The 288,358-nt window shown below is 38.8% G+C and overlaps 1 protein-coding gene across 1 annotated transcript; it reads left to right on the top strand.

Moving 5' to 3' along the window:
- Nucleotides 1-58,745: 58,745 nt before the first annotated feature.
- Nucleotides 58,746-199,917, top strand: SPRED1 (sprouty related EVH1 domain containing 1). The gene is made up of 7 exons (XM_030318537.1): nt 58,746-59,640; nt 125,937-126,111; nt 154,871-155,039; nt 159,177-159,226; nt 177,173-177,325; nt 191,126-191,227; nt 193,919-199,917. Exons 1-7 carry the CDS (start codon nt 59,609-59,611, stop codon nt 194,567-194,569), a joined length of 1,332 nt encoding a protein of 443 aa, XP_030174397.1. The 5' UTR covers nt 58,746-59,608; the 3' UTR covers nt 194,570-199,917.
- Nucleotides 199,918-288,358: the final 88,441 nt, after the last annotated feature.

Genomic DNA, 288,358 nt, shown 5'->3' with positions numbered 1-288,358 from the left:
CATTTTCCTCTATCATAGAAGTCACTAACCTTTGATTTCTAGATACTTTGATGTCAACTGCCAGGTCCTAGAATTTTTAGTTCCTCAAAGGTCCTCCAGGCTTACTGTCCTAGAGAGATAAAATAGTCTTTCAAATTGTAATGGTATATTTTGGTCACTCAAGTACAAGTTTCTCCAGATGAAACACCCAAAGAGAAACCAAATCACGGCTATACTATGGTATGTACTTATAGCAGGCACATGGGAAGCATGTGCATACATTATCTCATTTAATTTTCACAACATTTCATTAGGAAACAATCATCCCCATTTTTTTTTAGATGATAACTATGAGGGGCAGAGAAAGTAAGTAATTTTCCCAAGTCATATAATAAGTGGTAGAGCCCGGGCTTTGACCCAAGTCTGCTTTATTCCAATGTTTAACGTGTAGGTACTGTCTTTTGCAAATTTTATAACGGATAAGAAATTTAGATTCTTGATATTACTTTACTATACCTAAGATTGCATGATCTCTGTAGAGTGAACCACCTTTGGCCCTCTTTTAAACTATAGAAACTTGGGGCACCTGGGTGGCTCAGTCAGTTGAGTGTCCGACTCTTGATTTCGGCTCAGGTCATTATCTCACAGTTCATGAGATTGAGCCTTGCATCAGGCTCTGTGCTGATAGTGCAGAACCTCCTTGCAATTCTCTTTCTCCCTCTTTCTCCCTCTCTCTCTCTCTCTCTCCCTTCATTTCTCCCCCTCCCTCTCTCTCTCACTGCCCCCCCCCCACTGGAGCATGTGTGCAGGTGCTCTCTCTCTCTCTCTCAAAATAAATAGATTTAAAAAATAAATGAAAAAAAAATCCATCAAAGCTTGGATTCTACCTTAGAACTACCGAATGAGAACATGGCAGAGCCTGGAAATCCATAAAATATTCTAAGTCCCCACAGGTGATTATGATGTGTAGCCTGGATGGAGAGCATGGTCCTATTCAGTGACAAAAGCTGGGAAACATTTGTGTGACCTAAATGCTACTTCCTGTGCTTATATGCTGCTCTGCTTAAGGCTCCCCACCTAGAAATAAGTGTAGCATTTTTTCTATTTAAACTGCTGGAAACAACCACAATAAGGAAAGCAGTGATGATGATAATTAACAGAAGGGAGTTTGATAGGACGCTCTCTCTACTTTGGAAGACCTCAACCAATCCCAGATTTGGAGAACTTACAAAACATCACCATTTCTAGGCAGCAATGGTTTATGGCATTGTTGGATTCTCCCAAAAGTATTAATAATTATTACACTAACCCTGCTGTTTGTGTTTTGCAAATGTGCTTCTGAAGCCTGTTTGAAATGAACCCAGTTGCTAGCTTCAGTTATTTTAGCATCTACTTTCTACATCCTTAAAAATCATTTAAGTACTAATCAAGGTCAGATGCTCAATACCATTACAGAAGACATGGTTTGGGACAGATCTTGGCATCATCAAATAACGACAATCTTGCAAATCATGATCTCAACAGCTTTGAACGTTTTTACAACTAGCATGTGATTGTTGTACGCAAAGGGGTTTGAGGGTAACCATGGACAGCTGGGACAGCCTTTAGAGTACTTGTAAATAAAGTGAGATAGGTAATATCCCACAATATTGGGGGGTAGCAATTAATATTCATATTATTCAGAGGATCATTCTGAAACTATACTTAAAACTAAATTTTCTTTCATTTTAGGCAAAATACCATTACTCAAGGACTATCTATGTGAAATGAAACCTATAAAGGAAACAGCATTATTTTTATCTTCCTTAAGGACTGAGCCACTAAGTAGAAGGCAAAATAAAATTAAGCTTCATAAGCTTGATAGAACATCTATCAAGCTTTTCTTGATTGTGGCCTGTTTGAAGCTCCATGCTAATATATCGTTTCGTAAGCAATTGAAAATCACCAAGAAATGTATTGGTGTTGAGTTTTCTGACACTTCCTAAGTATAAATGCAAGACAATATAAATGATAAGTCAACTTGGGGAAATAGAAGTTTTACCTATCATTAGATCTTATGTAACAACTTATAACTGCCCAGGCTTTCAAAAATAGACAAGGACACAGCAATTAAAACACAGTTTGGGAACACATAAACTCAATCCAAGCAATAAAATTAAGGCCATAAATTTATTTGCCTACCAGCTTCTGCATATTCATTTGTTATTACAAATGGTTTAATATAGACATGGAGGGCAACCTACCTAACATCCCCATATTCTATGATTCCCTGGGAAGTGGCAATTATCAGTGGCAATTAACACAGAAAGTGGAAGAGAGCAATTAACATCATAATTTCTGTTGCTTTATCAAATCGGGATTGCAACAGATTTTTTGAGTGGTTAGTTTTATGCAATCAGAACCTACTGCCATTTGATGAGAACAAATGGTTAGAAACTTATTCTTAGAGCAATCTCAGCTCGTAGAAACATCTCCAAAGCATCAACTGAAAAATGGTCATGTACTTAGCAGAGGAAAACTTAGAATTGCAAGGTATGGGAAATCACCTCAGTAGGTAGAACAGTTTTATATGAATTTCTTTGAGACCATAGGCTTATAGGAATCTATCAAATGTTGGTGGTCTGAAAGCACCACTGGTGGGTACGGGATCTGCTACATATTAAGTGCTTCAGAACATGACTGTGTCAAGAGCCCATCTGCTCAGTAATGATTCTTTGCTTTCAGTGAGTGGAACAGACTCACTTTGCAAAGATGAAGAAAGGCAAAAGGCTGAGTGATGTAACATTTTTTTAAAAAAGCGAATTCCTTATTTTACATCTTGGTTCTAGGTTTATGGAATCATAAAACAGTGCATCTGGAAGGGACCTTGAAGACCATCCAGCAACCCCTTCATTTTACAGGTAAGGAAACTCAGACCCAGAGGACTTAAGTGGCTAGCTCAAGGCTATATTCCTAGCTCACTGCTGAACTACTGGGTATATCATCAGTGCCCCAGCTTATTAGAGAGGGACAGAGACAGATTTCCCTTTCATATTCTACCAACTAGAAATTCTTTGTGGTTAACAACTAGCGCTTTTTTTTGGAAGGTGCTAAACTCATTGGTCATTCCCATATTAATGCCTTGAGTGCTTTAGACAGGCCAGCATCAAGATGTTGCTGTGAAAATGTGAAAGGGAGGTTTGTTTGAAACTATGTAGAGGGGAGCAGAGAGCTTCTGTCCCACAGGAATGTAGGAGGTTTGCTGAACTTGCCATCATATTTGACAACGTCTGTCCCTAGGTCCTAACTTACTATTTGTATGACTTTTAAAAAGTTACTTGATGTCGCTGAGACTCAATTTCCTCATCTCTATAACCAGGATACTAACAACTACTTTCAAGATTGTTATAAAATTAGATTTCAGGGGCGCCTGGGTGGCGCAGTCGGTTAAGCGCCCGACTTCAGCCAGGTCACGATCTCGCGGTCCGTGAGTTCGAGCCCCGCGTCAGGCTCTGGGCTGATGGCTCAGAGCCTGGAGCCTGTTTCCCATTCTGTGTCTCCCTCTCTCTCTGCCCCTCCCCCGTTCATGCTCTGTCTCTCTCTGTCCCAAAAATAAATAAACGTTGAAAAAAAAAAAAAAAAAGAAAATTAGATTTCAGGCTGCTTTTTTAAAATGTTTATTTATTTTGAAAGAGAGCACGCATGCACACACATACGCGTGCAGGAGGGGCAGAGAGAGAGGGGAGAGAGAGAATTCCAAGCAGGCTCTGCTCTGTCAGTGCAGAGCCTGACACAAGTCTCAATCCCATGAATCATGAGATCATGACCTGCACAGAAATCAAGAGTCTGACTGATCCACCCATGTGTCTCTAGATTTCAGGCTAAGCAAACTATGAAAATAACCAACCAAAATACCTGGCATTTGGTTGGTGCTCATTAGACTTTAGTTCCTTTTATTTTCCTTGTCATTCACCACTACCCTAGAAACAGAAAGTTCTGATAAAATCAAAGTGATTTTTATACCATTGGGCTTAAATTTCTCTACCATAAAATAGAAGATAACCGACTTCATAGGGTCATTGTAAAGAAATGTGATGTCTGTGAAAGTGCTTGGGAACATGCACACCATTACATGCACTAGGGAGTAATGCTATTAGTGTTACTCTCCAAACCCCAGTACTCCAGACTCAACACTTTGTTTTCCAGTCTGCTTAAAATACTTTCATCTTTTCTCTCCAAGTACCTGACACTCTTCCTTCAATCCCTAATTTGTCTTCTCTGGTCACATGACCAGTTCCTGAGTATATGCCGTGTGCTGGGATGCTGTGGTGCTACTTACAAAGCCCAGTCTCTCTGCTCTACCCAGAATCTCCCTCCACCCAACTCCTTTACAGCATGTGCTTATTATTTCATTTGGCCATATATTGTTAGCCACCTTTTTGCACTTACATATGAGCATTCCTCTACTGGATTACAGGACTCTTCAAGAAGAAAAGAATATTTTGTTGTTGTTGTTTTTGTTGTTTTTTTTTTTTTGCAAACTCTACAAGTCTAGCAGAGTACATTGATCAGAGTGGGCTTGCCTTACCTACCTGTTTGTTGAGTCATTGACCACTTGCAGTACAGAATTTGGCCAATAGCTTTGTTTTAGTTACTCTGCTTCCATTAAAGATTACCAGAAAACTTAGTGGACTTAAACAGCCATTATTCTGTAGGCCAGGAATTCGGACAAGGCACAGAGGGAATAGTTCGTGTCTCTTCCTGATGGCTGATGCTGAAATACTTGAAGGCAGAGGCTTGGAATCATGTGAAAGCTCATTTGCTCATAATTAATGGTAGCGGTCATCTGGGAACTTAATAGGAGCTGTTGACTGGAACATATATACATGGCCTATTTATGTGGCTTGGGCTTCTTTGCAATATTGTGGCTGCAAAAAAGATAGCTGGATGTAAGCTCTATCCTTAATTTGACCTAGCCTTAGAGGTCACACAGCATCACTTCTGTCTTATTCTACTGGTTAGAGAAGTCATGCGTCCATCTAGGTTCAAAGGCAGGGGAGTAGTGGTAATAAACTGTAGCTCTTGGTGGCAAAATAGCCTAGTTCTGAAGGAGCATGTAGCTGTGGAAATACTGCTGTGGCCATTTTTGGAAAATATAAGCTGACATAAGCCTTATTGTTCTAACAAAATAACACCAAGTTTTTCTATGTTTTAAATTTAGGGGTTATCTTTCTCTTAAGTTTCCAAATAGATGATCTGAAATCTAAAGGTCATTTGTTTTACATATTGAGAAAGACAAGCATGGAAAAGACACAGGCATAGTGAGTATGGGTCCAAGCACCCCTCTCCAGTAAATGGACAACTGGATTTTCAGGGCAAAAGACCATCAATTACTATTTAGGTAATCAGTAAGTGGTCCCATGGTTGGCATTTGGTTGGAGCTTCTTTTGCTCCCCCAAAGGTGCCTTATCCTCATGGATGTCACAGAGTTGGCTCCCTGGTTGATTTCCCTGCCTGAGAGCTCACTCTTCCCTTAGCTTAAATAACAATCCATTCTGAAAAAAAAAATAATAACAATGCATTCTGGATGCTCTCATGCTTGATAGCTTGCTGATGACTGCATGGCTAAGGGAGCATCGAAGACTTTTTCAAGTTTATGTGTTCTTTACTTCCTGTGACAGGTTCAAGACTCCCTTTTATCAATACTTCCCTACCCTGAACCACCAAAAAACAAAGAGAAATAAACCAACAAAAATTGACAGATAAGGTGGCAAATAAAGGTATCACAGACCCTGAAGTATGAAAAATAATCTGCAGACATGTATTATTATAACAGCAAAGCAAGCTTCTCAAAGAAGGCACACACTATTAGTTTTACATAGTCAGTTTAGTAAGAAATACTTGTTCTCTTCCAAGACCTGCAGCGGGAAAAACTGTGAACTAGTGAAGCCTGTATTCCACACTTCCTCTCCATGCATCTACACACACACACACACACACACACACACACACACCCCTCCTGTCAGTGCTCTTTCTTGCTCTTCCACACTTAATATAAAAAACTATGTGCTCAGGGAGCCTGGCTGGCTCAGTTGTTAAGCATCTGACTTCGGCTCAGGACATGATCTCACAGTTCATGAATTTGAGTGCAACATCAGGTGAGTACGAGCCCCAAGCCCAGCATCCCTCTCTCTCAGCCCCTCGTAGGATTCTCTCTCTCTCTCTCTCTCTCTCTCTCTCTCTCTCTCTCTCTCTCTCTGCCCCTCGCTCACTTGTGCCCTCTCTCTCTCTCTCTCTCTCTCAAAAAAAAAATCTCAAACCCCCCCTCCCCAAAAACTCAGTGCTCACCTAGCTTCTCAGAGTCCCAAAGCCAAGCTGCTCCGCTGGTCCTAGTTAAGTGCTTAATTAATTATGCCTCTCAGGTGTTTCTTCCAAGTATCCCCCCCTACCCCCGACACTCCAATAACAAATAGTTATTAGGATCTTCTGGGGACCTAGCTCTTTGGACTTTCAAAAACCAGTAGCAAGAATCAGCAGTACTTAGCAACAGCCTTAAAAAAGTGAAAACCTTTTGACCCACCAGTTAGACTTCTGGGAATGTAGACCAGATAATAATTGAACCCAAAGATGTGTGTCATGTAGATGCTTATTTACCACCATGCCAGTTATCCTAATGAGTATTTGGAAACAATCTGAAAATCTAAAGGTATGGGAATGATTAAATGCAGAAAAGTATTTGTATTAGTTAAGTAATGGTTCAGAATCTACCTCCTAGGATAATAATATACAAATGGTTAAAATAATACATTACGTGTATATGTATTGGCCCCAAAATTCTTTGATAATATATTATATAAAATATTGCAAGTAGGTTTCATAGCATAATATAGAGAACCATCTGGTCTTTGTAAATATATTTTTTGTATGTATCTACTTTTATCAGAAGCATATCCTTCTATGAAAACCCTGGAGGGATATACACCACAGTGTTGTGTTATAAAACCTCTGGCAAGTGTTTTGGGATTATTTTAGTTTTCTTTTTAGTAATCTCTACACCCATAATGGGGCTCAAACTCATGACCCCAAGATGAAGAGTTGCATGCTGTACTGACTGAGCCAGGAGGCATCCCGGGAGTATTTTAATTTTTATTATTCTTGTTCATTTGACTTCTCTATTTTTAGCCAATGATGAGTATTACTTGTATTTCTTTTTTAGTTAAATAAGTTAAAATTTAGTAGTAACTCAGTAGAAAATATATTCTAACCAGATAGAGTTTTCCATTTCTCCTCACATTTGATCCCATAATCAGCCATCCATTCTGTCTATGGGGAGTCTAAATACTAAGATGCAGTATGCAATTATTTTATTGACGTATAACAAGTGCACAAATCTTACAACTCAGTATATGTATTCAGTAATTATTTTTAATGAAAATAGAGGTCAATATTGGGACCTAAAACACAGGATAAATAAAAAGTAGAAATTTAGGTGCCAAGTAAAATGTCTCTGTTCCCCAAGTTCAATCAGAGTCAGATTAAAGGACTGCCAGCTAGACTACTTTATGGAAAGTCAACACAGTAGGGAACGGTCAACCTTTGCTGCTGATGTAATGAGTTGGAGAACATTGTAATTAACAGAAATTTTCTCAGGAAGCATAAAATATGGCTTAAAGAGACTTAGATAAGGGAAGTTTGGGGACGGGGTATGAGGCCTTCAAAGGAGCGTGCTGAGGCCCCATTTCCTAAAGGGGTGGGGCAAGTTAACTTCAGCATTTCTGATTTGCTGCGTGGTGTACGTGAATTTCGGGACAGCACTAAAATGCTTGGACCTAAAAAGAGTAGGCGGAGCTCTGCTTCCAGTGACCTTTCTTCTATGCTTTTCCCCTGCAGTGCTCAGCTTCTCCTCTACATAAATATTTAAATATTTAAAGGAAGTAGATATGTAGGCATGCCACATTTTCAGCCTGCCCAGGACACTCACATGCTTCGTTCCAACTCTGAATCCAATACAGAAACTGTCACCAACAATACGAGGACTGGAACGTCTGCCTCCAAGTAGCATCTTCATAGGACTGTATTTGTAGCCATTAAATGGCCTACTACAAAAACTCCTTAAGAATTCCCATTAATAAGACTCTGATACCAGAGTGTAAGAGAATATGCTTCTCTCCCCTTGTACCGTATTCTCCTTTCTTTTTTCTTGTGAGTTGTCCAAATTATTTGCACTTTATATTTTGGTTCTATATAAATAAAATTTAGGTAATATGTTAGCATAACTAGAAATGTTGTCTTTTGGAGATAGTGCGATATTCCACACACTTATTCGTTGAGTGTGGTCTAGATGAGCTTCAAGCAGTCGGACAAGTCAGTTGATAACAGCCTATCTGATAAGTACGATGGCAGAGAGAGGCATAGTGTGTTGTGGGAACAGAGCACGATCACCTAGAACACTGGAAAGTGTGGATTTTGAAGAAGGGGGAAAATCACTAGACAAAAGAAGGGGGAAGATTGTTTCCTGCAGCAACAGCCACCGGTGCAGTTGCCCAAACTTTGTTCCACAGAGTACCAGCTCAAAGGGACGCTAATAGGTAATTCTCAGTGAAAGAGTCTGTGAAAACAATGTTTGTAAAACACTGGGTAAATGTGAGACAAACCCAAAATGAAGAATGTTCTATTAAAAACAGAGGGAAGATCTTCTTCAAAAGTATCAATGCCATAAAAGACACAGAAATGGCAGTCAGAGCAATGCGCCTATCCTATCTGTTAAGAAAGAACCTGCCTCAAGGAATGCAGCTGGTCTATAGCCTCCAGCTGCCACATCTTTGAAAGGGCCGCTACTGCGTTAATGCTGAGACCACACTCCCCCCAGGCTGTTCCCAACCAGTGACCGCGCACGAAAAGAGAACCACAGCTGGGCCTTTTCCGCCTGAAGTAGGACTCTGCTAAACGGAAAACTTTGCTCTGGGGCTCCCAGAGGACCTTGTGACAGACCTTGGATCTTAGATCTACTGTATCTTGACTTGTGGCTACACCATCATACATAAAACTGCTAGAACTAAACACACGTATTCAAGTAAGCGTACGTGAAACTGGAGAAATCCAAACAAGGTCTACAGATTGTATCAATGTCAGTTTCCTGGTCGTGCTATCGTCCTGTAGTTACGAAAGGTGAGGAAACTGGGTGAAGGGTATACAGGATCTCTCTGGGAATCTATAATGTGAATCTACAATGATAATGTGAATCTACATGATCTCAAAGTAAAAAGTTCACACACAAACACATGCACGTACACACACACACACACACACACACACACACACACACACTTGAATCCTTCCTAATGTATAACATTTTCCTTTCCCAAGGAATAGATATGTGTTTTAATGGCACCTAATGGAGAATTGTCTTTATCCAGAAGAGCAGCTCCAATTGCTGGCTGCCTTTCAGTATCTAGGATAGACCCAGGGGAAAGATATTTTTGTGCGGGCGAGTCTTTGGTAATGTTCACATCTCACGACATCGGCAGCTGCCTACTCCACCTACTCCATCTCCCTTCAGTGGATTGAAACTAAAAGTTCGTTCTTATTCACGAAGAGCTGTGCTTAGCCTTGTCCAACTCGGTCACACGATTTATAAATCTTCCTGGGTTATAAAACGAAACCTAAGAAAACTGTTTAATTCTAATTTTTCTTTTCGAAGGTGAAAAGAAAAGGTCTAGGTTCAAAATGCATGTCCAGGACCTCAAAGCATGAGAAATAAAAAAGCTGAATTCAAATGGGTGTGTGTGTAAAAGCTTCCTCCCTCCCTCTCTGCTCAGCTGCTATGGAGGAGTAAAAGCCTTTTTCTCCGTTGACAATCAATCAACAAATATTTACAACCTTTTCGACGAGCTTTTTCAACCATTAGTAGATCATTAGAGAAGACTGCGAACTCTCTGCCCTTTTAAAGGCTTTAGGGATTTAGCTGCAGAAAGATGAAACCACACGCAGTTAATAGTGCTCCTACTCTGCTCCCATACTTTGACCACAGGTAGCTTTTAAGAATCGATTTGTGGTTCTGGACAAATGGGTTGGACTAGAATGGGAACCCAGAACAGAAACAAGAGAAAAAGGAGGTAAGCAATTAGAAAGTTCAAGTTATTGTTAGAACACAACCCTTTTAAACTAAAAAAAAAAAAAAGTATGCTAAACTGTAAAAAAAACCCAATCTTTACTGTTTATGCTTCTTACCTGAAGAATTGAAAATACTCTGCAATTAATATAGTTAGTAGTTTGCCTTTATAAATAGCCAGTGGGTCAAGACGATAAGTGATCTACTCAGAATGCTGATTTTATTCATTTCTCTGCCTCTCAGTGGTTCAGCAGGTTAGAAATATTGTGCTTACTTGCAAGATTGCATTTATTCTTCAAGCAGTTCATGAGTTCCAAAACCAAGTGCTTAAAACCTCATAGAGTAGGAAGAGGGTGTGTTTGGGAACTCTCTGTACTATCTCCCCAATTTTCTGGAACCTCAAAACTTTCTAAAAAACAGTCTATTAATTAAAAACAGCAAAAACCTCATAGGGAACCAGAGCTAAGTTTATACGAACATACCTGAATAATTTCCTTCTTTTGTGTGCTGATACCCTTTCAAGCAGGTATTACAAAAGCCACCTGTCCCATCCCCCACCCCCACCCCCGGAAAAACTCTCCTGTTCTATTTTGGAAGGAATCTACTAATAGAGGTGGGAAGAAATAGTTGGAAGGAGAGGTCTTGGGGAAGAAAGGAAGGCAGACCAGCATTGTTCTAAGGGGCCTCACTCCTCAAGAGAACTACATGGTATTGGCTGACGCAGGAAGCAAGAAGAGAAGTTCCCTGACAAAGATTCTTGTACATGGGGTCAGTCATCCTCCTTGCTTTCTGTCGTAGAGAAATTGGCCACATCTGCTGGAAATAAAGAAGACAAAAGCGGTCTGCATTGACAGGTGGGAAGCTGAGGCATCCAAGACAGGGCAGACAAGACAGCACGTGGCTCTGTGGTGGGGTCAGGAAACACTGGCATTGCCAGACCCAGAGATGAAGTGTGGAAAAAAGAGTGCAGTTCCTAAGAGCCTCACCCCTCAGGGATTCTCCTCCCCTTCTGAGCAGAGGAGAAGCCTGGACCGAGTTCGAAGTTCCCACAGGGCATGGGCAAGAGGAGCAGAAAAATCAATTTGCTACAGTAGGACATCCCTGCTCTATCCCATGACTGGCATGGCCTGAGGGAAATCCCTGTTATGTCAGTAATTCCTGAAATGATTCACCAAATCATGCAGTGTTGTTAAAATGCTGCATCCCTTGTAATAAAAATTCCCACTAATTTTTTTTTTTTAAAGGAAACTTACTTTCAGAGAGTCAGGTGATGCAACCCATTTCAGAGAGAGTGAAAAGGGGAAGGCTGTGCCATCCTGGAGCTCCCTCGCTTTCTAATCCTGAAAAGACTTTTCAGGGACATCGAATCAATAGGGCTGAAAATCCTGAGAGTTCTTTCTGCCTCTACTGTATGCCAGTTACATGGCCTTGGGCAAGAAGCTTCCCTTCAAGGTCTCCTTTTTAACTCTCTCTAAAATGAGGATAATATCTTGGCTGAAGTAGCCACCATAACTACATACCACTGGTGACACTTTATTAGCTGTATAAATATATACACAATGTCAAATTGTATAGGAGCTGTAAAAGCATTAGCGTTGTGAGGTGCCAATATGTAACCTGCAACCTGGAATTTTTAGAATGATTCACAGGAACTTCTCAGAAATGTCGGTTAATTCCATTTCCCCAATCCTGAAAAGCCTAAAAGGGCATCTAGCATAGTAATTGCCTATGATGGGTCGATGCGGAAGATGCAACAACCGGGGGGTTTCCACACCTCTTTTACAGTTCAAGGGTGTGGAGATAATACTGGGATTCCCAGCAGCAACCTCTGTAGCAGAGTTTCAGGATTATATAGGGTTCACGCATGGGATTGCCATAAACTTCTAATGTACAAGAAGCGATTTCCAGATCCAGACAAAGTGGCTGATCGTTCGTCTCTATCCTACTTCCCCAGATACAATTAGAATCACAGATCATGTCAAAGTGATAGACCAATCTCCAAGTCCCATTCTTCTCGAGTTACCCTGCTGTGGCCGACAGATGGATCATGGCTTCTGATCTGTCTTGTCCTGGTGCCTTTAAATGAGCCCAGCTCACCCACACAAACTCGTGCTGCAAGCACATGAAACACCCGCTGGCCATAGAAATTTGGAATTGTCTAGACCATTTCCCTTAAACAGATTATGAAATTTGCCCAAGGTCACACAGTCAGGAACTGGCAAAACTGGGATTCAACTCTACATTCGCCAAATAGCAGAGACTATGTGATGGTGATTATATTGTTAACTCTAGGCTCTGAGGGCTCCTTTAAAGGCAAACAATGCTGCCAATTCAGTTTGACAGGTGACTTGGTCTAAGCCAAGAGCACTAGTGTTCAAGAGGCTAATAATGAAATATGTAAAAAAATAAAATCTCAGGTCCTGGTGGCTCTGTATATTTCAAGAGTTGTCATTATTGTATCTGCCAGAATAGATCTCCTCTGCCCATGTGTCATATTGTGTAGGTCACCAATTACTAAGTAGTATTGAAATCAGTTAATGAGTGTTTGGCGTTTGCTATTTTCACTGCAGTTTATGAGTGCTTTATGGGATTAAAAGAATAATAAAACATATTTCCTGTGTTTTAGCAACTCAGGTCTAAGAGGCTGTGGGCAGGAGTGCAGACATGGATAGTAAGGCAAAAACACATGTCTGTTATTCAGCCCAGGGTAAGATAAATGCCTTGAGAGAAATACCAAGTCCTGGGGACGCATAGATATCACCAAAATGATTTTTTCTAAAGAACCTGTGGGGGCGTCTGGGTGGCTCAGTGGGTTAAGCTTCCGACTTTGGCTCAACTCATGATCTCGTGGTTCGCGGGTTCGAGCCCTGCAACCGGCTCTGTGCTGACAGCTCAGAGCCTGGAGCCTGCTTTGGGTTCTGTGTCTCCCTCTTCTCTCTGCCCACCCCCCACTCAGCTAACACTCATCTCTGTCCCTCTCTGTCTCTGTCTCTCTCAAAAATAAATAAACATTAAAAAAAGAAAAGAACCCATAGTTATTTGCCATGAAGTTAATCCGAAACTCACCTAAGAATAACTTGTTCATCAGTTTATTTCACATCAGTACAAGTTGCTTGAAAAAGTCTTAACTTGCTTTTGCCGTAAGCCCCTCCTTCTTCTATTTTTGTAACAGAGAAGCAAAATTCTCCACTGTTGTTGTTTTTTTCCCCTGAGCATTCTTAACATGTTAGGACTTAGTTCAGATCCTTTTGAGAACAGCGTAATTGTTAGGAATGTGATCAAGGGCCCTATTCAGTAGGAATGTACACACGATTTACATGGCCACGTTATGTTTGTTTCAGTGCTATACTCTCAAGTCACGTAGAAGTGGCTTGAAGATGAATGCGCACCCCCCAAGTTATTCAATTTTTGCTCAGATTGTTGCAGCAGTATAGTGAGGCCATTCTCTCTGCTGGGCTTGTGTCAGCACTTCTAAACTAACCCTGTTTTTCCAAGTCTTTCAGACTTGGCTGTGAAACTGCCCTGTGGGTCTGAAATTCAGAAGACAGTATGGTAAGGCCGTTTTGATTAGATTTCTGCAAGCTTCTCTGTCTGAGCCGTCTGCTCAGTACATGATACCCAAGGAAGATTGCACAATTCTTCACCTGTTGTGTTTCTAAAATGAAATGGGATTATCTACCTGACAACCAGGACAGGGTGAGTATTGCCATTTAGGAATCAATTAAAGTCAATTGCTTTGATCCTTTGGAATTATATCTAAAACACCTTTGAGTTGTCTAAAAATTTCAGATATGCGATTTTGAATCTCCATTTTTATGAAATGTGAAGGTGGTATTCATTTTTTCGATTCTCTCCTTTATGTGAGTTTTTCACCCCTAAAATCTGGGACTAAAGAAAAAAATGTTCACGTACTTATTCTCAAGTGATATGCTTCAGTCCAATGCTTGCTTATTCCGAGACAATAGGTACCACGATTTCCAGACAATTACTCAAAGTTGGGTTGCAATCTAAACCACACAAACAGATTGCTCACTTCTCTTAGCAGTGTCAAGAATTAGGGTGTGTTTTTACAGATGAAGCAAAAGGGGAAGAACACAGTTGGAAATGACTGCTGTAAATCATTTTGCCTTTGGTTTCTGCAGGTTTCAGAGAAAGGCAGGTTGGCACAGTGGAAAGTGCACAGGCTCTGAGTCTTCAGACCCAGTTTTACCACTATGTGACCCAGGGCATATTAACGAACCTCAACTCAACAGAATCTCCTCAACTCAACCTGTGACAATAACACTTCATTCGCAGGTTAGGATTCACTCATTTATCTATTCAAGAAATATTGGTGGGGCCCATTTGCTATGTGCCAAGCACCTAAGCATTAGAGCTACATACAATCCCTGTCCTGACTAAGTCTACAGCCAGTAGACAAACCTGAATCTAATAAGGACCTAAATAAAAGCTAAAAGGTAGACTTACAAAATGGGAAGTGTGACAAAACACAGGTACATGCTTCTTTGAGATCAGATCAGCCTCCTTCAGGGAACCACGGAGGCTTCCCCTAAGTGAATGACGTTGAGATGAATTCAAGGTTGAGGAAGCATTAGTGAGGCAGGGTTGGGGGTACTGGGCAGGGGTTGTATTCAGGCAGGGAGATCAGCACATGCATCAGCCTTGCAGCAGGAAGAAGCACAGCACCCAAGCAGGGAGAATGGAGGGGAGTGTGGAGCAAGAAGAGATAAGGTAGGAGCCATAATGGGGTCTTATAGCTACGGTGATCCTATTTGCCTCACTCCCTTTAGCTCTCAAAACGTACCCATGTGGATAACTGTATGATCCCACTACTCATAGGGCACATAATCATTTTGAAAGCAGTAAAGAATTTTAAGCATGGGAATGATATAACAGGTTTAGAAAGCCAAGATGTAGACAACAAATCACCTTACCTGCAGCCTCTTCTCTGAATGCATATTTCACATCAGCCTCGTGTGGAAACTTAGCCTGAAAAGAGCAGAACTACAAAAGTATCAAGGCATAATACAAGTATCTTCCACAAATGGGTTTCAGGTTTAAGGTATGTTTAGTGCTGTATTAGGATTCTCCAGAAAGACAAAACCAATAAATAGAGAGAGAGGGAGATTTTTAAGGAATTGGCTTATATGATTATAGAAGCTTGGCAAATCCAAAGTCTTCAGGGAATGTTGGCAGACTGGAGACCCAGAGAAGAGTTGCTGTTTGCTGGAAGAATTTTCCCTTCTTTGGGAAAGGTCCATCTTTTTTCTATTGAGACCTTCAACTGATTAGACAAGGCCCACCCATGTTAGGGAGGGTGATCTGCTTTAGTCAACGTCTACAGACTTTAATGTTGATCTCATTAAAAGAAAATACCTTCACAGAAACATCTATAATGATGTTTGAGGGGCACCCGGGTGGCTCAGTCGGTTGAGCGTCCGACTTTCGGCTCAGGTCATGATCTCACAGTTTGTGAGTTTGAGCCCTGCATCGTGCTCTGCTGACAGCCCGGAGCCTGGAGCCTGTTTCAGATTCTGCGTCTCCCTCTCTCTCTGCCCCTCTCCTGTTCACGCTCCATCTCTCTCACTCTCTCAAAAATAAACAAACATTTAGAATGATGTTTGAGCAAATATCTGGGTACGATGGCCTAGTCAAGTTGACACATATAATTAACCATCACAAGTACCTACTTGTACAGGTAAATCAGTGAGGTTTTGACCCTTCTGGTTTTTTTTTTTTAAATTTTTTTTTTTCAACGTTTATTTATTTTTGGGACAGAGAGAGACAGAGCATGAATGGGGGAGGGGCAGAGAGAGAGGGAGACACAGAATCGGAAACAGGCTCCAGGCTCTGAGCCATCAGCCCAGAGCCCGATGCGGGGCTCGAACTCACGGACCGCGAGATCGTGACCTGGCTGAAGTCGGACGCCTAACCGACTGCGCCACCCAGGCGCCCCTGACCCTTCTGGTTTTTGAAGAGCAAATTGCTTAATCCAAATATTCTTGGGATCTACTCCCAACTGGATTTGCTCCCACAGATTCTCATGGCATATCTGCTGGGACACCAGCTCAATCCAGTTTCTAAATAGACAAAACAAAGTTTCCAAAGAGGCACAATGGACTTTGAGTTCCCAAGGATTCTCACCTGCCAGAGGCCCCACTGGTCCCAGATTCCAGAGTGGAGTGGTGAGATGTCCCAGGAGGCGGTGTGGCTGACAGACCTCTCCTCTTAAAAGTTTCCCACCTTGGGGGCGCCTGGGTGGTGCAGTCGGTTAAGCGTCCGACTTCAGCCAGGTCACGATCTCGCGGTCCGTGAGTTCGAGCCCCGCGTCAGGCTCTGGGCTGATGGCTCGGAGCCTGGAGCCTGTTTCCGATTCTGTGTCGCCCTCTCTCTCTCTGCCCCTCCCCCGTTCATGCTCTGTCTCTCTCTGTCCCAAAAATAAATAAACGTTGAAAAAAAAAAGTTTCCCACCTTGGAAGAATAACGCAAGAATGGTTTTGTTTGTCAAGGAAATTCCCTGAGGGACACAATAACTTTGAAACTTCACAATTTTAATAAGGAAGTTATAAAGGTCAACAACTAAGAGCTGAAACTCTTCTCCCACATTCTCATTAAAAAAGAAAAGAAAGGGAAAAAGGACATGTCATATACGTAGCTTCCCTGTGATACTTTGTGTGTGTGTAAAGTAATAGTTTTGTATTATAGTTTAACCATGCCAGCTGTGTCGGTGATATTAAACCATGATTTCCCCATGGCATTAGCATTTGACTTGTTAATCCACAAATCCCCTCCCTTCTGCTCAAGAAGAAAAAAATAACATTCTCTGATTCTGTGTCCATGTATCCCCTTGTTTAAGGAAGTAAGCAAGAGGTGCGCCTGGGTGGCTCAGTTGGTTAAGTGTCTGACTTCAGCTCAGGTCATGATCTCACAGCTTATGGGTTCAAGCCCTAGGTTGGGCTCTGTGCTGACAGCTTGAAGCCTGCTTCGAATTGTGTCTCCCTCTCTCTCTGCCCCTCCCCTGTGCACTCGTGCATTTTCTCTTTCTCTCTCTCTCTCTCTCAAAAATAAATAGACATGTAAAAAAATTTTTTTAAAAAGTAAGTAAGCAAGAGGTAAAAGAATTCAGAAAGTGTAAGGGGCTTTCTGAAGATGTTCAGACTGCACCCATTTTTTGTTTTCTTTTTTTCCTTGTCTTTTTATAACTCCAAGAGGGGTATATTTAAAAAGGGAAGAGAACATTTTCAATGATAAGAGTTGTTATGCAGACTAGCTGATTTTTAACTTCACTGTAGATGGAACAAGAGACAATGGCTTAGACTTAGTGTCAGTGACTAAAGTTGTAGAGATCTACGTGATCGAGAGAAGCATAAATTAAAAGAGGTGTCTGAGAGAGACCGAGGACTCTGCTTTCTGAAAAGAATCAGAGTAATAACAGACCAGGATTTTCCACACCAGTAATATTAGGACACGCCGGTGTGTTAAACAACTTAAGTGTGTGTCTCAGGAAGGATTTTTGCCTCACATATCCCAGGACCCAGTTGCCCCAGACCTGTAACTGTTCAGGGATCTCAAACTTTTACTTTCTATTACCCTCTCAGTTCAAAACATACACCACGACTTTGGGGAAACAAATGGTTTGACCTGCCTGCTCTTGGGTGCATCCCCACCTCAATGGCCAGTGCAGCTAGGGTTAATTAGATTTCCTTCCTATAGTGTATATTGTAACAAACCAGAGCACAAAGACTCATCTGTGTTGACACACACCATGAAACCACACATGCTGACTTAAATATATTATATATATTACATATATGGCAAATCATTCTAAATAATGTTCTATAACTTTTTTCTCAATGTATAAAAACATACTGATTTTCTTTCTCCAAACAAAGTGATAAATTGATTTTCTGGAAAGCTACGGTATTTCTAGTAGATTAGCCAGTTATTTGCAAGTTGAAACAACCTGAAGTTTGAAGATTCTTCATCATCTGGGGCACCTGGGTGGTTCAGTTGGTTAAGCACCTGACTCCTGATCTCAGTTCAGGTCTTGATCTCTGGGTCGTGAGTTCAAGCCCCACGCTGGGTTCCACATTGAGCATGGAGCGTACTTTAAAAAAAAACTCCTTCTTCTGAAGATTCTTCATCATCCAATACCAACTTTACTTTAGGAGCTAGCTAACTCCAACCTACTTCATGTGGATAGCAAGTCTACCTACTTCTTTAGAGGTAGAACCAAGCAGAAACAAAACAGCTGGCCAGGTTTAAGGGAATGGAATGGGAATAGAGTAGAGAAAGGGAGGTACACTGCTTATGTGACCACATTTTTCACTCTATGACTTATCATAAAAAAGTGTTTGTCAAAGGACAATACATTTCATCCACCATATCTCTCCACCATTGTTTCCTTTTGTTCCTTCTCCAATTAAGCACTTCCAATCTGTCTTATCCATGACTATCAGTTCTTGGCCCACACCCTTCTCACATTGTAGAAGAAAACACTAGATTCTTCAGAAAGGTATAGATTCAACACAGAATGATTATATGGTACAGACCACATGTTACTAAGACAACATAATGCTGCTCTGCCTGAAGTTAGGGGAGGATGCTCTAACTATAAATATTCTGTCAAGGTCTTCATATGTCTTTGTTTAAACTGAGTTTGATTTAAGTGATATTTCCAAATCCCGGCATTGAACAAAATATTTACACTCATTTATAAAAATTTGGAGAGATTTATTTCCTTCTAGGTATGAGGGATAGGGAATATTTTTTCCTACCATAGAGAGTCTGAGTTTTGTTTTTGATGTGATGGGTCAGGAATCGATGCCAAGTCCAGGTTCTTGGGAAGAGAGACTGTAATGATCTGAACTATGTCCCTGCTGCCTCCCCAAATTCATATGTTGAAGCCCCCAGCCCCACAATGTAACTATATTTGTAGATATGGCTTTTACAGAGGTAATAAAGTTTATGTAAGGTCTTAAGGGTGAGGCCCTAATCCTATAGAACTGGTGTCCTTATAAGAAGAACAAGCAACAGAGCTAGCCCTCTCTCTCTCTCTCTCTCTCTCTCTCTCTCTCTCTCTCTCTCTCTCTTTCTCTCTCTCTCTTTCTCTGCATGCACATAAAGAGGTCATGTGAGTACACACCAAGATGGCGGCCACCTACAAGCCAACAGAGAAGACCTCAGAATGAAACCTATCATGCCAGCACCTTGATCATAGACTTCCAAGAACTATGAAAAATAAGTTTCTGCTGCTTAAGTTACCCAGTCTCTTGTATTTTGTTATGGCAGTCCTAGCCGACTAAAACGGAGATCAAGTGCCAGATTGGGAAGAGCTGGAGATGGGCCAGGACAGAGGCCCAGTGATAATTCTGAAGAGCTAGAATGTCCCCAAGGTTTAGAAAACACTGAGGAAGCACCAGTATATATAGAAACATGGCATGCAATTACACTGAGATCTGAGAACCAAACCAAAGGATCGGCTAGTACATAGCTTAGTGGTTTAGAACAGAATAGAATTTGAATCCTTGCTCTTCCCAGCTGTGTCATCTTTAGCAACTTTTCCTGAGCTTCAGTTTTCTCGTTTGTGAAATGAAGATGAATGTAGTAACTATTTATTGTGAAGATTAAACAAGATAGGTAAAGAGCTCAGCACAGTACCTGCCTAATAGAAAACACTTAAGTCATCAAAAGCAAGAAAGAGAACAAAGAGGTCACAGTTGCCACTTAATCGCTAACATGGCCAGAGGATAGAAGTAGAGCATGGCACAAAGTAACAATTCAAAATGGGGACCTAGGAACAACATCTCCAAAGGCAGAACAACTACCAGGAACCACAGCCCTGTAGAGCATGACTGTTGGATGCAGGGCAGGAGCTGGCTGCTTGCTCCCTATTCTAAGTAGCCTTGCTGATATGGATAGATGTACATGTCATTGTTCTAGAAGAAAACAGCCCACTCAATGAGTATGAAAGCCAGAAGAACTATGGTTCAGGAAGATTGACGAAGGATGGTGAAACACCCCGGGGCTAGCAAGCGAGGGACACCATCAGCAATCCTAAACCTGAATGGCACCCAGAAGAAATGGTTACTGAATCCCCAAGAGACCTGCATCGTTGGAAAGGGTCTCATCAGGAACTGTGACCTTTTGCAGAAAACACAACCACTAATAACCTGAGGCCTGGCACGAAGGGCAGGGGGAAATAAGTAGATCCAACTCTCTCTCCTGTCACCCTCTGACTTCTTGCCAGTCTCTCCCATCGGCCAAACCCAAGCAGAAGTCAGAGACAAGCGAGCCCAGATGATTTAGTCCATAGGCATCAGCCGCATAGGGCTCAGAGTGGAGAAAGGTGGAGGGTCAGTCTTTAAGGGCACACAGCATGTACAGGCAGCAAACAAAGGATGAAAGGAATGTACTATCCCTCCAAAAAAGATGGAAGTCTGAAGGCATCGTTCTTAGAGTGGAGACTAGGTTTTCTTAGGAGCCCTCTGCAGTAGAACTACAAACTCATCAAGGCAGAAAGGAGCTAAGAAATTCCTCTGTCTCCTGAGGAACACAAAGACCCCCTCCCTGGCACCTTCATCCAACACACATCTCCTTCTCTGAATATATTCCCTCATGTGCCTTTCAGAATCTTTAGCACCTGCTTCCTGCCTGGGTGGCTGCTCTTTTCTCCTTCAGCTTCCTGGAAGCTTACATTTCTTCTGAGAAATTCTGTTTCCAAGTGAGCTCTGATGACCCTATCCTACTGTACCTAGGGACAAGTTTGACTTGAAATGCTTTGGAGTCTGGCGCATATATATATGAACACAATTCAGGGAGAGAAAGTTAAAGTCTTCTGCTTCATCTTTAACCTGTGTCCTGAATGCTCTACTTTGTTTTCTGCTAGTCATTGAAGAGTAATGGACTCTGATCATTTTCAACTTGGAATGTATTGCGAAGATGTTGACTTTGGGATCTAGTCCCCTCGCCTCCACCCCACCGGATATGCACTCATAAGTCTTGTTGACATTAATGAATAGTTGTGTGTGCACAGTGTGAGGACAAAAAAGACAACTGAGGGTCAGAGAGGCAATTTCTTTGCTAGAAGCAAGAGCAATAAACTTGATCCAACAAAGGAACTGGTGGAGTAGCGACGTAGGCTATTTTTTTTTTTTTTATTCTATAGGGAGACATTCTAAGCTCTCCTAATTAATAGAATCTTTTGTGCATTACGTTCAGAAGAGCGTTTCCCTTTCAGGAAGGAATCTAACAGCACAGCAAACATATGCATTTTTGGCTGCTTTTCAAGCCATATTTATTAACTAAGTGCTAGGGTGGAGGATGATTTTCTTGCCAACAGGATTCGGAGGACATCACGCTTGAAAGCACATCAAGGAATGAACCGTTTCTATGACAAGCACAATCACTGCCTGTAACTCCAAGCTAGCTGGTGCTGTCAGCACTGACCACATAAACCACAGACTAACTGAAGAATTTCAGACACCTAGGATTAAACACAGTCTCCCAGTATTATGAGGTGCCGGAACCAATCCCCAGGGCCACTTGAATTTAGAGAAAATAGCAGCTGGTCAGACAGAGACCATTTCCGACTTCTCCCCACCATTTTGGACACAAGGATCTTCCTGGTGCTGAACTCTCTCATATCCTGTTGCTGAGGAGGAGTATCCTATTCACCAGAGGGCCTACGCTACTCCACACACCCTTTGCAAAACAACTTTTTTGGGAGAAATCCAATGACCTATGAAACTAAAGCAGGGAAGCTGCCAGGTAATTAAGACACAGGCAAGTTTTCTTTGGTGCCTCCCCACCGCCCCCCCCCCCCACACCCCTGCCCACCCCTCCCTCGGGTCTCTTCCAGCTTCCAAAGTCAGAAATTCTCCTTCCCTCAGAGGCAGCCTGTGAAGATGAGGTTGGAATAAAAGGTGGTTACAGGGTTCATGTAAGGTGACAAAGCTGGCACACGCTAAACACTTAGCATTATACAGCCGCCCCTTAAGCGTGCTCCAAATCCATCAATCATCACGGAAAAATTAGAAGCTTTACTGGATTCCTGCCTCTCCAAACAGATCTTCTGAACTTCTAAATGGACTCCATAATTCAGCATTTGAGAAGAGAGCTTCAGAACAGCAAGACTGTCTCTGTAACACACTGTCAGGCAACTTGGAACAAGCAGAGAGGAACAAGTCAAAACAATCAGCCATTTCATTAAGGGCACAAGATTAATCTTGAATGATGCCCAAGTCTGACTCACGTTGTCAAATATTATATATGATCTCCACGAGCAGGCCATTTTCCCAATTCACTGAAACATGTGTGCATTTTAATGGGTTCAGCCTTACCCTGTCCAATGCCTTCTAGCTGTTTTTGTTGTGGATTATGTAATTTAGCGAATGATGCAACCAGAAGAATGCTTTCTACCTGTGCTTCGTACATGATGTTGTCTGATGGTTAGTGCAACAGGCTAGATGGCTCAGAACTTGGATTTCGACACCCTAAATTGCTCTGTGACCTTGGGCCTTTTACTTCCCCTCTCCTGGCATCCACTATAAAAATGGGGAGGAGCAAATATTTCCCCTCTTTCACCACTGGATGCAAAAATACAACAGCCGTGGAAATAAGTGCTAGTGCAAGGGACCGATGCCCAGAAAAGACGGGCTGAGAATCCTGGAAAGTGGGCAGTGGGCACAATTTAACACAAAATTTTTGCCCGTTTTATTTGCCTTCGTGTTTAATTATGTGAGAAGCTCTGCATTTGAAGAAGGACTCTGAGGATAACTTAGATTTTCATTCAGTGATATGAAGAAGAGAAAGAGGAGTTAGAGAAATCTAGGAAGTAAAAAGTTTGTTTTGTTAGATGCAAAAAAGCTCACACTTCACCCTAAAATATATTCCACAACGATCAGTAATTTAAATATTCAAAAAAAAATGGCTTGAGGGGCGCCTGGGTGGTTCAGTCAGTTAAACATGCGACTCTTGATTTTGGTTCAAGTCATAGTCTCATGATTTGTGAGTTTAAGCCCCACATCAGGCTCCATGAGGACAATGCAGAACCTGCTTGGGATTCTTTCTCTCTCCCTCTCTCTCTGCCCCTCCCCCATTCATGTTTTCTCTCTCTCTCTCTCTCTCTCAACATAAATAAATAAACTTTTTTAAAAAATGGCATGAAAACACTAGAAGCAAATGGGTGAATAATTTTAGAAACTTGGAGACTTTCTAAGGATGTCATAAAATCCAGATGCCACAAAGGAAAAACTGAAGGATTTACCTACATAAAATTGTAAAACTTCTTTACAGGCAAAAAATAAAAGATACACACAAAGTCAATATGCCAAAGAAGAACTAGAGGCAATGAATGTTTCATTTCACTTATCAGAAAAAGGCAAATGTCCTTAACATACAAGATGCTCTTTAAAAATCAATATGAAAATCATGAATGCAAAAATGAGCAAAGGAAATGAACAAGCAACTCAGAAAAAAGATTTAAAAGACCAAAAAATGTTTGGGAAGATGTCCTGCCATGTTCATAATTGAAGAAATATAAACTGAAATCATGTTGATACACCAATTTTGTACCTATCTATCTGATTGACAAGTATTTAAATGCTTCTTCAATGCCCTGAGTAGCGGAGGTGTGGAGAACTGGGCATTCTACATTCTAATGGCTGGAGTGTAAACGTAGAAAGTTGGCAATTGGTAACATATTCTAACATTTCACTTGTGAATAGAAAGGGATTCCTTTTCTGGGAACTTATTCTGCAGATATGCTCTCAAAGTATACAAAGACTCTTCACTCCAGCATTGTTTGTCATAACAGAAGTCTGGAAACAGCCATATATTGCAATACTCTAGTAGACCCATATGTGCTGACAATAGAGTTGTCTAAGATATATTCTTAATTTTTTTTAAGTTTATTTATTTATTTTCAGAGAGAAAGAGAGGGGGCCATGGAGGGGCAGACAGAGAATCTCAAGCAGGCTCCTCATGCTCAGCACAGAGCCCGACACGGGGCTTAACTCACAAACCGTGAGATCATGACTTGAGCCAAAACTGAACCAAGTGAGCCACCCAGATGCCCTTAAAATATAATCTTTTTTTTCAACATTTTATTTATTTTTTTGGGACAGAGAGAGACAGATCATGAGCAGGGGAGGGGCAGAGAGAGAGGGAGACACAGAATCGGAAACAGGCTCCAGGCTCCGAGCCATCAGCCCAGAGCCTGACGCGGGGCTCGAACTCACGGACCGCGAGATCGTGACCTGGCTGAAGTCGGACGCTTAACCGACTGCGCCACCCAGGCGCCCCAGTATATAATCTTAAGAAAAGTTCTGAAACAATAAACATAGTACACTCTCATTTGAGGTTATGAAAGGATCTCTAATACCTAGAAATGTGTGTGTGTGTGTTGCTTAAATGGATTTCCTATTGTATCGGAGTCTGGGCTGCGGTTTCCACATTAATAATAGTAAGTGACATGTTCCCCCATATTCTAAATAGAGATACTATGTTATCCATTCAAAACTCACTAAAAGGTAAACAAAACCCTATACCGTGACCTTTAGCTCATCACCTGCCCTTATCTCTATCTAAGAGGATGTTAGAGTGACAGAGAAAAGGAGAGGTTGGAGAAGTGTTGTTGGCCTAATAGCATTTAGTTCCACGGATTCTCTTTCTCATGAGGGAGGCTGAATGAAGTGCCATAAGAGGGGGAAGGAAAGAAGGAAAACCCCTAAGAGTGGAAAGGGCTCACCGGACAGAGGGGAAACAGCCTTTCACTCCCATCTCATTGCTTGCCAATCTGCGAGAGTCCCTCCATGCTTTGCTTTTGACAGAGTGTGGTGAGATAGCCCTTGGGTGAGGTGAATCTATGTTCCCTAGAACTCAGGGGCACAGAATGAGGGGCCCAAGGTCAGAGGTTGTCTAGAACAGCATGTAAAGGCAGAGCAATGAGAGAGTGCTACAGTAGGAGTGGCTGTTCTGCTAGGGCTTGGTAGGCCAGTGATGCCAGGTTTGCCCGGGGGCTCAGTGATTGCCCTGGAAGGCGGCCAGGCTAATGCCATCTTGAAAAGATCTTGCCCCAGAGCTCTGCCTGCTGGGGCAAGATAACCTCAGCAGAAACATTGTGGGGGAGGAGGGGAACCACAAGACAGCACTGGAGGGAGAGTCAGGAGAAGCTAGGCTGCGAGAGCATCTCCACAACAGCAGTTCAGAGAACCGAGAGCAGAGTCCGTTACTGGGTGGACAGATTGTCTGAAAAACCCACAGAACCACCCCATGCAAGAAGCAGCCAGCATTAGGTATCCCCCACCCAGAGGGCATAGCTGTCTGATTACACGGCACCCGTTGAGCAAGACCTTGTCCTTTTACCCCTCATCCGGCCTCCTCCTCCGCAGACCAGTGCTGGAGGGGCCAGGGGCATGAAAAAGCAAGGTGAAAGGAGTCAACATCCTACACTCCTTTTTCTCCCTGGAGGCTTCTGAGCCAGGATCAGGTCTAAACTCAGGGGAAGGAAAGAAGTTTTTAACTGGGTATAAGAAGCAATCTCTGACTTTGAGCAGATTGATCTTTTAAATCTTTTTTAAAACAACTTTTTCTTCGTGTTTATTTATTTTTTTGATAGAGAGTGCAAGCAGGGGAGGGGCTGAGAGAAAGGAAGACAGAGGATCTGAAGCAGGCTCTGAGCTATCAGCACAGAACCTGATGTGGGGCTCGAACCCACCAACCGTGAGATCGTGACCTGAGCCGAAGTCAGACACTTAATTGACTGAGCCACCTAGGCGCCCCCCAAAATGAGAGACTGTTTTTAACATCTAGACCTGTTTGGAAAGGCTACAGGATCTGCCCAAGATACCTTCCAAAGGGATTTGCAGCATGAGTTTGAAGGGCTTGGGGGAGATGAAGAATAAAGCTACATTTCTGATTTTATCCCCATTTAGTTCAGCCCATTTGATACACCAGTCCTACATGCATTTAACATTTTTGAAAAGATCAACAAGAAACTCTCAGGTGAGCTTACTCGGGTGTGGGAATAGGACTTCACACAGGTGGAGGGTTTCACTTTTATTTGTTCATATTTTTTGCATAACTTACAATAAACATAAATCACTCTCAAAATTTCAGATGTTTTAAATATGGACCTAACACACGTTTCCTAGCCAGATTAAGTTATGAAAACTCTTTGCCCTAGGGCATTTATAGTACCTTTCTCAGAATCCTCTCCTTCACCTTTTTTTAAAAAATTTAATGTTTATTTATTCTGAGAGAGAGACAGAGACAGAGTGTGAGTAGAAGAGGGGCAGAGAGAGGACGAGACACGGAATCCTAAGCAGGCTCCAGCCTCTGAGCTGTCAGCACAGAGCCCAACGCGGGGTTCAAACTCACGAGCTGGGAGATCATGACATGAGCTGAAGTCGGATGTTCAATCGACTGAGCCACCCAGGCGCCCCTCTCCTTCACCTTTAACACAGTTAACTACCACCTACTTGGCCCAATCAGCTAGGATTGAGTAGAGGTCCCTGGTCACCTAGTTGGCTCCCTAGGGCATCAGAACCTTCTGGCATCTATCCATTGAAGTATGCTAGAGAACAAATAGCCCTGAGAGGTAAGCTCCGGTCTCCCACGAAACGAGGTGCATCCCCAGGTGTATCTCTGAAGGCTTTAAAGTTGCTGTCAGGGCTCCTAACATGTATACAAAGTATTATGAGAAGCTCCCAGTGTGGGGGTGCCCAGATGGCTCAGTCCAACTCTTGATTTCTGCTCAGGTCACGATCTTGCAGTTCGTTGACTTCAAGCCCTGCATTGGGCTCACAGCATGGAGCCTGCTTTAGAATCTCTCTCCCTCTCTCTCTGCCCCTCCCTCACACTCTAAATAAATAAATAAATAAATAAATAAATAAATAAACTTAAAAAAAAAGTTCCCAGTGAGAACAAGCTCAGGTCTACAGAGTTCCACATTGTCAGTGAGATGCTCGTCTATCTACCCATCAATCCTGCATTCAACACATTTGGACACCTAGTATTATGATTGACTCCATTTAATGTCATTAGAAAAGAAAAGTGGGGCTCCTGGGTGGCACAGTCAGTTAAGCATCTGATGCTTGATCTGGGTTCAGGTCATAATCTCAGTTTGTAAATTTGAGCCCCACATGGGGTTCTTCACGGGGCGTGGAGCCTGCTTGGGATTCTCTCTCCCCCCTCTCTCCCTGCCCCTCCCCAACTTGTGCGCACGTGCACTCTCTCAAAATAAATAAACTTAACAAAAATAAAAAGAAATAAGAAATTTTCCTTAATAGCCCTTTTCCTAAGAATTATTTTGTTTATATTGCTGTAGTCTTTCATGTCAGTGATGTATTTGGTCTCTGTCCTCATAAACACTCATGACTCTGGGAAGGTCATTTCTTGCCTTCAGATTAAATGGTCTGAGAGTGGGCTGCTCACCTGGACAGAAGGAACCCAGGAAAGACCAAGGTCCAAGGCCTAAGGCACAGCTGAGACCTTCATGCCTCTGAGAGACAGTGGCAAAAGAGACAGCCTGATTTAAAAAAAAAAAAAAAAAAAAGGCAGAGGCAAAGAAGAAACTCGAAGCAGAAGCAACTTCTATTTAAGACTGGAAGCGGTGGAGGGGGGTGGGGGGCACTTGGGTGGCTCAGCCGGTTAAGCATCTGACTCTGATTTCGGCTCAGGTCACGATCTCACAGTTTGTGGGTCTGAGCCCTATGTTGGGCTCCCAGCTGACAGCGTGGAGCCTGCTTGAGACTCTCTTTCCCTCTGTCTCTGCCCCTCCCCGCTCACTCTCTCTCTCTTTCAAAATAAGTAAACATTTAAAAAAAAAGGACCAGAAGCCTGTTTCCTCTTTCAGTATGGTCTGGTCTCGCTCTACTCAAGGAACGTGATCTGCTAGTTCATGCCACTGAGCCCCCCCCCCAGAGGTAGCTGTGTTAGGGAAATGGCTAATAGGATAATTAACCTGGATTTTGGAATCGGAGTATAAAGATAATGGTAGATTCTAACTTCGCTCTCTCTCTGGCTAGTTAAGTGTCACCACAAGACTGCTGGGAAAGGAAGTTGCACACAACTGAATATAACAATTAATTAACAATGCAAAAGAACATATTCTGAAAGGTAAGGACGGGAAGCACTCCATAACCCCATAAATTATTCCTGTTTATTGAGTGCTAAAAGCACAAGTTCCAGACATATATAAATAATATATTCGTATAAATAATTGAAAACACAAGGAAAATTACATAAGCAGGAACCAAATCTAAATTTAGCAAGGCCCCTGGCTTTAAGAACCCTTATAAACTATGCTTCTCACTAAGCTCCATCACCTCACCCAGGAGCAAATCAAAATCAGAAATATTTTACTCTATTGTATGGAACTGGCTACAACATTTTCTTTTTCCGGAAATGCTAAAAAAAAAAAAAGTGGGGGGAAGGGAGTAGAGGTGTGAATAAATGAGTTCTAAAACCGTTTCCAGCTCTGACATCATATTATCCCCTCAAAAATACTAGAATACTCATTCATGAGGATTCTGTTTATACTTCTATTGTTCAGGATAATAACTTGTTTTAGGCTTAATTTTCTATCTTTATTGTAAAGTCATCTATGTAAAAACACCTCTGAGCATCCCAAACATCTCTGGATTTTAATTTTATTATTTAGGGCTTGACCTGTCCTTAAGGAACACTTTCTCTAGTAACATTGGTAATCTTGGTTTGGTGTTATTTAAGCTAACAAATTACTATCTTCGGCTAAAAGAGTATACTGTAACTACAACCTTAGTTCATGAATTAGCTAATTGTTTCTCCCTCCTTGGGACATTAGCTTGTTGTCTGTTTCCTCCAGAGGAAGATTTTACACGGTGCCAAAACTCTGGTGTAAATTAAATTAATGGGCTTCGTTTTCTAAGTTGTGCAATATGCAGAAGGAACTTGCACTCCCTGGTCTTTCCTTTAGCAATGGTTGCATTTGATTCTAGAAACAAGTTATCAAGTAAGTCACGGGTAGCTCTGGTTAATGAATGAGAAAAGGAAAAGTTTGGTGCTCTCTGAGTTTGGCATAGCTTTCTTCTTCAGTGACTCTGTTTAGACTCAGAGATAACAGTTAAATCACAACTACCGTTTATTGAGTAGCAACCATGTGGCAGGCATGTCCATTATCTCTAATCTTATGACAATTTGGGCAAAGTAAATATTATTATCTGTCATATTAGATACTATTACTATATCTATAGTACGAGTACTATAGTACTTCATATCTATAGATATTCAGAGATAACTACAGTACTATAAATACTATACATTAGATATTGGTATTCATATATTAATCTTTGGGCCTCAAAGGTTAAATAACTTGTCTATGGCCACATAAGAGACAGAGATAAGATTTAACTTGGGTCTCATCTGACTTCAGTGTTCTCACACTACTTCTGAGATCCTTCTCAAGCAACGCACTGCAGTGGTTGAGATTACGAGCCCTATAAACAATACCTGCTTTCAAATCCTTGATCTAGAATTGACTAGCTCTGAGATCTTGCACAAGTTACTTAGCTTCTTGGAACCATTGTTTTCTCATCTGTTGATAATTATAGTACTTACTGCATAGAGCTAAATGATGCAATATTGCAATAATACAATAATGTAAGTACATGCCCTTCGCACATTCCTTGACAAGTGATAAGCACTGAGTGCATGGTGGTGGTGGTGGTGTTGGTGGTCGCTACGTTGTGCTCCCTGTAGAAGCAGAATTAATTTAAGCTCTGCAGTGGAACAAGGACCCTTGCCACAGAATCCACCAACAGTAGGTACCCAATAAATGTTTTGTTAACGATGGTTTGCCTAATAATGCATTTTCTGTCTGGGCAAGTGATATATGTGCTTTTATTTTTATTCATCTTTCCTAAATTAAAATGAGTCTCTTTTTTTCCCTTACATGTATGTGTGCTCATGGGCACACATGCATATGCATGTATGTTCAATTACTTATATGAATGATTTATATTATTCATTCATTTGTAGTGTTCATTCATATCAATGATGCCACAATATTATATAGTATGAAATAGCATTTCTGCATCTGAAATTGCTTATTAAACATTTAGTATCAATTCATCGCATGTACTTTGAAGATTACCCAGAATAGATTTTGTAACAAAATGTCACATAGAGAAAATATGTGGGGTGTGTATGTGTGTGTGTATGTGTGTGTGTTCCATATCATTCATTTACTATGTAGTTATGATGCTGCAAGTTCAGTTAAATTTCCAGGGAGACAAGTATCCTCACAGTACTTATAGTTATCTTATAGTTATGGTACTTATAACATCTTATAGTTAATAAATATAGATGGTGTGCAACAATTGTTCCTTCCAAAACTGTTCTAACAGGAAAAAAAATAATAATACCCCATAATTGAATTGCTTTTCTATGCCATACATGTTGAAGGTAGTAGGCAAGATCCATAAAATATGGCCATGAGTGGTCACAGTCACTTTCTGAACCAAAAATCATGGATATTTAAGGCATTAGGGGTTATGAATCCTAGAATCCTACATAGAAAGCTGGGAAAAGGTGTATCTCTTTTCCAATCCCATAAAGTGGAATAAAATAACCTCCCTGTGAGTAGCATGCCATACTCCTTCAATTAAAAAAAAAAAAACAGTAAGCCATGTGAAAATATGGACTGTAAGGCCTTTGCACTGACTATTCCCTCTTTCTAGAAATACCCTTCCTATGGATGGCCACATGTCTCTCACTTCCTTTAAGTCTTTGCTCATGTTGCCTTCTCAGTGAGACCCATCCTGATCACTCTTTAAAATTGCAATATGGGGCACCTGGGTGGCTTAGTTGGTTAATCATCTGACTCCTGATTTCGGTCAGGTCATGATCTCACAGTTCATGAGTTCAAGCCCCAGGTCAGGCTCTGCACTGACAGCATAGAGCCTCCTTGGGATTCTCTCTCTGCCTCTCTGCCCCTCCCTTGCTCATGAGCTCTCTCTCTCTCTCTCTCTCAAAATAAATAAGTAAACAATTTTGAAAATAATTAAAAAATTAAATTGCGGGGCGCCTGGGTGGCGCAGTCGGTTAAGCGTCCGACTTCAGCCAGGTCATGATCTCGCGGTCCGTTGAGTTCGAGCCCCGCGTCAGGCTCTGGGCTGATGGCTCAGAGCCTGGAGCCTGTTTCCGATTCTGTGTCTCCCTGTCTCTCTGCCCCTCCCCCGTTCATGCTCTGTCTCTCTCTGTCCCAAAAATAAATAAACGTTGAAAAAAAAAATTAAAAAAAAAAAATTAAATTGCAATACCCTCTTCTCAGCACTCCTGACTATACTGTTTTACTTTTCCATACTATTTAATTTACTGATTTATTAGATTTAGCATTTGTTGTCAGTCATCCACACTGAAATGTAAATTCTAGGAAGAGAGGCATCTTTGTCTATTTTATTCATCATTGTATTCCAAAATCTTAGAGAAGTATCTAGAACATAATAGGTGCTCAATAAATATTGAATGGTGCTTCTGCAAATGATATTGATGACAATTACTTCCACAGAGACATTGCTCAATGCAGCCAGGTATGTTCCTAACAAAATGCAAAATTTTCATCTTCGAACAATGAACCATTACAAAAACAAAATTCCTTTGGGAGGGAAGAAGAATGAAAAATAAAATCTATGACATAGTGATCCAGTCATACAAGTCATCTTATTTTAAGTACCTGGTCAATTAAATCACATACAGTGATCATTCCAATTCTTCCCCCAAGTAATAAATACCTCTTCACTTTGGGGTGATGTGGTCTAATCTTTAAACGATTGCATCTGTCTCAAGTTTCATTACACTTCTTCCAGCTTTGTTCAATGGCTTTTTCAATTTGCCTCATACAGAACCCCAGCGTTTCACGGTAAGGGGCTGTAAAAGCATTTCACACTAGACACACACCAAGTGTAGTATGAAATAGTTGCTCCTGGACCTTTGATATTTTAAGTTTATGTGAAGATATTATTTCAGGATCTAGGACCTTTCTCTGTTCCTGTCTTCAGGTTACATTCATCCTTACCCTATAGTATAGTAGTTCCTACCCGACCACATAAGGATGATGCCTCTGGTACTACCAGAATATTTCCACATTGTTTGACCATACAACTGATATTGTAAAGCTTTTATTTTTATTTTTTTAATGTTTATTTATTTTTGAGAGAGGGAGAGAGACAGAGTGTGAGCAGGGGAGGGGCAGAGAGAGAGGGAGACACAGGATCTGAAGCAGGCTCCAGGCTCTGAGCTGTCAGCACAGAGCCCAACGAGGCTCTCATGAGCAGTGAGATCATGACCTGAGCTGAAGTCGGATGCTCAACCGACGGAGCCACTGACGCACCTCTACTAATGACACTAGAAGAGAAGAAACAAATTGTATTATTACCACAACTTCCCACCCTTATACATTTTCCCCTAATTCTTTACACCTTCCTCTTGAAGTTAATCAAGTTATAAATCTGTATCTTTATTATCACTTGCCATATACACTTATAACTACAATAAGTAGATAAGAAAGTTAAGTGCTTGATCATATTTAAACAAAATGCACACATTGTGGGCTTCAAAATATTTGAGAACTCCTGATTGAAGATTTCTCTTGGAAATCCATTCTATTATCACTAGAATGAACTGGATCTAGCCTGAGGTGGATGTTAAAATTAAAGTGACTTCAAAAAGTGGATCTAATTCAAGTGAGACTAGGCATGTATGCCCTTACCAAGCATGGATCTAAAATCACTGGAAATGTTGAATGGTTGTTATAATATTTGGAGCTCCCCCTTAGCACAGAATCACTTGAAGAGAGAATTAATAGAACAAAAAGTTGTTTAAATCTCATGCAAAAGTAATAGGATTAAATATGTCTTTGATGAATGATATATCAAGAAAAAACATCCCTAAAAAAACCCCTCCACTCATATAAAACCATCCAATCCCAATTGGCCATCGTCACTGTGATTTCCTGATCTATGACTTCTTTGTCTCCAACTCCATGCTCTGATTGCAACTGTCACTGAGTCACACAGCCTGCTCTAGGCATGGAGCCAATTTGATTACAACAACTGCTTGTATGACAGAGAAAGGTGGTTTTCAGGGCCCTAGCCAATGGCTCACCCAAGCTTCTGACCCTGGGGCATAAATTTTTACTGTCATTCACAAGTTGGAAAATAAATATCCGCCTAACCTAGTAAACCAACCACCTGGAAAATACATATGGACACAGAGTTCCATAAGCAGGACACGGTAGGAATGATCAGATTGATCACACGCTAGCCTTGTAACGAGCATAACTGAATATGACCACCTTCCTCGAGTAGCCATTTCCATGTACTCAGTACATTTGCAATCTCATTTTTATTTTCCAGGGTTACAACTGCGGCTCGCTCATTTCTCAATTCCACTTTTATATGCTATATGCATAAATGTTTATTTAGTATTTTAACTATTATGAAATAGCAAGTCACTTAGAATGAAAATAACAGGTCACTTAGAGGCAGAAATGTACCTGCTAGGTAGCCTCATCTACCCAAAAAGCTGCTAATTCAAGGAGAAGAATGGAAGTATTCTTTCAATCTTTAAAACTGAATTGTTCTGTTTCAAGTTACTCGTTTTAGTTTCATGAAAACCAAGCCCTGTGTTTGTTTGCTTGTTTGTTTTTTTTAAATTATCAAATAATATGGTATTCTAATGTAATTAAGACAATCAAACAGAAACCCATGGGGGAGGGGAAGGAAAAAAAAAAAAGAGGTTAGAGTGGGAGAGAGCCAAAGCATAAGACACTCTTATAAACTGAGAACAAACTGAGGGTTGATGGGGCGTGGGAGGGAGGGGAGTGTGGGTGATGGGTATTGAGGAGGGCACCTTTTGGGATGACCACTAGGTGTTGTATGGAAACCAATTTCACAATAAATTTCATATATTGAAAAAAAAAAGACAATCAAACATTATTTATGTAAATAAGATGTCCTAACCACAATGACATCTGTGTAGGATATCCCTCTGTATTTATTTTCATGTTTCTATGTTCCCTTTTCTGGTCTAAAACATAACCTAGAACATCAAGATTCTTCAACCCCTTGAAAAGAAGTAAGCCTTTTGCTATATCTTTTGCCCTGACTGATGTGTATCTTTGTTTCATTCATATAGTTCACCTGACAAACTCAAATTAAACTGAGTACATAGGCACTACGAAAGAGAGAAAAGGGACTATCAGGCTCCATTCCTCTGCTAGTGCTTTACATCTACTATCTCAATCAAACAAACCTCTATGGTTGTCACTATCCTTACACCCACTTTACAAATGAAGAAAGGGGCGCCTGGGTGATTCAATCGGTTACCTCCTCCGCTCATGCTGTCTCTGTCTTTCTCAAAATAAATAAATAAACTTTAAAAAAACAAACAACAGGGGCAACTGGGTGGCTCAGTCAGTTAAGCCGCTGACTTTGGCTCAAGTCATTGTCTCACATCTCGAGTGTTGGAGCCCCGCATTGGGCTCTGGGTTGACAGCTCAGAGCCTGGAGCCTGCTTTGGATTCTGTGTCTCCCTCTCTCTGTCCCTCCCCCACTCACACTGTCTCTCTCTCTCTCATTCTCTCAAAAATAAATATTAAAAAAAATAAAAAATAATAAAAATAAAAAATAAAAAAACAACAAACAACAAACAAACAAGTGAAGAAAGTTAGAGGGCTAAGCAATTTGCTCAATTTCCCCAGTCTAGTAAGTAGTGAGCTGAAGTTCAGCCCAGGGTTCTTTGACCCCAAAGCCCTGTTCTTTCCTGTTCACACACAAAGATAGAACTAAGGAAAAGATGCATTTTCTTATTCTAACCAGCAGTTTGGATGGCAAATGAGCCATGTGTGCCTGAAACAATTTAAATGATTCTGAGGGAGTACAGAAAGAAATGCAAGATGGCCTAGGCAAAGGGCCACCCTTCCAGTAAAGTAAATCAACGGTCTAAGCAAAGTAGAACTTGGGAAAATTAATCTCATGCTGGAAAGAATCTGCAATTTTTGGTCATCCTCAACACTTCCTCCCTCTAGAATATTCATCTCCCAACTCAGCCAGCTTTTGTGTTTTTGTTTTGCAGCTGGGTTGTCCCCCAGGGCACTCTGCTTTCCATAGATTTCTGGCCTCAGTTAAAATTTCTTCTTCTCTCTTAGTGGAGTCAAAGCTGGAGGTTTTCAAAAAGTATTCTACTGAGAAATCAAGGGGAAAATGAACAAGGAGAAGGAAGAAAAGGAGAGGGGGAGAAAGTTAAAAAAAAACCACAACGGAGTAGCAGTAGTACATTTGAAAGGAAGATTTATAAACGCCATCTTTTTTAGGTTTTTGTTTTTTGTTTTGATGCTTTGCTTTGTTTTGTTGTTGTTGTTGTTGTTGTTGTTGTTGTTTCCAGTCCTAAGGAAAGTCTACTCAGAGACCTGTTTTTCAATTTGGTTAATTCAAAGATCTCAACTATCTTTGACTGGGGGTTGGAATCGATGACAGCTAAGGTTTCTCTGCGTCTGTTGTGCAAATATTATCTTATTTCATTATGAGGACACAGTGAAAGTGGCATTACTATCACCTTTTTACAGAATAGGAATTTGAGGTTCAGAAAAACGAAATACTTTTCCCAAGGGTCCTTAGCCAGTCAGAGGCAGAGATGAGCAGCATTTCTGACCCAGCTCCTCTCAGAGTCCCTCTTTGTCACCTGAAGAATGCTCTCCTTTGTTGTCTGGAGGCACTTCCTTCTACTACTCAGTCCCTGGCTTTCTTTCCTCTGCCTATAGCTTCCCCGGAAGTTTGAAACAAAAGTCAGCCCCAAAGTGGTATACCTAAGACTGGGGATTAGAGGTTACATGTGAAGACAGTCAGAGTGGTTGGGTTCAAATCCTTGTGGCTTATGTGTGCATAACTCTGTGACCTTGAGCAAATACCTTAACCTTCCTGGGGTGAGATTCCCTCATCTACAAAATGGGGATGACTAATGGCATTGCTGCCTTACAGGGAGAGATGTAAATCACAAATACCTAGGTGATCTGAGCAGTGCCTGGCACAAATAAGCATTGCATAATTGTAAGCTACCTTGATTACAGAAGCTGTTGTGTGGGAAGGAAGAAGAAATGAGGACTGTAATGGTTTTCCGAAAATGTGAAAATTCAGTACTCACTGAGTCACTCTGCTGCTGTTGGGTCAGCTTCCTGGTTTGGGACAATAATGATAAGCAGGCAAGGAATACCCAGCAAAAAAGGAATACCCTGGAATTTCCAATCATTATATTAGTCTTTGGAGCAATGGTTCAACTGAAAGGGGAAAAAATCCAGCTGTTAAAAGGTAAACTGAAGCATATTAAGTTTTCAAGGGTTTAGTTGAGCAAAAGACAACTCAAATCGGGCTGAGACAATCCCGAAGTGGTTAGGAGTAATTTACCGACAAGAGCTGGTGGAAAGGCTTTACAGAGAAGAGGCAGAAGGAAAGCAAGAGAATTATTTGATTGGCTATAGCTTACATGTTAGCTTTATTTGGAAAAGCCGGGGATGGCTGTTTGCAGCTGGTTGTCCTTAGGTTTTGATTTTTTTTAGCCTTGCTTTTCAGGTTAAAGTTTTAGTTTGCTTAAGCAGGCCACTATATAGGTATTAGAACCACTTCGGTTTAATGGTCTCCTTGTTTAATTAATTTAACACTGTTCTGGCCATTTTCTTAGTGTGTATATTTCTTTGAGCAAAATAGGACTATAGATAAACAGTTACTTATCTTAGGGCTGGAACAACGTTAAGAGTTGATAGTTAAATGCTTTCATTATACTCAACCACAACCTTCTAGCTACCTTTCACTCTACTACAAATGTTACGAAAACACACACAGAGAAGGCAGATTGAAAGATAGCCCCCAAATGTGAAATATTACCCCAAATGGATTATTCTCTTGAAGGAAAATGTTGTTATTTTATTAAAGAGATAGCTATCTATTTACCTATGGAGAGGATTACATAATTTGGAGGGCTGGGGAATAAATATTTTATAGTGATGCCCATTTTAAAAAAATTTTTTTTTAACGTTTATTTATTTTTGAGACAGAGAGAGACAGAGCATGAACAGGGGAGGGTCAGAGAGAGGGAGACACAGAATCTGAAACAGGCTCCAGGCTCTGAGCTGTCAGCACAGAGCCCGATGCGGGGCTCGAACTCACGGACCGCGAGAAAAGGACCTGAGCCGAAGTCAGCCGCTTAACCGACTGAGCCACCCAGGGGCCCCTAGTGATGCCCATTTAAAGAAAAATTTGTTGAATGAGATATAGCTTCAAGTCAAGGCTATTTTCAATGACCTGAAGGATTTAAATGGCTCCTTATAAAAGAGACGGATTTTTGTGAGATAAACTGATTAAGGAAAAGTCATCAAGACTTTGATATAAGTAATAATCCTTTAAGCACAATTAATATCCCTAATATAATATGTATTATATAGCTATATATATTGAGTTTATATAAAACCTAATTTCTCTCTTACCTATAGATCTTTCCAGTTATTCTTAGAATATTTTGGATGGGGCCTGGGAAATTTCATTTTTACCAAGGTCCTTGAGCAGTTCTGATGTACATCCAAATTTGGAAACCACTGGCATACTTTTTAATGGCTGCCTAAAAGTATATTCTGGAGACATGGTCCCATTTATTTAATCAATCTCCTTTTCTTGGGCATTTTAGGCTCAGTCTAGTTTTCATGATTACAAACCATGCTGTAATGACTATTTTTATAATGATATCTAATATTTATTGTATGTTTCCTATGTGTCAGCCGCTATACTACACATTTATTTCCTTAGGACAAATTCTTAAGAAGTAGAATTATTGACATCAATTTTGTGTATTTTTAAGATTTTCGATGCCCATTGCCAATATGTCAACCCAGAAGTTTTTCTCTGTCGCTACTTTTGAGGGGGAAAATGCTAATGGCTATGTTCATGAAGACTAGCATTCAGCTATCAGCTCAGTAGGCACCCACAAACAGTGGCTCATTCAGGAGACTTAGAAAAGATACAGCACAATGTTCTGACTCGTGCATCATATCTTAGCTGCTATTGTTGCTAAAAGTAGCACTCCTGAGTGGTTGCTTCCAGGAATGCCTATCAAGGATCCAGCCACAGGAGTTCTATGCTGTTTCTGGGAACTGGCACATTTCACATGCTGTCCCTTCTAGGGCCCATCAAGGCATAGCTGTCTCTGGTAGTCAAGGGAACACAAGGCAGGGTGGGAATGCTGGATCCAAGATTGTTCTTTATAGAATTCAATATGAAAATGTTCTAATACCAGCAAAAAATAATATGTACTGACCAGGTTAAAAAAGAAAATTAAAGCAGACTTAAAGAGTTAATCGGGTAGGCATTCTGGAGTCTTCCAGTGAGCAAAGATGAAATGCCTTTCCTTCCCATGGCTCTTCTCTTAGCTTTTTGTGGAATGAAATGTGTGAAGGACTCTGAATAATATAAATTACTTGTTTATATCAGATCTTAGCCTTCTAATATAGGGAGGGGCAGAAGAAATCATTTGGAAGGGTGGCATTTTTCATTATAAGACCAGTATGAGGTGTTCTTGACTACTTAAATAGTTGTAAATCACAGCTGCAACCCACTATAATTGTAGCTTTGGGAGACAAAGCCATCTTGTTTTCAAAGAAATCTTGTTGATTTAATGAACATAATTAGATCATTTAGGATCTGTGTACAAATGGTAAAGTGCAAGGGCTATTCACCTTTGCAAAGCACAGTGAAAAGACTTGCTTTCATGAAAATGTGGAATTTTGAAACTGGAATGGATTTAATATTTCATTGTCCTCTCCAATCTTTTTAAGAATATAGTGAGAGTACAAAGTGTCAATAATTTCCATAGATTGTTTAGTACCCACTCTTCTATATTAGGAAACTAAGGCACAGAGAAGTTAAGTGAACTCCTGAAAGTCACATAACTAGCAAATGGAAAGCGTGATGTTGGACTATAAACCAAGACTCAATTTAAGATCCATTCTTTAATTTTCTTCCCTTATTGGCAGTTGAAAAACTTCTCAAAGAATTTGCAACTGTTACATATAAATGTTCCTCCTTTGAGGGAAAGGAGTAAACCAGGCATCCTAACTACTAAACAAAGGTGTTTATTTTTCCTCTTTACCTACAACATGTCTCCTATATGGTAAAAACATCCCTATTCTTTCAAAGACCTTGTGTTTGTTAAACGTGCCTCTCATGGCTGAGTGTCTATCAGATCAATCTTCATATGGATGCTAGGAAAAAAACCTAATGTTGAAATCAACTGGCATGCGGGAAAGCAATGAAGAGGCAGAGAGAATGAGATATTTTCTGGAGTTTTCAATAAGGAAGATTCGGGGGCAGTGATAAAGGAAAAGCTGTTTACAAGAAGGAAGATCTGAAGATAATCTGATCCGGCTAACAAGCAGTATAGTGAGGACAAGGACTTTCGTGGCTGTTGTTTATTATTGTAACCAACCTGAGCACCTGAAACTAGGTCTGGCACCATTAAATTCTTAGGAAAGGTCTGTTGAGTAAGAGAACAGGAGTCTGGCACTTAGAAGACCTCGGATCCAGTTCTGGCTTTCTCACTAGCCTTGGTCAACCCACCCGTCTGAGCCTCATTTTCATCATCTATTACATGAAAGACCTGGGCTAAATTATTTCTGTGTGGATACACATTTTTTTTTTTCTGCCAAGCTCCTACTTAGTAGGGGACCTACCCCTCTGACTCCACCATCCATGTGGTTTCAGTGGGACCGTACTACTATACTACTAATCACCAAATTTATAAAATCTAACCCTGTCCATTGTTGACTGGTCCAGGCCTAGAAACTCCCAAGCTGGGCCAATGTGAGGTTCCCCGTCCCCCCCACCCCCAAAAGAATTTCAGAACTGGAGCCAAAACACTAGTATCAGCCTTCTTCTGGTAGTTGAAGCTGAGAATATACAAGTCTGCAACTGGTTACTAGCCATATTCCCCAATTTGATCTGAGTGGTAGAAACAGGCAATAGATAGAAGCAGCGACACAGAAGTAGAGCAGAATGACAGATACAACCTTTAAATCCACGATCCATAGGCCCAATGCATTCCTGTCCTTTGCATAATTGGATGCCTTAGGATCCTCACATTATAGTCCCCATTTAAAAAAAATTAAATTAGCCACTTAGCCATTAAATCATGTAGTAATTAAGATAAAAACAGTTAAATCCAATGTAAGTAATATCTCTTTCATTTCTAAAAGTGGAAGATTTTAAAGATTATGAAGCCTGCAAGGTGGCCAGATAGGAAGACTGTATTTGGACAGGAAGCGGTTTCACTGGAGCAGACTTGAAAATAAGATGATCTGTTACAAGACCCCTGGGGCAGGGTCAAAGGAATACTCTCACTCAGGACATCAGGGAGTTAAACAAAGTAAGTAGCTTCTTGCCTAAACGGGAAGTCAAGTCTTGGAGAAATAAGACAGAAAGGATGTTATTTCCACAATCCCAGGGAAGCTAAATGACAGACTCTTCTGTCATTAAAAAATTTGATATTTCAGGGCAACTGCGGTGGCTCATTCAGTTGAACAATCGACTTCAGCTCAGGTCATGATCTTACGGTTCATGAGTTTGAGCTCCACAACCGGGCTCTCTGCTGTCAGCAGGAACCTGCTTTGGATCCTCTGTCCCCCTCTCTCTCTGCTCCTCCCCTGTTCATGCGCGCTCTCTCTCTCAAAAAAAAAAATAAATAAATAAATAAACATTAAAATTTTTTTTTTATATTTTGTTAACCTTGCCTCAGTCCCAGCCCTAAGATAGAGCTCCGTGAGCACAAAGTGGGGAAAGGTGGTATTGGTAAGAAGGAAAACAGGAGAAAATTCAAGAACCTTTAGTGACATCTTATGTCAAATTAAATAAAGTAACTAAATGGCATGTTTAGAATTTGCCTTTCTGGGGCGCCTGGGTGGCGCAGTCGGTTAAGCGTCCGACTTCAGCCAGGTCACGATCTTGCGTCCGTGAGTTCGAGCCCCGCGTCGGGCTCTGGGCTGATGGCTCAGAGCCTGGAGCCTGTTTCCGATTCTGTGTCTCCCTCTCTCTCTGCCCTCCCCCGTTCATGCTCTGTCTCTCTCTGTCCCAAAAATAAATAAACGTTGAAAAAAAAAAATTAAAAAAAAAAAAAAAAGAATTTGCCTTTCTGCATATAGTTCATGTCCCCAAGATTTCCTTATTCTAAAGTGGAGTAGTTCTCCATATTCACTGAGTGACCCTAGTATGTATTTTATTGAAAGATTACCATGATTAATCAATGATTACCATGACTACCATGCAAGAAGCTATGGAAAAGAATTATCAACATAGTTCCTTGGGGCTCTGAGATAAAGGACTCTGGATTTTCATGATCCAATGCTGGGAAGCTTTTGATCTTGTGCGGTACATCTATCCGCCTTGTCCCATGATGGCTTTATCTTGGTGATGATAAAGGGGCAGAAGTCCCCCTCCTGCCACATTCTTTACGCACTTTTCTCATGGATAAAAGTTGTATTTTCCTGTCACTGTTGTGTTATTTGGTTTTAAGTGTGGAGCTGAACAGGGATTGGTACCTAATATTGAACTGACAAAAGCCGTTTCTCATGGAATCTCTGAAGAGGCACTGATAGGCCAGGTCTCCTACTTTGACACAGCAAAGAACTGACCCCATTACTCCATGGTCTCCAAAGGGGGTGGGAGAATCCCAGGAAGTATAAAAGATGATGATCCATGGAGATGTAGGAATAAACTATTAGAACTTTTATTTTTACTTGTTCTGTGTCTCATTCATTTCAAAAATCTTATTTTGGAATGTTTTATAATGAACATGATATATTAAAATAGTTGTATGTGTATATAATTTATGTGTTGATTTTATTTGGGGCTATATTTAAAAAATCAACAATGGGGCGCCTGGGTGGCTCGTCGGTTGAGCGTCCGACTTCGGCTCAGGTCATGATCTCACAGTCTGTGGGTTCAAGCCCCGCGTCGGGCTCTGTGCTGACAGCTCAGAACCTAGAGCCTGCTTCCGATTCTGTGTCTCCCTCTCTCTCTGGCCCTCCCCTGCTCATGTTCTGTCTCTCTCTGTCGCAAAAATAAATAAAAACATTAAAAAAAATTAAAAAAAAATCAACAAGAGGACTATATTCCAGTCTTTGAATGCTCTTTGGAACAGGGATGACGAGACAAGCAAAATCATATTGTGCAAATAATGCTAGACTTGGTCAGAGTAAGAGAACATGAATTCAAATCCTGGTTTGCTTCTTACTAGCTCATATAAGCTTGGGCCTTTACTTTCCACATCTGCTAAATGGGTATGTGAGGTTGACATGAGATAATGTACATAGGACTGAGCAGAGTATCTGGTACATAAAATTTTTAAATAGCATATAATCTCAAATTTATTATTAAACACTGATTTTCTTAGACTCTTAAATATATGACATTATTAATTGACACATAAAAAGGCAATATTTAAAATCTGAGTGCAATTTCTTGCTAGAATTTTCCACCTCTGAACATGAAATATTTTGCAGAAGGATTTTGTAAATGATGTTATTCAGGTATTTCTTTATAAAGCCACGGGCTGAAATGAAACTGAGCATGTGTTTTGGGATAATAATAATAGAAGAAAAGAAAGGAAATCCCTTATTCTAGTGAAACTGCCTAAGGAATAATTATTACTCAATAATTAGACTAGGATATTTGGATGAATATTCCTTATCTTAAGAAAACTTACTTTGGGGGCACCTGGGTGGTTCAGCCAGTTGAGAGTCCAACTCTTGATTTGGCTCAGGTCATGGTCCCAGAGTCGTGGGATTGAGCCCTGCAGTGGGCTCTATGCTAAGTGCGGAGACTGCTTGGGGTTCTCTCTCTCTCTCCCTTTGCCCCTCTCCTTTGTTTGCATGTGCATGCTCTCTCTTTAAAATAAATAAAAATGGGAAAAAATTTAAAAAAAAAACCTTCCTTTACAGATTGCACTCAAATATTTTGGATTGGACCTTAATACTACTTCCACGTTGTGCCATTTTGTTCTTCCATAAATGGCTTGGCCTTAGACCAGACAGGAAGGAGTTGTAAGGAAAATGCAGAGCTTGGCTAGAAGGAAAAGTTGCAGTTGTTCTTGTGTTTTTATTAGGGAACAAATCCCCATGCTACTAAAGAGAAGCTGTAATTTGACCTGGGTAGCATTGCCTTTCAAAACAGGGCTTCTCATCTTTGGCGCTATTGACATTTTGAGCTGGGTAGTTCTTTGGTGTGAGAGGTTGTTCTTAGTAGCATCCCGGGCCTGTACCCCCTAGATGCCCTCCCTCACCCCACCCCCCCTACCCAGTTGTGACACTGTGAACTAAAATGTCTCCAGACATCACCAAATGTGCCCCAAGGGGCAAATTCACCCACAGCTGAGAACCACTGTCATGGAATATTCCCCATTACCTTTTTTATTGTGTTCAAGATGAAGGGAGTCTAAAGAATCAGGGAGAACTTGAAACCCAAATCCAATTTTTACAATGCTTCTTGTAGAACTTTTTTAAGGTCACACTTTATAAACATTTGATCACTGGCCCTATTATGCCTGAAAGCACAAATCAGACAATGAAAGTCCATCCCACTTTTTTTCTTTTTTAATAAGAGCCCCCATATCTACAAGTTTTGTGAATCTTTGAAACATAGCAAGGGAAATTGCCGGGATAAGTTTCCAAGTTGGAAGAAGTAAGTATGGATGTAGGAGTAAAGGGGTTTGCTGGGTCCAGGGCTAGGGAACACAAGGAACACCGAACCCACAACACTGTATTTCATTGGTGCTGCTGTGACCAAGCCCTGTTGTTTGCCCTTGAATTGGTAGTGTGAGGATGGAGGGTAATTTTTCCGGTTTCTTTCTCCCTATCTCCCTCCTTTTCTTTTTCTTTAGCTTCCTTCCTTCCTTCCTTCCTTCCTTCCTTCCTTCCTTCCTTTCTTCCTTCCTTCCTCTTTCTTTCCTCTTTTCCATTCTTTTCCTATCCTTCACTTCTTTGTTCTCCCCCCTTGTCCATGTTCTTTTTCTTATGTTTCCTTTCCCTTGTTATTATTCTAGTCAAACACTGGTCATGCAAGCCCAGCATTCTGGCTGAAAGTGGGGCTCTGATATCAGATGCCCTGAGTTTGAATGAGGGCTCTGCCATGTTCTTGCTGAGATACCTACTCAAGCAAATTATTTAACCTTATGTGCTTTCATTTCTTTGTCACTAAAACAGAGATGATACTAATAATGCCTATCTCAGGATGAGATTAGTATTAACATAGGTAAGCACATCGAACAGAAACTGGCATGTAGTAAGCACCCAATGTTACCCATTATGATTATCTTCATGTTCTTCACCAAGAAAGAAAAAAGGTGCCACAATTTTAAATAGAAGAGTCCAGCAACACTTGCCCATTTGTATTTATTGAGAGGAGTAATGTGTATCATTGGTCTGGGAGAGGAGAAAGTTAGGTATCTGTCTCATAACACTTTGAGGAATAATGCTAGTTTTGTGCTGGGGGCACACTATGGACACATAAACACTGTATAGTAATAGAACATGTGTATTTCCATTGAATTTCTCCATGAGGTATATGTGTTGCAATTGTTTGTTGCTATTGCTAGTCTGAATGCAATGTATACAGTGTTTCTGTGTGACTGGCAATAAGGCAAATTTTTAAAGTACATAAATAAAAATAGAATATCAGAGGGGCGCCTGGGTGGCTCAGCCGGTTTAGCAGCCAACTTCAGCTCAGGTCATGATTTCAAGATTTGTGAGTTCGAGCCCCGAGTCGGGCTCTGTGGCTGACAGCTTGGAGCCTGGACCCTGCTTCAGATTCTGTGTCTCCCTCTCTTTCTGTTCCTCCCCCCCACTCGCCCTCTCTCTCTCAAAAATAAATAAACATTTTTAAAAATTAAAAAAGTAGAATATCAGATAAAGGAAAGAAAGTTTTGAAAAAGCTTTCTAAACAATACTTTTCTTTTTTATCAATTATTTTTGTTAGAAAAGAGAGTGGCACACTGATAACCATGTTTAAGAAATGAGTATATTCATAATGGTTACTTCACAACAATATTCAGCTAAGGGTACAGCTAAAGACAAAGAGAAATTAAGGAGCAACAGATGGATTATAGAATTCACTGAAGAATAAACATGAGTGAAATGAAACCTAGTGGTTAGAGAAATGCAAAATAAAACAACAATAAGACACCATATTGGGTGGCATTACCTTGGCAATAAAAATTTTTTTTGAGAGAGAGCAAGAGAGAGTATGAGCAGAGAAGGGCAAAGAGAGAGAATCTCAAGCAGGCTCAGCATGGACCCCCAACGTGGGGCTCAATCTCACAACCCTGGGATCATGACCTGAGCTGAAATCAAGAGTCAGATGCTTAACACACTGAGCCACCCATGCACCCCTACACTGGCAAAAATTAAAAGAGACTGTTAATATCCACTTTGAGTGAAGGTAGAGAGAAAAGGTATTCTCATACACTATTGGTGAGAAAATAATTGATTAAAAAATGGAAGAGTGGTTTTGGAAGACAATGTGGCATCATTATTTTCCGTTATTTAAAATGTTCATTTTCTTTGACCTTGCAATTTCACTTATATAAATGTTTCTAAGAGAAATCTTCACCTTTAAGCCCAGAGATAAGTCCTTGAAGAATTTTTTCTACTAAAAACCCCCCAAATCTGGAAACAACCCATGATTGATGTCCATTCATAGAGAGAATAGATAATAAATTACACTATACTCACCTTTTAAAATACTGTATCACAATTCAAAAGAATGAATACTAATATTAAGAATGTACATGGCATGTTAAAAAGGAACTCAAAGGGTGCCTGGGTGGCCCAGTAGGTTAAGCATCCAACTCTTGATTTTGGCTCAGGTCAGGATCTCAGTTTGTGAGTTTGAGCCCTGAGTCACTGACAGTGTGGAGCCTGCCTGGGATTCTCTCCCTCTCTTTCTGTCCCTCCCCTGCTCGTGAGCTCTTTCTCTCTGTCTCTTTCTCTCTCAAAATAAATAAATAAACATTTAAAAATTTTAAAAGGAAGAATTTTTATTATGTGTGTGTTTTAAAACATAAAAAATGATCTAAATATATTGTCTAAACTATTACTAGTAGTCACCTTTGAGACAAGTGAAATTGGAGTGCTCTTACTCTGTACAGTTTTTCTATAGAGCTCTAACTTTTTACAAGAAGAATGTGTTTTAATTTAAAAATCTACAAAAAGACCTACCCTATGACCCAGCAATAGCACTGCTAGGAATTTACCCAAGGGATACAGGAGTACTGATGCATAGGGGCACTTGTACCCCAATGTTCATAGCAGCACTCTCACAAGCCATACAGAGTGGTTTCACTCTTATGTGGACCCTGAGAAACTTAACAGAAACCCATGGGGGAGGGGAAGGAAAAAAAAAAAGAGGTTAGAGTGGGAGAGAGCCAAAGCATAAGAGATTGTTAAAAACTGAGAACAAACTGAGGGTTGATGGGGGGTGGGAGGGAGGGGAGGGTGGGTGATGGGTATTGAGGAAGGCACCTTTTGGGATGAGCACTGGGTGTTGTATGGAAACCAATTTGACAATAAATTTCATATATTGAAAAAAAATTAAAAAATAAAAAAATAAATAAAAATCTACAAAAAAGGCAGTTTGGTATTTTTGCCTTTGCACTTGGGAATTACTGAGATGATATATACATACATAAAGTTAACTGTGGTAAACTTCAACTCCAATATATCTGGCTTGAGGCAACTGGTTAAGTTTTGGGATTTCTTCACCTTGATATTAATTATTTTGTGCCTTTTAAAATTCCAGTTTTTAATTGCATATGATGACCCAGATTCACCTGAGCTTCCTTCATATTTTGGAAGGCAACAGGCAACTTCTATCTGTCAACATTGTGGAGGGGACAATACTAGCTAGACCTTTTGGGAAGATAAAAGAAATCTTAGAAAGCAAAGCTCCCCTGTTTCTCAATTTGATATTCAGAACATATACTAGGAACCTGAGAAATCCTCATGGAATAAAAGAAACACACCAAAAATGTCCAAGTATAGAATTCTTACATGCATTCAGAAGAGACAAGAGAAATGGAAAGCCCAGTGGGAATGACATTGGGAAGGATGAGGTAAGAATCAGGACAGGTGGCCCTGGGCATTTAGTATACAAAAAGCACCACAGACAGTTCTTGAGCTGGGAATCAAAACAAAGTGCATTATGTAAAAGATTATTTCCTCAAAGCATTTGGGTACTAATAGTAGAGGGTTGAAATAAACCAACAGGGCCTGTGCAATAAATAACTGCCAGGGGCGCCTGGGTGGCTCAGTTGGTTGAGCATCCGACTTTTGATTTGGGCTCAGGTCATGATCCCAGAGTCGTGGGATGGGGCCCTGTGTCAGGCTCCGTACTGAGCGTGGAGCCTGCTAAAGATTCTCTCTCTCTCTGACCCTCTCCCCCACTTGCACTCTCTGTCTCAAATTTAAAAAAAGAAAATAAATTTTAAAACTTCCAGAAAACATAATTGAAAATAAATAAGCCAGCCACAGAAACATCCATCAGATCACTGTGTAGTATCAGACATTTTCCCCAGGAAAATGATGACAGGTATTGGTGAAAGGTGTAACAGATTTAAACAGTCTGAGGCTTGGGGAGTAGCTGTGATCACTTCATCCTCATGGGGCTTCATCTTCAGCGTCCTGGCCTTGTTGTTAGATAAAAGTGTGCAAAAAAGAACCAAACATTGATCAAATCTCTCTTAGCTGCGATTGTCTCTTTGGAGGTTGAAGTTATACAAATAAACAGTCATCAGCATTTTGTTTTTCCTATTCACACTCTCCTTGAACACATGGGTGAAGCCACTTTCAAGGATGGTTTTTCATTCCATTGTTCTTGTTTATGTTTCACAATAATGTTTTATGGTAACTCACTGTAAAAAAAAAATAGAAAATACATATATTGGTCTGTGCCCCCAGTTCCGGGCAGAGAACTTTTAATACCCTTGTAATTTCCTAAGTGATAACAATACTAGGGGCGCCTCTTGTTCTAATATTTGTCTTTGACCCTGTCCCTGACACAGACCTCCTAAAACCCTTATAAATTCCTAAGTGATAAGAGCACGAGGAGCATCTTTTGTTCTCATGAGGTGACTCAGGGTGGGTTCCTAGATGGCTCCTGGATGGGACCTGGTCATCAGAGAGACCGAACCATGATTAGAAGCTTGGAATTTTTCAGCCCCACCTCTTATTCTCCACAGAGAGGAGAGAGGCTAGAAACTAAGTTAATAATTGATCATGTCTACGTGAGGAAATCTCCATAAAAATCCCAATGTTAGGGGGCTCAGAAAGCGTCCAGGTTGGTGAACACACATAGGTGTTGGAAGAATGGTGTGCCTGGGGAGGGCATGGTAGCTCCACACCCATTCCCACATACCTTGCCCTACTCATCTCTTCCATCTGGATGTTCATCTGCACCCTTTATCATATCCTTTTAAAAAGAAATTGGTCAATGTAAGTAAATGTTTCCCTGAGTTCTGGGAGCCCCTCTAGCAAGTTAATCAAACCTGAGGAGAGGGCTGTGGGAACCTCTGATCTATAGCCTGTTGGTTAGAAGCCCTGAGCTTGTGACTGGCTTCTGAAGTTGGCGCTGAAGCGAGGGCAGAGATGAGGGTGGGGTGAGGGGCAGTTTTATAGGACTGAGGCTTTAACCTGTGGAATCTAATGCCATCTCCGGGTAGATGGTATAGGAAGTGAGTTAATTACAGGATGCCCAGCTAGCTGGTGTTGCAGGGAAATACTTGATGTCGGGGAAAAACCTCCACCCATTTGGTACCCAAAAGTGGAGTGTGCTGTGTAAAAGTAGACACTCAGGGGAGAAACACAGTAGAAAAGAACTGGGTTTTTCCCTACACAAAAGGGGGAAAACTGAGTTTCTTCCTAAATGTGCTCCTACTGTTAATCCTCCATTTTATGTGAGGCAAATGAATTGCTCCTTTAGCACTTCATTTCTTTTTTTTTTTTTTTTAACATTTATTTATTTTTGAGACAGAGAGAGACAGAGCATGAACGGGGGAGGGGCAGAGAGAGAGGGAGACACAGAACCGGAAGCAGGCTCCAGGCTCTGAGCCATCAGCCCAGAGCCCGACGTGGGGCTCGAACTCACGGATCCTGAGATCGTGACCTGAGCTGAAGTCGGACGCTCAACCGACTGAGCCACCCAGGCGCCCCTAGCACTTCATTTCTAAGACTTCTGGCACCTACCATGGGAACAGCAACTTACCTGTTTACACCTTCACTAGACATAAGTTCCTTGAAGTCAAGTATTGCCTTCATGTCCTTTCTAGTACTGAGCTTGGCATACTGAATTAACTAATTAGTTAATGAATTCTTCTGGTAGACTTATCTTCTGCGATTTCATCAAAAATGAATCCCTTGAGAGGTGCACGTAAGGACCTCTCCCTAATAAATTCTAATGATAGTTTTCTGAAAGTTCTCTCTATCCTTTACTAAGTCCCTTTGGTTTTGTAAAAGAGGATCAATATCAATCAGAAATGATTAATGTTAGAGTTAAATGGGTTACATGCAAGTGATTTCCAAGGAAATCTGACATTGTAGATATGTGAAAAGTTAAAAAAAAAAAAAAAAAAACCCAAACTGGGATCATACATAAATAGAATTTATGCATTTGAATGAAAGTTTGGCCAAATCTCTAACATCACTTATATATTTGAATGAATAGGAGCTTTAGAGATATAAATTCAAAATATAAATTAAAAGTTGCCCTTTTGTTGTAATAAATTACAAGTACCATATAAAATAACACTTAGAAAGCACCTACCAGACATCTCACTTTATAAGTTATTATACAAAAATAACTTGACACAAATGAATATTGGGGTTTTATAAAAACTTGGAAACAATATAGACTAAATATAGAGAATAAACAAATACATTGTTAAGAATAGTATCATGGGGGGGGCGGTGCCTGGGTGGCTCAGTTGGTTAAGCATCCAACTTCTGCTCAGGTAATGATCTCACAGCTCGGATCATGGGTTTGAGCTCAGCGTCTGGGCTCTGTGCTGACAGCTTAGACTCTGGAGCCTGCTTCTGTGTTTCCCTCTCTCTCTGCCCCTCCCCCACTCTCACTCCTGTCTCTCCTTCAAAAAAAAATACAAAAAAATTTTTTTTTGAATTAATAGTATCATGGATGTTTTAAGAATAACCACATTTCTAAGATGTAGACTAGACCAAATAATGTTGGGTGTAGAAAGCAATTTTATTTTCCCAAATCAATTTTAAAAAGCTCTATGGAAATATCAGGAGACATACTTAAAATAAGCAAGGACAATAAGGCTGGTAAAGAGAGACTGTTCTAAGTCCTTGGCATCCGTTTGGCAGGGGACCCAGAAGGAAGACTGGGGATGATCCAACAAAGGAAGGAAACTTGAAATAAACAAAGATTGGCTAAGACCCAGAAGACAATAAGGGTGTGAAGTGTTTTAGCTTCCTGATAAAGAGCTTTAGAGCTGGGGGTGGCATTCTCTAGTATGAAGGACAATCAGTGTCTCCTTAGGATTTAAAATCTTCCGAGAAAGAAAACACATCTGTCTGGTAGGGTAAGGACTGTCCAGATGTCAGTGGAATTGAAGTTTTCAGCATCTAATCATTTTTAAACACAGAATTGTTCAATTTGGTGTATATTTAGATTTTATTATGCAAACCTATTAAAGATACTATCATAGAATTCCAAAATGGACATATTTGGGGATGCTAAGAAGATTAGTGTGATTAGAGGAAAACAACAGCAGTTATTTTTATTACTTGTCATGGCATTTATTCATTTAACATCTTGTATTTTCCAAATGTTTCCTTTTGGTTTTCCATGTCTCCCTAGCTAGACTACACATTTCTGAAAAAGCAGGCTTCCTCCCAGCACCTAACGTAGTCCTGAGTATTTCTTACTTACATGTATTTTATCCATCCTCCTCTCTCTAGCCCCTGACCAGTGTTCTAATTTTCTCTAATGTAGACCATTGCAACAATCCTTTTACTGGTCTCTGAAATTTTACAATATATCTAGGAGACATGGAAAGCCAAAAGGAAACATTGAGATAACACAAGATGGTATACAAAGGTATACAAAACAGATAATAAAAATAACTGCTATCTTTTCGCTCTAAAACTGAACTGAGAGCTCCTTTATAGCTCTCCTACCTCATCACCTAAACTTCTATATTCTCGGAATTATAACTGCTAAACTATATTTATTCATAGTTGTAACAACACAGGTAGAGGGCTGGAAGAGCCAATGCTGTTTGTTTTTAAATTAGAGTATAGCAAATAGAAGTTATAGCAAAAACGTAGTGTTTAAGACTCCTTGAGTGGCTGTGTAGAAAGAACTACCGGGCTTTACACATGCCTAATAAACTGCGATGAAGTCCAAATGGAAGTGTGATATTGCAGAGTAGAAACAGGAGGAGACTTTCAGAAAAGTCAGAAAAAGAGAGTGGGGGGAAAAAAGAAGGAATGTCTTAGGAAAGTAGGGAGAATTGAGAGAAAAGAGGGAAATGGGGAGGTGGGAGGAAAGGGGCAGCCCTCACTGGCATGGTTCCGTGGTGGAGAGTCCTGGGATTCCATGGAGAAGAGTGTAGTAGACTTGATCTAGGGAGGAGCAGAGGCCAAGTGCTGAGTGGTCTACGTCCTAGACCAGAAAGATGAGGCTAAAATAAATAGGAATAAAAATCCTCTTTTGTAGGGGCAGGAAAGGATGGTGGGAATATCTTACTTTTGTATACTTGGAGGCTAGGCAAGCCTGAAGAGATACACCTATTCAAGGTTAGGAAAGGCCACTACTAGACACAAAGAGATTATTTACAGCAGGGCTTCTTAAACTTTAATGTGCAGATGAATCACCTAGGGATCTTGTTAAAATGCAGGTTATAATTCAGTAGGACTAGGGTGGAGCCCAAGAGTTTGCATTTCTAGCAACTTCCTAGGAAAACTCTGTTGCTTTGAGTAGCAAGGATTTACAGTATTAAACATGAGCATTCAAAGGATTTTTATTAAATAAATAAATTCATTCATTCATTCATTCATTCATTCGTGCTTCTCAATGTAGATGTCTTCTGTTGGTTTATCAAAGACTCTAATGATGAAATTATCCTCTTTTTTTACCCTTAGTTAATGGCAACGGAGACATAGCTAAGATTAAAAGAGGGAATGCAATGTTCAGTTCAAATCAGTCACAACATATTTGAAAGCATAATGATTGTTAGGTGCCCATATTAACAACAAGATAACTCCCTGTGTTGTTTACAGCAACGCACCTGCACATGAATGTACCCACAAGACACTTCTGTGATGGTGGAAGTGTTCTACATCTGAACTGTCCAGTATGGTAGCCACTAACTGTCCATGGCAGTTGAGCACTTGAAATGGAGCTGGTAGGACTAAGTCTGTAATCTTACTGAGTTTAATTAACTTAAATTTAAACAGCCACACATGGCTAGTGGTTACCAGGATCATCAGATCTGCTAGCATTACCAAAAGACAATCAGATGTTTTTGCCTCTGGAACTGATGATACAAGAGAATTTACGTACCTGAGGCCCACACAAGACAGCTGATAACAGCCAAGAGATTTAATCTTCCCCTGTTCTAAAGGACAATTCTCCAGCCAAGTCATCATCCACAGTAATGACTTGAATGAAATAGAATATCCCACCAAGGATCTCCTCTCTGGGAAGTTAGATATAATATCACAACACACACACACAAACACACACGCACGCGCACACGCACATACACACACACATGCTCACGTGCATTTTTAAAGGAACTCTAGCCACACTCTTACTAATGTGTGACCTCTGGCTAGAGGTCACCTAACCTCTGTGATCTTCAGTTCCTAATTCTTTCTATAAATTGGAATTGATGATAATACCTAGTGGGCAAGGGTGTTAGGAAGGTAAGTTCCTCAAGGGCATTCCAAGTTTTACAGTCCTATACAATGGCTAAGTATTATTCACTAAAAGGGAAGTCAAGTGACATATTTAAAACAAAATCCAAGGAATCATTTAGACTCTTTTGTGGTATTGAATTTGTTGCATGCACATAGCCTTGGAAATTTTATGTAACAGATATTTCAATCTTTCATACTTATTGTAATGGGATATAACCTTCAAGGAACAAGCATGCCAAGTACATTTGGGAGAATGATGATAAGGGAGAAGTGCTTTATTTAGTAGTGTGGGGCCTGGTAAGCATCCTCCCTGCTAAGATTATGCTGAAAATAAAGGAAATCACAGACTGCTCATTTCCCTTGTACTGGTTGTAATCTTGTGGAAACTTCCTGTAAAAGGCAGTTATAGCATTAAAAGTAAACTGATTTCACACTCACCGGATACTACCAGACCAACAATTGCAGTCCTTTGGGAGAAAAATAAAATAGCATACTTATCCTTTATACTTTGTATTAGTTTGGAAGAACATGGAAACCCTAGTGATGGAGAAACAGACTCATGCCAGAGGCAAGGAAACTATTTAGAAACATGGTTACCATTTAGTAATTCCACTGAAGAGGCAGAGCTCATTAGCCAAGAGACTGGTTACACTAAAAAAGAAAGAAAAGAAAGAAAGAAAGAAAGAAAGAAAGAAAGAAAGAAAGAAAGAAAGAAAGAAGAAGAAAGAAAGAAAAGAAGAAAGAAAGAGAAAAAGAAAGTAAGAGATTGTTCATTAAAGTACAGCATGAAACAGAATCAGTCCCCTTTGCTCTAGGTATATTCTTTTTTTTTTTTTTTTTTTTTGCTCTAGGTATTTTCTAACTACAGTTTTAAAATACAGAATTAAAAAAAATTTTTTACTGTTTATTTATTTTTGAGAGAGAGAGAGAGAGTTGGGAAGGGGCAGAGAGAGGAGACACAGAATCTGAAGCAAGCTTCAGGCTCTGAGCTGTCAGCACAGAACCTGACGTGGGGCTTGAACCCACAAAACGTGAGATCATGACCTGAGCCAAAGTCATATGCTGAACCAAATGAGCCACCCAAGCGCCCCTAAAATACAAAATTTAAAATACATCTGCTAAGGGGTAATGTTTAGAAATGGAAATATGAATATGTACTTTATGCACTGTTAGAACCTCCAATGTTGCATGATTATTTTCTCTTGTGGCTTTTCAAGTACACAAATATCTGCTGAAAGCTTATTAGTGCAAGGGACAGCATGTATGAAATGCTGAACTGCTATAGTGTTATAGTGGCAATAAGAAGCCAGAGGGGACTCTGAATTTCCATCACTGTGCCAGTCAATACAGCCTCAATTTAAAAATGTTTAAAAATGTTTATTTATTTATTTATTTATTTATTTATTTAGAGAGAGAGAGAGAGCGCTGCAGAAAGAGGGAGAGAGACCTCCAAGCAGGCTCCATACTCATTGTAGAGCCCGATGGAGGGCTTGATTGCATGAGATCATGCAATCATGAGATCATGACCTGAGCTGAAGTCACTGCCTTCAAGCTACTTAATATTTAACTGGGAAAACAAACATAAACTCATAAAAAGTTGGTTAGAGAGGAGAGAATTATCAATACAAGTGTAAAACAGTAAAGGCAAAAATAAGAGAATTTGAGAAGACGAATACTGAGTTTTTAAGATGATCACTGTGGACTGAGTGGTCTGGAATGAGGGAGAATGCCTTGAATTAGAGTACGACATGCCATCTGCCAGGGCCTCCATGAGGACAGGCCACTTTTGTTGACCTTGTGAACCTTGCTCTGATACCTACTTAGAACCCAGAATCCATTTGTATCTTCTTAAGTGTGATGACGTCCTTTACTGGCAGTTACTTGGCACTTGTGCTGTTGGCACATACATGCTTTTAATAATTAATCATGTATAACAAGTTTTTAAGTGGTTGTGGCTAATTCTCTAAAACTGAGGACAATAGTAATGAGAGCCACCTGTGATCAGCAGTGATTGTGACCAGCCTCTTTCCCACAGACCCACCTGAGAAAACACAACCAAGTAAATACAAGCTCCCTTGCCCTGTTAACCCCTGACATGGCTATGGAATCTTTGCCTAGCGCTCATTGGTAGCTATACCAAATGAATGGACTAGGAATTCAAGGTAACACTGTGATCTATATTTACCTTCTCCCACAGTGTTTCGAATCTCATTGGATCCACCTTCCTCAGCTGAAACAGCTGTTTGGCCTTGACCAGTATCTGCCTTAGCCTATGAAATATGTTGGGCCACCCTTTTCTGTGTGCTACTGGAATAGAGGTTCTTAGGTAATGAATGTGTTCAGAGACGGGAGGACACAAGTAGATGAGAGAGAGAGAAGACTGTGAAGGGCTAAGAAAAACTAAGTAGCTGGCATACTTCTGAAAAAGCACATTTGTCGGTCCCATTACAGATCTGCTGATCACAATCTTGGGAATGGGGCCAAGGAATCTGCATTAAAGCAGTTCTTGCAGTGTACTAAAAAAGAAAAAAAGGTTTTATTATAGAAAATTTCAAATGTGTGAAATAATAAAGAGAATGTGCTCATCATCATCCCATAACCAATCTTGTTTCATCTCTATCCCCTTACTTCTTCCCCCTCCTCACCCCACTGAATTATTTTGAAGCAAATCTCAGAATATCATTTCATCCATAGATAGTTCAATATGTATTTCCAAAAGATGAAGACTTTAAAAAACCCCGCAACACTAATACTTTTTAAAAATCCCTTAATATCATCAATCTCCAGTTAGTGTTTGTTTCCCCAATTATCTCAAATTTAAAAATATTTGTTTATTTATAAACCAGGACTCAAGGTCTTAAACATTTCATTTGGTTGTTACGTCTCTTGCACCAGGTAAGGTACAGACATGGGGATAGACCAGTGAGGCCTTTTGACCTTAGGGTAGCTGTGACAGAAAATCAGACTGGGAAGACCCCTGGGCTCTGAACTTCAACATAGGACCATTTCTGATTGTTTCAGGGTAGAATTCTCAGAGCTCTGCAGCTCAAGGCAATTGTCTAGTAAGCTGGTAAGATCTTCAACAACTGGATGAAAGGAGAGGGCTAGAAATGCACCCTCAAAAACAAGGGCACAAAAGTGTCCTGAGAGTGGCATGGTGAACATCAAAGGCAAGGAACAGTCTGGTGACTGTCTTGGTCATAGGATTGGGAACCATCTAAAAAGCATTAATTTGGGCTGTTGATCATATCTTGCTCCTCTAGGTAAGTAATGTGTGTGAAAGTGGCCAGCACAGTTCCCTGCACATGCAAAAGCCAAGATGCCTTTCATGTCTTCCCCTCAAAGCCTTTCATGTTTTTCCTGACGCAGTTGAACCTCAAAAGATGCAAATTTCCTCAAAAGAAAAGGAGGCCTTTGCAAGTGACCCAACATTCCTTGTACTTACTTAATCACAATGACTCTCAGAGCAATCATTTATTGATGGCTTGCAAAAGGCCAAGCCATGTGTCTAGCAAGAGTGGTACACAGAAGAAAAGCAATAGTTGTTTGTTGAGTGAACAAACAAGGCTACATTTAACCTTCAAAGCCATTGCTGCCACCACCTTGTCATACTTTATTATAATCTCCATTTTACAAAATCAGAGTAAGAGCTAGGGCTTATTGGGCTCTTAATCTGTGCTGAGTGCTTTGTATATTATTACCTCATTAATCAGTACAGCAGCTCTATGAATTAGGTACTATTATCCACATTTTACCCAGGCACAGAGTTTAGCTAACTTGTCTGGAACAAATTCTAACTGATGGAACTTGATTCAAATCTGAGAAGCCAAAGTGGGTAGTGGTAGTAGGGAGTTATCAATACTTCCGTTAACAGGGTCTTCCCAGGAACAAGATAAAAAACACATGTTCAGGGGTAACAGAGGTAACTTCTCTCACAGAGCCTCTCACCTCTTCCAGTCACCAACATTGTCCCTTCCTCCCTCTGAGTAAGGACAATGTTGCTCCCCAGGCAAGAAGCAAGAGTTCCATAGCGAAACCTCAGAAATCAACAAGCTGGTGTTTTGGGCCGCCTGAGTGAGTTGGCCCCTTATTCCACATTTATTAGCACCTACTATGTGCAAAATACTCGTAACAGGCTAGTGTACCGTACTTTAGAGAGCAACAATCCTGAAACCTCCTGGAGACAGAGGACTGATGAGGAATGCTGGCTTGTTTGGGAGGTTTTCCCACTTTCCTCCTCATCAGGAATCGTTCTACCCCTCGAGGTGGAAGGAGCAACAATCTTTTTACTCTCAGGTCGCACAAACCTGAGAATGAAGAGAAAAGCATTGCACCCAAAGCTAGACTGAAAGCTCGGGAGATGCGTCAGAAACTTCGGATTCAGTCCCCAGGCTGGATCGTGTATAGGCTGGCTTTCTAGGTGGAGAGGGGATAATAGAATTTGCAGAGCCAGGAGCTGTGTGTGAGTCCTCTAGTCCCACAGACCCTAGACTCCCGGCTGAAACCCCAGCAGGTTTCTGTGCAAAAACCTTTTGAGATGAATGCATACATTGTCCTCTAACAATGCAAAAGTGACAGCTGCCTATTCAATAATCGTTCCGCCTCCGTTTAGAGCAGTTCGTGCCACAGAGGCATCTTCTGCGCTATAGTTATGCAACCTCACTCGCAGCGGGAGTTATTTCCTGTGCTTCTGGCTGCGCCAGATTCATGTAACACGCCTACTCTGGGCTTCAATGGAAGTCGTTCTCCATTAACAACCACTCTAGCTTTCGGAGATGAATGCCCTGCACAGCATACCCCTTGCGCAGTAAGAATCCAAGGTATTAAAACTAACTCTCTCTCTAACACACACACACACACACACACACACACACACACACACACTCCCGCTGTGCATGCAGCTAGGGGATTGCAGCAATGCAACCAGAGGGACAGCAGGCGGAGCTCTCTTTGTACGGTCCCTCCCCCTAACCCCCACCAACTAAAAATGAACTCATGTCAGTTCCATTCTTTGCTCTGCAAGGAACACACACACACACGCACACACACACGCGCGCGCGCCCGCGCGCGCGGGGCAAAACAGAGCAGCCGCTAATTTCCTCCTTGAGCACACTGTCATTCTAGCCTTCCCGTTCTAACAACCCGGATATTCCAAAGCGAGTAACGGGGAGTAACGGGGAGTAACGCGGCGCAACAATGCAACCCTCCCAAGCTGCTCCCCGTGCAGCTCACACCCCCGCCCCCTTTCGCAGCGTGCCAAGAGTTTGGAGCGCGCGCACGCACACCGAGCGCGGTGCCTGGCGTATCCCTCCGCCTCCCTCCTCCTTTCCCCGCTCTGTGGCTCGACAACGATTTGGGAAATGAAGGGAGGGAACTACTTTCCTGAAACTTGCTATGCTGCACACGACTTCGACTTGCAGTGATTCGCCCGGAGGCCGCAGCTTTTAGCCCTACCCACACGCCCTCACAGCCCGGGTACTGCGCTCGGCAACCCCACCCCGTGCCCGCTCTGGCCCCCGGGGGAGGCAGGCGGCCGGGAGAAGTCGCCAGGGACTACTTCGCCTCCTTCTCCCGTGGGCGCCCCCGGTTCGGGCAGCGGCGGCGGCGGCGGAAGGAGCGGGCGGCGTGAGCGCTTCCGCCGCCCCCCTCACGGCTCCCCTCTGGCGGGTGTGAGGAGCTGGCCCGCCGAGCTGCTGGTGGGCACCGGCTGGTGGGGGGACCTGCGGCCGTCCTCCTCGCTCTCCCGCTGCTTCCCGGCACCCTGTCTCCTGGGCGCGCCCGCTCTGCTCCGGCCCGGGTGGGGCGATCGGCTCGCCTGTCCTGGCCTCACACGCTCCCCGCCGCCCCCTCCTCCCCCTGCTGGAGTTGTCCCGGCTGGAGCGTGTCTGGAGGAATCTGCCGCCGCGAGGCCCCTCGCTCGGTCCTGCTCGTCCCTGAGGACCGCCCCGGTCGCCGCCGGGCGCTGAGCGGGCAGCCGGCGGCGAGGTGGGAGATGGTGGGGTGGGCTCCGGCAGGACCGCGCCGCCGCCGCCCGGAGCCTGGGCTCGGCACCCTCCCGCCGGCCCCCACCGAACGGAGCTCAGCTTCCTCCTCGCCGCATCCCTGAGGGAAGCGCCGCCTCTGCTCCCGGGTTCTCCGCCCGCCCGCTCCTTCCTGGCCGGACCCCGCCGCGCTCCACCCTGGTGGCGGGAGGAGCAGCTCTCCAGTCAGCCTTCGCAGCCCCTCTTCTCTTTTTCCTTTCCACCCACCCTCCCTGGCCTCCTCGGATCCCTTGGCTGGGCGCTGAGGCGGAGGAAGAGGCTGGGGTCGCCACGGCGGAGGTTGTTGCCGCCACCCCCCTGCGGGGGTGGCCGGGGTTCCCGGCTGGGGGGGCACCGTTCCGGGTGAGGCGTCCACCATGGTGAGGCCCCTGAGCCGCTGCCCCCGCGCCCCCCCGGCCGCCGCTGCCTCCTGCCCCTCGGTGCTGCTGCTGCTGCTGCTCCTCCGCCTGCTCTTGCTCCTCCATCTCCAGATCGGATCGCGGTGAGGGAAAGATGAGCGAGGAGACGGCGACTTCTGACAACGAGTAAGCGCCTCATTGATCTTAATTAGTACCCCCCCCCCCTTCGACGACCCCTTCGAGACTTGGGTGCCGGAAAGCTTGCAAACCTGGAGAGTTCGGTGCATCTTATTCTGGAGATAACGTTTGATTTTTTAGCCATTTTATTTAATGGCAGCACCCCCCCCCCCACCCCCCATGCATTTAGTTGCTCACTTTTGGGGAGGGTATTGAATGTTGGGGTGGGATGGCAGTTGTACGTCCATGAGATGGAGTAATGTGGATGGATGGTGGCGGGGTAGAAATTACCTCTTTGCCTGGAAGCCCCTGGCTTGTCCTTTTTCACTTAACATACCTATCAACATAACCTGAATATCCATCCTGTTTCCTTTATAGCTATTTCACTTGGAAACTAGTGTGTGGGAGCACCTCCTGCAGCAAACTGCTCTTGAATCTTAATTCGATGAGTCAGTGACTCTTAAATACCGATTAAGCCTCCCCCCCCCCCTTAAACTTATGACCTGTAAGCTTCATGTAAAAAAATGGAACTAGGGAAACATTTTTAGAATTTAATGACATTAAGGACACCTGGAGTGTAGGAGATGTTGAACTGTTATATTTTACCTTTGCGAATGCTGGGCATGTCTTTACCAGGAGCATAGAAGAATATTGAATGCTAATTTTTATCCTTCAGCTGTGTTGAGAAACACCATTTACGTTGGTTTAACAGTATTTACGTTGCTGGATATGTTGATAACTTCATTAACTTCTGGACTGTCATGGTTTTAAGTTTTTATTTGGGCTGTTTGTTTTCCAAACGTAATACGTTGCCTTTTAAATATTTTTGCTTTAAAGTAACGGCTGCCGGAAGGAATAATGGTTGCGGGAACAGTTTTTATTGAGACCGGATTTAATATTCATGCAGAATGTTTGCATCGTTTTCTTGTAATTAAGTTCAAGTTTTGTTTATCTCTGGAGGATTGGAAAGAGTTAAGAGAGGACTAGTCCTAGGATGCATTCCTTTAAATAAAGTGCATTCCTCGAGTCAGACCTTTTTGAGTGGACTTTTAAATCCGAAAGCCTAGGCCTGTTTAACGTAAAATAGCTTGAGAAATGCCAAGCGGCGTTTCTTCTCAACCCCCCCACCCCCAACACACTCTTATGATGAGCGGGTGTGGGAGAAGGTAGATTGCTGCAGTGTCAGTGCAGTCTAGAAGCAGAAGTGGCCGCCATGTTCTCTCTCTTTTTGTGAATCGCCCTCATTTGCATAGCACACTCTTCATTCATAAAAAAATAATTAAACATCCATCACCTTGGACATCTTGAAAGGATTTCCCAAGATAAAAATTCGAAGCTTGACGGTCTGTCTTAGTGTAGATTTTTGAGTTCAGGGAGTAAGGAGAATTCGAAGTTACAGGTTAAATTCAAAAACATACGCACACACAAACAACTACCCCTGTTCTCAGAATGTTGACACAGTTATGTGGGAAATATCAGTTCGGGGAGGTGCTGGGATCACGTGATCGCCTCCATTCATAAAATACCTGGCTGTCCATTCACAGTGCAGTACACTGTCTCATTGCCTTCCGCAGATTAGACCTACTTTGAGAGAGATCAAGAAGTATCTCAGATAACGCTTAGTTAGGGGAAAAACTGCTAAAAATCCTGAACGGAATGACGATCATTTTTACTGTTATCTTTTAAGAAAGTAGCCTGGATCAAAATGTCAAGTTCTATTTGAGAGATGGAAAAAGGCGAATTACCATATTTAAACTAAAATACTAATATTTCCTTTTTGGATGCATCTATTAGAAAAACAAATGAGGGAGTGTGAATTGACACGTGTAAAATAAATTGTTTCTAAATGGGCTCTTTCTAGAATACTTGGCCATGGACATATTAAGAATCCAAGTTTTTCAAAAAGGTAGCGAAATCAGGTGGATGATACTGCTAACACTGAAATGAGTAAAAGTTCCCAGTAGTTTAATCCTAAATATGTTGATATTTGAAACACCAAATGACAAGTTTTACTGAGAGGATTGCTTTTTAAAAAAATTTTAAATTTAATTAATATAAGAACTTGGCAATTGGCTCACTCAGACTTTTAGATTTCTGCTTTCATGAATTTCTCCTGCTTTATTAATATGTTATTTCCTAGGGGCTTTGTTATGTTAGTTTTGATAGAACAGAAAAATATGCTTTAGCGTATATATTATTTCTCTAGGAGACGTTAATTCTTCCTGGGGACAAACTCTTGGGTGTTTTATTTAAAATTTTTTTTTTTATTTTAGGAAGTGATGTGTTCATCTGGTAATCAGTTTTATTAGAGCCAACATTGTACATTAGCCAAATCACAAAGTGTGAACTTCTTTGGAATGTAGCTTTTATTCCAACAGTTTATCTTATTTTTAATATATATAGTAATGTTTTGAAGTGGCAATTTATTATTTATAATCATATATAGTTTGAAGAAACAAAAAATAGGTATGTTATTGTACACGCCCTTAAAGCCTCAGCATAGTAAAACTGCCCTGTGATACAGATTTTATTTGGGCCTTACATATATTTTTTTCCCCACTTTCCTCCTTTTTTAGAAGCCATAATCAATAGGAATTTAATTACATTAGAGACTGTTCTTAACACTTAAATGTTTTTTCCACCTGATTTCGGCCTTTAAAAAAAGTGAAAATCACCAATATCTTGGGAAACTTAACTTTTTCTAGACAAATATTGTGGTAAAATCCAGTAAGGCCTTTAGAAGCCTCATTTTGAAATCCTCTAGTACATGCTCTGTTATTTGAAATTAAAGTTCTATGTAGAGAGACAGATAGCTGTCAAAAGTTGATTGTGTATATGTATGTAATCAGTAACTAATGAAGGATTTGTTATATGTAAGACATGATCTTACGCAATGTCAAATTTAGGGAACGATTGGTAAAAGTCTGCTTTTCTTTTCCAAACTTCAGTAATAACTGGAACTGCATTAAAAGTGTTATTTAAAAAAATAATTTCCTCCTTGCAAGAGTAGTAATTTCAGATAATGTACAAAATAGTCTTTAAAGGGAGTAGGTAATAATTTGTGTATTTATTATTCAGATAACAAGTCTAAACATTTGATACACTATAATTAAACCTTTCCTATGATGTTGATGATGAATCCTATTCATTCATTGTATTTTTACTATGTTCCATGCACTGTAATGAATTCCTTCTTTATTATTTTATGGATATATCTGTATCCTCTGTAGAGTGGAGTTGCATAGTAGAAACTATCATACCCTATTATGTTGTGACTTTTCTGTATCATTAAATATTTCGTAGAACAGCTTTTGATGGCTGTATTATGTGCAGTATATAATATACATTAGTTTGAACCAGTTAACTATTCTGTTATTCCTGAACAGTGCTGCTTTTGATCCTGAGTTCTGTCTTCATTTAAATCTTTTACTCTTTCCTTGAGATAGTCTAGGAGTGGACTTAAAGGAGATGCAAATTTTAAGTTTTTTCTGCTAAATTGCCCTCTAGAAAAGAAAAACTTAGTATATGAGAGTGCTTATGTCTTGAAATGTCTGTCCAGTTCTTTTTTGAAAAATTTTTTTGCCAATTTTGAAGGTGGAAATGAGATCTTGTTCCTATTTTTAAAGTGCTGGGTGGTAAAATAAAATTGATTAAAAATACCCAAAAAACTAGTTAGGTTGTTTTGGGCAACCAGACTGTTTTAAAATACCATATTACACATAGAATTAGGGGCGCCAATTGAGTGTCCAACTCTTGTCATAATGTCATGGTTGGTGAGATCAACCGCCCCTGGGCTCTGTGCTGATACTGTGGAGCCTGCTTGGGATTCTCTATCTCTCTCTGCCCCTCCCTCACACCCTCCTCTCTCTATCTTTCTCTCTTTTTCAAAAAAAATAAAAATAAACTTTAAACAAATAGAATAAAGTCATCATATAGAAGGTTTTTGCAGATAATTTACCTCTTACCAACTTTCATGCAGTATGGTTTAATGTAAAGAGCATTGGACTTGGAATTGGAAGATGCCTTTTTGTCATTGTCACTAATTATTCTGTGATTCTGGACAAGTACAGCTTTTGTGGGCTTCTGTTTGCTTGTTTCATTTGAGCAGCTTGAACTAAGCATCATTATAAGCCCTTCCTGTACTAAATTACCGTAAAGTAATACAGTGATAGGCACGTTACAAGTCGCCAGACTACTTGTAACATGTGCATTGGTTAATTGATTGATTTTATTATATTGTTTTTGACATGTTTAAGCAAATAAAAGACTTCCAGTAGAAATCTGGTAAGAAGCTGAAGTAAGAGCATGAATTTTGAAGAACCAAGATACAAAATTTGAAAACACTTGGTACCTTAATAATCTGTTAAGACTTTATTATTTTGGGTTTAATAGCCATTTGTTTTTTAATTTTTTTTTTCAACGTTTATTTTATTTTTGGGACAGAGAGAGACAGAGCATGAACGGGGGAGGGGCAGAGAGAGAGGGAGACACAGAATCGGAAACAGGCTCCAGGCTCTGAGCCATCAGCCCAGAGCCCGACGCGGGGCTCGAACTCACGGACCGCGAGATCGTGACCTGGCTGAAGTCGGATGCTTAACCGACTGCGCCACCCAGGCGCCCCAATAGCCATTTGTTTTTGATAATATAGATACACCTCATAGATGTGAGAACTTTGTACTGCTTTTCTTTTTCTTTTAAAGAAATATGGCCTCTGGATGAATAAGTGAGCAAAAGGCTATTGGGCTTAAACACCAATTTGAATAGTTCTAAAAGGAATGTCCTAAGAAGAGACTAGCTCTCATGCTTTACTTACTGGCTAAAAAGTGTCAAAAGTAAGTCTTTTCATTAGGTTTTTCATACTAATCATATTAACCTAAGACTAAGGGATAATTTTACAACTTCATTAGTTTAAGAAGTTAATGCGGATAATGAATTTTTTCATTCTTTAACAGTTAGATTTAATTCACTATTTATGAAAAGTTTTGTGTCATAGCTGCATCTTAGAGTCCAGAGCCAAAGTCATTACAAATCCCTGAGATGTTTTTGTGGCACTCAGAATGGTTTGAAATGAAAAAGATCTAGTGATGTATTTTTGTTTAAGCATTGTTCATTATTTTTGTTAAAACAGTTCATTAGCATTGGGTCTTAGACTGAGGTGTTAAATTGCTTAGACATAGGATTCTTAGAATTGAGAGTGTTTTTTACGAATCTCTAATTGAAACTTGCTTACATTTATAATTGAAGGAAATGCCAACAAACCATAGCAGCATCAGAGGTACTTGTGACAGGCGTTAGTTTCCTAGGGCTGCCCTAATATTAACAAAGCACCACAATACTGGATGGCTTAAAACAACAGAAATTTATTGTCTCAATTCTGGAGATTGAAAGAAAGTCCAGGAATGGCAGGGCCATGCTCCTAGTAAGCCATTAGGGGAATCCTTCCTTGTCTCTTCCTGGCCTCTGGTGGCTGATGGCAATCTTTGGCATTTCTTGGCTTGAAACTGCCTAATTCCATTTTCTGCCTTCATCATCACATGATGTTCTCCCTGTGTGTCTTCACGTGGCCACGTGACATCAGTCATTGGATTAGGAGCCTCCTCTAGTATGACCTCTTTTTTTTTTTTATAATTTAACTTTATTTTTTATTTTTTAAAATTTACATCCAAATTAGTATATAGTGAAGCAATGATTTCAGGAGTAGATTCCTTAATGCTCCTTACCCATTTAGCCCATCCCCCCTCCCACAACCCCTCCAGCAACCCTCAGTTTATTCTCTATATTTTTATGAGTCTCTTTTGTTTTGTCCCCCTCCCTGTTTTTATATTATTTTTGTTTCTCTACCTTATGTTCATCTGTTTTGTCTCTTAAAGTCCTCATATGAGTGAAGTCATATGATTTTTGCCTTTCTCTAATTTCACTTAGCATAATACCCTCCAGTTACATCCACGTAGTTGCAGATGGCAAGATTTCATTCTTTTTGATTGCCGAGTAATACTCCATTGTGTATATATACCACATTTTCTTTACCCATTCATCCATTGATGGACGTTTGGGCTCTTTCCATACTTTCCATACTTTGGCTATCAATGGTGCTGCTATAAACATGGGGGTGCATGTGTCCCTTTGTAGGGTAGTTCTATTTTTAGTTTTTTGAGGAACCTCCATACTGTTTTCCAGAGTGGCTGTACCAGCTTGCATTCCCAACAACAATGCAAAAGAGATCCTCTTTCTCTGCATCCTTACCAACATCTGTTGTTGCCTGAGTTGTTAATGTTAGCCATTCTGACAGGTGTAAGGTGGTATTTCGTTGTGGTTTTGATTTGTATTTCTCTGATGATGAGTGATGTTGAGCATTTTTTCATGTGTCGGTTGGCCATCTGGGTGTCTTCTTTGGAGAAGTGTAGCATGACCTCCTCTTAAATTAATTACGCTTGCAGTAACCCTGTTTCCAAGTGAGGTTGTATTGAGGTAGAGGGTTAGAACTCAGCACATTTTTTTAGAGGGGTATTAATTCAACCTATAATACCAATATAAATCAGATTTTTTTTCTTACAGTACAGTTACTATTCATTTGTTACAGATACCTTGAAATAGCACTTGTAGTCATCACTACTTTGAAGTTACAGTAGGGGCACCTTGTGGGTTCAGTCTTTAGAATGTCCAACTCTTGATATCAGGGTCATGAGTTCAAGCCACCACCCCATTGGGTGTAAGGCTTACTTAGAAAGAAATGAATGAAGTTAGTTATTAAACCATTGGTAGAGCTTATAAATATTTTAGTGTTAATAAAATATATATTACTATATCAAAATTAGAAAATATTTTGATAATTATTTCAGTATAATTTTTTTTAAGTTTATTTATTTTGAGAGAGACAGAGACAGTGCAGGTGGAGGAGGGACAGAGAAAGAGGGAGACAGAGAATCCCAAGCAGGCTCGGCACTGTCAGCATGGAGCCCCATGTGGGGCTCCATCCCATCAACCATGAGATTATGACCTGAGCTGAAACCAAGAGTCAGATGCTTAACCTATTGAACCACGCAGGTGCCTCTAATTTATTTCTTTTGTATTCCTGTGTATTTTGTTTTAAGTCTTTAATGTTCTGAGAAGGGGGCCATAGCCTTCACCAGATGGCCAAAGAGGTCTACTGGCACAAAGGTTAAAATCTCCTGCTACAGACTGAAGCCCAGAAGGTTGAACCCCATAGATAGAGTTATAAAATAGGAAGATTAAGAAACATGAAGGGTAGGGGTGTCTGGGTGGCTCAGCTGATTAAGCCTCTGACTCTTGATGTCATCTCGGGTCATGACTCAGGTCATGATCTCATAGAGTGTGGGTTTGAGCCCAGCGTCTGGCTTTCTGCTGAGAGCGTAGAGCCTGCTTGGGACTCTCTCTCCCTTTCTTTTGTCTTCCATTCCCCTACTGGCGTGCACACTCATATTCTCTCTCTCTCTCTCTCTCTCTCTCTCCCTCTCTCTAAAAAAAAAAAAAAAAAAGGAACATGAAGGGTAAAATGAACAAGTACAACATACAGCTAACAGTTCCAAAATAAGAGATTAGGGAGGAGAGGAAATATTCAGAGATAATGGTTGAGAGTTTTCAAGAAGTAGCAAATCAAATTCAATTCAGTGAACTAAAAACAAAGCCTCATAGTCAAACAGGGTTTATCTTGAGATTGCAAGAGTGGATCAACATGAGAAAACTGATGTAGTTTATCATATTTGAAGATTAAGGAAGAGAAATAATACAGTCTTTTAAAATATTTTTAATACTTATTTATTTTTGAGAGACAAACACACACACACACACACACACACACACACACACACACACAGTGTGAGCGGGAGAGGGGCAGAGAGAGAGAGGGAGACACAGACTCCCAAGCAGGCTCCAGGCTCCAAGCTGTCAGCATGGAGCCTGATGAGGGGCTCGAACCCACAAACCATGAGATCATGACCTGAGCTGAAGTTGGGTGCTTAACTGACAGAGCCACCCAGGTGCCCCACAAATACTACATTCTTAAATGCCAGAAGTGAAGCATTGTCATTCAGTCTCTGCCCATAATATGGAAGTAAATGTTAATAATTTAAGTAAATTTTAATAATTTACGTATTTGTAGTATGCATTCATGAATATAGATTTATATTTCTACTTCCTAGAATTTTAGACTTAATATTTCTCATTTAAAATGAAGATGTTGGATTTGGTCAATTTTAGGATATCTTGTAGTATAAAGGTTCTAGAATTCTAATAAAACACTAATATCAGAGTGTTTTATTTAGCATAAAGTCACCAAGCTTTTTTATCCAGTTTTATTGTGAATTACATTGATATTTTGAGTTTGCAATTAGCGGTCAGTTTTGGGTTTGCTTTCATGATAATATGTAAAAACATTACAGAATTTTAGTTGCTTGAATTAGATATATGGCTTTCTTAGTTTTTCAGGACAGATACTATTAGTAAGTTTTCTTTGAGAATTTCAGTGCAGGGGCATTTGGGTGGCTCAGTCAGTTAACCCCATCTGACTCTTCATTTTGACTCAGGTCTTTGATCTTGCAGTTCCTGAGTTCCAGCCTCATGTTAGGCTCTGCACTGACAATGTGGAGCCGACCTGGGATTCTCTCTCTCCTTCTCTCTCTGCCTCTCCCCTTCTCTCTCTCTCTCTCTCAAAAATAAATAAACTTAAAAAAAAAAATTTCGGTGCAGTGACATTTGAGTGCCTGCTAGGTACTTGACTTTTCCTTAGCCCTGGAGGTGCAAAGATAAGTATACCCTGATAACTGCTTTCACTATCCAAAAAGGGAACTAGATGTGTGTTCTGTGTCTGCAAATTCTTCAAGGCTCAAGGAGAAAGTGATTCTACCTGGCAGTGGATGGCAGTGTGGGAGTTGCATGAAGGAAGGCTTCAGAAAAGAGGTCGGATTTTACAAGTCAGCCAGAGATAAGGATGATTGAAAGGGGAAGGGCATTTCAAGAAGGGAGGGGGAAAACAAAACAAGAACAAGCATGGAAGGGGAAATAGAAAGTTTAGAGAAAAGCAATAACTTTTGGGAGACACTTATTTGCAGGAGTGGTAGGGGGATATGAAGCATGTTGGAGGCAATTGTGAGAAGTCTAGATTTGCGTTTAAGTTTGTGTCAGCAACCTTGGGGCAAAAGGTGGTGGCTAGGCCTGGTGCATGACACCCAGAAGATGAACGTGAAAGAAGTTCCTGAAAATCTGTTTTTCTTAACAAGTTGAGGAAAATTTATTTTAATTGGTCAGTGAAAACAATTTTGAACAGAATTCCCATTAATTTTCCAGATAATACACTAAGAGTTCACAGAAAATTTGTTCTTTGAGCTACCCTCTCTCACTCCCACTCCCCACTGCAAGTCAGTCAGGATACTTCATGAAAAGCACCAGTTTATCTTTATCGTGGAGTCAGTGGGGAACTATTAATTTAAGCGAGGGAGTGATACCAAATTTGTGTAGAAGGCTGAATACCAGGACTCATTTGCACAGTTGATTGGAGGGAGAAGGAAATGAACTACAACTGATGAGGAAGATGTAATAATCAAGACAAAACAGCTGGAAGAAGAAGTGCATTTGGAACTGTTGGGGATGAATTTGTGAGGCAGTTCAGATGTCCAGATAATCACTTGACTGGATGTGAAGGAAGGAGTAGGAAGAATGTGGGATGACTTAAGCATTTTAAATTTAGGCCTCTGTGATGTTTTTAAATGAAGTGGGAAGAGACAAAAGTTTTTAATGGGAGAACAACTCAAATTTGGCCTTCTAAAATTTGCCTACCTAAGTATCAAGTTAAAAAATGCCTCATAGAGTATTTTAAATACAGGTTTGGTGCCCACAGAAGGTAGAGAAGGTAGAATTTAGAGGTGATGTCTTCAGTATTTGTAATAGTTGAACCAGGGAGAAATTGCCCAAGGAGAATATTAAGCAGTAATGGGAAGATGAACAGCGAGAAACAGCAGTGTTTTTTAAGAGACAGCAAATGACAGAATAGTCTTGAAAGGTAGGAGAGTTCAGAGGGAAAGTATTAAAAGACAAAATGGGAAGTAATGATGTGGAGACAGCAAAGAGTAAGGTTATACACATTCAGTGGGGGAGGTGGGAGTTGAGATTATTGTAGGATGGGTGATGTTAGTAGTGGAGAGGAAGAGAAAAAAGCATTTAAGGAAAGGTTGAGTAAAAGGCAGAACAAGGTCCAGGAAAGAGAAGTCTACCAAACTCTTTTACTGCTTGTCGGAAGCTGTGCTAGATTTAATCCTGCTAATGACCATGTGAGCTAAGTATTATCCATAGTTTACAGAGGAGAAAACTGAGACTTAGGAACAGTTTAGTAATTTGCCCACAGCCACACAAGGGAGTAAGTGGTAGACCTGAGATTTAAATTGCATTGTATTTGTACCACATTGTACCTCATACAATTAATGGCCAGATTTTATTTTATTTTATTTTATTTTATTTTATTTTATTTTATTTTATTTTATTTTATTTTATTATTTTATTTATTTTATTTTATTTTTAATATTTATTTATTTATTTATTTATTTATTTATTTATTTATTTATTTTTGAGAGAGAGAAGGCATGAACAGGGGAGGAGCAGAGAGAGGGCAGAGAGGATTCCCAAGGAGGCTCCACACTGTCAGCACAGAGCCCCCCCACGTGGAGCTCGATCTCACAAACCATGAGATCATGAGATTATGACCAGAATCAGAATCGAGTTGGATGCTTAACCGACTGAGCCACTGAGGCGCCCCACCAGATTCGATTTTAACGAAAAAGATAAGGTCCAAGTGATCGGTAGACACATAGAAGTGATAGCTGTTTTGAGGGACTAGAAGTTTTGGTAAAGTTAAAGAGCATGCAGAGTCGAAGTGGAAAAAATCGAAAGGTAGATTTTGGTCAGAGAAGCCAGACTCCAGAGTAATGACAGGTTAAAGAATAATAAGGTAGAAACAGGTTGTTGGGGTAGAGGAGCCAGGATCTGCTAGAATATTTATTAAAAAGGTCAACAATATGGCTGTTCTAAGTTGCTGGGTTGGATGGTATTAGGAGTTGAGGTGGAGAAGAATCTTGAGCCAGCACCAATGTATTTAACGTATGTGTGGTATGAGTGACTTAGAGTGGGAGTATGAATGCTGACATCTGCCTTTACCATGTGAAGGGAGGGGAATAAGGATTTTGGAATTGGAAGTTGAAGAAGGAGGGTGCCATGGGGAGAAAGAGAAGAGAGCAAAGGGCTTAGCTGGGAAGAGTTGAGAATATTGGAAATGATAGGATCTCAGGTAACAGTGATCCTATCAGGAATGAGGGATGTTGGGAGTTAGAGAAGGGAAGATAGACATCTGAATAAATTATGCAGATTTGGATTTTACTGAGAACTTTAAGGTTTTTTAAGAGGCTAATCAAGATGTTGACAGAAACCATAGGGTTTTATCTAAATACATTATACTGTCTTTGGCAGAAGGTTTTATATTGGGGGGGGGGGTACTCTAGCCTTAATGTCGGTAGAAAGTCCTTTTCAAAACAAAATTCACTAAATTTCTATAATTAACTTGGTGTTCACAATTAACATGCTCCTGCAATTACTGCTGGCTGTTGTGTTAAGACTTTGGTAAATCTTTGTGCTTGATTCTCCATCTGTAAAACCAGGATAAAACCAGGATAAAAAACCAGGATAAAACCAGGATAAAAACATCCCTACTTTGGAGGGATGTTAAGGCAAAGTAACCTCCCCCCACCTGCCCCACACACACTTTTTGACTAGAGATAAGAGAATATTAAAAAGGACTTTCAGTTCTTGAGAAGAAAGGTACTATGTTCATGAAATAATCAGTGCTCATTTTCATTTAGCCTAAGGTAGTGTTATATTTTAAAAAGGATTATTGACCTGCTGGAAATAACTGTATTTCAGATTAAATGTTAAAAAAAAGCAGCTTTGTGGAAAAACTTAAAATTTAAAACTTCCAACAAGCAAAAAATACAAGAATCTATGTTGTGAACATTTTTTTTTTATGTTCTGAGCAAAGAATGAAAGAAGAGGATTAATAACTAGTATTGGGTAAAACACTAGGGCAAAGACCTGGCTCTAGCCAGTTTTTTGTTCGGTACTTAATACAACTAATGATACAAGGAGTGTATTTCTAGAATTATTAAAGCAATTTTAAAACCTGTGCACATTTTGTAAGTCTGAGTAGATTTGACATCTCTGTCATTTTCAATGGAAAAAGTCATCTTAGTTGATTGCAGGAGTTTTGAAATATCATTGTATGGAAGGCATAAAATCTACTTTTGTGGGAGAGAAGGGAGAGGAAGTTTTTTTTTTCAGCTTATTAAAGATTTAGACACTTAATTTTTTGCAGTCGTACTCAAATTAAGATTTCTACTTAATAGGTGAGATAGGCTAAATCTGCTAATTGGCAGTTCATTACTTTGGATTTAGTATCTTAACTTGAATTTGGACAGCTAAGGTCTGTAAGCTTATGTTCATTTTAGTCACCAACAACTAAAGCAAAAATCTGTTTATATTCTCATGTATACTGATTAGCTTATAATTCTGAAACTATAACTTGTTAATTAAAAATAGTTTTAGATACGTAATTACTTAAACTTGGTTTAGGAATGAATTTGACATTCATTAGTCAAGACCTTGAATGAACGTAAATCAGGAACTTAAAAATATGTTGATGAAAATTGCGTATACTTTTTTTCTTGAGAATTATTTAATCCAAAAAACCCAAGCTTGATTAGCTTAGTAAAAGTTAAGAAAATATAACAAGTTTAATAAATGTATCAAATTAAGATATTTTTCAACTCCATGTTATCACTAAAAAGGAAGGGGAGAGGCAGAGATGAATGAGAGAAATTGGCCTCTAAACACTTTAGTTTTCCTGTTTTTCATCATTTTGATACTTCTGGAGAGAGCAAATTTAGCTTCTGAGTGAGCCAAAAAGAAAAAATTTATCGGATGTCGTATAGACCCTGTTGCTGTTGAGTCTGAACCTATGTAATGTCTGCAAGGCCTCCACATACGTCACAGAAAAATAGTTTGACTTACATTTACTGGCTAACTTTGAGCCCCATTTTTGCATTTACCCTGTCTCAAATAGTGATCTAGGTAGTAGGAAGAAAACAGTGAAACTAAGCTGAATCCTTTTAATTGACTGCTGTAGTCTGAATGTTTGTGTCCCCCTGCAAATTCATATGTCAAAATCCTAACCCTCAAAGGTGATGATGTTAGGAGGTGGGGCCTCTGACAGGTGCTTAAATCTTGAGGGTGGAGCCCTTCCTGAATGCAGTTTGTGCCTTTAAAAAAAAGAGGCTCCAGAGAGATCCTAGCCCCTTCTACCATGTGAGGGCACAATGAAGAAAAGTCCACAGCTACTGGAAGAAGGTCCTCAGCTGACCATACTGGCGCCTTGTGCTAGGACTTCCCAGCCTCTAGAACCGTTAAGAAATAAATTTTTGTCGTTGATAAGCTACCCAGTCTGTGCAGTTTTGTTATAGAAGCCTGAATGGACACTGACTTTTCTTTGTTTTGAGGAGGACAAGGAGCAGTAATTACTTTAAAGAAAGAAAGAAATAAAAAAACTCAGCACAATTTTCAGTTGCTTTTGTTCCATACATACAGTTTTTACTTGTTTCGTTAGTGTATGTACAAATATTTATTATTCATTTTCACCTGATACACTAAAAGAACTTCTATGCTTATGCAGTTTTTTTTTTTAGTAATTATTATAATTTTAATGCTTCTATTTCATCAAGTTGTACTGTAAGTTTACACAGCTCTTATTAGTGAAACTTGGTTTCTAGCTCTTTGCCTTTATAAATAACATGGTAGGGGCGCCTGGGTGGCTCAGTCGGTTAAGCGGCCGACTTCGGCTCAGGTCATGATCTCGCAGTCCGTGAGTTCGAGCCCCGCGTCGGGCTCTGTGCTGATAGCTCAGAGCCTGGAGCCTGCTTCAGATTCTGTGTCTCCCTCTCTCTGACCCTCCCCTGTTCATGCTCTGTCTCTCCCTGTCTCAAAAATAAATAAAACATTAAAAAAAAATTTATAAATAACATGGTAACGAGCATCTCTTTTGCATATAATTGTTTTCTTCTGTTAATTTCTTAAGATGGATTTACAGAAGGGAAATAACAATGTTAAAGAGTATAAGTGTTTTAAAAAATTTTTATAAGTGTTTTATTTTTTGAGAGAGAGTGTGAGCAGGGGAGGGGCAGAGAGGAAACACAGAATCCAAAGCAGGCTCTAATCTCTGAGCTGTCAGCACAGAGCCTGATGTGGGGCTTGAACCCATGAATGCAAGATCATGACATGAGCTGAAGTCAGACACTTACTTAACCTACTGAGCCACTCAGGCACCCCGAAGGGTATAACTGGTTTTTGTTTTTTTTTTAATTATTGATATAAATTGCTGTTTCCAAAAGTTCATTTTTTTTTCTATTGTGGATTATTTATAAATGAAATTCATTCTCAGATTCCTTAGATTCAATTTTTTACCTTGCAGTTTTTTATATAGCTCTCAGCATGGGATTAACTGACAGCTTATCCTGGAGTGATTACCAGCATTGTCTTAAAATTATTTTTTGGATTTAGTCTTCATAACAACCATTTAAAAATTTTTTTTAATGTTTGTTTATTTTTGAGACAGAGAGAGACAGAGCATGAATGGGGGAGGGTCAGAGAGAGAGGGAGACACAGAATCCGAAACAGGCTCCAGGCTCTGAGCTGTCAGCACAGAGCCTGACACGGGGCTCGAACTCATGGACCGTGAGATCATGGCCTGAGCCGAAGTCGGACACTTAACCGACTGAGCCACCCAGGCGCCCCAGTAACAACCATTTTAAATGTTACTACCATTACTGTACTTCCATTTACAAAGATGAAGAAACTGAGGCTTAGCAAAAAAGTTAAGGAATTTGGCAAAGATTATGTACCTGCAAAAGACTCCAGAGCATGTGCCCTAAAACAGGCTTTTAAACTTTTGACTATGATAGCAAAAAGTACATTATACCTTTTGACATACTGTAAATACGTACATGCATTCATGTACATACACCATTTCCTAGAGCACATTAGACATACTGTGATGACAGAAGATGATTTTGTATTCTGTTTTTTTCTAAATTTTTTTTAACGTTTCTTCATTTTTGAGAGAGACAGAGCATGAGTGGGGGAGGGGCAGAGAATGAGGGAGACACAGAATCTGAAGCAGGCTCCAGACTCTGAGCTGTCAGCACAGAGCCTGATGCGGGGCTCGAACTCACAAACCGCAAGATCATGACCTGAGCTGAAGTCAGGTGCTTAACTGACTGAGCCACCCAGGCGCCCCATGTATTCTATTTTTTTAAATTGAGGTATAGTTGACAGGGATTGTTAGTACATTAATTTCAGGTGTACAACATGATGATTCGACAACTCTGTATTGTTGTGCTCTGCCCACCACAGTAGGTGCAGCTAGCATCTGTCACCATACAATGCTATTATAATACCCCTGACCGTATTCTCGATGCTTTACTTTTCATCCCCATGACTTACTCATTTCATAACTGGAAACCTGTATCTCCCACTCCCCTCTACCCCTTTGTTTCCACCCTCTGACCCCCTATTCTGTATAAAAAACAATGCTGGTCAAGACCTTAAGAATCTCCTCTTCTGAACTACAGTGTATGTGGGGTGTCCTCTGAGGATGTATCTCTTTAGTGGTACAAAAGATTGATGTTTATGTTCAGCTTATTATTTCATGAAAATAAGGGATAATACTGAAAGGCATAGGATCCTCAAGGGAGTGTATTTCAAGGTCAAGTTGTGAGGGATTTCAGGGGAATTCAGATTTGAATTGCTGTAGCTAGATTATAGATAATAAGTGTTATATCCTTCTTAGATTTTTTCATGAAATATCCTGAATGATAAGAGAATGCATCCCAAAGCAGTCTTAAAAAAGTATGTAATTGTTTTAAAATCTCGTAGACTATCTCAAAGATTCATGTGAATCTTGCATTTTAATACTATAGTTGTATTTCCAGTATTAAATGTTTTTAATTAGAGAAAAATGGAAAGTTTTTAACCATCCAGTCTTTGCATGTTTATATTCTATGGCATTAAGGTGTCTCTAACTTGTGTGTCACATTCCTGGGACGAATTGTACTCTGGTGAGAGGTAGCGTTTGAGGTACATCAGGGTGTTGCTCCTGAGTCAAGGGCATGATTGTATACTATAATGATAGTGGCTGCCATTTTCATACAAGTAGGAATGTTTGGATCCAGCAAAAATTAATATAAACTTTTTGAAGTACAAAAACAATACAAGCAGGAGCATATGGGTGCCTCAGTTGGTTGAGTGTCTGACTCTTGATTTTGGCTCAGGTCATGATCCCAGGGTCTTAGGGCTGTGGGGGTTGAGCCCCACATTGGGCTCTTTACTGAGCTTGGAGCCTGCTTGAGATTCTCTCTGTCCCTCTTCCCTCCCCCAAAACAAAAACAAAAACAAAACAAAACAAAAATATAATTATATTGTAGGAAACTGGGAAGACAACAGGAAATTACCCAAAGAAAAATTTTCATTTGTGCACTTACTTATAGTAAAAGTATTATAAAGGCAAAAGTATATTGAAGTGATCTTAAATTTTAAATTTATTTCTATAAAAACTTCAAGTAGATTATAACAATTTATATAGACTATGAATTACCTATTTTGAAATAATAGAATTATGCTAATTGGCACTCTGGAAAATAATGCAAAGCTGCCCAGAAAAGAAATCTGATTTTAGTCTCGGTTTTACCATTTACTTATGTGACTTAGAACAAATCTTCTAGTGTCTGTGCTAATGAAGACAGTAATCGTTTCTGATCCATAAAAACTCTTGCCTAAAAATTGTAAGTAAATAGATTTATTTACAGATGAATTTTGATGTACTTACAGGGAAAAAAGGAGGGTTTTCTAGAGGATTGGAATAAAAAAGGGAGGTAAAGTGGAAGTCACACAAAAAGAAAAGGTTTTTAGCAAACTTTAGGGAGAGGAAGAAAGCTTAAGGAAAATGAGCCTGGGCCTGTTTTGGGTGCTACATGAGATGTTTAAAATGTGTGTTAGCTGAGTGAAAGGTTATATAACATATATATTGCTAAGTTTTGCAAAATATCTGCGTAGTTAAAATCAGACCCTGAACATTTAAGTGATGTATCAAATGGATTAGAAAAGTGACCTTTTAGAATACTGTTTGCAACAAAGTGATAAATTCACAAGGATGTTGAGATCATGTAGGGGAAGGAGGTCGATCCTGAGCATTTTTAAGTGATCAGGGGATGGTAAATGAGAATTCATTATACAAGACTCATTAGTTTAAAAAGATAGGTATTATTGATATTCTGTCTGTTATCTGAGCATGCTTTCCTTATTGCTTCATTAATGAGGATAGTGTAATTTTAAGAATTTTCATAAACTCCTGTTAAAACAATGTTTGGTACACAGTAAGCACTGTTTGCCAATATGCATTCAGATATAGCCTCAGTCTCAACCTTATTTTCTGTTTTTAAGTTCATTCCTCGTTTGCAGTAACAACTTTATTGTAGTTGCAGAGGAATTCCTGCCTGCTTTAGTATATTTCCAGCCTTTGAAATCATCTGACTATAAAGGAATTGTGGAGAAAAAAACATTTTTACTACTAGTTTTTAATTAATTGTCTCTCATAGTTCTTTCCAATTGGTTTTATTACTTTACTGAAAGATACTTTTTTCTGCCTTAAAATTTTCCTTATTTCCAATTGCTACCATTTGGTCCTTAATGGAATCCTTTGAGAATCTAAAGCATAGTTTCCAACAAAATTTTCTGTAATGGTAGAAAGATTCTTTTTGTGCTATCCAATACGGTAGCCGCTATGTGGCTCTTTGGCTGAGTACTTAAAATGTGGCTTGTGGGACAGAGGAACTAAATTTTTAATTTTATTTAATTTAAATAGCCGCATGTGACTAGTAATTCTTGTATTAGCATTTCTAAACTTTCAATCCAGCAAATTTTTGAAAACAATGACACACTCTTGATTCAGTCTTCTCCAGTTTATTGAAGAAATTTCTAATTGTTTTTAAATAGGGAGGTAGCTGAAGTAGTGTATAAGTTTTTCCAAAGTGTGGTATGTAATATAATTTTAGTTGTTTCACAAACATGGTGTTAAATTAAATTGACAAGTTATTCTTTTCTCAATACTTTTTGCATCTTAATTAAGTTAAAGTATGTGTGTATGTGTTTAATAAGGAATAACATTAACCTCAATCTCTGGTAGGCAGCCAATATTGTTTGGCTTGTACTGTATTCAGTTTCATAGTTACCATCTATTTATGGATTTAATATTTTAAATTGGCTGTAGTGATTAAAACCTTTCAGGAACATTTTTTGTCTAATTCATGTGGTATCACATATAAGGCAAAAAGTTGATGATGGTTGTGAATGTCAAAACAAAAACAAATTTGTGACATACTGATTTAGTGGAAGGACGATTCGATTGGTAGAGAATCAGCAGCCTTGCTGTGCCACTAGTTTGCTGAGGCAAGTCTGTGTCTTTTTTAGGTATGGCTTCTGCTTTGACAAAATGGGAAAGAGGTTGGTTTAGAAATGAGAAAAGATTTAAAATGTTTAAATTTTAATTCCTGTGTAGTTAACATATACAGTATTGTATTATTTCAGAGATTGACATTTTTAAATGTATTTTATGCAGTAATAACTGATAAAGCATACCATTTTTGACAGTAGCTAACGTGTATTAAGCATTTTGTCATATGTCAGCCATGAATTACCCTCAGTTAATCCTTGACTCCAAAGTAGTTTACATACAACTGTCAATCCTTTTTTAAAAAACTCTGGTGGACAGAATTGGACTGTATATTATCTTGGTTCATAGTGTCATCATTGGTTTATGTATGGACCTCTGTAGCCTATTACTTTAATTTTTCATTTACTTGATAAATACAGTACAATCCAAGAATCAGGCATTAGTGATAACTAACACTTACCTAATGTGCATCTATCATATTTTCTTGACTTCTTTCTTCTCAGAGGTTACTGTATCCTGAGTTATGTGTTTACCATTCTTTTCCTATTTAAAAAATAAAAAGTTGGGTCGTCAGGGTGGCTCAGTCAGCTGTGTGTGCAACTTTGCTCAGGTCATGATCTCATGGTTCGCAAGTTGGAGCCCCATGTCGAGCTCTGTGCTGACAGCTCAGAGCCTGGAGCCTGCCTCATATTCTGTGTGTCTCTCTCTTTGTGCCCCTCCCCTGCTCATACTCTGTCTCTCTGTCTCTCTCTCTTTCTCTTAAACATAAATAAAACATTAAAAGAATTTTTAAAAATAAAATGAAAAAGAAAGGTTTTTTTAATGTTTATTTTGGGGGAGGCAGGAATGGGGGAGGGGCAGAGAGAGTGGGAGACAGAATCTGAAGCAGGCTCTAGGCCCCAAGCCTGATGTGGGGCTCGAACTAATGAACCGTGAGATCATGACCTGAACTGAAGTCAGATGCTTAACCGATTGAGCCACCCAGGCACCCAGAAAAAGAAAAAGTTTTATATACATGTATGCTTAAACGAAACGAACATGTTTTACTTATATGTCAACTCCTGGAAGTTAATTTTTTAAAGTGTTGATTTTATTTATACTCAATGGTATTAAGATGTATCCAATTTTTTGGTATACATTTTTATTCATTTGTATTGCTTTATAACATTCCACTGTGTGAAGTGGCCACAATTTAGACACTCTTGTTTAAGGGTATTTGAGTTGTTTCCAGATATTTGCTATCATGAATATTACTTACTGTGACAATTTTTATAAAATGCTTCTGATACATATGTGCTAAAGGTTCTCTTGATTATATACTTAGGAATAAAATAGTTTGATTGTAAGATATGTTGTGAATTTTAAATTTACAAGGTAATGCCAAATTATGTCCCAAAGTAGTTCTGCTTTGTACTCTTACTAACAATATAAAAGACCAGGTATAAAATTGTACTGGATTGTGGTCTAATGATTTTTACTAAAATGTTTTTCAGTGCTTCCTATGTACCAGATACTGTTCTAAATACGTGAATTAATAAATTGTTTTAATCCCACAACAGCCCTATTGGGTAGGTATTGTTATATCCAATGAGGAATTGTTATGTCCAATGAGGAAACTGAGGCATGATGAGGTTAAGCTAATAAATAAAAAAGAGTTGGGATTCAGATTGGTGAGGTCAGGCTAGAGTCCAGCCTCTTAACTGATGTAATGTACTTCTCCAAAATACTGATATTTGTGCATTTATATTCTCTGTCCCTTTTCCCCTGCCCCTTGGCCTATATGTGCTTGTGAGGGTGAGTGTTGGTAATTCTACCCTTATATTATTGTGTTAGCATTGTCTGTTGTGTGGTCTTCCTTTAATAAAGCAGTTTCTTCGGGTGCCTGGGTGGCTCTGTTCAGAGGCCGACCCTAGTGAGTTGAAGCCCCACATTGGATTTGCTGCCATCAGTGTGGTGCCTGCTTCGGATCTTCTGTCTCTCTCTCTCTGCCCTTCACCTGCTCGTGCTCTCTCTCGCTTTCTCTCTCTCTCTCTCTCAAAAATAAACAAACATTGGGGTGCCTGGGTGGCGCAGTCGGTTAAGCGTCCGACTTCAGCCAGGTCACGATCTCGCGGTCCGTGAGTTCGAGCCCCGCGTCGGGCTCTGGGCTGATGGCTCAGAGCCTGGAGCCTGTTTCCGATTCTGTGTCTCCCTCTCTCTCTGCCCCTCCCCCGTTCATGCTCTGTCTCTCTCTGTCCCAAAAATAAATAAACGTTGAAAAAAAAAATTAAAAAAAAAAATAAACAAACATTAAAAAAAAAAAGCTGTTTCTTAAAAAGATGTTTTCCTTGTTGCTAGAATGAGTAAGATGGTTCAGATGATTTGTAGCATTTTTGGTTCTAATATTTTATAATTTGACTTCCTCTTCCTCTTTTTATACAGTTCATTTTAATTTTAGAATAATCTTATATCTGTTTTTCTCTTTTTAGTATAAAATGTGAAACAACTTAGTATGCTGCTTTATTTCATTGTACAATTCTGTATTAACTATTTTTTCACAGAATATTTTAAATGTATTAAGCAGCTAAAAGAATTCTGGAGTGGACTTGAATGTATACTAATCTCCACATAAGCTTTTGTATCTAACATCTCTCTTTTTTTTTTTTTAATTTTTTTTTTTTTAACATTTATTTATTTTTGAGACAGAGAGAGACAGAGCATGAGCAGGGGAGGGGCAGAGAGAGAGGGAGACACAGAATCCGAAACAGGCTCCAGGCTCTGAGCTGTCAGCCCAGAGCCCGATGCGGGGCTCGAACTCACGGACCACGAGATCGTGACCTGAGCCGAAGTTGGACGCCCAACCGACTGCGCCACCCAGGCGCCCCCATAACATCTCTTAAACAGATTGATTTTTTTTTCTTTTAACATTTCTAGGTAATGTCCTTGGGATAATTCTTAAGGCAGTCCTTTTTGTTTATTATCTGTTAGATGCTAAATAGATGGGTTTTTTTGTTTGTTTTACCTTTAAGGTACTGAGTTTTTTTTTCTTTTTTTGAGATAAATATTATTCTAAAATTTAATTCTAGTGATAGGTAAAGAACTTATTGGCTTAATAATTACTGAATGACAAAGTGCCATAATAAACACCTAATTACCCATGTGTCTTGTCAAAGTACGGTATTACTTAATGTTCAGATGTTAAAGTGTTTAGGTTCTGTAAAAACAGTGTTTAGGCCTTTTTTTTAACTGAAAAAGGGAAAAACTTTTAATTCAAATCCATTGTGTGTATGCTGCATATTTTCGTGGTAGTTAAATGTTTTAGTGCAACAGGCCCAAAAGGATCAATCACGCATATGCTTTGGAATGGTTGGCTGATAGAAGCACCAAACAGGGAGACCATTATGCTGCAGCATTTCTTATTAATCAGACTTAGTCCCTCTACTGGATTGTACATTGCTCTTAGGTTTGGCACAGCCATTAATGTTGATATTGAATGAAATAGTCATAACGAACATTTATCAAGTATTTATTATGCTACAGAAAGGATTAGAACTAACATTTTTGAGGTTTCCTGTGTGTCAGGTGTTAATATGGTAGGCAGGGAAATAGATAAATAAAATCTGGATTTTTGCCCTCATTGAATTCTCAATCTAACATTAGAAATAAGTGGTTTTTTGATAGTGAAGAACTTGGAAATATTGATTTTTCTATTAGGAGAAAATAATATTTCCCAGAAGAGTGAGAAAGCTATTCAAAGTAATAATGACTTCATTTTGAAGAGGAATTTTTATGTGTTATGCTTATAAACTTTTTAGCTCAGTGGTCTTGTGATGTGACAAAGTAGCTGCAGTCTTAACTCATTACCTCTGAAATTTGTGTGTAAGATAGATTATGTAAGAAAGATAAAAGATTTAGTGTCTGCTAATTTAAAGCTAAGGATCAGGTGAATATTGTAAACTTAGTGTTTCTGTAAATTTAGCCTTCATATATTGTAAATAAAGTTTTACATATGAGTGATACTTTATTATTTATAGAATTTGTAGGACTTTAATCTTTTTTTAAAAATCATTTCTTTCTGTAGGAAGAGCTTTGAAATGAGTAATTTGTAACTATTCAGCCCACTTGGGGTCGGGCTTTAATGCAAGAGCCTGAGATGTGTCATTCTAAGTCAGATAAATTTCTGATTAGAAGAGTCAGGGGCATTTTAGGTGAAGCACACGGTTGTGGTTCCAAACTCCTCAAATAACTTGTTATTAACCTACTGAACTATAATTTTTATTCCTTTCTTCTGTTATTTGTGCTAAAAATTGGAGATTTTATGGGTGAGAGGTCAAGGTAGGAGCAGTGAAAGGATTGTATAAATGTGTTGGTGTGTCGTTGCTTCTTACCATCCTATATATCTTGAGAAGGGCTGTCATTCAAAGATGTTGCAGCTACTGGTAAGTTAAGCTAGTCCTCATATTACGATGTTGCTTCACAAAATTCTAATAGGGGTGTGTGTGTGTGTATGTCACTTTGAAATCATTTTAGACCTACAAGTGAGAAAAAATGTATAAAAGTATATTCTTCAGCCAGGTTCCCAAAATGTTAACCTCTTCCACAGCCAGATCGTGAGACTAACACTGATAAAATATTACTCAAGTTTCCTCAGTGCCACAGATGTCCTTTTTCTAGTTCAGGATACAATCTAGCATCACATATTGTATTAAGTATTTATGTCTCCTTTAATGTGGAACAGCTCTTCAGTCTTTTCTTTCATTAACTTTGAAATTTTTGAGGAGTACTGACCAGGTATTTTGTAGAGTGTTTCTCTGGGTTTGTCTGATGCTCACTGGTGATGAAATTGAAGTTAAGCATTTTTGGCCACATTGCTGTAGAGTGATGATGTCCTTATGCTTCAGATCAGAAGGTCTGTGATAATGATATAACCCATACTGATGATAATGAACTTTGATCATTTGGTTAAGGTGCTGTCTGCCAGGTTTCTCAGCTGGTAAATTCTCTTTATAGTAAGCATCTTCTGGGAAGAGATACTTCGTGAGACTATATAAATATTCTGTTGTCACACGCTTGCCCACTGTTTTTAACATCTGTTGATTTTTGCCTGCAACAATTATTATGACATTTACTAAATGGTGATTTTCTGTTTCCATCATTCCTTCTGCTGTTACTAATTGGAATTCTGTAGAGAAGCTTTCTCTTGTTCCTACATTTATTTAAGTATTTCTATCAGTATGGAGTATAATCCGTTGCTGTCATTATTTTGATGCTCTTTTGATCCAGATTTGGCCATTGGGAGCCTCATCAAGTTTCACATTTTCTGTGTTCCACCTAGGTGTTCTCATTGTATTAGGCTGAGGTTGGTGGTATCCATTTTATAGATGAAGAAAACTAAGCTGAAATTTAAAAATTTTGTTCATAACACTTAGATAAATGTGATAGAGAGTCGGGACATAAATTCAGGACTTCACAGTCCAGAGTTTAGATTCTTCTTACTCTCCTAAATTACTATAAATTTCCTTTTTTATACTGGTCTTTTTCATTAATTTTGTTATTTGTCTTTTTTTTTTTTAAACTTTTAACGTTTTTTTATTTATTTTTGAGACAGACAGGGAGAGACAGAGCATGAACAGGGGAGGGTCAGGGAGAGGGATACACAGAATCTGAAACAGGCTCCAGGCTCTGAGCTGTCAGCACAGAGCCTGACACGAGGCTCGAACTCCTGGACCGTGAGATCATGACCTGAGCCGAAGTCGGCTGCTTAACCGACTGAGCCACCCAAGCGCCCCATGTTATTTGTCTTTCTTAGCAAGGACAGGGCACAATCTAATTCTAATATTCAAGAAAATTATTTGCTAATAATAGGTATAACTTTCAAAGCAGAAAATAGTCATTACAATTTTTTAAATTTTTTTTTTCAACGTTTATTTATTTTTGGGACAGAGAGAGACAGAGCATGAACGGGGGAGGGGCAGAGAGAGAGGGAGACACAGAATCGGAAACAGGCTCCAGGCTCCGAGCCATCAGCCCAGAGCCTGACGCGGGGCTCGAACTCACGGATCGCGAGATCGTGACCTGGCTGAAGTCGGACGCTTAACCGACTGCGCCACCCAGGCGCCCCTACAATTTTAAAAATATATATTACATGCCTGATATGGGTAAGGCAGTGTGCTAGACATTGGAAGTCTTTGACTACGTGCATACATGTGTTATGGGGACATTGTGCTGAGAATTTTTTTTGTTTACTGTGACTTTTCCCCCTTCAGTATGTAGTTGAGGGGTAGAGAGAAGCAGGTATGGCTATTGTAAATTAATTTATTATCCATATGGCTTAGGGATTTGTATATTATATACAAATATATATAACATAAATATATAGTATTTGAATTTATATTTATTTATATGTGCCTCCTTTCAGTACACTGTCATTTCATAATTTTACTGATACGCAACCATTAAATGACATGTTTGCCTAATCACACTTAAGCGCTTTATGTTGTTGCTTTTAATTCTTACAATAACGTCTTAAGTTGATATTATTATTCTTCAATTCTGGATGAGCAAAGAGACTTAAATGGAGTGACTTGTGTAAGATTATAAAGCTTAATAAAAATACGGTGGATTTAGGGGCATTTGGGTAGCTCAGTTGGTCAGTCATCTGACTTCGGCTTAGGTCATGATCTTGGGGTTCAGGACTTCGAGTCCTACATCTGGCTCTTTGCTGTCAGCATGCATTTTCACTCGGAATCCTGTGTCTCTCTCTCTCTTTGCCCCTCCCCCTGCTCTCTCAAAAATAAACAAACATTAAGAGAAATAAGGTGGGGGCGCCTGGGTGACTCAGTCGGTTGAGTGTGGGACTTTGGCTCAGGTCATGATCTCGCAGTTCATGAGTTGGGCCCTTCGCTGGGCTCTGTGCTGACAGCTCAGAGCCTGCAGCCTGCTTCAGATGCTCTGTCTCTCTCCCTCTGTCCCTTCCCATCTTGTGCTCTGGGTGGTACTCCAGGGTGGCTCAATTGGTTAAGCTTCTGACTTCAGCTCAGGTCGTGATCTTGGAATCCCTGTGTGAGGCTGTGCTGACAGCTCAGGGCCTGGAGCCTGCTTCAGATTCTTTGTCTCCCTCTCTCTCTCTACCCCTCCCCTGCTTGGCTCTCTCACTCCCTGAAAAGAAAAAAAAAGAGTGGATTTAAACCCAGTGTTTACACTTTTTACTATGTGAAGTACTGTTTCTGTTACATATTTTGTTTAGGCTTTCAGAGTGTCCCTTGGTTCTGATGTTGAGGTGAACAAGCCCATCCTGTATGCCTCTTTAGGGGCTTTTGAGTTCTTTTAACCAACTTTGAAGGCCTAGCTCTGTCACCAGTTTTGGGATCTTAGACTTCTGTAAACCACTTCTGTAAAATGAGGATAATAACTCTGTTTTGAAAGGTTATTGTGAGGATTAAATGTACTCCATGTAAAGTATGGTACTGTGTCTGCACATAGCAAGTACTGAAGTGTTAGCTGCCTATTTATTAGTAGCAATAAAAGTAGTAATTCATTACAAAGAAACATTAAAAGTTCATATTATAAAATAAACACTAATACATGACAAACATTTACAGTGTGCTACCTGGGAAATTGTACAAGCCTTGAGTATTTCATAGAATCAAAGAAATTTAGAATGAGAAAAGATTTTGATTAAATAGGATCTATTTTCTCTGTTTTTTGTTTTTTTTTTTTTTTTTAAGATGAGGGTACTAAGGGCTGGAATGATAAAATAAATAACTCACCCCAAATATTGCAGTTGCACTGTGTCAGTCTAAGTGGAAACTGGCTTTGTGACTGTTCAGTTCTTTCCCCTGTTGATTTTTTTTCCCCATGTCCATGGAAACCCCAATCTCTATTAAGGAATATAATTTGTTGAGGATGTAATCTTTTTTCTTTATTTATAAGAATCATCGATACTAGTACTCAACACTGATTTCTAAAATACAGCCAATGTAAGTTGGAAGAGAAATAATATAATTTGCCTTTTTATGGTTAAGAGCCTATGATAGCATAATGCTTTTGGTCAGAATCCCTTTGAGCAACTGGTCAATGGAAAAGTTTCTCTAAAAGCACTGTTTAGATTTTCATGATAGTCAAATAGAAGGTCTCCAGCAATAGTTTATTTAGCTTTTGGGGGAACGCTTATTTGTTATTGTTTTAGAAATTTAAAAGACAGAAAAATGCAAAGAAGATGAAGGTCATGTGTATCCTTATCCACAGTCACTGTTAACATCTTTGTCCTCGTTTTTCTTTTTACTCCATTATTTTTGTGGTAGTAATTGTAATTGAGTTGTGCTATTAGATCTATTCTATCTAAAGATAGATGACAGATGAAAAAAGTTGTATTTTAACCTTGGTTATTTAGGACATTTGGTTGAGCACCATACTCACGAAGTTAATGACTCTCTTTGTGGACCAGCAAACGACATTTTCTTTCGTAAGCAAAAACAGTTGTTTGCAAAACTAAATCACTTAAAACAAATGAGTGCAAATTGTTTAGCACCTTTTAAACTAAAAGAACTACTTAAATTGTGATCTTTTGGGGCACCTGGGTGGCTCATTCGGTTGAGCCTCCCAACTTCGGCTCAGGTCATGATCTCACAGTTTGTGAGTTCGAGCCCCACATCAGGCTCTGTGCTGACAGCTTGGGGCCTGAAGCCAGCTTCACATTCTGTGTCTCCCCGTCTCTCTTAGCCCCTCCCCTGCTCGTGCTCTGTCTCTCTCTGTCTCTCAATAATAAATAAATGTTAAAAAATATTAAAAAAAATAAATTGTGATCTTTTTACCATCATTCAGGAATATAATTATAGAATGGATGACACATTAAAAGGGGAAGCATTGAATGCTTTGGCTAGTGAGTGAGCTTAGCCCATCACCTAACATCCATATCTAAAAGTTTTACTATACACGCACATAACCATTGTGATAAATTCATAATCTACCACTATGATGAGGCATTTAGAAACTAGGTTAGATGAGGAAAAGTTGTAGGTACTTGTCAGGTTGAGCTTGGAGAAGAGTTGATCGGTGAAAAATACTAGCTGTCTCCAAATAATTGGTAAACCTCATAAAATATTAGGAGTATACTTAGATTATATAGAATATACTTAGATACTCTTGTCCTTCGGAGTAAAACTGGAAACAGTGAATTAAAGTTAAAGGGTTATGTAAATTTTTGTTTTACACAAAAATGATGCCATTTGGTTAATAATGAAATGGATTATATGATGAAGCCTGTAGTTTCTTGTTAGTTATTTTCAAACTGAAACATGAAGGATTGGTCATCTGTGTGGATTTTTTCTTTTTTTAAAAAATTTTTTTTTTTTTTTTAACGTTTATTTATTTTTGAGACAGGGAGAGACAGAGCATGAACGGGGGAGGGTCAGAGAGAGGGAGACACAGAATATGAAGCAGGCTCCAGGTTCTGAGCTGTCAGCACAGAGCCCAACACGGGGCTAGAACTCACGGACCGCGAGATCATGACCTGAGCCGAAGTCGGCCGCCTAACCGACTGAGCCACCCAGGCGCCCCTGTGTGGATTCTTTCAAAAGGAGTGCTTTGTTGTGTGTCAGGTTAGTCTAGATCTGTCAGATTCCCTATAACTTCCTAGGGTCCATGCTTTTAATTTTTATACACTAAATACACCACCTTGTTTCTGAAGTTTCTGTCTTCTGAAAAATGCATATTTTTTGTATAAACACAAAATGCATAGCTTTCAAAAATACCTTATACTTTGAGATTTATGGATGAAGGAAAATTTGTCAGTTCCCATTAATCTCAAATATTTTGTGACTTCTAAATTTATGCATCTCTATGAAACCTACATCATATCTATCTATCTGTCTATCTGTGGGAATGAAAAAGCTTTCACTTCTTGTTTTAAGTAATTGACTCTTAATACTTTCTGAATTGTCATATTCCATTGGACACTAACATTACTGAGATCATCCATGGTCTGTAATATTGCATACATGGTTCATAAATAGATCCTTTTGAGAAAGGGTGTGGGTTTACTGTATAGGCATTCAGCTTTCCTTATTCTGCCCAAGAAGCCATAGATAGTATCTTTGATTCATTCCAGCTGTGTCTGGTGTAAAACCTGCTAAATGAGTAAGTGGTGTTCTAGCTTTGGGTTTTTGAATCTTGGAAAGTCTTGAAAAGTCTTATCTATACCTAGTTCCTAATGTCAATGGGAAATGTATTCTCTACATCTTTACTGTAATCTTTCACTCATTACAACTTTTGAAATGAAAATTTATAGAATATAACTTGTCCGATGATGATTAAAATTTGTTTGATGTTGGTTTTTATTTCCCCATTGCTTGTTTTTCCATGTAGGGGACCATGTTTTGTAGGTTTATAAGGGCCTTACTGGCTTGCTTGTTTTCTTAAAACTACCATGTATGAGCACCACGCTGCCAGTTTATTTATTTATTAAAACTTTTTAAAAATTTTTATTTACTTTTGAGAGCGAGAGAGCGTGAGTGGGGAAGGGCAGAGAGAGAGAGGGAGACACAGAATCTGAAGCAGGCTCTAGGGTCTAAACCGTCAGCACAAAGCCTGATGGCAGGGCTTGAACACACGAACCATGAGATCATAATCTGAGCTGAAGTCAGATGCTTAACTGACTGAGCCACCCAGGTGCCCCAAATCACAATTCCAGTTTAAATCCAGGATTGCTCACAGTTAAAAAGTATCTTATAAGTTTTAGTGTATTTCTATAAAGTAAATTGGGTTACTGAGCATTTTTGGGCTAGTGGATGAAGAGGTAATGAGCGTTATATAAAGGATGTGTTAAGGTGGACATGTTTACTTTGTCAAATAGAATTACAGGTTTCAAGATTTGCTTCTCTATAGGAGAGGGAGTCATGATTGTGGAATCCTGTTTTTTAAGTATGTGCTATGAGCTTACATTTAGATTTATGGAATCCTAGAAAAATGAAAAAGGTAACTGGTAGAGAATATTTACTCCAAATATTTCTTACTTTTACATAAATGAAACTGGGGGTAAAGAGTGACCTTTTTTTCCTGTATAGTCACAGCTATTTAAGTTGGGGAACAGGATTAGAATGGTATGGTTTTCAAATCCTTGCTGTCACTTTCAAATGATGTAAGTCACTTAAAAATTTTGAAACTTGAGTTTTCTCATTTGAAATATGGAATAACACCATTTTGCAAGGTTATTGTCAGAATTAAGGAAAATACCTTTAAACAAATGCCCAAAATAGGCTAAGCAGATCATAAAAGCTAGATATTTACTATTAAATGTTTATCATTAGACCTAGGATTGCTTTGTTTCGTTTAGGTACTTTATTTTGTGATTATAAAAGAGGAAAATGAAGGTAACCTCTAACTTTGCTACTTGTAAATTTTTCCAGATTGTTTTTCTTTTTAAGGGATATTGTACACATTTAATCTTTTTTATTTGTCCAAAACTGGCTCTTTAGGGTTTGGCCTGTTACCGTGAATGAAGTATGTACCTTCTGCAGGGTTTTGAGCAAGAATCCTATGACCTGACTTAGGTGTTAAAGATCACTCAAATGTTCTTGGCCTAGGGGCGCCTGGGTGGCGCAGTCGGTTAAGCGTCCGACTTCAGCCAGGTCACTATCTCGCGGTCCGTGAGTTCGAGCCCCGCATCGGGCTCCGAGCTGATGGCTCAGAGCCTGGAGCCTGTTTCCGATTCTGTGTCTCCCTCTCTCTCTGCCCCTCCCCCGTTCATGCTCTGTCTCTCTCTGTCCCAAAAATAAATAAACGTTGAAAAAAAATTAAAAAAAAAAAAAATGTTCTTGGCCTCTAGGTATACTTAAGACTTCTCGTTTGTTTTGTTAAGCCACCTTCTTCTTTCCTAAAAAAGTCCGTTGATATTTTAAACTGAATTTCCAATAAATAGAATTTAGATAGAATTATCATCTTTATAATAATGAGTTTTGCTTTTAGAAAACAAAAAGTCTTCATTCAAGTCCTTTATACCCTTCTTTAAAGTTTAACAGATTTCTTCATATTAACAACCCTGGTTTACTAGATCATTTTTATTCTAGTAATTTAATATTTTTTATTATTGTGAATTGTCTATTTTCATGTTATAATTTCTTAACTCATTGGTGAATAGGAAAGTCAGTTTTTTATTTCTTATGTTCATCAACTACACTGCCACCTATTTTTTAAATAGACTTTATTTTTTAGAGCAGTTTTAGGTTCAAAGCAATTTGAGAGAAGGTAGAGATTTCTCATATGCCCTCTACTCTTAACACAGGCCTAGCCTCTACCATTGTCAATAACCCTTACCAGAGTGGTACATTTGGTAGGATGGATGAATCTGTATTGATACATCATTATCACCCAGAGTCCTTTGTTTACATTAAGGTTTACTTTTCAGGCTGTACATTCTTTGGGTTTGGACAAATGTACAATGCTATGTATTCACCATTATAGTGTTGATGTAGAGTAGTTTCACTGCCCTAAAAATCCTCTATACTCTGACTGCTCATCTCCCCACTCCTCCAGCCTCTAGCACCTACTGATCTTCTTTTACTGTCTCCATAGTTTTGCTTTTTCAGAATGTCAGATAGTTGGAATAATACAGTATTTTGGACTGGCTTCTTTCACATAGCAATATGTTTTTAAAGTTCCTCCATGCCTTTCCATGGCTTGATAACACGTTTCTGTTTCGGACTGAATAGTATTCCATTGTCTGAATGTACCACAGTTTATCCATTCATTTCCTGAAGGACATCTTGGTTGCTTCTAAGTTTTTGGCAATTATGAGTAAACCTGTTATTAACGTCCACGTGCAGGTTTTTATTGTGGACATGTTTTCAAATCCTTTGGGTAAATACCAAGGAGTGCAGTTGGCCGATTATGTGGTAAGAGTATGTTTAGTTTTGTAAGAAATTGCCCAACTGTCTTCCAAAGTGGCTGTACCATTTTGTGTTCTCACAAACAGTTAAAGAGTTCTTTTTGCTCCATATCCTCATCAGCATTTGGTGTATTCAGAGTTCTTCGTTTTTGTCATTCTAATAGGTGTGTAGTGGAATCTTGTTCTTTTGATAAGATGACATAAGATGAGGAGAATCTTGTCATATGCTTATTTGCATTTGGGTATCTTTGGTGTGGTGTGAAGGACTTTGATCCAATATTTATTTATTTGGGTTTTTTGTTTGTTTTTTATTTTAGTTTTGAGAGAGAGAGAGAGAGGGAGTGAGTTCAGGGGAGAGGGATAGAGGGAGAGAGAGAATCCCATGCTGTCTCTACGTTTAGCACAGAGCCTGATGCGGAGCTTGATCCCATGACCCTGGGATCATGACCTGAGCCAACATTGAGAAACCTACGCTGAACTGACTGAGCCGCCCAGGCACCCCTGGTCCAATATTTAATCACGTTGTTTGTTTTGTATTATTAAGTTTTAAGAATTCTGTGTGTATTTAGAACAAGAGTCCTTTTATAAGCTGTATCTTTTGCAAATTATATTTCCTAGACTGTGGTGTGTCTTTTCATTCTTTCAACAGTGCCTTTTTTTTAGCAGAAAATTTTAATTAAGCACAGCTAATCAATTCTTTTTCTTTTTTTTTAATGGATTATGCCTTTGGTATTGTATCTAAAAATTTCTTGCCAAACCCAAGGTCACATAGGTTTTTCTCCTATATTATTTTCTAGGAGTTTAATAATTTTGTTTTGTACACTTGTGTCTGTGATCCATTTTGAGTTAATTTTCATGAAGGATGTGAGGAATGTGTCTAGATTCCCTTTTTTTCCTTTTTGGCATGTGGATGTCCGGTTGTTCCAGCACTATTTGTTGCACTTTGCTCCATTGTATTGCTTTTGTACCTCTGTCAAAGGATAATCAGTTGAATATATTAATATGAGTCTGTTTGGAGGCTGGCTGTTCTGTTCCATTGATCTATTTGTCCTTTCACTGATGACTTGATGACTATAACTTTATAGTAAGTCTTTAAATTGAGTAGTGTCAGTCCTCTAACATTGTTCTCCTTCAGTATTGTGTTGGCTATTCTGGGTCTTTGCTTCCCCATATAAACTTTAGAATTGGTTGATATCGGGGCACCTGGGTGGCTCAGTCGGTTAAGCATCCGACTTCTCAGGTCATGACTTCATGGTTTGTGAGTTTGAGCCCTGCATCGGGCCCTGTGCTGTCAGTTCATAGCCTGTAGCTTGCTTTGGATTCTGTGTCTCCCTTTCTCTCTGCCCCTCCCCCACTCACACTCTGTTTTTCTCTCTCAAAAAATGAATAAATGTTAAAAAAATTAAGAATTGGTTGATACCCACAAGAAAACTAGCTGGATTTTTATTGGGATTGCATTGAATTATAGATCAAGTTGAGAAGAACTGATATCTTGACAATATTGAGTCTTCTATCCAGGAACATGGAGGATGTATCCATTTGTAGTTCTTTGATTTCTTTTGTTAGAGGTTTGTAATTTTCCTCATATAGATCTTGTATATATTTTGTTAGATTTGCACCTAAGTATTTCATTTGTTGGGGTGCTAATGTAAATAGTATTGTGTTTTTAATTTTCCAGTTGTTACTATTATATAGAAAAGTGCTATAATTGCTTGTTAGTCCAGAAGTTTTTAAAATATTTTAGATGATGATTCTCTCAGATTTTCTACAGAGATAATCACATCATCTGTGAACAGACATAGTTTTATTTCTTCCTTCTCAGTTCATATGCCTTTTATTTCCTTTTCTTGTCTTCTTGAGTTAGCTAGAATTCTAGTACAGTGTTGGGAAATCTATACACATTTAATTGTATTTTCTTGTCCTACTGCATTGGCTACAACCTCAAAATGTTGAAAAAGAGTGGTGAGAGGAGACTTGTTAGCTTTACATATTTTATAGATATTCTTTAGGATATTCCCTATCTACTTGTAGATTACTGAGTTTTTTAAAAAAATTTTTTAACATTTATTTATTTTCAACAGACAGAGAGAGACCGAGCATGAGCGGGGGAGGGGCAGAGAGAGAGGGAGACCCAGAATCCGAAGCAGGCTCCAGGCTCTGAGCTGTCACCACAGAGCCCAACATGGGGCTTGAACCCACTGACTGTGAGATCATGACCTGAGCTGAAATCGGACGCTCAACCGTCTGAGCTACCCAGGTGCCCCTAGATTACTGAGTTTTTATTATGAATGCCCTGTTGGATTTTGTCAAGTGCTTTGCATCTGTTCGTAACATTATATGATTTCTCTTCTTTAGCCTTTGATATGATGCATTAAACTAGTTGATTTTATAAATTGTATTTATTTATGTATTTGGCTCCATGCTGGCTAATGCATGGGTTTGAACTCATGATTCTGAGATCAAGACCTGAACTGTGATCAAGAGTCAGCTGCTTAACTGACTGAGCCACCCAAGCACCCCTAATTGATTTAAGTGGTGAACTAAGGTGCGCCTGGGTGGCTCAGTTGATGGAGGGTCCAACTGTTGATTTCGGCTCAGGATATGATTTCAGTGTTGTGGGATTGAGCCCTGAATCAGGCTCTGTGTTCTGTGTGGAGCTTGCTTAAGATTTTCTCTTTCCCTCTCCCCCTTCCCCTGGTTGCTTGCTCACTCACTCTCCCTCTCAAATAAAAATCAAAAAATAAATAAATGGTGAACCAGCTTTGCATACTTGGGATAAATCCCTTGGTGGTGGTATATAATACTTTTTTGCACATTGTTGTAAATTATTTTTTACCTATTTTTAATATATTGCATATATGTTCATGAGAGATACTGGTTTCTCGTTTTCTTATGATTTTATTTGGTTTGATGTTAGGGTAAAATTGGCCTCATAGAGTGATTTAGGAAGTATTCCCTTTTTCTGTTTTTTGAAAGATTGTAGAAAATTGATATACTTAATATTTTTTTTTATGTTAGGGAGAATTCATCAGTGAACTCCAAGTAAGCCTTTTGCTTTCTGTTTTGGAAAGTTACTGATTATTGACTTCATTTTTAAAATAGATACAGGCCTTTTCAGACTTTTTCGTGTATGAAATTTGGCAAATTGTGTCTATTTCATGTAGGTTATCAAATTTGTGGGCATAGAGTTGTTCATAGTATTTCTTTGTTGTCCTTTTAATGTCTGGAGTTTGTAGTAATGTCTTCTTTCCTTTCTGTTGTCATTTGTGTCTTCTCTTTTTTTCTCAGTTAGCCCAGCTAGAGACTTACCAATTGTATTGAACTTTTCAACGTTTATTTATTTTTGGGACAGAGAGAGACAGAGCATGAACGGGGGAGGGGCAGAGAGAGAGGGAGACACAGAATCGGAAACAGGCTCCAGGCTCCGAGCCGTCAGCCCAGAGCCTGACGCGGGGCTCGAACTCACAGACCGTGAGATCGTGACCTGGCTGAAGTCGGACGCTTAACCGACTGCGCCACCCAGGCGCCCCTGTATTGAACTTTTCAAAGAACCAGCTTTTGGTATTACTGGTTTTCTGTATTACTTTTCTGTATCCAGTTTCTTTGATTTCTGTTCTGGTTTTTATTATTTCTTCTGATTTCTCTGGATTTAATTTGGTCTTCTACTTTAAGTTGTTAGCTGATTGATTTTATTTTTTTTATTTTATTTGAAGATTTTATCTTATCTAAAAAATTTTTACATCCAAGTTAGTTAGCATGCAGTGCAACAGTGATTTCAGGAGTAGATTCCTTAATGCCCCTTACCCATTGAGCCCATCCACCCTCCACAACCCCTCCAGTAACCCTCTGTTTGTTCTCCATATTTAAGAGTCTCTTATGTTTTGTTTCCCTTCCTGCTTTTATCTTCCCTTATGTTCATCTGTTTTGTATCTTAAGGTCCTCATATGAGTGAAGTCATACGATATTTGCCTTTCTCTCACTGATTAGTTTCGCTTAGCATAATTCCCTTTAGTTCCATCCATGTAGTTGCAAATGGCAAGATTTCATTCTTTTTGATTGCTGAGTAATACTCCATTGTATATATACACCACATCTTTATCCATTCATCCTTCGATGGACATTTGGGCTCTTTACATACTTTGGCTATTGTTGATAGTGTTGCTATGAACATTGGAGTGCATGTGCCCCTTCGAAACAGCATACCTGCATCCCTTGGATAAATACCTAGTAGTGCAATTGCTGGGTCATAGAGTAGTTCTATTTTTAATTTTTTGAGGAAGCTTCATACTGTTTTCCAGAGTTGCTGCACCAGTTTGCATTCCCACCAACAGTGCAAAAGAGATCCTCTTTCTCTGCATCCTTGCTAACATCTGTTGTTGTCTGAGTTGTTAATGTTAGCCATTCTGATAGGTGTGAGGTGGTATCTCCTTGTGGTTTTGATTTGTTTTTCCCTGATGATGAGTGATGTTGAGCATTTTTTCATGTGTTGGTTGGCCATCTGGATGTCTTCTTTGGAGAAGTGTCTATTCATGTCTTTTGCCCATTTCTTCACTGGATTATTTGTTTTTTGGGTGTTGAGTTTGTTAAATTCTTTATAGATTTTGGATACTAACCCTTTATCTGATATATCATTTGCAAATATCTTCTCCTATTCCATCAATTGCCTTTTAGTTTTGCTGTTTGTTTCCTTCAGTGTGCAAAAGAAGCTTTTTATTTTGATGAGGTCTCAATAGTTCATTTTTGCTTTTGTTTCCCTTGTCTCCAGAGATGTGTTGAGTAAGAAGTTGCTGTGGCCAAGGTCAGGGAGGTTTTGCCTGCTTTCTGCTTGAGGATTTTGATGGTTTCCTGTCTTAGTTTAGGTATTTCATCCATTTTGAGTTTACTTTTGTGTATGGTGTAAGAAAGTGGTCCACATTGATTTTTCTGCATGTCGCTGTCCAGTTTTCCCCACACCACTTGCTGAAGACATTGTCTTTATGCCATTGGATATTCTCTCCTGCTTTGTCAAAGATTAGTTGGCCATGTGTTTGTGGGTCCATTTCTAGGTTCTTTATTCAGATCCATTGATCTGAGTGTCTATTTTTGTGCCAGTACCATACTGTCTTGATAATTATAGCTTTGTAATACAGCTTGAAGTCTGGGATTGTGATGCCTCCTACTTTGGTTTTCTTTTTCAAGATTGCTTTGGCTATTTTGGAGTCTTTTCTGGTTCCATACAAATTTTAGGATTGTTTGTTCTAGCTCTGTAAAGAATGCTAGTGTTAGTTTGATAGGGATTGCACTGAATATGTTGAGAAAAAGATGCAGGGAAAATACGTAGGGAAAAAGAAAAAAGAAGGAAAACATTTGAAAATCTGAAAAAAATGAATACAGTGAAATAGAATAAAATGAAATGATAGAAGTAAAATAGAATTTGAAAAATTTACAAAAAGTAAAAAATATAGTAGAAAAAATTAAATATATTTTTAATAAAAATTGAAAGGAAACATAAATGTTTTCTCTTTCTGTATTCAAGAAAAAGAAACAGGAAAAAAATAAAAAGAAAATTGAATAGGTGAATAGATGGACTAGCGAACAGACTGAAATACAATTGGAATTACATTGTTTTCCCCTAGAAGTCAAACTATGAAGCACTTTATAGTCGGTAAAGTAAGTAGGCGGAGAGACTTGTGTTCATGAAAGAGCAAGGTTGGCCCAGTTGGGCAGAGCTTAGCGAAACAGCTCTGTTGTCCACTAGATGTCGCTGCTTAGTTTACTGGGGTGGATTGTTGTGGTGCTTATAGGTGTTTATGCGCATGCGTGGGAGGGGTGAAAAATGGCATCACTCAGCCACTCCGTCTGTAGTATCAGACTTTATTCTCCCTGAGCAGCAGTCACGCACCTGTCCTTTGTCTCCGGCTTTGGTCCACTCTCTGCTTTTACACTGTCCTTGACCAAGCCGTCCGGTTGCCAGGTGGCATCTCCCTCCTGAGTTTTGTCTCAGAGGTAGCTGTGTTTCCTGACCCCTCACTTCTGAGGGACTATGGTTTTGACCCACTTTGACCCTCTGCAGGAGGATCTCACCAAGCAGTGCCCAGGTGCCGGCAGCACCCAGGAACATTTGTGGGAGCGTGCTGCTGCCGATGCCCAGAGACTGCAGCTGGGTGCCACCTACCCCAGAAAACGCTCATGTGATCGTGTAGCAGCAGTGCTTCAGGGATTGTGGAAAATCACAACACACATCTGGCACTAGGCTTTACCCTTAATGACCTTGTTCTAGTACCAGCTAATGTGGTTGTTTCCTGGGGTCTTCTAGGACCTCTGGAGTCTGCTGGGGTGGCCGCACGGCCTCTACCAAATGTCCTCCCAGCAGGGGAACTGCCTCTCCTCTTGTGGCTCGAGGACCTCTGGACCTCACTCTGCTCCTGGGGATTTGCCCTTCCCGCCAGAGCACTGCCCAGCATTGAGCTGTGGAGTTTCAGACTCTGTGCTCCCCCTGTTTATAGAGTCTTAATGAAATTTAAACCCTCTCTTTTCTCCTTTCTCCCTTTTTTGTTCAGTCCCTGTGTCTGTTTCTACTTTTCCAGTTTCCAGCTGCTTTTCTGGGGGTTTGGCGGGGGGATGGGGAGTGCTTCTCCCTCCCCCTCTCCCATCTTGGTCCTCTCCGCAAGCACAGACAGCTCCCTACCCTCCACGGCTTCTCTCTCCCCCAGTTCATCTCTCCACCCTGCGTACCTGCTGAGTTCTGTGATTCAGATTGTGCAGATTGTTGTGTTAGTCCTCAAATCAGTTTTCTAGGTGTGCATGATGGTTTCGTGTTGATCTGGCTGTATTTCATGGATGCAAGATGCAAAAATATCTTCCATGCTGTTCTACCATCTTGGCTCCTCCCCCACTAATTAATTTTAGATATTTCTTTTCTTATATGCTTCCAATGCTGTAAGTTTTCCTCTAAGCACTGCTTTCACTGCATCCCACAAGTTTTGACCAGTTTTTCATTTATTTCAAAATGTCTTGAGACTTCTTTGACCCATGTTGTTTTGTGTTTCATATGTATTCACACACCTGTATACATGTCCACATACGCATAAACATACATAATTGAATATGTTGTTATTTTTACTTCTGTTAGGTCAGTTAATAATAAAAATTTTTATTTTACTATCATTTATCCTATCTTTCATTCTCTACTTTTATGTAGGACTAAGTTTTTCCGACCTAGCTTAGTTTTCTTCTCTCTGGAGAACTTCTAAATTTCTTGTAACCAGGTCTTCTGACAACAAATCCTCTCAATTTTTGTTTGCCTAAGAAAGTCTTTATATCTCCTTCACTTTGGAATGGTAGTTGCACAGGGTACAGAATTTTAGGCCAGTGGTTTCTTTTCTCTCAGCAGTTGAAATATTTCCATTCAATCTCTTCTTGCTTGCCTGGTTTCTGAGAAATCAGATAAATTTCTTATTTTTGTTTTTTTAGAGGTAAGTTTTTTTTTCCTCTGACTTTTGAGCTTAATTTTCTTTATTTTTTTATTTTCTGTAGTTTGAAAATGATGTGCCTAGGTACAGTTTTTTTTCCCACGTTTATCATGCTTGGTGTTCTCTGTGCTCCTTGGACCTGTGGTTTGATGTTTGATATTTTGGGTAAAGTGTGAAGTGTTTTTTTTAATGTTTGTTTATTTTGAGAGAGAGAGAGAGAGAGAGAGAGAGCAAGCACATGAGCAGTACAGAGCACATTGGACAGAGAGAGGGGGAGAGAGAGAGAATCCCAAGCAGGTTCTATACTGACAGCACAGATCCCAATGTGGAGCTCAATCCCGTGAACTGTGAGATCATGACTCAAACTGAAATCAAGAGTTGGCCACTTCCCTGACTGAGCTACCCAGGCGCCCCATAATTTTTTCTTGATGGCCAGGCATGCTGTACTTGTTAAAATGAACTGTTGTAAATAGGCTTTCAGTAATGTGGTGGTAAAGTGTTTGTGTAGGAGAAGTGTTTTATAGTCCAGCAATTAGGGCTGTCTTTTTTCCTCTAGCTTTATTGAGGTATAATTGAAAAAAATTATTTATACTTACAGTATGCAATTTAATGTTTTGGTATACATATACATTGTGAGATAATTACCCAATCAATGTAATTAACATATCTATCACAGCATATAGGTGCCTCCCCCACCCCTGCCTTTTTTTTTTTTTTTTTTTTGGTGGGTAAGAACACTTAAAAATGTACCCTGTTAGTAAATTTCAAGTATATAATACATTACGGTTATCATATTGCTGTACATTTGCCCTCAGAACTTATTTATGTCTTTGTCTTTTTTGTGATCCTGTGTCTCTGAACTGTGAACTTTTCTCAAGTGATTTTTACCCCTCACCCCTATTAGGTAAGGACAGGATGACTGAAGGGAGCTGTAGCTGGGTATTTCCCCTTCCCTACATCACTTTAGTTCTGATAATTCTTAAGGAGGTTAGGCTTTGCTTAAACAATTTCCCCTTAGAACAAACTTTGTTAAGAAGAACAAAGTGCTCTGGTGTATTTCATATTGCTTCCTTTTTCCCTTTTCTTTTAAAAGAACCAGGGGATTTTTCTCTGACCATGAAGACTTGGTAGAGCTCCAAAAGGGAATACTCAAAAAAACTGGGGAACTTCAACAACTGGTTCCCTTTGGATTTTTTAGTCTCAACAATTGTCCACACTGAGCCTCCAGCAATTTGTCAGTCATACTTCAGCTTGGGTTTCCCACACCACCGTTCCCTGCAGTGGTCTTTCTCTCTCTGCTTTGACTTTCTGCTTCAGTCAGTTTTGATTCTCTGTATTCACCTGCCTGTTTTCAGTTTGGGGGGCAGTGGTTTGTTCTGTGACTTCACTTCTTTTACGGCTCTAAGAGGAGTTGTTGACTTTTCAGTTTACACAGACCAGTGGATTTCAAGCTTCTTACACAGTTTGGAGTAGAAACCAAAAGTGCTTTTTACTTTTCTAATAAACATTTGGCTGTTTTTTAGGTGATCATATAATCTGCAAATATGGGCAATTTTTAAAAAAAGTGTTTTTTAAATATTTAGTTTTGAGAGAGAGAGAGAGGACCATGTGAGCAGAGGAAGAGGGGCAGAGAGAGGGAGACACAGAATCTGAAGCAGGCTCCAGGCTCTGTACTATCAGTGCAGAGCCTGACACAGGGCTTGAACTCATAAACCATGGGATCATGACCTGAGCTGAATTGAAGTCAGAAGTTTAACCGGCCGAGCCACCCAGGCACCCTTGGGTGATTTTTAATCACCACTTATTTTTTTCTTCCCCTCCTCTTCAATCATAATATTGTAATTTTAATTTTTTTTACCTGCTCCTGGTAATGTCCTGTATCTGGCTATAATAGAAATGCCTCAGGTGTTTCACTTTGTGGTATGATAATAGCTATTCAGTTTTTTAATAGCCTTTCCCAGGTTAAGCAAACACCTTTCTTTTTTTTAAATTTAATTAAAGAAGTACTTTTCTAACACTTCTTTACCGCTTGTATTTTCAAGAATTGATGTCGAAATTTTCAAAAAAGTTTTTAAGCATTGTTGAAGGTAGTTAAGTTTTTTTGAAACTCTCTTGATCCAGTTTAGTTCCATTTTTCAACATTTGAATCTTGGGCTACAAAATAATATGAAAATATCTGTGTAAAAGTAATATTGTTCTACTTGATTAAATTTACCAAATTTGTATTTAAGCTTCTGCTCCTCCTCTGTTTCTGTGTATTTTCATTCATAGACACATTCTCATGTTGCTACTTGTACAGTCTGTCATGCTATTTAATAATACTATTTAGATGGTGAACTCCTTGAAGAAAGGGATGGGTGAATTTCTTCAGGAAAGAAGTGTCACTTGCATTGAAGTCTTCTTTCGGGAAAACTATTCTTTCCCTCCCGTTACCCCCCTACCCCCCCCCCCCTTTTTATTTACCTCTATTCATCCTTCAACTCTCTTAGGATACAGAGTACATACCTGGTTCCTGGAAAGACTGGTCACTCTGATATCTCAGGGAGTCTTCTTTGAATGACACATAACTGGGAAAAGTTTTATATTTTGGAGGGTTTGTTTGGATTTTAAAAATGTACTTGCTTGTACCTCTCTCTCACTAGAGATGCTTCTGGAGTCTTGTATGTTTATTTACCCACGTCAGAATTACTTGACCACAAGGATGCAGGGGAATGACTATTTCTGGAGGAAGGGAACTCAGAGAAGAAAGGTAGAGGAAGCTGGGGAACTGAAATTTTTCCATTTTAACCTTGCTTAGGACTAAAATTTTAGAAGACCCTTTTGTTTTCATAGAGACTTCATTGATAATGGCACATTAGTAAATTGAAAGTAAGATTGGGAGTTTGTATACTTTATTCTTTATTTACTCAACAGTAAAATACATATTGAGCACTTTTATATCTCAGATAACATTCTATTTGATATAATAGTGAGCAAGGAGAACAAATCCCTTCTTATGTGGAACATGAATTCTGTTAATAGGAGACAAACAACAAATACCTAAGAAATAAGTAAATAAATAATTTCAGATAGTCCTAAACATTATGATGAAAATAAAACCAGGAAAAGAAATAGAGTGTAATAAAATAGGAAGGAGGGAAGCTGGATGTAGGGACTACTTTAAGATTGGGTGACTCCTCTTTGAGGAGATTCATGTTGGTTTATACTTAAGAAGGAAGGCTTAATGTCTCAATGTCTCAGAGGAGTATCCAAGTAAAGGAAACAATAAATGCAGAGGCTCTGGGGTGCAGGGAAGCTGTTTAAGAGTGGAAAGGACGCTGTTGTGGTTGGGGATAGTAGCTAGGAAAGGAGTCAGAGAGATCCAGTCTTAGGAGCTATGGTATGAAGCTTCTAAAAGATTTTAGATTGCAAGCTGTCTTAAATGAATGATTTTACTGTGACTATTGAGTTCTTGTGTTAGTGCTTTTCTTTGGAATTTAATTTTTAAGGTTATCTATAGTCTAAGACTAGAGTAATTGTCTATATTGTCTGAAGTGATAGAAAAGAAAAACTTGTGGATAAAAATTTATGTTGGCACATTTTCAGTTAATTTATTCAAAGTTAAGGTTAGTTTTTTTATAGTTTAAATAAGTAGTTATTCCCAAATACAGCTACATATCAGAACTACTTCAGAAGTTTGAAATACAGGTTTCCTAAGCTTCATCCCTTAGGAATCAGGGAGTGGACCTTGGGAATCTGTTTCTAAAAGTTCTCCAGATAATACTTAGATGTGAGTTTCTCATGGCAGTCTTTGAACCAGTGGAATTTTTATCTATAACAAGTTTTTCCATGATTCCTGGTCACCTGTGTGGTTATTATTAAATGAATTTGTTAGGATTGTATAGATTTTACATTTCATATTTAAGAGCAAAGTATATTCAGCACTTAAAAATGAATGATATATTAAAGTGACATTTTAGGAATTAAGAATAAAGTACTGATGGGTTAATTGCTCTTTCTTGCTGCTTACATTGTTGAGGAGATCCCAAAACATGCTATGTTTTTTTGTATAGTTTTCTGGTTAAAAAAAAGAAGTGCAGTGGTAAAAATGGGTAAAAATAATTTCTATTTCTGTTGAACTAAGGAATTGTTGAAGACAGAAGATGAAAACTGTAGGTGAAACTAGTTCACACTTAAGTAAACTAGTATTTAAGAATTCACTTTTCATATAGGCAAGATTTTCAGCTTCTCTAAAAAAGATCAAAACATTTCTCATAATACTGAGCCTGCATTTCTATAAGGCAGCTGCTGGAGTGCATTGTGAAGTGGTAAGTATTCCCTTTAGATGGCCTTAGTCCCCACCACTGCACGTATTATAAGCACTTGAAAGCAATAATCTTTGCTCTTTAGATTTGTTTTTGACTTCTGCTTAAGAGCTATGTTATAGTTACCAGTTACAGGCTGAATTTGAGTCTTACTGGTGAAAGGAGAAGAGAGAAAATTCAAACATTTATTTATAGCTATTCCTTTATAAAAGGTAGACTGTCTTAACATGATTTGGCTTAACAAAAAGGTATTAACAGAATCAATTATTACTTTAATTCTGTTACTGGAGAAATGAGTGTTCCATAATTATTGTGTTAATCCATTAGTACTTCGGCATTCAGATCATACTTTCAATAAACTAGGCTTCTCTTCCGCATTTTAAGACAAAAACCGTTCTCTTGGCCTTTATTACACTTTATTCCTCAAAATGTCCTGCCTACCTTAATTAAATACTATGGCTGCAGTCACAGGCTCCTCCATCTCACTCTCTTTTTTTCATTTTAAGCTTTTAAAAAATTGAGAGTGAGAGAGACAGTGCACAAGCAGGGGGGGGGCAGAGGGAGGGAAACACAGAATCCGAAACAGGCTCCAGGCTCTGAACCTTCGGCACAGAGCCCTGTGCAGGGCTTGATCTCACGAAACGTGAAATCACAACCTGAGCTGAAGTCAGACGCCTAACAGACTGAGCCACCCACGTGCTCCTTTCTCTCTCTTTTTAAGTTTGCTTATAAGAGATCTCTACACTCACTGTGGGGCTTGAACTCATGACCCTGAGATTAAGAGTCGAATGCTCTTCCAAGAGCCAGCCAGGCCCCCTGACTCCTCTCTTCCTTAAAAGGAGTATTTCTCCTAAAGCTCAGTCTCAGTAGTATATTCTACTTATCTTTTAAACAGGCTTCTGATTCACTTTTGAAACTTTCGCTAACCAGAATTAAACACTTGTTCTCTAAACTCTAGTGACAATTAAAAAAAAATCATTTCCCTTATTATTTATTGTGAATTCTTCAAGAACAAAGACTGTGTTTTATTCGTGTTTGGATACTTTTTGTTGGCTTGTGAAAAACATCCAATCCATCCAGCCATATATGTGATTTTTTATCTATTTATGTGCTAGGGACTGTTGAATTATGCTCTCCATGGCTTTTTAGTTATTTCCCTTGAATGTTCTTAATACACGTGACAACGGAACTCTTATATTCTAGATTGATCACTTAATTGCTACATCTGTTACACTGCATGCAGCACCACTACATTGAATCTTTATAAGTTTACAATTCTGGAGATTATCTTTGGTTCCTGTATTTTCTGTATTCCCTGTTTCCTACTTTCATATTTGTTCTATGAATTTTATTTAAAAGAATAGATCTAGGAACTCTGTCTTGTACTTCTATCTGTAAAGACATTGCTGTATTCCCAGGGTTCATTACTGAAATAGCATTTAAATTCAGATAGCATCTTCCTAGCTGCCTTTCTGTTTTTGCTTCCTGACTCTTCCAAGCTTTCCTGATCCTATTTTTTCATGTAATTATTCCTATCTACCAATTTAATGATATGCCCCTGGCACAGAAGCCTAGAATAGTTCTCTTTTGAATATGCAAAGTCTTCACCAGTAGGATTCCTTTTTAGTCTAATTTTTGTCATCTTCAGTAATCTTCCAAGAATTAATTCCAAGAAGTAATCTTCCAAGAATAACATGTATGTTGCATACTCTTATGTCTTCTTTCATCATGTTCCACGTACTTTAAATGACTTTTTTACCTTGAGTCCACTCCTGTGTTTCCTCCTTCAACATTGTAATGGCTGTCTGTTGTTTTTGTATGCCAACCATAACTTGATTCTTCTGTTAAAAGAAGAGCTTCTATTCTATGGGGAGAATCCTCCCTTCTTCATTTTCAGGTCTTTTGGTTTGATTTGCACGACCCTCCATGGGTGTGCTTTGTTTAGGAATTATCCAGTTAACCAAAGCTAGACAAATCAATTCCAGGGCTTTTGAACTCTGAGAAGAGGCATTTTCTGCCGCTGCTCTGAGGATTTTGTGTATTTAGAGCTAATGGAGTAGGGGAGATAAATGAAGAACCTGTTAAGGCTCTGGTTACAGAGCCAACTTTAAAATGAAGTCACCTTTATTTAAATTTAAAACCCTTTTGTTTAGAAGCGTTGTCAGTACACTTCAAACAGCGTAGTAGCAGGAATCCTCCTAAATTTCCCATATTGGCAGTTGTATATCGTGTCCACATGCAGGCAGAGGTGTGTGTGCACATGTGGTGCAAGTTTATAGGAATCCTACAGCTTCCTGAAACCTTGAAGAATGAGATAAAAATTTATTTTTGAGTAGATGTATAACTATAATGCAAGTACTATTTTTTACCAGTGAGTTATGTCAACCGTGCATTGGCTTGGTTGTAAATGATGATAAAAAAGCAGAGGCTCTATCCAGACCTTCGTTTGAATCCTTGCTCTATCACTGTCTGTGTAATTGGGTATGGAAAAAATGAAGGTTAAGGAAATCTCACTGTAAGAAAAATTGGCTCTGCAACTGAATCTTGGTTATTTTAGTCTTAACTGGAGAAATGTTATCAAGTGGCTTTGTTTTGATCCCCAAAGGGATCCCTGTTCTTTTGGTTCATTGTCAGCTGCCAGACTTTTCTCCACAGAATGCGTGATTCACAGGAGCTTATGTCCTGCCTTTCCACTTTTAAAATCTGCTTAGTGCCAGTACCAATTGGCTGATAGGTCTTGTAAACTCCCTCACCTGATGTCTGTCCCCTTAATTCGAGGTGTATATTTGATGTTATTTCCAAATGTTCTGTCACAGTCCATTTTTTAAATAAGATGCTAGTAGAATTTTTCTCCCTTCATCAGTGACATTTTAAAAGGCAAAAGATTTATATGATTTGAACAGAAATCAGTATTATCAGTGACACTTTAGATGATATGTTGTTGGAGTATGTCTTATTTGTTAAAAGCAGCAATGCTTTTCAGATTTACAACTCAGGCTGATAAAAAATACCTGTGAAGGTGCCTGGGTGGCTCAGTCAGTTAAGCATCTGACTCTTGATTTCATCTCAGGTCTTGATCTTCACGGTTCCTGGGATCGAGCCCCGCGTCTGGCTCTGCACTGACAATGCGAAGCCCGCTTGGGATTCTCCCTCTTCCTCTCTCTTCCCCTCCCTTGCTCACTCACTTTCTCTCTCTCTCTCTCTCTCAAAATAAATAAACATTAAAAAAAAAAGTGTAAGAAATACTAAAGTCATTTCTTACTGATTTTTATTTTTATGCGGTTAGAGTATTATAAGAATAAGTTACATACAATGAGGCAATATCCATATTTCGATAGCTGATATTAATGAAATGAATTACAATGACCAAGCATCTGTTTAAATAAGATATGTACGTAAATGTGTCCGTATCTAATTGGCAGTTACTCTGTTTTAGATAATAATAAAAACGTAACCAAATCCATTCTTTTTTTTTTTTAAGTTTTACTTATTTAAGTAATCTTACACCCAATGTGAGGCTTGAACTCATGCCTGAGATCAAGAGGCATGCTCTTCCAACTGAGCCAGTTGGAAAGGTGCCCTTCCTTTCTCCCTTATGGAAAATGATTTTGGGTTAATTTTTTAAGCTCTCGTTCTCTGGAATCCTGATGAAAGTGGAATATGAGTTGTGTTATTAGGTAACATTGCTGATTGGTAAACAGCATCTGGCCTGGAAAAATTGTGAATGAGCTATATACAGGGTGGAAAGCCAGAGCTTTACTCTGCCTCGAGTGTGGTGTATTTTTTTTTTTGCCCTGGTATATTCCTTTCTAGAACGTCAAGAAGCTATGTCCACAGTACTGTTGTCACATACTTTGGTTCCTGTATGGAGCTTTTTAAGCTAAGAATCATTCTATACAATCATGATTTCATATCCATAGAGTTTTATTCCCTCACAATTGAACTATCACTTTAGGGAGCTAAAGAAGAGCCTCTGAATTGATTGCTGTGACATCTCCTGATGAAGACAAGTCTTTTTTTTTTTTTTTTTTTTTTAAATTTTTTTTTTTCAACGTTTATTTATTTTTGGGACAGAGAGAGACAGAGCATGAACGGGGGAGGAGCAGAGAGAGAGGGAGACACAGAATCGGAAACAGGCCCCAGGCTCCGAGCCATCAGCCCAGAGCCTGACGCGGGGCTCGAACTCCCGGACCGCGAGATCGTGACCTGGCTGAAGTCGGACGCTTAACCGACTGCGCCACCCAGGCGCCCCGAAGACAAGTCTTAAAGTTGCTTTCCTGTGTTTGCTGTCTTGTGTTTTTTTGAGTTAAGGATGCTAGGCAGCTAATTCATATTGTGTGGCCATTGATGAGAGAGTAGGTGTTGCAAATGTCCTTTTGATTTTATCATTATCTGCAGATTAAATAGTGTTCATTAGTTGTAGTAGAAGAGAATTGTGATGGAACAGGAAGATGTTGAATATCATATCACATTCTTAGTCTCTGCAAGGCACTATGAGTGGCACAGGGAAATTGAAGATGTGGTAAGTGGGTGAAATTTAAAGCTAAATAATACAAGGCAGTGTTAGAGGAATCATAACTAGTAACTGCATAATGAAAGAGATTATAAATACATCGAATTCACCAGAAGGAGAAGCCTTTATATTTATAGCCTCTGGAAGCCAAGACAAGTGTTAAGTATGGGTCTTTTAACATTGTTTTAAAGAGCATTCCAGAAGATAAAATGAAAGGGAGGAATGTGCATATATTTATTTCTTTGGTGCCTACTTCAGTTTTATAACAAAGAAAAAGCATCAGGGATTAGCTGCAAGTGTTGGATGAGACAAAGTGAGCATTCCAGATTTTGAGAATTTCTTCTATATGTGCTTACCTGTCAAGTTATTTTTGTAATCTTTTTGTTAGATTGCCTGTCCAATGTGGTAGCTTTTAGCTATATATGACTATAGAGCACTAGTCAGGATTGACATGTGCTGTGTGTAAAATGTGCACCAAGTTTCAAAATCTTAGTATGAAAAAAATGGAAAATTCTCATTATTTTATATGATCTATTTAAATGATATGGGTATATTGGATTAATTAAAATATACTACTATTAATTTTACCTCCTTTTCCTTTTTTTTTTAGTTTGAGGAAAAATTCATATAACATTTAACCATTTTATTTATTTGTTTTTGAGACAGTGAGAAAGAGACAACGTGAGTAGGAGAGGGGCAGAAAAAGGGGGAGACACAGAATCTGAAGCAGGCTCCAGGCTTTGAGCTGTCAGCACAGAATCTGATGTGGGACTCAAACCCATCCATCAATGGTGAGATCATGACCTGAGCTGAAGTCGGATGCTTGACTGACTGAGCCACCCAAGCGCCCCTTTTATTTAACCATTTAAAAATGTACAAGGAGCACTCGGGTGACTCAGTCGGTTAAGCGTGTCTCTCTCTCTTTCTTTAAGCAAGTGTCTGACTCTTGATTTTGGCTCAGGTCATGATCTCACAGTTTTGTGAATTGAAGCCCCATGTCAAGCTCTGTGCTGAAGGTGTGGAGCCTGCTTGGGATTCTCTCTCTGCTCCCTCTCTTGCTCTGCTTCTTCCCACTTGAGCTGTCTCTGTCTCTCTCTAAATAAGTAAACTTAAAAAAAAAATTTTTAAGTGTGGTATTCAAGTATTCAATTATTATTGCAGATCTACTTCTTCATTTTGTCAGTGTTTACTTTGTATAGTTTGGGACTCTGCTGTTTGGTGCATATATATTTATAGTTGTTACATCTTGATGAATTGCCCTTTTATCATATATAATGACCTTCTTTTTCTCTTTTAACAATTTTGTTTTACTGTAAGGCCATTTTCTCTGATATTACTACATCCACTCCAGCTGTCTTTTGATTATTGTTACATGGAATATTTTTTCCCGTCTGTTCGTTTTCATCCTATTGGTAGTTTTGGTTGTAAAGTGAGTCTTTTGTAGACAGCAGATAGTGAGTCTCTTGTAGACAATGTATGGTTGGATGATATTTTTTAAAAATCCTGTCTGCCAGTTGAATGGCAGAGTTTAATCCATTTACATGTAATTACTGATAATGAGGCACTCCTGCCTTTTTGCCATTTGTTTTCTGTATATTTTACACCTTTTCTGTTTCTCAATTCCTTCACTTTTTCCCCTTTTTTTGTGCATTTGATTTTTTTTAGTAGTGTATTTCTAATTCTTTTCTAATTTCATATATATATATACATATAATATTTTCTTAGTGGTTACTATGGAGATTACACGCAGCATCTTAAATTTATAACAGCTTAGTTTAGTTAAAATTTTTTTTTTCAACGTTTATTTATTTTTGAGACAGAGAGAGACACAGCATGAAGGGGGGAGGGGCAGAGAGAGAAGGAGACACAGAATCAGAAGCAGGCTCCAGGCTCTGAGCCATCAGCCCAGAGCCTGATGCGGGGCTCGAACCCACGGACCGCAAGATCGTGACCTGAGCTGAAGTCGGACGCTTAACCGACTGTGCCACCCAGGCGCCCCACAGCTTAGTTTAGTTTAAATTGATGCTTACTTAGCTTTAATAGTGCATAAAAGCTATACACCTGTATCAGTCCATTTCCATTTATGTTGCTATTGTCACAGTTTATATTTTCATACGTTAATGTGCTCATTAATACGGATTTATATTATTGGAAATGAGAAAAATCTACACACCAAAAATGTAATAATAATGGCTTTATATTTACCTATGTAGTAATCCTTACCAGAGTTCTCTATTTCTTCATATGGCTTCGAATTACTGCCTAGTGTCCTTTTTATCTCATCCTGAAGGATTCTTTTTAGCACTTCTCTTATAGCTGATCCGCTGGGGCAACTCCCTCAGATTTTTAGTTGTCTTAATTTCTTCTTCACTTTGGAAGGATAGTTTGTATGTAGAGTTCTTGGTTGACATTTTCTCCCCCAGCACTTTATGTCTTTGCACTGCCTCTGGCCGCCATTGTTTTCTATGGGAAATTGGCCTTTAGTCCTATTGAGAATCCCTTGTATATGATGAGTAGTTTTTCTCTTGCTGCTTTCAAGACTTATTGTCTTTTAACAACTTGATTATAATGGGTCTCATTTTTAAAAAAAATTTTTTTTAACGTTTTATTTATTTTTGAGACAGGGAGAGACAGAGCATGAACAGGGGAGGGTCAGAGAGAGGGAGACACAGAACCTGAAACAGGCTCCAGGCTCTGAGCTGTCAGCACAGAGCCCGACGCGGGGCTCGAACTCACGGACCGCGAGATCATGACCTGAGCCGAAGTTGGCCGCTTAACCGACTGAGCCACCCAGGCGCCCCATGGGTCTCATTTTTAAAACTATCTCTTTGTGGGGCGCCTGGGTGGCTCAGTCGGTTGAGCGTCTGACTTTGGCTCAGGTCATGATCTCACAGCTTGTGAGTTGGAGCCCCGCGTCGGGCTCTGTGCTGACAGCTCAGAGCCGGGAGCCTGCTTCTGCTTCTGTGTCTCCCTCTCTCTCTGCCCCTAACCCACTCACATTCTGTCTCTGTCTCTCTCAAAAATAAATAAACATTAAAAAAAAATTAAAAAAAAAAACCTATCTCTTTGTTTATCTTTTTTTGGAGTTGGTTTAACTTCTTGAATGTGTAGATTTATGTCTTTTATCAGATTTGGAAAGGATTTTTTTTTCCTTCTATTTCTTCAAATATTCCTTCTGCCCCTTTCCTTTCCTCTGAGATTCACTATTACATGTATGTTGGTACATTTGATTGAGAGTGCCTCACAGTTCCTTAGGTTCTGTTCATTTTTCTTTATTTTTATTTCTCTGACACAGATCAGATCATTTCAGTTGGTCTGCCTTGATGCTCACTGATTCTTCTGCCTGCTCAGACCTGCTGTTGAAACCACCTTCTAGTGACTTTTTTATTTCAGTGAGTTTATTTACCAGTTTTAGAATTTCTGTTTGGTTCCTTTTGATAATTTGTTTCTTTATTGATATTTTCTGTTTGCTCATACATCATTTTCATCATTTTTTGATTTCCTTTACTTCTTTAAGTATGTTTAAGACAGTTGATCTGAAATGTTTGTCTAGTGAGTCCAATGTCTGCTTCCTCAGGGGTAGTTTTTGTTAATTTTCTCTGTGAATGGGCCAGACTTTCCTGTTTCTTTTCATACTTTGTAAAGTTTTGTTGAAAACTGAACAGTTTGAATATTATAATGTGATAACTCTGGAAATCAGATTCTTCCCACTCTTCAGGGTTTGTTTTGGCAAACAACCCTGGTTGTTTGATTTTCTAAACTGTAAAGTCTTTATTTTTTGCTATGTGTGACTTCTGAAGTCTCTGTTCCTTTAACCTGGGGTCGTCTTTTGTTTTGGCAGAGATTTCCTTGAATTTGAAAGAGGAAAGAGAATTCAGAGGAAAGAAAGAAGGGAGGGAGGGAGGGAGGGAGGGAGGGAGGAAGGAAGGAAGGAAGGAAGGAAGGAAGGAAGGAAGGAAGGAAAGAGAGAGAAAGAAAGAAAGAAAAAGGAAAACTCTCTTAGGTTTAACAGATTATCTCTGTATTGTGGCACTCCTTCCATGCTTAGCCAAGCCATTTATAGCTGCCTTGCCCTTTACTTCCCACTTGTGCTGAGCTTAGAGGTCAGCCCAAGATAAGAACTTAGTCTTTCAGAACTTCTCTGTCCTGGGTGTGCATGTAGCTTTCTAAATTCCCCGGTCTGTGACATCAGTTTTGATTGCTCTGATTCCCTAGAGAAACAGTCTCTCCAGCTTCTCCTCCCAGGCTTTTGGTACATCTGTTACTGGCCATCTGCAATATTTTGCCCTTGGCAGCAGCTGGATGTTCGTTTGCTGTATGATGTGTTTGAGGAATGCAAACACCTTATGTCAGTCCTTCACATAGCTGCAGACACAGTTCTTTGGGACTAAAGTCTGGCTCTGCTTTTTTTAGAACCAGGGACTGGGATCCCATGCTGAGAACACAGGCTGCCAAGGTTAAGACCACCTCTGAGAGTGGGGTTGGGGAATGGGGTTAGACCAAGGGCAAGTGCCACAAAGCTTTCCTAAGTTGCCGTTAGTAGGCTTCATGCTTAGCATGGAGCCCAACGTGGAACTTGAACTCAGCAGTGTGATATCAAGAGTCAGACACTTAACTGACTGAGCCACCCAGGTGCCCCAGTTGCCCTTAGATTTAACATTTGCTTGATCACTATAAACCTTTGACTATTTTCTAGAGTTCTGACAAAGTTGATTCTAATCAATTTTGCTCTGCTTTTTAGTATTTCTGTTGAGGGATAGTCCCTTGGAGCTAACCTTCTCTATTTTCACTGTCAGCCTGTTCTTTTTCTTTTTTTCTTTTTTCTTTTTTAATGTTTATTTATTTATTTTGAGAGAGACAGAGAGAGTGGGAGTGGGAGGGGGACCGGGAGAATGAGAGAGAATCTCAGCAGGCTCCTTGCCCAGCGCAGAGCCTGACTTGGGGCTCGATCACACAGCCGTGAGATCATGACCTGAGCTGAAATCAAGAGCTGGATGCTTAACTGACTGAGCCATCCAGGTGCCCCTGTACTTTTTATTCTCAGATTAGTATGGCATTTTTACAGGAACTCTAAGCTTCCTTCTATAGGATGAAGTATTATTAACTTCCTTGTAATTATGATTACAGTGTAAGTAATTATGTGCCTACATCATGAAGCCTCCTAAATTTTGACTAGATTCTCATTTGATTAAATGTTTAAATCACCTTGGGCTGTCTGCTTTTTTCCACAAGCACTCTTGATAGGTATTTATAAGAATTGTTAAGCATTCTTCATGCTTCTTTATCCGATTTTCCTTTTTATTTCTGGATTCAGTTATAAAAGCATTTATTAAATACCAATTTTATGTAGGTACTGCTAGGACTTTCAAGTGTTGGCCATAGTAGGACTGTCAGATATTGATGTTGGTAGTTTTTTAAGACTCTATGTAGAGATACTTCCTGTTTCTCACATTATTCTTCTGATTAATTTTGGTCGCTGTCACTGACTCCATATCTTTTTAGCATCCTTAGCTTGTTTGCCTGATCAGTGAAGAGTTGGCATCCTAGATATGCAGGGTTGTCGGCTTGCTCTGGTTTTTCCTCTGTTCCTTGTCCTGAAATGCCAAGGCACTCTTTACATTCTCAGCATGGGTTAAAGCTTCACTGTCGATACTTGCCTCCAGGTGCATTTGAAAAAGTGAATGCTCATCACCTCTACTAAATAAGGTTACATGTACATATAGAAGGAGTTGGCAACGTATTTTAAAAGTTGGGGGTACTAAATGTAAGGGATTCTGCTGGGTTCCTTAGTGAAAACCATCTTACTTAGGTTGACATTGAAAGTATTACCTCCTCAGGAGTGTAATATGAATTTCCCTGCGTCTGTTCCCTGACCAGAGAGGGGGGGGGCAGTCTCTCACCGAATGTTCTTGCTATTGACCTGATGCATGCACTCAGATGAGTATTACTTCATCTAGTCATAAACCCACAGATTTTTCATTAATATTTCTGGCAACACAGATAAGATCAGGCAATGTAATTTTACTGAAGACACTGAGAAACAGGAGAAATAGATTACTGTGCTTTCCTCCCTGGTAAAAAGGAACTTCTCATGTAACTACATAGTGGTATACATGAGGATATCATGTACCTTCCCTAAATGAGGAAAAAATGGAACAGTGTTTCCTTTTTGCTTTAAATAGAATTATTAACCACAGCTAACCATTAAGTATGAATTATTTTGAGTCTTCTACTCACAGTTCACATGATGGAGAAGCATTTACAAAAGATACCTAACCTAATGATAGGCATCAGGGAAGACTTTTTGGAAAGTAAGAAACATAACTAGATAATGTATTGTAATTTAGAGCTTGACGATGTTCACCTTGGTGTCTATGAAAATGCCTCTCTGCTAAACCTAGGTCCATTTTTAATCATTTTTCTCCTACCACACAGGAATCCTTCTCAAGCCTTTACTTCTGAAAGACTGCTTAGGAAGACTAAGGAATTCCCTCTCCTGCCTATTTTCTGTGTTTGTGTCTCCTCTCTTAGGCTATGCCTATTGTCTGTACCTCCAACATGAGAAAACCTGAGTGAGAGTGTAAGTGGGGGACGGACAGAGAAAGAGGGAGAATCTCAAGCAGGCTCTGTGCTGTCAGCACAGAGCCCATGCCAGGCTTGAACTCATGAAACCGTGAGATCATGATCTGAGCCGAAATCAAGACTCAGACACTTAACTGACTGAGCCACCCAGCATCCCGAGAGTATCCAACTTTCTTCAGGCAGGAGCTCAACGAGCCCAGTATATTTAGAAGGAATACACACATACGATGTTATTTGTGGTATGTTGTGTAGAAATATGTGGAGAGTAGGCTGTATTTGAACAAGTCTCTGTTACTAGGGAGAACTATACATTGTAAATAGGTTGGAACAGCAGTCTTGGTTCTTTCAGGTTCTTGGGAGGGATAGAGTGTGCAGGATGGGACGGGTTTTGACATCAGGGAGGGCAACAAGGCTGGTAAAATCAGTTCCTTGTTATAGTATAAATGGCAAGTGTACAAAAACTGCTAGCTCTTATTATAGAGACAAGTACCATTTTGAGATCATAGCCCTTAAGGGAGAGAGAGTGTGTGTATGTATGTGTGTGTTTAAGAGTTTGGTAAATACCTTTTTGAATGGGTAAAACATACAAACGATACCCAATTCAAAAAAAAAAACCACATAAAAGAGCATTTAATGAAAGGAAGATTACTCTTGTACCCCTGTCTTTTCCCATTGTTAAAGAAACAGTTATCAGTTTTATTTTGTGAAGATTTTATTCATATGCAAGCATGCGTGTGTTTTCCCCACATATGATAGCATACTATATCTACTTATGTATCTTAAACAAGCAAACCTGATAGAACTTAGAGATCAGCTCACTTGACACTGTCAAGAGCTTCTTCATTGTTATCATGGCTACATAGTATTGCATTAAAAGGCGGTATTTAAAAAAAATTTTTTTTTAATGTTTATTTTTGAGAGAGCGAGTGTGTGAGCGGCGGAGGGGCAGAGAGAGAGGTAGACACAGAATCTAAAGCAGGCTCCAGGCTCTGAGCTGTCAGCATAGAGCCCAACACGGGCCTCAAACTCATGAAACATGAGATCATGACCTGAGATGAAGTCAGACACTTAACCGACTGAGCCACCCAGATGCCTCGAAAGGCAGTATTTTTTTTTTTTTTAAATGGAGAACTTTTCTTGAGGTGGGGACTGCAGTCAGAAAGAGATGTGACTCCAGCAGGCAGGCAAGAGAGAAGTGATGTTCCTGGCTTTGATAATGGAAGGAGGCCACAAGCCAAGGAACGTGACTTTTAGGAATTGGAAAAGACAAGGAAATGGATTCTCTTCTGTACCCTGCTGAAAGGAGTGCAGTGCTGTCGGCACCTTAATTTTAGCCCTTGATGCCCTCTGGACTTCCAGGGTGCAGGACTGTGTACATTGTGGTGTTGTAAGCCACTGATTTTAGTACTTTGTGATAATAAATACATGCTATACATTTTTTTCTGTCAATTTGTTGCTCTTTTTTTTACTATATTTATGGCATTTTTGCTGTGCAGGAGTGTGTTTAGTATAGTTGAATTTATGCCTTTAGCTTTTAATGGCTTCTGGATCTTAGGCCTTTCCTACTGTAAGATTATTTTAAAACCTATTTCATTCTCATGCTTTTTTTTTTAAATTTTTTTTTTTTTTAACGTTTATTTGTTTTTGAGACAGAGAGAGACAGAGCATGCACAGGGGAGGGTCAGAGAAAGGGAGACACAAAATCTGAAACAGGCTCCAGGCTCTGAGCTGTCAGCACAGAGCCCGACGCGGGGCTCGAACTCATGGACCGCTAGATCATGACCTGAGCTGAAGTGGGCCGCTTAACCGACAGAGCCACCCAGGCGCCCCTCTCATGCTTTTATCTCATCATGAACTCTAGTATAAATGTTGGTTTCTTGTCTTCTACGTTCTGATCTCTTATTGAGAATGAATATTTTTATACTTGAGCTCTTCTAACATAGACCTAGAGTACTTCAGGAGATGAAATCATCTCATCATTGCTGGTAATTAAGGAATCGGGGAATTAACAGTAGTGGTTTCAGAAGGCAGGAAACAAGGTTAGAGTTTTAAACTACTTTGGTAGGTTGATAATACTATTCAGTGGAACCTAGAGTAGTTGATTCTAAAGGGATAGTTTGTGAGTACCTCTTCCCTTATCCTTTTTTGATTTTAGTTTTATTTTTCATTTTCCTGGAAGACTTCCCAGATGCCTATGACTTACTTAGAAGTGCTCCCATCATGCAGTATGAGGAAGATTTTGATACTTAGCTGTGGCTAACAATTCTTACTAAAAGTAAAAAGCTACCTCCTGGGTTTATTATGCAAACCCCTCATAAATACAAAATGAGAACAAATTTAGACAGTTTCAGATATCATAATGTCATAGAGTTGATTTAATATATTAAGGCCTTATAATAGTAACATTTATTGGGCACTTAACTATGAGCCAGATATGTGCTAAACACTTTACTTGCATTTCCTCATTTACTTTCCAAGTACTATCATAGATGGTTATAACCCCCATTTACAGACCAGGAAAATGGGCATACAGGGAGCTTAAGTAATTTAATTTGCTCAAGATTATAATTTTGAGGTGATGCAACTGCCTTTGGAATCCAGGAAGTCTGACTTGCTATTAAACACAATGCTGTTAATTGCCATGTGATGCTTTGGATTGATGATTACTATGTGGAAAATAATATTTGCTCCGAGTTTAAAGTTACCAATACAAAACAAGTAATTCAAGACCATTATCTTTATAATCAAACTCAACCTTTTATTTCATTATCTGTAAAATGCTGAAATAACCTATCTCATTAGGATTGATGTAGTCCAGTTCTGTTACTGCTTTTGCTCTTTGAGAGATTTTTAAAAACACAAACCAGAGCATTCTACTCCCTTGGCATTGTCACCCTGTGGTCTCTTTATTGTGATAAAATAGAGTACTAATTTTGAGCATGGTATGGAAGACCTGATACAGTAAGGTCCAGTGAGTTAACCTATTATTTGTCCTTAAACATGACGTACTTGTGTCATGCTCCCTCCATGGAGTGTCCTTAGTTTTTTTTCCACCCGATACACTGATATTCCAACCCCCCATCAAATATGAATGTTAGTCATCTCCTATACTTTGCATTTTGTGGTAATATATCCCATTATTTATATTTCCCACTAAATTATGAGCTTCTAGGATGAGACCATAACTTTAAAATTTTATTTATGTATGAAGCATAGAAATAAATGCTCACTAGGTAAATGAATAGATGTAGTAACGAATAGAGTAGTAATGTGGTTATCTTCTGAATATCATCTGCATTTTTTTATAGTTGAGAAAATAAGTACTTATAGTGTGAAGTGCTGTATCATTCTAAATTATTTCTATTAAGTGCTTCCTTTTTCTCTTATATCCAGTCTCTGTAATAATGTTTAATATTTGGATGGTAATATTTACTTAAAATATACTCTTTAGGACAGAATGTTTTTTCACTGTAAATATCACTCTATGGAAAAATATAAATTCTTATTGTACTGAACAAATCTTAAGGGATTCTAAGGTTTGTGGGGGGTTTTGTGTGTGTGTATGTGTGTGTGTGTGTGTGTGAGAGAGAGAGAGAGAGAGAGAGAGAGAGAGAGAGAAAGAGTATTTTTGGCCATTTTGTTTGGTACTGTTGTAGTTAGAAATGGAAAATAGTTCTCTTTGTCTCCTGCATATGGATTGCTTTCATATCCTCAGGAAAGTCACCCTCATCTTTTGTATTAGTTTCTGGTTGCTACAGTGACAAATTACTACAAACTTAGTGGCTTTAAATAACACAATTTTATTATATTATAGTGTGAAGGTTAGAAGTCCAAATAGATCTCAATGGGATAAAATCAAGGTATTGGTAGAGCTGCATTCCTATTGGAGGATCTAGGGAATGCGTTTCCTTGCCTTTCCAGCTTCTAGAAGCCTGCATTCACTGTCTCCTGACCCCTTCTTCCATCTTTAAAGCCAAGCAGTATAACATCTTCAAATCTTTGATTCTGATCTCCTCTTCTGCCTCCCTTTCACACTTTAATTGATCATCTACTAGTTTCATTTTTATTTTCTGGAATTAGTATATTTCATGTTCTTGGAAGTGTAGTAATTTTATGATTTGCTTAAGAGAGGATGATGTAACTCCACCTAACCAGCATTCAGTTGACTCATTTGTAAGGAAATACCACCTTCACAAATCTCTAAGTTATGGCCTAAAAATCTGTTGCGGAGCAACTTTGCCCTTTAAATGGAATATTCTTTTTTTAAAAAAAATTTTTTTTTAAGTTTATTTATTTTGAGAGAGAGAGCAAGCAGAGGAGGGGCAGAGGGAGAGAGGGAGAGAGAATCCCAAGCAGGCTCCGCGCCGTCAGCACAGAGCCCACTGTGGGGGTCGAACCCACGAACCGTGAGATCATGACTTGAGCCAAAACCAAGAGTTGGATACCTAACCACCTGAGCCACCCAGGCACCCCTAGACCAAATATTCTTAATCTCAGCCTTGTGAACCTTTTCTTGGAAGGGACTGTGAATCTGCAAAATTGTATTCAAATGTGATTTTTTAGCCATATATATTTTCTTCAGGGGAGTTGGTTTGTAGTTTTGATCACAATTTCAGTAGTATCAGTAATCACCCTGACCCCTCAATTTGAGAACCATTACTATATAAAACAAACTGAATGACTTGTACAGGTCTGGCCTTTTCTGAGATCTGTTTCCTAAATGTAGACATTTCTAACTGCATATTGGTCATTCATAATGGTGTAGCTGACTGTTTTTAAACTTACCATTTCATTTTTTTTTTTTTTTTTTTACTGTTTATTTTTTAGAGACAGAGCATGAGCGGGGGAGGGGCAGAGGCAGAGAGAGAGAGGGAGAGGGAGACAGAATCCCAAGCAGGCTCCAGGCTCTGACCTGTTAGCACAAAGCTCCACACAGAGCTTGAACTCACAAACTGCAAGATAATGACCTGAGCTGAAGTCGGACACTTAACTGAGCCACTCAGGTGCCTCAAACTTAACCCTTTCTTTCTTTCTTTCTTTCTTTCTTTCTTTCTTTCTTTCTTTCTTTCTTTCTTTCTTTCTTTCTTTTTCTTCCTTCCTTCCTTCCTTCCTTCCTTCCTTCCTTCCTTCCTTCCTTCCTTCTTTTTTTTTTTAATGCTTATTTATTTTTGAGAGAGAGACACAGTGTGAGCAGGGAAGGGGCAAAGAGAGAGAGAGATAAAGAATCAGAAGCAAGCTCCAGGCTCCACGCTGTCAGCACAGAGCCCGACACAGAGCTTGAACCCCTGAACTGTGAGATCATGACCTGAGCAGAAGTTGGACGCTTAACTGAGCTACCCAGGCGCCCCCTAAACTTACTATTTCTAAAATACTTTCCTTTTTTTGTCTGCCTTTTCTTCCTCTCTGTTTCTCTCTCCTTTCTTCTCTACTGTCCCATCCTACCATACCTCTGTACTTCATTCTGAGAGCAGTTTGGTTCCATGGTCTTAAGTCTTTATTTGTCATTGTTTCTTTTATCTTTCTGCCAGAGACTGCATATTTTTTCTGTTTTTCTTTAGTAATAGTGTACCCTGTTTTTAGATGGGCACATGGTTGCCTGGAAATATAGACTGCATTTCCTAGCTTATATGACAGGTATGCATGGTATTGTGACAAAGCAATAATCAGAATTGTCTATATAAATATGTTTATTAAGATACTTTAGTATGTAAAATTTGTTGTAATTTGTCAAAATTGTCTAAGTAAACCCTAGCCACAGTCTCCCCTTGTTATATATCTTTTTTCTGTACTTTCAAGCTTTGTAAATGTATATTAAACATCCTCTTTAAGTAGGAGACTTCTTAGGTAAGGAATAAATGATGTATATTGGCAATATCCTTGTAATAATTTGGCAGTTTTTTTTGGTGAAAATATAATTGAGCCCTGTTTTGAAGTAATGTTAAATATATAGGTGAAGTTAAAAAAAAAGAATAAAGCTACACCTGGAAGTGTTAAAGCATGTAAAGGTAGGAATGTTTAGAGGTTGGGTTAAGTTTAGGAAAGGGATGGGTAAATTTTCTGGTACAAATCCATGCTAGACCAGAGTGGATCCTAGATACAAAAAGAAATTATAAAAGTAGGTCTCAATTCACCAGCACTATTACAGCAGCTTTGAAGACCTGGTCGCCATGCTCAGTGGAAACAAAACCATAAATAGCTGAGAAACAAAGACCAAATTGCATTTAATTTCTGGCCAATGGTAGAAGACTAGTGTGGGCTATAATTCAGCAGATACATGAATATTTGCTCTGCCAGACATGTTGATTTTAAGCAGTTTTTTGCTTTAGCAGAAAATAGAGAATTCTGTACACTTAAATGACTTTAAAAAGAAAAAGTTTTATCTCTTCAAAGGATGTAAGAGGTTTAAAACAGGTATGTATGATATCTTATAGAAAGTCACCAGCACAATTATAAAGGAAAAGAAATACATTTGACCATGGTAAAATAAAAGCTTTGTTGTTTGAAAGACATTAAAAAAATAAAAGAAGCCACAGATCAGAAGATAGTTATAATTCACATTAACTGACAAAGGATTAGCATCTGTAATATAAAGAATTTATGTAAGTCAATAGAAGAAAGACAACTCAGTTGAACATTAGAGATGGTATAGAAAGAATGAAGAGAACAAGAAGACAGTTGGGTGCATGTATAATAGGCTTGGTAATAACAGAACAAGAGTATTCTACAAGGGAGAAAAGAAACTAAAAAAGAAGGACATTTTTAAGCCAAGGACATTTTGCTTATTAGACAGTTAAAACTATTAGGGCTTGTAGAATTTTCTGTAACTGTACCCCTGATTTGGTATGAAATATTTTTGCCAGTGTGCACATGTGAAAATGCAACCATAATAGACATTTACCACAAAATTCAATCAAGTATGACTTTAAAGTTATTCTGATTGTGTATAATACAGTACTGCTATTTTAGAAGAAACTATATGGATCAATATAAGAGAGGCAAAATTTATCTTCGTGTTTGGTCTTCTTCTTTTGCCTTTAACTTTACTAAAATACCAGTTGAAAATTCTAGAAAATAAAGGTCATGGTGACTAAGAATTTTAGATAATTTAGAGCACTTACCTAACCACATCAATAAATCCTCCTGGCTTTCTCCAAAATAGACCCAAATCAGTCCATTCTTCTTGTGTTCATTATCATCACCCAAGGCCAATCCAACATTACTTCTCACCTGGACTTGTACATTAGTTGTTTAATTCACTGACTATGGCTGAAAGGATATATTTGATACAGTTCAGATGAGATCAGAGATTAGCAATTGAGATACAATTTAGATATTGAATAAAATAAAGGAAACCCAGCAATGTTTTACAATAAGAGCCTCTTCACTTCCTTAGAGTGAAAGCTAGGCTGAAAGGTGGTTATTATGTAGTCCACTACCAAAGGGAAGAATAGAGCTTTAGTTTGAAGTATTTTAAAAAATTAAAGAACTAATTATTGTCAGATTTGACTTTTTTAGATCAGTCACAAGGGCCTTTCAACTAAGTATTAAAGAAGCTCAAGAGTGAAGTTGCTGCATTCTTACCAGTAAGAATAAATTGTCATTGTAAATTGCTGTTGTCTCAAACTGATAGACTAACAGATTACAAATACGGTACACACAGAGAGTAACCAACAAGTTCTTACATTTTAACTCCATGATGGCAAATACTATTTTTCTTTATTTTCCACATTTACTAGAATGGGCTTCTATTGTTTACATAATCAGGGGAAAATGTTTATTACTGTTTCAAATGGAATAATACAATTTGGTTCCTTGCTCTAAGGCCATTTTTATCTAAGGAGGAGGTGACAAGTACAAATTTTATTGTGCTACACAGCAAATATGATAGTTTGTAAGAGCTGCCATTAGTCTTTAGGTGTAGATCCATATTTTAGACAAAGAGTTGCTACTTTTATTTAGGTAATGAAGACATTTGAAGGCAAAGAGACTATGAGAATTAAAAGCACATGTGAAAAGATTAACCTTGGCAGGAAGGTCTAAAAAAAGAAAAACACCCTCCTCCCACCCCTCCAAAAAAACCCCACACATAACCACCCCACACATTTATTGAACAACTTGAAAAATTGTATGGTAAGTATTCTAGTCTTAGGTCTTGAAGTTGGAAGCTGAATTGTTAAATTATAAACTGATGAAGACTGTGGTATGGGGAGTACAGATTTATTGATATAAGTTTCTGGAATACTTTAAAGCTTGAAAGATGAGCTTGAATAGATAAGGGAAACAGTGACATATTTGGTATAGTTGAAAACATGAAATTTAAAAAAGTGTATATAAGTTTCTGGTTAGCTTTAAAACTTACTGTATTAAGATGAACAATGAATCAGGCAACCTTATTCTTCAACTGAAGAGATCTTTATTTTATCTGATTTTCCTAGGAAGGACAACACATCCCTTCTAGGTGGGACTTTATAAAGTAGAAAAAAAAAAGGTAATTGGGGTGCCAAAGAAAATAATGTTAGGGCTATTTATTTATTTATTTACATTTTAGAGAAAAAGAGGGGGAGGAGTGAGGGTGGGGAGAGAGAAAATCTTAAGCAGCCTCCCTGTTGAGTGCCCCGTGACCCTGAGATCATGGATCTGAACTGAAATCAAGACTTGGATGCTTATTTGACTGACCCACCCAGGCGCCCTGGGATACTTATTTTTTTTAAAAAAATGTATTCATATATCATTAAAGAGAAGATTCTAAAATTTTACAGCATCTTCAGTAAAGCCAAGATATACTTAAAATGTAAGTTCTATATTATGTTACTTTTGATTTATAAATAGTAATTATAAAATAATTTTTAAAGAAACAGAAATGAAGGAAAAATACCTAACTTCACCATCCTAAAATAAGTACTTGGGGTTTTTATATTTTCTAATAATCTTTTTTACACACATTTTTGTATTTTTAACGTATAAAATCTGTCTGAGAAGCATTATACATATATCTGAGAAGCATTATAGAAATTGTAAATGTAAGATTCAAAGATGAAAAAATAAGAGTTTATGCCCTAAAGAGGATAACTACTTGCATACTCTAAAGTCAAAGTATACCCTGAGCTTCAGAAGGGGTTGTTTCACAACTTGGGTTTTCTAAGTCTTGTGGAACCTAGGGTAAAATTCTTTAACTTCTCAGTTTGCTACATAATTACATAAGAAGGAAGAGTCAGGATCCTGTAGTAAAATAAATACTTAAATGCTTCTTGGGAATTTGAATTTTGGTTTTGACCCAAGTTCTACCTTTATGACTTCACTGAACTTCAAACATGTTGACCTTTAAATGATGAGTTCCGTTCAGATACATTTAATCTGAACCTAATATGTCTAAATTATGTGCTGTGCTTCTGAGATATCCTTAGGATAAATTCTTGACAGACCAGATGACCTTTGTCTAGTATTGATTCTAGCCCTCCAAGCTGGTTCTCCATGTAACAAGCTTCCCTGGCTTCTTGGTATCCATGTCATGATTATTTATAGTAGAGGCACTTGTTCTAGCCCATCCAAAGAGGAGAATTTCAATTTGCTACCCTCTGTTAGACCAAACTTTATGCCCTCATACGTCCTTTGACTAGTTCTCTGAGTTGAAGATTGGGAAGCATGGACCCAGACAAGAACAGAGCCTCTCAATAACTGAATAATAAAAAGCTTAGAACAGTTGCTTATAAAGGTAAAGACTTGTAGCGCTTCCCTTAAAGAATTAGTTTGACTCCAATAGTAGAGAATTATGGTTGACTCTGTAAATTTTATTTTTTCTCAGGTCCTTCCTGGCTCTCAAGTACCAGGATGACTGCTACAATTTTAAATTCTTTGTTTTAGTAATAATTATTAGTACTTATATATTGTTCCTTATGTATTAGGCACTATTTACATTTATTAAAGACGGATATAGTAACTGTCTTAAGGACACACGGCTAGTAAGTTGCTGAGCCAGGATCCAGCTTGTGACAGTTTGACTTTAGACTCCTTACTCAACCACAACATAGTGAAGCTTTAAAAGTTAGAGTTTTCTGACACAAGACTCGTGTCAAGAACATATAAAAACTTCTAAAAATCAATAATAAAAAACACCATAATAAAAAATAACCAAGGATGTAAAAAGTGGGTGACGTATAAATGGCCAATAGCCATATGAAAAGTTGTTCAATACAGCGAGTCATCAGGGAAATTGATATTAAAACCAGAGTGGGTTACCACTGTAAACTCACTACAATGAGTATAATTTAAAAGCGTGAAAACACCAAATGTTAGCAAGGATGTGGAGCAACTGAAATCATAGTACGTTACTCATGGGAATGTATAATGGTAACACCACCTTGGAAAAGTTTGTTAGCTTCTTCTTTAGTTAAACGTACTGTCCTGTGATCCATCGGTTCCATTCCATAATAGAAATGAAAGCCTATGTCTACAAAAAGACTTGTACAAGAATAGTTGTATAACAGCTTTATTCATAATAGCCAACAACTAGGAACAATCCAAGTGTCCATCAATACAAGAGAGTATGAATGAATTGTGATCCGTTCGTTCAGTGAGAGGCCTATGTAGCAGTAAAAATGAACTGCTAATACAATAACATGAGTCAAATGAAGTCAGACAAAAAGGGTACAAATGGGAATTCTGTTTGATTACATGCATTTGAAGGCCGATAACAGGCAAAAGTAATGTATTTTTTAGAACTAGAACAGTGGTTCTGCTTATTTAGTGGGTAGGAGACTTCAGGGAATTTTCTGGAGTTATGACAGTTTTCTATATCTTGATTATTGTGTTGGTTAAATGTAGATGTGTACATTTGTCAGAAATTGTTGAATTTTATATTTAAGATCTGTATGTTATAGTATACCTCAACAAAATAAATCTGCAAAGTTAAACAAAAGCTAGGGGGAGATTTCAGCCAATCACTAGGACAGCAGAAATGACACCTGGCAACGTAACACTTAGAACATGCGAAGACATGAAGCAGCACAGAACTGTCACATAGAGCCTCAACTGAGATGCATAATAACCAACACACATTTAAGTTCTATTAATAAAAATTTTTTAAGTTTATTTATTTTGAGAGAGTATGAGAGGGAGAGAGAGAATATCAAGCAGGTTCCACGCTTATTGCAGAGCCCAATGAAGAGCTCAGTCTCACAACTGTGAGGTCATGACCTGAGCCAGAATTAAGAATCAGTTGCTTAACCAACTGAACCACCCAGGCACCCTTAATACAGTTTTCCAGGAAGTCATCAGGGTGTACTACTTTTAGAAAGGGTTTCACTACTAATTATTATATTAAAAGTTTGGAACTAAAATGCTTAGATGTCAGTAGACTAGAATATTAGTATATGAAACATATTTCTTAGGTTTTATGTAAAGAACAGTTGTGGTTAATATTGGGAAATGATTCTGGCTAGAACTAGACTGTGGTCTCTTTAGAGTAGAGTCTGCTAAAAAGAGGGCATGAAAAGTTTTTGGGCATGACTTTGCTTGATTAGTTGCTGAAACAGAACATTTGTCTTTATATGATTTGTCTGATGTAGATTCCTAGTTAGAAGAACTAATAATCTAGAAATGTTAGATACTTAGAGATGTCACATTTTATGTACTAAAATATAGCAGTAATTTGTCCTGGTTGTTTTTTGCAGCAGGTGGAAAATAGACAAGTTTGATGGTGGCCTGTGTAGTTTGACAATATTTGTGTTTGGGGTCCTTTATAACTTGTTCCGTGACCATCAGATAGATGTGCTTGAGGTACTCAAATGATTAATTGAAATAAGAGATCTGTAGTCTTTTATTGTAATGTTGGGCTTCAAAATAAAGGTTAACTTTTTAAATTAGTTTGTGGGTTTTTTTTACCTCTTTCAAATAGATTACCTTGTGGACTATCATGGAAGTAGGAAACATATTAGTTACCACACATTAACTAATGTGGTCTTTGGTTTCTCAAATAAGACTGACAGCTTGGCTTTTTCTTGTTTATGGAAAACCTAATTTCAAATCTTTGCATCTGTTTTAGTAATAGTTATGCACGAGTGCGAGCTGTGGTGATGACCCGGGATGACTCAAGTGGTGGATGGTTACCACTTGGAGGGAGTGGACTAAGCTGCGTCACTGTCTTCAAAGTCCCTCACCAGGAAGAGAATGGCTGCGCTGACTTTTTTATCCGTGGAGAGCGACTCAGGGACAAAATGGTAATGAATAATGTATCTGTTGATATAATTTTAAGGTTCTATAGATTGAATTATCTACTTAAAGTTTTGCTGAGTGTAATGTTATTTATGAGAATTATTTTTGTCCTGGATCAGTGATTATGTTTCTAAGTTCTTTAAATGTTAAAGATAGTGAAATATGCCAACTGGGACTCATTAATATACATATGTTAGAAGGGAGCTGCAATTTTTAATTAGATTTAATGCAAAAGAATTCATGAATAGTCCACACAGTTATTAAACTAGGTACACATGGGGCGCCTGGGTGGCGCAGTCGGTTAAACGTCCGACTTCAGCCAGGTCACGATCTCACGGTCTGGGAGTTCGAGCCCCGCGTCAGGCTCTGGGCTGATGGCTCAGAGCCTGGAGCCTGTTTCCGATTCTGTGTCTCCCTCTCTCTCTGCCCCTCCCCGTTCATGCTCTGTCTCTCTCTGTCCCAAAAATAAATAAACGTTGAAAAAAAAATTTTTTTTTAAATAAACTAGGTACACACTGCCTTTCCTTCTTTCCCACTCTTTCTTCCATAGACTGGTGGTTGACAAACTAAAATGCACAGGGAATATCCAGGCCTGCTATGTATTTGTATGGCCCATGAGTTCAGAATGGTTTTAACATTTTTTTAGTTATTTTTGTTTATTTTGAGTGAGAGATAGAGAGCAAGCAGGGGAGGGGCAGAGAAAGGGGGCGAGAGAGAATCCCAAGCAGGCTCCAGACTGTCAGTGCAGAGCCTGATATGGGGCCCATACTCAAAAAACCATGAGTCAAAGTCAAGAGTTGAATGCTTAAACTGACTGAGCCACCCGGGTGCCCCTGGTTTTTACATTTTTAATGACTGAAAAAAAATTGAAGAAGAGTAATCATTTTGTGACACATGATAATTATATAAAATTCAAATTTAAGTATCCGAAAGTGAAGTTTTATTGGAACATAGCCTAGCTCATTCATTTACATTTGTCTATGACTGCTTTCATATTACAATGACAAAATTGAACAGTTGCAGCAGAGAGCATAAATATCTCGACCCTTACAGAATATTTTACTGGCTCCTATCCTGGACTCTTTCTCAGGTTCTTTCTCTTCATTCTCTATTAATCTAGTTATCCTAGGCACATAAGACTACCTGGTTGCCAGCCTTGATTTTAATACTACATCTTCCGCGCAGATGAATGTTTTCTTACATCTGTGTATTTTAAAATTTGAATCTCAACTTTGATAATGTTAGATATTTACTCTCTTTTAATTGGTGTGGAAAGCTCTTTCTCCTTTGTTCGTTTGTGAGCCAGAAAACAACTGCAGTTATATCTGAGAAGCTGAGTAATGTTAATGTCATTTCTGTATCAAGCAAAAGGAAAGCATATACTTAGAAGCAAAATGAGAATAAAATGCCAAAAATTTCCAAGACTCTTGAAAATAACTTGAGTTCCCTTTAAATATGTAATTGTGGACTGTTTTGTGAGCCCATTTAGCATCAATAATGTTATCTCTCTTGAGAATGTGTTTTAAGTTCCAAATAATTCTTTCATACATGAACGTTTTGAATAAATCTACTTTTAATTTTGGTTTCTGGATATTTTTTACTACTAAAATATTTTAGTAATTTAGAGAGTTGCCTAACTTGTCTGTGCCCCAGTTTCTGCCTCAGTTAAATGGTGAGTTACCCTAATCTTCTTGAAAGCCTTCCAAACTCTAGTTTTTTGAGTTTATGATTCACATTCCTGACTGTGTATCTCAATTAACCGGAATGTGGTTTAAGGATTGTAGGAAACCCCAGTTGAAGTCATAAGTGTATATAGTAAATTTAACATGTCATCTCTAAAAGTTTAAATATTTAAAAGTGGTTTGTTTTTACTTTGGATAAGATGGTGGATGGCATATACTAATGCGTATTTAAAATAAGTCTTGTAAACTTCTATGAAAGAGGCTTTGGTGACCTGTCCTGGAGTTTATGCTTCTTGTCTGAGCTAATGATAACTGAGGGATGTTGTTGGAAGAGAAGCTGTAGATTTTAGGAACTGAGTGAGGTAGTGAAGATTTAAGACATGTTTTAATAGTAAAGATAGAAAAAGAGAAGACAAGTCAAAGGTGGAGAAAGAATTGGAGAAAAAAGTTTGCTAGAAAAAGCATGAAACAAGGAAAAGATGACCTAGATGTAAAATAGAGAAAAGATATCTCAGAGTGAAACAGAATATTAGTTACATTAATGAAGATGAACAGTTTACGATAATTAAATACGAGACCAGATCTACGTAACTAGGAGTGAAGCTGGTCAGAGATCGCTCAGATTAATGGATTAGGTGGTTGCTGAGAGTGTTGCTTTGACAGAAAGCTAGTGAGAATAAAACTGGGATTCAGAAAGAACACAAACTTATTTCCTTATGTTAGTACTTAATTTGAGCGCCTGAGTCCTAGGGTATAGAATCTTAATGGACTAACAAAAAAATAGGTTTTTCTGATAGCAGCACTAACCTAGGATTCAGAACATCTGTTGTTTTACCTAATCATTTCACCTAGAGGAAACTTGTTATTTGTGAGACAGGGATGATAAATATACCTCTATGTAGACACGAAAGAAAAATTACTTTTCAGTTGGAGGGTTGCCTTTTTTCCTTTGGGATTAGCTATAGTAAAGAGTTTTAGGTTATGGGGACTTGTATGATCAAAAACAGAGGCAATAATGCGTGGTTATATGTTGAAAATAGCAAAGTCTTTTGGAATCTCAAGACAAATGGGACGGAGAATTGAAGTAAGTAGATTATTTGGTCCCCTCTCCTGGTAGTACATATCTGACCAAGATCCTTCTGAAACTATGTATTTTTTCATTATCACTGCATTTGGGGATCATTAATGTTCATATCTGTAGATACTTTTATTGATTGGTTTTATTTTAATGCATTTTTCTGGGTTCTAGTTTCATGCTCTAAAGAAGTAGTACCTTATGACTGTTGAGTCTGTAAGTTTGCAAAATTCTTCCCAAGTTAATAGTAGTTCTTTTTTAAATCCTTCTTGGTAAGTAAACTACATGTTATTGTTGTCTTTATGCAACAGTTAATCATATAAAAGATATTTGGTAAAAACTGTTCTGTACCCATTTTTTATATGGTTCACATCTTAGCATCTTCTACTTTGGATGAATTTTAGTAGGTCAGAATACTGGTAACAATAGTGAAGAAGATAGCTTGTCTCAAGCGTAAAAGTACTCCGGTAGGAGATTTTTTCCAGGCTCTGATTTACAATGACTTGTACTAAAAATGTCTTCTTGTACTTCTCAAAGAGTTATATTTCACTTTTTTTTTCCTACACAAGAAAGGGAGCACAAATAAAGAGTAGGCTGATTGGGATTTTTTCAGGAAGGAAATATTTTGTGTAATTAGGTCAGTACCACTTCATTGGTTGATTCATTTCATTCAGAGAGATCAGAAATTATTTCCTATTTTTTGTAAGTTTACAGTATATTGTAATACTGGTTTCAGGAGTAGAATTTTGTGATTCATCACTTACATATATTACCCAGTGCTCAACAGAAGTGCCTTCCTTAATACCCATCACCAATTTAGCCTATCCTCTGCCCACCTCCCTCCATCATCCCTTAGCTTGTTCTCTATAATTGAGTCTCTTATGGTTTGCTTCCTTCTCTTTTTGTTTTTCCCTTCCCCTGTGTTCATCTGTTTTAAGTTCCACATATGAGTGAAATCATATGGTATTTGTTTTACTCTGACTTAAGAAATTATTTCCTATAATGCTTACCTATAATTTGCCTGTGTTTATTATGCTTACAAAGGTAGAATTTCTCAGGCTACCCTTTGATACCCTGAATTAAGCTTCTCCACCTGTGTGCTGTGCATGACTAGGTAAAAGTGGCAGGAGCTTCCAGGCTGCTTGCTTCTTCACCACCAGCAGCTCCTCATCTTCCCTTGTTGCCTTACAAATGTTATTTTTCAGAGCGCCTGGGTGTCTCTGTCGGTTAAGCCGCTGACTTTGGCTCAGGTCATGATCTTGCGGTTTGTGAATTCAGGCCCCGCGTTGGGCTCCGTGCTGACAGCTCAGAGCCTGGAGCCTGCTTCGGATTCTGTGTCTCCCTCTCTCTGCTCCTGCTCATACCCTGTATCTCTCTCTCTCTCTCTCTCTCTCTCTCTCTCTCTCCAAAAATAAAGATTAAAAAACAACAACAAAAAACAAATGTTACTTTTCTTTTTTTTTTTTTTTTTTTCAACGTTTATTTATTTTTGGGACAGAGAGAGACAGAGCATGAACGGGGGAGGAGCAGAGAGAGAGGGAGACACAGAATCGGAAACAGGCTCCAGGCTCTGAGCCATCAGCCCAGAGCCTGACGCGGGGCTCGAACTCACGGACCGCGAGATCGTGACCTGGCTGAAGTCGGACGCTTAACCGACTGCGCCACCCAGGCGCCCCCAAATGTTACTTTTCTAAGTATGCCTAAGGAAAAAGTTGGAAAGTTCTGTTCTACATTGACTTTCATACTTTTTTGGTGATTGAGAATACATTCAAAAGAAGCTCTAGGCTTCGGTGCTGTAGTCTAAGATAATGAAGGTATTATTTCTCCCAGACACTTGGGGATGGATGGAATAGTATTTGGCAATGATGGATTCTCAGAACTGCTTTTTCCATTTATGTGAATTGTATCTTCCATTTCCTCCTAAATTTTGATTTCTTCAAGACAGGTTAGTGGTATCTTGGATCACGTTTTTTAAAATACCGACTAAAATTCAACTGTTAATTTGTATAGATAATCCTCACTCTGGAGCTTCACATTTCCCGTGATAGAAGCTTTCTGTTTGCATTCAGTTTTCAATAGATATAGTGACCCTTCTCTGTTAGTATCACGCTTCTGTTTCATAGGTAAACATTTTTACAGAGTATTTACTGTATGTATAGATTATATTATTTGATCGTTTTTAGCTGAGTTGCATGTGATATTTAAATTGGAATACTGAATTCTAATATACCTTTAGAATCTTTATAGTACCTGAATAAACTGTCAGTAATAATATTTAATATTTGCTAAAATATTTATTGCTGAACACGGTTTTTAATTGCCATGGGATTTTTAATTAGCTATTCTTAAGTTTATGTGGTAAATAATAATAATACTATAAAGTTACTAGTTTAAAGCTGTTACACTGTTGAAAGCATGTGATGTACAAAGATATAACAAGAAATAGGGTAGGCTGTATAGAAAGGTAAAGTAGGACATCTAGATTACCTAAAACATTCTGTGGAAACAAGAAAAAGGCACTGTTATCAAAGTGCTGTATCAAAGCAAAGTTAGAAGATAGATACCTTATAAACAGTGACAAAGGTAATATTAAAAAGAGGAAAGGAGAAATAGAAACATTTCAGGTTTTAAGAATTCATCAGAGACTTAAGGAATTGTTTTTTGAATTAATAAGTTACTAGGTTTTGGATAAAAATGGTTGTAAAAATGAAAATGCCTATAAGATAATGATTCTCTTGTTTAAAAAGACATTGATAAATTGGGGTTTCTTTACTAGAGCCTAAAACAAGATTTTAGAGTATTTGTTTCCTAGGAAGAAAATAAAGTAGTTATAACACAGCAGGGGCTTTTTTAAAAATGAGACTTACCCACTCTGCACCATTGGAAACCTTAGAAGATCAGGTCTCATCTTTCTACCTTGGATTGAACTTTATAAAAGTACAGAGCAATTTTCTGCTTAGCTTTGCCCACTGTGCACCTCTGTGAATTATCCCATTATGAAACCTCCGTCCTTGTACAGAACTTCTCCTCCACTGAAAACCCATTGCATTAACAAGCTTTCCCCTGAGGATTCAGCAGCTCAGTCTCTTGAAAGATACTGGTTCTATTCACCATAATATCACAGAGTTAGAAAGTGCCAGTGGGAGTAGAGATGGTTCAGCATTTTTACTGTTCTGTATTCCCCTTACAGAATATTCTGTCAGCCATGTATTTAAGTGCTGCTGATGACACAGTACAACTCAGCTCACTGCCCTCTAGCTCATTGTCCTCTGTCCAGTGTAGCAGTTCCTTCCCTTAGCCAACCTTTCCACATCTGAGCCTCGTCATCATTCTTGGCTGCTTTCCTTTGCATAGTCTTGACCTTCTGGTCTTCATTTCAGCAGCCTACTTTCTGGGTCTGGTTCTTACTCAAAACCGTTCTATTTGAGGAATTTTACAATTAACTGTCGTTTCTGTTGGATTCCCCTTTTCTTGCTCTTTCAGTGTCATGCTTATTCTGTCACTTTATACCTCTGATTTTTCTCCCATTTTCACTAGACTCCTTTGGGCTTTAGTATCTTTCTTACTATTTTCCTTTGTAATCCAGTCTAAATTTTTCTTGTTAGTCATTCAAACCACTCTCATTCATATTTCAGTAGCCAATATATGCTGAGTTTTGGCTTAATCAATCCTACATTATTAAAAGGGAATATTCCCTTTTTAAAAGTGAGTCTTTTGTATAACAGATATTTCTTGAGTGGTACTCAGTGTGCTGGACACTGTTCTAGGCACTGGGGATATGTAAATGAACAAAGAAGTCCTAGTTTTTTTTTTTTTTTTTTCCCAACGTTTATTTATTTTTGGGACAGAGAGAGACAGCATGAATGGCGGAGGGGCAGAGAGAGAGGGAGACACAGAATCGGAAACAGGCTCCAGGCTCCGAGCCATCAGCCCAGAGCCCGACGCGGGGGTCGAACTCACGGACCGCGAGACCATGACCTGAGCTGAAGTTGGACGCTTAACCGACTGCGCCACCCAGGCGCCCCAGGAAGTCCTAGTTTTTAAGGCAGTGTACCTTCTGGTGAGGGACGAAGAAATAGTATAATAAATAAGTGAAATATATAATATGCAAGAGAGTTCTAAGTGCTAAGGGGAAAAATAAAACAGGGAAAAAGAGATAGGGAGTATTTTGTAGGAAGGTATGTTAAAGTTTTAGATTGAATAACCAAGGAAGATGTTAGTGAGAAAAGGTAGGTAACATTTGAGTAAAGATTTCTATTTGAATAAGGCCTTACATTTAAAATTGAAACAATTTCTGGGGCGCCTGGGTGGCGCAGTCGGTTAAGCGTCCGACTTCAGCCAGGTCACGATCTCGCGGTCCGTGAGTTCCAGCCCCGCGTCAGGCTCTGGGCTGATGGCTCGGAGCCTGGAGCCTGTTTCCGATTCTGTGTCTCCCTCTCTCTCTGCCCCTCCCCCGTTCATGCTCTGTCTCTCTCTGTCCCAAAATAAATAAAAAACGTTGAAAAAAAAAATTAAAAAAAAAAATTAAAACAATTTCTTTTTTAATGTTTGTTTATTTTTGAGAGAGAGACAGAGAGGAGTAGGGGAAGGGCAGAGAGAGAGGAAGACAGAATCTGAAGCAGGCTCCAGGCTCTGAGCTGTCAGGACAGAGCCCAATGTGGGGCTCAAACCCATAAACAGATCATGATCTGAGCTGAAGTCGATCGCTCGACTGACTGAGCCACCCAGGTACCCCGAAAATTTTTATATTGTAGAGAGAGAGTGAATGTGAGTCAGGGAGAGGAGCAGAGAGAGAGAGAGAGAAAGAATATATATATATATATTATTTATTTTGAGAGAGCAAGAGCAAGCAGGGGAGGGGCAGAGAGAGAGTCCCAAGCAGAGAATCTGTGCTGTCAGCACAGAGACCAACACGGGGTTCCTGCTCATGAACCATGACATCATGACCTCAGCTGAAGCCAGATGCTTAACTGGCTGAGCCACCCAGGCACCCCAAGGCCTTATATTTTAGTTTATATGTTTGGACTTTCAAATCTTGAGTGTCATTAAGGTAGAATGAATCTGTATTTTTGGCTGAGTTTTTAAGCTACGCTATGTAAGATTTTGGGCTTTTTGTGGATTTGGAGAATGGTATCATTGTGCAGCAATAGCAGTCATAAACCTAGGAGTTAGTGATTCTTCCATTTATTCAAACAAGTGTTCTTTGGTTTTGATTCTGTTTCATCCTTTTCATCTCTACTTACCTTCTGTCTGTCCTGTATTACTGCAGATAAAGACCTAATATTTTTTCATGGCCCAGTTTTACCTAACTTCTCTAGCTTCTGTATTGCTTATCATACTGAACTTTCTAAAACCTGGGTCTAATATTTCTTTAGTAGTTTCCAGAAATTTCCTAGATACAATTCTGTCTTTTTATTTCAACACAGAAGAACTTATAATCTGGTCACTGCTTCTTTTTGGTCTTGAATTCATCTGCCTGTTTCCCAAAGCAGTCATTTCCATGATGTTGCCTTGCTGAGTTTTTTATTTGTGATTCACCAAAAGCATGCATTGAATTTATGGAAATGCCTTCCCCTCTTTTACATTAACTAAATAATTATAAAGATAGCATGTTAAGAGTTTATGTGGAATAGAGAACGTAGGCCGACAGCTTGCTAGTCTTGAGGAAATGATAATGGCAGGAACATTTCCTTTTTATTGTCACAGGTAAGTCACAAATGGAAAAAATAGGAAAATTGAGTTAGAGAAAGCAACTTGGGCAATAGTTTTCCTGGAACTGGAAGAAATGCTAATAATGATAACATTCATGTAGTCCAAAATTACCAATTCATTTTGTCAATCCATTGAAAAGGTAATAAATTGTACTGTTAATGGCTTTTCTGTACATCCATGAATTCTGTGACTTTGTCCCAGCAGTTGTATTGCAACAGTTAATTCTTTAATATTGCCAATATTCCCTGAAAAGGAAAAAACCTGCCTATTATCATTTCTGTTCTCTTTCTTCTGGAGCCATGTGGTAGCTGTTTCTTGAAAATTAAGATTTGGAGTATGTCCCATATCACCATTCTGGTTGCTTTTATTTTGTCTTCTCAGAAAACTTCAGCTTAACACTTGCTTTAGCATTTCTTTACTGACTATACTATACTTTCTCGTTATTATTCAGTTATTAGTTTCATTTTTTTTTAAGTGTATTAGTTTGAGACAGAGTACAAGTGGTGAAGGGGCAGTGAGAGAGGGGAACAGAGACAGAATCTTAGATAGGCTCCACATCACCAGTGCAGAGCCTGATGTAGGGCTCGAACTCATGAACCACGAGATCATGACCTGAGCTAAAGTTGGACACTTAACCAACTCAGCCACCCAGGCACCCTATTATTCAATTATTAGCTTTAAAGTAGTACTTCATTCTTTAGTGATTGATTTATAGTGGTTATTCTTGTCTCTCAGGCTCATCAGGATTATCTTGGCTTCATGTTTCTATTTTATATCTGATTGTGATATACTTCACATCCTTTCTCTTATTTTCCAACTGCGATTAAACTGTTAACAATAGCGAATAGCCTCTCTAATAGCTAAATTAAAACCCAAACTTTTTGATCCCAACTTACTGACTTCATTAGCTTTATAAAGATTTCCTCACTGTATGTATGTAGCATACAGTGTATGAATGTAGCATGCTTTTAATTGATTAGCTGATTGATATTTTTTAATTAATCAGCAGATAGTTGAGTGCCTTCTATGTGTTGTTAGACTTTTTAAGTTTAAGATGTGAAGTATGATGGTTTGGTTTAGATTTTATCCATAACAAAATGCCATAAATGGGTTGCCTTGAACAGTGGAAATTTATTTTCTCACAGTTGTGGAGGTCGCAAAGTCCAAGATCTAGATGCCAGCTGATTTTGTTTTTTTTTTCCTTTTTTTTTTTAAATGTTTATTTTTGACAGAGAGAGAGAGAGAGAGAGAGCGCGCGCGAGCGAGCATGAGCGAGGGAGGGGCAGAGAGAGAGGGAGACACAGAATCCTAAGCAGGCTCCAGGCTCTGAGCTGTCAGCACAGACCCCTACGCAGGGCTCGAACTCACAGACCCTGAGATCATGACCTGAGCCAAAGTCGGATGCTCAACCGACTGAGCCACCCAGGTTGCCCCGGCTGATTCAGTTTCTAACGAGACCTTTCTTCCTAGATTTCAGAAGGATGGAATTCAATCCATACTAGTTCCTATTCAATTCCACTGGTCTGTTGATGGTTAAGTGAATATTTCACTTTATAAATTATTTTAGTGTTGTGTAGAGTTTAATATCTGCTAATACTTGTTTTTCCCGTATTGGTTGTTTTTACCCTTTTTTATTGGTATGTTTTTGCTCATTCAGAACACTAAACAATTTCTTTTTTTTTTTTTTTTTTTTGGTATAGGTACACTCATTTAAGTTCTTTCCTAGGCATGTCAAAAAAATTTGTGACTCTTGTAAATGATTGTTCTTCCCCCCCCCCCCCCCCCCCCCGCCCATTTCTGGTATCCTGTAAAGCTCATTCACGCAACTTGCCTTCCTTTTGTAAGCATTCACTAGAACTTGAGAATAATGTTAAATGTTGGTGCTAATGTTGGCTTCTTTGTGAATTTAGTGGAATTTCTAGTGTTGCACAGATAAAAGTATGATGTTAGCTGTTGCTTTGAGATGTCCTTTATTATGTCAAGGAAGTATCTTTAATGTCTCTTATGTTCTGCCACCAGAAGTTGATACTCATTTTTCTGAAATCTAGTTTTACAGATGTTCCATAGACTGTTTTAATTGATATTTTTATTTAGACACTCATAGATTATTAATTGCTGTTGTAAGGGATAATATGAAGAGATACTGTTATGTTACCTTTTACCCGCTTTTCTCATTGGTAACATTTTGCAAAACTATATATAATCACAATTAGAATATATATTCACATTGATACAAGCCATCATATTCAGATTTTCCTACTTTTGCTTGTACTCACTTTGGTATTTAAGACTATACAGTTTTACCATCCACAGAAGATACAAAACAATTTAGTAACCACAGGAATCCTCCCTCCTGTTACTCTTTTATAACCACATCCACCTCCTCCCTGGCCTGGCAACCACTCATCTGTTCTCCATTTCTATAGTGTTGTAATTTCAAAAGATGTTATATAATTGGAATCACAAGTATTTGCTTTTTTTTTTTTTTTCCTTTCTTTCATTTACTGTTGTTCCCTGAGGGTTCATCCAAGTTGCTGAGTGTATCAATAGTTTGTTCCTTTTTATTGTTGGCTAGTATTCTGTGATGTCTTTGTACCAAATTTGTTTAACCATTGACTCACTGAAGGACATCTATGCTGTTTGCAATTTTGGGCTTTTACAAGTAAAGCTGTTCCAAACATTCACATGCAGGTTTTTTTGTCAGTCTAAGTTTTATTTCTCTGGAATAAATGACGAAGAGTGCAATTGTTGAGTGAATGATAGTTTTTTGTAAGAAGCTGCCAAACTTTTTTCCCAGAGTGGCAATACAGTGTTAAATTTCCACTAGCAATGTATGCAGTGTATGAACAATCCCAGACTTTTCTTGGCATTCTTGCCAGCATCTTGTGTAGTTACATTTTTTATTTTAGTCATTCTGGTAGGTATATAGTGAGAGCTCTCATTGAATGGCTAATAATATTGAATATCTTTTCATGTGCTTATTTGTACCTTGTTTTGTGAAAAATCTGTTCATGTCCTTTGCCTGTTTTTCTTACTGATTTTTTTTTTTTTTTGATGTTGAGTTTTGAGAGTTCTTTATATATTCTAGGTACTTGTCTTTTGTTGGGATATGTGGTTTGGAGACATTTTCTCCCAGTACATAGCTTGTCTTCTTATCTTCTTCACTGGATCTTTGGCAGAGCAAACTTTCATATTTTTATGATGTTCAATTTATTAATTTTTCCTTTCATGGATCATGATTTTGGTGTCAATTCCAAGAACTCCCTGTCTTGCCCTAAGTCTCAAAGATTTATCCTGTTTTTTTCCCAAAAAGTTTTACATTTTATATTTAAGTCTTTGGTCAAATTGAGTTAATTTCTATATAAGATATGATACTTGGATCAAGGTGATTTTTTTTTTTGCCTATGAATGTGCAGTTTTTCCAGCACCATTTACTCTATTTGTCTATCCCTCCGTAAGTATAACACATTGTATTACTATAACAATATTGTAAGCCCCCCCCCCCAGCCCCTGCCATGTATTGGATGGTGGTTTTATTATTTCTTGAGATTATTTAGCTATTCAAAGGTCAGTGCCTTTCCATATAAATATTTTTTTCAGAAGTTCTTTTTTTTAACATTTTTTTTTTTTGAGAGAGAAAGAGCATGAGCAGGGGAGGGGCAGAGAAAGAGGGGGATAGAGGATCTGAAGCAGGCTCTGTGCTGACAGCTGCTAGCCTGATGGGGGACTTGAACCCAAGAACCATGAGATCATGACCTGAGCTGAAGTTGGACGCTCAGCCGAGCCACCCACGCGCCCCTTTCCGTATAAATTTTAGAATAATCTTAACCTATATGTACAAATTCTGTATTAGGATTTTGATAGGAATTATATTAAACCTGTGGGTCAATTTGGGGAGAATTGACATCTTTACTATGTTGAATATTCTAAGCCATGAATGTGATTTGTCTCTAGTAAGGTCTTTGCATTCTTTCATTAGCATTTTGTGAGTTTTAGCATAAAGATCCTATATTTGTTTTGTTAAGTGTATTATTTTTCTTGGAACAATTGTAAACGTAATGTGTTCATAATTTTGATTAGTGCATACTCATTGTATAGAGAGATGTTTAATTTTTGTATCCTGTTACTTTGCTGACCTGTTAGGTTTTAGATTCTCTGGGATTGATTATTTATTTATTTATTTATTTATTTATTTATTTATTTATTTAGAGAGCATGTGTACGTGTGGGGACTGGGGAGCTAAGGGAAGGGGTAGAGGGAGAGAGAGAGGGAGAGAGAGAGAGAGAAAATTTTAAGCAGGTTCCATGCCCAGGGCGGAGCCCCACAGGGGCCCAATCTTTCAAGCCTGAGATTATGACCTGAGCTGAAATTAAGAGTTGGTTGCTTTAACCGACTCAACTACCCAAGTGCCCCTAGGAGTTTTAAATGTAGATAATCATGTCATTTACAAATTTGAACAGCTTTATTCCTTCCTTTTGAATCTCTATGCCTTTTATTTCTTTTTCTTCCATTATTGCAGTGACAAGAACTTCCAGTTCTGTGTTCGAGAAGAATGATATTAGTGTACATCTTTGCCTTGTTCTTATCTTAGTGGAAACACATTCAGCCTTTACCCTTGAGTATGATGTTAGCTATAGGTTTTTTTTTTATAGTTCTCTTTAATGAATTGAGATAATTCTCCTTTGTTTCTAACTTGCTGATAAACAAACATTAAAAAAATTTTTTTTTTTTAAAGGGGCACCCGGGTGGCTCAGTCAGTTGAGCATCTGACTTTGGCTCAGGTCATGATCTCACGGTTCGTGAGTTCGTGCCCCACATCGGGCTCTGTGCTGACAGCTAGGAACCTGGAGCCTCCATCAGATTCTTTGTCTCCCTCTTTCTCTGTCCCTCCCTGGCTCATACTCTGTCTCTGTCTCTCTCAAAAATAAACAGACGGTAAAAAAATTTTTTATTTCTCACTTGCTGATATTTTTTATTGTAAATGCATGTAAGAATTTGTCGAATGCTTTTTGTGTAGCAGTTTATATGATCATATCTTTAGCTTGTTGATATGATAGATTATGTTGATTGATTTTGAATGTTGACCCAGCCTTGTTGCCTAGAATAAATCCCACTTGGTCATGGTGTATTATTGGGTTTGATTTGCCACTTTTTTTTTAGTGATCTCTATACTCAGTTTAGGACTCAAACTCATGACCCCGAGATCAAGAGTCACATGCTCTTCTGGATGAGCCAGCTCTTCTGAATGAGGGCACCTGGTCCCCCCCCACCCCCCAATTTGCTACTATTTTATTAATGAATTTTGTATAAGTTATGAGAGGTATTTGTGTGTACTTTTCTTTTTTGGTATGATCTTTGGTGTTGGTATCAAGGTAATAAAATTCATTTTATGGCCTCATAAAATGAATCGGGAAGTGATTTTTCTGTTTTCTGGGAGAGATTGTTAAAAATTGGTGTTAGTTCTTTAAGTAGTTCATAGAATTCTCCAGTTAAATCATCTCAGTATAGAGAGATCTCTTTAAGAGCTTTTAATTGCAAATTGAATTTCTTTAATGGTTATAGGACAGTTCAGGTTATCCTTTATCTTGACTGAGTTTTGATAATATCCAGTTTTCAAAGAATCGTTTTATTTCTTCTAAATTTTCTAATTTATGAATGTAAAGTTCTTAATCTATCAATTTTACTTTTAAAGGCTGCAAGCTCTTTAGTGGTGATGTCACTTGCTTCATTCTTGAAATTGGGTATTTGTATGTTCATTTTTAATTTGTCAGTCTTGCTAGAGATTTATCAATTTTATTGCGTTTTTTTAAACCAGCATTTTGTTTCCTTTTTTTTTGTTCTGTTTTCATTGATTGATTCTTACTTGTTTATTATTATTTTCTTCCTTCTGCTTACTGTTTTTCTAGTTCTTTGGGAGGAATTTCAGTTATTGATTTGAGACCTTGCTTTATTCTAATATCCATAGCCTTTTGAAAGGCTTCAATTCACTGTAGTATAAATGTTTGGATTTATAAAGTTTAGCGTTATTTATTAAATTACTCAAATATTATATATCCTTCTCTCTCTCTCTCTCTCTCTCTCTCTCTCTCTTTCTCTCTCTCTTTGGTTTACTTCAACTCAAAGGCTGAAGCTCTCCAAATATCATTAAGTTTTGGAATATTCTTGTGTTTCTAAATGGTTTTGTGTAATATAGGTATTGCTGTATGAGTTGATTAATAAAGATTTATGGCTGTTAAATTCTCAGATCATTGAGGTAGACTCCTTCAGAGTTGTATGGGTCCCTTTCCAAATTCGGTAGACCCAGTTGAGGGAGTAGAGAATTGTTTAAGCTTGTTTAGTTTTAGTCTGGCCAATTTAGAGACCTAACAGTCTATGAGGGCTTGGGAAAGGAGCCATGGAAGGAAGTAGGAGGTATTGCCGGAGCCCAAGAATTTCATGTTGTTCTTTGTGTGGCCACCAGGAGTTAGAGCAGTGTCTTAATTAGAAGTCAGTAGCAGCGGTTTGTTCCTGTTTCTCCTCACAGTAATCCCTTCTAAATTCTCTTACAAGGGATGATAGCCTTCTTGATTGTGGTCTCTAGTGCTTGACCTGTTTCTTAGAGGTGCTGAGAGAACCACAGTGTATCTCATTTTCCATTCCCTTATTGCTCTCACTTCCTGCTGATTCAGTTTCTCTAATGGTTACAGGTTTCTAATGGTTTTGTTTTCTTGTCAGTAAGTTTTGATAAGTTATAGTTTTTCTTGGAAATCGGCTCTTTCACTTAGTTTTTCAAATTTAGGGTTTTAAAATCTTACATTGTATTCTTTATTACTTTCTAAATTTTTGCTATCCCTTCAATTTTGTCCCCTTTTCCTCTTATTGTTTATCTATACTTCCATGCCTTTTTTGTTTGTCCATTTCATTTATTTGCAAAGAATCAATTTTTAGCAAGAATAGTATAAGATCTCTTATATACCTTGTACTCATATATAGTTTTTCCCCCCCAATACACTAATTTTTCTTACCATTTTGCCATGTTGGTTTATTATTCTTTCTCCTTCCCCAGTACACACACACACTTACTTGTTTTTGAACTATTTGAGGTAAGTTGCATATATTCTGACCTCTTAATACTTCAATGTATTTTTCCTAAGAACAAGGATATTTTCTTAGATAATCACAGTTTAATTATCCTATTTAGGAAATTTAACATAAATGTGGTACTTTAATCTACAGTCCATATTCGAGTTTTGTAAACTGTCTTAGTAATGTTCTTATAACATTTCTGCTCCTTCAGTACAAGATCACATAGCATTTAGCTGTCACGTGTCTTTATTCTCCTTTAATCTGGAGCAGTTCCTCAGTCTCTCCTTTACGACATACATGTATTGAAAGAGTACTGGCTCCCTCCCGTCTGTTGTAGCTGAACTGCTGTTATGTGAAAAACAGTGCATTGTTCCTTCTATTCCTTTTTAAGAATGTCTAAAATTGACTCAGCTCAGACCATAGCATTAAACACAAATTTGTATTAATGGATAATTAGCAAAATTCTGTTTCATATTTCTTGGTGTCTTTCATAAAGGATACTAGCTTTTATATCATCCAGAAAACTAAACATCATAATATGAAGCAACTATTTGAGATCTACCAATTATTGATTTTCAGTTATGAAGTAATTGAATTTGAATTTGGCATTTTTATTCCAAAAATGAAATGATTTTTCCTTGGAGTCCAAAATATTTCAGAAAGTTACTAGTGAAAAAATTTACATCTAGTTACAACTAGACTACTTCTTAGATAACACAGTCTGTAAACATGTAATTATCTATTTGTAAGGTAACAACTATAATAAAGTACATAGTAGTTTGAAAGTACGTATTTAATTTTACTCTGCTCTCCCAAATTATTAGTTGTTATTAATGAAACAAAAATGCACTTGCACCCATTTTTGACTCGGTTTATTTTAAGTACTTCTGGCAAACAGTTCAGTAATATTACAATGGGAGTTTTGCTCTATATTTCCCCAAATAACTTGGAATATATCTTCAGATGTTTTAATTATTTAGTGACTGTGGCATTTCCCTTTTCTCCTGTCTATAAAATACCCTAGAGTTTCTTTCAGAAGAAGGAAAAACATTGGAGATTGAAATTTTTCACTGCCTTTGGAATCTGTTAACTTTAGCTTTACAGACTTTATTCATAAGCTCTTTTGAGGTCCTGAGAGTACCTCAGGATACTCCCTGAGTACTCTGATGATACATCATCAAAAATCTCCTCCTCCTATATTCAAAAAAGGTCTCTTCTCATAATTAATGATCTCCCAGTTTCTCATAACAACTGTTGTTTTATGAATTAGTGGGTCACCTGGTGACCAACATCACCATTACTAATACTATTGAGGGTTTGCCGTGTGTCAGGCACTATTTTGAGTACTCTGTATGTATGTATCAGGCACTATTTGAGTACGCTGCATGTATAAGTGAAATAAGTAAAAATCTCAAAACCAGATGCATAATGAGTGGTGGAGACTGGATGAGACCCAGCTAGTCTTAGGTACATAGCCCACAAGATTAATTAGTTAATTACTGTACCAAATTCTTCCTACACAGTACTAACATTTTCCTTCCTGGGAAGTGTATGTATCCTCTTCTGGCTCCTATTCATACCTTAGTCATTTTGTTTGTTTGTTTGTTTATTCATGAATGAGAGAGAGAAAATGTTTTTTTAAATAATTTTTTAAATGTTTTATTTATTTTTGAGAGAAAGAGAAAAAAATGAACAGATGGGGGAGGGACAGAGAGGAGGAGACAGAGGTTCCAAGCCAGGCTCCCCACTGCCAGCAGCAGAGCCGGAAGCGGCACTCCCTCAAATTCACAAACTGTGAGATGATGACCTGAGCTGGTTGGAAGCCCAAGCAACTGAGCCACCCAGGTGGCCCGAGAAAGTCTTAAGCAGGCTCCACGCTCAGCATGGAGTTCGATCTTTTTTTTTTTTTTTTTTTTTTTAATTTTTTTTTTAACGTTTATTTTATTTTTGGGACAGAGAGAGACAGAACATGAATGGGGGAGGGGCAGAGAGAGAGGGAGACACAGAATCGGAAACAGGCTCCAGGCTCTGAGCCATCAGCCCAGAGCCTGACGCGGGGCTCGAACTCATGGACCGCGAGATCGTGACCTGGCTGAAGTCGGACGCTTAACCGACTGCGCCACCCAGGCGCCCCATGGAGTTCGATCTTAACACCGCAAGATCATGACCTGAGCAGAAATCGAGAGTCTGGCCCTTAACTGACCGAGCTACCTAGGTGTCCCCTATAACTTAATCATTTTATTTTGGATACTCTTGTAAATATGCATTCTCATTAACCATTTTTCTTTCCTTTCTCTTTGAACTCATAACCTGGCAGTATAGAGGAATCACTTCTCTTGTCTCTCTTCATCTGTATTGGATTTTAATATATTTATGCTAACAGTAGTTTACTTTTCTTAAATTCAGAGATCACCTGTTCATCTCTATTTTTTTTTCGTAATTAACATATATATAAATGGAATAAATAAAAGCCTTAATAAGAAGAAAGAGAAAGAATATTTGTTCTTTTTTGTTCCCACTAGATTGGAAGACTTAAAAATCCTATTAAATATTTATGGTTCCGAAAGTATTTATTTAGCTAGAAAAGAAGTTAGACTTGTATGTCTCAACCCACTTAGATCTGTTTAGATCTGTATTGGAATGCAAAGCTTTTCTACCAGAGACGCCTACATTGTTGTATATTTTCTCCTTTGTTATTATAGTCACCTTCCTGAAGCTGGCTTCAGCCAGTCTATTTGCAGCAATTATATTCTTTTCATACTTGGTCAGGTCTGTTGGTATATGTAAGTCTGAAAGTTCTTTCTTTCTTTTTTTGAAGGAGTCATTACAAACATTTATGTGGTTTTGAATTTGTTGCTCTTTCTAGTTAAAAAAAATTTTAATTACACATTTGTTTTTTAGTTTATAAGAAAGCTTCGTTTCTAGTCCCAATATACTTGAAGGTGATCAAAAGTTCAAAAAGTTCTAGTGCTAGTGCTGATTCTAAAACAAGACTCCAATTTATTCTTCTTTGTTAACTAGCCAAATCCTTAATGGATCGGTTAAAGGTTATTGATGTCAAATTACTTTGCAACATAATCTTTTATAGTTATTCTTGTTGAATCGATCTTACATTTAATAGTCACTTTACGATTGCTGTTAACACTCTTGATATCTTTTCTGTTTATTAATATAGTCTACTTGGGAGGGATAGATAAGAGGACAGGGCCACTAATCTACTTTTAAACTTATCTTTACTCTCTAATTTGGTGTCCTTTGTGGTTACAGTGGAGGTCTGATGAAATTCACATCCTTCCAGAACTCTAACATCAGAAAGAAGACTAAACTATTAATTAGAATTAATTAGAGATGATTTCAAGTTTAACATCTATATGTAGAATATTTTTAAGATTATATTCTTACTGACTTCTTGGAACTGCTTTTAGTGTAGTCTTAACAGAATTTAGAATTATTCATTTCATTTTATATCAGATCTTCTCTTACAAAGAAGCTCTAAGAGTGAGTGTGGGTCACGTATTTTGGGAGAATTCTGTTTTAGGCCTACAGAGTGAGTACCTTTTAATTTGCTATATTGGTAATTAATAGATTCAACTCTCTTTTGGTCAGAAATAATCCCATTATCTTATTTTTCCTACAAAGTAAATCACCTGATAATGTTGGATTGATTAATTGTAATCTATTGGCGAAAATAAAATTGCTGTTTTCCTCACTTTATTTGCTAATTATGTTGATTATGAAATGGTGACCATTGAATTTGCTTCCTATATGCCTATTACTATTAGTATTACTGTTATCTTAAGGTATAGAATTAATATATGCAGTGGACTAAAGTCAGAACACATTGTTCTGATACAGTTGAGGAGGGGCAGTGGAAGGGGAGAGTCAGCAGAATTCACTACATTTTAAGAATCCATTCAGACCTTAAAATTATTTTTGTTTTTCAGGAATGCTGATTTGGTATTGTTCACATGATGGGTAAAATTCTCTTGAGGCATCGTTTGACCTACCTTTCTTTTTTTAATGGCTCTTAATTCCAGTGATTTTTTTTTTTTCCAAAATATTTATTTGGAGAGAGAGAGAGAGACAGCACGAGCAGGGAGGGGCAGGGAGAGAGCGAGAGAGAGAGAATGCCAAGAAGGCTCCTCGCTGTCAGTGCAGAAGCCTGCTTGGGGCTCTGTCTCACAAATCGTAAGATCATGATCTTGAGCCGAAATCAAGAGTCAGATGCTTAACCGACTGAGCCACCCAGGTGCCCTGATGTTTTTTTTTGTTGTTGTTGTTGTTGTTTTTAATTTCAGGTGGACAGTTGTCCCTGTTGGTTAATTAGAGTGTGCTTTATGTTGGCCTTAATATGATGAAAGTACATTTATTTTTTAATGCTACTTAAAATCAAAAGCAAAATAACTTTCTAATATTGTGTGACTTAGATGAGAAATTGTTCTATTTTGCACACAGAGGCTTTAGAATTAATGTAAATGTTGAATGATACAGAATGTTTTAAGGAGCATATTTTTTAAACTACCTACAAAAACAGTGGGTAGTTGTGCCCATAGAGTAACTGACTTTTTCTGTCTCAGGCATGTCCCTAAATTAAGAATAGCTATTAACATAGTAGCCTTTTCCTAAAGGGTAGTTATGTTGATGCTACATTAAATATATAATACAAACAATAAAATATTTTTTCCTAATATTGTACGGATAAAAGTTAATAACATGCATCATGACTAGTTTATATTAGTAGCCATGTTGTTTTTGTACCAGTTGGTATGATGTGTAGGCTCAATATTTACATGACTTTTAGGTGGAACACATTCTTGTATAGGTACTTGTGTAAGTTAAAAGAGCTAGTTTATTATCCTTCCTTTTTTCCTAGTGTATTTTAAAACATTTTAAACTAATTTTTCTGTGTGTTTTGGGAGCCTCTAAAAAATAGATGCCATTTGTAAACAAGTGGTAAAGATGAGTGTAGATTTTATTTATCCGAGATAAAATAGTTGGAAAAAAATCTTTGGAAAATTTAAGAGAGGAGTTAATCAGCAATATTCATTATTAAATTTATGAATTAATTCATTATTAAATTATTCAATATTCATTACTAAGATTTAATTTAGTAATATTTTCATGTTATAACTATAGTACCAGACTTGTTTTTTTCCATATAGGCAAATAGTAAATCTCTGGAAAATGCCATAGCAAAGTGCTAACACATGAAAACTCAAAAAAATGTTAATCCTTTTTTTTTTTTTTTTTCAACGTTTATTTATTTTTGGGACAGAGAGAGACAGAGCATGAATGGGGGAGGGGGCAGAGAGAGAGGGAGACACAGAATCGGAAACAGGCTCCAGGCTCTGAGCCATCAGCCCAGAGCCTGACGCGGGGCTCGAACTCCCGGACCGCGAGATCGTGACCTGGCTGAAGTCGGACGCTTAACCGGCTGCGCCACCCAGGCGCCCCAATCCTTTTTGAATACATGTAGAATGATCAAATTATACGAAACAGAACCCTTGAGACAATTTCATTACTTTGCCTCTAACCAGACAGTACAGAATTTAGCCACCTTCTTAGTCACTTATTCCAGATTTAACAAGACTTACTATCAAAAATCATTATATTCAGTGCTGTGCTGATAAAGGTTTAACAGCTGTCCATCAGGGGTTGGAGGGAGGGCAGTGATAGATAGTATTTTGATAACTCCCACAGTGGCTGATTTCAATCAATATGAAATCGCTGCATATGGAGTTGGGAAGAAGTATGCAGTGGTACACCATTTGTTCTTTTGTTACTTCTGCATTTGGTGTCATATCCAAGAAATCATTGCCAAATCTAATGTCATGAGGTTTTTGTCCTATGTTTTCTTTTAAGAGCTTTATTGTTTTAGGTCATATTTAGGTCCTTGATCCATTTTGAGTTAATTTCATGTTAGGTAGAGGTCCAACTTCATTCCTGTGCATGTGGATATCTAGTGTTCCCAATGTATCCAGTCATTTGTTGAAAAGACTCCTTTCCCCCAGCGAATGTTGTTGGCACTATTGTCAAATATGTTGAGGTAGTTTCCTTCTAGTCCTGATACATTGAATGTTTTTTATCATGAAAAGATAACTGAATTTTGTCAGAAACCTTTTTCGCATCAGTTGAGGGGATCATGTGTTTTTTTCCCCCTTTCATTCTGTTCATGTGGTATACTGATCAATTTTCATATGTTGAACTGTCCTTGCATTCCAGAAATAAATCCCATTTGGTCATAGTGTATATATTCCACTTAATGGTGAATTTGGTTTACCAATATTGATTGAGGATTTTTGAGTCATTGTTCATAATGGATGTTGGTCTATAATTTTCTTGTAGTGACTGTCTGGCTTTGATATTGGGGTAATGCTGTCCTCATACAATGAGCTAGAATTTTTTTGAAAAGTTTGAGAAGTATTGGTATTTGTTCTTTAAAATTTTTGTGTAATTCACCAGAGAAGCCATCAGGTCTAGGGTTTTTCTTTGTTGAAAGATTTTTGATTACTGATTCAGTCTTTTTACTACTTACTGGTCTGTTGAGATTTTCTACTATTTGTTTCTGACTTATTCCCGATCTATTTTATGTTTCTAGTAATTTATCCATTTAATCTAGGTTTTCCACTTTGTTGGTGTACAATTGTTCATACTCACTGATAATCCTTTTTATTATTACTATAGCACTGGTAGTAATGTCTCTACTTTCATTTCTGATATTTGTAATTTCCATCTTTTCTCTTTTTTTTCTTAGCATACCTAAAGATTTATTACATTTTTAAATCTTTTTGGAAAACCAACTTTTGGTTTCATTGATTTTTTTCTGTTTTTTTTTTCTTCGTTTTTCTATTTTGTTTATACCTGTTCTGATCTTTATTATTTTTTTTCCTTCTGCTAGGTTTGGGTTTAGTTTGTTATTCTTTTCTAGTTCGTAAAGTTGTACAGTTATGTTGTTGATTTGAAATCTTTCTTCTGTTTCAGTATGTTTATAGCTATGCATTTCCTCCTTAGCCCTGCTTTTACTGCATCCCATAAGTTTTATGTTTTTTAAATTAAAATGCCTTTTATTTATTTTTATTTTTTTAAGTGTATTTATTTTTTTGAAAGACAAAGAGAGAAACGTAGAGAGAGGGAGATAGAGAATCCCGAGCATGCTCCACGTGGTCAGCCTGGAGCCCAAAATAGGGCTCATACTCACAAACCATGAGATCTTGACCTGAGCTGAAATCAAGAGTTAGATGCTTAACTGACTGAGGTACCCAGGTACCCCCCCCAACCATAAGTTTTGATATGCTGTGTTGTTTTTCTTTTCATTCTGTAAGTATTTTGAAATTTCCTTTGTGATTTCTTCCTTGATCAATTAGTTGCTTAAAAGTGAGTTTTTAATTTCCAGAGTTTTGTGGATTTTTTTTCTAGTTTTCCTTTTGTTATTGATTTCTAACTTCATTTCTTTGTGGCCAGGGAAGATACTTTGTATGATATCTGTATTTAAAAAAATTTTTTTAATGTTTATTTATTTTTGATAGATAGAGCATGAGTGGGGGAGGGGCAGAGAGAGAGGGAGACACAGAATCCGAAGCAGGATCCAGGTTCCGAGCTGTCAGCACAGAGCCCGACGTGGGGCTCAAACTCACAGACTGTGAGATCATGACCTGAGCTGAAGTCGGACGCTCAACCGACTGAGCCACCCAGGCACCGCCGATATCTATATTTTTTAATATATTGACATTTAATTTGTGACCTAGCATATGGTCTGCCCTGAAAAATGTTCCATGTGTATGTCAGAAGACTGTATATTCTGTTGTTGGGTAGAGTTTCATATATGTCTTTTAGGTCTAGTTGGTTTATTATGTTAAGTCTTCTATTTCCTTACTTATTTTCTGTCTAGTTCTATTTATTAAGAGTAAATTGTTGAAATCTCCTAACTATTGTTGTGGAGTTGTCTATTTCTTCCTTCAGTTCTGTCCATTTTTGCTTCATATATTTTATTGTCTGTCATAATGTGCATAAATGTTTACTGTTACATCTTCTTGCTCTCTAGAACCTTTTATTAATATATAATGTCCTCTTTCATCTCTTGTAACCTTTTTGATTTAAAGTCTTTTGTCTGATATTGGTATAGCTACCCCTGCTCTCTTTTGCTTATTATTTTCATGGGATGTCTTTTTCCATCCTTTGACTTTGAATCAATTTGTATCTTTGAAGTTTTTAAAAAAAATTTTATTTTATAGTTTATCTATTTTTGAGAAAGAGAGAGGGGGAGCACGTGCAGGGAAGGGGCAAAGAAAAAGGGAGAAGGAGAGAGAGAATCCCAATCAGGCTCCGCGCTGCCAGCACAGAGCCTGATGTGAGGTTCGAACCGACAAACCATGAGATCATGACCTGAACAGAACTCTAGGGCCAGACACTTAACCAGGTGAGACACTCAGGCGCCCTAACCTATTTTGTATCTTTGGATGTAAGGTAAGTCTCTTAGAGAAATCACCTAGTTGAGGGCGCCTTGGCTGGCTCAGTCAGTAGAGCATGCGTGTAACTCTTTATCTTGGTTGGCATCATGAGTTTAAGGCCCATGTTGGGCCTAGAAATTATTTAAAGAAACAAAAAAAGCACATAGTTAGATTATGTGTTTTTTTTCCTACTCTGCCAATCTCTGTCATTGTAATTGGAGAGTTAAATATATTTACATTTAAAATGATTGATTAGGGGAACCCCAGTGGCTCAACTCAGTTGGTTGAGAGTTAGGCTTTGACTCAGGTCATGATCTCACAGTTTGTTAATTCAGGCTCCTCATAGGACTTGGCTGCTGCTCACACAAGCCTGCTTCCAATCCTCTGTCCCCCTCTCTCTCTGCCCTTCCCCTGCTTTCACTCTCTCTCTCAAAAATAAATAAACCAAAAATAATAATAATAATAAAATGATTGGTCATAAGGAGGGACTTCTGTCATTGTACTGTTTTTAAGTGTCTTACAGCATTTTATCTCTCATTTCTTGCATTTCTGTCTTTGTTTATGTTTGCATTGATTGTTGTGAAATGTTTAAATTACTTTCATGTATATTCTGTAGCTATTACTTTGTGGTTACCATGGAGATTACATTTCGTATCTTCAAGTTTTAACACTCTAACCTGAATTTATACCAGCTTAAATTTAATAACATACAAAAATACTCTGCTCCTTTACAGCTTTGTCCTCACCCCTTTTGGTTGTTGATGTCACAGAATTATATCTATATAAATTGAATGCCCAGAAGTATAAACTCATGCTTTTATTCATGATAAAATACTTTTATTTTTTCTACCACATTAATGTATTACATTTTATATTGTTCCACTACCCCTGTGTTTCTTTTAATTATTATTTTTTTATTTTTTTATTTACATTCAAGTTAGCGTATAGTGCAACAATGGCTTTGGGAGTAGATTCTTTAATGCCCCTTACCCCTTTAGCCCATCCCTCCTCCTGCAACCCCTCCAGCAACCCTCTGTTTGTTCTCTATATTTATGAGTCTCTTATGTTTTGTCCCCCTCCCTGTTTTTATATTATTTTTGCTTCCCTTATGTTCATCTGTTTTGTATCTTAAATTTCTCATATGAGTGAAGTCATAAGATAGTTGTCTTTCTCTAATTTCGTTTAGCATAATACCCTCTAGTTCCATCCATGTAGTTGCAAATGGAAAGATTTTGTTCTGATTGCTGAGTAATACTCCGTTGTATATATATACCGCATCTTCTTTATCCATTTCTCCATCTGTGGACATTGGGGTTCTTTCCATACTTTGGCTATTGTCGATAGTGCTGCTGTAAACATTGGGGTGCATGTGCCCCTTTGAAACAGCATACCTGTATCCCTTGGATAAATACCTAGTAGTGCAATTGCTGGGTTGTAGGCTGGTTCTATTTTTAATTTTTTGAGGAACCTCCATACTGTTTTCCCGAGTGGCTGCACCAGCTTGCATTCCCACTAGCAGTGCAAAAGAGATCCTCTTTCTCCACATCCTCGCCAACATCTTTTGTTGCCTGAGCTGTTAACGTTAGCAATTCTGACAGGTGTGAGGTGGTATCTCATTGTGGTTTTGGTTTATGTTTCCCTGATGATGAGTGATGTTGAGCATCTTTTCATGTGTCTGTTTGCCATCTGGATGTCTTCTTTGGAGACGTGTTTAGTCCTGTCTTTTGCCCATTTCTTCACTGGATTATTTGTTTTTTGGGTGTTGAGTTTGATAAGTTCTTTACAGATTTTGGCACCCAAACAGACACTCATATCAGTGGAACAGAATAGAGAACCCAGAAATGGACCCACAAACGTATGGCCAACTCATCTTTGACAAAGCAGGAAAGAATATCCCATGGAATAGAGACGGTCTCTTCAGCAAGTGGTGCTGGGAGAACTGGACAGCGACATGCAGAAGAATGAACCTGGACCACTTTCTTAGCCCATACACAAAAATAAAGTGGATGAAAGACCTCAATGTAAGACAGGAAGCCATCAGAATCCTAGAGGAGAAAGCAGGCAAAAACCTCTTTGATCTTGGCCACAGAAACTTCTTACTCAACACATCTCCAGAGGCAAGGGAAACAAAAGCAAAAATGAACTATTGGTACCTCATCCAAATAAAAAGCTTTTTTTCTTTTAAGAGATAGAGTGTGAGCAAGGGAGTGTGAGAGGGAGAGAGAGAGAATCTTAAGCAGGCTCCACTCCAGCATGGAGCCCGACATGGGGCTTAATCCCATGACCCTGGGATCATGATCTGAGCCAAAATCAAGAGTTGGACGATCACCTGTGACTGAGCCACCTAGATGTTCCTAATGCCTCTTTTAAATGCATTAGTCTCTTATATTTTGTAGAAAACAATATTTGGGGTTACAAACCAAAGTTACAGTAATACCTAGCTTTTTCCTAATTGCTTTTTCCTTTAAATGTGTTAGTCCCTTAAATCTTACAGAAAAGAAAAACTGCAGTTAAAAACCAGTGTTGCAATTTTACTGCTTTTATAAATGCTCCTGCACTTAACTCACTGAGATCTTTATTTCTCCATACAGCTTCAAGTTACTGTCTAGTGTTACTTCATTTCACTATGTAGGATGTCCTTGAACTTTTTTTGCAGGGCAAATCTAGTAGTAACCCATTCTCTCAGCTTTTGTTTATTTGTGAATGTCTTAATTTTTATCTTTCGAAGGACAGTTTTGCCAGATAAAGTATTCTTTTTTGACCCTTTTTTCTTACAGTACTTTGATCATATCTGCCCACTATCTTCTGGCCCTCAAAGTTTCTGAAGAGAAATCTGCTGCTGTTTTTATTTAGGATCATTTGAAAGTGACTGTCCACATCTCTTGCTACTTTCAAGATTCTCTCTGTGTCTCTGTGTGGCTCTGTTTTGAATTCATCTTATTTGGAGTTTGTTGAGCTTGTCAGATGCTTATATTGATTGATGTCTTTCATTGTACCTATGAAGTTTTAAAACTGTTGTTTCTTCAGATACTCTCTCTGCCCCTTTCCCTTTCTTGTTTCTACAGGTCCTATGATGTGTAGGTCGGTCCTCTTGATGGTGTCCTCTGGGTCCCTTAAGCTGTTTGCATTTCTTTAATGTTTTTCTTTCTGTTCTTCAGATTCAGTAATTTCTATTGTCCTGTTTTCAAGTTCGCAGATACTTTTTCCACCTGCTCAAATCTGCCTTTAAATCTCTGTAGTGAATTTTTTATTTCAGTTATTATACTTTTCAGCCCCAGAATTTCTTCTTAGTTTCTTTTTAGGTTTCTCTCTCTTTATTGATGCTTTCATTTTTGTTTGTACACTGTTTTCTTAACTTTCTCCATATCTTCATTTAGTTCTTCAATCATCCTTAAGAGAGGTTTTTTTTTTTTTTTTTAAGTTTTTGTCTAATAGATCTGCCATCAGGCCTTTTTTTAAAAAAAATTTTTTTTCAATGTTTATTTATTTTTGAGACAGAGAGAGACACAGCATGAGCAGGGAAGGGTCAGAGAGAGAGAGGGAGACACAGAATGTGAAGCAGGCTCCAGGCTCTGAGCTGTCAGCACAGAGCCTGACACGGGGCTCGAACTCACGGACTGAGAGATCATGACCTGAGCCGAAGTTGGACGCTTAACCAACCGACTGAGCCACCCAGGCGCCCCCCCATCAGGCCTTTTTTAGGGACAGTGTCTGTTGATTTTCTTTTTTCCTTTCATTGGGAAAAGGAAAAAAAATTAATTTACTGTTTTCTTGTGTGCCTTGAGTTTTTTTGTTAAATACTGAGTATTTGAATCTATTAATGTGGTAACTCTGGAAATTAGATTGTCCCCATTCCCCAAGAATTGCTGCTCCTGCCGCTGCTGCTGCCGCTGTTGTTGTTGTATTGTTGTGGGTTGTCTCTGTGCTGGGAATCTGCCTAAAGTGTAAACTTAGGTCTTTGTGTATCTTTTCTGAGTATTTCTCTGGGTATGCATAGTCACTTTCTAATTTTCCCCATGAATACAATTGTTCTTGAATGTCCTAGTCTTTAGTATCTAGTACCCCAAATGGGAAAAAGCAAAAAATGATGAATAAAAAAGGATGCTGATCCTTTAAATAACCTGGACATGACTTTATTCTGTTGAGGAAGAACTTGGAACAGTAAGAGAAGGTATAACAACTATCGGTGTTTTCCTCTTTGTCTACACCTCTCTAATCAGCAGCCATCAGTAATCAGAGCATGGATTTCTGGTATTTGAGGGACAGGATTCTTTTTATGCAACCTGGCTCCTGAAATTTGTATGCAAGCTCCTCCAGGAACATGTACACAATTCCTGCCACAGGGTATGGGTAGCGGCTACTGTACTCATAGCAGAGATTGACCAGAATTCAGCACAGTTTACTGGCCATGGCTTCCCTTGGGAGTTACAAGCCTTCACCTTCAACAGACTTCAGAGTTCCAACATAGTTATATCAGACAGATTTCTGCCAGTGTAATTATTGTCTAGGTAGGAAGAAAGATTCCTTCTTACTTTGCCATCTTCCCAGAATCCCCTTTAATCCCATTTTTTTTCTGTATCGAGTGATTTTATGAAGTAGATTAAGTAGCAAGACCTCTATTTTAATCAAGGGGAGAAATAAATTTACTAAAATACAGCAAAGGCTTGCAGGTTTCATTTTATTTACTTTTTTTATTTCTTATTCTTACCTCGTTTTGTAATTAAGAGCTACATTAGGGGATTTGATAAATGTATAGTAATCTTTGGCATTTACCTTTTGGCAGGTGGTTTTGGAATGTATGCTTAAAAAAGACCTCATTTACAATAAGGTCACCCCAACATTTCACCACTGGAAGATTGATGATAAGAAATTTGGCCTTACCTTTCAAAGTCCTGCTGATGCTAGGGCTTTTGATAGAGGCATTCGAAGAGCTATAGAGGATATTTCTCAAGGTAGGTTTTCTCGACTATTTCCTTATTTTGTTTATCACATATAATAGAGTGACTTGAAGCAAGTCCGCTTTTGTGATAGGTGATTGATTAACTTTGAAAGCTTACTGTAGGCAAAGATAAAATAATGGGTTTTTAAACGTTTTATATTTGTCACATCGTAATATATATACCAATTACGTGCATTGTCTTGAAGCCATCAGTAGCAGCCATCAGATAATTCAGATGTTTTTAAGTAAGAGCATAAAGAAGAGGAGAACAGTTAGAACTTTTAGAATCCTTGTGTGTTGTTACATCAGTCATATCCTTGTTTGGGTTATAAAAAAGCAAAAATTTCTAATAATCAATTATGGTTAACCTTTGAACAACATGGTTTCAATGGTGGACCACTATATGTGGATTTTTTTACAATACAGTACCATAAATGTATTTCCTCTTCCTTATGATTTGCTTGGTAACATTTTCTGTCCTTTATTTTATTTTATTCTAAGAATATAGTGTATAATACATATAACATACAGAGTATGTGTTGATCAACTATTTATGTTATTGGTAATGCCTCCGGTCAACAATAGACTATTAGTAGTTAAATGTTGGGGGGAGTCAAAAGTTACATGTAGATTTTCAACTACATTGTGGGGGGTGAACTGGGGTTGGTGTCCCTCACCCCTGCAATGTTCAAGGACAGTGTTCGATTGTATTTGGTTATTAGAAATTTTCTCTTTTTTATATGTAGACTCTATTTTTTTCTGTGGCAAAAACCCCTTCTTAAAACTGTTCTTAACTCTTTATCTGGTTTCATAATTGAGAATTGGTAGAGACCACAGCTCCATCTGTCCCTTTGCATGTTTTGCCAGTTTGTTAAGATTATTAACTCTAAGACTTGCAGGTTTTATTTTATTATTTTTTTTTAAGTTTACTTATTTCTTTTGAGAGGCAGACAGAGAGAGAGAGAGAAAGAGAGAGAGCGTGCATGAGTGGGAGAGGGGAAGAGAGAGAAAATCCCAGGCAGGCTCCACGCTGTCAGTGCAGAGCCCAGCATGTGGCTTGACCTCATAAACCATGAGATTGTGACCTGAGCCGAAATCAAAGAGTTGGTTGCTTGACCACCTGAGCCATCCAGACACCCCTAAAGCTTGCAGGTTTTAAAGGGAAGAAGAATGTATTTACATGTAAGACTGGCCTCTGCTTAATTAAGCAAAAATAAATCACTTTAAAGCCCATTTCTTCCCTATAACGAAATTATAATTAAGACTTGATTTGTTTTTCTAATTAAGAAGGAAAATTGTCTCTACAAATAGAAATTATTTTCTATATAACATAACTGAATCAATATATTAGCATTGTGATTTGTATATTTTGAAGATGGCATTTTGGTAGAAAAATTCAGAAGAAATGAATGAATTATGAGACTGACCATAGGCAAGAGCATGGAAATGCTTAGTACAAGTTTGTACTGATAACGTATGAAGTTGTAAATAAATCATTCAGCTATTTTAAAAGATTAGAGATTGGTACAGTCAGTGATTTCCAGTTCAGAAAAACTTCCACAGAATAGTAGCAGTCATTTTATCTTTATTACAAGAATCTAAAATTCATTCTAGATCAGTATTTTGGGGTCCTTGGATGGCTCAGTCAGTTAAGCGTCTGACTCTGGCTCAGGTCATGATGTCATGGTTCACAAGTTCAAGCCCCACGTCGGGTTTTGTGCTGACAGCTCAGAACCTGGAGTCTGCTTCGCGGATTCTGTGTCTTCCTTCTCTCTCTGCCCATCTCCCACTGGTTCTCTCTCTCTCTCTCTCTCTCTCTCTCTCTCTCTCTCTCTCTCTCTCAAATAATTAAAACATTAAAAAAATTAGATCAGTATTCTCAGTATTGGCTGCACATTTGAATCATCTGGGACCCTTTGAAAAATAGAATAACTGGTCCCCACTCGAGACCACTTGAATCATTCTGTCTAGAGAGGGGAGGCGAGGCATTTTTTTAAAGTTCCTATCCATTTCAAATGTGATGAGGAATTGTGAAATTATTATATTATGAATTGAGGGGGGGGAAAAAGATTCCAAGATTCTCTAGCAGTGGTTGTGGTTCTGAAACCACTGCAAGAAACTTTGAAATAAAAATACTTGATACCCTATGCCTCATCCCCCAGATTCTGACATTATTCGTTTGGAAGTATATTGTACCACCAGTATATTTTGTAAATTTTTTCCAATTGATTCTGATATTTAGTGTTCAAGAACCAGTACTTTAAAAAGATAACCGATTATCCATGGCTGCTGGAATTTATGATTTACTTTTTTTTAACTAAGCTTTTTGTTTTAATTCCAGTATAGTTAACATACAACGTTATATTATTTTCAGGTGTACAATATAGTGACTCAGCAATTCTGTACATTACTCAGTGCTCATCATAAGTGTACTCTTTAATCCCCATCACCTGTTTGGCTCATTCCCCCATCCAACTCCCCTGTGTTAGCCATCAGTTTGTTCTTTATAGTTAAGGGTCTGATTCTTGGTTTCTCTCCCTCTTTTTCTTTTAATTTTTTTTAATGTTTATTTTCGAGAGAGAGAGAGAGAGACAGAGCGTGAGTCGGGGAGGGGCAGAGAGAGAGGGAGACACAGAATCTGAAGCAGGCTCCAGGCTCCAAGCATCAGCATAGAATCTGATGCAGGGCTCAACCCCATGAACCGTGAGATCATGACCTGAGCAGGAGTCGGATGCTTAACAGACTAAGCCACCCAAGCGCTCCTGTCTCTCTGTTTTCTTTCCTTTGCTCATTTGTTTTGTTTCTTAAATTTGACATATGAGTGAAATCATACGGTATTTGTAATTCTCTGACTGATTTTGCTTAGCATTATATACTCTCTGGCTCCATCCATGTTGTCGCAAATGGCAAGATTTCGTTCTTTGTGGCTGAGTAATATTCCGTTGTGTATATGTACCACCTCTTCTTTATCCATTCATCTACTGGCGGACAGGCATGTGGGATGCTTACATAATTTGGCCATTGTAAATAATGCTGCAGTAAACACAGGGCTGCATGTGTCCCTTCGTGTTTTTGTACATTTTGTATAAATACCTCGTAGTGTGGTTATTAGATCATAAAGTAGTTCTATTTTTAATTTTTTTGAGAACTTCCATACTGTTTTCCACAGTGACTGTACCAGTTTGCATTCCCTAAATTATTGTTACTTTTGAGCCTGTACTCATGTCTCCATAAAAGCGTATTTCTTTCCCTAGGATCAAATAAATTGGGTTTCATGTTTTAAAAGACAGTTTAAAAATGTGGAGGAGCTTACAAACTTCTAGCCAAGTGGAATAGACTACAGTACTCAGTCTGTCTCATTATTTTTGAACATTTTTAAAGGTATACTGAGGGTTAGCATTATTGCCAGCCACTGTATAGACTTTCAGCAATCTCATTAAATTTTTCTTACTTAGCCTTCCATGACAATAAGAATAAACTATGCAATCCTTTCCAAAGGACAGATTTCTCCTCATCTCCATGCTAGCTGTGTCTCACAAGGTAGCATAAACTCGGAATACTTTGTTAAGATCTCATTCTTTATGAATTTATTAAAACTAAAGGCACTCTTTGAACACCGTGAAAATTTACACAGAGACACTGGTTTACAAAGATCAATAGCAACAATTGGCCATTGGCTGTCTATAGTGGTTTATGGCTTATTTGTTTTCTTTCTTAATGAAAGCAACTAAAATCCTCATTTTGGATATTAATTACTGTTTTCTGGTTAAGAGTATTTAGAAAATTGAATCAAACATATGTGGGTATCATCTAAACACTAGAGGAGTGTATTCCATATATACTGCCTATCATTTTGAGCACTTAAGAAAAATCAGGTGGAGGACTTGCTACAGATAGTATGCTTTCACAGAAAATAGCACTTGAGTAAATAACTGGAAATAATACCTGTAGAAGAGGTAAACAATCCCTCATTCTCTGTTCTCCTAACAAAAGGGCTGGTATCAGTGGCCAACATCTGACTCGTTGCCAGGCAGCCCAGAGTGATCTCTGATCAGTTCTACACTAGTATAATGATTTAATTAATTAGTCAATAATACTAAATCCTAAGGCAAAAACACTTTGCTTAATTAACTTCTCCCTGTTTTCTTAGGATGCCCAACATTTAAAAATGAAGCTGAAGGAGTAGAAGATGACTTACAAGTAAGTAGTTTGCTTTGAGAAGAATTTTTTTTAATGTTTTTCTTTATTTATTTTGAGAGAGAGTGAGAGCATCTGCACACTGAGTGGGGGAGGGGCCGTGAGACAGAAGAGAGAATCCCAAGAAAGCTGTACACTGTCCATGTGGAGCACAACGTGGGGCTTGAACCCACGAACCGTGAGATTATGACCTGAGCCGAAATCGTAAGTTGGACACTTAACTGACTGAGCCACCTAGGCGCCCCAAAAGGAATTTCTGAACATAAAGGATATGGAAGAAGTCACTAACTTTAATAAATGAACAACTTATATTAATTTGTAAGAAAATTTCTAAGACACTCTTTTGTCACCAAGTACAGAGAAACCGAAACAATATGATGTCTGGGAGTGTGTGTGTGTGTGTGTATGCATGTATTATAGAGAGAAAGTTTGTTTTTATTCACTTCCCTTTGGTTGATTTGTTGGTGGTGGTGGCTGGTTTTTTTGGTTTGTCTTTAAAGGAATTGGCTCAGTGATTGTGGGGACTGGCAAGTCATAAATTCACAGACAGGCATGCATGGCAATTCTTACACACTTTGACGTTTCAATTTTGAGTTGGAAGGCATTCTCATGTCAGACTTCCTTCATCTTTGCAGTGACCAATCTCAGTCTTTAAGTCTTTTTGTAATGAGACCTGTCTGCTTTATGGAGGATAATTTCCTTTACTCAGAATATACTGATTTAAATGTTAGTCACATCTGAGAATACCTTCACAATATTTAGACTGGTTTGACCAACAGCTTGGCACTATAGCTTCGCCAAGTTGACAGATAAAATTAACCATCACATATAGGCAAGGTACTTACATAAAGAATTCACAGAAAAGGAGTTACAAATTGTTAATGAGCATATATGAACAGTGGTAATCTGCAGGTAGAAATTGACACTCTCCCATACTGTGTCTGTCTGTGAGATTGACCAAATTGATGCCTTGCTGGAGAAAATGTAGATTGGTTGATTCTTTGTAGAAGGCGGTTTGGTAATATGTATTAAAAAGCCTTAAAAACAGAAACATGAATGCCTGTTGATCTAGTGAACCAATTTCCAGTGATTTATACTAAGGAATAGAGATACACAAAGATTTTTTTATACACAGATCTTGGGGTGTATTTAAAATATTAATAAAAAATAAGCTATTTAAATAGGAGAATCTGAATTAATAAAAAGTATATCTTTGTCATGCAACCATTAAATATTATTTATTAATTTGCTTGCAATATATTGATTAATAAAAACATAAAAATTATATGGTTATCACTACTCACTAAAATGTTAAATGTTTTGTTACTTTTGGATTGTGGGATTCTGAGCTATATGGCTTCCTTTTTAGTACTTTTCCATATTTTTCAAGTTTGATACAATAGATATGAATACTTCACAACAACGTTAGAACAGTAAACCCAAATTTGTATGTATATCTTGTATTAATAATCATTCATATTACTGTAAAAATAGTTGTGACCTAAAGACATTGCAAAATGTTTTATGTGCATTTATAATAAGAAAATAAAAATGTTTTTATTTTGGAAATTTTGAGAAATATAGCAAAATATAGAGGAAAAAACATAAATGTGCTACCATCCACATTAGCTACCATACATTTGTCATATAGACTGGGATTTTTTCCATACACATAAATGTGTATTCACATGTGTTAATTGTGATATCATTATACTATAGTCTTTTTTTGTCACTTAAATATTTGATAATATTTTCTGTGTCCTTAAGTACTTTTACAAGTTTATAATTTTTAATGTTTTTATTTTTATGTAATTTGTTTTTGGTAGATGTATCGTAATTACCGATCCCCCTGTTGTACATTTTAGAGTTCTTTTGTGTGTTTAAATATATGAATCTGTTTATTTTATTGATAGTTATTTATTATTTTAAAAACACAGTGAGTTGCAGTTAATTAGATATAAGAAATAAGTAATAAGATGAAAATAATCGTTTTGACTTAAGTGTTTTAACAAAGTTCCATTTTGTTCTGGTATCAATCAAAATATGGGGCTGGAAATAGAGAAACATTTTCTGGATTGCCTCCTATGATGAAAGTAAATTTGGTTAAAATTCAATTTCAAAAAAGTAGATTTTCACATACCAACACTGTCCATTACATAATGGCTGTTATTGTAGTATTCTTTTTTTTTTTATTTAAGTTTATTTATTTATTTTGAGAGAGGGGGAGAGAGAGAATCCCAACTAGGCTCCGAGCCTAGTTAGCACAGAGCCTGATGCAGCGCTTGATCTCACAAACTGTGAGATCATGACCTGAGCTGAAACCAAGAGTCAGACGGTTAACTGAGCCACCCAGGTACCCGTTAATATTCTTCTGATTTGGTTTCACTTCATTTCTGTATATAGCTTTATGTAAATGAGAAACTGCTACAGGACATAATTGTTTGCACTACTTTGTGCATATAACAGTCAGTGTGTTTGGTAAAAAGTATTGTTTTCATACTCTTATTTGCTATTAGTACTATAAATGTCAGGGCTTTGGTATGGAGTAAAAAATGGGGAAGATACGAATGAGAAGTAATAAATTTATCATTGAAGCAGACAAAATAGTAAAAAGTTAGAAATAGGAGGAGGCTTGGGGCGCCTGGGTGTCTCAGTTGGTTAAGCGTCCGACTTCGGCTCAGGTCATGATTTCACAGTTTGTGAGTTTGAGTCCCGCGTCGGGCTCTGTGCTGACAGCTCAGAGCCTGGAGCCTGCTTCAGATTCTGTGTCTTCTCTCTCTGCCCCTCCTCTGCATGCTCTGTCTGTCTCTCTCTCAGAAATAAATAAATATTTTTAAAAAATGTTTAAAAAAAGGAATAGGAGGAGGCTGGTAAAGAAAATTACTATATGACAAAAAGCAGCAAGAGTAGTTCTTCTGTTAGCTCCTTGGGATCTCTACTTTGTAGTCACATATCTCCAGTGCTCTCAATCCAACATGTTACATACACACCCTAAAAGAGTTATTTATATTTTGTTAGACATTAACACACTTGCTTGATTTTTATTTTCATAATAAAATAGAAAATATGCAATGTCACTGGAGACTGTAGTAATAGGCTTCCACTTAAATGTAATTTTACTAGGAGCAATTTTTGTATCGTTTTATTTTTTTTCTTTTAATTTTCTTTAAAGTTTATTTACTTATTTTGAGAGAGAGAGTGCAGGAGGGTCGGAGAGAGGGCGAGACAGAATCCCAAGCAGTCTCTCCACTGTCAGCCCAGAGCCCAATGTAGGGCTGGAACCCACAAACTCTGAGATTATGACCTGAGCTGAAACCAAGGGCCAGACACTCAACTGACTGAGCCACCCAGGTGCCCCTCAAGTTTTAATTCTTGATTTTACTTACTGTGGTATTTTAAAAACAGATTCTTAAATTCTTTTCCCTTTGATGGAATCTAATTCTCCTCCCCCAGAGCGTCCTTTATACTTAGTTGTTTGTTAACAAAGGAACTATGGTAGGGATGCCTGGGGGGCTCAGTCAGTTAAGACTTCAGCTCAGGTCATGATCTCATGGTTCGTGGGTTCGAGCTCTGCATTGGTCTCTGTGCTGACAGCTCAAAGCCTGGAAGCTGCTTCGGCTTCTGTGTCTCCTTCTCTCTCTGCCCCTCTCGTGCTCACTCTCTCTCTCTCTCTGTCTCTGTCTCTCAAAAATAAACAAACATTAAAAAAAAAAAAAAACTATGGTAGAAATCACGTAAGGCGTGACTTCCAAGGCAGCTTCTTTCCGGTTTTCTTGGTTTATCTGTACTAGAAAATGACAATTGTCATGTCATGAGGACACTCAGCAACTCAATGGAGATGCCCACGTGGTGAGGAACTGAAGTCTTGTGATAGTAACAATATTAGTGAGCCATCTAGGAAGCAGGTCATTTACCGCCTAGACAGGCCTTTAGAAGACTATAACTTGACTGTAACTTCATTGGAGACTGTGAGCTAGAACCTGTTAAGTTAACAATTAAACTGTTTCTGAATTCCTGACTTACAGAAACTATAAAATTAATGTTAAGTGTTAATTGAAGCCTCAAACTTTGGAAATAATTTTTTACTAATACAGATTTAGGTACCCCCAAATGGGGTGCTGCCATAGCAAATACTTTAAAATGTGGGATAGACTGAACTTGGTCACTAGATGGAAGCTTAATGTCAGGTGTTTGAAGAGACTGCCAGTGAAGGCTTAAATGAAAATAAAATCATATTAGAAACTGGAAGAAAGGGTATCTTTGTTATACAGTGGCAGACAGTTTAGCAACACTGTCACCTTCAGTAATGTGGGTCTTTTAGAAAATGTATCTAATGAGCTAGGTGACACAGCTAAGGAGATTTTTAAGCAAAAGTTTAAAACTGTTGCTTGGTTTCTTCTTTCTGCTTATGGTAAAACAGGAGAGAGAGAAGAAAGGGCTCCTAAACAATATGGAGCCAGGACCCGATGGTTTGAAATTCTCATCCTCTCAGTATGTCCCACTGTGCTGAGATTAGGAAATGGCATCCAGGCAAAGGTCAAATCCAGGGCACTCTCAGAATAGCTTTGTCTAAAGATGATGAAGCTAAGTGTGTGACATACAGTCCTCTGTTAAGATCTCAGACATATCTAAGGTATGCCTCCAAGAACTTTTCAATCAAAGTCATAGGGCTAATTAAACAGATTAAGGATGTCCCTTAGTAGGAATTTATAGTAGAGAAGAGTTTATCTCAGATTTGTGACTGCTCATTTTTGTCAAATGTGTGAACCCCAATAAGAATTCCAAGAGACCCACGGTATTTTCCTTTTTTTTTTTTAAATGTTTATTTATTTTTGAGAGAGAGGGCAAATGAAGGAGGGACAGAGAGAGAGAGAGAGAGAGAGAGAGAGAGACAGAGAATTTGCAGCAGGCTGCACACTGTCAGCGCAGAGCCCTATGCAGGGCTCGAACTCACGAACTGTGAGATCATGACCTGAGCCCGAAGTTGGACACTTAATCTACTGAGCCACCTAGACATCCCCTACAGTGTTTTCTTTTCTTTTCTTTTCTTTTCTTTTCTTTTCTTTTCTTTTCTTTTCTTTTCTTTTCTTTTCTTAAATGTTTTATTTATTTTTTGAGGGAGCGTGAGTGTGGGAGAAGTAGAGGGCGAGGGGGACAGACCACCCGAAGCAGGCTCTGTGCTGACAGTAGAGAGCGCAATTCAGGGCTGGAACTCAGGAACTGTGAGATCATGACCCAATCCGAAGTCAGACACTCCCCCCAACTTAGCCACCCAAGTGCCCCCCTCTCACAGTGTTTTCAAAGGCGTTAATTTGGCAGAAGTATCACCAACTTGGATTGAAGAATAGCTCTTTAGATCCAAAGATTCTACTGGTAGGAAGCAGGTGAAAACAACTATACACATGTGTGTGAATATGGGCTACTTTTCATAAAATGGAAGGGTGACTCAGAAAAGAGAGCCCAAATCTCCAAGGCCAGAGCCAAGAACTATGGAGAATTATTTCTAGATCCTAAATTCTTTTCAAGCAACTTGGAAGACGTTTCTACTTTGATTTCAGAATTACTTTGGATCAGTTGACTCCATTGTTGTTCCCGTATTTTCAAATTTTGTACAAGATGGTGTTACAGCAGTTTTCCTCTGCCTGTCCTACCATTGTATTTTGTGTATGTGTGGGGCAGATAATTTGTCTTTTTAGTTCACAGGTCTTCACACTGGGAGAAATTGTACTCAAAGGATTGTGCTTAAGGAACTGTCCCCAAGAAGTTTCATCTGTACATGGATCTATTTAGATCACAACATCCTGGATGTGAAGTTGTTGCTCTAAAGGGATGAGACTTTTGGGGGAGTCTTGGGAGGGGGTGAGTGTATTTTGCATATGCAGAAAAATGTTAATTATTTGTCCAAAGAGTGGTGAACAGTAGTGATCATAAAATATGTCCACAAATTATTTCATAGTCCTCTCTTCACTCGAGTCTAATTGCCCTCTCTTGCGTGTCACTGTATGTAGTGACTTACTTCTAACAAATAGTATGTGAAGGAAGTGAGGTTAGGTTGTGAGATTTGTGACTTCCATCTTGCTCTTTCTCTTGATCACTCAGTCTGGGAGAAGCTTGGTAATGTGCAAAGACACTTAAGCAGTTCTGAAAAGAGATGAGACCTTGTTTCAGCAGCCAGCACGGAAATGGGTCAATCTTGGAAGAAAGTTTTCTAGCCCTAAACAAGCCTTCAGATAACTGCAGCCGTGGCTATTACCTTTACTGCAACCTAGTGAAGGACTGTGAGCCACAACCACTCAGCTAAAGTGCTTCAAAATTTCTCACTCACAGAAACTGAGATAATAAATGCTGGTCTTTAAAGCCGCTGCTTTGTGGTCATTATGCAGGAATAGCTAACCAAATACACAAGCAGAACAAAAGCTAACATTTGTACTCCTGTTCCTTTAATCTTAATCGTCACCCCTCTCAGTTTTTTAGATGGTGTCTAGGTTAGGCTAAATTCCATCTTTCATTAATAGAAGAATGTGTTGTAATCTTAGTTTTATATAACCCTTTTATAACTAAGTATGTTCAGGTAGGAAAAAAGTCCTCTTTATTACTTTAAAAAATTCTGACCTGATTATGTAATCCATTAACCTTAATTATATCAATAAAGGGATGGTGGACTGAGATGCTAACAAATATGTGAGATAAATTTTTCTGACCTTCCTGTTTGAAAATGTTTAAAGAGAATTGATATCCAGAATTAAAACTGCTGAAGAAAACTCTTAAATTTACCTTAGTACCATTTATTTCATGATATGCCAAAGTTTTTATGTGTCATTCTTATTTTGGAGTACATTGGAGGTTATAAAGTATTTTAATTTATTTAACCATTTTATCAGGAGTAAAGTACATCATTGTTTTGTAATTCACCTGTGGGCTTGGCATAACTAAACATTGTAAAATTATTTTGAATACAAATTGAGATTTATAGTAGTAGCTATGTCAGGTTTACTTTATTGGTGATTATTTGCAAAGACAACTAAAATGGTTATTTATTTATTTTATTTTTGAGAGAGAGAGAGAGAGAGAGACGGAATGAGAATGTGAGCAGGGGAGGTGCAGAGAGAGAGAGGGGGACAGAGGATCCAAAGCAGGGTCTGTGCTGTCAGCACAGAGCCCGTTGCGGAGCTCAAACTCACAAACTGTGAGATCATGACCTGAAGCTAAAGTCGGCTGCTCAACTGACTGAGCCACCCAGGTGCTCCACTAAAATGGTTTTTAAAGAGTTACTCATTATCTAAATTTTTTTAACCCAGAGGAGGTAATGATTGTGTTTTATTTAGGTTATCAGTGTCTTCAAAGGCATTAAATAAGAGTGGAAATTCTCTCCATTTCAAGTATTTATTTATTCAACAATTATTTGCGCACCTTTTCTATTGTGACTATACTAGACATTTGGTTATTTGCTGGTGGCTGCCTTTCTGCTTTCAACAATTTAGTGTCTTTATTAGGCATCATAAATCAGAAAGATGTCTACCTTTTTATTTCATACCCATCTTTGAAGGGTTTTATGACACACCATCATTTGGATTTAAAATCACACCTTGCTCATCTTTAATCCTTCATGTTTTAGTGCAGAGCTGATCATGTACATAGCTGTTATCAACAAGGATTTTTAAAGAAAAATCTTGAAAGTTAGGATTTTTAACCAAAGCTGTGATAAGATATGAATGTTGTATTCATTGGTTTCTTTCTTTGACTGTTTCACTGAGCCAGTTAGGTTTGTTTTATGTTTGTTGTTGTTGTTGTCGTTGTTGTTTTTAATGCTGGCTCATATTTGTTATAAGATCATTTTTACAGTGTTTCTCCAACCAAAGAACAGCTCTTACTGTTGAGATGTGCTAGATTGGTAAGAAAACTCATAAAACTCACCTCAACAGGCTTGTGGTTCTCAGAGGAAAAGATCTCAGATTTCATGCTTTTGGGAAGAAGAAAGATGACACTGACACCTAATTGATCTGAAGTGAAAGTTGTCTTATGTTTTCTTTTGGCCACTGAGAAATACTTGACTTACTTTGTTTTAGAATTTGATAGTGGTTTCTAGCCACAATGATTTAATATAATTTTGTTACAGCAGGGGGGATATGAATTGTTCGTGTACTAATTTTCAAAGGTGATAACATTTTAATAAGACTTTATATCTAAGAACTAAGTTAATGGATAGGCATTATTTAGCTGGCAAATGGATGTTATATTATTGTGACCATTACCATCCTACATTAAATACTATCTCATAGTTAAGTTCCCAAAGCCTTAATATATTTCAGGTTGAGTTTTATTTGTTATTTAACAAGGGAGCAAAAAACTGTATAACCTTTTTGCATGTTTTGTTATTTACATTTTTTCTTGACTCTTAGACTAATACATCTTCATGTAGATGATTTAGATAGATAGAAAATAATAAAGAAGAAATCAGGGATCATGTGATTCCTACCCAGAGATAACTGCAATTAATATTTCGGGTACTTCTGCCTTGGTTTTTCTTTGTTCTTTCATATTGTATTCAGATATACACTTCTTTTTTAAAGTGCCATAGGACCCCGTCTCTTCTCCAGTTTGTGTGCGTGTGTGTGTGTGTGTGTGCGCGCGCGTGTGTGTATTTTAAAGATTTTAAAGTAATCTCTGTGCCCAGCATGGGGCTTGAACCCACACTCTGAGATAAGAGTCACATGCTCTACCAACTGAGCCAGGCAACCTTTGATTCTGTTTTGAAAGGACTTTTGTTTGTGTTGGTGATGATAGCAATGGTGGTAGTTGGCATTTAAGTAGTATAAATCCTAAAATTTGAACCCACACGCAGTCTGACTTCAGAGTTTTTACATTTAGCCATTATAATCATACAACTGTGCTAAACAATTTATTTAACCATGTTTTATTGAACATTTACTTTATTCTCCACAGCCTCTTACATTAATTTTTGTTAATATTTCTGAGTGTGACCTTAGGATAAGATCCTAGAAGTAGATTTACCAGTTAAAGGATTGTATAAAGATTTATATAGTTACCAGAAACTATATAACTGCTGCCTAATAACTCAAAATCAGATTTACAGACAATAAACAATTCCTGAAAACCTAACACCACATTTAAGTCAAACTAACTAAATTAGAAAAATAGTTTAGTTTGTGTGTTGATTAATCTAAGGCAGAGGACTTATTTCCTTTTTGCTGTTTTTGCAAGACATTGTATCTTGGTACATTTCTCATTCCTTCCATATTGTTTTATCACTGATTACTGTGCTCAGATTGTTTAAACAAAATTCTGTATGTGCTATTAATGTTTTTATACAAAGCTTCTAGACAAATATAAGATTAAAGGCTCACAGGTTAGTTTGTTCTTACCCTGAAACTAATCAAAGAAACAAGAGAAATCTAATGAGTAGAATAGGAGACAGTTGTCAAATCTGAAATGAATTGCTACTGGGTGCTACACCAAATTATTAATGGTGATTTTGCTGGGTTTGTGGAATTGTTGTAATTTTTTTTCTGTGCTTCCTAAGTTTGCATAATTTGAGTCTATAATTTTAAATGTCAAAGAATTCGGTAGCGTTTTTAACTTATGCAGTGCAATAATATAACATTTATCAAAGAATATTTAAAAATCGTTCCATCATGCTAAAATAAACTAATAGTATAGTTATTAAAATCTTCTCTTGTTGGATTTAACCCAGCCACACATTTTTAAACCTGTGTTTTGTGATCTACACCTACAAGAGTAAACTTCTTGAGCAATAAGTACACCGTGTGATAGCACTTTTTTTCACACCTGATTATTAGTTGGGACTCATATATATAAAAGGTTTGCAGAACAACGCTGTTTTCTCTACTCATTTCTGCAGTAAGAAGGGACAAAGGGAAGGAGAGAAGCAAAGACTTTCTGTTTTCTCTGCAGCTGTCATCTATGCCTTATGTTCTGATAGAGAGCTACAGCTGGAATTATTTTATTGCTTTACCCAGCATCCTTTTGCCTCTATGTACAAAATTTCAATAGTAGTCTTAGGAGAAGAAAAAGCTAAACAATCTCTTAGCAACCATAGGAGAATAATTACTATACCAGCCTCTGAGAGTGAAACAGATTTCCATTGTACATTAAATACAGGCATAAGTTACCTTACAGATAATATAGTTGAGTGTATGCCAGCACAATCCTAAGAGCATTGAATGTGGGTGTGTATAAGTGCTGTAGACAATTTTTTTAAAGCTGGAGGTCATGCAAATGTATGTACAGTCTTTACACATATCATGTGTTACATTTTGTGGTCTTGTGAAAGATTTTTGGCATTTCCCACCACCTAACTTTAGAATATATGGTCCCATAGTAATTGTTACTTTTAAGGAGTTGTAATTTTGTTAAAAACATTCAAATTTGACTAAGCCTGAATGTTTTTTACTCAGTTCTGTCCAACTTAACAAAGCATTTTGGTTATTATTAATTTTAATTATGGAAATAGTACAAATAGTCTGGAAAACAACAAAATATTTTTCTTACTACATTGGCAAAGACTGGTAAGTTGATAAGGCCCAGTGTGAACAGAAATGTGAAGAAATGGTCCCTCTCTCATATGCTTTTGAGGGGTTCTGAAATGATACATAAGCTTGCTCTAGAAGGTAGGTTTGTAATGTAATTGGAATATATGCATATTGTTTATTCAGTAATTCTATTTAGGGAAATGAATCCTAAGGAAATAATATTACCACTGCACCAAGATGTATGTATAAAGTGGTGCATTGCAACGTGTATAACAAAATGGAAGCAGTCTAAATGTCCATAATTAGAGTATTGCTTACAGGATAGATGACCCACACATATTGAACTAATTTGAAACCATTTCAGAGCACAAGGTGTGTCGTTCCATATTGACATGGTAAGAGATCTGTGGTATATTGTGAAGTTAGAAAAAGTGTATCCACTGCATGGATAGACTGTCTACAATACAAATGGAACCATAATATATGTAGGATAGGAACAAATACACATGCACTAAGAAGTCTGGAAGGATCTATGTCAAATAATAGGTGCTATTCCATGGGGTTGAAATTATGGGAAGAATTTTTTGCATACTTTGAACTTTTATAGTTACTAAAATTATTTTTTGGGGGGGTGAAGAGTGTTTTGTGTATGAGTTCTTGTTCTCCTTTTTTTTCTCCTGTTAACACATATCTACTCCCAAGAGTCTATATTAATATCATATGATCTGATTTGTGGATGTTTGCATATTACAGATTATTTATATGATACTCACTATATACAGGCATAATTGTAAGCTCTAGGGATAAGATGTAGGTAAAGTCTTCCATTACTAGCTCATGGGAGAACTATAAATAAAAGAATGCTTAGAATACAGGGTGGTAGATAGAAGTATTTTTGAGGAACTTTAGAAGGAGGGAATGATTATCTTGGGAGTGGGTCAACAAAGACTTTTAAGAGTTTATACCTGACATTATAAAGAGTTTTTCTTGTGGAAAAATTGAAATCATTGTGGGCAAAGGAAATGACATGTACAAAGAATCAGAAGTGTGAAATGTCAGGTCGTGAGAAACAAGTAGATCAGTATTTCTGAAACCAAAAGATTTGAGGATGAAATATTAGGAGCCATGGTAAAGTAACAAACCTGTGCATTCATTTGTTAGTTTTTTTGTTCATTCTCAGAATTTCTTATTTGCAGAAAGAAAATAACTATGTAATTTTTAGCAAGACTTATCCATCATAGAAATTAAATATCATATATATATATGTATTTATATATATATATATGGAAGTTGTGATGATGCTTAGGCTTGGTGAGGATATGGAACATTGCTTCTGGGTATGTGAATTGTTAGAACCACCTTGGAAACTAGGTGGTTGGTTTTTTTTTAATTTTTTAAAATTTATATCCAAGTTAGCATACAGTGCAATAATGATTTCAGGAGTAGAATCCAGTGATTCATCCCCTGCATGTAACACCCAGTGCTCATCCCGACAAGTGTCCTCCTTAATACCCCTTGCCCATTTAGCCCATCCCCTCACCCAAAACTCCTCCGGCAACCCTGTTTGTTCTCTGTATTTAAGAGTCTCTTATGTTTTGTCCCCCTCCCTGTTTTTGTATTATTTTTGCTTCCCTTCCCTTATGTTCATCTGTTTTGTATCTTAAATTCCACATATGAGTGAAGTCATATGATAATTGTCTTTCTCTAATTTCCCTAAGCATAATATACTCTAGTTCCATCCATGTTGTTGTAAATGGCACGGTTTCATTCTTTTTGATTGCTGAGTAGTAATATTCCATTGTGTGTACACACACACACACACACACACACACACACACCCCACATCTTCTTTATCCATTCATCAGTTTTAGGACATTTGGGCTCTTTCCATACTTGGTTGATAGCGCTGCTATAAACATGGGGGTGCATGTGCTCCTTTGAAACAGCACACCTGTATCCCTTGGGTAAATGCCTAGTAGTGCAATTGCTGGGTTGTAGGGTAGTTCTATTTTTAATTTTTTGAGGAACCTCCATACTGTTTTCCAGAGTGGCTGTACCAGTTTGCATTTCCACCAGCAGTGCAAAAGAGATACTCTTTCTCTGCATCTTCACCAACATCTGTTGTTGCCTGAGATGTTAATTTTAGCCATTCTGACAGGTGTGAGGTGGTATCTCATTGTGGTTTTGATTTGTATTTCTCTGATGATGAGTGATGTTGAGCATCTTCTCATGTGTCTGTTTGCCATTTGGATGTCTTCTTTGGAGAAGTGTCTGTTCATGTCTGTTGCCCATTTTTTCCCTGCATTATTTGTTTTTTGGATGTTGAGTTTAGTAAGTTCTTTACAGATTTGGGATACAACCCTTTATTTGATATGTCATTTGCAAATATCTTGTCCCATTCCATTGGTTGCCTTTTAGTTTTGCTGATTGGGAAACTAATTTTTATTATGTAAACTAGAATGTATGTAGGTGTGTCCTGTGATCCACCATTTTCATTCCTGGATATTTACCAGAAAAAGTCTTGCACGTATATACCATGAAGCCTGTAAAAATATTCTTAGCAACATTGTTTGAAATAGCAAAAAAATTAACTGTTTCATTTTAGGCTAGTTATTTAATCTCTGAGCTTTACTTTCTTCATATGGAGTAGAGAGATAATAATACTATCTACTTTGAAGAATTGCTGTGAGGATTTAGATAAGCTAACTCAAAGTACTTGGGACAATATCTGATACTAAATATGTGTTAGCTACCATGGCTACACAGAAGTGAAGACTTATGAGCTATATTGCTATACATGTCAACATGAATAGGTTTCACACACAAAAAATGAAGTCTTGTATAGCATCGTATCAGTCAAATAAAATTCAAAAGCATCTGTAACTAAATATTGTTCAGCGATGACACTTGCATGATAAAAACTTCAGAGTATGAAAAGTGTTTTCCTGCTGGTGATCAAAGTAGGACATGAAAATGTGGAAAAACATGTACCACTTATTTGTTGTGTTGGTTATATTCTCTTTCTTTCTTAAGTAAATATACACATATTCATGTCATTATTTATATCGGGTATGTATAGTCCTTTATATAAAGTATTTCCTTTGGAAATGTCAACAGTTCAGGGTATATCCTTATGTAGTATTGATAAAATTTTTAAATATCCATCCATTCTATCAGATAAATGGGATCATGTCATACTGACAATTCTGTACCTAGCTTTTTTCATTTAGCAGTATCTTGTGAGTAATGTGTAAGACCTTTTTTATGGCTGTATAGTATTTCACCAATATATATATAATACTTTTTAACCAGTCCTCTGCTGATAATAACCATAGGACGTTTTCTTTTGGGTTTTTTCCCTCTCTTTTGTTTAAAAATAGTACTACCATGCTTTGTGTGTGTATCTGTATGTATAGTCACTTTCTCAAAGAATTGTATTCCCACCAGTGCTGTAACAGTATACCTCTTTCTCCATACCCTTGCCAGCATAGAGTATTTTTATCTGTCTTTTCTAGTCTGTAAAAAAATTGGCATTATATTTTTATGGCTTTAATTAGGAATGAAGTTCAGTCTTTTCCTATATTTATTGCCCATTTTTCCCCTATGAAATAAAATTAAACTGTATCTTGTATGTCAGTGTTTTTTGGGAGTAGTGAGCCCATTTCTACAGATTCATGTAAATTATATTTCTTATGAAAGTGTTCCTCAGACAATGCTGATTTTCTTCCCCTCTACTCTCCAGTATGTGTAGGACCCCCCCCCCCCCAACAGAGCTTTGATAATTGGAAATCTTAGAAGGGTTATGAATAGAAAAGCCAGTAGATGTGCATGAATACCCTTACCCACGGCTGGAAATGAGGAGATCAGTTAAAAGGCTACTGAAAAAGATAGCAAAAAAGAACATGGCTTGCATGAGAGAAAATAGATTTGAAAGATAACCAGAAGGTGAACTTGGAAAAAATTGGGAAGAGTTTTTTTTAATTGACAAAAAGATATTTCGCATGAATCCATAAGGGTTTGGGGCAAGTGTTGAAGAATGTCTCTCAGCTTGGTAGTTGAATTATTTAAATATTTTGATATTTTGATAGAATACATTTATATTTCAAAGCATTACAATTATATATCACAGACAAGGGACAAAATATATACCTAGATTTTTAAGAGTAATTTTGGTCAACATAAAAGTAAACAAGCTCTAGAAACACTGAAAAATTACTCCTGATCATACTATCAAGGAGAGGTGTTAACATTCATCTTATATGCTTTTAATCTTTTATGGTTATGATAATACCATAAACAAAGTTTTATATATTGTCTTTTTAACACTAAACATTTCCCTATATAGTGGATATTGTTTATAAGCCTAATTTCAAAATGGCCACTCAGTATTCCATTAAGTGGGCATACCATAGTTTATATAACCATTTCCTCATTTTGAGACATAAGGGTTCTTTCTCCATTTTAATGTTGAGAGTAATCTGAGATGGGGCGCCTGGGTGGCTTAGTTGGTTAAGTGTCCAACTTCGGCTCAGGTTTGTGAGTTTCAGCCCTGCGTCAGTCTCTGTGCTGACCACTCGGAGCCTAGATCCTTGCTTCAATTCTGTCTCTTCTCTCTACCCCTCCCTCGCTCTCACTCTGTCTCTTTCTCTCTCAAAAGTAAAATAAACATTTAAGAATAAAAAAAGAAAAAAAACTAATTCTGAGAAAAATACTTTGCGCCTAAAGCTTCTTCCATTTAGTACTTTTTTTTTTCTTTGCTGGATTCAAGAATTTGTCATAACGTTGGGATGTTTTAAACGATCTGATACATTTTACTAAAATTGCTTTTCAGAAATTATTCTTCCAGACTTTACTCCTGGGTGTGGAATCAGCAATGAATAAGAATTGCCATTTTACTTATCACCACTTTTTTTTTTAACTTTGTCAGTATACATCTAAATTTATAACTTGCTGCAGGAGATATAATTAAGTAGTAGGAAAATACTGTTTAGGATTCTATAAAAATGTTTTAGTTTGTTTTTCACAATTCCTGGATAATGTGGATTGTAGACTCTATTTTCATACATTGAGGATTGGTGTGTGTGGGGGGGATTGTTTTTATCATATTAATTAAGCAGAAGATGCTTTAGTTACTTAGTTATTTTATTAGCCAAGATCCATTTAGGTGTGTAGTTGTAAATTCAGTGTGTGATGTGAAATATATCTAGTTAGTAGGTTGATTTCAGCTCTTTTGGTAAACATTTTTAAGTAGAACTAAATCATTTGTTACCCAAACAATAAACACATTTTTATTTATTTAATATGAAATAATCAGCACTCTTTGTAGTTCCCTTTAAGAAATAAGTGTATTCTTAATCAAAATGAAATGTGTTACTGCTTAATTTACAGAATATAAGCAGAATTAACCCAAGTCAAAAGTAAAATACTTGGGTTATATAACTATCTTATGTTTGTTCAGATATGGATTTTTCAGTAGGCTTTATTTTATTTTACAAATCTTAAATGACTCAATTAGATTGGAATTCAGTAAAAGCATCCTGATCCAAATAGTTGTCATCATTAGAAGCAAAATTACTTAATTACTACTGATATTATTCTACTGCCTCCTCCTCTTCCTACTACTACAATAATAATTCAAGCTTGTGTATAGTTTTTAATATATTGAGTATCTCTGGTAACCCCAAAGTTACTAATACAAATCTACCCAATTTATAATAAAATAATAATTTAGGGAAGTTAGTTGCTTACATTTTATACCTTGGTTGGATGAGACAAGTTTCCAACTTAGGCCCTTTATCTAAGCCTTCTCCCGACCCCTTTATTTTCTTCTATTCATTTTGCTTACGATTTAGGAGAATTTTTTGGATCATTTATTTTCAGAACTGCCTGGAATATGTAATAAATATATTACTTGATTTTTTTTTTTTTTTTTTACTGTTTCCAGTTTTGATCGTGCATTTTGATAGAATGTTTGCTGGCTACTGTTTAGCCAGCTCCTTTCCAATAATTAATTTAGCATTAACTGTCATAACACATTGGGACAACTATAATGAAAGTTAGCTAAAAAGAACCATTAACTGGGTTTGGCATACTTAGTTTTAAGTGGCAGTACATTCATATATATATATATATATATATATATACACACACACACACACGTATATACATGTATATACGTATATACATGTATATACGTGTGTGTGTGTATATATATGTATATACATGTATATATGTGTGTGTATATATATATACATATATATCTATCTATATAGATATAGTGTGTGTGTGTATCTGTGTGTATTTAATATGTATTTATTTTTGAGAGAGACAGAGGATCTGTCAACTCAGAGCTCAATGTGGGACTCAAACTCAGCTGAAGTTGGACACTTAACCAAATGAGCCACCCAGGTGCCCTTCAAATACATTTTTAAAAGTTTACTTGCTTACTCCCTGATAAAAGAATAGTTTTTAGTTTTCAGAACACTTTCACATATATTATCTCACTAAATCCTTGACAATCCATATGATAAAATAGCAGAAGTATTAGAAGTATTTGGTAATTGAGAAAACGAAGTTCCATAGACATTAAATGTCACAAGGCTACTTTGTTCCAGAGTAAGGACTAGAATGTGCATTTATAAACTAAAATATCATAGATATTTTATGAATTTTACTGCCTAATTTTAGAGCACTAAATTTTTAAATCTTTTTTTTTTAGAAAAATCTTTTAAAGGTTTATACCTTTAAGATTATTAGCCCTATAGTGATTACTCTGAATTGTTTTAGATTAACCCAATGAAAGTATTTCTGTCATTTTTATTTGGCTGTCACAATCTTTTGAAATAATTATACAATAACAGGGAAAGTAATGGCAAATAGTTTTCTCATTTCTTTAAAAAAGAAACAAATTATTTTTTCTAAAATTTTAAAAGCCTGTTATTATAGACTGTCATTGAGCATATCCCCTACCTAAGTCTCATGTGCATGATTTGAGTCTTTGTAGATAATCAGCAAGTTCGGGCTAATTAATTCTTTCATTCATTCAATAAGGTCATGGGATGTTGTTTTCTTTTGATCCGCTGTATCATACAACACAGGATAGTCCTTGGTACATGCTTTTTTCACTTGCAAAATAACACTTTTATTAATTTTTATCTTCACTGTAACAATTTCTTCATTTTCTTTGTATGTTTATTACTTATTAAAAGCTTTGTTTTAATTGATTCTCTCTCTCTCTCTCTCTCTCTCTCTCTCTCATGGCATAGTTAGGCTTCTAAGTTATTTTCTATAAGAAATCATTGTTTTAGTTTGGGGAATTGCCATTTATAGTGATGGTGGTGGTACGTAAGATTTTCTAAATACTTGCTAGAGTGAACATTTCTTAGTTTGTTTTTCATATTTTGGCAACTAATGAATTTGGGGGATTATTTCCCATTAGGCAACTGAAGAGGATACTTCCAGTTCTCTAGTGAAAGATCATCTTTTCCAGCAAGAGACAGTTGTTACCAGTGAGCCTTACAGAATCTCAAGACCTTCTGCCTTTGAAGGTCTGGATGCCAGAAGAGTCTACTTACAAAGTCAAGCCAGTCAGGTGAGACCATTAAATATTTTCCAGTGTGTTATTCGTATGTATAGAAATTGGATGTACTAGAGAAGGACTTTAAGACCATGTGCCTTTACCAGACAAAATAAACAACAGAAGTCTAGGCAAATATGATTTAATTGAACCATAAACTTTACATTTTTTGATGACAAAGGTGAAAAGGGAAAATGTGTTAGTTACATTTTCATTATCTGAACGAAAAGGCATTTTATTCTCTTGGGAAGCATATGTTTCCCTATCATTACTCTACATAGAACTTCTCAGATGAGAGATACTACGAAAAATAGTCCTGAGCAAACATACCTGTGGCAAATACACTGATGAGTTTCATAGAGTTATTTCTTGTAGCTTAACCTCAGATACTAATAGTGTACTCCTAAATCAACTCAGAGAAAAGTGTTTCCTTTGGGTACTCCGTATACAGTCTTCTAATTGTTCCAGCTTGATCTAAAAATGAAACCTTAGGGGCGCCTGGGTGGCTCAGTTGGTTAAGTGTCCGACTTCGGCTCGGGTCATGATCTCGCAGTCCATGAGTTCAAGCCCCGCGTCGGGCTCTGTGCTGACAGCTCAGAGCCTGGAGCCTGCTTCGGATTCTGTGTCTCCCTCTCTCTCTGACCCTCCCCCATTCATGCTCTGTCTCTCTCTGTCTCAAAAATAAATAAACATTAAAAAAAAATTAAAAAAATAAAATAAAATAAAAATGAAACCTTAGTTATAGGATAGAACCCTATTTTTATGCCACTTACAAATGTTATTAAATCTGTCAGAAGACCATTCTTGACCCCATTTTTTTTAGTGATATGAACAGATGCTTTCATTCTTAAATAAGCATTTCTAACTGTTTCTCTGTGAACTCCTGTGGCTTAAACTATGCCCAGTATATGTGTACAAAATCAAAAGCCAATCAAAGTGATTTTTTTTAAATGTTTTAAAATATTTATTCTTCTTGTTAGCTGTTTATAAGATGTATTAGTAACCAGTGGCATAGTGGCTATGCCTGAAGCCTACCCTGATTCTCATTTAAGAATTCCATTGTAACCTGAGGATCTCAAATCTGCAGCTTGTTCGGGAAGAAATTTGCATTGCATTTGCTCTTCTATTTGTCTAGAACACTTTTCCCCTAGATCTTCAGAGTTTGCTCCTCACATTGTCACCTCTTTTGTGAACCCTTCCCTGGGTGCTCTAAATAAATAAAATAGCAATCTGTTTTGTTTTGTTTTGCTTTGTTTTGAGGGGGAGAATCTTTTTTTTAAATTTTTTTTTTAACGTTTTATTCATTTTTGAGACAGAGAGAGACAGAGCATGAATGGGGGAGGGTCAGAGAGAGAGGGAGACACAGAATCTGAAACAGGCTCCAGGCTCTGAGCTGTCAGCACAGAGCCCAGCACGGGGCTTGAACTCACGGACCGTGAGATCATGACCTGAGCCGAAGTTGGATGCTCAACTGACTGAGCCACCCAGGCACCCCGAGGGGGAGAATCTTAAGCAGGCTCTGTGCTGATTGTGGAGCTGTCATGGAGCATGATCCCACAACCCTGGGATCATGACCTGAGCCAAAATCGAGAGTCAGACACTCAACCGACTGAGCCACCCACATGCCCCAAAATAGCAACTTTTCTATCACTATACCCTTACTCTGCTTTATTTTTCATGACACTTATCACTTCCTGACTTTATATATTTAATTTTCTATTTGTAACTTTTTGTTCCACAATATGTTCAGGAACCTAGAAGTTTCTTAATAGAATGAGCATCTAGTTAACATTTGTTGAATGAAAGAATGAATAAATGCTAACAGCATCGCCTTGGAAGCAAATGATATTTGACTCAGTTTATTCCTAGTCTTAACATCCAGTATTGGGACCTTGATTAATTTAGGATCATTTGGTTTTGCAAGGAACAAATCCATTCGCACTTACTTAAGGAAAGAGGACTTTATTTTAATGACTCAGTGGCATTTCTCAGAATTCCTTTTAAGAATAAGTACAGGGTAAGACTTTTGAGATGCTAGGCATTAAGTAGCTTCTCTCTTTCCCCACTCCTGCTCCCCCTGTACCCTATTCACACATACTCCACATGACCATTTATCTATGTTTCTCTTTATATATTTGTTTCATTCTTTTGCACAATGGTCTAGACTGTTTGTTTCCTCATTGATTAGTAGTATATTATGACTATCAATGTCAGGCTCAGCCCTTTAGACTACATGGCATTCCTATGTCCCTAACCAATTCCATATTCTTACAAGAAGGAAGCCAATTGGCTTGGCTTAGGGCAGGTTTATACTTTCTATATAGCTCTCCATTCCAAGGTTACAGGATGGGCAGCCAGATTAGGCAGAGAGGAGATAAAATGGTGCACACTCCATCTAACATTGCCACTTTTGGACAGAGCTCTTGTTCTAGCCTATCATATAAACTTATGGCTTCCCTTTGAGGCATGTGCCAGATCCTGGTTTAACCATAATTATGGCTGTTTGGGAGGAGACTGAATACTAATCATGGCAACCTTTTGAGGAATGAGATGTTTCTTTCTGCCTCGTGTAAATTTTAAGTTGTGAGTTTTACATTTCCTGCCTAAACTTGTTATTTTGCCACTTTCCAAAAGGTCTGTTTGCTTAATGGAACCACACTGGGCATTGGGGAAAAGTTGGATAGAAATTTCTACAACAATGGGTAAGATCTTGGGCTTTAGGCACAGGCAGATGTAGTTTTAAATTCTGGCCTTTTACTTTACTTACAGTTACAAAACTACTCAAGTTCTCCATCTTCCTGTTTCCTCAGATATAAATATCAACAAAAATAAAACTTATTTCCATAGTGTTATTCTAAGAGTTAAGGAAGATAATTCCCTCATATATACATTGATATGTATGTCACATATATGCATGTGATAAATGTTAGAGCACCTATGATGTGCCAGGCCCTATTCTAAGCCCTGAGAATAGCTGTGAACAAGAACGATATGAACTGTAGCCTCATGAAGGATATAAATGCTAGTGAGGGAGATAGACAGTAAATAAGTTAAACCGGTAATATGTCAGGTAGTAATAGTGTTGTGAAACAAAGTAATGGGAAAGTAATGGGAAATAGAATAGTAGGAATACAGAGGAGGACTTCTGCAGATCTGTAAGATGATTGGGAAAATCCTCTGGGCAGCTCTTTGTGTGGAGATATGAATAATATCAAAATAGAACATAACAGCCATATGAAAATCCAGGGGTGAGGGGCTGGATATCCAAGCAGCAGCTTGGTATTTCAGAGAAACGGGCTGATATAGCTTAGTTCAGTGAGTAAAAGTGGTAATATACTACAAATTACAGTTAGAGAACTTGGCAGGGTTTGGATATTGTAGGCTATTGGGAGGAGTTGGAATTTTGTTCTAGTTTCAATGACAAGCAGTTGGAAGGCTTTTAATCTCTAATAAAGGTCTCATTTCATTTTGGAAACATTATAGCTTCTATGTGGAGAATGGACAGTTGGAATGTGGTCATGAGTGGAATTAAGACCAATTTTGAAGGTTATTGTTTTCATCCAGTTAAAAGATTTTGGTGATTTGGACGAAATAGAAATGACGAGAAATGGTTAGGTAAGCGCAAATTCTGTCAGGTAAGATCAAAGTCTGGAGGAAGACTTGGTAATAGATTAGAGTCAAGAATGCCTTGTGAGTTTGAGGTGCAAGTAGTTGAGTGAGAGATGATGCCATTATCTGAGATAGAGAAGACTGGGGTGATTACCTCTGTCATCACCAGTGTAGTACCACGGCCCACTCCTGTAAGAAGACACAGAGTGGATGATTTGCCTAATGTAGGGGTTGTATGTTAGGACATGTAAGCTCTTATATTCTGAATGATGTATATCATGATTAAGTAAATTGTCATGATTATTTAGTGGTGGTAAAAGACATGTCTTGTCCTGACAGCTAAATTTAGTAAAATAAAGTCAAGGAGAAGTAAATAAAAGCAGTATTTTAAAAGGTGATTAAAATTAAAATTTTAAGATGAAATTTGAACCAGAAACTGAGAAATTGAGGCTAAAATTATGGTAAATATTTCTTAACCAGTGAAGAATAGATGGAATACGAAGACAGATTTCCAAAATTTGTGTGGATTAGGAAATTAAAAGTGTAAAAGTTAAAAGCAGCATAAAAAGGAAAACAGTAAAACAAGAACTAAAATCATTTAAAAGGGCTCAAATCTTAAAAGTATAGAAATGAGAGGAATAAACTAAGTCAAGAACAATGAAAAAAACTTTTCTAAACATGGTGATTTGAAATAGTGTAAACATAAAAATTAAGAAAATATAATGGTAAGGGGTTCCTGGGTGGCTCAATTGGTTAAGCGTCTGACTTCGCCTCAGGTCATGATCTTGCAGTTCGTGAGTTCGAGCCCCGTGTTGGGCTCTGTGCTGACAGCTCAGAGCCTGGAGCCTGCTTCAGATTCTGTCTCCCTCGCTCTCTGCCCCTCCCCCGCTCATGCTCTGTCTCTTTATGTCTCAAAAATAAATAAAGGTTAAAAAAAAAAGGAAAATGGTAAAATACTGTTTCTAATTTTGCTCCTACCGCTCGTTTTTAATGTGGAATAGATGTAGCTGAGGGAATAGTTACTGCATGTTGTTTTGTTGTTTGTTTATGCTAAACAGACCATCAAGTCTAACTGGCATGGAATCTGACCTCTGGAATCTTGAGTTCCTTGAAAAGGATGACATGTTTTTCTCAAGTAGAGAGCTGAGGAGACCCAGCAGAAGATCAGATCAGAACATTTCGATATTTCAGCCTTTGCCTCAGATTAGGACCAGTACTTGGCCAGTTCTCAGGTGTATGTGCACACATACGCACACACAAAGATATGCTCTTGAGCATGTGTGTTGTCTTTTGGAGAGAAGGGTATGCTAATAAGTCTGACTCGTGGGTTGTTGTGTTGATCTGGTTTAAGGACAAACCTAATTCCAGAGATAGCACTATAAACCTGTTAATTCATTTTGTTCTGAGTGAATTAAGCTCTCCGTAAACATTTGGCTTATTTGTGATCTCAATAACGGACTCTGTAAGATAAAGGTGAAATACTAGCAAGCTTTAATGCTGTTAACAGTCCCAGTGGGAAAGAAAGGAAGGTTCCATGGCTACAGTAATTAAAGATTATAATTTCTTAATTCTCCAGGGACTGTGGGGCACTCAAAATGGTTCTCAGCAAGTCACAGTAACAGCATGGATTTTAAATATTTCCTGTGTAACTGAAGTTTTACTTTCCGCACTCAGCTCAGATTTTATAACTCCTTTCTTTCACTTTCATGGTGGCCATTTTTTAAAACACAGGGTTTTGTCATCTCTTACTTAGGTGTTTTTTTTTTTCCATCTCAGAAGAGAAGACTCTTGTTTCTTTGATAGTGTTTGTCTTAATTTGTTCTGTCAAACACTTGATTATCTCTGTTTCCCCAGTACCTACAACTGCAGTTTATACTGATACTCTCCATTTTTTCTCCTCTAATATCATGGTATATGAAGTAGGATAATGAAACCTGTTAGTATGTCTTACTCTTTTTTTTTAAAACCTTTTAGTATTTCTGCCTGGTGTTTTTCATAAATAAAATCATTACTGAAAGCAATACTCAAATTTCTGAGAATCATTTTGCTTTTACTTTGGAAGGTGACTTTCATTCTAATATTTCAGATTACTTGTTAAAGTGTTACATGTTTTTCATGTTTAATAATTTTATCTGACCTTTGTAATTGTCTTAGGAAATCAAGAAGACTTGAGATTGTATATTCTTTTGAAAGCTAAATGCTTTTGATTCCAATATCTCATTTGAGCAGTAAATAAATAAGTAAATAAAGATATTATCAGTGAAGGAATTCATGCATAGAATCATTAAGTACCTGAACAAAGTCACCACGTTAATATTTGTTAAATTAGAATTCTGAGGTTATTTACAAATGGTGTTTTTCCTCCTTCTGCCATCTTCTCGTCTCTTCTTCCTTTTTATTCTAGCTCAAGTTGGAAATATTTCATTTATAATAAATAGGCAGCTTTATGTTACATTACATCTAAAAAGTATGGCTTGTTAATCGTTATCATAGCTTGTTCCTACTATATGCTGAGTACTGTTTAAAGCACTTATATAACTCATTAATCTTCACAACAGTCACTACAGCAAGCTGCCTCATTAGGGGGATAGACATTATCTGTAGTTTATATACATGTTTTTTTCTAAGTTTACTATGAAATTTTAGAAGAAATGCACAAAAAATGTTATTAAAATATTGGTACAAGAAGGGAAAAAGTAATTTTAAGCCAGTTTTATTAAAAAGAGGCAAAAATAGAGGCTGAAAACAATTTGCATAACTTTTCCAGGGATTTTTGGAATCAGAACAATCAGTCCAGAGTTATATTTCCTCCTCATCATCTAGGCATCCTAGGAAGCAAGATTGGAGAGATCCAGTTTAACACTTTTAAATACAAAATACTTCCAACATCTTGAGTGATGGGTAGAAAAACTTACCAATGGAGGAGAGAATGGATATATGTACATCCTGAACTAGACCAGTGATTTCGTATAGTTGAGCAGTGAGAAAAAATTTAGTGAATGTAACACAAAGTTACAAGGGACTGATATTCATCATCCGAGACCCTGGGAATTTATTTGGCCTATCTTTTTTGGCTGAGGGAACTCTTTTGACTAATGGGAGGGAAAAGAACCGAGCCCTTCTCCCAAAATGCAATGATGATAGTGGTGGAGTGGTTAAAGAATGTAGTCGCCACGTAGAAAAATACAAAATGGTGCTAGATAACTGAAGAGAGGGAAGTAAACAACAGTTGGCAGGCAATTCTTAGCCTGGGGATTTTGAGTGTGAACATGTCTTCTGGAACCAGACTATTTAGGGTCTGAATTCTAGCTGCTTTGCAACTTTTCCTTATATCTAAGATTGATGTGACCTAGAGAAAAAAAGGATGATGTTTAATGACTTTGTATAACTAGATATTTAATTATAAATTTGCTGATGTCAAAATAAGTGAACTCAGTTTATTAGGAACTAGAATGGTATGGGTATTCTTCTTTAAAGGTACACAGATACTAGCTATGCATTTAATAAATCTGGAAGTTTCTTAAGAGGAATAATGTGCACTTGCATTTGTATAGTGGTACACCATTGGTCCATTTGGGTGTCACCCAATAGGCTTCACAGGGTGAATTTCCCATATTATAGAATCTGGCCTTACACTTGCTGGTCAGAAACCTTTTTTGTCAAGATGGAGTCCTCTTTCACGGACTAAAATAATCAAGTTTAAGAAAAATGATGTAGGGGCGCCTGAGTGGCTCAGTTAGTTAAGCATCCAACTCTGGATTTTTGACTCAGGTCATAATCTCACGGTTTGTGAGTTCGAGCCCCACACTGTTAGCTTGGAATTCTCTCTCTCTGCCCCTTCCCAGCTCATTCTCTCTCTCTCTTTCTCTCTCTCTCTCTCTCTCTCTCTCTCTCTCTCTCAAATAAATAAACTTAAAAAAATGATAACATAAAAAATCAGAATGTAAAAATTTAATTTAAGCCATCATGTGGACTGTAATACTAGTGGTAGTTTGTTTAGTACAATGTCTACATAAAATAGATCTTCATAAGATACTAGGTCGTTGTCCAAAGCTTGCTTCATGAGTATGTGTTCAAGAGAGTACTTACATGCTTTGAATGTTTAATTGCTTTTGACTGGATAGGTTGATGGATCCTTCTCCACAGCCGGTCAGTCTTGCCAAAAGGTCTAGACTGCTTTCTTGCTGTCAAGAAATATGAAAAGTCTGAGATTTTACCCTAAAGGTTCAACCTTCTGGTTGCTTCCAGAAGACATAAGGCTGCTAGATCAGAGACAAGGGACATTATTACTCACAGCACAATAAAGTAGCATGAGCTTCATGTTTGGGTTGGTCCCCTGGCCTTCCGAGTCCCATGGAGATGGTGCTGAGCTGCTCAGGTGGATGAAACACACTCAGTGGTTTTGCATTACAGCGTTGGAACCCTGAACTTAGGGAACCCAAAGTCGTTTATAAAGGATGTTAAGTCTTGCCTGACTTTGCCAGGGAAAGAGATGGTGTCATAGTCAGAGTAGATACTAAATAAACCTAACTAAAAAGGGAAGGCACTTACCTTTCAAGGGCTTCACTTTACGTACATCTTTGCAAAGATAGTCTGAAACAAAGGCAAAAGGTGCCTTTCCTCACTAGATCTACAGAAATGAGACCTATGGAGAATTGTTACCTAACACTAGCTTAAAAAACACGAGGTTTGGGGGCACCTGGGTGGCTCATAGGTTATGGTATCATAGGTTTTTGTTTTTGTTTTTTACTGCCCTAAAAATTCTCTGCGTTCTGCCTATTCATATCTCTTCCACCCCTGCCAAAGCACAACTCTTGGCAGTCGCTTAAATTTTTATTACCTTTATAGGTTCACTTTATCAGAAAGTCATAAAGTATATAGCCTTTTCAGATTGTTTTCACTTTGGTTTCCTTCATGTAGTAGTAATGCATGTAAAGTTCTTCTTTGTCTTCTTTTTTTTTTTTAAATACTAATATTCTCTTGTTTGGATATATACCACACTTTATGTTCATCTACAGAAGGACATTTTGGTTGCTTCCAAGGTTTAGCACTTATGAATAAAGCAGCTAACAACATTTGTGTGCAATTTTTTGCATGGATATAAGTTTTTGAATCCTTTGGGTAGCAAGGAGTGCAATTGCTGGATCATATGGGAAGAGTATGTTTAGTGTTATAAGAGATTGCCAAATTGTCTTCTAAAGTAGCTGCACCATTTTTAATTCCCACCAGCAGTCAATAAGGATTCCCTGTTGCTCTGCATCCTATCCTCCCCAGGATTTAGTGTTGTCAGTGTTCTCGATATTAGCGATTCTACTACTTGTGTAGTGGTATCTCCTTGTTTTAATTTGCATTTCCTTGATGACTTACGGTATGTAGCATCTTTTCATTTGCTGTTTTTCCGTTTGTGTATCTTCCATGGTGAATATATTGAAATCTTTGGCTCATTTTTTAAATTGGGTTGTTTCATTATTATTGGTTTTTGAGAATTTTTATTGTTGGTTTTATTTAAAAAATTTTTTTTATGTTTATTCATTTTTGAAAGACAGAGACAGAGCACAAACAGGGGTGGGGCGGAGAGAGGGGGACAGAATCTGAAGCACGCTCCAGGCTCTGAGCTGTCAGCATAGAGTTCGACACAGGGCTTGAACTCCCGAACCATGAGATCATGACCTGACCCGAAGTCAGATGCTCAACCAACTGAGCCACCCAGGCACCCCTTTATTGTTGGTTTTTAAGACTTCTTTGTATATTTTGGATAACGTTCCTTTATCAGATATCTTTTATAAATATTCTCTCCCAGTGTATGAGTTGCCTTCTCATTCTTTTGACACTGTATCTTGCACAGCAGAAGGTTTTAATTTTAATGAAGTCCAGCTTATCAGTTCTTTCTTTCATGGATTGTGCCTTTGGTGTTGTATTTTAAAGTCCTTGCCATTTACCAAAGTCATCTGTAATGTATCACTGATCTATTCTTTTGTCAATTCCACACTGTCTTAATTAATGTAACCTTGAAGTCAGGTAATGTCAGTCCTCCAGCTTTTTTCTCCTTCAATATTGTGTTGGCTCTTCTGGGTCTTTTGCCTCTTTCTATAAACTTTGAATCAGTTGTTGTATCCACAAAATAACTTGCTGGTGTTTTAACTGGGACTGCATTGAATCTGTAGATTAATTTGAAAAGAACTGACATCTTGACAGTATTGAGTCTTCCAATCCATGAAATGTGGATATCTCTACATTTATTATTGATTTTGTTCATCAGTGTTTTATAGTTTCCTCATAACAGATCTTATACATATTTTGTTAGATTTATACCTAAGTATTTCATTTTGGGGAGTGCTAATATGAATGGTACTGCATTTTTAATGTCAAACTCCACATGTGTTTATTGTTCATGTATAGGAAAGTGATTGGCTTTTATGTATAAATTTTGTATCCTGCAACCTTGCTATAATTGCTTATTAGTTTAGTTCTGAGAGTTATTTTATCAATTCTTTCAGATTTTCTGCATACATGATTATACCTTCTGTGAACAAGGACAGTTTTATTTCTTCCTTCTCAATCTGTATACCTTTTAATTCTTTTTCTTTTCTTATTGCATTAGCTAGAAACTCTAGGTTTGGATTTAATCTTTTTCTAGTTTTCTAAGGTGGAAACATAGATTATTGATTTTAGATCTTTCTTTTCTAATATATGCATTTGATGCTGTAAATTTCCCTCTAAGCACAACCTTCACTCTATTCTACAATTTTCATTTCCATTTAGTTCAAAATACTTAATTTTTAAAAATTTCTTTGATCTGTGTTAATTTGGAAGTGTTGTTTTGTTAAATCTCCACATATTTGGAGATTTTTCACTTATCCTTCTATTATTGATATCTAATTTATTTCCTTTGCGGTCTGAGAGCAGACATTATATAATTTGTATTCTTTTAAATTTATTGAAGTCTGCTTTGTGGCCCAGAATGTGGTCTGTCTTGGTTAATGTTCATGTGAACTTGAGAAAATATTTTGCTGTTGTTAAATAGTCTGTAGATGTCACTTATATTCATATGATTGATGGTGTGGAGTTCAACCAGGTCCTTACTGATTTTCTGCCTATTGGATCTGTCCATTTCTGACAGAGGGGTGTTAAAGTCTCCAGCTGTGATAATAAGTATGTCTCTTTCTCCTTGCAGTTCTGTCAGTTTTTGCCTTGTGTAATATAATGCTCTGTTCTTAAGCACATACACATTAAGGATTGCTAGGTCTTCTTAGAAAATTAATCTTCTATCATTATGTAATGCCCTTCTTTATCACCACCAACTTTTCTTTCTTTGAGGTCATCTGTGTCTGAAATTAATTAAATAGGCTTTCTTTTGATTAGTGTTAGCATAGTATATTTTTCTCCATCTCTTTACCTTTACTCTGTAAGTACGTTTCTTATAGACAACACATAGTTGGGTCTTTTTTATTTTCTCTGACAGTCTCTGTTGTTTAATTGGTGCGTTTAGGGCATTAACATTCAAAGTGATTATTGATACAGCAGAATTAATATCTACCATATTTTTTATAGTTTCTATTTGTTGCCCTTTTTCTCTGTTTCTGTTTTTGTCTTTCATTTATTTTCTGTCTTTGTGGTTTAATTCAACATTTTATATGGTTTTGTTTTATCTCCTTTTTGGCATATAAGTGACATTTGTTTGTCTGTTTTATCTTTTTTTTTGTAGTTATCCTGAGATTTGCATTGTACCTTTACAACTAATCTGTGTCCATTTTCAAAGAACACTAAATTACTTTACAGTTCTTGCAATTACCTTATAATAACAAAATAATCCCAATTCCTCCTTCCCATCTCTTGTATCATTGCCATTCATTTCCCTTTATATATGTAAGTATATATATATATATATATATACACACACACACACACATAATCATACATGATTGAATACATTGTTACCATTTTTATTTTTTTTAATTAAAAAAAAATTTTTTTTAACGTTTACTTATTTTTGAGACAGAGAGAGACAGAGCATGAACGGGGGAGGGTCAGAGAGAGGGAGACACAGAATCTGAAACAGGCTCCAGGCTCTGAGCTGTCAGCACAGAGCCCGACGCGGGGCTCAAACTCATGGACCGCGAGATCATGACCTGAGCTGAAGTCGGCTGCTTAACCGACTGAGGCACCCAGGCGCCCCCATTGTTACCATTTTTATTTTTATTTTTTTTATTTATTTTTTTTTTCAACGTTTATTTATTTTTGGGATAGAGAGAGACAGAGCATGAACGGGGGAGGGGCAGAGAGAGAGGGAGACACAGAATCGGAAACAGGCTCCAGGCTCTGAGCCATCAGCCCAGAGCCTGACGCGGGGCTCGAACTCACGGACCGTGAGATCGTGACCTGGCTGAAGTCGGACGCTTAACCGACTGCGCCACCCAGGCGCCCCTGTTACCATTTTTAAACAACTGTTCTCTGTTAGCTCAATTAAGAATAAGAAAAATCAAAACTTTATTTTATTTTCACTTATTCCTTCTTCAGTATTCCTTTATTCTTACGTAGATCTGAGTTTCTGATCTGTATTATTTTCCTTCTCTCTAAAGAACCTCATAACATTCCTTGTAAGGCAAGTCTACTGGCAACAAATTTCTTCAGTTTTTGTTGCCTGAGAAAGTCTTTATCTCTTTTGAAGGATTTTGGTTTTTTGTAGGGTACAGCATTCTAGGTTGGCAGGTTGTTTCTTTCACCACTTTAAATCTTTGAATCTACTGCCTTCTTGCTTGCATGATTTCCAAGAAGAGGGCAGATGTGATTCTTTGTCCCTCTGTAAGTCAGGAATTTTTCCTTTGGTCATTTTTCAGGACTTTTTCTTATCTTTGAGTTTTTATAGTTTGAAAATGGTATGGTAGGTGTAGTGGGGGAGAGGGCGTGGCATTTATCCTGCTTGGTATTCTCAGAGTTTCCTGGGTCTGTGGTTTGGTGTCTAACATCAATATGGGTAAATTCTCAGTCATTACTATTTCATATAGCTCAGAGATTCTTTCTTCAGTCCTGTCCAGTCTAATAAGTCCCACAAAGGCATTCTTCATTTCTCTTAGTGTTTGTGATCTCTAGCATTTCTTTTTGGTTCCTTACTAGGATTTCTATCTCTTTGCTTGTATTGCTCATTTGTTCTTGCGTGCTATCCATTAGAGCTTTTAGCATATTATTCATAGTTGTTTTAAATTCCTAGTCTTCTCATTCCAAATCCCTGCTGTGTCTCGTTCTGGTGCTTGTTCTATCTCTTCAGATTGTTTTTGTCTTTCAGTATGTTTGGTAATTTTGTTCTTTATAGCTAATAGCTGGACATGATGTACTGGGTAAAAGGAACTGCTGTAAATAGGTCTTTAGTGTGTGGTGGTGAGGTATGGGGGGACGGGGAGCATTCTGTAGTCCTATGAATAGGTCTCAGTCTTTTAGAATGAACCTATGCCTCTGGTCTGTGAACTCCACCAGTATTTCTCAGTTTTTTCTAACTTCTTAGTTGGGTTAGATGGTTAGAGTTGACTAGAGTTGGCTATTTCCCCTCTCCTAGGTCAGATATGCTCTGATAATATCCCAGTAGGTAAGGCTCTGGTTAACTAGTTTCTCCTGAGGGCAGACCTTGGGAGTTTTCTGGCATAGTTCAGAAGTGGTTCCTTTCCCCCTCCACCTGCTGGAAGCATGCAGGGATTTTTCTGATATTTATCGGCTGAGCTCCCGGGGGGTAAACTCCCAAAAGTGTGGGGCTTCACTATGAGCAGATCCACCTCAGCACTCGTTTCTGCAGCAATTCTGCTCATGAGTTTGTTCTGGTGAGCTGTGACTCCCATTATTTTCCCATCTCTCCAGTATTGGGGACGATGGTTTGCACCGTGTCCTCCTCTGTCTTACAGATCTGAGACAAATTGGTGCTATTTTTTCTATTCAGTTGTTTACTTGTTAGAACAGAGTGGCGTTTACTAAGTTCCTCACATGTAGAACCAGAAACCAGAAGTTCGTGTTACTTTTGAAATTAAAATTTAAATGTATAAGGAAAGACCTAAGTTCAAATAATCAATAGGATGATTCAAATAATGCTCTTTATTACAACCATTTTGAAAAGCTTCACTGCTAATAGGTTATGAAACTTTGGAATACACACTGTATGGTTTTATTAAAAATAAGAAATACATTCTCTGGTCACTTAAGTAGAAATTGTTTATATTTTAGATAACATTCAGTCATCCGGGCCTAGACATTCAGGGCAGAAGTATAGAATATGTACAACGGCAAATATCCAAGGAATGTGGAAGCCTAAAGTCCCAAAATAGGGTAAGTAATCTTAGCTTATCTCCTATTGTGGGATACAACTAATTAACACATAAGTGAAATTTTTTAGTCCTTTTAATTCTCCATGTAGCTGAATTATACTAGAAAATCTTTTGTGTGTTAATTTGCTACATGCATGTTTATAGAACACTATTACTTAAATTCCATCCAAATTTCTGGTTTGACTCTAGGAATTGCCACTGTGTATTTATCACTGGATAAAGCCAAGAGAAATTGTATATTGTTAATTTAATGGACTGTATCCATCATTCCACCATTAGCCCAGACCTGGAGGGTTTTTTAGCCCCGGTTCCAAATATCTTGAGAATGGAAGTTTGTCTCAACCTGAGTCAGGTGCTTACCTGTAGACGGTCACTGTGTCCAGGGACTGGGCATAGGCATAGGAGAAACAAATGTGACTACTAGAAGCCCACTTGTATAGGTAAAGGAAAAGGTCATTTTGATTTAGACACCATTTGATTTATCCCCAGAAAGATTTAACCTGCTCCCTGGCCTCAGGAAGATAATCTACCCAGAAAGGAGGGTGGAGAAAGGAGGAGGAGAGAGTGAGAATAAGTAGGTGTGGGTGTCCTGTGTTTCAAGTGACTCGTATAACCAAGCTATATACATGTATGTCTTTGTATTCATTTGCTAGGGCTATCATAACAAAATAGCAGACTGAGTGGCTTGAAAAACAAATACTGATTTTCTCGTAGTTCTGGAAACCGGAAGTCCGAAATGAAGATGTTGGCACATTTGGTTTCTTCCCAGCCTTCTCTTTCTGTACCTTTTGGCTGTGTCCTCACATGGTCTTTTGTACACCCACACATCTCTGGTGCCTCCTCTCCCTTTATGTCCAAATTTCCTTTCTTAGAAGGATACCAGTCAGATTGGATTAAGACCCACCTTAATTAAGGATCTCTTTTAATGTAATCACCTTTTAAAGGCCCTGTATCCAAATGTAGTCACATTGTGAAGTACTGGGGGTTGAGGGCTCAGCATATGAATTTTGAGAGTGCACAAGTCAGCCCATAACATTGCACACTCTGGTTCCTCACATTCATCCCATTACAACAGCCCAGAAGTCTGAACCCCTTGTAGCGTCAATTCTAAATCCTAGATCTTGTCTAAGTCAAGTGTGGGTGAGACTCAAGGTATGATTCGTCCTAAGGCAGAATTCCTCTCTACCTGTAAAACAAGACACCTGTAAAACAAGACCCAAATACCTGCTTCCAAAATACCATGATGGAAAAGGCATACAATAGATACTTCTTTTGAAAAGTGGTAAATTTTAGAAAGAAGAAAGCAGTCATGAGTCCTAAGCAAGTCTAAAACCTGGCAGGGCAAATTCTGTGAGATTTTAAGGTTTGAAAATAATCCTCTTAGGCTTTGACCTATGCGTCTACCACAGTGGTGACCCCATTTCCTTGGCAGTGTGCGATAAACTCATACCAAAAGCTCTAGGTTTCCTGGCCCACTGCAACTGAGGAATTGGCTTTGCCATATGGAATTGAGGAGAGAGACTTACCTTTGGGGTCGTTCTTCCCTTTTTTTAAAGGATAACACATGTTTTCAGTTAGATAGCTGTATTTGCCAGTCCTGTAAATCCTTGATGTCCAGTAGCCTTTCTTCATTTCATCCTACCTCTCTTCCCTTTAGTCCAACATGGCAGCATTTCAGTTGAGATGGTTGGTTGGATTTGGCAATCACACCCATAATCTCTTTATTATGTGATGGATCAGCATACCTTTGCATGCTTTCTAAATTTTTGGACTGTCCATAGGCTGAGAATTTTCTGACTCTTCAAGATCTGCCTCCTTTTTGCTTCAAAATTTCTATTTCAATTTATCCCTTTCCTCTTACATTTTGCTGTTAGCAGCAAGGAGTAACTAGTTACCTTCAGCACTTTGCTTAGGAATCTCTGCTAAATATCCAAGTCTATCACTCACAAGTTCTATATTCCACAAAACACTAACATACAATCCATCCACATTCTTCACCCAATTTGTAACATGGATCGCCTTTCCCCAGTGTCCAATAATGTGTTCTTCATTTCCGTCTGAGCCTTCACCAGAAGCATGTTTGACGGCCATATTTCAACCAACAGTCTGTTCAAGGCTTTTTGTAACATACACCTCCAAACTTTTAGCCTTTACCCATTACCCAGTTCCAAAGGCATTTCCACATTTTTAGGTATTTGTTAACAACAACACTCCAATTCTTGGTACTAAAATTTATATGAGTCAGGGTTCTCCAGAGAAACGGAACCAACTAGTTGTGTTATGTATACACAGAGAGATTTATTTTAGGGAATTGGCTCATGCAATAGTGGAGGTACATATGCAGAATATGCAGGTAGGCTATCAGGCTTGAGACCCAGGGAAGAGTTGCAGTCCCCATCTAAAGGCAGAATTCTGCTAGCGGAATTCCATCTTGCTTGGGCGGGGCGAGGCAGGGGGCGGTGGTCAGCATTTATACTATTAAGGCCTTCAGCTAATTGGTGAGGTCTGCCTATGCCCTGGAAGATAATGTTTCCCTCATAGTCCACCAATTTTTAAAGATTAATCTCATCCAAGAAACATAAACATCCAAAATAATGTTTGATCAAATATTTGGGCACGCAGCCTAGCCAAATTGACATATAAAATTAACCTTCACAGTTATTACTGCAGTTTTCATCTCTTTCCTTTTTAGGTCCCTTTGAAATCAATCCGACATGTCAGCTTTCAAGATGAGGATGAGATTGTCAGGATAAACCCTCGAGATATCTTAATACGTCGTTATGCAGACTACAGACATCCTGACATGTGGAAAAATGACTTAGAGAGAGATGATACTGATTCCAGTATTCAATTTTCTAAACCAGACAGTAAAAAATCAGACTATCTGTACTCTTGTGGGGATGAGACTAAGTTAAGTTCACTCAAAGACTCTGTGGTATTTAAGGCACAGCCTTCCTCATTAAAATTTAAGAAGTCAAAACGAAGAAAAGAAGATGGGGAACGTTCCCGCTGCGTATACTGCCAGGAAAGGTTTAATCATGAAGAAAATGGCAGGGGAAAATGTCAGGATGCTCCAGACCCTATTAAAAGATGCATATATCAAGTTAGTTGCATGCTCTGTGCAGAGAGCATGTTATATCATTGTATGTCAGACTCAGAGGGAGATTTTTCTGATCCCTGTTCATGTGACACTAGTGATGACAAGTTCTGCTTACGATGGTTAGCCCTAGTAGCTTTGTCTTTCATTGTACCATGTATGTGCTGCTATGTCCCTTTGAGAATGTGCCATCGTTGTGGTGAGGCGTGTGGGTGCTGTGGCGGGAAACATAAAGCTGCTGGATGAAAGGATCCAGTGCCAAAATGAGCTTAAAATCTTTGTTTCCAGGAATTAGCTAACTTGGATTTGTGGAAACTTTTGGCAAGCAATATGAAATCTTGCCTGGTAATCATTGGGGCCACACGTGGAGGAAGCAGAACTTGTCAGTTCTTGGCATTTCACAAATGCTAGCCATGCCTAACTTTTTCCCTTGAGTGCATGGCATGTTTTGTTACAGGTTGTAAAGAGTATCTGCAAAAGGAAACTATTTCTGGTTATTGGGTATAAAAAGTGAGCATAAAATATCCAACTAAAAGGGATTAATTTTTGGCATTTTTGTATATTTATGCATTAGGTGATGGGACTTTTAAAGGTTTGAATTCATTAAGACATGAACTAAAAGTGCACTAGGGGACAGTTGATTTCAATCTAAGAAAAGTTAACACTTGGGAATTGTAAGAAGTAAAACAAGTACAACTAAATCATTTATTAGTTGTTTTTTGAAAGCAGTTTTATGTATAAATAACAAATGTTTATATTTAACTAAATATAAGGTACGAATTATCACATATTAAACTTTTCTTCCCCTTCCTAGTTCTGAAGTAGATGTACATATATCTACTGTCACATTCCATTATATTTTGAATATTTTACTCATCTAGTTAATAACGTTTTTATTCCATGTGAATGATTTGATATTTTCATCCTCATTTCCCTTGGCTACAGTTTATATTGAGTTATATCTGTACATTCTGGTAATCTAAAATCTTTAAAAATATTCTAATAGGCTTGAGTGACCAATTTTTTTTTAAAGCACAGATGTAATTGTCTAATGTTCTGATGGGAACGTAACACTTATTTTTATATAAAAAGAGACTGAGTAAACATTATAGAAAAAAGTGAGTTTTGGGATTGTTTTGTTTTGTTGTGGTATTCAACCAGCAAGTTGTTTTCTTTCAGAGTTTTCCTCCTTCAAAAAATCATATTGCATTTACAAATGTTTTACAAGGCAAAAAGTGTAACTGGATAGTTAATATAAAAGTTTCCTCCTGAGATCTCCACTTAACTCTGCTAAACTAGAATATGTTCAGCTGTGTTACTAATTTTTTAACTTAATTCTCATTGCTTATTATTTGCATAAGAGTAACTTTTCCCAGTTGCATTTTATTTTATTTAAACTGGCCTAAAAGCAAAATTATTATATGTTAAAGTATATACTGAACTATCCCAGGAAAGTATTTAATCCAACATTGTGAATGAAATATCTTGTACATATAATTTTATTTCTTTTGCAGAGCATTGTATTACTGGATGTTTTATTTACAAAGTAGTTGGATAAATGTTCCAACAAATTGTTTAAAGTGGTTGGGGTCAATTTGTCTGGGTTTTTTGGGTTTTGTTTTTGGTGGGGTTTTTTTGTTTTGTTTGGTTTCATTTCGTTTTTTTTGTTTGTTTGTTTGTTTTTTTGGGTTTTTTTGGTCTTTTTAAGTGTTACATTAAAACTCTAACAAAGTAAAGGGTTCTTTAAGAACATTCCCTTAGAGGGATAGAGTTGAGAAGTGTGCCTTTTTTTTAATGGCTTGAAGTTTCAGAAGTGATAGAAATTAAAATCACACTACCATTTGAAGCTCATTTCTATGCAGGTTTTAAAATGTCATTTACGTATCATTCTTTTTACATATCACACTTAGGCTTGTGTTCACTTTCTTCTTTTGCCCCAGATCAAACTGAACAATGTATATAACACTATCTGTCTGTAAAATACTTTTTTTTAAGAAAGCATTTATATTTATATGACAGCTTGAACTGACAACATTGTGTATATAGATCATCTTGAAGTATTATTTCACATTGAAAAGAAGAAAAATATATTGATAACTATAGATGTTATGAAGAAGAGGTTATTTCTAGTTTTGTACTAAAAATCAATTGGATGAACTAAATCCAAAATATGACACTGTAGCAGCCGTTTTAAGACTTATTTTTACTGTTTATATATTTGAACACTGCTACACCAGATGATCTTCATCCCTGAAGTTTTCAGCTAAACTTGGTTTCCTAGAATAGACTGTTAACTTTCAAAATTACTTTTTATTGGTGAAATGGAAATACTCGTTTTCCTTGTGAATGAATTTTCATATTTGTAAGTGCTGAATTTATAATTCAGGTTTGAGCAAGGTGTGAATAACTGAAGAAAATAACTTGCTGGCTATATAGGAAAATGCTGTGGAAATGAACTGTGTATATACTTCTGGGAAGAACAATTTTAATCATTTCTTCTGTTAAGCACTAATCAGTATAGTGCAACTCCTGGTTCTGTACTGTATTTTATATGCAACATATATGCTTTAATATTTTAATGTCTGTGCATTAATATTTTCAACTTGTTTAACCACTTTGCTGCTAAGATTTCGCCATCCCATTCCCATTTTTTCCTTTACCATTTTAAACAAGTTTCTTCATTAAAAACTACGGTGATGAAATGGTTTTTATTTCCCCTTGGATTTTCATAGTTAACACACTCAGATTCCAAACTGGTCTAGAAAACTAACGAAATATAGTGCTATCTGAATCCCTATGTGGGAATATTCTCTTGAGTAAATTCTCATTATGTGGGGGGGTAAAAAGGATAGTCTGAGTTTCTCATTCTTGACGTGTATCGGTAAGTTCAGGAACATCTTCTCCTTCTGCCTACAGACCTGGTACTGCCAAATGGCTTTTCCTCGGAAACCTTTCTCTTTGAATCTGGTAGTAGAAGCAAATGGCTTCATAGAACAACTCAAGTAACAGTAAATACTGAAAATGAAATCATCTGGATGGCATAATAAGAAAGACTTTGGTCTGATGGCTTGTTGTGTTCAGAGTTGATAACTCTTAAATGATTTTTCTCCTGCCTTGACAGGAGAATCCTTTGATTTTTGAAGAAATAGGAGGTATGGGACTTCAGCACCACCTACTGGATGATTTATAGACCAGAGACCTGAGGTGGCAATCAGGATCTGACAGGGTTCATCACTACTACCAATAAAAAAGGGCTATTTAAGCAGTGGCCACCTCCAAAGGGAGAAAACAAGAGTAAGAAATCGCTCAAAGGAACTGTAAATCGAATCTTTCCTCTAATGTGTCTGGTTGGTCACTGAAAGATTTTAAGCACTTTTTTCTTACATAACCTGTCTTAAAATATTTATTGATATTCAGAACTGGCAATCAAACATAATGGATGTGCCGAAGCATTTGCAAAACCGATTCTTTTAACTTGCAAAAGCCATTACCAAAATGGTATTCTAATTTTCCTCCCATTACCAGTCAGGGAGAGTTTTTTTAAAGAAAATAATGAACGTCACCTGTATTTCATCATGATAACTTCAGAGAGTGTGTGTATGTCTCTGGGATGATGTTGGGACAGGGGTTAAAGTTTAGGGGGGAAAACTTGAAACTACCTATTTTCATTGGTTATTCAGCAGTGCCTAAAATGAACTTTTGAAGTAATATAAATGCACTTTCAACTCATGTGTATAGTGCCATCTGATATGTTGGGTAAGTCTTTCTTTTTCTTTTTTCTCCCCAACCCCTTGATTGAATGCCACAGAGATGTTTTCTAATATCCATGTAGGTCTTCAAAGTACAGGAAACACGTACTTTCCTCCAGATGGGCAATTCAAAGGCTGTTTCTTTTTTTTGGAATTTACTTAGACTTTGTGATTACACTTCGGAATATATGTGTAAGTTTGGGTTTTTAATTTTAGCCCAAAGATATATTAGGCAAGTGTAACATTTTTCTACATGTAACTTTGAAAACTTTATTTACCTAGAAAACAGATCCTTCACTAAATATTCTCATTCTTAATTTGACCTCCAGGTTCACATTTCTAAGGATAAAGGAAAGCACTAGAAACTTGCATTGTTGCACTTAAAAAAAAATTGGTCTATAAACCATGGTAATAATAGTACCATCAGGTGTTTTGCAGTGAGTCAAAACATTAAGAAACCACAACCTGAGGTGATTTATATAAACCAAAAAAAAAAAAAAAAAACCACAAAAAAACAACAAAAAAGGGCTTTAAGGTATTAAGGTACTGTTTGCCTAGCAGCCAGGTGGTTATAAAACTTTCATATGCTTTGATACACTGATGTTAGCCATTGTTCCTGAAAGCTCCTTAAATTGCATAAGTTGCTAGTTTTGAAACTTCTCAAGAATAATCTAGTTGAAAAACCTTTGTATTAAAGATACACATAGATTTTTGTGAACATTGCCGGTATGTAGTGTCATTGCTTTCTATTCTTGACCTCAAAAGTGCCTCACTTGTATATTAATTCCATTAAAAGCTTGACTGCATTCTTTCTAATAAGCAATGAAAACTTGTTTAACTCCTGTCATAATGTATCTCCTTAGATATAGTTGCTTAGCTTGATAGTTTGGATATATAATGTAAATATGCATATATAAGTTTGTAACTGTTTTTGTTACATCATACCCATGTAATTGGACATATCAGATGATATCATAAGAATTTGTTTTAATTACCTGATTAAACCTATCATGAAATACAAAAGGACTTTTTCTTACTCTTCCAGAGTATATCAAAGTATCACATAAGAGATCATAATTACTCAAAGAGAAAGCAATAGAAATGAGCTTTTTTAAAAAAATCATTTTTAAGGTATATTTTTAACTGAAAACTCATGTATATAGTTCATCTTATTGACATTTATTCATCCTTGATTGTATCCAGATTTGTTATGGTCTGTTACCTATAAATAGGTAAACACAGTAAATATAAATATATTTATTGGTTTGGGAACATGTTACCACTAAATCTGGATGAAATGATAATCTCAGAATGATATATGGGAAATTTTTAACCCAAAACTACTACTGCTTTATTGTGTGCCCTACTCGGTTTCAGAGTTTCATTTGTAATATAAACAAAATACTGATCTAGATTAAAAATTAGGACAGTACTCTACTCAAAAATCATAGCTTATTTCAACACCAGAATAACTTTTGGATTACTGTGTTACAGTTGTATTTGCTTGAAGAATCAACAATTAACTGTTTACCATGAATTATGAAGTATAGTCTCCTGTGCTTATTTGCAGGTTTTCAGAAATGTGCTTTACATTCTTCACAATCAAGTTAATATTCACAAGTAAGTAGAATAGTTTCTACATAAGAGAAATTGAAACTAGGGTTTCTGCTTGGCCGTCAGTATAGTGCCATGCACACAGTGGTCCTTAAAGGGGAAAAAATGGTATTAATAGTAAAACTGAGTCTACTCTTAACTGCTTTAAGATTGGCAGTTTTAGAGAGATCCCTTGAAGTACTGGCTCAAAAATATATTCAAAATAAAAGTCTAACAAAATCTGAATTGAAATGGTGTTTCTTTTTTTTGTTTAACAGGTTTTTTTATGTTAAGAGTGTGTGTGTGTGTGTGTGTGTGTGTGTGTGTGTGTGTACACACACACATGTATGTTTGTTTATTTATTTTAAGTGTCCTTTATTTTGAGAGAGGGAGTGAGAGAATCCCAAGCAGGCTTTGCCCAAGGCAGGGCTCGATCTCACAAACCATGAGATCATGACCTGAGTTGATTTCAGCTCAGATGTTTAACCAACTGAACCATCCAGGTACCCCTGTTATGTAATATGTTTTAAATGACCACTTTCAGTTCTCCATTCCATAATGAAGTGTTACCCTCCTTTTTTTTCCACTAAAAAAGCGACTTAGGCTGCAAGAGGTTAAAAAATATTCCCAAGATCAGAGGCACCAGGTTTTGAACCAAAATGTGTTACTCCAAAATCCATGCTTTCAGTCACAATGCAATTTTGCATTTTGTTACAAGTGTTACCGATGTACTGAACAGAATAGTTGTATTATTCTGTTAAAATGAAATTTTATTTAAGCTGGAGTGATTTTATAAGGGAATAACTTTTTTTTTAAGTAGGCTCCATGCCCAACATGGGTCTTGTACTCACAACCCCGAAATTGAGAGCTGCATGTTCTATTGACTGAGCCAGTCAGGCACCCTACGGGTAACTTCTTAATTCCCACTCCCTTTTGTTTCAATTCTAGGTCCCCTATTCATCTCTCTCACTAGATTGTGGTGTACTATCCGCAGTATGGCATGTGGGGATCTTTAAAATGGGGAGAATAAGATTGTGATAATGCTTCAACAAATCATCAAGATATATCAGTTTGTGCTGATCCGATAGAAAGCACTGAAAACCTACATGCTGTCCAGTGTGTGGTATTGTTCATCTTGCTCAGTTGATGGCATTTCCCTAAAGGTTTTGAGTCTGAGGGATTCTTTTTCACCAAAGCAGTGGTACTTCCTGTTGAGGCAATAGAAAACAGTGCTCTCAAATGAGTTTTCTGGATCTGTACTTTTTTCAAAGAGCCATTTGTATGTCAGTTGTCCCCCAAAGCCTGTCTTAGAACCACACTTGCATTTAGTATCAGGGCTACCTACATGCGTGTCACAGGGCAGTGTCCCCCTTCCCTCAAACTTACTTTTAACCTAGGAATAATTTACAGCAACCAAGAGGTAGTATGCAATTTGTAAAGGACAGGAAGAATGCCAGAATTCCTAATATTGAAATACGATCATCCTGGATGATAAAACTTAAGGAAACCTGTTTAACTTTCATTTCTGTTATTTTTAAATTTTGCATTGTCAAATTGCAAGATACTAATTTAAGTGATTTTTTTTCCTTTTGAAATCTGATACAGAAGATCTTACGGATATTACTTGTCCAACATAAACACCTTTTGAGTCCTTCGTATTTTCCTCCCTCCTTTTCTCTGTTACAGGAATGTCTCCAACCTCTCCAAATTTATGAGGGGAAGAATTCATGAAGAAGAAATTTTAGCAGTATATTAGAATTCTTTTTTTTTTTTTTAACGTTTATTTATTTTTGGGACAGAGAGAGACAGAGCATGAACGGGGGAGGGGCAGAGAGAGAGGGAGACACAGAATCGGAAACAGGCTCCAGGCTCTGAGCCATCAGCCCAGAGCCTGATGCAGGGCTCGAACTCACGGACCGCAAGATCGTGACCTGGCTGAAGTCGGACGCTTAACCGACTGCGCCACCCAGGCGCCCCTAGAATTCTTTTTAAAATGCTTGTATTATTCCCAAGAATGACCAGCAAGCTTAAATATGTGTCTATTATCAGTAAGGGAAACCAGTGTTTGACTATCACTTAAGGTTTAAGAGAAAACAAGATCTATGAATTTATGAACTTCTAGCTGGTTAATAGTTCTTTTTAAAGTTCTTGTTAAGTTATCAGAGTGAAATGCACAAAGATAGCATGATACCCCAAAGTTCTAAGAAGGAAATAAGGATCCAAACCAAATTACTTAAGATTGTTGATACAAGTTGAGGTCACTGGGACTATACAAATCTCTCTTTAGAGATTCATACAATACCCTTATTTTACAAATTTAGAAACCAGGCTAAGGAAGTTAAGATATTAATGCAAGGTCATCCAGTCATTTAATAACATAGCCTGCATTTTTAAACACATACATCATATTGCCTGAAGCACATCTCTTGCAGGCATCTCAAATTCAATAAGCCCAAAACGAATTCCCCTTTTTTCTCTTCTCTGTCCTGATGGATAGTGACACCACTGCGTATGCAGTAGTCTCAGCTAGAAACCTGGTCATCATCAATTTCTCATTTTCTCTTTTCCCCATTAATTACCAAATTTTTTACACTTGTATTTCCTACGTGTCCCTGAAATCTGTGTTCCTCTACCCACTGCTGCTATCTTTGTAGAAGTATCTCATTACTGAAGTTGGGGATTAGGCATTGAAGCCCTTGGACATTTTTATTTTTAACAAAAGATGGTCTGTATTTTAAATGTGATTGGGAGGTGAAGCACCTTAGACTGCAACAAGATGGTGATAGAAGTGGACATCTTCAGATTGAGATCTACCCAGATTCAGACAAAAATGGTTTGTGGGATTGAGGAATTGAATGATAGTGGCTTTGAAGACTATTTCAGCACTAGGGCCAGCGAAGGAATTAAGAACAACTTAAACTATAAGGAGCAAACTTACAAATATGATAAACTTTCAGCTGTGTATGTTCACCTCTCCTTAAAGACATTCTCCCCCCCCCCCCCAACCCCAGTAGTATAAGCTTGTTATCTTTGTTGTGTGATTGTTTTCTAAGAGCTCAGGTGAAAGAAGAGTCCATTGCTGGAAGCCTTTGGAATCTTACTGCTGATAGCATTATAAGGAGACCCCCTAGATCCGTAATCAGGTGAGACCATATTCAAAAGGGTTTCTTTGCTTTTGATGGCTCACTTTTTCCTAAAGCAACATCAAAAATAGCCTACCTTGTACAGATTTCTCTCCCTTTTGAAGGTCACAAGGTCACATCCCCAGGCAAGCCTGAAACTTAAAAGGTAATTGGGAACCGAACCATCCAGGGTAAAGGCAGAGCAAATGAAAAGGCTCCAAATAGACAGGAACTTGGCTGGTTGAAGGAACAGCAGGAAGGTTAGTATGACCACATACTCAGGAGCTCATGAGAAAAGGTCAAGTTACAGAGATAGCAGGTGCCAGATCTGGGAACTTGAAGCTCAGATTTTATTCTGTGAGTGACCAAAACCCCCTGGAAAATTTTGAAAGGGAAATTTAACAATCTCTTGCTATGTGGCTTTTTTTTTTTTAATTGAAAACCTAGTGCTGGCCTCAGATGTTGGGCCATCTTCTATTTTTTCAAGTACTGTCCTGACCATTTCACTGAAATGCTCTCAACAAAGTCCCCTACCCCCTCCACATTTCTAAATCCAGTGGATGTTTCTTAGGTAGACTTCACCTCGCTGAACATCTGACCTACTCTTTACTTCCTTGCACTACGCTACCCTGGTTTCCTCCTATTTCACTGGTTCCTCTTCTCTTTTCTAGATCCTTCTCCTCTTCCCAATCATCACAAGTGGGAATTCCTCAGGGTACGGTAGCCTGGGTTACCTGTCACACACATACTGGTGATATCCGTGTTTAGGTCTTCTACTTGACATCTCCACTGGGATATCTGGGGCATTTCCATTTCAGTAAGACCAAAACAGGACTCTTGATTCCCCGTCCATACCTGCTCCACCTCCAGTCTGCCTCCTTTTAAGAAATAATCATAATTTGGGGCACCTGGCTGGCTCAGGCAGATAAGTGACTTCGGCTCAGGTCATGATCTCACGGTTTGTGGGTTTGAGCCCTGCGTTGGGCTCTGTGCTGACAGCTCGGAGCCTGGAGCCTGCTTCGGATTCTGTGTCTCCCTCTCTCTCTGCCCCTACCCTACTCATGCTCTGTCTCTGTCTCTCAAAATAAATAAATAAACATTGAAAAAAATTTTTTAATCCTAATTTACCTACTTGCTCAAAGAATTACTTTTTTCCTCATCACAGGCTTTAAAAATAGATTGTGAATCTGAATAGTCGTCCTCATGCTCGCCACTACCGTCTTACTCCCAGCCTCAATTACCTCTTGCTTGTACTTCGTAATAGCTTCCTGCCTCCACCCTTTTCACTTTCAGATCTCTTATTTTTAGAATTGACTTATTACCTTATGTCTATTGACTCTTGGTTTGTCTTTTCCATTACCATAATTTCAGAATTATTACATTTTTTTCTTAATTTGACAGTTATTTCCCCTACTCTTTTCCTTTCCTTTCCACTTGTGCTTTGTGCTTAGTTAATCAGGAAGGAGAACTTAACGTTTATATGCCTATTAGGTGCCAGGTACGTGTGGAATATATCCACATGTTATTTCATTCCTTAATAACTTTGTGAAGTAGGTATGATTATTTCTATTTCACAAATGAGGAAAACGGGAGCATACAAAAATTAAGAAACTTACCTACATTCTTTTTTTTTTTAATGTTTTATTTTTGACATGGGTGGGCAGAGAGAGAGGGGAACAGAGAATCCGAAGCTGGCCCCAGGCTGTAAGCTGTCAGCACAGAGCCCAACACAGGGCTTGAACTCATGAACCATGAGATAGTGACCTGAGCAGAAGTCAGATGCTCAACTGACTGAGCCACCCAGGTGCCCCTACCTACAGTCTTAATTGTGGGAGCTGAAATTCAAACACTGTTCTTTCTGACTCTTACTCCCCTGGCTACCATTCTGTCTCTGGGGAATTTTCCCCCATTGTCCCCTTCTTAAGTCCCTGGCTTCTCCTCAGCTTTGAATTTCTATTGATTTATTGCTTTTGCTTATTCTATCTTCTTTTCCTTCAAATTCCTGACTTTTTTTTTCTCTCAGTATTTTGCATTTCCCTTTACTATACTCACTGACCTATTCTTATCCACAAATGACACTCAAGTAATATTACATTTTCACAGGGCACTCTATAGGATGAGTTTCACAACTACCATCTATATAAAAGCCATTTAAAGATGTTAAGTCTGTTTTGAAGACTTACAAAATGACTAACTGGGAAGTCAGGCTGAGCCTCTGTACCATGTTTCTGCAAGTGCCTTACATTCTGATAAAGAGGCCATTCTTGGGGTGCCTGGGTGACTCAGTATGTGAGTTGTAGCCCTGCGTTGGGCTCTGTGCTAACAAACAGCTCAGAGCCTGGAGCCTGCTTCAGATTCTGTATCTCTCTGTCTCTCAAAAATAAATAAATGTTAATTTTTTTTTTTTTTAGAAAGAGGCCATTCTTTTCTCCCTGCTAATGGGATAGCATTAAGTCTGTTGTGCCTTGTAAATGCTGGCACTCATCCATTTCTTCCTGTAGGTTGGTCTGCAATTGATTTAAATCATCTCCACCTCTGATGACATTACATAGATTTAATCTGTGTGTATCTTAATAGAGGATTTCTCCTTTTCAGCATTTAAAAATCATTTCTTCTATATGATATTTTTCTTAGGCATTTTCCCCCCAATTTTTAGTATGAGTACACCTAATGATACATAATACTGTTTTTAACCAGAAATAAATTATTTAGTACTAGCAGTGTCTAATTTTCAAGCTCCCTTCGCAAGAAGTCATCTGATTCAGAAAATTGCCAAACAAATCAACAACAATAAGAAATCTGGAAAACTGGTGTTTAAGACTTAAAACAATCCTTGGACCGCTAAACTTCCACCAGCAAGAAGCAGGCTCAGAAAGTTGTGCATCCTCCAAAGGCCCACTTCAGACGTAGTTATGGACAATAAGACAATTGCTCTAGTAGACAGAATAATGGTCCCTAATATATAACGGGTCCTGGTCCCTGGATCCTGTGTTACCTTGTATCAAAAAATGGTCTCTGCAGGTCTGACTAATTAAAGGATCTTGAGATAGATTGTCTTGGACTATCCACAAGTATCCTTTAAGAGAAAGAGAGTACACACACACACACACACACACACAATGTGTAAAGACCGAATAGGGAGACATTTGAAAGTGGCTGCTCTTGGAGATTGAAGGGATGTGGCCACAAGCCAAGGAATGCTAGTGGCCACTAGAAGCTGAGAAGGGAAGGATTCTCCTCTACCAAGAGCCTCCAGAGGGAGCACAACCCTGATGACACTTTGATCTTAGCCCAGTGATCACAATTTCAAACCTCTGGCTTCTAGAACTCTTAGAAAATAAATTTCTGTTGTTTTAAGCAACGAAGTTTGTGGTCATTTTTACAACAGCCACAGAAAATACATCTCCCAAAAGTCAGAGCATTGGACCATAGAGAACAATGGATAAGGGAATTGTTCTCAGCAAGATCGAATTCCTTCCCACTTCTAGGGTAGGAGACCTTCTATCTCCTACTCCTTCACTTTTCAAATGAGAGTTTTTATTGTGGTTATTCTGTTCTTGCTTCAACATTGTATATTGGATGTGTTGGAGGAAAGGGCAGATAAGTTGCCCCTTTTGGCTCAGAAATCTATGCGGAAGAAGCATGTCCAAAAAGAAATACCTAGATGACTTGAAGATCCAGGATGTGAGCTGGATGCAGCAATAGCACAGAACAGACAGTCCCCAACTTACAAAAGTTGACTTAAGGACTTTTCAGCTTTATAATGGTGCAAAGGCGATGCTAATTCAGTAGAAACAAATTTCAAATTGTTATCTTTTCCTGAGCTAGCGATATGCAGTTCAATGCTGTCTTGTGATGCCGGACAGGGGCAGCGAGCCACAGCTCCCAGTCAGCCACGCGATCAAGGGGGTAAATGACCAGTACACTTAAAATGACTCCATTTTTTAAAACATTTTTTGTTTATTTATTTTGAGGGAGAGCCAGAGTGTGGGTGCACAAGTGGGGAAGGGGCAGAAAGAGAGGGAGAGAGAGAATCCCAAGCAGGCTTAGTGTTGCCAGCACAGAGCCTGTGTGGGGCTCAAACTCACGAACCCTGAGATCACGACCTGAGCCGAAATCAAGTGTAGGAAGCTTCACCAACTGAGCCACCCAGGCACTCCATAACGATTCTGTTTTTCACTTTTAGTACTGTATTCAATAAATTACATTACTCAACACTTGGTTATAAAGTAGCCTTTGTGTTAGATGGATTCTGCCCAAGTAAGGCAGGCTAGGCTAAGCTATGTGTTGAGTAAATTAGGTGTATTAAATGCATTTTTGACTTAACAGTATTTTCAACTTATGATGTTTACTGGGACATAACACTATCATAAATTGAGGAAGATCTGTGTTTTAGGATGTCTCACTTGGAAATGGATTGTGTTCTTTGTATGGATAGAAAGGATCAAAGGCATAATTGATGACTTCATTAAGGCAGAAATTTTAGTGCTTATCCAGTATTCATGGGCTTCTCTACATCACTAAACTTCCTCTGGGGATAGATTCAAGCCACATGACTCGTTCTAGCTGGTATAATTTGAGGGGTGGTGACGTGTCACATTGGGGGTATGGCAGGTAAGAACTGGTGTGCCTCCTTTGTCTTTTGCCCTGCTGTAGAGCACTTGGATGTCATGTGTAGCTGATGTAACTACAGGATGAAGGAGAATCATGTAACTTCATTGAACTTTGCCTGAATAAGAAATAAACCTTTGTGTTAAGCCCATGGTACTTTGGATTTTTTGGGTTTTTTGTTTTGTTTCAGCAACATAATCTAACATTGTCCTGACCAATGTAAGTCATAAGCATTTTCCTAAATTATTTTAGGATATTGAATCAGTTTGTCAGTGAAAGTAAATTAGACAGTGAATCTCTGTACAATTTGTATTAGTGGACTATTAATATGTCCCCATCCTCACTAAATAAATCTTCAAGTTTAAAGAGGATCTATCCAGGGGTGCCTGGGTAGCTCAGTCAGTTAAGCGTCTGACTCTTGATTTTGGCTCAGATCATGATCTCACGATTCGTGAGTTTGAGCCTCACATCGGGCTCTGCATTGACAGTGTGGAGCCTGCTTGGGATTCTCTCTCTCTCCCTCTCTCTCTGCCACTTCCCCACTTGCAGTCTCTCTCTCTCTCAAAATAAATAAGTAAACTTTAAAAAAAATAATAAAGAGGATTTATATGAAGAAACATCAATTTGTTAGCCACTTAAATTGTTATGTGACTTTGTCTCACACTAAGTACAGGAAAGAGTACGGCTAGATATGAAGCTCTGTGTGATAGTCTAAGTTTACTACCATATCCCCAGTGGCAACCTCTGAGGATGAATGAAAGTGAATCAAATATTATATAATGAAGACTCATGTCATGCCAGAAAGTTGAAACTTTATCCTGCATGTTATAAAAAATCCATTAATGGAAGGGGGGATGCCATGATCAGATTTGAATTTTTGAGTGATTATTCTATTCAATTATTCAACAAATATTTATTAAGTGGATTCTAGGGTAAGCAAGATAGAAATGTTATGTGCTTTCGTGGGGTTTATGTTCTAGGTAGGGGAGAATGTTCGATAGCCAAACAGCTAAGTTAGAGAGTTGAAAGTTGTGAAGAGAAAATTAATATTGAGTTAGAATAAAGAATACCTGGTGGCCAATGACAGCCTAAGAAAGTGGCCTTTGAAATGAGGCCCAAATGTTGATAAGAAGCCACCTATGTGAAAATGAGAGGAAAGTACATTGCAGGAATAGAGAACAGTTCTGTGGTAGACTTTTTGTACTCCTATCTGACCTGTTTCTTTTTCTTTCTTTCTTTTTTTTTTGAATGTTTATTTTAATTTTGAGAGAGAGAGAGAGAGAGAGAGAAATAGTGTGTGTGGGTATGCACACACAAGAGGGGTGGAGAAAGGGAACAGAAGGAGGGAGAGGGAGAATTCCAAGCAGGCTCCTCAATGTAAGCGCAAAGCCAGACAGGGGGCTCGAGATCCCATGAACCGTGAGATCATGACCTAAGTGGAAATCAAGAGTCTGACGCTTATCAACCGAGCCACCAAGGCGTCTGCTGAGTTGCTTCTCTTTAGCATACAAAGGATTGTACTTCCCAACCATCTTGCAAGGAGGTGGGGTTATGGACAAGTTCTAGAAAATGGGTTGTGAGAAGAAGTGATAGGAATAATTTCCAGGCTGATGTGAGACCCTCTCCTCCTCTACCACAATTAACGTTGGTGAGGCTGCATACTGAAATGGTGGGACTTTAAGATTGAGGCTGCCTGAATTACTGAGTCTGCGTCATGGACATTGGTTGTCCTGTGGAATTACTGAGCCCCACTGGATACTTTGCATGATTCAGGGATTGTATGTTACAGCAACATACACTATCCTAGCCTGTCTAATGCAGACCCTGAGGTAGGAGCAAGGTTTGTAGCTTGCAGAATGAGCTAGAAGACCAGAATAAGAGCAGAGTAAGCATGGGGAAACAGAAGCCAGATCATACACACTTTGTAAACTGAGGTAAGGAGTTTTTATTTTATTCTAAGTAGGAGAGGAAACAACTGAGTTTTAAGTGGGGAGGTGACATTTTGTAATTTACAATTCTAAAAGATTACTCTGCTAATCTCTGGAGAGCTCAGTGAGGAGGAAGGAGGCAAAACAAAAGCAGGAAGGCCAATTAGGAAGCTGTTATAGTAGTCTTCACAAATTATTCTTGTTTGGATTAGGTTAGTGGGAGTAAGAATGAACAGAAGTGGACAGACTCCATGTAAGTTTTGGAGGAGGCATCAAAAGGACTTCCTAATAGATTAAAAGGGGTGCACAGGAGGAGGGAATCCGTGAAAGAGAATAATCTTTGGGCTTAAGTCTGGAGAGATATTGACGTGGGCAAGGTTGGGGAAGGAGCAAGTCTTGGTGAGGGTGGGAAAGAAAGCTGTGTCACATTTGAGGTCCCTATTAGACATCCAAGTGGAGATGTTGGATAGGAACATTAATATATGACCATCATTTGAGGAGCGGTCAGATTTACAGATGTAAAATTGGTATATAAATTATTTTGCCTTCACCTTTAGTTTTCATTTTGTGGGGCTGTTAGGATTAGTAATTACATAATGAATAAGCTTGACCTAATGCACACATATTGTACCTCCAAAATGTAGAACATACTTTATTTTCAAGCACATTTAGAAAATTTACAAAAAAATGACTGTATTGGACCATAACACAAATTTCAATACATTTAAATTTTTTTAAGTTTTATTTATTTGTTTTTAGAGAGGGAGAGAGAGAGAGAGAGCATGTGCAGGGGAGGGGCAGAGAGAGGGAGAGAGAGAATCCCAAGCAGGTCCCACACTGTCAGCACAGAGCCTGATGCTGTGCTCAAATCCACAAACCGTGAGATCGTGACCTGAGCCAAAATCAGGAGTTGGAGGCTTAACTGAGCCACCCAGGTGCCCTACAAATTTCAATTCTTTAAAGAGATTGGTCGTAGACACATCTCTGGTCTCAATGAAGTTAGAGAATAAAAAGATAATTAGAAAAAAAAACATGTAAGGTGCTTTAGGATCACGCTGTTAAATAACTTGTTCAAAGAGGGACTTATGATAAAAATGTAAGATTCCTCTGACCAGAACAATAATAAAAATAACAGGTATCAAATATCAAAATATGTAAGATGCAGCTAAAGCAGTACTTGGAGAGAAATGTATAGCTTTAAATTCTATTAGAAAAGAAGGGAGTCTTAAAACTAATGTGGTGCTAAAGAGCCAGTATGAAAAGTTAGGAAGAATAGTATAATAAAGGTGAAGAAAGATTATAAAAGAATATAAGGTTGGAATTAAATAAACTAGGAAACATACAATATAGATGGCGATTAACAGAGCCAAAGTTGGTTTTGAAAAAACTAACCGATAAACCTCCAGCAAGATTAGATCAAATGAAAAGGACCAAATAAACAAGATCAGGGCTCTCTATCCAACAGAAATATATTTCAAAAACAAAGGTGAAATAAAGACTTGTTCAGACCTAGGAAGGCCAAAAGAATTCATGACTAGCAGAGCCACACTGTAATAATATGAAAAGAAGCCTCAGCCAGAATAAAAATGATACCAGATGGAAATCTGGATCCAAAGAAAAGAGTGAGAACACCAGAAGTAGTAACTATGTGATCAAATAAATACTTCACTCATATTTAATTCTTTTTTTAGAAAAATATTGACTGTTTAAAAAAATTATTTTTAATGTTTATTTATTTTTGAGAGAACAGACTATGAGCAGAGGAGGGCAGAGAGAGAGAGGGAGACACAGAATCCAAAGCAGGCTCCAGGCTCTGAGCTGTCAGTACAGAGCCCGACGCGGGGCTCAAACTCACTAGCCGTGAGATCATGACCTGAGCCGAAGTCGGACGCTAAACCCACTGAGCCACCCAGGCACCCCCCAAAATATTGAATGTTTAACCAAAAACCATGTAGTATGTGGTTTATAACAGACGTAGAAATAAAATTTATGGCAATAGCGCACAAAAGCTGGAAGAGGAGAAATGGAATATTATAAGGTCCTTAGACTGTATGTGAGATGTATAACTTGAAGGCAGACTGGTAAGTATTGATACTATAAATTGTAAAGTAACCTCTAGCAATTTCCCCTGTCTGTAGAGGAGACAGCAGGTAGCATCTTAGACTGGAAAGCTTTAGGCCTCCAGACTGGGCCCCAGGACCTACCTAATTTGCATTGAAACCACTCTAGGGTGTTTTGTTAAACAAAGGTGCCAACCTCCTGATCCTTGGCTATCAGCACCACAGCAAAGCAGACTTTGACATGACTGTTTCCCAACGCAGGGTTTCTACCTCTAGTAATCTCAGCCTAGAGAAGGAGGTCATCCATAGCAATCTTTTCATGTACATATAAAATCTTCCCTAACAAGGTATGATTTCCTTTGGTCAGGGACTGAATGGTATTTAAATGTTGTTTATCTTCAGCCCAACAGAGTATCTTCATTTTGATTTGTATCTCTGCTTAGAAATACACTAAATATTTGCTGAGTAAGTGAATGATTGGCTACATGTTACTTAAAGCCATGTGGAACAGTATAAATGAATCACCAAAAGGGGAGGGTCCCTGAGGGTTCCACCTCACCTCCCACATTCCTAACTCAGCACAGTTGGAAATCTGTCTTCTCAGAACTTGTCACATGATTGCACCCTTTTGCCTTCTTTTGAGGTATATCATGACACTCGGCTATTTCTGCTTTTCTGCCATTTTTATCGTGGCTTCAATTTACAAAATTATCTGTACTCACTTTGAATACCTTGCTTATCAAATATTACTGCCTCTTCTGCACAGATGTTTTACGTGCTAAGAGATCTATCAGTCTCTACCCAACCCCCAACATTGAACAAAAACTACATTCATTAATTACTTCAATTATCTACCCCATGTTAGCTTCCCTTCTCTGAAGAAGTGCTGAACAGATTTTTGAAGACTAAAGTGGAGAAAATATAGTTAAGCAACTTTCAGTCTTTTCAAATGGCTGCAATTTAGTGCTTCCTTTGGAGAAATGTATTTTTCTTCTCAGTCAATAAAGTGCAAATAATAATGTTTTCAAATACTAATTCACATGGTTAAATTTGTTGGAGTATTTCTATATTTGGTAAACCACTATGGTTTATAACTATCTGTTACTCTAGCTTTAAGAAAATCTTTAACATGCAATAATGCCCCCTAGTATTTAAGTAACATCTGATTTCACAAATAAAGTTACGATATTTTTTGCATGAGTGAATGGGACAGAAAGGAGCGTGAAGTGTCATGTGCCTTGCTGTCTAACTCACACTTTGAAAATAGTGTCTGGAGATGGAAAGTTGGTGTTGGGGACAGGAACAGGAGATGGAGACAAGAAGATTGAAATGTAGGGTGGAGAAAAAAAGGTGAAAGGGAGGCTGGGCTGTGGTTCTCTTCTCACCTTTCTTCATTGGATCCTCAACTCACCCCTTGAATTGCTTGAGTTCCAAAGATTCTACCCAGGATATCTTGGCTTCCTACTTAGTGCACACTTCTGGGGAAATCTCATTGGTTTTGGGGTCTTCGGCTGCTATGCATGTGCAGGTGACACTCAACTCTATAATGGTGGCCCAGATATTTCCTGTGAATATGAAACACGTGTTTCCAATTGCATGTGGCCATAACTAACTAGATACCCCTCCAATAGAGCAGGGATGGGCAAACTGTAGTGTGTAGGCCATTTCTGCCCTGATGTCTGTTCTTACATAGCCTACAAGCTAAGAATGAATTTTTTGTTTTTAAGTGGTTGAAAAAAGTCAAAAGAATAATATTTCATGACATGAAAATTATGGGAAATTCAATTTTTATTGTCCATAAATTAAGTGTTTTGGGAATTTGAATTGACCATGGCTGCTTTTGTCCTACAGTGGCCAAGTTGGGTAGTTATGAGTGGTTGTGCCAGAGACAGTATGGCTCACAAAGCCTAAAACATTTATTATCTGGGCTTATATAAGTTTGTCTTTATAAGAAAAGTTTTGTTGATCCTCGCTCTAGAGTACAACAGAAGTAATGCTATGTAATTCCCTAGTCTGGATCATAAAAGGTGATGCAGCTTCTGCCCTGTTGACTGTAGTCCTCAACTTTGAAGACTTCAGCCACCACATAAGCAGTCTGAGTGCCCTGGAGTCAGCATATTGTAAGAAAATGCAAACCAGATGACTTGGAGAGTCCCCGAGAGAGAGCGGCTCCAGACCCCTCAAACTCCTGTTGCAAGTGCATTATAAATTTGCAAGCCATAACTGCCCAACCAAGCCCTTCCTGAATTCTATACCCACAGAAACCACGAGGAATAATAAAATGATTGTTGTCACTTTAGGCCACTGCATTTTGGGATGGTTTGTTACGCAGCCAACACTGCCATTACTTTCCACTACTGCAGCAGCCTCTTCCTGTTCCTTCTCAATCCATTTGTAGCACATTGTATTATCATCTGTTTTCTCCCCTGAAAGAGTATTTTATATCACCACCCTTGTTATGTCTTCCTCTAGGCTAAGGATACTTCCTCATTCCTTTGTTTGCCTTGGGCCAGTGGAACTGTGAGTAGATGTGACCTCTGGGCAGAAGCTTTGAAGGGATATGGGGACTTCCCTCCACGCCCTCTGCCACGAGAATGGTGAGTCTCCTAGCAGGGATGCTTGGTCAGCCTGAGTCCTAGAATGGGAAGACATGTGGGGCTGACACACAGTCCACACGCAACCTAGGACAGAGTCTCAGAGTCACAGGGATGCTGACCCTCAGCAGGTCCATGGCTGATAGGTAAGATGAATGACAAATAACCTTGGTTGCTGCAAACCACTGAGATTCTGAAGTTATTTGTTCCTCAGTATCACTGTAGTGAAATGAGCTTCTATAGCGTGTGCCAATACCCTGAGCATATACAGAATATATTGCGGTGGATTGTGACTGGTCCTTCACCTCCTGTCGTCACCTGACAGTATCTTCCCTGTGGTTCCATGTTTCTGTGCCCTGTGCGGATGCTATTTCTTCTGCCTGGGATGCCCTTGACCACCTATCAAATTATACGTACTCCAGAACTTTAGTAAAACAAACACCACCTCCTTTATGATGTCTCTCTCGGTACCTTCTCCGGCACTTGTTCATATGCCAAAGAGCACCTACCTTCACATGGTGATGTTTGTTTAACAGTTTAAGTCTCCGTTAGACTGTTCTCCCCTAGAAGACAGGGAAAGTGTCTTTTCCATGTTCGTATCAAGTCCCCAGATCCTAGCACAAAGCCTAGCACTGATGAGAACTCAAGGAAGTTTGGCTGATCAAGTGACCTGAGGCAGAGTGAGTCCTGAGAGTGAGAGATAGGATTTAAATTTGGGGCAAATCCTCTGTTTGGAACACTCTCATTTCTAGCCTCCAGCATTTTCTTGCAGAACAAACCAGATTCAAATACACATCAAAGGCAACTCCAAAGATAAAGGATTCACAAAAATTCATCCTGAAGACTGTTGTGGTCTTAGTTTTGGAGTTGATTTCATATGTATGAAGCTCTGTTGGTTTGTTTATTTTAGTACCACCACACGACTCATCATGTCCTCCTATCCCTTTATCTGTCTTGTCCTCAAATCCCCTAACCAGTAAGTTCCAGGAAACCACCCAGTTTATGATACCTTAGCACACCTTCAAAGAAGTACCCTGGGTTCCTGCCAGGGCAAACATTTCTGATTCACCTATTCATCCTTTGGGGGTCTCTATCAAAGTCCTTGAGGCAGCTTTCTGAAAGAGGGCAGTTCATGCCTAGGGTAGATCAATCCCCACCCAGAAGGGACAGAAGAGAGGGGACTGAGCCTTTTCTGTCTTTTAGTGCCCACAGCATGTTGCATGGAGCCATACTCCTTTTGCTGATTGATGAGGACTGCCTGTTAACAGAACTAGATTGTCCTATTAGCATGATGGAGACACGCTTTGGTGAGTCTTAAGTTTTCTATATATATATTTTAAAACCCTATATGAAAGTGATATAGTAACTATCAGAGATTGTGAGTATTAATTGGATGCGTACTTGTTTTATTTGACTATAATCCTGGCTCAGTCTCTAGCTAGCTCTTTGGGCCTCAGCAAAATGAGTGGTTTGGAAGTAACTGGGAGCTAATGTTCCCTTAAACCTCTGAGATTCTAAGATTTCATAATGGATTTAGCAGCTGCAGGTTTTTGATGATGTGCCCAGAAATACACACCACAATTGGATCAAGATTGTGAACGCGCTGATCTTTAAATAAGGATGAGTAGGGGGAACTGATGAAGTTATGGTGAGGATAAAATAAAATGCTGTATGTGAATATGCTTTGAAAATGTTCAAGCATTTTATGCGAAGTCCTGCCCATATTGAAGAGCGAAACACTACATTCAGCAGCTTGCTATCTCCTTAATGAAATTGGTGATTATTTTGTACTGGTGGTAGTCCACAAAGGAGAGAAGTGGCTAAAAGTGGGTTCTACTAAGAGATGGTATGAAGACTAGAATGTTCCTCACATTACTCAGGGTCTTCTGCCCTTGCCTTGTGGCAGGAATCAGTGATTGTTATCGCCTTCTGACCCATTTGCAAGCTTGAAATCCAGCATCCTTCTGGACCCGCCCTGTTCTGCATTTCCGTTCTGGGGGCCGCCACTCAGTGCCACCTCCTTGGTCTGTGCTGCCATCACCTCTTGTCTGTACTTGGCACAGTCTGTCCCACCCACACCCATCTGTGACCTGGCCCACCTCCCTCAACCCCTTCTCTACACTTCAGATCTGACAGAGTACCTCCCCTGCTCAGATCCCTTCCATGGCTTCCCACTGGCCCCTTAATACTGCTCTGGGCCCTCCACAGCTTCCTCAGCCTCAGGGCTCCAGTCCCTCTGGCTTTCTTTCAGTCTTTCCATCCATACTGTCCCACAAGGCCTTCGCTTGTGCAATCCCTGGCCCGACGCTCTCACCACATCTACTCTCCTGGCCAACTCCTACTCACCTTTCTAGAAGCCCTGCATCGTTTCCTCAAGAAAATTTTCCCTGGACTCCTTGGTTGCTTATGCTCTCTCATAGCTTTAGGCACACCCTTGACATTTACTTGTGTGATTGTTTGATGAATCATAAGCTGTAATTCCCATGAGACCAGGGACTCTCTTTATTTTTGTGTATCATCTGAATCCTCAGCACCTAGCAGAGTAGGAGCTCTGTAAATATTTTTAAAATAAATGAATACTGTTAAGCATTACCCTTTCTCTCTGGTTTTCCCTTGAGAACCCAAGTACCTCAGGACTAGAAAACTACAGGTTGGCAGATCTGTTTCCTCAGCGACACTAATCACCTAGAAGGGCACTGACCTTGATGTGTGGTATGGAGCAGCAGAGTGCAGAGTGAGCCCTGGGAGGGGGATGAGTGCCAAAGACTAGGTACAGGGCACCAGTTTCCCCTGGTGCCTGGGGTTGCTTCTTCATGCTGGTTTTCTACTTGGAGATCTTGCAAGGACAGAGCGCATCTGCCCCCTGGTCCCTGAGCTCTAAGGACCTGAATGTTCTAAAGGACATTCAGGAAGCCATGAATAATTAAAGGAATTAGATCTGAGAGTGACCAGAAAAATCATGGGCCTGGCCTAAATTCTATGCTTGTGGGTGAGGCGAAATTAGCCCACTCAGAAGAATTATTGAGGCACTTATGAGAAAGGGATCAAGTTGTTTGTTTTGTTGTTGTTGTTGTTGTTGTTGCATCCTAAAGTCCTGCTTATTCAAAGGATGACATTTGTGCAGAGTATTTTTTTATCCTTTTATCTCTACCTGAAAGACAATTCAGTACACTGGGCTCCTTCTCCTTCTCTCAACACGTGCATCTTTTAGCTCAGTGGGACACCACTTTCTGATTTTCCCTAAACTCTCAGGCTGTTCCTCTCCAGACCCCTTTGCTAGCTCCCCCTCTTCTGCTAAGCTGCTATATTGTGTGCCAGGGCTCCGGCCTCAGCCCTTTTGTCTTCTCTGGGTGATCTCATCTGGAAGATGGCTTTAATTACCATCTATTAACTGAAGAGCTCCCAAATTTATTTCTCTGATTCTGACCCTCCCCTGACTCCCAGGGTTGCCTAACCAAAAGAACCTTCCTAACATCTCCATTTAGATGAGGTGCTGGATGTTTTCCATTTCCCCCTCCAGATCCACTATCCTCCCATTGACTTTCGGGTCTGTGCTTCCCCCCCCCCCCCCCCCCCCCCCGCCAAGGCTGACCATTATGCACAGCATCACCAAGCTGTCTTCCGGCCTCCAGTTCGGTTTGCCCAGTGGGAGGCATTGGCAATAGGAAGGCAGGAGGAGAGTGAAGTCCAGTGTGCATTCCCTTGTCTTCCTCTTTGCCTGCTCACTGAGGGTTAAATGTTTCCCTCTATTGGGGTAGGCCCTCCCCCGTGGCCACTGCTATTCCCTCTGGCTCCTAGTAAGCCCACCCTTCCTCCCCTTGTCTCTTCAGGCTCAGAGCCAGTCACCTTTCTGTGCTGTGGTTTGTCCCAGGGAGCGTCACCACCATTTGTTGGTCTTCTTATAACAGTCTGTTCATTCAACTCTCTTCAGTGCCCCAGTATGAGAGTACCTCTGTTTCCTGCCTGATCCAGGTTGATATGGACACTACCAGATAAACTTAACACAGCCCAAATAGGACTCCCATCCCTGCTAGCCCTCAGTCCTCCAGCCATGGTGTGTGGCACCAGCACACATCCCCTTGCTCAAGCCAAGAACCCAAGACTCAATTCTATTCTAAAATGTTGGCATTTTGTAGGGTCCTCATGGATTTTCTGTAAAGGTTTCCCATCTGTGGCTCTCCATCTTTAATAACTGCAGAATTAGAAGACTGAGGCTTGTATATAGAGTCCATCTGCAGTGAGAATTTCCTACCATTTCTCATTGCACTGTGAGCCCTTCAATGGTGTAATGTTATTCATCTTTTTGTCATTACCTAGCACAATATTTGAAATATAGTAGATGCCCAAAATATGTATGTTGGATTTATGAGTTAATAAAGTTTTCTGGTTATCGGTCTAGTTAAAGGGACCCTTTCTGTTCTTTTATACTTAAACTTTTAATGCAAGTGTAAAGCTTTTATCTGATCAGTATGGTCTTCTCTTACCTAGAAGTGATTCTTCCTCAGCTTTAGTAATCTGTGACTGTTAGCTTGAATTCTTCTCCAATGCAAGGGGTGAAGATTTGGTAGGACTGTTTTTGGCTTTTGAGTTGTTTTTGAGCTGAATGAAGTTCACAAAACTACTGGGAGAGTCTTACATGAACAGCTGTTATGTGACCCTGTAGAAGGAAATGTGCATTTATTAAAAAAAAAAAAAGCAGAGTATAAACAATACACACACTGGGAGGTCAAACTGAGAAGGGCAGGAGGAAGGCTGGGAGTGGGAGACGGGGACAAGGGAATATTTCACACCAGCTCTGAAAGAGCTGAGCATTTTTCCTGATGTCTTTAAGAGAAGTTTTAGCCGTTTTTGGAGAAAAGATGATGGTGGCTATTTATGAACATCGTGTTGCTAGGTGACACCATGGGATGAGCACCATGCTGACCTATCACTCACTGATTTCCAAAACGAGCGATGAAGGGGACATACGGGGGCGGGGGACAGAATCCAGGAAGGAACAGGGAGGCATCAGGACAAGAAGTGTCTGGAGTAAATGAATCAGCCTTAGAAAAGCCATTTTTCTCTCTCCATTCCGGTAAAATGATCTGTTCAGGATCTTAGGTCCAACCTTTCTTCCGCTCTCTCATTTGGGGCCCCCTCGTTGCTCGCAGCCTTTTCCTCTATTATGACATTTGGCCTCCTCTGGGAGAAAAGCAGATCTGCTTCCTGCAGAAGCCAAGTTGGGAAATCACCAGGGAGGAAGCTGAGAAGTCAGGCTCCCTATGTAGCAAGGCTGAGAACAGACATTTTCTGGTCTGCACACACGCAGTGTGGGAATGTGTGGGAGGCTGCTTGAGGGTGCGGTGTGGCATGGGGAATGTCACTGTGTGCTGCATAGTGATGACACTGACTTCCAATCAACTGACCACCTGCAGTTTGAATACATTGTTAGCTATTCTGAATAATAGTGACATGAAACAAAGTCAATCACCATTTAGAAATGCACCTGTTGAGAATTACGGTCCTAATGTCTAGTCACCAAATAAGCATAGTTTTAAGATGGGAAGACACGGGTTCACACAGCTGCCTGGAATCCGGGAAGGGCCACCTGTGGGATATTAGCCAGCATCCTGTGGGGATCAGGAATTTATGAATGCTTTGGGACAAGGTGGTATGTGCATGTATTCTGTAGGCCTATGTTTCCTGAGGCTACCCCCACCTTAGGGACAGGGCCTTGAATATAATTGCAAAGTGGATGCTTTGAGCCTCGGCCAAAGCACTTACTGGAACTAAGGATGCCTTTTATCCCCGCCTATCTCTGAGGCTACAGTGAGTATAGTGCACCTCCTAGTGGTCACAAGCTTGTGCGAGCCAGGTCCCCTTCTGCACTTGCCACTCCTTGGCAAAATGCTGCCAGTGCAATTCTCTCTCATCTGTTCTTCTTACCTGGGTTCTGCTGCTGGTTTCTGTGCTGCTTTTGAAGCACCGCTGCCAGTTCGAACAGAGAATGCCACCCCTTCCTAGAGAATGCTCCCTGAGAGTCAGTCGCCTTGATGCAAAATCTAAAGAATAATTTCTCCCATATGAATAGCAAAAAGATGACCTCCCTAAGTGAACCATTTAAAAAACAAACAACAACAAAAAAACCGTGTTCTTTCTTCCTGACACCACTGCCCTCCAAGATACTCAGTTTGGCAAGAGAGGCCAGAGCTGGACTTGTGTCCCCAAGTCATCCTGTTTGCCTGGCTGGTGCCCTGTGAACATCATTTGTGGAGGCCGTGTGTTTGAGATGGCATGCTAGTTTTGGGGGGAAAAAAGTTTTATTATGAAACATGTCAAACTTATACAAAATGGATGGAATACAAAGAATCAGCTAAAGCATTCAATATGCAAATCACCGTCTTCAACAATTATCAGCCCATGGCTAATCTTATTTATGTGTACTTTAACTTTCTCCCCACCTCAAGTATTCTAAAGGAAATTTTAAAAGGGTTTTGTTGGATCTGTATCATTTCACCTGTAATATTTCAATATGTATCTGTAAAAAATAAGGACTCCTCTGAAAATATAAACAATTCAATTATCATAAGTTAAACAATTAATAATTATTCCTTAGTATTAAATATCCAAGATGATGTTCATATCTCCTTATCTGTCTCATAATTTTTTTAGAATTTTTTTAAGGTTTATTCATTTCTCAGAGACAGAGAGACAGAGCGTGTGTGGGAGAAGGACAGAGAGAAGAAGACGCAGAATCCAAAGCAAGTTCCAGTCTCTGAGCTGTCAGCACAGAGCCTGATGCGGGGCCCGAACTCACGGACGGCGAGATCATGACCTGAGCTGAAGTCGGACGCTTAACTGACTGAGCCACCCTGGCTCCCCTCTCATAATTGTTTTAAATATTTCACTTGTTTGAATCAGGACCCAATTAAGGTCCATACGTCATGATTAAGTGATACATCTCTTAAGTCTTTCTGAATTTCTTCTGTTTTTCTGCCTTACAAATTTTTGTTGAAAACCGAATGAGGTTGTTTGTTCTGTAGTTTCAAAAGTCTGGATTTTACTGATTATATCTCTGGTGATTTAACATCTCCCAGTACGAACTTGGTATTTTGTGGAAATTGGAAATTGGATTGAGAGTCTTGGTCAGATGCAGGTTTGTTTTTCCTTGGTGAGATCAATTCACGGGTGGCCAGGTATGCTTCTGTCAGGAGATGGTGTGTGGTTTTTCTTATGGTGATATTATTCGCCACCGGTATTCTCTTTTTTGTTCCAATAATTCATTAAGCACTGCAAAATGATGCTGCTCTAATTCCTTTGTTCCTTCTTCACTTAAGAACTGGGATGCTTCCTTAAAGGGGAAGCTCTCTTGGCAACTGTTTTGGTTACCATGAGGCTTACATCATGTAGGACAAGTAGGATAAATGCTTGATCCTTTCCCTTACTAGTTTTCAAAATAGTGAGGTGGTTCCCCAGAATCCTTCAGAAGCAGCCAATGAGGTTTTGTGAGTAGTTTTTTAAATCCATGAACTCTTGGACTTAAACATATTTGATGTGTTTTAATCCATTACGAATATTATCTTTATAATGTTCACATTGTCCTCTCTTTGGTCAACAGAAACTCAAATGGTTTGGCTTCCCCAGTATTATCTTGTTGTTGCACTCTTGTTCATTTATCCATTCACCAAAGTCATCAAACTTTCCCCTGCTGATTTTAACATCCTTTTCTACGTTTATTGTTGACATTCTGCTATGAGATGGAGCTTTCTCTTTTCCACATTTATTTATTATTTATTTTATCATAATAAATAATTAGGTATGGACTCAGAGTTTTTCAAGGAGTTATGATATATGATTATCATTGTTCATTTTGGTGATTTATTGTCTTGGATTTGGCCAGTGTGAGCCCCTTCAAACTAGCTTCTGACAGATCTCCATCATTTTTTGAGTCCTTTAAAATTTCTGGCATAACAGATGTTCCAGGTTTATCTTGTACTTTCCCTGTCCCAGTCCTGGAACTGGCCATTTTTCCATTAAGCTCTAGGACCTATTAGAGGAGGATAGTTTTTAGAAGTCCAGATCTGGGCTTCCAATCTAGGTACTCCATTGTTATTGAGGCATTGCTGTTCCCAGGCCTTCTCAGTGGACAGACCCAGGAATATATATATGTATGTGCATATACAGATGTATGCATGCACACATTTATTTCTGTATTTCCCTATCATCTATCTATCTTACTATCATCTATCTTAAAAACACATGTTCAATCTGATATCTCTGATTCCAATCTAACACCACGTTCATTCTCTCCTTCTCTCTTTCCATGGTTGTAGGTCCCTTCTTCCACAATGTGAAGTCTCAGTCCCATTTCCTCAATATGGCTACCTACTTGCTCAATCCTTCTCTACATGGCTTAGGATATATTCCTTGTGTGGGCCCTCCACCTGCCTCTGAGATGCCACTGCCCACACTGGCATAATTTCCTTATGTAGGTCCCTGGTATTCCCCAGGGATACTATGCATCATTTTCACCCAGTTTGCTGACCCCACAGATTTTGGACCAAAATAAGAAGAGAAGTGGAAAAGAAGGCATAGGGTGGGGGTGGGAAGAAAGAGGAAGGAAGAAAAGGGGAGAGGAAGGGAGGAAGGAAGAAGGAAAGGGAGGAGGGAAGGAAGGAAAGATTTATGTTCCTTTTTTTTTTTTTTTTTTTTAATTTTTTTTTTTCAACGTTTATTTATTTTTGGGACAGAGAGAGACAGAGCATGAACGGGGGAGGGGCAGAGAGAGAGGGAGACACAGAATTGGAAACAGGCTCCAGGCTCCGAGCCATCAGCCCAGAGCCTGACGCGGGGCTCGAACTCCCGGACCGCGAGATCGTGACCTGGCTGAAGTCGGACGCTTAACCGACTGCGCCACCCAGGCGCCCCTATGTTCCTTTTTTAAAGACAGATTCTTCAGGGGTGCCTGGGTGACTCTATCGGTTAAGCGTCCAACTTTAACTCAGATCATATTCTCGTGGTCCATGAGTTCGAGCCCCACATTGGGTTCTATGTTGACAGCTCAGAGCCTGGAGCCTGCTTCAGATTCTGTGTCTCTCTGCCCCTCCCCCGCTCACACTCTGTCTCTCTCAAAAATAAATAAACATTAAACAAATTTTAGAATAACATAAAAAAAAGACAGATTCTATAGAATTAATTGAGTCTCCAAAGAGTCTCAAAAAAACTGAGAGCTACTACTTATATACTTATAGGAACATAGTTAAATGTTTTGGAATTCTCCAATGGGAAAAGTATTTTGAGATAACAAGGTACCATTGTCTCAGAAGTTCTTGACTTTTTAGACCCATGGTTAAAGTGAGGGTAAATCACTCAAGTAATAAGTAATGATTCACTAGAGTATGAGAAGAAAATAATAGAACTTGTAAGTATCTTTACTTTTAATTAAAAATTTTAAAACACAGTCAGCTTTATAAATATTTACTAAAACAGCTAGGTCTGTATGTTAGTCATATTACACAGATGTTAACCAAGGTGTCCTGAGGTGAGGCACGTAGCTCACTACCTCAGAGGCCTCTCATTTTGGTAACTATGTGCTATTTGCATATACTCATTTGAGAGCACTTACCCATAATATTATTTACTTTTAAGAAATAAACTCTGACAAATGGACAAATGGCTTTAAAAGATTCCTGCAAAGAAGCTTAAGATTGAAGATCATACTATTAATGTCAGCACATATTTACATTAAGGAAATGGTAGAGGTGCCTGAGTGGCTCAGTTGGTTAACCATCTGACTCGATTTCTCCTCAGGTCGTGGTCTCACAGTTTGTGAGATGAAACCCCATGCCAGACTATGGATTATCTCTCAATCTCTCTCTCTCACTCTCTCTCTCTCTCTCCTCCTCCCCATCTTGCATGTGCATGCACATGCTCTCTCTCTTCCAAAATAAAGAAATAAACATTAAAAAAATAAAAAGGGAACGGTAGACAAGACACAGTGATAGCCAGTACAAGCTGAACAGCCACATGAGAGTCAAACATTGGTGGCTTAAAATACGCCCGAAGTGTCAGGGACTGCCAAGAGACTATTTGAAGTGTGAATTTCTATCCATTATCCTCAGTAATGACCCTCTCCCTGCACGGTTTTTTAGGATACTATGGTACACCCATGTTCCTAGTAGCGTCATTCCTAATAATTAAAACAAGGAAGCAACCCATGTACATTGACAGATGAGTAGATAAACAAAATGTGGTATATACAAACAATGGAATATTATTCAGCTTTTAAAAAGGGGGAAATTCTGGTATACGGTATAATGTGGCAGGACCTCAAGGACATTATGCTAAGTGAAAGAATCCAATCAGAAAAAGGAAAATACTGCATAATTCCACGTACATGAGATAATTAGAGTAGTCAAAATCCTAGAGACAGAGAGTAGAATTGTGGTTGCTGGATCTTTGACCTTGGCCACAGCAACTTGTCACTCAACACATCTCCAGAGGCAAAGGAAACAAAGCAAAAACAAACTATTGGAACCTCATCAAAATAAAGAGCTTCTGCACAGAGAAGGAAATAATCAGCAAAACTGAAAGGCAACCAACGCAAAGGCAGAAGATATTTGCAAATGATATATCAGATAAAGGGTTAATATCCAAAATCTATAAAGAACTTATCAAACTCAACACCAAAAAACAAATAACCCAGTGAAGAAATGGACAAAAGACATGAATAGACACTTCTCCAAAGAAGACATCCAGATGGCCAACTGACACATGAAAGGATGCTCAACATCACTCATCATCAGAGAAATACAAATCAAAACCACAAGGAGATACCACCTCACACCAGTCAGAATGGCTAAATTTAACAACTCAGGCAACAACAGTTGTTGGCGAGGATGCGGAGAAAGAGGATCTCTTTTGTGCTGCTGGTGGGAATGCAAACTGGTACAGGCACTCTGGAAAACAGTATGGAGGTTCCTCAAATAATTAAAAAAGAACTACCCTACGACCCAGCAATTGCACTACTAGGTATTTATCCAAGGGATGCAGGTATGCTGTTTTGAAGGAGCACATGCACCCCAATGTTTATAGCAGCACTATCAATAGCCGAAGTATGGAAAGAGCCCAAATGTCCATCAATGGATGAATGGATAAAGAAGATGTGGTATATATATACAATGGAGTATTACTCAGCAATCAAAAAGAATGAAATCTTGCCATTTGTCACTATATGGATGGAACTAGAGGGTATTTAGTCAGTCAGAGAAAGACAAATATATGACTTCACTCATACGAGGAGTTTAGGATACAAAACTGATGAACACAAGAGAAAGGAAGCAAAAATAATATAAAAACAGGGAGGGGAAAAAACATAAGAGACTTTTTTTGTATAACTTTTAAAAAATATAATTTATTGTCAAATTGGCTTACATACAACAAACACCTAGTGCTCATCCCAACAAGTGCCCATCACCCATTTCCCCCTCTCCCCCACCCTCATCAACTCTCAGTTTGTTCTCTGTATTTAAGAGTCTCATATGGTTTGCCTCCCTCCCTCTCTGTTTATAACTATTTTTTCCCCTTCCCTTCCCCCCTGGTCATCTGTTAAGTTTCTCAAGATCCACCCATGAGTGAAAACATATGATATCTGTCTTTCTCTGACTGGCTTATTTCACTTAGCATAATACCCTCCAGTTCCATCCACATGGCTGCAAATGGCATCATTAAATTCTTTCTCATTGCCAAGTAGTATTCCATTGTGTATATAAACCACATCTTTATCCATTAAGAGACTCTTAAATATAGAGCACAAACTGAGGGTTGCTGAGGGGTTGCGAGGGGGGTTGGGCTAAATGGGTAAGGGGCATTAAGGAAGACACTTGTTGGGATGAGCACTGGGTGTTATACATAGAGGATGTATCACTGGAATCTACTCCTGAAATCGTTGTTGCACTATATGCTAAGTTGGATGTAAATTAAAAAATTAATTAATTAAAAATAAATTAATTAAAAAAATTAAAGTGTTAAAAAAGGAAAAAAAAGAATTGTCGTTGCTGGTGGCTGAGGACAAGGAGGAATGGAGAGCTGTTTAATGGATATAGGGTTTCAGTTTTACAAGATAGAAAGAGCTATATAAGTAGATGGGGATGGCTGCACAATGTTATGAATTTTTACTACCACTGAACCATAACCTAGAAATGGTTATGATGGCAAATGTTATGGTACATGCATTTTACCACAATAAATAAATTGGGGGTGGGGGATAAAAAATATATTAGCTGGTTGATAGTATGAAGCCATCACAGTAAGGAGGATAAAAACTGATAATCTGAATGTGAAGACAAACCTTTACAGTTTTTCCAGTGATGTTTAAATCTATGTGTTCCTCAATCAAGTACCATGTAGATTTCTCTGAACTCAATAATAAATTTTTAGAAGACTATTTTATTTTCTATTAATAAAGATGTTTTAAAATGTTATTCAGAAACATATTGTTAAAATGGCATAGGAATCAACATGGGAAAGAAAGACATAAATTATATTCTGTTGTTAGGAGATAATGTTGGAAGACAGAAATTATTGCTGATAATATGAAGATACAAATATAAGAAAAAATTATGTAGAATGGGAGATTTGCTATCCAGTCGGATCAAAAGGTAGGCCTTTAATTATGGCCCGCTTGTCAAGCTGGCCTTTTGCTTATTTCTGTTACTGGAACACAGCCACACTGATTTGTTTATGTATTGTTTATGACAATACATGCTACAATGGCAGAATTGACTAGTTATAACAAAGACTATAAGTGGCCCTCAAAGCCTAAAATGTTTATTATCTGGCCCTTTACAGAAAACGTTTGCTGACATCTGAGCTAGTTAATTAGGACCTTAGATGGTCCTAATATATCAAAGTATATTGTATTTCCTAGAGTATTTCAATAATGAAATATACAAAACCTACTTTTTTGTGTGAAGTTCTATGTAAAATTAGAGCATAGAATATATCATCTCAATAGTAAAGGATATATATTAAAGTTTTTTAATGTTTATTTTTTGAGAGACAGAGCATGAGCAGAGGAGGGGCAGAGAGAGAGAGGGAGACACAGAATCCAAAGCAGGCTCCAGGCTCTGAGCTGTCAGCACAGAGCCCCACGTGGGGCTCAGACTCACAGACCACGAGATCATGACCTGAGCTGAAGTCGGATGCTCAACTGACTGAGCCACCCAGGCACCCCCGTAAATGATATTTATTTTTTAGGTTTATTTACTTATTTTGAGGGAGAGAGAGAAAGAGAGCATGAGCAGGGGAGGGTCAGAGGGAGAGAGGGAGAGAGAGAATCCCAAGCAGACTCTGTGCTGTCAGCATGGAGCCTGACTGGGGGTTTGATCCCACGAGCTGTGAGATCGTGGCCTGGCCCAAAATCGAGAGTCAGATGCTTAACCGACTTAGCCACTCAGACACCCCTATAATAAATAATATTTTAAAACTCAAAAACACTAATATTTATGGAAATTTTTAATACATGTTACCACTGAATGGAGTGGCTGCTTTGACCAGAATAAGTAGATAAGGGATTCTGGAATTACAAATATAGCACCATACATGAAATTCATTCTACACATAATTCATAGGCAAGCTATTGCTGAACAAATGGGTAAATCTGGAAATTTACAGAGAGCCCCAAGATGCCATCAACTAGGTTAATTTTATGCAAACAAAACTGTTCAAAAACCTTTGTACCTCACAGAAGTTTGCTCAATTCTTGTGTCAAAGTACCTGAATCTTTCGGTTAATGTCTATCATCAGTTATAGAAAAGTCTCTGTCATTTTGTCTTCAGATGCTTCTTTTGTGTCACTTTGCTCTCTTTTCTAATTATGGATGTTTTTTCCTAGTTATTGCATACAGGCATATCTTGTTTTATTGCACTTCACTTTATTGTGCTTTGCAGATACTGTGTTTTTTCCAAATTGAAGGTCTGTGGCAATCCTGCACTAGGCAAGTTTATCGGCACTATTTTTCCAGCAGCATCTGCTCACTTCGTGCCTTTGTGTCATATTTTGGTAATTCTCATAATATTTCAAATGTACTAATTATTATTATATTTGTTATATTTGTTTGTGATCTGTGATTAGTGATTATGACTCACTGGAATCTCAAATGATAGTATTTTTAGCAGTAAAGTACCTTTTGATTAAGGTACGTACATTGTTTTTTAGACATAATGCTATTGCACACTTAATAGACTACAGTAGAGTGTAGACGTAACTTTTGTATACACTGAGAAACCAACAAATTCGTTTGACTTGCTTTTTGTAGTATTTGCCTTATTGTGGGGGTCTGGAACAGAACCAGCAATAGCACCAAAGTATGCCTTGACTGTATATCTCCTTTCTTTATTTTCTGTACTTGTATTTCTTCATGCTTCAGTCTAAGTACTTTTTTTTGACTTATCTTTCAGTTTATAACTTTTTTAAAGCTGTGTCTAATTTGTTATTAAATCCATCCTTTGAAGTCTTAATTTGCTATCTTCTAGTTTTTAAATTTTTATTTGATTGTATTTGATTCTTTCCAGCTCCCTGCCATCATTCTCAGATTTGTCTTTTAATCGCTTGAACACACATATATTTTAAAGTTATATCTGAAAATTTCATTATATGGATTCCTTGTGCATTTGTATCTATAGCGTGCTTTTTCTCTTAATTGTCAGTTATGCCTTATCTTCTGGTATACCTGTTGTTTTGTTTTGTTTTGTTTTGTTTTGTTTTGAGATCTTGACACTGAAGAAATATTCTAAAGCACTGGATTATGGTATCTTCCTCCAACAACATTAACTTTTGCCTGGGCAGTTATCTAGGCAAGGGATGCTAGCAATTGCAGATAACCTTAACTCAAACAGGAATTGAGATGTTTCAAAGCTGGGTTTCAGTATTTGAGAGGGATGATTTATTTCTGTTCACCTTACTTACAGGTTTAACCCATGAAATATTTACCACGGCTCCTCCTCTGACTTTTGTTCCCCTAGGCCTGTGAATCTGTTGGAAGCTTTGTTTAGCCTCCATCCATTAACTTTTAGACTGGCAATTGCCCAGAAGGAAAAAGCAGCTCTAAATGCTGAGCCCACCTCTGGATTCCACTCTCTCTTAGATCTCTCACACCTTAGTAGCTGTCTAATACTTTCCTTTTTTTGAGAGAGAGAGAGAAGGTGTATGTGTGTGTGTGTGAGCGAGCAGGGGTGGAGCAGAAATAGAGGAAGACCGAGGACCTGAAGCAGTTCTATGCTGATGGCAGAGAGTCCAATGTGGGGCTCGAACCCACTAGCCCAGAGATCATGACCTGAGCTGAAGTTGAATGCTTAATTGACTTAGCCCCCCAGGCACCCCTCTCTAATACTACTTTCAAACAAATTTTTAGAATTTTTTGTTTAATTTTTATAGTTGTTTTAGATAGGAACGTGTTTTGGAAACAACCTAGCCCACTAAAGATGGAAGCAGAATTCCACTGAAAGAGAAGGACAACGTATGAGATTTATTTTGTGAAAGATGTAGTGTACTAAATTTGTTGATGTTTTCTCTGATGCCATATAGTTGTTGATAGGATGCTGTCTAGCAGATTTTTTAAAAATTATAGTTGACATGCAATGTTATATTAGTTTCAGGTGTATATTATAATGGTTGCACAAGTCTATACATTACCTAGCAGCTTTTTAAAAAACAATTAACATTCTTGGTCTATTCATTTAAGGTAAAGGTGTTGTTTAACCGTAAGCAAGGAACCACTTTTTAAGTGTGTTTTTACTTAATTATTTTTGAGAGAGAGATAGAGAGGGAGAAAGAGAGAGAGAGCACGCATGAGCAGGGGAGGTTTGGGGGGGTTGTGGAGAGACAATCCCAAGCAGCCTCTCACCATGCTGTGAGCCGGTTAGGGGCTCAGTCCCACGAACTGTGAGATCATGACCTGAGCTGAAATCAAGAGTCAGACACTTAACTGACTGAGCCACCCAGGTGCCCCAAGGAACTACTTTTTAAAAGAAATCTGTGCTTTGGAGAATTTTAAAAAGAATGTTCAAAAACATTTCCATCATCTCAAGATTTTGCTTTTGCAAATGATATTGGGTTGGCACTTATAAAAACCTCTCATCTGCACAGCAGTTTAAAACTGGGAATCGTGGTTTTCTAGCCCTTTTAAAATTTTCTAGCTAAAAAAATTTCAGTGAATCTTGAAGCCATTTGTTAAAAATACAAAAATGCAACATCTTCCAATTTTCACCCAATAGCAGCAGCAATGGAAAATTACTAATCAGATTCTTCACTCCCACCCACAAACAACTTTTGCATAATTGGTAGATGAGGTTAAAATAATAGCAACCGTAGTTTAATAAACACAGCCCATGATGCACTTTTTTCATTTGGGTTTCCATATCTTGGTGAATTTTTTCCAGTTATAGCTTCCAGTAAAATCAAGTATAAAAGCTGAATTTGGGATCAGATGTTTGAAGAATATTCAATAACATTGCTCACACTAAAATTTTTTTAATGAAACAAAAAATGATTTTGTACTATTTTCTTAAACATTATTTTAAATGTTGAAATGTGGTTATTTTATGGACTTCAAGCTGTATTACAAAGCTGGAATCATCAAGACAGTATGGTACTGGCGCAAAAACAGAAACTCAGATCAATGGAACAGAATAGAGAACCCAGAAATGGACCCACAAATGTATGGCCAACTCATCTTTGATAAAGCAGGAAAGAATATCCAATGGAATAGAGACAGTCTCTTCAGCAAGTGGTGCTGGGAACACTGGACAGCAACATGCAGAAGAATGAACCTGGACCACTTTCTTACGCCATACATTAAAATAAACTCAAAATGGATGAAAGACCTCAATGTAAGACAGGAAGCCATCAAAATCCTCGAGGAGAAGGCAGGCAAAAACCTCTTTGATCTTGGCCACAGAAACTTCTTACTCAACATGTCTCCAGAGACAAGGGAAACAAAAGCAAAAATGAACTATTGGGACCTCATCAAAATAAAAAGCTTCTGCACAGCGAAGGAAACAATCAGCAAAACTAAAAGGCAACCAACAGAATGGGAGATGATATTTGCAAACTACATATCAGATAAAGGGTCAGTATCCAAAATCTATCAAGAGCTTATCAAACTCAACACCCAAAAACCAAATAATCCAGTGAAGAAATGGGCAAAAGACATGAATAGACACTTCTCCAAAGAAGACATCCAGATGGCCAACCGACACATGAAAAAATGCTCCACATCACTCATCATCAGGGAAATACAAATCGAAACCACACTGAGATATCACCTCACACCTGTCAGAATGGCTAACATTAACAACTCGGTCAACAACAGATGTTGGCAAGGATGTGGAGAAAGAGGATCTCTTTTGCGTTGTTGGTGGGAATACAAGCTGGCGCAGCCACTATGGAAAACAATATGGAGGTTCCTCAAAAATTAAAAATAGAACTACCCTACGACCCAGCAATTACACTACTAGACCCACAGGACACAGGTGTGCTGTTTCGAAGGGGCACATGCACTCCAATGTTTATAGCAGCACTATCGACAATAGCCAAAGTATGGAAAGAGCCCAAATGTCCAGCGATGGATGAATGGATAAAGAAGATGTGGTATACACACACACACACACACACACACACACACACACACAATGGAGTATTACTTGGCAATCAAAAAGAATGAAATCTTGCCATTTGCAACTGTGTGGATGGAACTAGAGGGTATTATGCTAAGTGAAATTAGTCAGAGAAAGACAACTATCATATGACTTCACTCATATGAGTGAAGAGACACAGACACTTTGAGACACAGAGCAGATGAACACAAGGGAAAGGAAGCAAAAATAATATAACAACAGGGAGGGGGACAAAACAGAAGAGACTCATAAATATGGAGAGCAAACAGAGGGTTACTGGAAGAGTTGTGGGAGGGGGGATGGGCTAAATGGGTAAGAGGCATTAAGGAATCTACTCCTGAAATCATTGCTGCACTATATGCTAACTAACTTGGATGTAAATTAAAAATAATAACAATAAAATAAATATTTTGTTCTTCCCCCCCCCCCAGTTTTTAGATGTTATTTAGAATGCACACAATATGTAAATATTATAGTATATATGTAATTTGTGAATATACTTCCACATATTAGGGTAATGCTCAAAAATGTTTGCCAATTGGTGTATGATCAAAAAATTTGGGATACTACTGCTCTAGGAATATCAGAGGCAGTGCATATACTCACAAATTTCAATGTTTATATTTCAAAGACAAAATAAACAGTCATAAAGAAAAACAAACAGCTGGGTTAGCATTCCTTTGAATTGAAGAGCCAGGAGGAAGTTGGAATTTCTGCTTCAAATTACTTCTCTTCTTTGTGTTTAGACAGGCAGTATTGTTTCCACACAGTTCTCCTGGAGCTGGAGATGTTTTCTGCCACCATTATGTTGTATGTGGGCACAAGGTTGAATCCTGCCAAAATTGTATGAACTCATTGAAGTCATAGAAACTACATGCCTCAGTTTTCTCATCGGTAGGAGGGGCTGATTATTATGTTTTATTTTTGCCACCTGACATTGAGAATACCTCCTGTTCAGGGTTGTCCCTCTGCCCATTTGGGAATCTCTCTGGAAGCCTAAGGGACAGCCAGACATGAATGGCTCTGGCAGAACTGAATACCCAGCATTAGCAGGAGGTGTCTCTAATATCACCTTCCCAGTCCTAGTTCTTTGCCCTTCTTGTTAATTCTGTGAGCCAATCAATAATCTTCAAACAAAGTCCTTTCTGCCTAAGTTAGCTGGACTCATTTCTGAGGCTTGCAGCCAAGAAATGTGAGAGATAAGCTATCTCACTGTGATTTTGTTGTGGCTAACTCTTTTTTAAAAATTATATAAAATAGGGGTGGGATTTTGTTTGGTGTTGAATGTTATGAATTTTAATACCTGTATAGATTGATATTACCACCACCACAATCAGGATACAGAACAGTTGCATACCACGAAAGACTGCCTCCTGCTATTTCTTTCCGGTCACACCTGCCTACTGCCCCACATATGCACCATGCAGTCTGCAAGCTGGGTAGTGGTTAGACCACTTTGGTATGCCCATTAGGATCAAACCCATGTGAGCACAACTAGAGGGTGAGCCGGTAGTTCCCAAAAAACTTTATTGGTTCACTTTGCTGAGCTCCTTTGTCTGTGCAGTTTTCCTATAATTTCTAGGTCCCTGGGCTTCACTCTTTGGTCCTCTGGCCAGAATGCGGTGTCTTTAGTTGTCCCACGTTGCCATCCATGTGGTCAAGTGGTGGAACGTTGGAGAGAGAGAGAAGGAAACTGGCAACCCAGTTCACCCTACTTTTCGGATCACAGCTCCATCAACTGGAGAGGAAAGCTTCCTTCTCTCATAGATCTGGCTCTCATTGAATTGTGGCCTTTGTGATGCCTGGCTGCTGTGGGATTATGGGGTACAAGAAAATGGAGAGATGGAAAATAGGGGGAGGGGGACCTCTGAATCTTTTCTGAGTTTTAGGAGTTTCCTTTTCTGAGCCAGATCTAGAGAGCTTCTCCTGGAGCTCTGTCTATTGACACTAATGCTCACTTCCATGTTCCAGGCTGCCCTGAGTTCAGGCCAGGGATACCAGATAGGAAAAAAATGGTAACCATCGCCAGTTTGGTGGTCCTTTGAATTCTTGTCTTTCTCCTCAATCCATATGCAACCACTTACCTTTCAGAGTCGTCAAATAGCTGTTCCGTACATTCTGTCCAGAGTTTATGGGGGTGTTTTCTGGGAAACTTTCTGGGTTTTTGCAAGGATTGAGTGTGATATTGTATGTTGTAGCAGAATGCCTGACATAAACTAAAGGCTCATTGAATATTATATATTATTATCTTCACTACCTTTTATTTATTTTGGTTAATTAATCTTTTAACCAAGCTTAATAAGAAATGTCAAATTTATTCTGAAGTCTTTAAAACTGAAAGACTGACTTAAAAACAGTTCTGCCCAGGACCATGTATGGTAATGTGTTCTTTTGAAAATTATTTCTGTGGGGTGCCTGGGTGGCTCAGTCGGTTGAGCATCTGACTTCAGCACAGGTCATGATCTCGTGGGCCATGGGTTCAAGCCCTGCATGGGCTCTCATGCTCTGTCTCTCTGTCTGTCTCTCCCTCTCTCAAAAATAAAAATAAATACTAAAGAAAAAATTTTTAATTGAAAATTGTTTCTGAGAAATACCTTTTCTCCCCATCCCCATTCACCTATTTTGAACATTTCATATAAATGGAATTACACAATAGGTAGCCTTTTTGTCTGGCTTCTTTCTCACAGCATATGTGTTTTTGAGGTTTATTGATGTGCAAACTATTAGTACTTTATTCCTTCTTGTGGCTGAGTAATATTCCACAACATGGATATATCACATTTTGTTTATCCATTCCTCAGCTGATGGACATTTGGGTTGGTACCTCTACTTTTTGGGTATTGTGATTAATGCTGCTACAAAGATTCATGTATAACTTCTTATGAGAGTATATATTTTCATTTCTCTTGGGTATATATGTAGGAATGGAATTACTGGGTCATATGGTAAGTCTACATTTAACTTTTCAAAGAGCTGTTAAACTGTTTTCCAAAGTGATTGTACCATTTCAAATTCCCACCAGCAATGTGTGTGGTTCTGATTTCTCCACATTCTTATTTATTTATTTATTTATTTGTTTGTTTATTTATTTATTTATTCTTATTTTGAGAGAGAGAGAGAGAGAGAGAGAGAGAGAGAAAGAGAGAGAATCCCAAACAGGCTCTGCACTGTCCATGCGGAGTCTGATGCGGGACTCGATTTCATGAACTGTGAGATGGTGACCTGAGCTGAAATCAAGAATCCAATGCTTAACCAACTGACCCACCCAGGAGCCCTGATTTCTCTGCATTCTTGCTAACACTTGTTATTATGTTTTTCTGGTTATAATCATCCTAGTGGGTGTGAGATGATATCTCACTGTGGTTTTGATTTGCATTTTCCTAGTGACTAATTATGTTGGCATCTTTTTATGTGCTTATTAGCTACTTATAGATGTTTTTTTGAGAAATGTCTATTCAAGTCCTTTGCCTATTTTTAAATTGGATTGTCTTTTTTATTGTTGTATTGTAAGAGTTCTTTGTATATTCTGGATATTAGACCCTTGTCAGAAATATGATTTGAAAATACTTTTTCCCATTCTGTGAACTTTTTTTTTTTTCACTTTCATTATGGTGTGTCCTTTGATACACAAAAGTTGTAAATGTTGATGAACTCCAATTTATTTTCTCTTTTGTTGCTTATGCTTTCAGGGTCATATTTAAGATTGTTGCCTAATCCAAGGTCACAATACTATTATTACAACTAAACAAATTATACCAATTTCTTAATATTATCAAATTTGTAGTCAATGTTCAAATTTCCCTGATGATTTCAAAAATGCCTTTTTATAATTTGGTTGACCATGGAACCCAAACAAAGACCACAAATTACATCTGTGTGATAAGTCTCTCAAGTCTCTTTAAACCAAAGAGGTCCTCCTCTTTGTGTATTTTTTCCTTGCCATTCTGCCATTTATCTCTAGAATTTCCCACATTCTGGATTTTGCTGATTGCATCCCCAAGAGAGCTTCACCATTTTTCTCTACTTCCTGGATTTCCCAGGAGATTAGTAATTAGGGCCAGAAGCTTGATCAGATTCAGGTTCCATATTTTGGCAATAAGTCTTCAGAGGTGGTGCCATGTAATTGCTGTGGCCTCACAGTAGGAGGCACATACTGCATGGTTGTCTCTCATTTTGTGATGTTAAAACTGATCAGAGATTTCTGGTGTTGTCAGCTTGACCCATCCATTTTATAGACCCTATCAGCTATTAATGAATGGTTTTAGCAGTCATTGATGATTATTGCCTAGCTCCATTATTTTATTAGCGGTTGAAAAGTACACCTGATTAATTTGCTCAATGGCTGTTGTCAACTGAATACTGAAACTTCCAAATGAATTATTTGTCTTGAATGTCAGACAGCCTACTAGTACTTGTGTTCATCCTCTTTCTCATACTCTGATCTTTAACCTCTTTACGTTTTTTTTTTTTTTTAGCTAAATTGCAGCTTAGATCATGTGGCTCATATTCCACAGAATTGTCTTGTCATTTATTTACTCTATGGTTTTAGTCACCCAGGGAATGAGTGTCCTAGACATTGCTTATATCAATAGTACTTGCATAATTTTGAAGATGGTCTTTTGAGTCTCTCTTTTTTCTCCTACTTCCAACTTATCAATTTCCATACTTTTCTTTCCTCTCTCTCAACATACATATCTTTTATCTTCCAAAGACTTTTCTAGAGTCAGGAATGAAATAGGATAAGCTTTACACTGAAGTGTAAGGGACTTACTCTTGCCTCTCAATGAGTTTGCATTTAATTTTTTAAACATTTATTTTTGAGAGAGAGAGAGAGAGAGAGAGAGAGAGAGAATGAGTAGGGGAGGGGCAGAGAGACACGGAGACACAGAATCTGAAGCAGGCTCCAGGCTCTGAGCTCTCAGCACAGAGCTGGATGTGGGGCTCAAACCCACAAGCTGTAAGATCGAGACCTGAGCCACCCAGGTGCCCCATCAATGAGTTTGCATTTTAAAAGGGAAATTTGCCTAAAGATTTAACCTAAAAAATAATTAAATAAAATCCCAGTGATGAGATGTCAAGCTGGAGTGCTAAGATTTTTCTTTCAGCCAGTTTTCCATTATAAAGATGAGCAATCACAGGTCCTTTTCACCTTCAAAACACAGCATCTAGCCTACACATTGTGTCTATTCTCGTTACTGCTCTTAGCTGTTCCACTTCAAAGGCCTCCCAGGTCTATTGTAGGTGTTGGGAGACAGGGAGTCAAATGCCTAAATAACAGATAGAGACAGGACAGCCGATTATCACCATGTCATCTTAACAGCCAGCTTTAAGTTGTGCATATTAGACAGACTTCTCTGCCACTCCCTCTATAAAACAAAACACTTTTAAAATAGAATATTAGCTAAGATTAGCTTTGGCTGTGAGTAACAATAGTTTAAGCAGTATGGATGGTTATTACTTTTATGTTCCAGGAATCTAGAGACTGTCAGTCCAGGACAGTTTGGGCACTGCACAGTGTCAGTGACCTATGCTCCTTCAGTTATGTTGCTTCACCGAGCATGGCTTCCATCCTCAGAGTCCCCATGGCCCTAACTGATTACTAGTACATCACTCATTACATCTGAATTCTGATGTACACAGAAGAGGAAGAGGGAAAGAAGAGCATGCCTCCTCCCTTTAAAGATGGACTCCAATGCTGCATATACCACTTCCTCTTTGCATTAGCCAGAATTAGCCATACGACCACACCTAGCTGTCCTTATTCCAAGGAGCCATGGGTTTAGTTAAAAATCATGGGTTTTATTATGGAAGGAGAAGATGGATAATAGGGTAAAGCAATATCAGCCACAAATAAACCACATTAGAATAGCAAACAAGAAGCAATGGGGTATTTAGTCCCTCCTTCCCAAATTAAAAACAAGATGCTTTGAAATAATTCACACACCAATACTAAACCTTTATCAGTTATTTTGAATGGGACTGATTTTGCTTCCTAATATCACACCAAACTTATGATCCCTAATCCTCCTACAAAAAAAGACCAATTCTTTCTATTGCCTTTTCAATGTCATTTGAAAGCCTACACTTGATAAAAACCTGATAAGAAAAAAAATATTATAGCCAGTTGTTTCTATTTCAGGAACTTCCCTTTTTAGGAGAAGAGAACTTCTAAAAGAGTTTCATGTGTATTGTATTTTTAAAGTTGGGGGAAATGCATGCTCATTGAATCTATTTAGTCCTTGGGCTTGTCAGCTTGGGTTTTTGAATTGGTCATGAGGGAGAGGAATTCCTTGAAATCTTGTATTCATTTTCTGCTTTATATAAAGCACACCATGTTCCCAGGCTCAAATGTTGTAAAAGAAATCCTCACTTCCAAAATAACATATTGTCCAAAGTGGTTGCCCTAACTCCCTTCTCTGGTTAATGGCTACTGACTCATTGTGTGCTGGCAAGACTTCCACCTTCCACAAACAGTTTGAATTCTGTAGACATTAGAACGAGTTTCCTGTTTGGTCAGGCAGTGGCTAAGATCAAATGGAGGCTGTGGTTTCTCTCTCTGGATATGATATCCAAGATGGAACTCAGTGTGGGAGAGTCTTGGTATTATTCTGGTTGTAAGGCAGAGAATGGCACAAAGATCCTCCCATCGGTCATCCCTTGAACTTCTCCCATGGCCAAGATCCAAATTCTCGTATTTCCACTAAAATTTCTCCCCATCAACATTCAAGTCCTTTGGTCTGTACCTCACTTTCCCAGACATGTAATCACATGGGGAGTGTAACAATTTGCATGCTTCTCCTCCAGAATTTCATTCGTGATCAAAAACTTTCACCCACATTTTCTTTGAGCTGCTCCCTTCCTCTTCAACAGGTCAGGCTCTAGAGCCCCTCATATAGTCTCACACATTTTCTTCCCTAATATCCCTGCATTTTCTACCCCTATCTTTTTTTTTTAAACAATTGTTAAACTTGGACATCTTCCACTCCCCAACCACCACTACCAATTTCTGATTCTGTGAACAATGGCTTTTCTTTTGTAATGGCTTTGATCTGGAATGACCTGATGCTCTATTTCTACATGATACCTCTCTCCTACAAGAGCTGTCTAAATTCTTGCCTCACTCAAAATGTTAGGGATGAAGGTCAAAAGTCCAAGTCCAAGTGAACCAAGGGATTGATTATCATTCTTTGCCATAACTCTAGAGTATAACCATATGTTAAAGGGTAACACACCTAAAATAAAAGTACAACCCACCCCTAAGCTCATTGATTAAGGGGATCTTTTTCTATTCCTTTTTTTGACCACTACTGTTTTAGAGGGCTATGTTGGAGGGTAAGGTAGGAGTATTAAGTCAGCTTCTGAATTTTTGTCTCTTTCTTGAGTCACCACTTTTTAAAGATTATAGCATGAGTTTGTGTGCCTGTATTTCTCACTTGATTGTACCCATTTGTGGATAGTTTTTCTTGGGTTTTGAAGGATGTAATTAATATCTGGTTTCACTCTGCCACCCTAGTCTTGAAGGCTGTATTATCCCTCAGGCTTTTGCAGGGGGAAATGAATATTCAACTGATTATTTCTCAAAATCAGTTTCTCAAAAAACCTTACCAGTTCTGCATTAACATTAAGGTGAAGATGGGGCCACCTGGGTGGCTCAGTCGGTTAAGCGTCCAACTGTTGATTTTTGCTTAGGTCATGATCTCATGGTCCATGAGTTCAAGCCCTGCATTGGCCTCTGTGCTGACAGGATGGAGCCTGCTTGGGATTCCCTCTCTCCCTCTCTCTCTGCCCCTTTCCCACTCATGCCCTCTCTTTCTCTCTCAAAATAAATAAATAAACTGAAAAACAACAAACACACAAAACATTAAGGTTAAGAAATAGTGATGATAGCAATGGAGGTAAAATAAAAGACCAAGAAACATATTATTGTTCTTATCCAGTCAAAGATTATTTCCAAAATGAAGGACAAAGCCAGGTTAAACTTCCCTAGGCAGATGCTGATGAATTAGAAAACAACTTCAATAGATAACTACTCTTTATATATTTGAGTTCAATCTATTCCTTTTTTCTTTTAATTGAGGTAAAATAGACATAAAATTTATCATCCTAACCATTGTTAAAATGTGTAGCTCAGTGGCATTAAGTATATCCACATTGTTGTGCAGCCATCACCACCATCTGTCTCCAGAACACTTTTCATCTTATAAAACTGAAACTCTGTACCCATTAAATATTGATTCCCCATTTTCCTTCCCCTAGGCCCTGGCAGTCACCATTCTACTTTCTGTCTCCATGAGTTTGTATACTCTGGCTACCTCATGTAAGTGAAATCAAACAGTATTTGTCCTCTTTGTGCTGGACTTATTTCACTTAGCATAATATTCTCAAGGTTAATCCATGTTTTAGCATGTGTCAGAATTTCCCTCCTTTTAAGGCTAACTAATATTTCAGCATGTACGCGTGCGTGTGTGTGTGTGTGTGTATGTGTGTGTATTTTTTAATTTATTCATTTATCTGTCAGTGGATGCTTGGGATTGCTTCAACCATTTGCCTTTTGTGAATAATGCTTCTATGAACATTGGTGTACAAAGATCTCTTGAGACTCTGTTTTTTGATTCTTTTGGATATATACCCAAAAGTGAAATTGCTGGATCACACAGTAATTCTGTTTTTAATTTCTTGAGGAATCATCACACTGTTTTCTATCAATTTATTCCTTTTAACTTAAAAGGGAATCTCATGAGAGGGAGCAATTCATGTAGGATTTGGGTTTGCTTTTGAAGGACTACTGAAAACAGAGTCTAAATGTTAGTAATTTAATAGGAGCCCCCAGTTGGAAAAACTATATGGCAATTACAACCAACTTAGCAAAGCACAAGGGGAAAAGAACGTATGAAATAAATGAGGAACAATGGATTTGGAGGTAATGACTCTTTCCCTACTTGGAACTGTGCTGTGGATAATGCTCACTACCTTCCTTCTATTTCTGGTGGCCCCAAAGAGGCTCTGGGTGATTAGCACCTGTCAGAGGTGAGGATGCTCTTCCAAAGAAGCGCTTCCATGGGAGCGAGACAGAAACAGTTTGGAGTCTATTCATCATGGTTTGGTGTCCTGTGGATTTTACTGGAATGAATCACTAAGTTGGGCTTCCAGAATGCTACCCTGAGAAAAGTGGGCAGAGCACTCTTTGAATTAAAAACAAGGGTCTGGAATCCATCTTGTGTTCCCCTGCCAGGCGGAGGACTGTCTGTGGAAGAGGCTGAATCTGCAGCATGGTGGGCTTTCTTCCCACAGCTGCGAGGGGACTTTTCTGGGAAATAACAGGACATATTTGTCCAGATTTCAAACTTGTCACTTTTCATAGGCTAGGTTAGGCCTCAGGTTGCTTGTTTTCAGGTTCTAGGCTTAGTTCTTATTGACAAAATATAACTTCCAGCTTTAGAAATTGGGGTTAGGGGTAGGAAAGGATATGCTTTTAGAGGCTTGTGATTAAAAAAGAAAGAAAGAGAAAGTACATCAGGCTTCTTAGACATCAAATGGGTCTTATAAAACTGCATTTTGATGGGTTTAGTATAAATGATCCCAAAACATGTGGATTAAATTTTCCAAGACGCACACATGGATTTAAAAATCAGAAGGAAGGACATCTTGGCAATGTGAGTTTGGGGCCTTCCCAGACTCCAAATGCTTTGCTGTTTTTGGTGCCTGGTGGGTTTCTATAATCACACTCAGTGTTTTTTTTGTTGTTGTTTTTTTTTTCTGATGGTGACTCACAGGATGGTTGACTGAAGAGTTGTCTGAGAAATGAGGCATTGCCAGTGGCTAAACTGAACATGTTAGAGTGAAAATTCTACATGAGCTCTAATCATTCAGGTTGGCTCTCCATATTACCAGATTCCCTGATGACTCAGCCATTTTTTTTTTTAGAGAGAAGACAGTGCATGCACATGAGTAGGGATGTGGCAGAGAGAGAGAGAAAGAGAGAGAGAGAGAATCCCAAGGAGGCTCCATGCTCAGCACTCAGCATGGAGCCTGACTCGGGACTCGATCCCATAACTGTGAAATCACGACCTGAGCCGAAATAGTCAGACACTCAACCGACTGAGCCTCCCAGTTGCCCTCAGTGGTTCTTATCTCTTTTGTCACTTGGCACATGCACATGATGAGCACCAACAGTTCAGCCACCATCAGCACCTCCCCATTCCAAGGACAGCACGTGTATGGGAGAACACTCACCCACCTCCTGCTTCGTGTGGTCGAAATGGTGAAGGAGGCAGCACGGAACAGGAAGACAACATAGGTCCTGGAAGCGTAGGTTCCCATTTCAGTGCCACCACTTACTAGCACTTCTTCCAGCAACTCTGCAGCCCCATTTAATCGTGGCATTGTGAGGACCAAAAGAGGTAATGCATAAAGTGCCTAAAAGAGTGGGGTGCACATAGGAGGAAACTCATACATGGCAGTTGGTGGTGGTAGGCAGCCAGCTGTTTCAGTTTCTTCGTCCCTTTTTACTGTGCCTCCCTCTGCTTCCAGAGGCTTCCTCAGCAACCTTTTCCCGGGTGGTCTGATCCCTAGACCAGAGTCATAACACATGCAGGGGTGCATACAAATTGCCTTGGGTGCTTTTTTTAAATGCAGATCCTTGGGCCCCAGGCCTGACCCAAAATGTATTAAAATAATGCACACACACATACACACATACACACACACACTGGTCCAGGCATAAATAAATTCTGGAAGTATACACAAGAACTCATTCCACAAATGCTGAGAAGTACACTGAGGACTGGGGGTGAAGAGAATGTAACTTTGTATTGCACCTTTTTGAAGTGTTTGGTATATTTTCTTTAACTATGGGCATATTTTAATTTTAAAATTTTAATTTAATAACAACAAAAGAAATAAAAACAACTAAAAGAAAATACAAATAAGGGTGCCTGGGTGGCTTAGTCAGTTGAGTGTTCAACTCTGAATTTTGGCTCAGGTCATGATCCCAGGGTTATGAAATCGAGCCCTGTGTTGGGCTCTGTGCTGAGCATGGAGCCTGCCTGATGTTCTCTCTCTCTTTCTCTCTGTCTCTCTCCCTTCCCTGCTTCCCTCCCTCTCTCTCTAAGATGAAAAAAAAAATGAGGGGCACTTAGGTGGCTCAGTCGGTTAAGCATTGGACTCTTGATTTTGGCTCAGGTCAAATCTCACAGTTGTGGGATTGAGCCCTGGGTCAGGTTCCTTCCTGAGTGCTGAGCATGGATCCTGACTGGGATTCTCTCTCTCTCTCTCTCTCTCTCTCTGCCCCTCGCCCACGGGAACATGCATGCATGTTCTCTCTCTCAGAGTAAATAAACTTTAGGAGAAGATATTTGGATATTTGCAAATGACATATCAGATAAAGGGTTAGTATCCAAAATCTACAAAGAACTTATCAAACTCAACACCCGAAAAGCAAATAATCCAGTGAAGAAATGGACAAAATACATGAATAGACACTTCTCCAAAGAATACATCCAGATGGCCAACTGACACATGAAAAAATGCTCAACATCACTCATCATCAGGGAACTACAAATCAAAACCACAAGGAGATACCACCTTATACCTGTCAGAATGGCTAACATTAGCAACTCAGGCAACAACAGATGTTGGTGAGGATGTGGAGAAAGGATCTCTTTTGCGTTGTTGGTGGGAATGCAAGCTGGTGCAGCTTCTGTGGAAAACAGTATGGAGGTTCCTCAAAAAACTAAAAATAGAACTACCCTATGACCCAGCAATTGCACTACTAGGTATTTATCCAAGGGATACAGGTATGCTGTTTGAAAGGGGCACATGCACCCCAATGTTTATAGCAGCACTATCGACAATAGCCAAAGTCTGGAAAGAGCCCAAATGTCCATCGATGGATGAATGGATAAAGAAGATGTGGTATATATATACAATGGAGTATTACTCGGCAATCAAAAAGAATGAAATCTTGCCAGTTGCAACTACGTGGATGGAACTAGAGGGTATTATGCTAAGTGAAATTAGTCAGTCAGAGAAAGACAAAAATCATATGACTTCACTCATAGGAGGACTTTAAGAGACAAAACAGATGATCATAAGGGAAGGGAAACAAAAATAATATAAAAACAGGGAGGGGGACAAAACAGAAGAGACTCATAAATATGGAGAACAAACTGAGGGTTACTGGAGGGATTGTGGGAGGGGGGATGGGCTAAACGGGTAAGGGGCATTAAGGAATCTACTCCTGAAATCATTGTTTCACTATGTGCTGACTAATTTGGATGTTAATTTTAAAAAATAAAAAATAAAATTAAAAAAATAAATAAAAATCCTGCAAGCCAAAAAAAAAGAATAAATAAACATTAAAAGAAAAAAATAAAATACAAATATATATTTATCTGATATTGAGAGGGGAACACATGAAAAAAAGTAATTACAAAGAAGGAAAAGGACAGACTTACATAATAATATAAAACCTTTGTAAATCAATACAAACACATGTAAAAGCAAAGTGACTAAGAAAAATGGATACTCCCCTGGAAACACAAATCAAGGGAAAAAGAGATATCATAAATTATTAACAATAAGAATGGAAAAAGGAACATCAATACATATCTTATAAATTAAAAAGTAAAAAGAAGATACTATAAAGTCATTTCTGGTAAATAATTTGGAATTTTAGATAAGGTACACAAATTGCTAGAAAAACATAATTTACCAAAACTGATTCAAAAAGAATTAGAAAACCTGAAAAGTCCTGGAGCACCTGGATACCTCAGTTGGTTAAGTGTCCAACTTCAGCTGAAGTCATGATCTCACAGTTCATGCGTTCAAGCCCTGCATCAGGCTCTGTGCTGACAGCTCAGCGCCTGGAGCCTGCTTCAGATTCTCTGTCTCCCTCTCTCTGCCCCTCCCCTACTCATGCTTTGTCTCTATCTCTTTCAAAATAAACATTAAAAAAAAAATCTGAAAAGCCCTGCACCTATTGGAGAAATTGAATCTGTGATTAAAAATATTCCCACAAAGAAGACTACAGTCATAAATGACCGGTGAATTATACCAAACATTTAGTAAAAAAAAGGTCTATTACTGAAAAGGACTAAAATACTTATTAAATAAAGAGCTGTCTTTAAAGTCAATAAAGGTGTGCCTGGGTTGGCTCAGTCGGTTAAGAATCTGACTTCAGCTCAGATCATGATCTCATGGTTTGTGGATTCAAACCCCACGTTGGGCTCTTCACTGACAGTGCAGAGCCTGCTTGGGATTCTCCCTCCCTCCCTCTCTCACTACTCCTCCCTGACTTATGCTTTCTCTCTCTCTCTCTCTCTCAAAATAAATAAATAAGCTTAAAAAAAAAAAGTCAATGAAAAAAGACCTCATTAAAGAATGTCCATCTATGTGTTGCTAGTAGTAAAATAATTTCTGGAATCTTAAACGTCCAATGATAAGTTAAATAAAGTAAGCTATGACATATGAATACAATGCCATATTACGCAGCCATTCTTGATGACGAAAAATAGTAGCAGAGAATACATTTGTAGAAAAGAGTGAAGAAATAGGTTAGAAAACAGGATTCGCTTGGTTTTGTTTATATGCACCATCCCTCCTGCCATCTACCTTACTCTACAAACACTCACGGGAAGAAAACTGAAAAAAACAAACAAACAAAAAACGCACAAAATATCCAAGTGGTGTTTCTGGATGGTACAATTCTAGGTGATTTACATTTATTCTTTGTTTGCTTGACAGCATTTTCCAAATTTTATAAAATGAGTATTAATTAATCATATATCAAATATAATAAAAATTAGTTGATAATACCTGTAGACATAGATAAAGATCAAAACTTCCAGTAGTATCTGATACTACTTCTAGTATTGGAAATAGTACTCTTCCACTAAGAGTACCTGCATTTACTCTAAGACAGAGGCCTGACACAATTATCTCCTTAAACATACTGACGGAGTGGATACTTTTTTTTTTTTTTTTTAAAGAGCACAAGTTGGGAGGAGAGAGAGAGAGAGAGAATCCCAAGCAGGCTCCGTCTGTGCGATGAGCCTGCTAGAGGCTCAATCCCATGAACCATGAGATCATGACCTGAGCCGAAATCAAGATACGAACGCTTAACTGACTGAGCCACAGGCGTCCCTGGAGTGGATACTATTATCATCCCCATTTTACGGAGGAGCAAACCAGACTTAGAGATATAAAGGAATTTTCCCAAGGTCACCCAGCTGGTGAGTGGGGAAAGCAGGTTGCAAATGGAATCCTTTCTGACTCTAGAAGCCCATGTTATATAAACCACTACCTAATGTTGGTTGACTGCTAGTTAACCCAGTGCCAGAATCTGGATGAAGGTTGCAACAATTACAAAGCCCGAGAAGCTGATTTTGAGAACACACCTGGTGATCTATTGTGTGCTGTACAAACCAGGAGGACAAAGATGGGATGAACCACCTTTGTGTCTGTCATTGAGAAACGGAAGTTCTGTACCAAATGAAAAAATGGACAGTCTTCCCTCTCCTGTGTTGGTGCTTTTCTTTTGAAGCAGCCAGTGTCCTTTCCCATCTGTACATCTTTTTCTGTACTCAGCAGAATAAAACACTTTCAGGAAACAACTGGGCAGGAAGTAATGGAGGACTGAGTTTCATCCTGGGAGGTTGGATTCCCACAAGTAAAGAGCTGCGGTGGGAGCGGTTGGGAAGCATTGTCGGCGTATGGGGACTGTCGTGCTTTATGAACTCCATCTGTTCAGAGCATCTGGGACTCATGCAGTGCGGCAGGGCAAGATTCTATTTCATTCCGGCGTATGCTTATTAGATGAAATCCTGCTAGAAATTGGGGACTAGCTAAAAATTGTGCATCTACTCATCATACGCAGCCATCAGACGTAGATCTGAGAAGGGACTCAATCCACCTCGCTTGGAGTGGGGCCAAGTGAAAAGCATGTACTCCGTGTAGGTATTAGCCAACACAAGATCTGAATGGAGCTCACCTAGGACGAGCTCTCATCTAGGAGGAGAAGACAGAGTGAAATGTTTGTCTCATGAGAAAAAGTGTTGCCAAGTAGGAGGAAGAAAGCACCATTCTCAAGACTCACAGAAAGGACAGACCTCTGGAAAATGGTTTATCATAAGAACTGGGAGAAAATTGTTTGGTGTACATCCAGGATCCAGGAAGACCTGACCCCAAAATGTGTACAAAAAACTAGAAAGAGTGTAGCTGACATGAAAAAACCATGGCATTAAACGAAAAGAGATACATGAGAGGAGAAAAGAGAACAAATGGGAAAACTGAAATCCCAGAGTAATCGTTCATTTGTTGTTTATTCAGGGAACATTTAATGTTCACATGTGTGCCAAGCACCGAAATAGAAGCAGTCAGGAACAGAGTTAACATGGCAAAAATTAAATCAGAGATGTAGAAGACAAACTTCAGAAGATTCTCAGAAATTCAGGGAGAACAAAGAGATGAACATGATAGAGAAAATGAATGACATGGGATAAGAATTGGAGGTCTAGGGGCACCTGGGTGGCTCAGTTGGTTAAGCGTCCGACTTCAGCTCAGGTCATGGTCTCACAGTCCGTGAGTTCGAGCCCTGCGTCAGGCTCTGTGCTGACAGCCCAGAGCCCGGAGCCTGCTTCGGATTCTGTCTCCCTCTGCCCCTCCCCAACTCGTACTCTGTCTCTCTCTGTCTCTCTCTCTCTGTCAAAAATAAATAAACTTAAAAAAATTTTTTTTAAGAATTGGAGGTCTAATCCAGCAGCAATTGATGCTTCTGATGGCAAAAATAAACAAACAAATAAAAACAAAAGACAATTGAGGTTTATGTCATGATCAAAGATAAAGACATTTTCCTAAGCTTAAAAAGCAAAAACAGGGGCACCTGGGTGCCTCAGTCGGTTAAGCGTCTGACTCTTGATTTCAGCTCAGGTCATGATCTCATAGTTTGTGGACTTGAGCCCCGCGTCAGGCTCTGCACTGACTGAGCGGAGCCAGCTTGAGATTCTCTGTCTCCCTTTTTCTCTGCCCCTCCCATGGTCGTACTCTCGCTTTCAAAAATAAATGAATGAACTTAAAAAAAAAAAAAAAGCAAAATAGTTAAATGTAATATGTAAACGGAACTAGTTTACCAGATTCCAGGCAAAATCATTGAGAAGAGAATCATTGTTAGGCACAATCTAAAATTTTAAAAAAATTAGCAGTGATTTTTAGAAATGATTTTAAAAACATTCATGCAGGAGCAAAAGTATCTACAAAGAAACCACGCCCAGGCTGGCCACAGACCTTTCACTTGTAAAAACAAAAATGCCAGATGAAAATGTAGCAAAATTGCCAAAATTTTGAGGCAAAATGGTCCTAAACAAGTAAGTTTATGCCCAGTATAACTGTGTATGTAAATGCAAAGACAGTTTACAATATGTTAGAGTTTGGAAAATATCATGAAAATTACTATCAGCCTTCCAACGTATTGATGGTTTGGGGACCAGTAAACAGCATCCATCTTCTCTGCCCCAGTTCTTAACTGATTTAGAAATAGAAGTTGGACACATGGGCTAAAATATCCCCTTTATGTTACTGATAAAGCTCCTATTGAAGAATATGCCTTATATCTGTGAACTACTGGATTTCCTAACTGAACCCTAGGACTAGACAGCTGTACCCACAAACATCTCCCTGATGTGGATGTCTGTCCTGGTAAACAGCACACAGGGGCTGAGCAGAACAGAGACTTCCCTAAGGTAGGCTTGGTTCAGAAAGGATAGGACAATCCTAAACACGTCTGATTTTTAGCCCCAAATTGTTCCATCCCTTACTCCTACCGGGAGAAAAGTGAGTGAGGGGATGGGAACAGGGGCCAGGTGTTCCACTGGAGTCTGGAAGAAGCAGCCCCCTTTTCCCCATTGTATCAGTCTGCACCTCCTCTTCCTGCCCCTCTGCCCCCACAGCCCCACCCCAGTGCAGCTGCCTGAGGAAATGAAAACTAAATATTGGGGAAGCTGTGATATGAAAGGTCCGATATTTATGTTTCTTACTGGACCCTATTCTAAGGGAAAAAATAAAAGTAAAGACAAAATTTATGTTATTCATTACCGCATTATGTATCATTTAAAATAGGCCTGTACTATTTATAATAGGAAAATAGTTAAATGATTTAAATGACGGTCTTTGGGAAGTGGAAAAGGCATTCTGCCTTAAAAATGATGTTTTTAAAAGGTCTTTAACACCATGGAGATGTGCAAGATGCGTAATGATACAGAAGTACAGAAGTACAGAAATTATGTATAGTTTTGTCTCGTTTGTCAACCAGGGCTGATTGCGAGTGACTGCTTTTAGCTGTTGTTGTTCAGGTAGATCTTGAGGCCATACCTGGCCTCAGTGGGAGGAATAATATGGATGAAGGTGGATGAGGGTTGTCATTGTTTGGGGTGGGTCAGGGGTCAGTGTAGGTAATGGTGTGACACCTGTCAAACATTGGCCATGCATCTTCTTGGTGTGTAAGGAGAAGAAGACAAACAAAAAGGTCATACCAAGTAGATACAGCCTGAGGGAGTTAGGAGCACGTGTGGTGTTTTTCCAGCTTCCTCTCTGTGTTCCTATTGTGGATGACCTAAGAGCTGACCTCCCTGGGACTGAACCCTGGCTCTGCCACTTAGTAGCACATGTCACTTAACTTCTCCGTGCCTCACTGTCCTCTTCCAAAGAAATGGCAATAATAATCGCACTTATGTCATGAAGTCAGGATTCAGGCAGATAGGCCAAAATTAAATGCATTAAAATATAATAATGTGTGTAGGACAGTGTCCAACCCACAAGAAGTCTCATATAAATTTTAGCCATTAGTAGTCATAGTAGTAATAGTAGTAAGTGAGCAAATATTATTTTTTATAATGAGATGAAAAAGCAGGAAAGACAATGCAGAAGTATGAAAAAATGTTTGATAAAATGTTAAGTAGGTAAAATCTTAAGATACGATTTTTTGTTTAATTTGAATGCAACGGAATAAAACCATATACATGTGGGAAAATATTTGACAGAAATAGCAAAAAATAAAAGACTTTTAAGAGATTGAAATTATGGGTTTTATTTTTTTTGAAATTATGGGTTTTAAAAATGATTTCCTTTTATGTCTTTATTCCTCCCCCATATCCTTACAAACAAATATCTTGCTCTGTAGTAGATGTCTGTAATTGTGCTTGCTCAGCATTTCTCTACCTTTGTTCTGGGAAGAACAGTCCCCTTTTACTGGGCTTCATCCTCCTCGGTCACCATGGAGTTTGTCCAAATGCTGTTAAAACTGATTGATCCAAGAGAGGGCACTTGACCCAAGCCGAGCCAATTAGAATCCTTCCCTGGGGAATTTTGAATTTGGGACTAGAGAGTATGATACACATATATCATGTGTGTGTGTGTGTGTGTGTGTGTGTGTGTGTGTTTGTGTGTGTGTGTGTACATATAGGTACATGTATATATATATGTGTGTGTGTGTCTATATATATATATATATATATATGCACATGTACATTCTATCTATTTCTCTCTCTCTCTCTCTCTCTATCATCTATTCATTGTGTCCTGGTAACATTATGTCCTTGGTCCCAGAAGGTCCTTGGTCCCTTCTCCCAGGGAGAAACTCTAATATTCCAACAAATTTCCCTTTTTGTCTAAGGTAGTTTGAGTTGGTTGCAACCAAGAACCATAACTAATTCATATAACAGCTTTTCTTTATGTATTTTGTACTGTTTATTTATTTTTGAGAGAGAGAGAAACAGAATGTGAGCTGGGGAGCAGCAGAGAGGGAGACACGGAATCTGAAGCAGGATCTGGGCTGCCTGATGTGGGGCCCAAACTCACGAATCATGAGATCATGACCTGAGTGGAAGTTGGATGCTTAACTGACTGAGCCACCCAGGTGCCCCACAATTTTTCTAGCAATAGCAAAAAAATTAGAAAACAGTCTCAATCAACAATATTAGGGAATACTTAAATTATGTCACATCCATATGATGGCAAATTATACAGTCATTAAAATAATACCTTCAAAGAATATCTGAGAAATCATTTGGAATATTCTTAAATGAAAACAAGAGACGACTACCTGGCATTAGAAGAGGGATGGAGATTGGGTGCCCTCCAGGAAGAAGGACCAGCACATGCAAAGACCTTGAGGTCCGTGAACTTGGCTTGTGAAGGTGATGACAGGAGGCTAATGTACTTGAAACAGAGAAAGCATGGGGAAATATGGAATTAGGTGAAAATGGAAGGTAGGCGCTATGGGCCACTGTGAGACATTTGAGTTTTATTTCAGAGCAATGAAGTCATTGATGTGTTTTGCAGAAGAATAATAACATGGATAATTTACCATTTTTGCTTCTGGGAAGAGAACACGTTGAAGATGAACAAGCATGGAAGCAGCGAAAGGGTCAGGAGAGGTTGTCACGAAGGGATCCATATAACGATATTTAAAATCTAGACAGTTTTGAGAGTGAAAATGAGACTTATTATACCAGGACTACAGGTTCAAGCCAGGACTTGTCTGGCCAAACCAGGACAGATGGTCACCGAGCTATGATAGCAGTCCACACAGCAGTGGTGACTTCAACTAGGGTGGAGAGATACGGGAATGTTCTAATCCTGGGGGCTTAAGGAAGAATCTCAGTCTTGCTTGGCTGCTTTGGCATTATCCTCTTCCAATGTTCCTTGCTTTGCTTTACTGTGTTCCATAGGTAGCTTTTCCGGGTGATTTGAATGCCTCTGGATCAGTGGTTCTGAATATTTAGTGAGCATGAGTATCACCTGGTGGGCTTGCTAATGCAAAGACTTCTGGCCCTCCCTGCCAGGGTTTGTGATTCAGTAGGTCTAAGGCAGAGCCTGGGAATTTGCATTTCCAGCAAGCTCGCAGGTGCTCCTGGTGGTGCTGGTGCTGCTGGCCTGGGGACCATGCTTTGAGAACCATGGCCTCAGATGTATGCTGTGAAAGGCACTCAAGACTCTCCTTGTCCCAGCTGCGGTCCACTTTCCACAATGTCTGTTTTTAGGCCTTTTCTGATGCAAGTTTCCTGTGTTTGTTTTTCAAATCTCTAACACATTTTGTTGCATTCACACACTCACCTATTGCTTTAGCCAATTGAGTGGGGGATCTCTGTGATCTACTCAGGAAAACTATGACTCTTCTTCGTATCTGTTGCACTTTGTTCTAAAATTACCCTGGGCTTTTTTTTTTTTTTTTTTTTTTGGATGCTGTTGGCTTTAGGATTTTTCACTTCTAAATCATCCCTCACTCCCAATCTCCAGTACCCATTTTTTTTTTTTTTTTTTTTTTTTTTTTGGTAATGCTGCAGTTTTCCTGTACTGGCCAACTGCTGGTTAAGCCCACCTTCTGCTCTCTGTAACTGTTCCTTGAAGCTGCACTTTTTCTTTGGTCACAGTCCCTGAGGTCTTCACCCTCTTGTATCCCAGGACTCTCGTCTTCATCTGCATGGCTGTCAACCCAGTGAGATCTTTCTGTTCCTACCTTCCTGCAGGTCTCTGGGGACCACGTGGCTACCCTTGGCCTCTAGACAGCGCTGACTGCAGCAAACGGTCTGTCACATGTCTCTGGCCTGCTTTGACTCTCTGCTTTGTCTCAAATCTCTCCTGGTCTCTGCTGACTTTGGGTCCCATGAATCCTCTAGATTCATCACTCATGCATCCCAATAAGACCAGGCAGGAAGGCATCGCCTCTGAGAACAGTGTTGCCAGGGAGACGTTAGCCTAGAAATAGCAGCCACTTTTCTCAATAGTCTTTTCCTGTTCCCGCTTTCAGACTCTTTCCCCTTTTTCACAGCTTCAGGGGAAGAGACAAAACAGCTGTGCTTTATGTTTGAAAACTGCAACTCACATTCAAAAATGCCCCGATCCCAGCAGAAAGCCTGTTTTCAGCATTTTTTTTGAGAAGTAGGCAAAACTTACTCTTTTATTTTAATATAACTTTGTGCGTGTGTGTTAATTACAAAAGTAAGACTTCTTCATTGTTGAAAATTTGTAAGATGCTGGAGAGGCCGCTTTTAGGCAACCAACTTGAACAATGGGAAGCTGAGTGAGGCAGAAGGGCCCAGTGGGACCCCCAACCCCATGGCTGAATACAAACAGGCCCATTGGGTGACCCGCCTCAAAATAGGCATAAGCTCTAGCTGACCAATGGGTTACTTACACCCAGACACAGGTACCAAAAAAGGAAAATTCCATAGGTTCCCATACCTCCGCACCTTCCCCCTTAACTACAGCCCGCCCCCCCCCCCCCAGCAGATAGTTTCTCCTCTGCCTGGCTGCTACCTTTGCAATATATTCAATAAACTTCTATCTCCATTCTGCCTCAGGTGAGTTCTTTCACCACGGGGGCTGCTGGCCTCCACCTGATCTGGACACCCCACAGATGTGGAATGCAAAACTAGGAAAATAACCATTGATCATCCCCCAAATAAAAACCACCCAGAGATAACCTTTTTGGCACTTTTAAATCCTCCAGTTAGTATTTTTTAGCAGCAAAAAACTTTTCTTCCGGTACAACCGCACTTGGAAGCCTAATTTGCAAACAGATACAGCTGCTTGGGTTGGATTGGAGGCAGCTGTTTCAAGAGAGCCCCGCCGCAGGCAACAGACCCTCAGACCCATCAGCTGGACTCTGCTTTCCACAGGCCTGCAAGAAGGCTGCTACTGGAGGTGATTCCCCTGCAAAACTCAGACCCCACAGATTTGCTGGCTGCCTGAGGCATTCTCGGCCTGACGCTCTGCTTGCCTGGGGGCGGGAGGAACAGATGCTATTTGGGGGTGGATGGGCCTTTCAACTTCCCCATATTCCATCTTTTCTTAGAGCCCATGTTCCCTCCAGTCGCAAGCAGATATTATGACCCCGGGGCTCAAATCTTTCCTGAAAAATGTATATCCGTAGTTTTAATTAACGCAGGGCTCATGCAATTCTTTTTTTCCCTTTGTAAATGATATTTTTGAAGATCTCAGCAATTTCCCCATTCGGTGGTACAGTGGAAATCTTTGCATTTAAATAGTAAATGGTTGAAGTGTGTTAAATATTTAGGAAGGAGAAAACAGTGTGAGTACAGATTTCATTCTCATTGCTTGCCCTTAATGTGGCTGTCAAGTTTTTTGAACCACTGATTTTTCCTCCCCAAATTTATTTTTCTTCCTTCCTTCCTCTCTGTTGTACCAAACCACGTTTTTTTTGTTTGGTCTTTGATCTGCTCTCCAACTCTACCTGTCTTCGCCCTTTCCACGTTTCTTTTCTTTCATCTCTGTCTTCGTTTTCCTTTTGCGGCTTTTCTTTCCTTTCGTTTTTTTCCTTTCCTTTCCTTTCCTTTCCTTTCCTTTCCTTTCCTTTCCTTTCCTTTCCTTTCCTTTCCTTTCCTTTCCTTTCCTTTCTATTCTCTTCTTTCAGCTTCATTGCCCAGTGCAGAGCCCAACACAAGGCTTGAACTCACGATCCTAAGATCAAGACTTTGAGATCAAGACCTGGGCTGAGATCAAGAGTCGGATGCCTAACCGACTGAGCCATTCAGGTGCCCCCTTCCTCCCCAAATTTAATGTCTTGCATCTGATATTTTAATACCAACATTATGAGATAATTATGTTATACATACAACTAACCTTAGAATAAAAAAGTATTGTAATGGCACTGATTTCATATAGATTATGCTTTCCCCTGTTATTTGTGTAATTCAGTATGCTATAAATGCTGAAAAGGTATGTTTCTAAAGTTTTGGTAATTTCACATATTCTAAATTTTGGCAATTTCACCTCTCTTAAATGTACTAGTGATGAGGTTTTTGGGGTAATAGTAGGGCTCGTGGGGTCCAGAGCCGATGAACAAGAAAAAATTCTTGAAGACGTCTTTGGTGCAAAAAGGTGATTTTACTGAAGCACAAGACAGGACCCGTGGGCAGGAAGAGCCTCCAGGGACCATAAGGAGACACTGGTTATATACTATGGAGTTGGGGGAGATAAAGTCCAGGGGAATTTTCCAGGGAGATTTTCTTTCTTTTTTTTTTTTTTTTTTAATATATGAAATTTATTGTCAAATTGGTTTCCATACAACACCCAGTGCTCATCCCAAAAGGTGCCCTCCTCAATACCCATCACCCACCCTCCCCTCCCTCCCACCGCCCATCAACCCTCAGTTTGTTCTCAGTTTTTAAGAGTATCTTATGCTTTGGCTCTCTCCAGGGAGATTTTCATATGCTGTAGAAGACTCCCAGGATACTGAAGGCCTAGCTATTGTCAAGCTAAGGTGGTTTTCCCTCTAGCAAAGCATTAGCATTAAGACTGTAGGGAGTTCCTGGAGAAACATTTTACTCTGCCAGCCTCAAGTATTTGTCAGTGGGCTGCAGGTTATAAGGAAATTTTGTCTACTGCCATTTCTTTCTGCCTCTGTTCCCCACATCACTATGGACGGGTGATGGAGACATAGTCCTGCAGGACTGTGATCTCTATCAGTTAATCATTTTTTCCTCCTTTTCATTGTTCTTGGGAGGCCAGGAGTGCCTGAGGAATATCACGCATATCCCACGGGGTGGGGCCGGGGGAGGATGTCTGTGGTGTGTCAGCTTGCCTTATGCTCCCTCATCACTAGGAAGATTTCTTCCAAAGGAAAACCCACAACAAGCACATCCTTTTAAAAAGTGATTGTGCTTTTGTAATGTTGGCGTGTTCGTAACATGAATAAAAGCCTACATTTTAGGGGCTCCATCTGATCTCGCGTTTATTTTGAATTTTCTACAAGTTGAACCCATTTTGTAATGGGCACTCCCGGCTAAGTGTTTGTCTTACACAGGGAGGGGCAGGTGTCATTCCTAGACTGATAAGAGATGCAAGTAATTGATATGCCTCTCACCTCTGCAACATTCCTTTTGCCAGGCAATAGCAAACAGTTTGCTGCACTGAAGGTTTTTGATATTGGTGAGGTAGGGTTGGGTGATGACTCTGCCTTCCATTGTGATCCCATGACTGAGTCCGGGCTTCTTTGCCCCTTAGTGAGGTGCAAAATTGTTTACTCCCCCATCTGTCTCTTGTTTTGTGTTCATGCTAAAGTTGTGAATCTAAAAAACAAAACAAATACAGATTCTTAAATACAGAGATCAAATTGGTGGTTCCCAAGGTGGAGGCTGTGGGAGGGGGATGGGTGGAATAGATTAAAAGGATTACAGTTATAAAATAAATGAGTCACAGAGACGAAAAGTACAGCACAGGGAGTATGGTCAATAACATTGTAATAACACTGTATGGTGACTATACTCAGCCTGATGAGCCCTGAGCCCTGAGCAACGTACAGAATTGTTTAATCAGTAAGTTGTACACCTGACACCAATGTAACATTGAATGGGAATTATACTTCAATTAGAAAAAAAAGTAAAAAAAAATTATGATGGAATTAAGAGGACAGATTGAGATGAGACCCTAAACTTCCTGACCCTTCATGGAGACCGCAGTTAACTTGTATTTAATATCCTTTTATTTCTCATGATGGTTCTTAACGTATCATGGCAGCACTGGGTGCTCTCCTGTTAGTGGATATTCCAGAGGAGACGCAGAAATCCATGGTTAAGAATTTTGAAATGAATCCACAGCAGCCTCCCCGTGCCTTCAGCGCGTGAGCAGGAGACTTCCTCTGCTCGCTGGAGCTGCGGTCCCCCCTAGTGGCCGTTTTTCCTCCCAGAGCCTCTTATTCTGTCCTGTTGCTCCGCCTGCCTGCTAGGTGGCTCCAGTGTGTTTGAATTAGGGAATCACAGCAAGTTCTCTGTCTCTTTGAAATCAGTTACACTCGGGGCCTTTCGTTTTATGTTGCATGACTTTAGATGAGAAAAGGTCCCTGAAGCAGGGAAACAGGAGGTAATTGAAATTCTTCATTTCCTCTTTTGTTGTTGCCTGCCCTCTTCGGATGAATCCTGCCCATGTCCTTCCAGAGAACATAAGTGAGGTGTACAGGGACATTGATGATGAAGGCTCAGGGCACAGCAGCTCCAAAGGTCCACTCCCGGGAAACCCAGCTCTCTCTGAGCGCACCTCTGTTGACCTGTGTTCCAAAGCCCTGCAAGAGAACTAAGCAGTTCTTTTAACCTCTTGAAGCAATTTGGGCATCCTTAGAGGCCCCTGGGCCCTAGAAATTTCTTCTGTTGAATTGTAGTCTAACCCATTGAGTGCTGGAGTCCTTTGTTTCTGAGCATAAAGTCTTGCACGTAGTATGTGCTTAACATGTGTTGATTGGACAAAACAATGATTAGGTGCTTGAATATATATGATATCCCATCTCAACTCTGGTGACATAGGGAAAATGCATTATTTCCCTTGGCTACTCTCCCTTCAGAATCAGTGAATACTTGAAAACAGTGCCTGAAGAGAGAGATACTTTGCTTAATGACAAAATATTCTTGTTTTTTTACCCCTTCATGGGAGACAAATGGAAAGTCTCATAGACTGTAACATTGTTTTAAATTTTTTTCATTGTTTTAATTAATTTTTTTTGAGGGAAGGGCAGAGAGTGAGTGCGGAAGGGGCAGAGAGAGAGGGAGACAGAATCCAAAGCAGGCTGTGAGCTGTCAGCCCAGAGCCCAACACGGGGCTCGAACCCATGAATCGTAAGATCATGACCTGAGCTGAAGTTGGACGCTTAACCAACTGAGCCACCCAGGTGCCCCAACGTTTTTTGTTTTTGTTTTTTGATGTTGATTTATGTTAGAGAGAGAGAGAGAGCAAGAGAGCAAGGGAGGGGCAGAGAGAGAAGGAGACACAGAACCCAAAGCAGGCTCCAGGCTCTGAGCTGTCAGCACAGAGCTTGTTACAGGGCTCAAACCCTTGAAGCTTGAGATCATGACCTGAGCAAAAGTCAGACACTCAACCGACTGAGCCACCCAGGTGCCCCCAACATTGTTTGTTTTAATCTAGGATGCAGATCTGTGAATAGTAGTGATCTGGGGACATTGAGTCCATCCATTTTGGAATCTTATAGAGAGCCTACTAATCTGACAATTTGGTCCAACAATCAAAATGTGCTATTTGAGAGAGTGATGTCCAAGGAGGGGCTCTGGGAACCTGTGTCAGGGATGATGTAAAGAAAATTCCAATGCAGGGAGTTACTAGAGAACTGGAAAAACTCTAAGGTCCCTGCTAACTCTGTTAAAGGAATCTGTGATTCTTACTCTAGATGTTCAAATATTCTGGTCTTCTGAGCCAATCATCTTAGCTTTTGTTTTAAAAATAAAAAATGTAGGGGCGCCTGGGTGGCTTGGTCATTGAACATCCGAATCTTGATTTCGGCTCAGGTCATGATCTCACAGTTCATGAGTTTGAGCCTCACGTCGGGCTCTGCACTGACAGTGCGGAGCTTGCTTGGGATTCTCTCTCTTTCTCTCTCTGCCCCTCTCCCTCTCGTTGTCTCTCTCTCTCTCTCTCTTTCAAAAATAAGTAAACGTTAAAAAATAGAAATTAAAAAAATGTAAATCAAGGACTATGAATCAGTGCAGCGAAATGGTAGCCTCTGACCTAGTCTCCACTGAGGAAATTGTTCCCTTCTTGTGCTAGAACACCTTATGCCTGCTTCTACAACTGCAGCAGCCTCCTCTACCCACCTTGGCATCTCTTTCCCCTTCTATTCCATCCTATGTCTTTCAGATCATTGCTAGGCATGCATTGCTTTTCCTAGATAAGATGCCCCACCCCTGGGGCGCCTGGGTGGCTTGGTCGGTTAAGCGTCTGACTTCGGCTCAGGTCATGATCTCACGGTCCGTGAGTTCGAACTCCATGTCGGGCTCTGTGCTGACAGCTCAGAGCCTGGAGCCTGTTTCAGATTCTGTGTCTCCCTCTCTCTCTGCCCCTCCCCTGTTCATGCTCTGTCTCTCTCTGTCTCAAAAATAAAAAATAAACGCTAAAAAAAAAAAAAAAAGATGCCCCACCCCTGACTTGGCATGAATCTCCTGAGAGTCCCCTTTTGCCCGCCCCCCACTTTTGCTCTGGCATTGTCTTGATCTGCTCCACTCTGATTCCTACCTTGCTAAAGTGGAACAAGAGTGGTGAGAAAGGAAGAATACCCTCTGCCGCCTAGGAAACTCCATCACCAGGTGACTACACACTGTGCCTTGTGTCTTCTGATAAATTTCTTTCTTTTTTTTTAATTAAAAAATTTTTTTAAATGTTTATTGATTTTTGAGAGAGAGAGAGAGAAACTGAGTGGGGGGGGGGGACAGAGAGAGAGACAGAGGAAGACACAGAATCTGAAGCAGGTTCCAGGCTCTGAGGTGTCAGCACAGAGCCAGATGCGGGGCCCAAACCCACAAACCACGAGATCATGACCTGAGCTGAAGTCGGACGGTTAACCAACCGACCGAGCCACCCAGGCGCCAGCCCCCCCTTTTTTAAAAATTTTTCTTTTTTTTTTTAAGTCCTTTCATTTGTCCAGATAACATGGTCTGTGGTTGCTCTTTGGAAACTGGGAAGCAGTCTGAAGCAGAAAGCAGAGTCCCAGGGGAGAAGGTGGACCAATTGTTATAAGGAGATCAGGGTCTCCTGGAGTAGAGAGAGCTAATATCCCAAACTTTATACCTTGAAAGAGTCAAAGTTAGGGAGTCCTGTTGGGATGGACCACTGAGATGGACACTGGCTAAGAGTCCTTTGGGATAAAATTGCCGTAAAGCAGGAGGGGATGAAGTTAGTGGCCAAGTCTGGCACTGGCTCAGGGAGGACGTGGTGTAAGTCCACTTACACCTAGGGTGGCCAGGTTGTGCTCTGAAAGGATTGGTCTCAGGGAGGCCTGTGAGAGTCTGAAGCTTTGTTGGTGGAGCAAAATGCTGCAGCGATCGTCCTCTGTCAAAGAGCTCTTATAAACGAATCCACACTGTGGTATGTGCCACTGTAGGCCAGGTCTCTGCAGTGCATGTTTCTACAGCCTAGCATGAGACTGCGCGGGGATCGAAACACGGGTTCCTAAACCATTATGAATCCCAGAGCTGAGCGGCGTTTGTGTTCTGATAACTGACATGACATCACGCCGAAACGCTGACACGGGACGTCTGGTTGAATTCCAGAAATCACCAAGTGGGTGAGGATGATATGGGGTGATGGAATGATGGGGTCTGCCTAGAGTTTCCAAAATCTACATGGGTAATCAGCCCTTTAACATTCTCGGCTATGAAAAATGGAACTTGATAGAGGCTGTGTACATAAAACGAGTCTCAGAAATGTCTCCCAAATTCTCCTGTGATCTCTCCCATCCAGGGTGCCTTTCAACGCCTTTCCATTTTATTTCTGACTCCTGGTTTGTAGCAAACAATGCCGTATGACCTCATCACTCTAGGTAATAGGGCCAACCTGTTGAGAAAACAAGCATGTTGAGAAAACACAACCATTGGAAATTTGTCACAGATTATACAGAAGAAGGGACCTGCAACATACCTACACTTTTGTTCATTTTGAGTATAAAGATGCTAATTCTGTTTTGAGAGATGACTTCATTTCCACATGCACTTTAGAATGCACTTAAAGCATGCACTTTAGAATGACATGAAAATTACTTGGTTCTTAAAAAATAGCTTTACATAATAATTTATTAGAGTGAGAACTAATTTGATACTATTTCTTTGGGGGAAGAAAAAGTGTATTTTAAAAGATAGCACATCCAGGCTCCAGGTAAAATTAACCTACTTTCAGATACCTTAATCATGCTCCCTTCTAGTTTAATGATCATTAAATTTGTCTTGTAATCAGTCTGAAATAAACCACCAAATAGTAGTGAATAGAATTGGCTATAATTTAGGAAAAACCTGGCATCTCAAGTTAATAAAATAGGATTGATGAAAACAGAATGAAAAATGGGTCCTGCTGTCATCGGTACAATTTACACAGGACTTGGGCTGCAGGGCATTTTGGAGTCACAGGAAGCAGAGGAAGGACTCTGGGTAAGAGTGTTCTTTCCTTTTAAAAATGCATTTAAATATTAACGTATAACTTTTACTCCTAAATTTAATGTTGATTTTATTATAAATTTTAGCTTTGGGGCACATGGGTGGCTCAGTCGGTTGAGTGTCCAATTTCAGCTCAAGTCATGATCTCACGGTTTGTGAGTTCGAGCCCTGCCTCAGGCTCTGTGCTGACAGCTCAAAACCTGGATCCTGCTTCGGATTCTGTATCTTGCTCTTTCTCTCTCTCTCTTTCTCTCTCTTCCCCTCCCCACTCACACTTGGTCTCTCTCTTTCAAAAACAAACAAACATTAACTTTTTTTAAAATTTTAGCTTCAATTAAATATTTTTGGAGTGATGTTTCCATTTGTTCTGGTTGGTTGCAAGCAATAGACACTAACTTAAAACATTTTGGGACAATTGGGGATAGCTTCAGGGGACTGAACAAAACTGAAATACTATGCTGGATTTTAAGTGTCAGTCTAGAACACTGCTCTCTTCCTCCCCAGAGTTTGGGAGCGGATGAAAGGTATATGTAGGATTTATAAAGATGTAGATTTTAACAATCACCTTTATTACCTGATAAAGCTGATTGGACAACATGACTTTCAACCTGCGGCCGGGTGGGCTTACTAATATACCATCGCCGAATTAGACTTACACATGAGGACCTTGGCACAGCTGGGCAACTGCAGGTCTCTCTTACAAAGGCAGGCTCCTTGCCCCATGGCAAAGAGCAAACAGAGCAAACAAACTCTCCTTGTGTTGGGAAAATGAATAAAGTTTTACACCATAAGATGGCTGACAGGACTAAAACAAGCTTGGGTCTCTAGCTTAGAGACCTCTCCTCCGGGTTCTTCTTGCCCTGTTTGCCACGTGTGCAAAAACCCCCACAGATATGGAAGCTGACAACTATAAATGACCCTTCCCACCTGCATTTGGCGCTCAGATCTTTGGAGAAATGGACTCCTGTGAGCCCACCGATGTTAAATAAATCTCTGATCCACCAAGATCTCTGAGTGCCACTTGGTTTTTCCGCCAGCGTTCCAGCCTGGTTCCATAACATATTTGGTTCCCTGACTGGAAAACCCAACCATGTTGGCCCGTTGTTGCCACAGGTTTGGGAGAAGGGCGAGGCGGTGACGGAGCCAGGGATTGCAAGGGACAAGGCACGCCCTGCCTGAATTTCGGCAGTCTCCTACTCGGTTGCCTGGGGCTGGCCCCCGCTCCACTGTTCCTGCCGGACTCAAGGAGATGTGGCAGGTGGGGACCTGGACCCGACGTCGGAACCAATAAGGCTGGGGCCCAATCTAGTCAGGCCCACTCGCAAGAGTGGAAGGGGGACCTGATCACTCCCAGGAGACCTCAGAGGTCTCACAGGTAGGAATTCTGTGGGAGGGAATATAATAACCTCCGGTGTGTGTACGAGTGTGAATGTGTGACGGTCTAGTTTGCCAGCCAAGTTCGATTCTGTGGCTCCACGGGCGGGCACCCTTAAGGTCCCCAAAAGCCCACGGAGTCTGAGTGGGCCTGTCTGCGATTCCGTGGGGAATGGCACACAGTCTATGGCAGCATCGGGATAGTTTCTGATCATAAGTCACAAAGCTGAGACACTACGGCTAAGTGTCACCTAAGTTCCTTTGGGACATGGCCAGATGGGCATCTGACTGGTCTCCTCATTAGAGGGGTCACTCCTATCCCTCTGTCTGTCTTTGTGACTCTGCCTCATGGGAACATTATGGGGTCGGGACAGAGCAAAGAAGGGGTGGGGAGACTATGGAATTAAGGCCATAACCCCTGGCACGTTAAGGACCCTATGTGAGTTAGAATGGCCCACTTTTGGTGTAGGAGGACCCTCTGAGGGAATCTTGGATGTCCCAATGGTCTGCTGCATCTGGCATATTGTCTCCAGAGACCCTAGTCACCCTGATCAATTTCCATACATTGACTCATGGCTTGAAATTGCCCTAAATCCTCCACCTTGGGTGCGATTCATCTGTAGCAAGCAGAGTCAGGTACAGGTTTTAGCTGCTTTATCTGGAGACTCACCCAGGGAGCCAAAGAAGAAACCCACTACTCCCCTAGTGTTTGCAAGAGACCTGGAGGAAGATCCCATCTTTCTGCCACCTTATGACTCACCGGCTGCCTCCCCCCTGCCCCTGAGCTTGAAACTCCTCCCCCATCTGTCTTTCCTCTGGCCCAGACATGCTTCCCATCTCCCCTCCCCTCCTGGACCCGGAGAACCCTCCCCACAAGGACCAGCAGCCAGATCGTGCCCTCGGTCAGGCACAGGCAGTCTCCAGACTCCAGTCCACAGGTCCACATCTGCTGGTACCAAGAGGCTCTCCTCTGGGGGATCAGAGCAGAGGCTGAAAAACCCATGAATGTGCCCAGCAGCAAGGGGCATACACCCTTTTTGCTCCAGAGGCACAAGACAGCCACGACAAAAGGATGGGGAAGTTCTAGCCGCCAAAAGCGGGGAGGCCCAGAACCTCCTTAGAAAGGGGTCGTGAGCCTTCTGCAAGGAGAAAGGACATTAAAAGAATAAATATCCCAATCAGCCAAAGTCCCAGAAACCCAGCTAATATCAGGAGGAACCCTCAGAAGGGGACCTTATTGGTCTGGCTAAGATAGAATCAGACTGAAGGGGACACTGGCTCTCTCTCCCTGTTCTTCTGCCTAATAGATGTGAGGGATTCTCATTTCCCAAGTTAACAGCTATAATTGGAGCCAACTGTGGTTAGTGTACCTCAGGGTGGAGATTTTAAGGAATGTTCCCAAGCAGTTGCTGAAACTCCATTTGTTTCAGGGAAATTCCCAATCTTCTCTGACCTGATGTGGACTCCATATTTCCACTTTGGTGGAAAAAACATGGCGTCTGCTCCTCTGAGTTAAGGTTTTGAATTAGGTTTTCCTTCTCTGCCTTCTACTGGCACTTTGCCTCTTCTGCCTTCCCCTCCCCCTGTTTCTGCACCAACTTGGGTGTGGTCTACATAACTGGTTCCTATACCCTCCTCAGTGCCTCAGGCACCATTGGCTCCTCCATCCATCCTCAAGGTCAAGGAATAAAATGCACCCCCTTGGACATCTAGGTCTTTTCCAAATAGAATGAATTGCTAAAGCTTTGATTACTGAACAAAGGTTTGTGCTTTTAACTTCTTATTGCAGAGAAATTAAGGCTATTTGGACCTATTGGAAAACATGCTTTGTACTTCATTGGTTCATGAATTTACCATCTAAAAAAATTCTGGTGTAAACACCTCTCAGTTGGTTACTAAGTCCTCAATTGGAGACTAAGGTTTCCTAAAAGTTAAAATTCTGCCAAGTGTACTTTAGACTGATGGAAATAAGGAAAGCAACCCTGTGTGTAGGAAAATAGGAGGTATGTAAGAAAGATATAAGGAATCCAAATACATTTTTGTTGAGGGTAGAAGAAAGTAATTTTGCCCTAAATGAGATTGGTTATTTGGAGAGAAATGGCTTTGGTATAAAATTTGAAGGCAAAGGAAAGTTGTAGAAGGTTCATGAAGGAAAATCTTTGGAAAGGAATGTTATGTGTGCTCAGGATGAACTAAGGTTGAGATGAATGGAATTTTAAAAGTACACTGGTATAAGGTTGAAATTCTGCTTTTCTCTCTGCTCAGATGACAAAGTTTTCTTGGACTGTTGATCTGCTCTTGATAAGACAATGCAAACAATGGTTTGTCTTCCGGGAAAACCAAAGTTTTAGGTTTCATCTTTATCAGGTCTTTGATTACTTAGTTAAAACTTCTCAATGTGAAAGGAGCTAGGTTTTGGTAACTACTATATAATGCTATACATTCACCTTTAGGATCTTTTATTGCCACCGTGGTTGAATAAAGTTTTAAGATTTGCAATGATCTGTAATCCTATTTAGGATGTACTTATAACTTCCCAAGGTTTTAACAAACTTCCCAGGATTTAAATGGTAAATGAAGTCTTTTTGACCAATTAGGCCCTTTTATTTGGGATGCTAAGTTACTTGGAAAGGCACTGTCATACAATGATAAAACTTGTTTTGCACAGGTAAATACTGTAACTGCCAAATATATATGCAGTTCCTAAAGTTTTAATGTTTTGGTATAAGGTAATCACTTAATAATCTGATTACTTAAAGTGTTAGGTGTCACAGAAATAACTGAATTTCTTTGTCAATTGCATCATAATGAACTCTCATCAGATCTTTAACAATGTATATTTCTGAGATTTTGTCATTTATAATTATTCTTATTCTCTCACAAAATGTGTTTCGTCTTCAAGGAGATTTATAAAAAGGACTTTGGGGACACATACAGGTATTCGACATCTTTAAGATTAATACTAAAATGGGTAAGAATTTCCAAAACTAAAAACCTGCATTCAAATTGAACAAGAATTAGGAACATGGGATTAAATGAACTGAGGAAGATTATAGTTTTGTGATTTTTGTTGAAAATATTGCTGGTTCTCTAATGTTTGCTCTTCCAGATTAAGGATACTTTCTCTTAAGATATCTATGATATACGGAAGTGTCATAAAGTATTCATTTGTAAACTGAAGCATTTATCTTTTCTCTCTACATAACTCCCCTGAAATTCAAAAACTCTCAATGAGTATTCTTTCTTTCATGGCAATTACAGTTGTTTGCATAAGTTCAATAAGAACCTGTTCATCCTGTAACAGGTCACCATTGGAAATACTGGTTATTTTACCAAGGCTTTGACTGGAATGTCATATGTGAGAGTGACATCCATAGACTCAGATATGACCAGACAGCTTTAAGGAACTAAGGTTGGCTTTATGAAACATGGAGCCTTAAAGCCCCTTGGAAATGTTGGCCTGGTGCCTTGCTTACAGAGTTCCCAGCAGCCTCACCAGGTGAGTAAAGAAGGTCACTTCCTGGCAGATGCAGGAACCTCAGGATATCTTGGGGACCTCATGAAGAGGAATTCGCCCAATTCTACAGGTATTGCAGGCCTGTCCGATGGCAAGTATTTGGCTTGGCTTTTGGCCTGGAGAGGCTACTAAAAGTTCAACCCAGAGATTCTTTATAAAAGGTTCTAGCAAAGCAAACTTTAAAAGATCCTCATAATCAATCGCTATTCTTTCTGGGCTTATGTAAATAATTAGGCCAGGTTTGTTAAGACTGGACTTGTTCTACAAATGCATTGGTCTCAATTTGGCTATCTCTGGAAAGGGGGGTTTTTTAGAGAGAAAAACTATGTTTCAACAATGCACCGTTATGGATGTTAAAGTCTAGTTATGATTGTCTTTAAATGTTTGTTGTTTACCTAAACTAGACAACTTGAGGTAAACTTGAAAAATTGTCACAGTGTTTCATGTATAGACAATCTTCTGTGCTTGTTATACTGTGGGGATAATAAAAAGACCCCGTGGGCATATGATTATTTAAACAACTGGAAAACAGGATGGATCTCTAAATATGCAACCCATATGTTCCCTAAACCTGGTCTGACAGCAGAAACCCACACCTTTCGAAGACTTGGAGGTGGATTTTACAGACATACAACCAAATAGAGGATTCAGTTTCAGGTATCACCCCATGGGTCCATCACTCCAGAGCTAAGAAGGCCAACTCAGCGGAACCCTCAACCTGGCAAAGTGATCCAGATCCAGTCAACCTGCTTAAAGTGACCCTCATAAAGACACTGGCCCCTGAGATCTCCAGCCCTGACCCAGCCACACCCCAGAAGCTGGCTGGCCTGTGCACGGCAGAAGTTTGAGGAATCAACGTGTGCACCGAGCCCAACGGTTCGGATGCAACTCTGCCAGCCCTTGCCCCTTACTGGTGTCATAGCCCTGATCTTGCTTCTTGCTGTTGGGCCAATAGAGACTGCACCAACAAGCTGGACATGGGACAGATGGCAGAATCCCTGGTAACCTTACAAACCAAATAAACTCCCTGGCAGCAGTGTCCCTGCAAAATAGGCGAGCCCTCGACCTCCTCACTTCAGAAGAAGGAGGGACTTGTATCTCTCTGGGGGAGGGATGTTGCTATTTTGTAAGCCAATCAGGAATAGCCAGGACTAAGGTTAAGGAACTCAAGGAAAGAATTCAACATGGACAACAGGAAAGTATCAATCAATGGAAAGGATGGGATCTCACAGACTGGGCATCCTGGCTCCCTCCTTTCCATAATTTTACTTGTGACCAGAGGCCCCTGTATACTAAATACCCTGGTACGTTTTATTGAAGACACTGTTGGCTTGCCAAACTGGAGCACGTATCTTAGCCTTCCAAGGGTACAACCCTTAGAGCTAAAAAGTGATGCCTAATAAAAGATTTTTAAAAAGGCATCAAGGGGGGGGGGATGTTGGGAAAATGAATAAATTTTTACACCATAAGATGGTCCACGGGACTAAAACAAGCTCTGGTCTCTAGCTTAGAGACCCCTCTTCCGGCTTCTTCTTGCCCTGTTTGCCGCGCATGCGAACCCCACCCCCCGCCCCCAAATATGGAGGCTGACAACTATAAATTACCCTTCCCACTTGCGTTCAGTGCTCAGATCTTTGGAGAAATGGTCTCCTCTGAGCCCGCTGATGTTAAATCAATCTCCAATCCCCCAAGATCTCTGAGTGCCACTTGGTTTTTCCGCCAGCGTTCCAGCCTGGTTCCGTGACACTTGGAATCAAGCAAAGCTGAAAAGACAAAAAGAAAGTGGCAGGCTTGGGCACACCAGGTTTCCTTCCACAATCTCTTTGATTAAATAACTCATTTCTGCAGAGAGGTCTGTAAAGGAGTGGAGAGAGTCCAGAAACCAGTGGAAGTTCCTCCAAATGGAAGCACGAAGCCAGAGAATCAGAGCATTGTCTATTGAATCGTGTGGGTTGTGTAGTGCACACCCTGGACGACTGTAAGATGCAGCCCTGTGAAATAGGTCTTCCTTAAAAAACTAAGCTAACATAAGATCTTCATTCTGAGAAGCTTTTCCTCACCTCCACCTTTTTACGAGAATGCTGGCTCTGACTACTCAGTTTCTCTCCCACATCTGCCCTTTGGAAAAGGTTCTGTCATCATTAGATGGGTTCCTCAAAGTTTTTAAAAAGCACACTTAGACATAGAGAACAAAGTTGTACAAAGCCAAGAGCATGAAGAGAAAATTGGGGGAGATTTGGGGAAAGTGGTTGCTGGAGAAGCTATGAGATATGAAGGAAGCAAATGACAGGAGGGTATGGAGGGTTTCTAAGAATTTTCCTGAGAATCATGCATCCCCTCCATGATGTTTGAAAAGTTCAGTAAAGAACTTCTGTTACTTTGAAACTGCGTTGGTTGCTGGATTGAGTTCCTTTGACTACAGTATGCACAGAAACTGTTGCATTAGGTTGAATACGAAAGGTAGCTAACGGAAGGAGACAGGGTTTCCAACACAGCTCCTGATTGAATTGTCGTGTCTTTTTTTTTTTAATTTTTTTTTAACTTTTTATTTTTGAGACAGAGAGAGACAGAGCATGAATGGGGGAGGGGCAGAGAGAGAGGGAGACACAGAATCGGAAGCAGGCTCCAGGCTCTGAGCCATCAGCCCAGAGCCTGACACGGGGCTCGAACTCACGGACCGTGAGATCGTGACCTGAGCTGAAGTCCGCCGCTTAACCGACTGAGCCACCCAGGCGCCCCTGTCGTGTCTTTAATTAGGATAAAAAATCAGCAGAAGGAGCGCTTAGGGGATAGAGAGTACTAAATTTTCAGCTCTGGTTTTTGCTTTGGCCAATCCAAATTCAACATGTATTTTTAATTTGGGGAGGGGGAGTTCACAACAGTATTGAGACACACAACACACACACTATGCAACACACCTACTTAAGTGTATAATTCAGTGTATTTCAGTGTGTTCACAGAGTTGTGCAAACATCACCACAGTCAGTTTCAGACTATTTTCATCACCTCAGAAAGAAACCCTGGGCCCCTTAGCTGTCACTCCCCAAATCCCTCCTCTGCTCTTGCCAGCTTTAGTTAAGCAACCACTAATATCCACTAATATATTTTTGTCTTTATAGATTGACCTATTCTGGGCATTTCATATAAGTAGAATCATATCATAAACTGTCTTTTATGATTGAATTTTTTTTCAGTTAGCATATTTTCAGGGTTCATCCATGTTGCGTGTGTCAGTATTTCAGAATTCTTCTTTACGACCAAATAATATTCCACTATATGAAGGTACTGCATTTTCTTTTCTTTTTTAAAAATTGTTTAATGTTTTATTTATTTGTGAGAGAGAGAGAGAGAGAGAGAGAGAGAGAGACAGAGCACGAGCAGTGGAAGGACAGAGAGAGGGAGACGCAGAATCTGAAGCAGGCTCCAGGCTCTGAGCTGTCAGCACAGAGCCTGATGCGGGGCTCACACTCACAAATTGTGAAGTCATGACCTGACCCGAAGTCAGATGTTTAACCAACTGAGCACCCCAGGTGCCCCAAGGTACTGCACTTTCTGGATCCATTCATCAGTTGGTAGATTTGTTTCTTCTTTTTGGCTATATGAACAATGCTGCTATGAACATTGACAATACAAGTATTTGTGTAGATATATCTCTTCATATCTCTTGGGTATAGACCTAGGAGTGGAATTGCCAGGTCTACGTTTAACTTTTTGAGGAACAGCTAGACTGTTGCCCATAGTGGCTGCACCATTTTACATTCTCAGCAGCAATGTGTGCGAGGGTTTAATTTCCCATATCCATGATAACACTTGCTATTATTTGACTTTTTGCTTGTAGCCATACTAGTGGGTGTGGCCTTGATTTGCATTTCCCTGATGACTAATGATGTCTAGCATCTTTTCCTATGATTATTGGCCGTTTGTACATCTTCTTTGGAGAAATGTGTACTCAGATTCCTTCGTTCATTTTTTAACTGAGTTATTTGTCTTTTTATTGTTGAGTTGTGATAGTTCTTTACATGTTCTAGGTACAAGTCTCTTATCAGATTTATGACTTGCAAATATTTTCTGCCAGTCTATGGGTTGTATTTTCACTTTTCTTGACAGTCAGTGTCCTTTGAAGCACAAAGTTTTTCATTTTCATGAAGTCCAATTTTTCAATTTTGTCTTTTGTTAACATGTTGATTTTTAAGGACTCATTATTTATGGGGGAAAAAAGGACCCATCATTATAAACAAATTATCTCATTTTTTGCTTTCTATTATGTTTACTTTTGTGGATATCTTGCCATTACTGAGAATCTTACAAACTACATATACATCCCATACTTCGATAAAAACTGCTGTTAGTTCTGTAAGGCCTCTTTGTGTAGTACTACATTATAAAGAAATAGTAGTGTAGTATTTTTTCTTAATAATCATGATCTACTATCAGTTATTCTTTAATCTGACCCATACCTGAATTCTAGAATTAGATTAGTGTATATATACATATACATACATATGTATATGTATATATATATATTTTAATTTTTTTAATGTTTATTTTTGAGAGAGAAAGAGAGACAGAGCATGAGCAGGGAAGGGGCAGAGAGAAAGGGAGACACAGAATCTGAAGCGGGCTCTGGGCTCCGTGCTGTCAGCACAGAGCTTGGCGTGGGGCTCGAACTCATGAACCTCGAGATCATGGCCTGAGCCGAAGTTGGACACTTAACTGACAAAGCCACCCAGGCGCCCCAAGTTTGATTAGTATACATCTTTATAACTTACATCAAATTCTATCAGACCTTTCCCAGAACTAGCACAGGCTTAAAATAGTTTTCACCTAGCATGAAATTAAAAAAAAATTTCTTGCACTTTTCTTCTCTTCTTTAATTCGATGGCTATTTCAGTTGAGGGATTCAAATTGTGTATTTGTTGCTCAAGTCCATCTTTTCTTCCACATCCTAAAAGCTAAGAGACAAATGTTATTTAGATATTTAAGCCTCCAAGAAAGAACACATACAAAGAAATCTCCTAAATGAAGTCTTTCTGATCAGAAGTTTCATTTTGGTTTAGAAAACTGTCCCCAAACCATATTTTCAGAAGTTACTGCTGGCTGGGCAGAATTTAAGTTGATACACAATAGCATTTACTTGTTTTGTTTTTAAGCAATACATTGAATTCAGAAACTGCTGCCTTTATAGAATTTCCAGTTATAAAATCCAATCAGATTAGAACTATCCAGTGAAATTTAAACAAAGTGCTTTTACTCTCTTTGTCCACATTTTCCTGACTCAAGCGTAGGGAACCTTATAACTGAAATCCCTCTTTCCTTCCAAACCCACCCAGAAGAAGGTCTTAACCCTCCTTTTATGCATGGGGACATAGGTTTTAATTGATGCACTTACTCAGGGCTTAGATGTTTGCACATCTGTATTGAAGAAATGTGTTTCAGAATGTGAAACCAATGTTTTGTTGATTTGTTTCAAAATCTTCCAAAGGAATAGGATTTATCTCCTTTAGTATCTTTCACCTGGAAAGGACGCAACACAGCTCAGAGGGGCTAAGGTAGGTGCTGAAAACAGCTCTTGAGCTGTGGTTCCCAGAGCCGGCTGATCATCTGAATCACCTGAGTAAACTCTGAGAGTCTGGCTGGGCAACCGAGTCACTAGCTTCCTGACGAGACTCCACAGCTTGGCTGCTACAGCAGCGGCTCAGACTGGAAAAAACCAGAGGAGGTCGAGTATTAAAAGCGGAATGAATACCTGCGCTCTAAATAGTGGCTTACTGGAATAGTGGAGATTAGAAGCCAGAAAAGTTGCGTGTGATGACCAACCACTTGAGAGAAGGATGTATGAGCGTGTATTTCCAGAACCGGAAAGACTGGAGCATAATGCAAGGTACCTCGTTGAGTCTCTTCACCTTTCCCTGCTCCCTCCACGCATTTGGAACATATTTTTAAAATGTATTTATTAATATCCTAAAATGTACAACTCAAAGGGGAAGCTAGCTGATGTACGCTATCATGTAAATTCAAAATATATGCAAATATGTAGTGCAAGAGTGGTTCCCAAGACTTAGTCTTCATTAGAATCATCTGAAGAACTTTAAAATATACAGATTCATAGGCCCCCATCCCTTTTACTGGGTCCGGATCTCTGAGGATGGAACCTGGACATGTGTTTGTGTAGAAAGCTCTCCAGGGGATTCTGAGTAGCAGACATCCTTGCTTCTGGGCCAGCACAGGTGAGGTAAGTCACGTCCCCATGTTTTCATAATTCTCATCAAATAACGCTCAGCAGCTAGGATCCAAACTGCAGCTGGAACAGTGCCTCACTGTGGAGGTCCTCAAAAGTGTTAGAAGTCTTCCAAGAAATATTAGCTTGGTTTGTAAAATGGAGAACAGCAAGAAGAGAACTGGAATTACTTTGTTCGGGGACAGTGTGGGAGGGAGAAGTACTAGACGTTGACCTCATCCTCCCCTTGGCTAAAAGAAGACCAGGAAGGAACCCCCGGGGCGTCTGAGGGGGGCATTTGCACATCTGTGTTTCATTTTATTCTCTCCCTCCTCCTTTCCTCCCGAGGATTCCCTAGTTTCTGTTAACATCTCCGTTCTTCTTGCTCTTAGGAATCAGAACCCAGAAGTCAGGAGGCTGTCTATTAGGCGGCTCCTACTGTCACCACCTTTTCCTTTTGTTCTTTCTTGGGACATAAAGCCCATGATGCTCTAGACGTGGTCCTTATTCTCAGACCATAGGCACCAGCATGGATTTTTAACTGTTGATCTTTCCTGGTGAACCATGCTAGACAAGCTAGAAGGACAGGTAATAGTTTAAGCTCGGCAGCATCGCTGAAATGCCTCTCCCCAGGCTCCCCCCTCCTCCACGTGAGCTTCCACAGGCCTTCTCTTCACTTGAATCTGTCAGAAGACCCAATTCTACCAGCTCTCAGATATTTATAATCCCTTTACTTCTCCTGTTAGAGGCTCCACTCCCTACTATCTGGATGGCTCCTGTTAGAAAGGGGTGGGGGGAGGTTTAGATCTTTGTGATCTCCTGCAGCCTCTTCTCCCTGGGCTCTTATCCACTTTTAGTTTATCAGTAATTATTGTCCACACTGCTCTGCCCTGGGGTCTTTTCAGCAGCCTCCATCACTGTGTCCTCTGATGTCCTGATTATGGCGTCTTCATCCAAAGGAGGTGGAAGCAAGGAGGATGGGCTCGGGCTTTATGGCAGCTCTTCAGCTCTGCTAGTGACCAGTGTCACATGTGTGACTTTGGAAAAGTCACTCAGATGCTCTGGATCTGGCGAGTCACCTGCAAAATGGGTCTCGGTTAGATAATACCCAAGGGCTTTCTCTTTCTCTTTTAATGTTTTATTATTTGTTTTTGAGAGAGGGTGTGAGGAGGGGAGGGCTGAGATGGGGTGGGGACAGAGGATCCGAAGCAGGCTCCAGGCTCCATGCTGACAGCATAGAGCCTGATGTGGGCCTCAAACCCACGAACCATTAGTTCATGACCTAGGCTGAAGTCAGATGCTCAACCAACTGAGCCACCCAGGAGCCCCTAACTGCTCTATAGTCTAAAAAAAATAGTCCTACTTCATCTATGATTCTTCCTCCTTCCTTTCCCTTGTATTTTATCAGCAGTAAGGTCATCTCTTCCCCCATTTCAGTAAGTATACCAGCTGTCCCTGCCCTTTCATTCCTTGTGCCCCAAGGCTCATTCACAACTTCATCACCTTACATCCAGATAATAACAACAGGACCCAGTGTTCTCCATTTTCTTCTCTAGTCAAAACATCAAGTTCCCAAATACGTTTTTTTTAATGTTTATTTTTGCGAGAGAGAGTGCACATGCGAGCAGGGGAGGGGCAGAGAGAATGGGGAACAGGGGATCCAAAGTGGGCTCCGCACGGACAGCAGAGAGCCCAACGTGGGGCTCAAACCCACAAACCATCATGACCTGAGCAGAAGTCAGATGCTTAACTGAGCTACCCAGGCACCCTACCAAATACATTTTTCTAAACACCTCTTTTTGTTTTGATATTACCCTAATCAGAAATCTACAGTGGCTTTCCAGTTCCTACCAAATGAGATATTAATCCTTTGTCTGGTATTTCAGAGTCTCAGCAGACTGATCTGAACTTACATTTCCAAACTTAGGTTCCATGCCTCTCCCATTAAGAGCTCTTCTCCTGTCTCAAACTGTTCTGGTCATTCTATGCATAATTGTCTTATACCTCCTCATTGGAATTTCTTCCAAAATGTCTTCTTTCTCACCCATGTTTAAATTGTACCTTCAATAAAGCCCTGCTACCACCCTGTGCTTGATGCGGGAGTTCCTTCTACTTCTGCCATTTCTTAATGGTCTTTCCTCCCACTGAAGTACTCTTAAGGCTCCCTGCTCACATTACTTTTGGCTTTGATTTTGACTTACTAGGTAACCATATCTTTGCATACCTGGATGATATCGGATGATTATTTATTCCTCCTCAGGGTATATATAGTTCAGTACCTTGTACAAAATGTGTACTCGGTTAGCAGAATCTACCAAAAATCAGATGCTTATTAGCTACTTAAAAATACAGCCTCCTATAAATGTCAAGAGTATGCGGATTGTAATGATAATTTTCCTACACCAAAGCAAAGCATTGCAGGTACTGTGAAATGCAGCCCCCTCACCCTATGCACGTATGCAGGCACACACGCTCCTGCACACACGCATATGCACACACACACACACACACACACACACACACTGCAAGCTTCTCTCTGGGGTCATATGAAAGAGTTTCTAGTGCTTTTGAAGTCTGATTTGAAGAATCTTAGGAAATGTTATCAGGGTTGTATTAGGAGTAGATCTTCAGGAGTAGCTTAAACAAAAACAAGTATATGTTGGCCTCTGTGATGGGGAATGCAAGAGATAGATTTCCAGGCACAGCTGAATTTAAGGATTCCAATGTGTCCCAGCTGTGATTTAGTCCATCTTGATTTCCTCTGCAGACAAGTTCTTTCCACAGGATGGTAAAATAGCCCTTGGCAATTCCAAGCTGAAGCAGTCTTCATGAGCAATCTAAGAGAACAGCTTCTTTTCTTTTTTTTTAAATTTTTTTTTTCAACGTTTATTTATTTTTGGGACAGAGAGAGACAGAGCATGAACGGGGGAGGGGCAGAGAGAGAGGGAGACACAGAATCAGAAACAGGCTCCGGGCTCTGAGCCATCAGCCCAGAGCCCGACGCGGGGCTCGAACTCACGGACCGCGAGATCGTGACCTGGCTGAAGTCGGACGCTTAACCGACTGCGCCACCCAGGCGCCCCGAGAACAGCTTCTTTTCAACAGCACAGTGACCTGTTCTTTGACCACTGCTTTCTTACCACTGATACCCCTGGAGCTGCTTTACTGTATTCAAGTATTGCAGGGACACCTCATGACTGCAACTAAACCCTAGTCAATCCCCATCTCTTATAATCCCATCTCAGAAACAGCAACAGTCAGAACTGATGGCCCCTTCCTAGATCAGCCTCAAAATCCTTTAATGAAACCCAAACCTTACATAAGATATTTTCTTCTTGTGGAATGGCATGTTCCTGTGATGGATAATTTTGTTAGTCAACTTGGCTGGGCTAAGGGATGTCTGGATAGCTGATAAATCATTATCTGTGGGTGTGTCTGTGACGGTATTCCCAGAAGAGATTAGCATTTGATTCAGTAGACTGAGTATAGAAGATCCACCTTCATCAATGTGGGCAGGCCTCATCCAATCCATTGGAAGTCTGAATACAACAAAAAGGCAGAAGACAGGCCAGGTCTCCTCTCTCATTTATTGAGCTGGGACATCATCTTCTCCTGCCATCGGACATCAGAGGTCCAGGTTCTTGGATGTTCAGACTGAAACTGAATTAAAGCACTAGCTTTCTTGGTTCTCCAGTTTACACACAGCAGACTGCAGGACTTCTCAGCCTCTATAACCGTGTAAGCCAATTCCTATAATAAATCTCCTCTTCCATATATCTACGTAGAAATCCTATTGATTCTGTTTTTCTGGAGAATCTTGACCAACGCAGTTCCTCTGCAGTGCACTCCTTCACTGCAAATCAATACATCTGGTTTCATCAGACTAGAAGTTTGTGCTTCGTGGTCTCTAGCTAATTAAATTTTAACGGAGACATGGGAGGAATGAGCCTATATGTATGACCTTTACCCTAAATTAGCCCTTAGAGGGTATTTTCTGATGATATTTTCTTGTGGGGTTTTGACTTCTTGTGTTATGCAGCACCCGTCCATTTTCACTGGAAACACTCCACAAGGATCTGAATGCTTTTAACATTGTGTCACCAAGGACATCTCCCCTTGATATCTAGCGTCACACAAAAACCAAGGTTACATTATCCTACAAGTCCCAGTTCTGTGTGATGAATTCTCAATGCAAAAACCAAATGTATACAGGAATTCGTGGAAATAAGGTATTAAAGGCAAAATGAAAAATGAATATGGCAGACCAAGACAGAGTGACTGCTGGCAGCCCAATATAGATCTTCTCCATCTAATTATCTTTCTTCTAGGAGTTTTTCCTTTACTACTAATTTCAAGTTATCTATTCTGTTTATCAAACTGACTTAGGAGCTTAAAGTAACTATTTCATCATATTTATGGATTCTATGGGTCAAGAATGCAGAAAGAATACAGTGGGGATGGTTTATCTCTGTTCACAATATTTGGGGCCTCAGCTGAGATGACTGTAAAGCTGGGGAGCAAATATCAGCTGGAGGTTTTATCGTTCACATGTCTGGCAGTTGATGTTGGCTGTTTGCTGGGACATGTGCTGAGGTTCTAGGCCAGAATGCCTCTTCAGGTGGACTGTGCTTCCTCTTATCATGAGGGCCTCAGACTCTTTACATGGCAGATCAGAGTACTAAAGGTCAGTGTCTCAAGAAGACAAGTCAGGAACTGTTGTCTTCGATGGTCTAGCCAAGAGTATAGCATCACTTCCAGTGCACTCTGTTGGTCTGTCAGCCACATGTCCTCCCACATTCAAGGGGGAGATAGAACTTCTACCCCTTGGTAGTACAGATGTCAAAGAATTTGTAGGCATGTTTTCAATTCGCCACAATTAAAGACTAAGATAATTATCTCCCATTCCTTCACCCTGCACCCCATCCTCTGTCTTTGTATGTATCCTGGTGATTTCCACCATGTTAAATACATCATTAAATACAACACATAAATTATAATGGTGTAGTGGTGTGAATCCAAGGATTCTTTCTGGCACCCCTGACTCTCTTAAACAGAGCTTGTTCGGCTATTTTTACATTTAGATTCAACTAAAACAGGATTTACTGAGAAAAGTATTCTTTCAAAAAGTTGAGTTGAATTCACACTAATTTTAAGTGAGGACTGAAAAACAGAGTTGTATCCCATAGAGTAATTTGAATTATGACATTGGTTTCCATTGTGAGCTGCTGCAATGTCTTTTTAGTTGAACACTGGGGTAGAGTTTAGGGAAAAGGAAAGTCACCTTTGTTGCTACGTAAGTGGTTTTCTCTTTAGTTGTACTTTTCTATTAGTAACCCTGACAATTTGAATGTCTGGGCAGTGGGAAAAGATTCTTCAAAAATGGAGCCAGTGAATGAGTGGGTTTGGGCTCTGATCAGGTAAGAAATAAAAGAATAGGAACTAGGTTCCAGCACTGACAAACCAGATTGATTCTAGTAGTCTATTTATAGTATCAGTAAAAATTAAAAAGAAAAGAATATTTGGTGAGCTTTCTAGGTGAGTGTTTTACTGGGAGAATCCACTTTAGTGTTAAAGGAATTTTTATTGGTTTTCATCCAAAACTTTTGGGAGCAAGCAAGACTTTTAATTCTAAGCTTAAGGCTAAGCAGTTTGGTGGAGGGGAAAAAAAATGACAGACTTTTGTTTGCACAAAGGTAACAAAACTATTTCCTTCTGCGAAAACAGACTTTATCTGATATAGTATTTCTGAACTTGTTCTCCTTTTTAAATTACTTGTTAGTGTTGCTCACAAGTTAGGGGTCACAATTCACCAAAGGTCCTAGTGGTATGGCAGTTACACAACATTGTTTATGAAGATTTTCTGAAGTTGAACCAATACAGGGAAGAATATCATCGCCTATAAAAGGCACTGTCAAGATTTGGAGCCAGAACAAACTATGTGGGTCAGGGTACCAAGTCTTCTGCAAATATTTTATCAATTTCATGACATTGAACATGATCTTCTTCCTCTCCATCATAAGTGATTGAAACTAAGAACCAAGCCAATGTTAATAAATTAGATATCTTATTTAGCATTTTGTAACTGTGGAATACCGTTTAAAATAAGCCCATATTCCTAGCATTATGTATAGGTCAAGAAAAGGTAATATTTGTAGTTTGAACTTAATAAAAATGACTGCTAGTTAATAACTTATTCCTATGCAAGATAAAACAGGGAAATCTGTTTATGAAAACAGATATATGATTTTTTTGTAACACCTTTTTTTATATTTCAAAGAGATACAAGATAGTGTCACTAACAATTGTCTACCTGTGGGGTGCCTGGGTGGCTCAGCCGGTTAAGTATCCAACTTCAGCTCAGGTCATGATCTCATGGTCCGTGAGTTTGAGCCCCATGTCAGACTGTGTGCTGACAGCTTAGAGCCTGAAGCCTGCTTCAGATTCTGTGTCTCCCTCTCTCTCTGCCCCTCCCCCACTAGTGCTCTGTCTCTCAAAAAATGAATAAACATTAAAAAAAATTACAAAAAATCAATTGTCTACCTGTACACTAAGAACTATAAGACACTGATGAAAGACAATGAAGACACATATAAATGGAAATATATTTTGTGCTCATGGATCAAAAGAATTAATATTGCTAAAATGTCCATACTACCCAAAGTGATCTGAAGATTCAACATAATCCCTATCAAAATTCCAACGGCATTTTCCACAAATTCTATAATTTGTATGGAGCCACAAAAGACCCCATTAGCCAAAGCAATAATAAGAAAGAAGAATAAGGCTAGAAGCATCACATTTCCTGATTTCAAACTATTATTACAAAACTATAGTAATCAAAACAGTATGGTACTGGCATAAAAACACATAGACCAATGGAACAGAATAGGGAGCCCAGAAATAAATCCATGCATATCTGGCCAATTAATTTATGACAAAGGAAATAAAAATCTAAAATGAGGAAAGAATAGTTTCTTCAATAAGTACTGTTGGAAAAACTGGATAGCCACCTGCAAAAAAAAAAAAATAATAATACTGGGCTTTTATTTTACACCATACACATAATGGATTAAAAACTTGAACTTAAGATCTGAAACCTTAAAACTCATAGAAGAAAGTACAGGAATGAGCTTCATGGTATCAGTTTTGGCAATGATTTTTTGAATTTGACACCAAAAGCAAAGGCAGCAAAAGCAAAAGTTAGCAAGTGGGATGACATCAAAGTAAAAAGTTTCTGCACAGTCAAGGAAACCATCCACAAAATGAAAAGCCAAACTATCCAATGGGAGAAAATATTTGCAAATCCTATATCTGATAAGGGGTTGATAATCTAACATATATAAAGAAATCCTATGACTCAACACCAAAATAAACAAACTCTCTGACTAAAAAATGGGCAGAGGAAATGAGGAGGCGTATTTCCAAAGAAGACATACAGATGACCAACAGGTACATGAAAAGATGCCCAACATCACTGATTATCAGGGACACAATGATATATCATCTCACATGTGTTAGAATAACTACCATTCAAAAAGCAAGAGATAACAAGTCTTGGCAAGGATGTTGAGAAAAAGGAACCGGTAATGTAAATTGGTGCAGCCACTATGAAAAACAGCATGGGGGGTCCTCAAAAGATTAAAAATACAGGGAGTTGGGGGGTTGGTGAAATGGACAAAAGTGGTCAAAATGTACAGCTTCTAGTTATAAGGTAAGTAAGTCTTGGGAATCTAATCTACAGCATGGTGACTGCAGTTAACAATACTGTATTGTATATTTGAAATTTGCTGCTAAAGTAGATTTTTTTTTAATTTTTAAAAATGTTTATTTATTTTTGACAGAGAGAGAGAGAGAGAGAGAGAGAGAGAGAGAGAGACAGAGCATGAGCGGGGGAGGGGCAGAGAGAGAGGGAGACACAGAATCTGAAGCAGGCTCCAGGCTCTGAGCTGTCAGGACAGAGCCCAACATGGGGCTCGAACTGAGACTGCGAGATCATGACCTGAACCAAAGTCAGATGCTCAACTGACTGAGCCACCCAGGTGCCCCGCTGCTAGAGTAGATCTCTCTAAAAGTTCTCATCACAAAAAAAGTTTGTAACTGGGTGGTGAAGGATGGTAATTAAGCTTATTTTCATAATCATTTTATAATATAGATATGTATGATTATGCTGTCCACCTAAAACTAATAGGACGTACAGTACAATTTTTTAAAAAATTAAAAAATAGTGCTATTTCTGTGATCTAGCAATCCCACTTCTGGGTACTTATGCAAAAAAAAAAAATGAACACATGATCTTGAAGAGGTGTCTACACTCCCATGTTCATTGCAGCATTATTCATAATAGCCAAAATATGGAAATGACCTAAGTGTACATCAACAGCTGAAAGGATGAAGAAGGTGTGAAAGGCGTGTGTGTGTGTGTGTGTATATATATATATATATATATATATATATATGATTCAGCCATGAGAAAGGACATCCCATAATTTGCCACAAAATAAATAGACCTTGAAAGCATTATGCTAAGTGAAGTCAGAGAAAGACAAATACTGTATGATATCACCTATATCGTGTGGAATCTAAAAAAGCCTAATACATAGAAACACAGACTAGAATGGTGGTTATTAGAAGCTGGGGGGTGAGAGTCATTATAGTTAAGTATACTGTTATGTACTTGAAAGTTGCTAAGAGAATAAATACTATTCTTTTTTTTTTAATGTTTATTTATTTTTGAAGGAGAGAGAGAGCGTGATCAGGGGAGGGGCAGAGAGAGAGGGATACACAAGAATCTGAAGCAGGCTCCAAGCTCTGAGCTGTCAGCACAGAGCCTGATGGGGGGCTTGAACTCACGAACCGTGAGATCGTGACCTGAGCTGAAGTCGGACACTTAACCAACTGAGCCACCCAGGTGCCCCTAAACATTCTTATCACAAAGAAGAAATAGTATTTAGATGATATGATTCAGGTGTTTGCTAGCACTATGGTCATAATTGCTTTGCAATATTTAAGTGTATTAAATCAACACATTGCACGCCTTAAACTTGCGCATTTTTTTTAATGTTTACTCATTTCTGAGAGACAGAGACAGAGTGCAAGTGGGCGTGAGGCAGAGAAAGAGAGGGAGACACAGAATCTAAAGCTGGCTCCAGGCTCCGAGCTGTCAGCACTGAGCCTGATACCAGGCTGGGACTCATGAACTGCGAGATCATGACCTGAGCTGTAGTCAGATGCTTAACCGACTGAGCCACCCAGGTGCTCCAAACATGTATATTGTTAAAAGTCAGTTATATCTCAATAACACTGGGAAAAACCTATAATTATCTACATGATATTTACTCATGTAATTCTTACCTTTGTGTATGACCATATATCCTATATTTGCACTATAATTTGACATAAAAGAACAAATATGATACCATCAAGGTGAATCTTTGCTGTGTGGGTTGCCCAGCATTTCTTCTCCTTCCTCTCAGTAACAGTTCCCTTGTTGTTTGGGTATCCCCTTTCTACCTCCACACAGCCCATGTGCTCAGAACCAGCTAACTCTAGTGTTGGCTTCGGGGATTGAGCTTAGTCAGCTTAAATCAGTTAGCACAGTCTTTCTGTCTGGCCTCAGCGATTAGTACAAGAATGGGCACAGAACCCAGATTGGGCCAATGAGAAGCAAGGAAACATGGCTGAGAAGTTCTCTTTCACAGGCACTTTCCCTTTCTGAGGGCATCCCCAGAAGAAACCCTCCTTTGCAATGCAAAGAGGCAAAAAACCAAGCTGAGGACAAAGCCTACATCACAGAGGGCAAAACCAAGAAATAGAGCCAAGACCTTGATAACAGTATGGAGTCTCTGGTTCAATCCATTCCCAAAACCTTGGACTATAAAGTTACTTGAGCCAACACATTCCTATTGTAGCTTAAGCCAGTTTGGATTGAGATTCCTGTTTTCTGCAGCACAAGGTCCTAAGTGTGTCATAGGCTAAAATGTTCAGTAAAAGGAAGAGCAAAATATTTACCTGAATTGATCATCTTATTTACACACAAAGTTCATAAGATAGAATTCATAATATTTCAATATCATGTTACATAGGTAGCTTTTATTCCTCCCATCCCCTGCCTTTGTTTGCTCTCACAGACTGACAGAGCTCAGAAATGGAGCTGTGTTAAGAATAATGAAGTCCGGGGCACTTGGGTGGCGCAGTTGGTTAATCATCAGACTCAGTTTAAGTTCAGGTCATGATCTCACCGTTTGTGATATTGAGCCCTGCATTGGGCTCTGCACTGATAGTGCGAAGCCTGCTTGGCATTCTCTCTCTCTCTCTCTCTCTCTCTCTCTCTCTCTGTGTCTCTGCCCCTCCCCTGCTTCTTCCCTCTCTTTCTCTCTCAAAATAAATAAACTTAAAAAAAAAAAAAAAAGAATGATGAAATCCACCCTAGGCTTAGCACGCTGGGTAATGGTCCACTCCTACAAAAGTCATAGGTGCACAAAGAGGGTGGTGCTAGCTGTCATGCTATACCTGTGTCACATGGATTAATTTTTTAAATACGGTTTTATTAAAGTGCCATTGACATATAGTAAATGGCACATACTTAAATTATACAATTTAATCAATGTTGATGTATTTATACTTATATGAAACCATCACTACGATCAAGATAGCGAATATCTCTACAACCTTCAAACGTCTCTTTGTATTCCTCTGTAACCCTTCCTCTCACCCCACCCTGAAACCCCTACTAATCTCCAGACAATGGCTGATATGCTTTCTGTCACTATAGATTACTTTGCATTTCTAGGATTTTACATAAATGGAATCGCACACTGTCTGTTCCTTCTTTGGCTTCTTTCATCATAAGTATTTTGAGTTTCATCCATATTGTGTGTATCAGTGGCTCATTTATTTATGCTAAGTAGTATTCTAGTTTATGGAAACACCAAAATTCATTTATCTGTGCAACTGTGGATTGACATCTGAGTTATTTCCATTTTGGAGCTATTATAAACAATGCTATAAACATTACCATACAAATGTGTGATGTACATATGTTTGCCTTTCTAGCAGGTAAATGTCTAGCTGTGGAATGAAGGCTCAGATGGTAGGTGGATGTTTAACATTTTAAGAAGCCACCATACTATAGTCCAAAGTGACTGTACAATTTTACATTCCTACTGTTGGTATATGAGAGTTCTAGTTGCTTCACATCTTGCCCACATGTGGTATGATCAGTCTTTTTAATATTAGCTTTCCTCACAGGGATAGAGTAGTATCTTACTGTTATTTTGATTTGTATTTATGACAAATGATACTGAACATAATTTTATGTACTTAGTTGCATTCCATAAATCTTCTTTGGTGAGGTATCCATGCAAAACTTTTCCCCATTTTTATAAAGTTTTAATTTTAATTCCAGTTATTTAATAGACGGTGTTATATTAGTTTCAGGTGTATAATACAGTGATTCATCACTTCCCTACATCACCCAGTGCTCATCACAAGTGCCCTCCTTAATCCCCTCCCCTCTGGTAACCATTAGTTTATTTTCTATAGGTAAGAATCTGTTTCTTGGTTTGTCTCTCTCTCTCTCTCTTTTTTTCCTCTGCTCATTTGCTTTGTTTCTTAAATTTCGCGTATGAGTGAAATCATATGGTATTTATCTTTATCTGTTGACTTTTTAGTTTTGTTGATTGTTTCCTTTCATATACAGAAGCTTTTTATTTTGATGTAGTCCCAATAGTTCATTTTTGCTTTTGTTTCTCTTGTTTAGGGGACCTATCTAGAAAAAAAGTTGCTGTGACCGATGTCAAAGTGTTACTGCCTTTTTAACTTTTGCCCATTAAAACAATTTAAAATTTTTTTAAATGTTTATTTATTTTTGAGACAGAGAGAAAGAGGGGAGGGAGAGAGAGAGAGAGAGAGAGAAAGTGGGGGAGGGGCAGAGAGAGAGGGAGACATGGAATCTGAGGCAGGCTCTAGACTTTGAGCTGTCAGCACAGAGCCTGATGTGTGACTTGAACTCACAATCCATGAGATCATGACCTGAGCTGAAGTTGGATGCTTAACCGACTGAGTCACCCAGGTACCCCATCTTTTGCCCATTTCTTCTTTTTTGAGTTAATTATTTATATGTCCTGGATAGAAGACCTGTATTAGATGTGTGATTTGCAAATATTTTCTCCAGATCTGTGGCTTGCTTTTCATTCTCTTAATGGTGTCTTTTGGAGAGCAAAAGTTTTTCATTTTCATGAAGTGCAATTTATCATTTTTTTTCTTTTCTGGATTGTCCATTTGGTGTCATATCTCAGAAATCTTTGCCTAAATCAAGGTCATGGAATTTTTCTCATGTTTTCTTCTAGAAGTTTTCTGTCATTAGAATTTACATTTAGGTCTCTGATCCATTTTAAGTTAAATTTTCTATACAGTAAAATGTATAGATCAAAGTTATTTTTTCTTTTGCCTATGAATATTTAAATTTTCTCAGCACCATTTGTAAAAACAATTTCTCCTTTCTCCACTGAATTGGCTTTGCACCTAGGTCAAAAGACAAAGATCTATACATGTGTAGGTTTATTTATGTACCATCTGCTCTGTTCTTTCTTTTCTTTTCTTTTTTTAATTTTTTTTAATGTTTATTTATTTCTGAGACAGAGAGAGACAGAGCATGAGTAGGGAAAGGGCCGAGAGAGAGGGAGACACGGAATCCGAAGCAGGGTCCGGGCTCCCAGCTGTCAGCACAGAGCCCGACGCAGGGCTCGAACCCACAAACTGTGAGATCATGACCTGAGCCGAAGTCGGTCGCACAACCAACTGAGCCACCCAGGTACCCCCATCTGCTCTGTTCTATTAATATATATGTCTATTTTTACAATCCTACACTATCTTAATTATTGTATATTTATGAAAAATCTTGAAATAAGGTACTGTTAAATCTTCAGCTGTGTTTTCCCCCCAGTTATATTGAAAAATAATTGACATACATCACCATGTAAGTTTAAGATCTACAGCATCATGGTTTTATTTACATATATTGTTAAATCATTGGACTAGGTCTAGTGCACATGCATCATCATCTTGTATAGATACAATAAAAGAAAAGAAAAATAGATTCTCCTTATGATGAGAACTCTTAGGATCTACTCTAAACAACTTTCCTATATATCCTGCAACAGTGAAAATGATGTTCATCATATTGTAGATTATATATCTCCGGTACTTATTTATCTTACAACTGCAAGTTTATACCTTTTGACCACCTTCCTTTAATATCCCCTCCCCAGCCCTCTTCTCCAGCAACCATAAATTTGATCTTTTTTCTATGAGTTTTGTGGTTCTTTCTCTTTCTTCTTTCTTTCTTTCTTTCTTTCTTTCTTTCTTTCTTTCTTTCTTTCTTTCTTTTTTATTTGTTTCTTCTTGATTCCACATATAAGTGAAATCATAGAGTATTTGTCTTCCTCTATCTGACTTATTTTTCTTAGCATAGTGCCTTCAGGGTCTATCCATGTTGTTCCAAAGGGTAGTATTTCCTATTTTTTTTGTGGCTGAATAATATTCCATTGTATTACACACCCACCCACATACACACACACACACATACACACACACAGACACACACACACACACACACCAACTTCTTTATCCATTCATCCATTGATGGACACTTAGGTTGTTTCCACATCTTGGCTATTGCAAAAAATGTGCAATGAGCATGGGGGTATAGATACTTTCTTGAGTTAGTATATTCACTTTCTTTGGATATATTCCTAGAAGTGGAATTGCTGGGTCATATAGAAGTTCTATTTGAAGTTTTGAGGGACCTTCATATTTTTTCCATAGTGGCTGTACAAGTTTGTAACCCCACAAATAGTACACAAGGGTTCACTTTTCTCCAGATCCATGACAGCATTTGTTATCTCTTATGCTTTTGATGATGGGCATTCTAACAGGCATGGGACAATATCTCATTGTCTTTAAATTTGCATTTTCCTAATGACTAGTGATGCTGAGCATCTTTTCATGTAACTGTTGGTCATTCATACATCTACTTTGGAAAAATGTCTATTCAAGTTCTTCCCCCCCTCCTTTTTAAAGTTTATTTATTTTGAGAGAGAGAGAGAGAGAGAAAGTGAAGATGAGCGGGGGAGAGAGAGGGAGAGAGAGAGAGGGAGAATCCCAAGCAGGCTTCATGCTCTAGGCTGATCCTGATGTAGAGGTCTTAGTAGAGCAATTAGGAAAGAAAAAGAAATAAAAACCATCAGAATTGGAAAGAGGGAGGGAAAGTTGTTTCTATTTGCAGATGTCATGATTTTATAGGTAGAAAATCCTAAAGACTCAACCGAAATACTGTTAATACTAATCAACAAATTCAATAAAGTTTCAAGATACAAAATCTATATACACAAAATCTGTTGCATTTCTATACACTAATAATATATCAGAAAGTTAAGAAAACAGTATTATTTACAATTGCTTCAAAAAGAATAAAATAACAAGGGACAAATTTAACCAAAGAAGCTTCTACTCTGAAAACTACAAAACAGTGATGAAAGAAGTCAAGGAAGACCTAAATAAATAAAAAGGTATTCTGTATTCATAGATTGGAAGAATTAATATTGTTAAAATGTTCTTGGCACAAGAACAGACACTCAGATCAATGAAACAGAATAGAGAACCCAGAAATGGACCCACAAACGCATGGCCAACTCATCTTTGACAAAGCAGGAAAGAATATCCAATGGAATAGAGACAGTCTCTTCAGCAAGTGGTGATGGGAACACTGGACAGCAACATGCAGAAGAATGAACCTGGACCACTTTCTTACACCACACACAAAAATAAACCCAAAATGGATGAAAGACCTAATTGTAAGACAGGAAGCCATCAAAATTCTAGAGGAGAAAGCAAGCAAAAATCTCTTTATTCTCAGCTGCAGCAACTTCTTACTCAACATGTCTCTGGAGGCAAGGGAAACAAAAGCAAAAATGAACTACTGGGACCTCATCAAAATAAAAAGCTTCTGCACAGCGAAGGAAACAATCAACAAAACTAAAAGGCAACGACAGAATGGGAGAATATATTTGCAAATGACATATAGGATAAGGGTTAGTATCCAAAATCTATCAAAAACTTATCAAACTCAGCACCCAAAAAACAAATAATCCAGTGAAGAAATGGGCAAAGACATGAATAGACACTTCTCCAAAGAAGACATCCAGATGGCCAACTGACACATGAAAAGATACTCAGCATCACTCATCATCAGGGAACCAAAACCACAAGGAGATACCACCTGACACCTGTCAGAATGGCTAACATTAACAACTCAGGCAACAACAGATGTTGGCGAGGATGTGGAGAAAGAGGATCTCTTTTGCACTGCTGGTGAGAATGCAAACTGGTGCAGCCCCTCTGGAAAACAGTATGGAGGTTCCTGGAAAAAATTAAAAATAGAAATACCCTATGACCCAGCAATTGCACTACTAGGTATTTATCCAAGGGATACAGGTATGCTGTTTTGAAGGGGCACGTGTACCCCAATGTTTAGAGCAGTGCTACCAACAATAGCCAAAGTATAGAAAAAGCCCAAATGTCTGTTGACAGATGAATGGATAAAGAGGAAGCGGTATCTATATACAATGGAATATTACTACTCAGCAATCAAAAAGAATGAAATCTTGCCATTTGCAACTATGTGGAGGGAACTGGAGGGTATTATACTAAGTGAAATTAGTCAGAGAAAGACAAATATATGACTTCACTCATATGAAGAATTTAAGATAAAAAAACAGATGAACATACGGGGCAGGAAGCACAAATCATATAAAAACATGGAGGGGGAAAAACATAGAGACTCTTAAATATAGAGAACAAACAGAGGGCTGCTGGAGGAGTTTTGGGAGGGAGAATGGGCTAAATGGGTAAGGGGCATCAAGGAATCTACTCCTGAAATCATTGTTGCACTACATGCTAACAAACTTGGATGTAAATAAAATAAATTATTTAAAAAATGCAAAAAAAAAAAAAAGAAGAAGAAGAAGAAGTCATACAACTCAATAGGAAAAAAATCCATTAAAATGTGCAAAGAACTTGGGGCACCTGGGTGGCTCACTCAATTAAGTGTCTGACTCTAGATTTCAGCTCAGGTCCTGATTTCACGGTCATGAGATTGAGCCCTACATCAGGCTCAGCCTGGAGCACAGGTAAATGAATAACAGTGGTGAGACTGGACACACTTGTCTGGTTGCTCATATAGATGTATTCTTTTTTGAAGTTGTTTTGGCTCTTCTAGATCCTTGTACTTCCATAGGGATTTTAGAATCATCTTGTCAGTTTAAACAAAAACACCTTCTGGAATTTTGCTGCAAATTGTATTAAATGTACAGACCAGTTTGGAGACAATTGACATCTGAACAATATCGAGTATTTTAACTCTTTTCTTTCTTTCTTTTTTTAAAGTGAGCTCTATGCCCAACTCACAACCTTGAGATTGAGAGTTTCATCCTCTACCAACTGAGCCAGCCAAGGGCTGAGTATTATAACTCTTTAACAGAGTACAGTAAAACCTTGGATTGTGGGTAACTTGTTCTGTGAGTGTTCTGCAAGATGAGAAAACATTTCTAATAAATTTTAACTTGATAAATGAGCAGTGTCTTGCAATACGAGTAGTATGTGAGGCCGAATGTCACATGATC

The sequence above is a fragment of the Lynx canadensis genome, chromosome B3 (genome assembly GCF_007474595.2).
Source record: "Lynx canadensis isolate LIC74 chromosome B3, mLynCan4.pri.v2, whole genome shotgun sequence".
NCBI classification, from domain to species: domain Eukaryota; kingdom Metazoa; phylum Chordata; class Mammalia; order Carnivora; family Felidae; genus Lynx; species Lynx canadensis.
Note: the sequence above shows the minus strand (reverse complement) of the source record. Positions and strands in the feature narration are given on the sequence as shown.

Excerpts from the sequence above, each read along its gene's own strand:
- SPRED1 (XM_030318537.1), top strand. The coding sequence starts at position 59,609 with ATGAGCGAGGAGACGGCGACTTCTGACAACGA. Across the intron at positions 155,040-159,176 it reads TATAGAGGATATTTCTCAAG|GATGCCCAACATTTAAAAAT; the intron begins GTAGGTTTTCTC and ends CTGTTTTCTTAG. Across the intron at positions 191,228-193,918 it reads GCCTAAAGTCCCAAAATAGG|GTCCCTTTGAAATCAATCCG; the intron begins GTAAGTAATCTT and ends TTTCCTTTTTAG.